This window comes from Equus caballus, chromosome 12 (assembly GCF_041296265.1).
Source record: "Equus caballus isolate H_3958 breed thoroughbred chromosome 12, TB-T2T, whole genome shotgun sequence".
Lineage (NCBI taxonomy): Eukaryota > Metazoa > Chordata > Mammalia > Perissodactyla > Equidae > Equus > Equus caballus.
Genome location: NC_091695.1, coordinates 32,422,543 through 32,710,900, shown reverse-complemented (window position 1 = coordinate 32,710,900; position 288,358 = coordinate 32,422,543). Strand labels below are relative to the sequence as shown.

At 44.1% G+C, this 288,358-nt stretch overlaps 4 protein-coding genes, 3 long non-coding RNA genes and 1 pseudogene across 8 annotated transcripts; 3 read left to right on the top strand and 5 right to left on the bottom strand.

Moving 5' to 3' along the window:
* Positions 1 to 55,478: 55,478 nt before the first annotated feature.
* Positions 55,479 to 115,404, bottom strand: LOC138916688 (uncharacterized). The gene is made up of 3 exons (XR_011424006.1): positions 115,250 to 115,404; positions 93,247 to 93,362; positions 55,479 to 55,620 (listed from the first exon to the last, which is right to left on the bottom strand). It is a non-coding gene; the product is annotated as an uncharacterized lncRNA (long non-coding RNA).
* Positions 100,929 to 101,816, top strand: LOC138916682 (olfactory receptor 4D10-like). The gene has a single exon (XM_070229819.1). It carries the CDS (start codon positions 100,929 to 100,931, stop codon positions 101,814 to 101,816), a length of 888 nt encoding a protein of 295 aa, XP_070085920.1.
* OR4D11 (olfactory receptor family 4 subfamily D member 11) lies at positions 109,670 to 110,605 on the top strand. The gene is given in 1 exon segment (NM_001391698.1): positions 109,670 to 110,605. A coding segment is annotated over 1 exon segment (936 nt).
* A 1,221-nt stretch (positions 115,405 to 116,625) lies between the features above and the next one.
* On the bottom strand, positions 116,626 to 239,273 carry LOC138916685 (liprin-alpha-1-like). Its single transcript, XM_070229823.1, has 28 exons — positions 238,996 to 239,273; positions 238,593 to 238,662; positions 235,437 to 235,526; positions 201,091 to 201,192; positions 200,585 to 200,749; positions 181,949 to 182,050; positions 181,443 to 181,607; positions 173,827 to 173,973; positions 172,112 to 172,245; positions 170,404 to 170,488; positions 168,319 to 168,450; positions 166,949 to 167,011; positions 165,813 to 165,892; positions 161,726 to 161,861; positions 158,362 to 158,585; positions 155,465 to 155,696; positions 150,127 to 150,278; positions 148,969 to 149,141; positions 148,482 to 148,575; positions 142,354 to 142,435; positions 142,046 to 142,246; positions 134,772 to 134,947; positions 134,590 to 134,687; positions 123,542 to 123,717; positions 122,506 to 122,574; positions 121,449 to 121,614; positions 118,923 to 118,990; positions 116,626 to 118,007 (listed from the first exon to the last, which is right to left on the bottom strand). The coding sequence occupies exons 1-27, from the start codon at positions 239,160 to 239,162 to the stop codon at positions 118,932 to 118,934; spliced, it is 3,540 nt and encodes a 1,179-aa protein (XP_070085924.1). The 5' UTR covers positions 239,163 to 239,273; the 3' UTR covers positions 116,626 to 118,007; positions 118,923 to 118,931.
* LOC138916686 (uncharacterized) lies at positions 174,439 to 179,952 on the bottom strand. Its single transcript, XR_011424004.1, has 2 exons — positions 179,256 to 179,952; positions 174,439 to 179,211 (listed from the first exon to the last, which is right to left on the bottom strand). It is a non-coding gene; the product is annotated as an uncharacterized lncRNA (long non-coding RNA).
* A 3,127-nt stretch (positions 239,274 to 242,400) lies between the features above and the next one.
* LOC138916683 (src substrate cortactin-like) lies at positions 242,401 to 249,450 on the bottom strand. Of its 2 annotated transcripts, none has more exons than XM_070229820.1 (5): positions 249,300 to 249,450; positions 247,356 to 247,466; positions 245,730 to 245,840; positions 245,086 to 245,196; positions 242,401 to 242,731 (listed from the first exon to the last, which is right to left on the bottom strand). In XM_070229820.1, exons 1-5 carry the CDS (start codon positions 249,433 to 249,435, stop codon positions 242,481 to 242,483), a joined length of 720 nt encoding a protein of 239 aa, XP_070085921.1. In that variant the 5' UTR covers positions 249,436 to 249,450; the 3' UTR covers positions 242,401 to 242,480. The 2 variants fall into 2 exon arrangements, with proteins under 2 accessions (XP_070085921.1, XP_070085922.1); XM_070229821.1 differs by lacking the exon at positions 242,401 to 242,731 and adding an exon at positions 243,888 to 244,195.
* A 25-nt stretch (positions 249,451 to 249,475) lies between these two features.
* On the top strand, positions 249,476 to 256,539 carry LOC138916687 (uncharacterized). The gene is made up of 2 exons (XR_011424005.1): positions 249,476 to 249,649; positions 251,120 to 256,539. It is a non-coding gene; the product is annotated as an uncharacterized lncRNA (long non-coding RNA).
* Positions 256,540 to 258,300: 1,761 nt separating this feature from the next.
* LOC138916681 (olfactory receptor 5A1-like) lies at positions 258,301 to 259,458 on the bottom strand (annotated as a pseudogene).
* Positions 259,459 to 288,358: the final 28,900 nt, after the last annotated feature.

Genomic DNA, 288,358 nt, shown 5'->3' with positions numbered 1-288,358 from the left:
TCATCATAGCTTGATGCTGGCTGTCAATTGATCCAAGTGTACCTGAATTCAAGCAAACTGCATAGAAAATCTTTTATGTGGTTTCTGTCTATATGACTCCAGGTGGTTTGACTTGCCTGGACACTAGGTCTGAATCTACAGCTGCCCAGAGGTAATGATGCCTGACTGTCTGCAGGGCTGATGATGTCTCAGAAGTTTCCCCAAATTAATCAATAAAACTCTAGTACCCATGGCATTCCTATTCATGAGTACAGCTGTTATTTGTGGTTATCTGTAAGCAATCACTGATAATAATATCCAACATCTATTAAACAATTAATGTGTACCAGACTGTGCTGAGTGTTGGCATGGATCTCCTCATATAACCCTCCCATTAACCTTCTGTTTCAGGGGCTCTTGGTGCCCTAAATCTGTTAGGAGTAAATCGAACCTAGTGTGTATAAGCCACTGAGACCGGTTCATAGAGTGAGAGAACATCAGAACTGAAACTCTTTTCTTCAGCTTTATTGAGATATAATAGACATATAACATTGTATAAGTTTAAGGTGTACAACGTAATGATTTTATATATGTACATATTGTCAAATGGTTACTCCAATAAGATTAGTTAACATCCATCATCTCACACCATTACAGTATTCTTCTTTGTGACGAAAACTTTTGAGATCTACTTTCTTACTGACTTTCAAATATACAATAGAATATCGTTAACTATAGTCATCATGCTGTACATTACACTACCAGAATTTATCTTATAACTGGAAAATTTTACATTTTGACCATCTTCACCTATTTCCCCCACTTTCTGGCCCCTGCCTGTGACAACCACAAATCTGATCCTTGTTTCTGAGGTGGGCTTTTTTAGATTCCATATACAGAGAGATCATGCAGTATTTGTCTTTTTCTGTCTGACTGACCTAACTTAACATAATGTCCTCAAGGTCTGTCCAGATTATCATGAATGCCAGGATTTCCTTCTTTTTTTAAAGCCTGAATAATATCCCATTGTTAAACATATAATTTATGTTATTTATACATATTTATACGTATACTTGTTATTCGTATTATTTATATATTTATAGTATGATTTCTTCATTCATTTGTCAACGGACACTTAGATTGTTTCAATGTCTTGCCTATTATAAATAATACTGCAATGAACATGAGAGTGCACATATATTTTGGTGATTACATTTCCTTTGGATATATACCCAGGTATGGAATTGCTGGGTTATATGACAGGTCTGTTTTAAATTTTTTTAGGAAACTATGGTTTCCATAGTAACCACACCAATTTACATTCTGACAACAGTACACATGGTTCTGTTTTCTCCACATTCTCACCTGCAGTTATTATCTCTTGTCTTTTTGATGATAGCCACTCTAACAGGTGTGAGTTGATATCTTATTGAGTTTGATTTGCAATTCCCTGATGATTAGTGATGTTAAGCACATTTTCATGTATGTGTTGGTATTTTGGATGTCTTCTTTGGAAAAATATCTAATTAGATTCCATGCCAAAATTTTAATTGGATTATTTATTTTCTTGTTATCGAGTTGTATGGGTTCCTTATATATTTTGGATATTAAGACCCTGTCAGATAGGTGATTTACAAATAATTTCTCTCATTAGGTAGGATGCTTTTTCATTTTGTTTAGCACTTCTTTTGCCATGCAGAAGCTTTTTAGTTTGATATAATCTCTCTTGTTTACTTTTGATTTTTTTGGCTTGTGGTTTAGATGTGATATCCAAAAAATCATACCCAATCCATGTTCATTTTTTCCCTATGTTTTATTCTAGGGGTGTTATGGTTACAAGTCTCACATTTAAGTCTTTAATTCATTTTGAGTTTTGTTTTTTTTTTTTTTTTTGGTGGGTGGGTGGTGGTGGGAATGGGATCCAGTTTCATTCTTTTACAGGTGAATATCCAATTTTCCCAGTACCATTTATTGAAGTGACTGTGTTTTTTCTATTGAGTATTTTAGGATCTGCTGTCAAATGTTAGTTGACCATATATGCACAATTTTATTTCTGGGCTCTTGATTCTGTTCCATTGGTCTATGTATCAGTTTCTATGCCAGTATCATATGATTTTGATTACTCTAGTTTTGTAATATAGTTTGAAATCAGGAAAGGTAATATCTCTTGGCCAGCTTTATTCTTCTTTCTCAGGATTGCTTTGTCTATTCAACTTCTTTTGTGGTTCCATACAAATTTTAGGATTGTTTATTCTATTTCTGTGAAAAATATCATTGCAATCTTGATAGAAATTGCATTGGATATATGATGGCTTTTGATAGTATGGGCATTTCACCAATATTAATTCTGCTAGTCCGTGAACATGGGATACCTTTCCATTTACTTGTATTTTTTTTCAATTTCTTTCGTTGATGTCTTATAGTGTTCAGTGAAGAGACCTTTCACCTTCTTGGTTAAATCTACCACTAAGTATTTTACTGTTTTTGATACTATTGTAAATGGGATTTTCTTTATTTCATTTTCCTAGAATTTGTGTAAGTATATAGAATGCTTATTTTGTATCCTGAAACTTTACTAATTTCATCGATTAGGTCTAACAGTTTTTTGGTGACATTTTTAGAGTTCTCTACAAATAAAATCATGTCATCTGCAAATAGACACAATTTCAATTCTTTTCTTCCACAACTTTGATGCCTTATATTATTTTTCTTTGACTTGACTGCAGTGGCTGGGGTCTATTACTATTTTGAATGGGAATGAGGAGAATGGTCACCTTTGTCTTCTTCTTGATCTTTCAAAAAAACTTTCAACTATTCACCATTGAGTATGTTATTGGGTATCAGCTTGTTATATATGAGCTTTAGTATGTTGAGGTTGGCTCCTTCTATACCTAATTTATTGAGAGTTTTTATCACGAATGGTGTTGAATTTTGTCAAATGATCTTTGTTCATTTATTGAGGATTATATGATTTTTATATTTCATTCTATTAATATGATGTATTACATTTGTTAATTTTTGTATATTGAACTATTCTTGCATTCTAGGAAAGAACCGTACTTGACCATGGTGTATGATCCTTTTCATATGCTGATGAGCTGAGTAATTTACTTGTTAGTATTTTGATGAAAATTTTAAAATCTGTATTCATCAGGGATATTGACCTATAGTTTTCTTTTCTTGTAGTGTCCTTATCTGGCTTTGGTATCAATGCTGGACTTATAAAATGAGTTTGGAAATGCTTCTTCCCCTTGAACTTTTTGGAAGAGTTTGAGAAGGATCAGTGTTAATTCTTCTCTAAATATTTGGTAGAATTCCCATGCAACCATCTGGTCCTGGGCTTTTCTTTGTTGGGAGGCTTCAATTACTGATTTGATCTCCTTACTTGTTATTGGTTTCTTCAGGTTTTCTATTTCTTCATGATTCAGTTTTCTATGTTGTATGTTTCTAGTAATTTACCTATTTCTTCTAGGTTGTTTCATTTTTGGAAAAAACCATAGGACAAGGGGAGTCCTTTTGTTTTGGCACTGTGTGAGCAGGGGGCAGGGCAATAGGGTCAGAGTGCTGCTACTCCTCTACTGTTCTAGTGTGGTCCTTCTCATTTTACATGGTCCATGGGGATGCTTCAGCTTCATAAGCACATTTAGGATTTTCACCACGATATCTTTTCTATGAATAGTTACCAGTTGTTCTGGTAAAGCAGACTGAAGTCAAGAACAACTTATTTTGCTGTCTTGATGATGTCACTAGGAATGAAAACTCTAAGGTCTGAACCCTTAATCACAGTACTTTTCTGTTTACTAAGACACAAAATATCCTAAAATTGAGAAAAGAATTGGGGTCAATAGTTAGTTGTAATAGCTTCCCTTTGGAATAGTTATCAGTAAATCTTCAAATATCATTTTTAATTTTCATGACCTCATGAAATAATTGAGAACCTGTAGCACAAGGCAGGTACTTTTTGATATTCAATATGAAAAACTGGGGTCTTTCCATCAGCACGGTGAAGTATTTCCCCCTTTCCACTGATGAATGGAGGGAAAAAAATGGCACGAATGAAAATTGTAAAGCCACCAATTTACCTGAATATTGTCTATTTTCTGATTTTAGAAACACCAAGTCAATGGTTTGTGGAGGAAATATTACAGATATCAACCCTTTCATCCTCTTGAGATTCTTGGATTTCCCTGAAATCATAGTAGCGTTCTCTGTTGTATTCCTGTTGACCTAGGTTATGAGTCTAATGTGATACCTGTGCCTCATCCTCTTAGTTAGGATGGACTCCCACCTCCACACACCCATGTACTTCTTCTTCAGTATTCTGCCCTTAATGATATCTATATGTGACCTCCACAGTTCCCAAGATGCTCTCTAACTTCTTCCAGGAGCAGCAAACTATCACCTTTGTGGGTTGTGTTATTCATGACTCTGCCTTCTCAACCATGGGACTAAGTGAGTCTTGTCTCATGACAGCTATGGCTTATGACCAATATGCTGCTTTTGTAGACCACTTTTCTATTCAATCATCTACTCACCCACCCTCTGTGTTTGGATGGTACTGAGGTCCTATATGGATGGACTCTCTGGTTCTATATCCCAATTGTGTGTCATGCTTCAGCTCCACTTCTGTGAGCCTAATGTCACCAACTACGTCTTCTGTGACATGCCCCAAGTGTTAGTCCTGTCTTGCACTAACACTTTCTTTGTACAACTCATAACTGCTATATTAGCAATGATCTTTGGGATAATAAATGCCTTAGCTATTATGATATCCTATGGCTATATTGTCATCTACATTATGAAGAACACTTCAGCTACAGTACTGTCCAAAACTTTCAACACCTATGCTTCTCACCTTACAGCAGTGACCCTCTTCTAGCCCTCAAATATCTTTTTCTATTTGAGTTCCAGCTCTAGTAGCTCCCCCAGCTTTGATAGATTTGCATCAGTCTTCTACTCTGTGGTGATTCGCATGTTGAATCCTTGATTCATAGTCTGAGAAACAAGGAAATCAAAGTCGCCTTGAAGAGGTTTGCAAGAGAAGAGAGAGTATTCCTGAAGTCACAGAGTATAAGATTTCTGACCAATTTGTCTTGTCAGAATCACTTTAATCCACAAAAGTATGCACACTACTGCACTATAACAAAACTCATATTGCCTTTGGGCAAAGAAGGCTTAATTTAACACAGATAATATGAGGAAATAGAACAATAGGTGACTCAATGCCACACAAACACTATAACTTTAGGTCCTGGAGGTTCATTACTTTCATCTTACATGAGGAGTGGCCTCATCATTTATTATTTTTTCTGAAAGTATTTGTGAAACATTAAAGTTTAAAAACTTGTTGCTTCTTTTTGCTACTGAGATTGACCTCTGTCCAATTGCAGGCCTCTGGCATTGAAGGCAAGATAATTGACAGAGGCCCCTGGGGGTGTACTAACTTTGTCTCCCAAATATTTTGATGCAGCATTATCTAAACATGGTGGTGACCAATGTATGGTCTGTGTTTCTGAACAGAATGGGAATGAACAGAGAGAGGGGGTGTGCCTTTAGAGAGAAACAAAGCCATAGAGTTGGCCTGGTTGTGCCTCATGGAAGACCAGTCTGAGATAGCTAACATTTGTCTAAGGTCTCTTTCAAAGCTAATCATCTAATAAGTTTTTGGTTACATCCTAGTCTCCACCAGCTTTGGTCTAAGGAATGAGGTGATTTAAATGATAAAAGGAATCAATGAAGCATCTGTTCCACTCAGTGCCATTTATTTATGATTCTGAGGAATTAGTTTCTTGCATCTAGTGTCCAGTTGGAATTTCTGCTGGGAAATGATATTAAAAATCCATGTCACAGCCAATAGCAGTTTCTGATATTATGAAATGCAAACCTCTCTTTCTATCCTCCATTCAATCTAGAAAGTTTGTCCTTGGTTAACATAGACAATGGGATCACACTACCAAATCATTTCTGATATTTAAAGCATCTGAACATGTTAGGTAAGAAGACTTGTGTGAGAGTTCATTATAATAATAGAGTTACTGAATATTCAGTATTGCAGGGACAAAGAGGAAATATGGAAAACTTGTCTACATTCCTTCCTACTGTTTGTGTTCAACATTTTAAGTCCTAGAGATTGGCAATTGTTTGGGGTGATATAATGGATGGAGTAGAACGGTTTGAGTGACTTTAATGCTCGTATTTTCTGGGAAACCTCAAGGGCCAGGAGTGATAATAGATAGTGGGATAGGCAGGGTTCTCAACTCTGACCAGTTTTCACTGTCTGAAGTAAGACGTAAAGTTGTGGTCCTTGTGGTATAATTAAAAAATAGATCAAGATGCCTAACAACACTGACTGTTGATTTACCAGATTTCTCAGACTTGAATAAACTAATGTAAAAAAGATATAATTACATTTACATATTATCCTTGAAGAGTCATTGGATTCTTTTTTATTTTGCTTCTATTTTTTTTTATTGAGGTAACATTGATTTACATCATTATATCAATTTTAGGTGTACACCATGATATTTTGATTTCTATGTAGAAAACATCATGTTCCCCACGCAAAGACTAATTACCGTCTATCACTATACACGTGTGCCCTTTACTTTTTTCACCCTCCCCCCAAATCCCATCACCTCTGGTAATCACCACTGTAATATCTATTTCTATGATTTTGTTGGTTGTTATGGTTTTTATCTTCCACTTCCAGATGAAATCATACAGATTTCAAACTTTTATAAATATACTTTTATACAAAATACAAAAATTTCCATGATAAATATATTTCCATTATAAATATTTGTTACACGTATATTGCATATATGTATGGAACTGTTTATAACTATGTATAATTTATTACATTAATAGTTAAATTACAAAAAGTGGTGGCTTATTTGTTGCTCTCTAACATTCATAATCATTCTTTCTCTGAGAAATATACTGAAATATATATATATATACGGAGAGGATGATTTTTCTGTTGTTAAACATCATTGTTTCAGTAGATTCGTCCCAACTCTGGGTTTCAGGGTTGAACCCAGATTGGTTTAAGACAATTAGAAAATATCCAATAGCTATTGCAACTAGCTTAGGGTAGAAGTGAGGGATATGAACAAATTAATGCAAGAAAGATGCAAGAAGATGTTTTCTGGGGCTTCTGGGAAAGAAAATCTTTTTCTCTTCTGTGGAAGCTACCAGAAGAGATACTCTCTTCTTTTAGATGGTGTGAAGTAAGACTGTGATCTCTAGAATTTATACAATTTTTCTACCATAAGAGAAATTATCCATAGGATAGAACAATTAGTCTCCACAGTATATTAAACAAAAAAGAAAAAACTGGACATTTATAATATTGTTTCAGCCACTGGATCAAATTTTCTCTGATTACTTCTGTTCTATGAGCTAACAGATTCACTTGATTGTTTGACCAGTTTCATACTTTTTCTGTCATAAAAGATGAAAGATTCCTACTGAAAATCATTTTGTAATATATACCAAGAATAACAAAAATGTGATTTTTTGAATGTGTTCTCTATTATTTGTATATTATTTGCCTATTTTTGTACAACAAATTGGTAGAAAACTTTGTGGCTTCAAACAAAAATAGATATTTATTACCTTTTATAGTTTTTGTGGGTCAGAAATTCAAGTGCAACTTGGCTGTGTGGTTCTGGCTTAAGAGGTCTGATGAGGTTGCACTCAAGTAGTTGGTCAGGGCTGGAGTCCTCTGAAGCTAGATCAAGGTGGGAGGATCTACTTCTAAAATAGACGCCTCACATTGCTGGCAATTTGGTGCTGTTTGATGGAAGGAGGGTAATATGCTTCTTACATGGGTTAGGCCTATTAAATGTAGGAGGGTTCTGCACAAGCCCATGAAGACCAGAAGGCCAGGGTCATTGGAGACGATCTTCAAGGCTGCCTATCACCCTCAGCTGTTAGAAATGCTTCAGAGTAAATATATTCAAAAACTTTCATTGAAAACTTGGAAACAACTTCTATGCTACATGAAAAGAATAGTTAAATACAGTGAGATATAGCCAGTTGGCTCATTAAAATACACATGCCAGAAAGTAACACTTACACTGCAGGCACAAGATTTTGACAATCAATCTACAAATTCAGATATTCAGGAAACACTATTTTCATTAACTTTCCATAACACAATTTCTACTTTGCGCTCTCTATTTCTTCACTGGGAAGAAACTTAGTCAATTTGTGAGTCCTTCTGTCTTTTCCCTACGTTTGTGTCTAAGTTCTAGAGGACTGAATGATGTCAGGGCAAAGGAGCTATTGGGCTCTTGATCTCTCTCCACAGCAGCATCTCCTGAGATATCTATTGCCTCAACAGATCCCAAGATGTCAAATCATAATTGGGTTACTGCTGAATTCCATTTATCCGCATCCTAAAGACTGTTAGGTCTGGTGACTCTGCTACTCGTGAACGGTCTTAGTTGAATGGGAATTGTTCTGTTATTCCCATCCTATACTCTGGCACAGGAAATTCTGTAGAGCTCAAGCCCTAAGTGCCCAGTGGCTGTCTCCCTGGACCTCCATGAAAACATTTTCCGAAGTTTCTGTCTGCCAAAACAGGCCCTAACCATCTTTTGGTATGGCTCTTCTGTTCTTGGTGTGTCTAAACTTATTTGATAGTTGTGGTATCTCAAAGCCATTCTGGAGACTCACTCATGTTTTTGGGCACATGATCTCTGTTTCAAATTCTTTTTGCTGTCACATCCTTTCTCTGAGGCTTGAGAACATAACAACTTGCCTGACTGAAAGAGAGGAATGGTCAGAGATAGGAGGAAGGAAATATTAAGTAAAAAGCTAAATATTATTACAAAAATATTTTCTATTAGCTGTTACATACAGCTAAGTGAAAAATTTAAAAAGGAAGGTTGGGTGGGGATTTGACAAGATACTAAAGACGTATTAGAAGCATGAACAGGCCTTATTTTCTAACATATTGTCACTGACTGCTTGACATTCTCCATAGCATGGCCTCTTCTATCTCCTCTAAGTTATTCTTTCCATGTAGCATATGGAGAAGGAAAACTCCTTGAGGACCAGAAAAACCTTGAGGACCAGAGGACAAGGGTTTAGTGTCTTGGGTGCAAAACAAGAATTGCTTCTCTCAGTGAATGAATGTATAAAGAAGATGTGGTGTGTGTGTACATATATATATACACACACACACATAGAGATATATAAATAAATAATGGAATACTACTCAGTCATAAAAAGATGATATTGTGCCATGTCTGACAACATGGGTAGATCTTGAGGGTATTATGCTAAGTGAAATAAGTCAGAAATAGAAAGGCAATTTCTGTATGACTTCACTCATATGTGGAAGATAACCAAACAAACACATAGATATGGAGAACAGATAGGTGGTTAACAGAGGGGAAGAGAGAAAGGGGTAAAGGGGCACATACATATGGTGAGCTAGCCTTCTGGCGGGGAAGAAAATGTAGTCTATACAGAAATCAAAATACAATGATGTAAAAATGAAATTTATATAATGTTATCAACCAATGTGACCCCAATAAAATAAATTTTTTAAAAAACACCCCAAATAAAGAATTGCTTCTTGTACATTTGGTGAGAGATGATAGCAAAGTAGGGTGGAGGGAGATGCAAGAGTTCCTTTTTGGTGCATGTTTTGGGAAGACTGAATGTTATTTCTCTTTTCAAAGTTCCTTATGCTCTTTGCCCAGTTCTTCCTCTTTTCCTCCTTGTCTCTACCATTCTTCATACAATTGTTGTCTCCTCTCATTTTCTCTCTTCTACTTATTTCTTCCTTTAAAATAAGAAGATGGAGCCATGGAAGAGAAGAAGAGATCAATTTCTGTTTCTTCTTCCCTACTCCAAACTTCTGGAAGGTCTTCCTGAATGTGACCCATGCTTGGGTCCCATCTAAAGGTAAAAAACCAAAACAAAACAAAAGTAAAAGAAAACAAAAAACTGGTCCAAAATAAGAAGGTAGAGAGCTGAGATTCCCTCTATTGCAGGGTCTGACTCAGCATTGTTGGAGATTCACCACTTCTTGGTGTCTTTCCCAGATAGAGGTTTCTGATGATTGTCCATATGCTTTGATGACATAATTTATTTTATAGAGAACAAGGTTGGAAGTGTTTTTGAAATTATCCCCATTATCCTTCCAGGGTGAATGGAGCTTTCCTTGACATAAAAATGTCTCAAAAGATGAGCATGCCGAAGGAAGAACTTGGAAAATAAACAAGGGACCAATTAAGAGAGTTGGTCTCCCCTCTATCACCCAGGACGGAGGTTATTTACAGCTTGCATGATTTTAATTGCTCCTTCATTGTTGGGATCTGTGCTCCAAAGTCCTCTCTTAGATGTGAAAGAAGCCTCATAAGCTTTCAAGGTCCTCTTCTCCCACAGCTAGATCATTTCTGAGGGAGGCTGAGTGAGCAAAACATTACTAATAAAAATCATGAACTCATCTCAGAATTCTGATAGAGTGGGATACTCTCAGAAGCTGGAAGCTGAAATATTTTTTGGCTATTTCTGAATACTTGGGTAAACCACAAAGAAGAAAGAGTTAGAACAGAGGAGAGTAAAGCTTTACAGAACTCTTAGGTGAGTCATTAGGGGCTCTGCTCTGAGGAATGTGAGGGCCTGGGACCCGGGAAAAATTTCATAGTTTTACAAATAGCTCAATATCATTGTCCTTGAAGTCTAAGTTTTATGAGTCCCTCTTCCATTGCAACTCATTTAGCCTGAAAAGCATTCTGTAGAGGGAGATCTAAATATGTAGGCTGTGTCAATATACTTTGGTACAAAATGGGGAGCTGGAAAACCTCTGACACCTTTGATTAATGTTTAAAAGGAGAAAACACAGGCCCAAAGGAAAAGTTGTGGGTAATTTTTGAGGGGCCTATGCTACTTGGTTTGTTCCATATAAAAGTCACATTTGAGCAGTCTACAGAAGACTCCCAAATTGAGGGATTTCAATGCATCTTTGATGAACGTTTTGGGTCTTGAGGAATTGGAGGACCACCCGTCAAGAAAAACTGTAATACTTGATCTTCTGAGACTGACCCTGTCCATATTTCCTGATAAATAAAGCTCTGCATATTTTGTTTCCTGTCCTATAAATATGTTGAATTTTTCCAAAGTCAACTGTGTAAATATTAGGAAGGATTATTGATGAAATATCTTAAAGAAGAGAGGTATGTCAAAGAATATGTATGGGCCTTCCCTGGTCTCTGACTTCTTACCACATCCAGCTGGTGATCACCCACAAGAATTTATCTCCATCTTTCTCATGCCACACGTCATCTCTTGTTTTACATTATGTCTCTATGGGTCCATTTATCACCTGTCTTCCTGGGCTGTAGGCTCCTTATTGGATGATTTACATCATCCAAAACACAAAGATAGTGCTTTACAGTGTTTAGAAATAAGATTAATGCAGCAATGAACACTTGTTGATGTGCAGTTCAGTGCAGATATTTAAGATGTGGCTTTGGAGCTACATTGCCTGGGTTTGAATCCCAGATCTGCCCTTTGTGAGTTGTGTGACCTTCAGCTATTTACTACTCTGACCCACAGTCTCTTCATCTGAAAAATGGGACTAGTAAGAACACATACCTCATAAAGTTGTTGAAAATTAAAATATGATAAAACGTGAAAGTATTCAGAATAGCTCTTGGAACATAGTACACACTCAATAAATATTAGCTAACTAATACCACACCTTAATTTTCAGGCAAATGCAATCACTTTAGAAGCCAAAAAAAAAAAAAAAGCAAATCAAGTAGCTTGGGGTTTTAGAAAAACAAATGGCCAGTGATAAGCTAGAGTAACCCAAACTTCATAGAAGTATTCTTTGTAAAAGTGTTTCTGGTAATATGGTGGATCATATGTTCAAAGAAATTACTAACAGTAGATAAAATATGCTTTTTCATGCAGAAGCCAGTGAGAAAGCAAATAAATTTATCAACGTACTCAAATGACAAGAAAAAGCACAAACTTCAGAGGGCAGTAAGATGGGGCCATTATTTTCCCATGAGTATCTATTAATCTCTGGTATGCTCAGTCCTGGGTTTTAATAAGCCAATGTATGAAGGGTAGGAGAAAAAGACAATGTGTGAGATTCGCTTAGAGACAACAACTCATTCCCCCACTGCCGCTGAAAACATGGACTCTCAAAGGGTAACATTCTCAGTTGTCAAACTAGGAAAAACCTACACTCAAAAGGAGATAGTGATATGCACACCTCTCTCAGCTTTATTGTGAAAGAAAGACAAAAAGTAAAAAAGCCTTGGGGCTGACCCTGTGGCTGAGTGGTTAAGTTTGTGCACTGCACTTCTGACGACCCAGGGTTTTGCAGGTTCAGATCACAGGCGCGGACATGGCACTACTCGTCAGGCCATGCTGGGGCAGCATCCCACACAACACAACCAGAGGCACTCACAACTAGAATATAAAACTATATTCTGAGGGTCTTTGGGAGAAGAAAAAAAAAAAAAGAAGATTGGCAACAGCTGTTACCTCAGCTGCCACTCTTAAAAAAAAAGTAAAAAAGCCTTCCCTGATAATTCTTTTTGTAAAATTTATTTTTATTGAGATAAAATTCACATATCACAGTGTGTAAGTTTAAGAGAGTCAGCGTGTTGATTTGAAACTTTTACATATTGCAATATGCTTACCATGCTAGCATTAGCTAACAGTTCTGTCATGTCACATAGGTAGATTTCTTTTTTTGTGGTTGGAACAATTAAGATCCAGCCTGTACAGATTTTGAAATATAGTGATGTACATTTGCAATTTATATAATGCTATAAACCAATGTTACCTCAATAATGGAAATAGATCTATTCTTATGAATATTGAAGTTTATAACAGAGTATTGTAGTCTATAATCACTATGCTTGGCATTAGATCTGTAGGATTTATCTGGGAGTTGCAAGTTTGTACCGTTAAACAAAATATCTCCAATTCCTGCATCCCCAGTCTCTGATAAGCACCATTTTGTTTGCTGTTTTTATGAACTTGACTGTTTTAGAACCCACATATAAGTGATATTATACAGCCTTGTCTTACTCTATCTGACTTATCTCACTTAATGTAATGCCCTCAGGATCCATCCATGTTGCTGCAAATGGCAGGATTTTCTTCTTTCTCGTGACTCACTGATATTCCACCGTGTGTGTATGTGTGTATAACATCGTCTTTACCCATTCATTCATTGACAGATATTTTGGCTGTTTCCATATCTTGGCCATTGTGAATAATGTTGCAAGAAACATAGGAGTGCAATATCTTTTTGATATCCTTTTTTCATTTCATTTGGACAAATAGCCAGAAGTGGAATTGCTGGACAATATTGTTATTCTATTGTTATTTTTTTGAGGAAACTTCTTACTTTTTTCCATAGTGGCTGAAGTAATTTGTAATCCCATGATAGTGAATGAGGGATCCTTTATCTCCACATCCTTGCCAAACTTGTTCTCTCTCGTCTTCTTGATGATAGCCATTCTAACAGGTGTGAGAAGATATCTCATTGTGATTTTGATTTGCATTCCCCTAATGATTAGTGATATTGAGTATATTTTTGTGTTCCTTTTGGACATTGAACGTCTTCTTTGGAAAAATGTCTAGTTAGTTCTACTGCCCATTTCTTTACATCAAATTTTTGATATTTGTTACTGAGCTGTGTGAGTTCTTTAAATACATGGGATTATAAACCCTTATCCTATGTATGGATGGCAAATATTTTCTCCCATTCTGTAGGTTGCCTTTAATTTTTTTTTGATTATTTCTTTTGCTGTGTAGAAGCATTTTAGTTTGATGTAGTCCCGCTTGTTGATTTTTGCTGATGTTACTTGTGCTTTTGATGTCATATCCAAAAACTCATTGCCAAGGTCAATGTCAACAAGTTTTTCCTCTAGGTTTCATTCTAAGAGTTTTATGGTTTTATGTCTATGTTTAAATCTTTAATTCACTTCGAGTTAAGTTTCATGAGTAGTTTAAGTAAGGGGTCTGGAGTTTTCTCTGCCTTTGTACGGGTACACATGCTCCACTCTGCTTGCTCCCTCTTGTGGCTGAATTCTTTTATTTTTTTCAAATAAATAGTGATTTTTTTAATACACTTTTCAACATGGCTTTTTTAAAGAAAGTACTGTCTACTTTTTAAATTAAGTATCTAAAATTTTTCATATCTATTTTTTTAATTGCAGTAACATTGGATTATAACATTATATAGCTTTCAGATGTACATCATAATATATTTCAAATTCTGCGTAACTTACATCATGTTCACCACCCAAAAGCTAATTATAGTCCATCCCCTCACATGTGAGCCTAATCACCCCTTTTGCCCTCCCCCCTTTTCCTCTCTGGTAACCACCACTCCTGTCTCCACTTCTATGTGTTTGTTTGTCGTTGTTCTTATCTTCTACTTATGAGTGAGATCATATGTTATTTGACTTTCTCCCTCTGACTAATTTCACTCAGCATAATCCCCTCAAGTCCCATCCATGTTGTCACAAATGGCCGTATTTCATCATTTCTTATGGCTGAGTAGTATTCCATTGTGTATAAATACCACATCTTCTTTATCCATTCGTCCCTTGATGGGCACATAAGTTGCTTCCAAGTCTTGGCTATTGTGAGTAATGCTGCAGTGAACATAGGGGTGAAGGTATCTTTATGCCTTTGTGTTTTCAAGTTCTTCGGATAAATACCCAGCAGTGGGACAGCTAGATCATATGGTAGATCTATTCTTAATTTTCTGAGGAAACTCCATACTGCTCTCCATAGTGGCTGCACAAGTTTGTGCTCCCACCAGCAGCGTACCAGGGTTCCCTTCTCTCCACACCCTCTCCAACATTTGTTGTTTCCTGTCTTGTTAGTTATAGCCATTCTGACTGGAGTGAGGTGACACCTCATTGTAGTTTTGATTTGCATTTCCCTGATAGCTAATGATGTTGAGCATCTTTTCATATGCCTGTTGGCCATCCGTATATCTTCTTTTGAGAAATCTCTGTTCAGATCTTTTGCCTGTTTTTTAATTGGGCTGTTGGTCTTTTTGCAGTTGAGCTGTATGAGTTCTTTGTATACTTTGGATATTAACCCCTTATCAGATATACGGTTTGCAAATATCTTCTCCCAGTTGTTAGGTTGTCTTTTCATTTTGTTGATGGTTTCCTTTGCTGCGCCTTCTTAAGCTATTGTGTCTCCTCTGGTTTATGTCACTCACCATGCTGGCTCCTGGAACCCTTTGTTTCCATTTTACAGAAGGTGGCACTAGAGCTCACATTTGTGTTTCTGCCTTGTCCACAGACCAGGTCTGTTTTTCTGAGACTCAGTTTACCAGATTTGCTCTTATTGCTACACTCAGGAATGTGCATAAGGAGCCAGTTGCAGAGGGGTAAGAGGTGTTTGTTTAGCACTGGGAGGTTGAGGGCTCTGGTGGACCTGGTGGGGAGATTCTCTGGTGAGCTACTCCTCAATGCTCATGGATGGACTTCCTCCTGAAATCCTGAGCCTGTGTGCCCCTTTAATATTCTCAACTGCCTCTTTCCTGATCTCCCTTCTTTTTCTAGTCATGGTCTACTCACCACAGTAATCTCTGTACTTCTAGAGAGAAATGGATTTTCTAGCTGCCTCCAGCACCCCTGGGGTTGGTGGGTACTAACTCACTGATCTTTTTCCTCACCAGAAGAGTTTGCCACTGCTAAATGCTTCAACTTCTGCAGTGTACCTTGAAGTGGTTGGTGCTAGGAAAGCTCCTTTCACTGTCTCCACTGTGACCAATCTCACACCTATTTTTCTACTCCAGCAGTACACTGGAATACCTTCTCAGGAAGACTGGACTTCCACAAAGTCTCTCTCCTTCATGGGTGTCTGCTCAAGTCAGCCCTCTGCAGGCTTTACAGGACTCTGACCAAGACGGGTTGGGGCTATTTTTCTGTCTCCTGCTGGCTCTGTAGCCCATGCTAGGGTGTGTCTGCCTATTATTGGATGCACCCGTGGGGTGAGATTCCTTCCACATCCCTTGGCATATCATGCTAGATACCACAAAAGCTCTTTTGTTCATGGATGGATGTTCAATTCATTGTTACAAAAGGGGAACAAAAAGGAGGACTGTCTTTCATCACAATGACACTGATGTAATTCATTCCTCTGGTAGTTTTTATTTTTATATATCTGCATCTGTAAATATGCAGCCTAAATATTTTCACTATTTTGACACTTAAAAAAAATCAAAATTTTTGTTTAAAGGGATTGTGGGCTGGTTCCGCCCCCAAGGCATCTCACGATATAATATAAATCGTTACTGAAGAAACAAATTTTAAACTCAAGTGTCAGTGGTTCCCATAGATAACTTTTAAAGAAACATGAACTTAAGATAAAAATAATCACTAAACACACAAACAGGGCACCTCGAGTAAGAGTAAGCAATAACATTAAATTAGAGAGTCAGACTTGCAAAACTATGCATTTACATCATTAAATAATAATAATTTCAACAAGCATGTTGAATATGTTTAAGTAAAAGATACTATAGAAATTATGAAAAACATTGAGACTATCAAAACTGAATATTTGGGAAAAGAACAAAAAGAATATTAGAGAAAAAACAAAATATTATGATTGAAATTTGAAATTCAATGTGTGAGTTAAACACCCAATTAGCACAACTTCTGATTTACTGCAAGAAGGATCTGAAAAATTAAACAAAACAAAGTAGATAAACACAAATAATGGATGTTTCAGTGATGTAGAGGGTAGAGCTAGAAGATTCAACATACATCTAACTGGAATTCCATGGGCATATAATAGACATATAGAGGCAATTTTTAGAGTACTCTCTGTGTTTAGCAGACATCACAGCATGCTTAAGGTTACCATACCAAACAAATAGATGTTAAAGAAACCTGGGAATATTTCCATGAGTAGAATTCAGTACATATTGTAGCTACTCAATAAATCTTTTCGTTGCCATGATTGTTTATTATAATGATGATGGCAGTGATGATAAAGAATGGAATTTCCTGCTCTGTTCTCACAAAATTCTCCCTCCATTCAGTCTCATTGTGGACAGAACCACATCAAAGTGTGGGATGATAAATACGTAGTCTGTCTGTGACTAGTTCTCCTTCCATGTTGATGGCAAACAGCTTAATATTCTTTTCTAATTCATCTCTTCATTCCTTCAGAGTTATTCTCAAAAGAGTGCACTATGAAGCAATGACTGATCTGATTTTGGGAATTTCTGGGAATTTCTACATTCCTTCTCAGGCTATATCCTTACGCTTCTATGGGGATTTTCTCTTTCATATATTTTTGAAACTAGGAGGCTGGGAAATGGCTGGGGAGAAGGAAGATATTCTCCATGGCTAATGGTGACAAATCTGTTGTAGTTCTTAGACAGGGATTATTCCATTAATGTCACAGCCTTTCTCCAGGGAAATTTCTAAGACTTTTAGTTTTACCCATACGCAATTCCCAGGTTAATTTTCACACTTATTTTCTACTTTCATGGCTTCCAAGGATATCTTTTTTAGTTTGAGTTCATCTGAATGAAAAAGTGTTTGTGTTGGGAGATGTTGTAACAACCATTTGAAGAGATGACAGCTATTGCATCTAGAAGAGGAGACACAATGCCTCATGCAAAAATATTGCTTTGGTTATTTACCCTTTGTCTTGAAGACTTAGTGATTGTCTTCCTTGGACTGGCCCCAATGAGAAAAAGAGAGAGAACTTCCAGAAATGCAGCCTCAGTTTCATAATTCCCATGTCCATTGCCTAAGCGTCTTAACACTTACATGAGTTCAAGTCACTCTATTTTGTAGGATAAATCTTGAATCTAGGAACCATGAATAGAATTGCGGGTGATTAAGAATCCAATAAGCCATTCGTGAAGGTGGAAAGCGGTTGCATTTTGCTGGGAAGAGGTCCCAAAGTTTACAAGAGATTTCAAAAGTATCACTGACCCAAAGAATATCATGGATCATGGCCTTAGATAATTTAACTCTTAAGTATCTCTGATACTTATAGGTGACAACAATGGCCACCACTAATGTCTCAGTATCTGGAGAGATTTCTCCCGTCACTGAGATGCCTCCAGAGCCCACCAGGTGAGTCTCTTTTCACCAAAGGTCTGTCACCCTTCTCTCTGGTGATTTTAGGTTGCTGAGAAGAGTGAGTTTGTGCATGGGCCCTTTAAGACCTGGGTCTTTTCAGCTTTCATCCAATAGCTTTTCTGGGGGTATTCCCTGCGGCAGTTAATATCCGGCAAAGCCAGATAGTAAGACCCTCATCTCAGTTGTGCTGAGTCTGAAGGATGCTTATAGCAGTATCAGGCCCCCGCTCCAGACATCACTCTTCCAGGGAGGGCTGCCTACCTTAGGGTGGCTTCTGCCTGGCTGGATGAGAAACTCTGCTGCTTCTGAAGGTGGCTTTTTTCCTCTCCAGCAGGAATTTCTGCCCCTTCTGCCTTAGTCAGGACTGTCCCTTGTTGTGAGGGTTCTTTTTATCCAGTTTTCAGTTTTCTATCCAGGGTAATTTTTCCAAAAATGATTGTAACCTGGTTCTGTTCATGGGAGGAGATGAGTTCAGAGTCTGCCTATGCCGCCATCTTGATGACATCTGCCCCTGATTCAGTCTTAATAGGACGTATATTTGGAGTAAATCATTCATTTCTCCTAGATTATTCAATTTGTTGGCATATGATCCCTCATAGTAGTCTCTTATGATCTTATATATTTCTGTACTATCACTTGTGATGTCTCCTCTTTCATTTCTGGTTTCATTTAGTTGAGTCTTCTAACTTTTATTCTTAGTCTAGCTGAAGGTTTGTCAGTTTTGTTTATCTTTTCAAAGAACCCAGCTCTTTGTCGATTTTTTTCTATTGTTTTTCTGCTCTCCATTTCATTTATTTCTGCTCTGCTCTTTGTTATTTCCTTCCTTCTACTCATTTTGAGCTTAATTTGTTCTTTTCTCCTTTGATTTCTGATTTGACTCATTTGTTGTTCAGGAGTGTGTTGTTTACTTTCCACATATTTTTAGGTTTTCCAGCTTTCCTCTTGTGGATTTCTAGTTTCACCTATTTTGTCAAAACAGGTACTTTGTATTATTTTGATCTTAAATTTTGTAAGAATCTTCTGTGTCCTGTTATATAATCTATCCTGGAAATTTTTGTTTACTCTTGAGGAGAATGTGTATTCTACTGCATTGAAGGCATGTTCCATAAATGTCTGTTAGGTCCATTTGGTCTAATGTATGTTTCAAGTCCAACATTTCCTTGTTAATTTTCTGTCTGGATGATGTATCCATTGCTGAAAGTGGACTATTAAAGTCCTTATGGTTATCGTATTGTTACCTATTTCTCCCTTCAGATCTGTGAGTATTTGCTTAATATATTTATGTGCTCTGATTTTTGGTGTTTTTATATTTACACTTATTATATCTTCTTATGAATTGACCCCATTATCATTATATAATGAACTTCTTTGTCTCCTATTTCCATATTTTGCTTAATGTCTATTTTGTCTGATATAAAATGTCTGCTTTGTTCTTGTTTCTACTTGCATGGAATATCTTTTCCATTCCTTTAATTTGAACTTATGTGTGCCCTAAAGCTATAGTGATTCTCTTGTAGGTGGCATATAGTTGGGTCTTGTTTTTCTATGCATCCCCAGTCCTCTGCCTTTTGTTGCTGAATTCAATCCATTTACATTTACAGTGATTACTCATTCACGAGAACTTTCTAATGCCATCTTATTCACTGCTTTCTGGTTGTCTTTTAATTCCCTTCTTTCTTTTTTTCATCTGTTTCTGCCTACATTTGTACAATGGTGATTTTTTGAGGTGGTATGCTCTGTTTCCTCTTTCTTCCACTTTTTGAATCTACTCTCAATTTTTGCTTTGTGGTTACCATGAGGTTTGCATAAACATCTCATAGAGAAAACAGTCCATTTTATGCTGATACCAGCTTAACTTCAATTGTCTACAAAAGCTGTCCCCTTTTGGGGCCAGCACCCTGGTGTAGTGGTTAAGTTCATCATGCTCTGCCTCAGTGCCCTGAATGTCGGGCAGAAATGTAGGAATATTGGCATAGATATTACCTTAGGGCTAATCTTCCTCAAACAACAAAAGAGGAAGATTGTCAACAGATGTTAGTTCAGGGTGAATCTTCCTCATAAAAAAAACTGTACTGTTTTACTCTCATCTTTTATATTTTTATGTAATTTTTTACCTTTATATTGTATATTCTTGAACAAATTATAGTAGCTATAATTATTTTTAATACTCTTCACTTTTCACTTTTATACTATAGTGAAGTGATTAACACACCATGCTATTACAGAATTAGGGGTTGTTATATGTAACTGTATATTTACCTTTATCACTCTTTTCTATACTTTCGTATGTTTTCATGTCCCTGATTAGTGTCTTTTTCTTTCAGCTTAAATAACTCCTTTTAGTATTTCCTGCCAGGCAGGTCTTGTGGTGATGAACAACCTCAGCTTTTGTGTTTCTAGGAAAGTCTTTATTTCTCTTTCATATTTGAAGTACAACTTTGTGAGAGAGAGTATTCTTGGCTGGCCATTTTATCCTTCAACAATGAACATGTCATTCACTCTCTCCTGGCTTGTAGAATGTCTGCTGAGAAAATTGCTGAAAGCTTAAAGGGGATTCATTTGTAGGATATAATCTTTTGACCTTGATTATTTCTAGTATTCTCATTTTCTTTGTTTTTGACATTTTTAATATAAAGTGTATGGAGAAGGTGCTTTGGCATGATATAATAGGATGATCTGTTACCTTTATGAAGTTGGATGTTTAAATATCTCCTCAGGTTTTGGAAGTTCTCAGGATTATTTCATTAAATACATTTTGCAGGGCTGGACCAGTAGCGCAGCAGTTAAGTGCCCACATTCCACTTCGGCAGCCCGGGGTTGGCCAGTTTGGATCCCGGGTGCGGACATGGCACCACTTGGCAAGCCACGCTGTGGTAGGCGTCCCACATATAAAGTAGAGGAAGATGGGTGTGGATGTTAGCTCAGGGCCAGGCTTCCTCAGCAAAAAGAGGAGGATTGACAGCAGTTAGCTCAGGGCTAATCTTCCTCAAAACAAATACATTTTGTTCCCCCTTCTCCATCTATTTTCCTTCTGAGCTTCAATTATCCCATAGATAATGTAGGTTATCTTTGTTCTTTTTCATTCTTTTTTCTTTGGTTGGCTCTCACTGGGTTATTTCAAACTTCCTGTCCTCTAGCTCACTCATCTGTCTTCCATTGGCTCTACTCTACTGAGGATGCTCTCTATTGCATTGTTCATTTCATTCATTGAATTCTTTAGCTCTGGAATTTCTATTTGGTTCTTTTCTATAATTTCTATCTCTTTGGTAAATATCTCGTTGTGTTCTTTTTTTCCCTGATCTCATTGAATTTTTTTTCTGACTTTTCTTGTAGTTCATTAAGTGTTTTTGAAATGGCTGTTTAAAACTCTTTATCAGCTAGATCACATAATTCTTTGCCTTTCAACTTGGTTCTTGGAGAATTCTTGTTATTTTTAGGTGAGGAATGTTTTCTTAATATTTGATGTTTCTTACAGGTTTGTATTGCTGCTTCAGCATTTGAAGAGGCAGACATCTCCTTAAACCTTTACTAGTTCCCTTTAGATGGAGTATACTATTGTTAGTAGGGTTATAGCTGGGAATGTCTCTGCCTTTATGTGGGTACACATACTCAACTCTTCTTGCTGTCTCTTCTGACAGTATTCATAAGCTATTGCATTTTCTCTGGTTCTTACCAGAAACCAGATCTGCTAGCTAAAATGTCTTTTCCTTTTTCCAGAATGTGGCACTACAGCTCATGTTTGTGATTTCTCCCTTGCCCACAGATCCTGGTCTGTTTTGCTCAGAGCACTCAGTTTACCAGATTTACTCTCACTGTGCCCTCAGACAAGTACCAAGGATCCAGCTTCAGAGTGTGGAGAGGTGTGGTTTTAGTACTCCTAGAGGCATATGAGTAAACTTTCTGCTGAAATCCTGAGTGCAGACAGCAGGAACTATGACCCTTCAATACCCCTTGCTGTTCAGCATGTATTACCTGGCTGAGTAGTCTAGATATGATTTTGGGAATTGCACCCTTCTACCTACTTCTCTGGCTATAGCTTTATGCTTCTAAAGGGATTTTCCATTTTTATTCTTTCTTTTGGACCTAGGAGGCTAGAAATGGTTGAGGAAAAGGAAGACACTCTGGAGGGCTAATGCTGACAAATATTTGTAGTTCATAGACACAGTTTATTTCAGTAATGTCACAGCCTTTCTCTGGGAAATCTCCAAGACTTCACTTTTATTCATATAGACAACTCCTAGACTACATTTGGCATCTAGTTTCTACCTTTCATAGCATTTCATGATTTACTTTCTTATTTGAGTTCATCTGAACAAAATGTTTTTGGGTTGGGAGATGATCTAATGACCACCTGAAGAGGTGACAGCTTTAGTATCTTACAGATGTCATACAGTGCCAGATGCAAAATATTATTTTGGTTATTTATGATTTGTCCTGAATACTTAGTGTTTTCCTTCCCTAGACTAGCTCCAGTGATAAAAAGAGAAAGAACTTCCAGAAATCTTGCCTCAGCTTTCTAATCTCCATGTGCATTGCCTAAACATCCTAACCCTTACTTGACTTCAAGTCACTCCACTTTATAGGAGAATTCTTTAGCCTAGGAACTATGAATAGAATTGACAGTGATTGAGAATCCAATAAAACCATATAGAAAGGCGGTAAGTGGTTCCAGTTTCCTTGGTAGAAGGTCCAGAGTTTCCAAAAGATTTCTAAAGTATCATTGACACGAATAAGATCAAGGATCATTGTCCTAGAAAATTTAACTCGTAAGAATATCTGATTTGAGGAAATAAGAATCTGCACCTGGGGCCAGCCTGGTGGTGCAGTGGTTAAGTTCACACGTTCTGCTTCTCGGTGGCCCGGGGTTCGCCAGCTCAATCCCGGGTGTGGACATGGCACCACTTGGCAAAAGCCATGCTGTGGTAGGCGTCCCATGTATAGAGGAAGATGGGCATGGGTGTTAGCTCAGGGCCAGTTTTCTTCAGCAAAAAGAGGAGGATTGGCAGTAGTTAGCTCAGGGCTAATCTTCCTCAAAAAAAAAAAAGAATCTGCACTTTTAACGAAGAGAGCATAATGGTTATTACAACCCTGTCTTTTCTAACTTCTCAGGAGCCTTCCTAGTGTCGTTAACTTGGGTAAGTCATATCCATTTCCAAGCTGCTCTGGGTGTGTAACTCTTCCCATGATCCCATTACATTGCTCCTATATTTATCCAGGGTTTATGAAAGTAGAAAGAGAGTTACAGAATTGTCCACCTTCCCTCATTAGAGATTAATGGAATATTAGTTCCCAAGGAGATTTCAAAGAGTACCTACTTCACCAATCTCATCTTGCATATGAGGTCCAGCATGATTTGGGGACTTCCTCAAGCACTGAATTTATATCAGAGCCAAACCTTAGAAGAATCATTCTTTTTCACCATATTGAGAAATGGCACTATTTTCCTAATGTAGTCTATTTCCAATTCTCATATATGTGTAAACTCTGGAATGGGAAAACAGGAAATTAAGATATTTTAGGGGATAATGTACTAATGATGCCTATTGCTCATTCTGTTCCCAAAGAGAATGGCAATATTAATCATAGAGGATTTTTTCAGTTAAGGTTGCTGATTGGACATGAGAAACATTGATTACCCTCTTTCCAGTCTTCTTGGGAATCTACCTTGTGACCCTCCTCTGGAACCTGGGTCTCATCATCCTAATCAGGATGGACTCCCACCTGCGCACATCTATATACTTTATTCTCGGTTTCCTGTCATTTATAGACATCTGCTATTCTTCTTCCACCAAACCAAGGATGCTTTGAGACGTCTTAAAGGGTGAAAAAATGATTTCCTTCATTGTTTGTGCCACCCAGTATTTTACTGGGTGCTGGATATGTCTCACTGAGTCCTTCTCCTTAACCATGATGAGCTATGACAGATATGTTGCTATCAGTAGGCCTCTACAGTACTCAGCTATCATAGATTCTGGCCTTTGTCAGAAGATGGTTCCTGGGGCCTATGGCAGTGCTTTCCCTAGTAGCTTAGTTCAAACAGTCCCTAGCTTTCATATCTACTACTGTGGACTCAATAAAATTCCACATTTCTTCTGTGATATAGCTCAAATTATTTCCTTGCCTCACTCCAATCCTTTCATCATCCAAAAGACTGATATTCTGCTAGTTGTTTTACTGCCCTTGGTTCTTTTCTCTTTATCCTCTTAATCCATGGTTTCCACCCATTGCAGCTTCCATCCTGAAAATATCCTCCATAAAATCTATTGCCAAGGCCTTCAATACCTTTGCCTCCCACCTGGCAGGTGTAACAGTCTTCTATGACACAGGCTTCTCTGTGTACCTGCATCCTAGCCCTAGACACTCTGAAAAGCAGGACAAGGTACTGTGAGTATTCTATCCTACCCTTATCCCCATGTCAAATCCTCTTATCTATAGTCTGAGTAGCAAGGAGATCAAAGCGGCTGTCAAGAGGATGGTAAAGAGGACAAACAATTTACTTCACTAGGAACAATATTTGTGCAGGTATTATTTCCCCTATAATGAAGACAGGGTTTAGAATATTTAAGTGACCTCTTGTATGCCACAAGAATATCTATGTAAAAAGCAGAAATTAAAATCTGGTTTTCTTGATTCCTGGTGCCATTATGTTTAGCTACTATGACCATGTGATCTGTTTGAGGCAACATCATAAACACTGAATTCAGTTTACAAAGCCTTTTTCCATGATTAGACTCACTTAGATAAAACTCTCTGTTTTGTGAATACAGGTTTTAATACATAGTATATGTAGAGAAATGCCAAGAACATACAAAGACACATAGATGCTTCTTTTCTCTAGGATTTTTAAAATGTCTTTTATTTATTTTCAAATATTAAGCATTCATATATATATTTGAATAAAAATAAAATGATGTGCAAAATTAAATATGTTAAATTGAAAATAATTTACTAATGTATACTTTATCGTCTTATTCATGAATAGAGAAAGTGAGAGAAAGAGAAAGAGTGTGTGACAGGGAGAGACACAAAAAGAGAGAGATAGAAACAAAAGTACAAAGACAGAAAAAGATAATGAGAATGAGAAAGGAAGTAGAGGAAAGGAGATGGGAGGGGAGGAGACAAGAGGCAAGGGGAGGGGAAAGACTGGTGTGGCATATTTAAAAATAACATTGTTATTTCCTCCAACTTACTCCTCGAGACTCCTTGTGTAGTGAATTGTGAAAAAGAGATGGGAAAACATAATGGTAGAAAGAAGGCACACTTTTGAGGTTAAGATTTGGGGAGATTCTCAGAGGCTGGAAAGAAATCAAAGTCATCAATTTCTGGGCATAGGTGGCCTGGGACATGCTCCATGGTAGCTTCCAAGAGACCTCAGAAATTAAGGCTGGTGTGATGTGTCTTGGGAGGCAGCGTCGGAAGCCCATAGATCTGAAAGTCCCAGGGATTACAAGGCCTTAAGTTTTACCAGGGTGCAGCAGAGCCAGCTAATGTCGGGGGGTACCATGGAAAGCCAGAGCACAACCAGGAGAATTTCAGGAAAATTTGAAAAGAGATATTTTTCAGGCAAGAGTTTATGGACTAATTTACTTACGTATTACATTAGTGTTTATACAGCATTTTATACTTCATATAGTTACATTGCATAGGTGTGATTTGGCTCAATTACCATGAAAAGTTAGCAGATGAGAAATTGTCCCCATTTTACAGGTAGAACCTTTAGGCATATTGACGTCTGCTATATTCTTCCCAGCATAGCAACAATCCATCTTGAGTTTCACAAAGCATGATTTGTGGAACACAGATGGGTTATTACTGACCAGAGACATGACTACCATTGCTTGCCAGTGGTATGCAGATTCTATACAGTTTTTTATCAGGGGGAACATATGACTCCAAACCAAATAGAAAGTGTTAAATCAAATTAACTCATTGCCACATCCATGCCTTTCTCTCTAAAATTAAAATTGCCTGAAGTAGATCAAACCGTGATTGGGACCTTCCTAAAGCATTGCTGTATCCCTAGTAATGGCAGGGTAGATGTTTCCATCTTAAAAAAAAATACAAAAAACAAGAAAAAAAAGTTTTCAGGAATCATCTTAAGTAGATATTTTTAATAAAGGATTAGTAATGCAGCATAATATGTTGGAAAGAACTCCAATTCAGAACACATAAATTAAATCTACTGTTAATAGAAGGCATTCTCTGTACTTCACACTCTTATAAGAGCTTTGTAATCATTATATAATTCGATTCACTGTATGAAAATCTATCTGTGAAACAACTACTACTGTCGACACCACTTTAAAGGTGATAACAAAGAGATTTAAAGAGTTTAATTTGCTCAAGTTCACACAAACACCATTTGGAAACCTGGAATTCTACCCATACTGGCTAATACCAATGCCCATGGTATTAACTACAATGATACATGGCTGTGCCATAAATTAGTTTTATTGGATTCTTATTGCTTCAATTTCCTCACTTATGCACATGGAATCATGCCATGTTGACCTCATAGGATTGCTGTGATAATTGATTCAGGTCAGGTGGTTGAGGACATGTATGTATCTAAAATAGAAGTGGTTTGTAAACAGGGAAGGGTCCACATATCTAATTTATTGCTATCGTGCCATATTAGCCCCCAGGTGTGTCATATTGGGCAAATCTCTTAGCTTCACTGGCTTTGGGTAGTCACCTGGAAGTTGATGTTATTGGACTAGATGATCTCTAGGTCCATTGATGTTCAAATGACTCCAAGTTTTATAAAAGAAAAGCTGTAATTACGAGATCATGATTTTTTGAGGAATCTACATACTTTTTTCCATAGTGGCTGCACCAGTTTGCACTCTCACCAGCAATGTTTGAGAGTTTCCTTTTCTCCAAATCCTCTCCAACACTTGCTATTTCCCGTCTTGTTAAATATAGCCATTCTGACAGGTATGAGGTGATATCTTGTTGTAGTTTTGATTTGTATTTCCCTGATAATTAGTGATGTTGAATATCTTTTCATGTGCCTGTTGGCTATCTGTATAACTTATTTGCAGAAATGTCTGTTCAGATTTTTTGCCCATTTTTTAATTGGGTTGTTGGATTTTTTTGTTGTTGAGATGCATGAGTTCTTTATATATTTTGGATATTAACCCCTTATCAGATATATGGTTTGCAAACATATTCTCCCAATTATTAGGTTGTCTTTTCATCTTGTTGATGATTTCTTCTGCTGTGCAGAAGCTTTTTAGTTTGATGTAGTCCCATCTGTTTGTTGTTTCCCTTGCCTGGTAAGACATGGTACTTGAAAATATGCTGCTAAGAACAATGTCAAAGAGTGTATTGCCTATCTTTTATTCTAGAAGTTTAATGGTTCCAGATCTTACATTCAAATCTTTAATCCATTTAGAGTTAATTTTTGTGTATGGTGTAAGATAGTGGTCTATTTTCATTCTTTTGCATGTGGCTGTCCAGTTTTCCAAGCACCACTTATTGAAGAGACTTTCCTTTCTCCATTGTATGTTTTTGGTCCCCTTGTGAAAAATTAGCTGCTCATAGGGGCCAGCCCGTAGACGTGTGGGTTTATTTCTGAGTTCTCGATTCTGTTGCATTGATGTGTGTGTCTGTTTTTGTGCCAGTACCATGCTGTTTTGGTTACTATAGCTTTGTAGCATATTTTGAAAACAGAGAGTGTGATACTTCCAGGTTTTTTCCTTTTTCTCAGGATTCCTCTGGCTGTTTGGAGTCTTTTTTGTTCCATATAAATTTCAGGATTCTTTGTTCTTTTTCTGTTTAAAATGTCTTTGGAACTTTGATGGGAATTGCATTGATCTGTATACTGCTTTAGGAAGTATAGACATTTTAACTACATTAATTCTTCCAATCCAAGAGCATGGAATATCTTTCCATTTCTTTGTGTCCTATTTCTTTCAACAATATTTTATAGTTTTCAGTCTACAAGTCTTTCACCTCTTTGGTTAAGTTTATTCCTAGGTATTTTATTCTTTTTGTTGCACTTGTAAATGGGATTGCATTCTTAATTTCTCTTTATGCTACTTGGTTGTTAATGTATAGAAACCCAACTGATTTTTGTATGTTGATTTTGTATTCTGCAACTTTAGTGTATTCATTTATTGTTTCTAAAGTTTTTTGTGCAATTATTTAGGGTTTTCTATATATAAAATAATGTCATGTGAAAATAGTGACAGTTTCACTTCTTTCTTTCCAATTTGCATCCATTTTATTTCTGTTTCTTGCCTGATTGCACTGGCTAGAACTTCCACTGCTATGTTAAATGAAAGTGGCAAAAGTGGGCATCCTTCTCTGGTTCCTGTTCTTAGAGGAATAGTTTTCAGTTTTTCTGCATTGAGAATTATATTAGCTGTGAGATTTTCATATATGGCCTTTATGATGTTGAGATACATTCCTTCTATACCCATTTTATTTAGAATTTTTATCATAAATAGATACTGTATCTTGTCAAATCCTTTCTCTGTATCTATTGAGATAGTCATATGGTTTTTATTCTTCCTTTTGTCTATATGGTGTATCACATTGATTGATTTGTGGAGGTTGAACCATCCCTGCATCCCTGGAATAAATCCCACTTGGTCTTTTTGATGAATTGTATTCAATTTGCTGGCATTTTATTGAATATTTTTGCATCAATATTCATCAGTGACACTGGCCTGTAATTTTGCTTTTCCGTGTTGTCCTTGTCTTGTTTTGTTATCAGGATAATATTGGCTTCCAGAATGAGTTAGGAAGCTTTCATTCCTCTTGACTTTTTTGGAAGAGTTTGAGAAGACTAGGTATTAAATCTTCATTGAGTGTTTGGTCAAATTCACTAGGGAAGCCATATAGTCTTGGACTTTTGTTTTTGGGGAGGTTTTTGATTACTGTTTTGATCTCCTTACTGGTGATTAGTCTATTCAAATTTCTATTTTTTCTTGATTACATTTTGGAAGGTTGTATGATTCTGAGAATTTGTCCATTTCTTCTAGATTATCCAATTTATTGGCATATAGCTTTTCATAGTATTCTCTTATAATCTTTTGTATTTCTGAGGTGTCCATTGCAATTTCTCCTCTTTCGCTTCTGATTTTTTTTATTTGAGCCTTCTGTCTTTTTTATCTTGTTGAGTCTTTCTAAAGTTTTGTCCATTTTATTTATCTTTTCAAAGAAACAGCTCTTGGTTACATCAGTTTTTTCTATTGTTTTTGTTGTCTCTATTTGATTTGTTTCTGCTCTGATTTTTATTCTTTCCTTTCTTCTGCTGATTTTGGGCTTGGTTCATTCTTCTTTTTGCAGTTCCTTTAAGTATACTGTTAGATTGTTTATTTGAGATTCTTCTTGTTTGTTGAGGTAGGCCTGTATTGTTATAAACTTCCCTGTTAGAACCACTTTTGCTGTATCCCATGAATTTTGGCATGTCCTATTTTCATTTTCATTTCTCTCCAGGTATTTTTTGATCTCTCCTTTGATTTCTTCATTGACCTAATCATTGTTCAGTAACCTTTTGTTTAATCTCCACATATTTGTGGCTCTTCCGATTTGCATTCTGTAGTTGATTTCTAGTTTCATACAATTGTGGCCAGAGAAGATGCTTTGTGTTATTTCGGTCTTCTTAAATTTATTGAGACTTGTTTTGTGGCTTAATATGTGATCTACCCAGGAGAATGTTTCATGTGCATTTGAGAAGAATGTGTATTCTGCAGCTTTTGTTGGGAATGTTCTATATATATCTACTAAGTCCATCTGGTCTAACATGTCATTTAAGGCTAATGTTTCCTTACTGATCTTCTGTTTGGATGATATACCCATTGGTGGAGTGTTAAGTGGAGTGTTACAGTCCCTTGCTATTATTATGTTATTGCCTATTTCTCCTTTTATGTCTGTTAATAATGGCTTTATATATTTAGGTGTTTCGATGTTGGGTGAATAGATAATTAGAAGTGTTATATCATCTTATTGGATTGTTCCTTTTGTGATTATGCAGTGCCCTTCTTTGCCTCTTGTTAACAGTTTTGTTTTACAGTCCATTTTTTCTGATACAAATATTTCTACCACAGCCTTCTTTTCATTGTCATTGCATGGAGATTCTTTTTCCATCCTTTCACTTTCAGCTTGTGAGTGTCTTTAGGTCTGAAGTGTGTCTCTTGTGTGTAGCATATATATAGATCTTCTTTTTCTTGTTCAGTTGGCCACCTTATGTCTTTTTATTAGAACATTTAGCTTATGAATATTTAATGTATCTATTGATAAGAATGTACTTATTGCCATTTTCTAACTTTCGTTCTGAATGTTTTAGTTGTTTTTCTCTGTTCCTTTCTTCTTCTCTTGAATCTTCCCCTGTGGTTCAATGTCTTTCTTGAGCATTATGTTTCAGTTCCTTTCTCTCTTTTTTGTGTATTTATTATAGGTTTCTGGTTTGTGATTATGATGAGGTTCACATACAGTAACCTATGTATATAGCAATCTATATTAAGTTGATGAACCCTTTAGTTTGACCTCTTGCTGAAAATGCTACTCTTTTCTTCCTCTCTTCCCATATTTTATGTTTTTGACATCCTAATCTCTTTTCTTTTTGCATGTGTATCTGTTACCCTCATCATGGAAATAGATAACTGTAGTACTTTTGTCTTATTGAATTTTAAGAGTTACAGCCATTCCACTCTTACATACTTATGCAAGAGAAATGAAAACATATGCCCACACGAAGACCAATATATGAACGTTCATAACAGACTTATGTGTAACAACCAGAAACTAGAAAAAACCAAAATATTCATGAAAAAGTGAATGGATAAACAAAATGTGGCTTATCCACACAAAAGAAAGGAACAAAATATTGATATACACAAAATCATGGATTAATTTTGTGAGTGAAAGAAGCCAGACAAGAAGAGAGTGCATATTTTAGGATTCCATTTATAGAAATTCTAGAAAATAAAAACTAATCTATAGTGACAGATGCAGGTGAGTGGTTACCTGAAGAAAGAGGGGCAGAGGGGGCATATTACAAAGGGTCACAAGGACACTTTTGGGGTGATAGCAACATTAACTATCTTAAACATAGTGATGATGTCATGGGTATATGATTACATCAAAACTTATCAAAGTGTACACTTCAAACACATGAGTCTGTTGTGTATCAATGATAGCAAAATTTTAAAAAATACCTTTTAAGAGATAAATTTGAGGGAGATCTTGTCAAGATGGCAGCATAGGCAGACTCTGAACTCACCTCCTGCCATGAACACAGCCAGGTTACAATTATTTTTCGAAAAAATACCCTGAAGAGAAAACTGAAAACTGAATAAAAAGAACCCCCACAAGGGAGAGTCCTGACTGAGGCCGAAGAGGCAGAAATTCCTCCTGGAGAGAAAAAAAGCCACCTTCACAAGCTACAGACCTTCACAGCAGGCTGGATGGAAGACACTCTAAGGTATGCATCCCTCCCTGGAGCAGTGGGATCTTGAGCAAGGGGCCCATTACTGCTATACGCATACTTCAGACTCAGCACAACTGAGATGAGTATCCTACTATCTGGCTTTTCTGGCTATTAACTGTAACAGGGAATACCCCCAGAAAAGCTATCGGATGAAGGCCAAAAGAACCCAGCTCTTAAAGGGCTCATGCACAAATTCACTCATCTCAGAGAGCAAACCAAAATCACCAGAAAGAAGGCTGCACAGTCCTTTGGTGAAAAGAGACTCACTTGGTAGGTTCTGGGTGCATCTCAGTGAGAGGTGAGACCTCTCCAGAGACTGAGACATTGGTGGTGGCCATTCTTGTGCTCTGGTACAGATGTTCTGACACAGATGCTGCCAGATGCTGTTGATGCTATCCACTGGCCTGTTAGCCCAGGGATATGCCACACTCACTAGAGCACAGATTTAATCTGGTTCAGCCAGTGCAGGCAGCCTGCCTTAGGGACCAGCCCCACCCAACAGCCAGCTCTCAGGCTACTTGTCCACCTGCATTGATTGGGTGCCTTGATCCTCCATAGGTAGGCAAGTGTGTCTGCATCTGTGTGAGGACCAGGTGAACTGTGAGGTGCATTGGTGGAGGGGTGGGGGCCTCTGCAGTGGGGTGACTGGGTAGGCTCCAGGGAGCTGGGAAGTGTGCACAGACGAGGACTGTGTTGGCAGTGGGTGTGGACCTGTGGGGGGGTGGGGCTTATCAGTGGCAGAAGATCTATGCTTCACAAAGACTATCAGCCCCACCTACCAAAGCCTGAAACAGTTGGGTGCTCCCTGTGCCTAGGGCCAGCCCCACTCAGCTGCAAACCTAAGACAGCTGACAACAGCTTTGCAAGCCTGAGGCCTACAGCAACTGTGAGTTCCTGAGCCTAGCAACCAGCTACACTCAGTGCCTACCGAATTGACAGGGAAATCGCAACAGGAGTGTGCTATTAGACCTTGTAGCCAAAGGTCCTGGGGCTCCCCAAACCCAATTTATAAACAGCCAGCCAGGGAGGGAAAGACTAGACTTCCTGGGTACCTGCAGTAAGAGTAACCTTGCCACAGCATAAGGACACAAGTAGCACACAGGGGTCGTTCCTAGACCATTGGGACTGGTGACGAGAGGGAAGCACACTGCTGGGCCACAAAAGGCATCTCTTACATAAGGCCACTTCTCCAAGATCATGAGACATAGCCAACTTACATAATACATAGATATAAGCGCAGAAAGAGGCATAATGACTCCTCAAAGGAATAGCAAAGGAACAGAATAAAACCCCAGAAAAAGAGCTAAATGAAACAGAATAAGGTAGTTCAAACAAAAACTCATAAGGATGTTCATGGATATTGGGAGAATACTGGATGAACACAGTGAGAACATCAACAAAGAATTGGAAAATATAAAAAAGAACCAACCAGAAATGAAGATTACAATACTGGAAATGAAAATTTCACTAGAGGGACTCAATAACAGAGTAGATGATATAGAAGAATGGATCAGCAAGTTGGATGAAAGACTAGAGGGGATCACCAAAACTGAATAGATAAAAGAAAAAAGAATTTAAAAGAATGAGAACAGTCTATGGGAACTCTGGGACAATCATGTGCACTAACATTCATATGATATGTGTCCCAGAAGGAGAAGAGAGAAACAAAGGGGCAGAGATTCTATTTGAAGAAATAATAGCTGAAAACTTTCCTAATCTAAGGAAAGAAACAGACATCAAAGTAAAAGAAGCACAGAGAGCACCAAACAAGAAAAGCCCAAAGAGGCCCACACCAAGACACATTATAATTAAAATGTCCAAAATTAAAGATAAAGAGAGAATCCTGAAAGCAGCAAGAGAAAGACAACAAGTGACATACAAAGGAAAGCCCATAAGGCTATCAGTGGACTTCTCAGCTGAAACCCTACAGGATAAAGGAATGTGGCATGAAGTATTTAAAGTGCTGAAAGGAAAACACCTACAGCCAAGAATATGCTATCCAGCAAAGTAATCATTCAGGATGGAAGGATTTATAAACAGCTTCCCAGACAAGCAAAAATTAAAGGTGTTTATCACCAAGAAACCAGTTCTACAAGAAATGCTGAAGGGACTTATTTAAGTAGGAAAGAGAAAACCACAAGTAGGGATAAGAAAATTATCAGAAAAAAAAATCAGGCAATAAAATCACTGATAAAGTCAAAAACATAGTAAAGGTAACAGATCGCCCACCTATGAAGATAATATGAAGGTTAAACGACAAGAGTATTAAATTACCTACTTCAAGGAAAAGAGGATAATGGATAGACACACACAAAATGAGAGATTAGATATGATTTCAAAAACATAAAATGTGGGAGGAGAGGAGTAAAAGAGTAGAGCTTTTAGAAAGAGGTCAAGCTAAAGAGACTATCAACTCAATGTAGATTGCTATATACGTAGAATATTATTTAAGAACCTCATGGTAATCACAAGCCAGAAACCTATAATAAGCAAACAAATATGTAAGAGGAAAGAAATCAAACATATTACTAAAGAAAGTCATCAAATCACAAGGGAAGAGATAAAGAGAAGTAGGGAAAAGAGAAGAACTACTAAAACACAGAAAAAAGTAACAAAATGGCAATAAATTCATATTAATCAATTGCTACTTTAAATCTCAATGGAGCAAATGCTCCAATCAAAAGGCATGGGGTGTTCTATTGGATAAAAACCAAAACCCATATGTATGCTGCATACAAGAGACACACTTCAGACACAAAGACACTCACAAACTGGAAATGAAAGGATGGAAAAATATACTCCATGGAAACAGCAAAGAAAAGAAAGAGCAGGTAGTAATACCTATATCAGAGAAAATTGACTTTAAACAAAAACTGTAACAAGAGACAATGATGGGCACTACATAATGATAAAGGGAACAATACAACAAGATATAACACTTGTAAATATCTATGCACCCAACACAGGAGCACCTAAATATATAAAGCAAGTATTAACAGACATAAAAGGAGAAATAGACAATAACACAATAGTAGGGAACTTAGACACACCACTTACAGCAATGGATAGATCATTCAAACAGAAGATCAATAAGGAAACACTGGCCTTAAAGGACACATTAGACCAGATGGACTTAGCAGATATATCTAGAACATTCCATCCAAAAACCACAGAATACACATTCTTTTCAAATGCACATTGAACATTCTCCAGGATTCAACACAAATTAGGCCACAAAAAAGTCTCAATAAATTTGAGAAAACTGAAAAATACTGTGAATCTTTTCTGACCACAAAAGTATGAAACTGGAAATCGACTACAGAAAGAAAATCAGAAAACCCATAAATATGTGCAGATTAAACAAAATGCTACTGAAAAACGATTGGGTCAATGAAAAAAATCAAAGGAGAAATAAAAAATACCTGGATACAAATGAAAATGAAAATATGACATACCAAAAATCTATGGGATACAGCAGAAGTGGTTCTAAGAAGGCAGTTTATCGCACTTCAGGCCCACCTCAACAAACAAGGAAAATACCAAATAAACAATCTAACTGTGCACCTAAAGGAATGAGGAAAAAAAAGAACAAACTAAGCCCCAAATCATCAGAAGGAAGGAAATAATTAAAATCAAAGCAGAAATAACCGAAAGAGACGAAAAAAACCACTAGAAAAAGTTAATGAGACAAAGACCTGGTTCTTTGAAAAGATAAACAAAATTGACAAAACTTTAGCTAGACTCATCAAGAAAAAAGAGAGAAGGCCCAACTACATAAAATCAGAAATGAAAGAGGAGAAATTACAACAGCCATCTCAGAAATAGAAAAGATTATAAGAGAATACTATGAAAAGCTATGTGCAAGCAAATTGGATAATCTGGAAGAAATAGATACATTCTTAACATCATACAACCTTCAAAAGGGGACCAAGAAGAAGTAGAGAATTTGAATAGACCAGTCCCCAGGAAGGAGATTGAAACAGCAATAAAAACATCCGAAAAATAAAAGTCCAGGACAAGATGACTTCCCTGGTGAATTCTACCAAACATTCAAAGAAAACTTAATACTATCCTTCTCAAACTATTCCAAAAAAATGAATAGGAGAGGAGGCTTCCTAATTCATTCTGCGAAGCCAACAATATCTTGATACCAAAACAGATAAGGACAACAGAAAAAAAGAAAACGACAGACCAATATCACTGATGAACATCTATGCAAAAATCCTCAACAAAATGCTAGCAAGTCGAATACAACAATACATTAAAAAGCTCATAAATCGTGTCCAAGTGGGTTTTATTCCAGGGATGCAGGGATGGTTCGAGATCCACAGATCGATCAACGTGATATACCACATTAACAAAATGAAGAATAAAAACCACATGATCATCTCAATAGACACAGAGAAAGCATTTGACAAGATATAGTAACCATTTATGATAAAAACTCTAAATAAAATGGATATAGAAGGAAACTACCTCAAACTAATGAAAGCCATATATGACAAACCCACAGCTAATATCATTCTTCATGGAGAAAAACTGAAAGCTAACCTTCTAATAGCAGGAACTAGAAAAGGATGCCCACTTTCATCACTCTTATTTAACATAATATTGGAAGTCCTAACCAGGACAATCAGGAGATAAAAAGAAATAAAGTGATCCAAATAGGAAAAGAAGTGAAACTGCCACTATTTGCAGATGACATGATTTTGTACACATAAAACCCTAATGAATCCACTAAAAAATCTTTTTTTTTATTTATTTTTTTTTATTAATATTATGATAGATTACAAGCTTGTGAGGTTTCAGTTGTACATTTTTGTTAGTCATGTTGTGGGTACACCACTACCCCCTCCGTACCCTCCCCCCACCCCCCCTTTTCCCTGGTAACCACCGATCAGATCTCCTTCTCAATATACTAACTTCCACCTATGAGTGGAGTCATATAGAGATCGTCTTTCTCTGACTGACTTATTTCGCTTAACATAATGCCCTCGAGGTCCATCCACGTTGTTGTGAATGGGCCAATTTCGTCTTTTTTTATGGCTGAGTAGTATTCCATTGTGTATATATACCACATCTTCTTTATCCAATCATCAGTTTCTGGGCATGTAGGCTGGTTCCACGTCTTGGCTATTGTAAATAATGCTGCGATGAACATAGGGGTGCAACGGACTCTTGAGATATCTGTTATCAGGTTCTTAGGATAGATACCCAGTAATGGGATGGCTGGGTCATAGGGTATTTCTATTTTTAACTTTTTGAGAAATCTCCATACTGTTTTCCATAGTGGCTGTACCAGTTTGCATTCCCACCAACAGTGTATGAGGGTTCCTCTTTCTCCACAACCTCTCCAACATTTGTCGTTCTTGGTTTTGGATGTTTTTGCCAATCTAACGGGGGTAAGGTGATATCTTAGTGTAGTTTTGATTTGCATTTCCCTGATGATTAGCGATGATGAACATCTTTTCATGTGTCTATTGGCCATATTCATATCTTATTTTGAGAAATGTCTGTTCATGTCCTCTGCCCATTTTTTGATCGGGTTGTTTGTTTTTTTGTTGTTAAGCAGTGTGAGTTCTTTGTATATTATGGAGATTAACCCTTTGTCGGATAAGTGGCTTGTAAATATTTTTTCCCAATTAGTGAGCTGTTTTTTTGTTTCAATTCTGTTTTTCCTTGCCTTGAAGAAGCTCTTTAGTCTGATGAAGTCCCATTTGTTTATTCTTTCTATTGTTTCCCTCAACTGAGGAGTTACAGTGTCCGAAAAGATTCTTTTGAAACTGATGTCAAAGAGTGTACTGCCTATATTCTCTTCCAAAAGACTTATTGTCTCAGGCCTAATCTTTAGGTCTTTGATCCATTTTGACTTTATTTTGGTGTGTGGTGAAAAAGAATGGTCAATTTTCAATCTTTTGCATGTGGCTGTCCAGTTTTCCCAGCACCATTTGTTGAAGAGACTTTCTTTTCTCCATTGTAGGCCCTCTGCTCCTTTGTCGAAGATTAGCTGTCCATAGATGTGTGGTTTTATCTCTGGGCTTTCAATTCTGTTCCATTGATCTGTGGACCTGTTTTTGTACCAGTACCATGCTGTTTTGATCACTGTAGCTTTGTAGTATGTTTTGAAATCGGGGATTGAGATTCCGCCGGCTTTGTTTTTCTTGCTCAGGATTGCTTTAGCAATTCGCGGTCTTTTGTTCCCCCATATGAATTTTAGGATTGTTCAATTTCTGTGAAGAATGTTCTTGGGATTCTGATTGGGATAGCATTGAATCTGTATATTGCTTTAGGTAGTATGGACATTTTAACTATGTTTATTCTTCCAATCCATGTACAAGGAATGTTTTTCCATCTCTTTATGTCATCACCTATTTCTTTCAAGAAAGTCTTGTAGTTTTCATTGTATAGATCCTTCACTTCCTTGGTTAAGTTTATCCCAAGGTATTTTATTCTTTTCGTTGCAATTGTGAATGGGATAGAATTCTTGAGTTCTTTTTCTGTTAGTTTATTGTTAGTGTATAGAAATGCTACTGATTTATGCACGTTAATTTTATACCCTGCTACTTTGCTGTAGTTGTTGATTATTTCTAATAGTTTTTCTGTGGATTCTTTGGGGTTTTCTATGTATAAGATCATGTCGTCTGCAAACAACGAGAGTTTTACTTCTTCGTTACCTATTTGGATTCCTTTTATTTCTTTTTCCTGCCGAATTGCTCTGGCCAGCACCTCCAGTACTATGTTGAATAGGAGTGGTGAAAGTGGGCACCCTTGTCTTGTTCCTGTCCTCAGAGGGATGGCTTTCAGCTTTTGTCCATTGAGTATGATGTTGGCTGTGGGTCTATCATATATGGCCTTTATTATGTTGAGGTACTTTCCTTCTATACCCATTTTACTGAGGGTTTTCATCATAAATGGGTGTTGGATCTTGTCGAATGCTTTCTCTGCATCTATTGAGATGATCATGTGGTTTTTGTTTTTCATTTTGTTGATGTAGTGTATCACGTTGATTGACTTGCGGATGTTGAACCATCCCTGTGTCCCTGGTATCAATCCCACTTGATCATGGTGTATAATCTTTTTGATGTATTGCTGTAATCAGTTTGCCAAAATTTTGTTGACGATTTTTGCATCTATGTTCATCAGTGATATCGGCCTGTAGTTCTCCTTCTTTGTGTTGTCCTTGTCAGGTTTGGGGATCAGAGTGATGTTGGCTTCATAGAATGTGTTAGGGAGTTCTCCATCTTTCTCAATTTTCTGGAACAGTTTGAGGAGAATAGGTATTAAGTCTTCTTTGAATGTTTGGTACAATTCTCCAGAGAAGCCGTCTGGTCCTGGACTCTTGTTTTTGGGGAGGTTTTTGATTACCGTTTCTATTTCCTTACTTGTGATTGGTCTATTCAGATTCTCTATTTCTTCCTGATTCAGTTTGGGGAGATTGTAGGAGTCTAGGAATTTGTCCATTTCTTCCAGGTTGTTCAATTTATTGGCATATAGTTTTTCATAGTATTCTCTTATGATCTCTTGTATTTCATTGGTATCTGTTGTGATTTCTCCTCTGTCATTCCTGATTTTATTAATTTGCGATTTCTCTCTTCTTTTCTTGGTGAGTCTGGCTAGGGGTTTGTCAATTTTGTTAATTCTTTCGAAGAACCAACTCTTTGTTTCATTGATCCTTTCTATTGTCTTTTTTGTTTCAATATCGTTTATTTCTGCTCTTATTTTTATTATTTCCCTCCTTCTACTGACTCTGGGCTTTGTTTGTTCTTCTTTTTCTAGTTCTGTTAGGTGTCGTTTGAGGTTGCTTATGTGAGCTTTTTCTTGTTTAGTGAGGTGAGCCTGTATTGCGATGAATTTCCCTCTTAGAACTGCTTTTGCTGCATCCCAAATGATTTGGTATGTCGTGTTCTCATTTTCATTTGTCTCCAGATAACATTTGATTTTTTCTTTAATTTCTTCAATGATCCATTGTTTGTTGAGAAGAGTGTTGTTTAGTCTCCACATTTTTGCACCTTTCTCTGCTTTGTTCTTGTAGTTGATTTCTAGTTTAATAGCGTTATGATCAGAAAAGATGCTTGATATTATTTCAACTCTCTTGTATTTATTGATGTTTGCTTTGGTTCCCAAAATATGGTCAATCCTTGAGAATGTTCCATGTGCACTTGAGAAGAATGTGTAACCTGCTGTTTTTGGATGAAGTGTTCTATATATATCTATTAAGTCCATCTGGTCTAATTTTTCATTTACTTCTATTATTTCCTTGTTGATTTTCTGTCTGGATGTTCTGTCCATTGGTGTTAATGGTGTGTTGAGGTCCCCTACTATTATTGTATTGTTGTTGATGTCTTCTTTTAGTTCTATTAAGAGTTGCTTTACAAATTTTGGTGCTCCTGTGTTGGGTGCGTATATATTTATAAGTGTTATGTCTTCTTGGTGGAGAGTCCCTTTTATCATTATATACTGTCCCTCTTTATCTTTCTTTATCTGTTTTGCTTTGAAATCTACCTTGTCTGATATTAGTATAGCGACACCTGCTTTCTTTTGTTCATTATTAGCTTGGAGTACTGTTCTCCATCCCTTCACTCTGAGTCTGTGTTTGTCTTTGGGGCTGAGGTGTGTTTCCTGGAGGCAGCATATTGTTGGATCTTGTTCTTTGATCCATCCTGCCACTCTGTGTCTTTTGATTGGGGAGTTCAATCCATTTACATTTAGAGTGATTATTGAGACGTGGGGGCCTACCACTACCGTTTTGTGTCTTGTTTTCCGGTTTTCTTCAGTTTCCTTTGTTTCTCGTCCCATGGTTTAATCTGTTCTGATGTAGAGCTGCTACTCTCTGTTGTTGTCCTTCTACTTATCTCCTCTGCTCTTGGTTTTGTAGCCCCTTTCCTTTTTTGGATTTTTCAGGAATGAGGGTTTTCCTGAGGATTTCCTGAAGAGGAGGTTTTGTGGCAATGAACTCCCTTAATTTTTGTTTATCTGGGAAAGTTTTTATTTCTCCATCGTATTTGAAGGATATTTTCGCTGGGTAGAGAATTCTCGGCTGTAGGTTTTTGTCCTTCAGATTTTTGAATATATCATTCCACTCTCTTCTAGCCTGTAAAGTTTCTGCTGAGAAATCTGCTGATAGCCTGATGGGGGTTCCTTTGTAGGTTAGTTTCTTTTGCCTGGCTGTCCTTAATATTTTCTCCTTGTCGTTGACTTTTGCTAGCTTCACTACTATATGCCGTGGAGTTGGTCTTCTTGCATTGATAAAGTTTGGAGATCTATTGGCTTCTGTCACCTGAAGATCCATCTCCCTCACCAGATTTGGGAAGTTCTCAGCCATTATTTCTTTGAATAGGTTTTCTGCCCCTTTCTCCTTCTCTTCTCCCTCTGGTATACCTATAATCCTTACGTTGCATCTCCTAATTGTGTCTGATAATTCTCAGAGAGTTTCTTCATTTCTTTTTAGTCTTGCTTCTCTCTCCTCCTCTGCCTGCAACAATTCTATATTGCCATCTTCCAAATTGCTAATTCTTTCGTCCATATTATCGGCCCTACTGTTCAGAGCATCTAGATTTTTCTTAATCTCCTCTATTGTGTTCTTCATTTCCAATATTTCTGTTTGGTTCTTCTTTATCGTATCAAACTCTTTTGTGACATAGCTCCTGAACTCGTTGAGTTGTCGGTCAGAATTCTCTCTTAACTCATTGAGAATCTTAATGATGGCTGTTTTGAAGTCATCATCATTTAGGTTATATATCTCATTTTCTTTGGGATTGTTTTCTGTGTATTTGTTACTTTCTTTCTGTTCTGGAGATTTAACGTATTTTTTCATATTGCTTGATGTTGTTGATTTGTGCCTCCGCATGGAGATAGAGTTTAGTTGCTCCTTTCACTTGTTTCAGCTGCTGCGGTGGGGGGAGCAGCTGTTTATACTTCACCAACCAGGAACCCTGTCCGTAGTTGCTAACTGGGCCTGGGCCCCTCTTCGTAGCCACAGTGGCCCTTTGGATTCCCTCCTCTGCCGTGGGGGCCGTCACAGGGGGGCTTCAGGCTGCAGGTGCCTACTGTTGTTGCCCACCTAGATGCGCTCTCTCCTTGGGGTCTGCAACGGTGTTATGGGCTTTTCCAGCGGCCAGGGGTGGGATCACTTATATTTGTCGCTCCGTTGCTGTCGGCACCCACCAAATCTCACTTGTCCTCTATGGGTCGCAGGAGAGCTATTGGCATCTTCTACAGTCTGTGGTTAGTACACCTAGCTATGCTGCTTTTGCCCTGGGGTCTTCCAGCCTTGTGGCTGGCGGCTGGGTGCCTTCTACTGGTGCTGTGCAGAGGCTTTCCCTAAGGCTGCTGTGAGCCTGTAGGGTTTCCCCCTAGGCTACTAAGCTGGGTCTCTGGAAGTCTCTCCAGCCCCAGTCCTCTCCGAGATCTCCAGCAATCCCTAGCCTCACGGGGTGGGCAACGGCAGCTGGGGGTTGCCCCGCCCTCTGGGATTCTCTCCGGGCCTCTCCCGGAGCCGTGAATGCTCAGTGTGGCCCCTCTGCTAACGGCACACAGAGAGTTTTGTCTGCTGCCCGGGCGGAGCTCCGGCGCTTCCCCTCCGGGTCACAGAACCGGCCTTTGAAAGTTCCCCCAGCCCCGGTCCTCTCCTCTCCGAGATCTCCGGCAATCCCTAGTCCCACGGGGCGGGCAACGGCAGCTGGGGGTCGCCCCGCCCTCTGGGGTTCTCTCCGGGCCTCTCCCGGGTGCCCTGAATGCTGGGCGTGGCCCCTCTGCTAATGGCAGACAGAGAGTTTTGTCTGCTGCCTGGCGGAACTCTGGCGCTTCCCCTCCGGGTCGCAGGACCGGCCTTCGAAAGTTCCCCCCACCCCGGTCCTCTCCGAGATCTCTGGCAATCTCTAGCCCCACGGGGCGGGCAACGGCAGCTGGGGATCGCCCCGCCCTCTGGGCTTCTCTCCGGGCCTCTGCCGGGAGCCCTGAATGCTGGGCGTGGCCCCTCTGCTAATGGCAGACAGAGAGTTTTGTCTGCTGCCTGGCGGAGCTCCGGCGCTTCCCCTCCGGGTCGCAGAACCAGCCTTTGAAAGTTCCCCCCGCCCCGGTCCTCTCCGAGATCTCTGGCAATCTCTAGCCCCACGGGGCGGGCAACGGCAGCTGGGGGTCGCCCCGCCCTCTGGGATTCTCTCTGGGTCTCTCCCGGAGCCGTGAATGCTCAGCGTGGCCCCTCTGCTAACGGCAGACAGAGAGTTTTGTCTGCTGCCCGGGCGGAGCTCCGGCGCTTCCCCTCTGGGTCGCAGAACCGGCCTTTGAAAGTTCCCCCAGCCCCAGTCCTCTCCGAGATCTCCGGCAATCCCTAGTCCCACGGGGTGGGCAACGGCAGCTGGGAGACCTCCGTGCCCTCCGTGTCTCTCTCTGGGACCCTCCGGGCGCCCCGAGCACTAGGCTGGGTCTCCCCGCCAATGGCGGGGAGAGACTCTCCCCGCGGGCTCAGGTGTGCAACTCCAAAGTTTCCCTCTGCGTTTAGGAGTAATTGCGGGGGGTTTAGGTAGGGTTCTGGTCACCTGTTTCCACCGTCGCTCCTCTGTTGTGTTCTCGCTCCTGCCCTAGATGTGTGTGGATCCTCTGGGGGCGTCCGTTGGAAGAAAGCCGCTTGCGGGTACTAGGCTGCCCGTCGGGGTCGGAGAGTTTTCACCTATTTCCACATCCTCCCGGAGGAAAGTCCATCTGCCTTCCGATGGATAGTCACCTGGGTGTCTCAGACGTCCTGAGATGCTGTCTGGATATCCTTTGTCAAGCGATAAGTGTCCAAATAATTGTAGACTCAAAGGGCGAGAGACAAAGAGGACTACTCACGGCGCCATCTTGGCTCTCCTCACCACTAAAAAATCTTTTACAAACAATAAATGAATACAGTCAAGTTGCAGGATGCAAAATCAACATACAAAAATCAGTTGCGTTTCTATACACTAACAACGAAGTAGCAGAAAGAGAAATTAACAATACAATCCCATTTACAATTGCAACAAAAAGAATAAACTATTAGGAATAAACTTAACCAAAGAGGTGAAAGATGCATACACTGAAAACTATAAAATATTGTTGACAGAAATTGAATAAGACAAGAAGAAATGGAAAGATATTCCACGCTCTTGGATTGGAAGAATTAACATAGTTAAAATGTCCATACTTCCTAAAGCAATATATAGATTCAATGCAATCCCTATCAAAGTTCCAACAACATTTTTCACAGAGATAGAACAAAGACTGCTACAATTTATATGGAACAACAAAAGACCCTGAATAGCCATAGGAATCCTGAGGAAAAAGAACAAAGCTGGAAGTATCACACTCTCTGATTTCAAAATATACTACAAAGCTATAATAACTAAAACAGCATGGTGCTGGCACAAAAACAGACACACAGATCAATGGAACAGAATTCAGAGCCCAAAAATAAACCCACACATTTATGGATAGCTTATTTTCAACAAGGGAGCCAAGAGCATACAATGGAGAAAGGAGTGTTTCTTCAATAAATGGTGTTGGGAAAACTGGACAGTCACATGGAAAAGAATGAAAGTAGACCATTATCTTACACCATGCACAAAAATCAACTCAAAATGGATTAAAGACTTGAATGTAAGACCTGAAATCATGAGACTTCTAGAAGAAAACATAGGCAGTACGCTCTTTGACATCATGTCTGACAGGGCAAGAGAAGCAGAAAAAATGAACAAATGGGACTACATCAAACTAAAAAGCTTCTGCACAGCAAAGGAAACCATCAAGAAAATGAAAAGGTAACCTAACAATTGGGAGAAGATATTTGCAAGCCATATATCAGATAAAGGGTTTATATCCAAAATATACAAAGAACTCATAGGTCTCAACAATAAAAAAAAACCAACAACCCAATTAAAAAATGGGCAAAAAATCTGAACGGAGATTTCTCCAAAGAAGATATATGGATGGCCAACAGGCACATGAAAAGATGTTCAACATCATTAGCTATCAGGAAAATGCAAATCAAAACTACAATGAGGTATCACCTCACTCCGGTGAGAATGGCTATAATTAACAAGACAGGAAACAAGTGTTGGAGAGGATATGGTGAGAAGGGAACCCTTGTACACTGCTGCTTGGAGTGCAAACTGGTGCAGCCACTGTGGAAAGCAGTATGGAGTATCCTCAGAAAATTAAGAATAGATCTACCGTATGATCCAGCTATTCCACTGCTGGGTATTTATCCAAAGAACTTCAAAACACAAATACATAAAGATACATGAACCCCTATGTTCATCACAGCATTATTCACAATAGCCAAGACTGGGAAGCAATCTAGGTGCCCATGAAGGGGTGAATGGATAAAGAAGATGTGGTATTTATACACAGTGGAATACTATTCAGCCATAAGAAATAATGAAATGCGGCCATTTGTTACAACATGGATGGACCTGGAGGGTATTATGCTAAGTGAAACAAGACAGAGGAAGAAAGTCAAATACCGTATGATCTCACTCATAAGTAGAAGATAAAAACAATGACAAACACATAGCTACAGAGATTGGATTGGTGGTTTCCAGAGAGGAAGAGGGGAAGGACGAAGCTGAAAGGGGCGATTAGGCTCACATGTGTGGTAATGGGTTATAATTAGTCTTTGGGTGGTGAACAAGATGTAATCTACACAGAATTTGAAATATATTATAATGTACACCTGACAGTTATATAATGTTATAATCCAATGTTACCACAATAAAAATTTTAAAAAACAAAGAAATTTGACCAGTGAACAGAAGAGAAACTCTGAGTTGCCACTTTTCTTTTCATAGCTGAGGAGCTATTGAGCACACAGGGGTTTTGGTACCCAAAGTAGTTTAAAGTAAAGAGAGAAACAAAATAAATACCCTAAAGAAAAATAGAAAAATAGAGAATAATTTTATGGCTTGAAAATGTTCTAATTTTTCATAGCATTAAATTTGTAATTTAGGAAAGGGACAGATGCTCCTGTAGAATTCAGTCCAAAGAGATACATTCTGCACATAGGAGTTCTTAAACGATTTGAATAGAAAACCCAGTCTGGAAAAAACCCCACACTGCTATGGAACCTCAAAGGACCCCAGTTGTACCAAATAAGCACTGCCTTACCCACACACCAAACTGCATCCATTTTTATATCCCTCATGCCACAATAGTCTGTTGCTGAATATTTAACATCCAACCGTTTACCTTAGATACTTGGAACTTGTATAGTGAGAACATGGTCTTTATGCATTTTCTAAAATATTTATAATATACGGAAGAAAAATAATTAAATGCATGCTTCTGTAATAAGATGTCATTTTGGACTCATTCGCTATAACCTCAAAACTGCTCTTCATGTGGTCATAACATCTCACTAGTCTTTGGACCTAATACCTGACTATGTCAACCTGAATCTATTAAGGGAGATAAACCTTTTCTAAAATAACACTTTAATTTTTTCCAAGCTGCATGAAGAAGAAGAAATATGATTCAATGGAGTTATAAAATGGCCCCAGGGTAAAAGAAACTATGTTTCTTGGACTTAGTCCCAAAACCTGAGCTTGGTCTTATTTCTTTTTTCGTGTTTTGTGTACAAGACAACTCTGCTGGGAAACCTCCTCATCATAGTCATTGTCACCTGTGAGTCTAGCCTTCACACACCAATGTACTTCCTGCTCCCCAATCTAGCCATCCTTGACATGTGCTTCTCCTCCATCACTGCTCTGAAGATCCCAGTAGAACTTCTGTCAAAGATAAAGATCATATCCTATACAGGCTGCATGACACAGTTGTTTTTCTTCCACCTCCTTGGTAGAACAGACATTTGTTCTCTCTCTGTGACGGTGTTTGATTGCTAGATAGCCAACTCCAAGCCCTTGCACTTATGTGACCATCATGAGTAGGGGGCGATGCACTGTCCTCGTTGTGGCTTCTTGGGTATGTGGCTTTGTCCACTCCCTCATCCAGATTTCCCTGTTGCTGCCTCTCTCATCCTGTGGACCCAACGTTCTTGACAGCTTCTATGATGATGTCCCTCAGGTCTTCAAACTTGCCTGTACCTTTGCACTTGAGGTCCTGATTGTTTCCAACAGTGGCTTAGTCACTACCCTGTGGTTTTATTTCTGCTTGTGTCCTACACAGTCATTCTAATGATTCTCAGGTCTCAAGCAGGGTGGGCAAGAGGACAGCAATCTCCAGCTGCACCTCACACATCACTGTGGTGACACTTCACATTTTGCCCTGCATCTGTGTCTATACCAGGCCCTTCACTGTCCTCCCCACGGAGAAAGCCATCTACGTCACCTTCACTGTTATCAGTCCTCTGCTGAACCCCTTGATCTACACTCTGAGGAAAGAGAAAATGAAGTCAGCCATGAGGAGACTGAAGAGAAGACTCATGCCTTCTGTGATGGAACAGAGTAAGAGTCTCCAACCTCCTCATCACCAAGGACACCTATCATTATTTTCCTGAGAGTCCTATTTATATACTCAAATATATGCTCAATAAACAAACTACACTTAGTTGGGAATTTAATTTTCTAGTTACATAAATAGGTTGCTGATAACCTAAGCTTCTGCTAAGCATGAAGTAACTAGTGTTATAGGATTGAGCTGATTGATGTATTTCCATTCAAATAGCAAAGTAACAATGTGTCAATCAGGACAACTATATGGCAAGTGAAGAGATTGATTGAATGCAACTCCTTTTCATGAGGTAAATAAACAGAAGCCTAGAGATAGAATGATTAGCTCAAGATCTCATATCAACTTAATTACAGAGATAAGTCTTCAGATACCCCATTGATTGCTCTTATGCCATTTGAATATAACTTATTACATTACTGGACCTGTCTATGCCCAACTGCAATCGTTTTCTAGGAAGATCTCACAATCAGTGCATCTGAAGTACACATATAGATGGGATACATATGTCCCATCGAAGTTTAAGACTATTTCTTCTTAAAGTTCAAATGGGCTTGTGACCTATTGAGAATCTCAAAGGTAAACAGTGACTGTCCTTCTGGATTCTTATCAGGAATGAAGAAGCTTTGAAAGATTCCCCATAATAGCCTAAAGCGATTTATCTGATGTAGAACTAGACATTTCAGATTCACAGTCTTGTGATCAGTTTAGACAAGGGCAAACACTCAGAGATCCCACATAAAGAGTAAGAAATTCTCATTCAAGAACTGATTTCCCAGTTGTGGACTTAGAAGGGCCAATCTCAGATGGGCTACACTATTTAGGATGTACATTCTTCCCACTTTCCACTTCCCAGAGAGAGAGAGAGGAAGGTTTAAGGAAATTAAAACTCTAATAAATGTATTTTCAGTCGGCTGGTGTTTGTGAAGAGGAAATACAGGCTAGTGTTTTCATCTGGGAAAGAATGGTAAAAGTAAAGCATTATAGCTGAAAGTTCTAACTTCAGAGTCATACAGACTTGGCTGCAAATTCCATCTCTGCCATCCACTAGCTGTGTGATCTTGACCAAATTATTTTATCTCTGCACAGGTCATGGTTCACCTATACAAAGGTGTTATAATACCCATCTCATGGAGTTTTTGTCAGTGCTAAAATGAGATGCAATATGTGAAACACACAGTGCCTGGCAGATAGTAAGTTCTCAGTGAAAGGCTAATGTCATTATTAATATCATCCTTATTGATCCGCCTAATACACATTCTTACCCTAAACCTAATCCTAAACCCCATTGACCTGTTACACTCTGCTATATGAACCATACTCTTCATTATTGGGAGAAAACTAATGGGGTAGAAAACGTTGGAATGTACATGGAATTCAAAGCATCTTTCATCTTAAAATTTCTAGCTTTCTGTCATTAAAACATGATAATAGGTTTGCCTGTTGTTTTTACAGCTTAAAGTGTCATCCTGAAGCTGTTGAGATAAAGCATAGGAGAGTTTCACATTAAAAGAAGGTAATGGGGGGGCGGCCCTGTGGCATGGCAGCTAAGTTTGCATGTTCCCCTTCAGCATCCCGGGATTCACTGGTTCAGATCCTGGATGCAGACCTACTCACTGCTTATCAACCACGCTGTGGCAGGCGTCCCACATATAAAATAGAGGAAGATGGTCACAGATGTTAGCTCAGGGCCAATCTTCCTCAGAAAAAAGAGGAGGATTGGCAGCAGATGTTAGCTCAGGGCTAATCTTCCTTAAAAAAAAAAAAAAGGTAATGGGTCAAAGATATACCGTTGGCTTTTAGAGTAGAGATAAGGCATCAGAACAGGAAATCAGATATCCCAGGATGGAGAAGATCCCAAGCAGAGTCAGCCGAAAGATATTGAGTGTTGGGGACAAACTTCACTTATGTTCTACATTGGATCTGGAATGACACCATGAGCATTCATTAACTAACTGGCTCAATTCATTGCCATTTCTTGTCATCTGGTCAACAAATTCTAACTTTTTTCAATATTAACCTACTTCCCTTAGCATGAAAATGTTAAGAATAATCCACATTTGCCAAGTCACCATTCATAAGGTCCTGCTACCTTTGCTCAGCATTGGTCACAAGTCTCTAAGATTTTCTATATGAAATTGCCTATGAAAAATGCATAACACAAACCAATTTATAGTCTATTTCATGCAAATGTGTCCTTTTCTTTCCTTCCTATCTCTTGTGACTCACTCAATCAGATTTTTATCACTATGTCAGAATTGGATAGCACCAAAGATCTATGGGGTCTGAATCACTGTATCTCAGAAGCATAATCCCAAGGATGCAGGAACTCAGGAACTCCTGCTGCATCACTGTCCCTGAAACATCCTCAAAGTACGTTTAAACACATAACACAATCTGATTCAATAATTCAGGGGAAGGGGAAAGAATTACACTTGATTACATAAACCTATATCATTTATCTGGATGACATAAAATCACAAGCTGGGCTGCACTTTTTTCCAATTCAATCAGCTTTTATCATTTTTTAAGCTCAGCTGCTAAGAGCCATGGAAAAGTCAACTGGCTCTGGTCACACATGTACCTATCAAACTAATCTTTCATATATTGCTCCCTGGATCAAATGTTTCAATGATCAACATCTCTGAGTACCCATGAACCCATAACATAAAATAATTCTCAAGTAAACTGATGAATATCAACAGCTGTCACCATGCTACCTTCCTAGATTCTAAGGGACCTGTGGATCTCAGAGATGTAGACTAAGATAATTCTATATGTACAATGTGTATATTGAATTCTACAGAAATTGCATATATATCTCTACATCATTCATTCTGTGATAGCTACCCTGATGGTAACCAGAAAGATTTGATTTTCCCATTGCTACCATTTTATTTAAGCTTTACTTCCTAGCCCATTAAAGCAAAGCGATTATTGTTAGAAAGAAGACAGCACAGTCCTTGGTGTGGTTTAACACAACATTTTCTTCATAAGCCAAGAGGGTTATTGCACGGCCTAGAGAAAAAGATATGGACTGAATGTGCACTGATGCCTCTGCACGTACATGTGAGATGAGCAAGAAAGGAGAGGAGGGAGAGAGAGGAGGAAGGTTTGATAACATTACAATAACACCCACAGGAACTCCATTGAATTAGCCACTCAGTTTCCATATTCATACCCAGCGATATTCCTTTTGCTGATTACATGATTAGGCTTTTTGCTGAGGGATTATTAGAGGTGGCCAAAGCACTGTAAGGAAAAGTGGAAGAGCCAAATGATATGGTGCCCTGAGGTTGCCTTTTCCCATTTGAAGGAAGAAAATAACAAAATCAGTAGCCTTAAGGTAGGCTTTCCATTAAACATAGAATGTCCCCAGAACCTAAGTCTTCTAAGATGCAGTTGGAGCATCATAAGAGGGTCAATTTCCCACTTGAAGGCTGGTGTCAGTTAGTGTTGGTGTATGTGAACTTCTGAAATGGGAAAGCTGTTAGTGCTGATTTTTCAGAAATGCTGCAATTGTGTGAAATTGTCCTATTGAAACCAAAACACAATGAAGCAGAGAAAAGGGATAGATTTTCACTACTAGGAAGAGGGGAAGTGTGGCCTGCAAAATATTAGAAGAAGGTCAATTGACTTCAGGGGATGGGATGTATTCTACTTGGCAGGATCTTGAGGCTGAAAGTGATTTCAAAGATGTTGAGAAGATGCTGATATCCCCAGCTCTCAGGAGGATGATTGCCTTGAAAAACAGAACTCTAATGACAATTCCTGAATTTAATACATGCTGCCTGGCCAGCTGTGCTTCTTGTCTAGAAATGGATGTTTGGGGCTTTAAGTAAGGAGTTTTAACGGCTAGCTTATCTGTGTCCACATGTGCTACTGAATATGAATAATGCTGCTAAAACTGCTATGGATTCAATCAAGAGTAGAGGCTTTTCAATATTAGGAAAGAGAAAAAGGAGAAGCATTTGCTCAGTGGGAAGCTGGAGTATAGGGATAACACTCAGTTTGTAGGTTCTTACAAGATGCTTGATAAGCTTGTTTCTGAAGGATGGTCCCCATTGGGGTGATTGTTAAGAAATCCTCGTGATCCTTATTTTGACCCTGCAAAACATATAATTATATTTCTTTATTCATTCCCCACCCCCGCTCTTGTGTGCATGAGTTTCAATATAATGCGCATAATCTTATACCTTCAAATTATCCTTCCCACTCTTTGTAAAAAGACAGCATCCGTAGGAACCCACCAGATCCATTATTTTTGAGAGTTCGTGTTTGAAGAAATGCTATTCAGAACTCATTTCTTCCCCTGCCACTGGAGCACTATGAAGTTGATCCACATTGTTGGTGGAGGTACCTCTACAGGCTACAAAGTTTGCTTTTTCAAAGTTTTGGTTTCTTTCAAAGTTACTTCTGACATCATCTCACACTAAGGCACTCTCAACCACACCTCTCACTCACCATGTGAAGGCTTCTTACATCCGTATACTAATTTCACTTGATTTGAAAATATATTCCAGAGCCTTTTCCTTTTCAGGATTTTCTGGGAAGGGCTTATCAACACTGTGAAGAAGTATAATTGCAGTAGTTAAGAGAATAAGTCTTTGGAATAAGACAAATTTCGATTGAGACACCTAAAGTCTGTAGGTGAGAAAAGGATAAAAATGTAACCCTCAAGTTGTAGCTGGTAAAGTCTGTAACTACATAACTATAACAGTAACCATTATGAAGAGGATGGCCAATTAAATTTCACTTAAATGAAAGTCATTCTTTAGACATGAGAGTAAAATGTTATAATCATCATGTTAATTATTTTTAACATTCTACTTAGGGATAATGTACATACATACATAAAAGTATACATGAGTGTACAGGTCAGTGAATTTTCACACAAACTGAATATATTTTGTAACAAGTATCCAGATCAAGAAACAGAACACTGTCAGCACCTCAAAAGTCTCCGTCATATTCGCTTTAGTTTTGTATATTTTTTGTTCTTTATATGAACAAAATAAGTAAACGCACACTGTTTTTGGCCTGGATTATCTGACTATACATTATGTTTGTGAGATTCATTTTTATTGTTTTATGTAGTGTATGTAGATCATTTCTATTGCTGTATAGCATTGTATGAATTTAACAATATATTTATCTTTTCTGCTGCTGATGGACATTTGTGTCATTTACCATTTGGGGCAATTACAAACAGTGCTGCTATGAATATTCTAGGATATGCCTTTTGCTGGACATAACATATGTACGTGTGTACATACTTCCTAAGAGTGAAATAGATTATTCTAAAGATGGAGATAGATCTCCATCCTAAGAACAATCTATACATACAATTGAATGAGAGAAAAAATATATATATATATCCATTCTAAGATAGACGATTAGATAGATATAAACATAGATATAGATATGGATATGGATATGGATATGGATATGGATATGGATATACGACAATACCAGATATAATCAAACAGCAAAGTGGTTATCCCAATTCTACACACCCACCAGCAGGCTATGAGAGTTCCAATTCTTCCACATCTTCAACATCATTTCATATTTTTAATCTTTTTCAGTTTAGCCATTTTTGTACATAGGTAAAAGTTTCTTGCTGTAATTTTAATTTGCATTTCCCTGATAATTAATGAAGTTCAATTGGTATTTGAATATCCTCTTTGGTAAAGTTTTGCTGCCTGTCTTTTGCCATTTTCTATTTGGCTGTCTATCTTTTTTGCTGATTTGTAGAATTCTTTACATATTTAGAACTTAAATCTTATCTTACTATACGTATTGTCAATATCCTCCCATTTGTAGGTTATCTTTTAATTCTCATAATGGTGTCTTTTGTGAACAAAACTTCTTCATGTCAGCTTCATGCTTATTTTTTACTATTTTAAGTGTCATATTTTGTAGGAAAAGTAGAATTGAATAAGTTCACAGACTTGTCACCTGTGTTTCAGTGGCCACAGTAATAGAACCTACCTGTTTGGGTGACTGAGTCAAAAACAAGGGTCATATTCCATCTACTGGCAGCATACAGAATTGCATACATAAAAAATGAACTTCCTCCCCAGGAAAACACCAAACTCAAGTGACAGACAAGACAACAGTAGATTCCCTAACCCATTCTTTAACTGCACTGTTATTTCTTCCAGAGATATACTTCAAAAAGGATCTGGGACCCAATGGAGCAGGGAAATTATACCACAGTGAAAGAATTTCTTTTCTTGGGAATTATCCAGTCACAACAGCTGAGCTGGGTCTTATTTGTCTTCTTATTTTCGGTGTACATGACAACTCTGGTGGGAAACCTGCTCATCATGGTTACAATTCACTGAATCTCACCTTCAACTCCCAGGTACTTCCTGCTCCGCAATCTATCTGTTCTTGACATCTGCTTTTCCTCCATCACAGCGCCTAACGTCCTAGCTGATCTTCTGTCAGAGAGAAAAACCATCTCCTTCAATGGCTGTGTCACGCAAATGTACTTCTTCCACCATCTTGGAGTGTAGATGTTTTCCTCTCTCTGTGATGACATTTGATCACTACAGAGCCATCTCAAAACCCTTCCATTGTATGACTATCATGACTAGGGGACAATGCACTAGCCTAGTTGTGGCTTCCCAGGTGGGGGAATTTGTCTACTCCATTGTGCTGATTTCCCTGTTGCTGTCCGTCCCCTTCTGTGGACCCAATGTTCTTGACACTTTCTATTGTGATGTCCCCCAGGTGTTCAAACTCACCTGCACTGACACGTTAACTCTGGAGCTCCTGATGATTTCCAATAGTAGGTTACTCATTTGGTTTATATTCTTCTTTCTCCTCATATCCTACACAGTCATCTTGAAGATGCTAAGATCTCATACTGGAGAGGGCAAGTGGAAAGTCATCTCCACCTGTACCTCACACATCACTGTGGTGACCCTGCACTTTGTGCCCTGCATCTATGTCTATGCCCGGCCCTTCACTGCCCTCCCCACAGATACTGCCATTTCTGTCACCTTCACTGTCATCTCCCCTTTGCTCAACCCTATGATCTACACCCTGAGAAATCAGGAAATGAAGTCAGCCATGAGGAAACTAAAGAAATGACTAAGTCATTCATAAAGGATTTAAGTTCTATGAGGATGAGTCAACACTAAAATTTAAAGATAGATATTAACTTTCACTTTCTCAAAATGGCAAGAGATAACCTTAATTCCAAAAAAACAAAGGGGCATCTATGGATACCATGGTTCCTAAAAGAGGCTGGTGCTATAGTACATGCTGGGGACCTATCAGTGATACTGCTTTAAGGTGAGAGCCATTCATGTCTTCCACTGCCTACTTTCAATTATTCATTCCACAAATATTTACAAAGTGTATATTATATGCTTGACAGAGGTAGGATGCAGACTGCTGCAGAAAGATTAGAGATATCACTGTCCTACAGGCATACTCCAAGATGCCATAAGAGGAATGTACAAAGTGCTGTGGAAATATTGTAGGCACTTTACTTGAGAGCTTCAAAAGACATTTGACAGTGAGGAGACCGTTTCAGAGGGAACGTGGTAGAGAGAGACAATACAGCAAAGAAATCAGTATTTGCGGAGGGAGAGACTGGTGTAAAACTGTTCATGTTCATGCAACAGTGACCTCGTTGTAGCCACAAAATAATACAGTCATAGAGTCAATACCAATATTTGACATTTGGAAAGAAGAACTCTATCAGTGGTCTCCTGAGCAATGCAAATCTGTGATTTCTATTGGGGAGAGAGGATTCCAAAGTCACTCCAAGGCCATAGTTTCCTCCTGGGCAGAGGAAGGTGACACCATAAGTGGGAATATTCATAAAGAAATAAAAATGATGGATAGAGGCTGTGGACAGCTCACCTGGATTCATGAAAGGTTTAAGCAAAGACAGATGCTAAGCATTCCCATAGGAAGCAACTGATTCCCCATTAGAGAGCAGGATTACCCCAATCACAGACTGGACAGGTCCAAATTTCTCATTGTTTCTGTTTTTTGTTTCTTGGGAGTTTTTTTCCAGCTTTGTCGAGATATAATTCACATGTAACATTGTGTCAGCTTAAAGTGTACAATATATTGATTTGATAAACTTATATATTACAATATTATTACCACCATAGCACTAGCTACCACCTCCATCACATCACATCATATAATTGGCATTTCTTTTTTGTGGTCCTCATTATTTCTGCCCTCAGAGACCTCACACTTTCTTCACACTTTGCACTCAATAAATTAGAAGGTAAAGAAAGGATAATAAAAGGCATGAGGCTTTAATCAGTGAATCTGAGAATTTACTAGTCTCTGTGAAATGAATGGAATGAGAATGGTGCTAGGAGAAGGTTTATCTAACAATCCAGCTAGTATTTTGCTGGGATCTATTGACTTTACTGTACAATATCTCCCATTATGATAAAGCTCAAGCCATGGAAGCTGTCACTCATGTATTAATCAGACACATCAACATTGTGACCAAAAAAATGTGCAAATTGAAGGAGTTAACTGCAGGAAAAGTTTATTTAATACTCATTTCACAGTCCACTGCTGGTCTTCAGAAAGAGGTGTGTCACACAGTCATTTAGAGAGACAGCCTTCTTTTTCTTCCATCTTGGGCTCTTCTTCTCTCTAGAGACTCTGAATCTTCTCCATTCATCCAGAAAAAAAGAGAAAAGGAGAGAGCACCAAGAATTATGGGGAGAAGGGAGGGATGGTTACAGGCCAGTCATGAAAGGAAGGTGTATCACTTTTGACCACATTCCACTGGCCAACACTTAGTCATATGGCCTCAACTGACTGCAAGGGAGTCTGGAGAATGTACTCCTGCTCTGTTACCAGTAAAAAGAGGAGAACATGAATAATGATGAACTCCAGCAATTTCTTCCATACATTTGACTCATTGTTAAGAAACCACAATTGGATTAGATGAGAAGGGCTAAGACTGACTCTAAAAGGATAATCTTAATACATAGAAATGCTTGCTGGAAGTACTATCGGATCCCTGGAATTCACAGAGAACCAAAATGAAATGAAGGAGACATGAGGAAAGGAAATTTAATTGAAAGGAGGGGAAAGGTGATCAAGGAACGGTGATCATGATGAAAATAAGCTAGAAAGTCTGGTTCCAAAACATAGAACCCTGGAGGAGAGTGTCCAAAGAAGTTTGGTCAAGAAGACAACCCTCACTGATCCTCATCCTTTCTATAAGCTAGTTATAAACCAATATTCAATCACGCAGAAGCTCCTGTAGAGATGAGTGTCATCTTTCTTGATTGTTCCTTCATGTGTTCTATTTTATGCCCATCACTCAAACACGTCCTGAATTACTTTCTAATATTAGACATAGTCCCCCAAGCATGAAAGTAAATAAAGACATATATTTGAATTGAGCTGTATCCATCTGCAGTCCAAATGACACTTACTTTCTGGATCCATGTTCCTCTGGTGTCCTTCATATGCTCCCTACTTTTCACAATGATGCCTTTTTCTCATCTCTCTGTTGACTTTACATCAAGCAAAACCTTTGTGACTGGACAGAATTTTAAGCAGCCAACAATCTATACAATCAGAGTTCATGTTCCCAAGTGTAGGACACTGCAAATGACAGAAACCCAGCAAAAGCAGCCCAGAACGTTGCTTTGGACTGTTTACACATGAAAAACAATCTGCTCACACACAATGAGGAAAAGTGATGAAATTCAGAACAATAGAATTAAATTTATTACTCTTTCAATATGACACCAATTAATTATTTGGAGTAATCTATATTTTTCTCTAGGTGGAGACATTTTCTTTGGAACTGTTACATCTTAAATTAATTCTAGCTTATCCTACACAGATCACATATACTTGGTCCTACCATCTGTGATTTTTTTTCTATATAAGGAAGATTAGTTTTAAACCTCTACAATGTTGTTCATAAGCAGATAAATGTATCTATATACACAAAGTGGCTGGTTTAAGAGTAATCCTGCCATATTGGACTTCTTTGAGAAATTCAAAGAAGGTTCAGGTTTTTGAAGCTTAATTTCTAAGACTCTAGGATAGTCAGCAAAACAGAAATTATATTTAAGCATCCATGAATTTCCAGTCACAAAATACTATCCTGGAGGGAGCTCCAGAGTTTTGTTTTGTTATTGTCAATGCATGACTAACCTTTTAAGTCTGAAAGGGAATGTTGTCAAAAACGCTGTTATGCAATAAATCAAACTATTGGTTACTACCGTATTAGTAATCTATTGTTGTGTAACATATTAACCCAAAACATAGTGGCTTAAAACACCACACATTTCTTAAGTCACTGTTTGTGTGGGATGGGAATCAGGCAAGGCTTAGCTAAGGCTTCTGATTCAGGGTCTCTCACAAGGCTATAGTCAGGGTGTCAGTTGGGAGCTGCAGTCTTATATGACGGTTCAACTGAGGAAGGGTCCACTTCCAGGCTCACTCACATGATTGTTGGTCAGGATCAAGAGTTATTGGACTGAAGGCTCGGTTCCTTACTGGCTGTTGGCTGGAGGCCTTCCTCGGGTCCTAGGCTTGTGAGCCTCTCCAAATGGCAGCTGACCTCATCAGAGGGAGCAATTAAAGCCAAAGAGAACATGATAGAAGCCACAGTCTTTTATAGCCTCATATTGGAAGTGACATCCTATGACTTTTTCTATATTCTCTTCTAGAAGCAAGTCACTAAGTCCAGTCTACACACAAGAGGAAGGAATTGCACAAGATTGTGAATATCAGGGCAGGCACTAGAAAGTTCTAGAAGTAAACTGTGAAAAATCATTGAAAATCATGAAAGAAATCTAACAGTTGTTGATTCAAGAAGGGTTACAAAAGACCAAGAAAAAGAAAGAGGGAGTAAGGAAGAGTGTCAGATATAATTTAGATATACTGAGCCCTTCTGACAAGGAGAATGATAGTGCCAGTTACAAAAGAGAAGCATTTAGGTCTTGATAACAATGCTCAGATCGATTTTAGACATTTTAAGTTGGAAATGTGCAATATATCCAAGTGAAACTATCCATAGACCTGTGGTGAGACAAGGTTTCAAAAGTGACATTGGGAATGAGACAAGCCATGATGCAAGCCCCAGGCAAGGAAGAGTCAGCATCATGGCAGAGTGAGCTTTCCCAGTAATCTCTCCCCTCCACCATACAACAAAAAGGACATTCATACTCCAACAGAGGTTTATCCAAACACAACACAGGACGTCTGAGAGACCTATGCAGCCATACAACGGAGGGTGCAGAGGCTGGAGCCCTCCTCAGAGAAGGTGGAATGGCGTAAGAGAAAACTTCATGCACTTGCCCAAAAGACAGGGATCTGGGACGTTGGGCAGCACTGAGAGGGAAGGAACAGAGGAGGGGACGTGCATTCAAGGGACCATCGAAGATCCCCAAGGGCCCTCACAGCCTAGGGGAAAGCCCCTATGGAGGTGAAAGCTACTGCGGGGGTGGCCTCATCAGGCCAACACTCCAGGAGAGCAGTTATCAAGGGCAGAGTGAGAAAACCCTGAAAGCATGCAGAAAAAAGCACTCCTCACTTCAACCCACCAAGTGCTGGCTCCAGCACCTGGGATCTCACCAGAACGCAGAGGACACAGAATAGATAGCTCTTGACCCCCACCCAGAGGTGACAGGCAGTAACTGTGACCAAATACTACTACACTGCACAAAACAGAGCCATGCCCTCTAGCAGTATCAAAACGTATTTTAAATCTCCAGACCAGAGAGAAAATGACAAGTACCCAGAAATCAGTCCTGAGGACACAGAAATATGCAATCTGAATGACAAAGAATTCCAGATAGCTATCATCAAAAAAATCAACAAGTTAAAAAAGAATGTAGAGAAATAATTCAACAAGTTCAAGAGCTACTTCACAAAAGAGATTGAAATTATAAAGAAGAATCAGTCAGAAATATTGAAGATGAAAGACACAATAGAAGAGATAAAACAAAATATGGATTCCCTGAATTCTCAAGTGGATATCATAGAGGGGCAAATGAGCATAATCGAGGATAGACATGTTGAAATGCTCCAGATAGAGGAGGAGAGAGAACTAAGACTAAGCATAAATGAAGAAAATCTCCAAGAAATATCCAACTCAATTAGGAAATGCAACATAAGAGTTATAAGTATTCCAGAGAGAGAAGAGAAAGAGAATGGAGTAGAAAGCTTGTTCAAAAAAATAATAGCAGAGAACTTCCCAAGCCTTGGGAAGGAGATGGAAATCCAAGTGGAAGAAGCTATCAGATCTCCTAAATATGTCAATGTAAAAATGACCTACTGCAAGGCATATAGTAGTGAAACTGGCAAAAGTGAATGACAAAGAAAAATACTAAGGGCAGCATGGTGGAAGAAAATAACCTACAAAGAAACCTCTATCAGGCTTTCAGAAGATTTCCCTGTAGAAACCTCGCAGGCTAGGAGAGACAGGAATGACATATTCAAATCTTTGAAGGAGAAAAACTTTCAGCCAAGAATACTCTATCCAGCAAAAATATCCTTCAGATATGATTGAAAAATAAAAACTTTCCCAGATGAACAAAAGCTAAGGAAGTTCATAGCCATAAGAGGCTCCCCCTACAAGAAATCCTCAAGAAGCCCCTCATACCTGAAAAAAAAGGAGAAAACAGTTACAAATCATGAAAGAAGGAGATAAAAAGGCAGACAAAATCAGAAAATTGTAGCTATAGATCAGAACAGGTTAGCAAATACTGAAGAATAGCATTAAAGATAAAGGGAAGTAAAACACCAAAAACAAAGATAATCTTTTCATTTTAACCACAAGCTGACAACACAAGATGGAATAAGATGTGAGAAAAACAACTTAGGAGGGGAAGAAGAAAGCAATTGAATCAGTTTAGTCAAAGAAAAAGAGACCATCAGAAAATGTACTATCTTATCTACAAGATTTTGAATACAAACCATGATAACCACTAAACAAAAAAGCAGAACAGAGACACAAATAATAAATAAGGCGAAAACAAGGAAACACAACATCAAAAACTACGTAACTCAATTGGTAGACCAAAATACACAGGAGGAGAAACAAAGGAAATGCAGGAGAACCAGAAAACGAGTGCTAAAATGGCAGCATTAGCCCTCATATATCAATAATCACCCTAAATGTAAATGGATGGAATTCTCCAATAAAAAGACACAGAGTGGCGAGACAGATTAAAGAACAAGACCCAACAATATGCTGCCTCCAGGAAACACATCTCAGCTCCGACCACAAACACAGGCTCAGAGTGAAGGGACGGAAGATGATACTACAAGCTAATGGCAAACAAAAGAAAGCTGGTGTTGCCATACTTCTATAAGACAAAGTAGACATCAAGATAAAAAAGCCAATGAGAGACAAAGAGGGGTAGTATATAACAATAAAATGGGCTGTCTATGAAGAGGACAAAGCACATATAAATATATATGCACCTAACACAGTAAGACCAAAGTACATAAGGCAACCATTAATTGACCTAAAAGGAGATATTAACAGCAACACAATAACAGTACGGGACCTGAACATCCCACTTACATCAATGGAAGGATCATCCAGACAGAAAGTCAACAAATAAATAGTGGAACTAAATTAAAAACTAGACCAGACGGACTTAATAGGTAAATATAGAACACTCCATTCAAACTCACCAGAATACACATTCTTCCCAAGTTCACATGGAACATTCACAAAGATAGACCATATGTTGGGAAACAAAGCAGATCTCAATAAATGTAAGAAGATTGAAGTCATATCAAGAATCTTTTCTGAACATAATGCTATGAAACTAGAAATCAACTACAAGAAAAAAGATGGGGAAATGACAAACATGGAGACAAAACAACATGCAACTGAACAATGAACGGATCGCTGAAGAAATTAAAGGAAAAACCAAAAAGTATTTGGAGACAACTGAAAATGATAATATACCATACTAATTCACATGGGACGCAGCAAAAGTGGTCCTAAGAGGGAAATTCATAGCAATACAGGCCCACATTAACAAATAAGAAAAATCTCAAATAAGCAATCTTAAACTATACCTAACATAACTATAAATAGAAGAATAAACAAAGACTGAAGTCAGTAGAAGGAGGAAAATAATAAAAATTAGAGCAGAAATAAATGAAATTAAAACCAAAAAAAACAATAGAGAGGGTCAATAAAACTAAGAGCTGGTTCTTTGAAAAGATAAGCAAAATTGACAAACCCTCAGCTAGACTCACTAAGAAAAAAAGAGAGAACTATCAAATAAATAAAATTATAAATGAAAGAGGAGAAAATACAATGGATACCAGAGAAATACAAAGGATTATAAGAGAATACTATGAAAAACTATATACCAACAAATTGGACAACCTAGAAGAAATGGATAAATTCTTAGACATAAAACCTTCCAAAACTGAACCAAGAAGAAATACAGAATCTGAAAAGACTAGTCACAAGTAAAGAGATTGAAACAGTAACCAAAAACCTCCCAAAAGATGAAAGTTCAGGACCACATGGCTTCTGTGGAGAATTCTACCAAACATTCAAAGAAGATTTAGTACCTATCATGCTCAAACTGTTCCAAAAAATTGAAGAAGATGGAACACTTTCTAACACATTTTACAAGGCCAACATCACCCTGATCCCAAAGCCAGACAAGGACAACACAAAGAAGGAAAATTACACGCCAGCATGGCTGATGAAAATAGACACAAAAATCCTCAAGAAAATAATGGCAAAACGAATACAGCAACACATTAAAAGGATCATACACCATGATCAAGTGAGGTTTATTCCAGGGATGCAGGGATAATTCAACCTCTGCAAATCAATCAATGTGATACACCACATTAATAAAATGAGGAAGAAAAATCAGTTGATCATCTCAAAAGATGCAGAGAAAGGATTTGTCAAGATCCAACATCCGTTTACAATAAAAACTCTCAACAAAATGGATATAGAAGGAAAGTTCCTCAACATAAGAAAGGCTACATATGACAAACCCACAGCCAACATCAAACTCAAAAGGGAAAAACTGAAAGTCATCCCTCTGAGAACAGGAAGAAGACATGGGTGCCCACGCTTGCCATTCCTGTTCAATATAGTCCTGGGGGTTTTGGCCAATGCAATTAGGCAAGAACAAGAAATGAAAGATATCTAAACTGACAAGGAAGAAATGGAACTTTGCTGTTTGCAGGTGACATGATTTTATATACAGAAAACCCTAAAGAATCCATCAGAAAAGTATTAGAATTAATCAACAACTGCATTAAAGTTGCAGGGTACAAAATCAACTTACAAAAATCTGTTGAATTTCTATACTCTAATAATGAATTAAAAGAAAGAGAACTCAAGAATACAATCAAATTTACAATTGCAACAAAAATAATAAAATATCTAGGCATAAATTTAACCGAGGAGGTGAAAGACCTATACAATGAAAACTTCATGGAAATAGAAGAAAGAATCCTAAAATTCATATGAGGCAACAAAAGACCCTGAATAGCTGAAGGAGTCCTGAGAAAAGAGAGCAAAGCTGGAGGCATCACAATCCCTGACTTCAAAATATACTTCAAAGCTATAGTAATCAAAACAGCATGATACTGTACAAAAACAGACACACAGATCAATGGAACAGAATTGAAAGCCCAGAAACAAAACCACACATCTATGGACATCTAATCTCTGACAAAGGAGCTAAGAACATACAGTGGAAAAAGGAAATTCTCTTCAATTAATTATGTTGGGGAAACCGGACATCCACAAGCAAAAGAGGGAAAGTAGACCACTATCTTATAACATACACAAAAATCAACTCAAAATAGATGGAAAACTTGAAAGTAAGACGTGAAACCATAAAACTCCTACAAGAAAATATGGGCTGTACACACTTTGACATCAGTCTTCGAAGGATCTTTTTGAACACAATTTCTACTCAGGCAATGGAAACGAAAGAAAAAATAAACAAATGGGTCTACATCACTAAAGATCTTCTGCTTGGCAGAGGAAATCATTAACAAAACGAAAAGACAACCCATCAATTGGGAGAAAATATTCACAAATCATATATCCAGCAAGGGGTTAATCTCCAAAATATATGAAGAACACATTCAACTCAACAACAACAAAAACAAATAACCCAATCAAAAAATGGGCAGAGGGTATGAACAGACATTTTTCCAAAGAAGACATACAGATGGCCAACAGGCACATGAAAAGATGTTCAACATCACTAACCATCAGGGAAATGCAAATCAAAACTACAATGAGATATCACTTTACACCTGTGAGAATGGCTATAGTCACCAAGGCAAAAAACAACGAATGTTGGAGAGGATGTGGAGAGAAGAGAACCCTCACACACTGCTGGTAGGAATGCAAACTGGTGCTGCTACTATGGAAAACAGTATGGAGATTTCTCAAAAAATTAAAAATAGAAATTCCATGTAACCCAGCTGTCCCACTACTGGGTATTTATCCAAAGAACTTGAAACCAACAATTCAAAGAGACTTATGCACCCCTATGTTCATTGCAGCATTATTCACAATAGCCAAGATGTGGAAGCAACCCAAGTGCCCATCGACTGATGAATGGATAAGGAGATGTGGTATATAAATACAATAGAATACGACTTAGCCATAAAAAAGACAAAACTGCCCCATTTGCAACATGTATGGAACTTGAGAGTATGATGTTAAGTGAAATAAGCCAGACAGAGAAAGACAAGCACCATATGATTTCACTCATATGTGGAAGATAAACAAATATATGGACAAAGAGAACAGATTATTGGTTACCAGAGGGCAAAGGGGTTTAGGGGTGGGCATAAGGAGTAAAGGAGCACATATATATGGTGACTGACAAATAATAATGTACAACTGAAATTTCACAGAGTTATAAAATCCTATGGCCTCAATAAAATTTTTTGAAAAGAAACACAAAAGAGCAATAGAAAAAGGAAAACAAGTTTTCTTTTCTCCACCCCCATGTGTTTTAGGAACACATAAGACTGCCATGAACTCACCAGTACAACATAGATTTTTCATAATAAAATTCTGATCATTGACAACACATTACATTTTTTATGTGCAGGTCATCCTTTTCTTGGCATTAAAAGAAAGTTTGAAACTCCTATTTTTCCTCACTTTAGGGGACCAAAGATCCTACTGCTACAGTTCCTTATTTTGGAAGCCATGAAAATCCTTATCTTATGGGAATCTAAGATACTCCCTTCTAGAAACCCTCCATTTGTTTCCCAAAGATCCAGGCACATTCAATAATTACGCTTTTCTGATTGAACATATAAACAAATGCACTCCATGGACTTCCAGCCAATTAAGAGAAAGAGGTAAACGCAGTTCACTGAAATGTAATTTTTAAAACTTATAGGATACAATAGAGCATATAATTTTCATGGAAATATAGGCTACCAAAATGGACTAAAAAAAGGGGAAAAATCTTTTTTTTTTCTTTGGAAGATTACCCCTGAGCTAACTACTGCCAGTCCTCCTCTTTTTGCTGAGGAAGCCTGGCCCTGAGCTAACATCCGTGCCCATCTTTCTCTACTTTATACTGGGATGCCTACCACAGCATGGCGTGCCTAACAGTGCCAGGTCTGCACCCGGGATCCGAACCAGCAAACCCCAGGCCACCAAGAAGAGGAATGCACGAACTTAACCACAGCGCCATCAGGCCAGCCCCAAGGGAGATCATTAATTGTAAATGAATTGAAAAGGTTGTCAAAGACAGACCATTTTTAAAGGCATCAGGCCCAAATTGTATTGTGGGTGATTTCCAATAAACATTTAAGGATCCTGAAACTTTCGGTTTTCTTATGAATTTTTCTTAACTCATTCTGTTAGGACAGCATAACCCTCTCTGCAAACCAGATAATAGCACCTAATATATCTGATAACATCACACATCTAATATATGTATACACACCAATCACATCTTCGAATATAGATGTAAACTTCTTATAAAACATTAGCAAATTACATATCAATGAAATAAAGCAATGAAAAATCATTATTGGGAAGAGTTTAGTCCAGAAATTCAAGGAGAAATATTAATGCTGAAACAGCAGATTTAAAAGAAAAACAATGTGGATTACCTCAGTGATGCAAAAAGTATTCAATACAATTCAGCCCAAATCCTTGCGAGAAAAAAACACTTAAGAAGCCAGGAACTGAAGAAAAAAAGTATTATCTTGATAAAGAATATCTGCGAGAACTATATAGTAAACATTATACCTAATGAATAAACAATAAAACACTTTCCATTACCATCCATGGCTAGACACTGATGCACTTTATTACCACTAACATTAATCTTTAAACTTTAATTCACTACAGTTCAAAAGACACGAGAAAAAATGAGAAAGTATATAAATTTTGGAAAGCTGGAGAAAAAGAAATCATTGTTCCCTGGTATTGAAAGGATGTATCCAAAATAATTTAAAGGAATTCACTGAAAAATTATGGAAAATGATAAAAGAGTTCAGTCAGGTGGTAACATGCTAAATCAAATTATATACATCATTGGTTTCCTATACACCACCACTATCCATGGAGAAAATGTAACAGAGCTTCCTCAGGCAAAATGAAAGACCATGTATCATAAAATAAAGTCATGATCTAAATGTGCACACACACATTAGAATTGCTTCTAGCAAACATCCACTTAAACACACGTCAGGAATCACAGGAAAGGAAGGGAAAGGCTCAGGACCAAACATAGATAGAAAGCAGAGAAGTTAATACCCGTCCATCAGTGAAAGGGTAAACTGGAAAAAAATCCACCTACCAGCAAAGAAGATAACAGTATAACTTGTCTGACTCAGGCTGGGCTTTGAGAGGAAGAAAGATAATCTCTTCAGAGAATTCAAAATCCTGATGTGAGTTTGGGATTCGAGTTTGCAATGCCTACATGGAATGGGAAGCCCCAAAGTGAAAAATTAACTAAGAATGATTCAGGGTTAGTAAAGCCCTATGATGCCTGAAAGAAACAAATATCTGCCCTCTCTTAAGGAATGCACACTGAACACAAGCCTTCCAAAGTTTCCACATAAATAGCTGAGCATAAATTCATAATTCAAAATAACAAAAAGCATGAAGAAACAAGCCATTATTAGCAAGAATCAAAAGAGACAACCAAAACACAATCACACTCTCAAGGACTTTGAGTACTGGAGTAATCAGATAGAGCATACAGTATAAATATGAATGCTAACAGAAAAAGTCTAAAGGTGATACTTTAAAAACATGAGCAAGAAACAAGATATTACAAAAGAAAAAAGGAGATTTGTAAAAAGAATAAAACAGAAATTCTAGAAATGAAAACTATACTGAACTAAAGAAACTCCCTGAAATAGATCACATACAAAGAGAGAGAATACACAAGAAAGGTGGTCAGGAGACATGGAGAAGAAAACGAATGCATTTAATAAATATTATATGTGACATGAGTTTCAGGAGGAAAAAATAAGAATGAGGAAGAAGTACTATTTTATGAGATATAACTGAGAAATTTTCACAACTGATGAAAAATACAAATTCCTAGATGTACAACATATCCTGACAGAATACATAAAAAGTAATCCACGTATACTCACATTGTAGCAAAACTGCACATCACCAAAGACAAAAAGCACATCATTTCTATACACTAGCAACACTCAGAATAAGAAATTAAGAAAACAATACCATTGTGCCCCGCCTGGTACTGTAGTAGTTAAGTTCACGTGCTCCAACTCAGCCACTGGAGGTTTGCCTGTTTGGATCCCAGGCATGGTCCTAGCACTGAAGGTCAAACCATACTGTGGTGGCATCACACATAAAATAGAGGAAGATTAGCGCAGATGTTAGTTCAGTGACAATCTTCTTCAAGCAAAAAGAAGAAGATTGGCAACAGATGTTAGCTCAGGGACAATCTTCCTCACCAAAAAAAAAAAGAAGAAGAAAAAAGATACTAGAAAAAAATGTATCTTTAAATTTAAAAGGAAAAGAAAAGAATGCCAATCACAATTGCATCACAAGAAGAATATGCCCAGGAAGAAATTTATTCAAGGAAGTGAAAGATCTGTTCATTGAAAACCTTAAGACATTGATGAAAGAAAGTGAAGACGATATACATAAACGCAAAGATATCCCATCCTCATGGACTGGAAGAATTACCATTGTAAAGTATACACGCTACCCAAAGAAATCTACAGATTCCGTGCAATCTCTTTCAAAATACCAATGGCATTTCTTACAGGAATAGAAAAAACCATACTGAGAAAGAAGAACAAAGCTGGAGGCATCATAATTATGATTTCAAACTATATACTACAAAGCTACAATAATCAAAACAGTATGGGACTGGCATAAAAACAGACATACAAACCAATGCAACAGAATCAACAGCCTAGATATAAACTCATGCATATACAGGCAATTAATTTACAACAAAGTCAAGAATATACAACAGGGAAAGGATACTCTCTTCAATAAATATTGAGAAAACTGGATAACCTCATGCATAATAATGAAATCAGACCCCTATCTTACACAACTCACAAAAATTGCTTGAAATGGATTAAAGATTTAAGCATAAGAACTGAAACCATAACCTCCTAGAAGAAAAAATAGTGGAAAAGCTCCTCAACATTGGTCTTGGAAATAATTATTTGGCATTGATAGTAAAAGCACGAGCAACAAAAGCAAAAATTGATAAATGACACTACATCAAACTAGAAAGCTTCTGCACAGCAAAAGAAACAGTCAACAAATGAAAAGACAACCTACAGAATGGCAGAAAATATTTGCAATTTATGTATCAGATAAGGTGTTAGTATCCAAAATACTTAAACAAACTGATAAAATCAATAGCACAATAAAACAAAATCAGATTTTAAAATGGGCAGAAGAATTGAATAGATATTTTTTCAAACAAGGCATTCAAATGACCAATAGGTACATGAAAAGGTGCTCAACATCACTGAGCATGAGAGAAATTAAAATCAAAACCACTGTGAGATAATCACTTCGCACCTGCTAGATTGGCTATCATCAAAAAGACAAGGGATAACAAGTGTTGGTGAGGATGTGGAGAAAAGGAAACCATTGTGCACTGTTGGTAGAAATATACACTGGTACAGCCACTGTGGAAAACAGTATAGACATTCCTCAAAAAATTAAAAATAGGACTACCATATGGTCCAGCAATACCATCACTGGGTACATACCCAAAGGAAGTGAAGTTAAGATCTTGAAGAAGTATCGGCATTCCTATGTTCATTGCAGCATTATTTACAATATCCAAGATATGAAGACAATCTAAGTGTCCATCACTGGATGGATGGATAAAGAAGATGTGGTCAGTCATAAAAAATAGAAAATCCTGTCATTTGTGACAACATGGATGGACCTTGAGGGCATTATGCTAAGTGAACCAAGTCAGATAAGACAGATATTGTATGATCTCAAATATATGTGGAATCTAAAAATCTGAACTCACAGAAACAGAGTAGAATGAACATAGGTTACCAGGTGCTGGGGATGGGGAGAAGTGAAGAGATGTTGGTCAAAGTGTACAAACTCTCCGTTATAAGAAGAGTAAGTTTTCGAGATCTAATGTACAGATGGTGATTACAGTCAACAACATGGTAATACTTGAAAGTTGCTGAGACAGTATGTCTGAAATCATCTCACTCTAAAAAGAACTGGTAATTAACATGAGGTGATGAAAGCATTAGCTAAGACTAAGATGATAATCATTTCGCAATTATAAATGTACCAAATCAACACATTGTATACCGTAAACAAACACAATGATACATGTCAATAGTATCTCAGTAAAGCTGGGGGGTGGAAAGGAATTACCCGTCTCAAACACACAAGCTGTCTCATGCAGTTTTTAATCAGTGTAGACTAGCATAATGTACTAAAACAAGACAGAAAAGCAGGTAAATCCAAACCCATGAGCATTCTGCAAACAGTGGAAGTGCATTCTATATAAGATCAAACCATTCAATAAATTCAGCTAATCTTAAATAACTACTGTAATTTTGTAGATAGCTTCACTAACATGCTTATCTAGCTGTATCCAAATTAAGAGATTTCATATGAGTAGAGAGTTGGAAAAGAGGAAAACTGGGCAAGCATTTTTCCCCAAACATCATCTGTTTCTCTACATGTGGAAACTTATAGCAACATTATGAGACTATAATCATTCTGCATATAATTAAAAACTGGACTGGTAGCCAAGGATTTGAGGTCCAGTTCTCTTCTAGGTTTTTGGCAATCTAATTGAAACTCATTTGTATGTTGTGCTCTCTGAGCCTTACAAGCCATGAAAATTGAGCCCTTGTACTCTCTCAGGCATAGCATTTGGCATGTTTTAACAAAATTCTCTTTGAGCTATGGTTAAGCAGATAGATTTCCTCTACTGCCTCTAAATAATTTGGATACCAATCAAAATGTGTCTGTGTGTGTGTGTGTGTGTGTGTGTGTGTGTGTTTCCACACGTGCATATCTCAGTAACTTCTTAATGACTCCCACTGAAACTTCATCACCAGCAGCAGAATCAGACACTTGACTTCCACTTCCTTGTCCAATATTATTCCCTTTGCAATTCTTATATTAATCCTGAGGCTGAGGGATTTTCACGTAAGACAGGGACACAATGGAAGTTCTTGAAAACGTGACTTTTTGAATCTGCCCTTTCTTTCCTGAAAGGGAAGTAAAGACACTAAGATGTTTAGTCTTCTAAAAGGCTATACCTTCAGAAACAATATTTTCAAGAATTAATGTCACCAGTGTTCATTCTGCTCTGTACCTAATAACATACAATTTGTAGTTGGAGTTTCAGGATCAAAGAATTAGGTAAAGACGTTAAGCTTTTAGCTCAGGTTAAAATTGTGGATAGTGAAATTGAGATGTCATATTGATTACATATAAATAGTTTGACTTTGATATTTTCCAGGTATATTAAATGCTTCAGAGCCAAGATGATCTTCTCAGTGCCAGAAACAACAAAGGTGGGTGTTAACTATTGGGAAGAGAGGTGATGTGTTAAGAAGGATTCAGAAATGTGGTCCATTCAGTGTGAGAGAAGGCATCATGCATTTGCTGTGACTCTTTGAGTTGCTTATTGATTGCCTCAGGCTAAGGTCAACATAAATTGGGTTTCCAGAGCCCCTTTCTGCCAAATTCTTATCTTCAGGCAGACTTTACCAAATATTCTTGTTATACGAAATTAGACCCCATATTTATAAGATTGAAGGGGGAAAACAAACCGTTGTTTCTTCCCTCCTTTTTCAAGATTTCCCTTTGTCTCAGTCAAACATAGATTCATAATATAATCCACATGAAAAACAGGAATAATATTAATACTTACCAGAGGACAGTGATGAAAATTCAATAAATCAACATTTCATAACTTTTCACACACAGTAAACACTCAAAAAATAGTATCTTTGTCACTGCTGGAAATCATATCTCCTAAATTATCACCTATCCCACCCAAATCTACCTCTACTTTCCTCTTGACATTTTACATTTTGTCTTGCATTATGTTCATTAATTTATAAAAATCATCCACTTTTCCTAAGCTGAAAACACTTTGACAATGTGGTCCCATTTATCCATATACATTTGAAGACTGCAATAAATGTTCACTTGCTAAGTATGAGGTAGAGCAAATAATAATTTTAAATTTCCTAAGAATGATCAATAACACCTTATAAAAAATAAGCATTATTCTAAAGATGTGTACATCTCTGCCTGCTGTGTGATGCCTCCACTCTCTTGGCTTTTCCCACAAAGGGAAAGAGGAAGAAGAGAATGTGATTGATACAGTATGCACCACCTCTCAAAAGCAGGTCACTATCTTTATTCTCTTCCCTACAATCAAGCAAGGATCATATCAGTTATGCAAAATGAATAAATTCTAGAGAACTGCTGTACAGCGCTGTGTCTAATACTGTATTGTGCACCCCAAAATTTGTTAAGAGCATAGGTCTCATGTTTAAGTCTTTTTAACACAATAAAAGAAATTACACATATTCTTTAAGATTTGGATTTGCATATTGTCTCAATTTGTTTCCCAATAATAAATTTTAAATATTTTAAAATAATTATCAATCAAATAATCTGATTAGTATAAGGTAATCACAATGACAAGTAACCTATATGGAACAATAGGTTGTATTTTAAGAAATTCAAACAAAGCAGCCAACAGCAAGGAAACTGACTCATGTCCCAGTAACATTGCAGTAAGAAACAGAACGATATCCATTGTTTTTAGCAGGATAAGATGCTGTGGAAGTCAACAGAATGTTTGCTAATAAGAATATAAAAGTTGTAGACTACGAGTCTACAGTGGTTGGAACCATGGTTAGTTAACTTTGTATTTATGCTTCAGACAGTTCCTGACATTCAATAAATTTGTGTGGAATAAAAAATAATAAAATTTAAAAACTAAAATATGTTAATTAAATGAAATACGTTATGTAACCATCACTACTTAACATAAATGATTATTCTTTTCAAAAAATAGTTTTATAGGGAAAGAATTATTGAATGACATTGCTTGTGATAATTTGATTTGATCACCAAACTGACTGGATCTTAAAAATTGGGACAACTCAACAAACTGCAAACAGTACAACCACATGAGGAACATCCTGAATTGCATTCTTAGTGCGTTGGAAGAGAACAAAATAAATAGCGAAGTCTTTTCAAATGAAGTAGCTTGAAACAAAGGAGAGAGAAAGATGACTCAATGGAGCTGAAAAACTACACCAGGGTCAAAGAATTTATTTTCCTTGGCCTAACCCAAAATCAAGAACTGAACTTGCTCTTATTTCTCTTATTGCTTTGGGTGTATGTGACAACTCTGCTGGGAAACCTCCTCATCATGGTCACCGTGACCTGTGACTCTCGCCTCCAAACCCCCATGTATTTTTTGCTCCATAATTTATCTATTGCCGACATCTGCTTTTCTTCTATCACAGTTCCCAAAGTTCTGGTGGACATTCTGTCACAGAGAAAGACCATCTCCTTCAATGGCTGCTTCACTCAGATGTTTTTCTTCCACCTCATTGGAGGGGTGGATGTATTTTCTTTGTCGGTGATGGCATTAGATCGCTATGTGGCCATCTCCAAGCCCCTGCACTATGTGACCATCATGAGTAGAGGCCGTTGCATTGGGCTAATAGTGGCCTGCTGGCTGGGGGGCTTTGTCCACTCCATCGTGCAGATCGTCCTGTTGCTCCCCCCCTTCTGTGGACCCAATGTTCTTGACACTTTCTACTGTGATGTCCCCCAGGTCCTCAAACTGGCCTGCACTGACGTTTTCATGCTTGAGCTGTTGATGATTTCCAATACTGGACTGCTCAGTGCACTGTGGTTTATGTTCCTGCTTGTGTCCTACACAGTCATCCTAATGATGCTGAGGTCTCAGGCAGGGGAGGGCAGGAGGAAAGCCATCTCCACCTGCACCTCACACATCTCTGTGGTGACCCTGCACTTTGTGCCCTGTATCTATGTCTATGCACAGCCCTACACTGCCCTCCCCCCCAATAAGGCCATCTCCGCCACCCTCAGTGTGATCTCCCCTCTGCTGAACCCCGTGATTTACACTCTGAGGAACCAGGAGATGAAGTCAGCCATGTTGAGACTGAAGAGAAGATTTGTGCCTTCTGACAAGGTATAGACTGGTCTCTCACTCCTCACCACGTTTGAAAATGTTTGTCCATCACACAAACTCTATTGACTAAAGGATTTCTATATAATCATTATATTTCTACTAAGATGCACATGACTTTCAGAGATTCTGATCAGCATGCAATAATAATGTAAAAAGATGAATTTCACATTACAAAAGGAAGTAGAAAACTCAAATTGTTAGCTAGAGAAGTGTTTATTGCTTTTGTGACACAGTCTTGGAAGAAACAAAGAAATCAGAATAGAAATACACTCGGACAATTTTATCACATTGGAATTGTTGTGGGGTTTGTTTCCCAGCTCTAGTGGTGTAACTGACAAATAAAAATGGCATATATTTAAGATGTAGAACTTGATGTTTTGATATACATATAGATTGTGAAATGAACATTGGGGGGAAACGGGTTAAGGTGGGATCCCTCTCTCTTATTTTTTACAACTGCGCGGGAATCTCCAACTTTCTAAATAAAAGTACCAGTAAGGAAAAGAAAAAATATATATGTTCAGACATTCCCATTCCAAGAATGAAGTTGAGACACGTGTTAGAAAATAATGCAGTTTGGACATTGGATTCTATAAATTCTCTCATGAAGTAATCACATCGTAAAGAAGTAAACACATCCAAAGTAACTTCCTCCTCTGATTCTATGATAGGATAAATAACTATCACCTGATGGTTTTTCCATATAAACCCACACTCCCATGGATGAGAGCAGGTGCCTGGAAGCTGGACCTCACCAACTACAAATCCTGTGACCTCATGCGAGGTCCTTACCCGGACCTTCCTCTGAACCACAGGTCCACTGGCCATGCCTCCACCGCTCTCCCTCCGTGCCCTGGGCTTAGCTTGAGCACAGCACTCAGGACCTTGTTTCCAATTCCCTGTCCTCCTTCTTCCTATCTCCCCTGGTAGAAAGAGGCTTTACTTGTTGTATCCCCAGCATCTGGCACAGAAAGTAGAGCATGGAAAATACTCATAGAAGTTTTTCAGTTACAAAACTCAATGAATGAATATTGCCTCTAACTCTCTTCTGCTCCTCTCAAGTCATTGGAGAATAGGGTTAAGAAAACAGTTAATTTGTTGTTATTATTCTCTGTTACCATGTCTCCCTAAAAATGACAGAAGCATACGAAGCTACATCAGACTATGCATATGCATTCAGAAGGGTTGGCATGAAGTGGGAAACATTATTCAATATATCAGCTTGGCTTTTATTTGTTTACTTTTTACAGCTGCTGGGAGTTGGATATTTTTTCCTCTCATCTCTGGAGGTACATCCTAGATTTTAGAATCTTTGAAACTAGAAATATGTTCATGTCACAGTACAAATCCCAGTCCAAAAATCAGACATGCAAATGTCCTCAGGTGGGGATGTGCCCAGAGCATCCAAGAAACAGCAAGGAGACCTTTGTAAGTAAATGAAAGCAGGAGAGAGGTAGTAGTTGAGGTCGGAGAGATAATGGAGCCATAGGACCAGGTCTTTAGGAAGGTTTAGACCATTATGAGGATTTTGATTTTCACATTAAACAAGATGGGAGGCAATTGGAGGGCTTTGAAGAGCAGAATAGTGATGCATGTTTTAACAGAATTGCAGGGGCTACTGTTATGCCTAGACTGAAGAGGGATGAGGACAAAAACAGGGAGACCAATTAAGAGGCTACTGCAATAGTCCCATGAAACAAATAATGAAGACATGATTTAGGGTAGTAACGGTGGAGGTGGTGAGAATATCAAAAAACTCTGAAGGCAAGCAAGTAGGATTTGTTGAAGGATCCAGCATGGATATTCTGGTTGCATGTGTATCCTGTGAGAACAAAACCTATTTTGTTCATCAGCTCTTTGAGAGCTCCCTCACTCTCACCTACATAACCTCTTCAGGTCCAACAGCTCCTTCCAATTCTTGAGTATCACACTTCAGGAATCACCTTGTGTGCATGAAACTGCCTAAGGAAGTTGCTCAGAATCCTGAAGAATCAACGTTAACATCCCAAAAGAAAAGCTATCAAGAGGAAACGTCGGGAGTAATGTGGAATTCTGGCTAAATTGACTTGACAAGATTATCGCTAAAGTCAGGCCAAGGTGATCAGACATCACTTGGGGGATGGTGGAGGGTGAGGAATCTGAATAGAGGGTGATAGGATATGGAGGATGAGAGATTTTGGCTAAACTGGCTTAGCAGGATTTTTGCTAAAATTGGACAATGCAGAGACAAGCATGGAGGTCCAAAAGTTGAAGCCCAGTTGAAAAGTTCAGGGGAGCCTGAGTAGAATATGGTCAAGGAGAGAATCTTTATCACTGCTAGAAAATTTTAGACCCTAGACAAAAAGTGTGTCTCTAAGCATATGTGCCTGAGTCATATCTTAATTAGTCCCACTGAAACCACCTAACCATCAGCAGAATTTTTCCACAGCCACAACCAACTATATTCCCTCTGATACTTCTCACACTAGTTTGGAGATCAAGGAATTGGGAAACATGATGGAGCACTGTCAATCAGTGTGGACAAACCAAGAAAATATTATTTCCTGAGTCTGCCATTTTCCATATAACGGTAGAAGGGAAGCCGCTGAAATCACTGGCTTTGAGAGGGGTGTTTAACAGAATTTTCTAAAGCTAAGTGAATCCCAAGGTACGTGAGAACATTATTTAAGATATTGGAGAAGAAGATTGGAGACTTTAGGCAAGAAATATAGCTCTATATGAGTGTGAATGCCAGTGCTGTCTGGGTATCTATGCACAAGCATGAGAAAAGAGTGCGAATAATTGAACTCTAGATGTAATCGTTACTATTCATAAATACATTCTGTCTAAAAATAATGTAGTAAGTACACAAGATGCTACATTCCAGGGTGAAACTTCAGTGACAGGCAGCACAGCTAAGAAATATGAACAAACAGGATATTGTGAAGTGAGAGTCATAGAAAGGAATTCAGTTTGGAATTGGGGAAAAGGCAACCTTTTTTTTTTTCCTTGAATCCCTTGAATTACACAAAGAAGAGATTATTGTCAAGCTTCTTTCCTGTAGATGGATCTCCTCAGATTGAAATCTACAGAGTTGCTTCTTATACTAAATTTAAAACTAGAAAGAAAATAAAATGTGTCAAACCTTATAAAAGTTGGAAGAATAGTGCAATGAACACCTACATACCCTTCCCTAGATTTACCAAAGAATAAAAATTGTATGGCAATGATATTCTTTCATATGTCTTTCCATGCTCACATACTTGTGTCCTTTCTTTCCAGACAAACTTCTGTCTCATGAGCAACTTGTATATATTCAAGTGATCCCCTAAAGCCAGATCTTCTGTTCTCTCCCCTCCCATATACTGCAAACATAGATGTCACCCCTTCCATGCAGGTTTCTCTGAGCCTCTAGGTGAGAAGTCGCCCATTTCTCACACACAGCTCATTTGTCTTTAGACGGTCCCCAACACTCCCATATCACTGTTAGATTTCAGTTCTTTTTCTACTGCTTTTGGATTATATTCCTTTCTCTCAAATAACCTTGAACCCTGTCAATTTTATATCAATATTTGCTAAATAATTAGATGGATTAAAAATAGGGGGAAAATGGAGTAGAAGATGGAGGATGTTGCCTGAATTACCAAAGGTAGTTTGTGAACACATAACCTATTCCTTTCTGACAAATAGGCCTGACTTGGGGTCTAAGGTACTATCTACCTTCTACCCTTCTGTGTAGACCATAGTCTGTTATTTACATGGGGGTCCCTGTGGAGTGCTTTCATAACTAGTTTGGACCTCCACGATATCTCTAGTAACTAAAATGAGGAGATGTTTTCTGGTGATCATTTCTGCTCTTTAACTATTAGAATTGATGGCTCAGCTGCCATTTAGTTCAACACAATCCGTTTCCTGATAAGCCTCCAGTGTTAAGGTTAGCCAACATAGTACTAATCATAACAGATGACCAGCCATGTATTCTGAGACTCTGCATATGTTAATTCACCTAATCCTCATAACTTCCCTGTGAGGTGGGTGTTACTATAATCCCTATTCCACAGATGAAGAAGGGGAGACTCCATGAGGTCTCACTTACCCAAATGACACAGTGACAAAGCCAAGACTTGAGCCCAGGTGGCTCTCATTGCAGAGAACTACACTGGGCTTCTCTGGTCTGCTACGATGATGTCAGATAATAAGCCAAACCAAGAAGGTACCCCCTTGCTACCATACACTGTCACCACCCTCTGGGCTACTCTCATTGACACTGGGAGAGAAACACTTGCAATTTCCCCCAAAACAGTATGTTCTGTTCAAGCTCTTTCAGAATACATGTTCTGGGAAATGTACAGTTCCTCTAAAAGATTATCAGTATATTTAAAGAAGCTGTGTGTCTGTGACACTTACTAACCTGGAATTTTTCTTTAAGGTAACACAAGTGTAAGCTCACATATTGATTAGGCAATGCTCTAAATATTGATGCTTTTGCATAGATTCACTCATTTAATCTTCACAAAAATCACATGAGGGAAACGCTATTGTTTCCAAATACCGACGCAGGGGCAGAGGCCAAAGGGCTAAATTAGCTTCTCTTGTAGCATAATGAGTAAGTGGCCAGCTAGGAGTTGATCAGGCTGTGGGATGTCAGAAGCTCCCAGGTATCTCCCTGTATGCTATGATACCTTTTTGTAGCTATTTTAGATTTCCATATTAAGTAGACTTGGGACAAAATTGAGTACAGACAAAAGAAAACTTGAAAGGAATGTAGCAAGGTGAAAAGAAATATCTTTGTTTGTACTGAGAAACACACTCAAAAAGTGGGAGAAGTGACTTTCACCTTTTGTTTCTCTTTATGGTAAGAAAAGGAAGATAAACTGCAAAGAAAGAAATTAAAGTCCATTTCAAAGATTGATGGAAAAAAAGAAAGGCATTTAAAAGCAATACAATTATATAGTGAGTATATGCTTAACATTTTAAAAAACTGACAAACAGCTTTCAAAAGTGATTGCACCATACTACTTTCCCACCAGAGTTTCAGTTCGTCTGCATTTTTGTTGACTGTTGGTACAAGTCTTTTTTCTTTTAGCTGTTCTAATTGGTGTGTACTCTTATCTCAGTAGTGTTTTAATTTACATTTCCCATGATAAATGATGCTGAGCATCTTTTCTTATACGCTGTCCTTGTATCTTCTTGTTGAGGTGACTGTTGAAACGTTTTGTCACTTTTTTAAAATTCAGTTGTTTGTTCTCTTATTATTGAATTTTAAGACTTAAAGCCATTCTACTCCTAGATACTTACCCAAGAGAAATGAAAACATATGTCCCCCGAAGACCTGTACACAAATATTCGTAGCGGCTTTATGTGTAATAGTCAAAACCCAGAAACAACCCAAATGTCCGTCAACAAGTAAATGGATAAACAAAACTGGCATATCTATGCAATAAAAAAAACCAAAATATTGGTACACACAAAAACTTGGATGAATTTTATGAGTGAAACAAGCCAGACATTAAGGGAGTGCATATTGTAGGAATTCTTTTGTAGAAAATGCAAAAGAATGGATAGTGACAGAAAGCACATCAATGGTTGCCTGAAGAAGAATGGGTAGAGAGGACATATGACAAAGTGTGACAAGAACACTTTTGGTGTCAACAAAATGTTAATTATCTTAAACATAGTGATGATGTCACAGGTATATGCTTATGTCAAAGCATATCAAAGTGTACTCTTCAAATATGAGTCTGTTGAATGTCATTGATAGCACAATAGAAAAATAACTTTTAAAAATAAATTTGAACAGGGGCTGGCCCCGTGGCCGAGTGGTTAAGTTCGCGCACTCTGCTGCAGGCGGCCCAGTGTTTCGTTGGTTTGAATCCTGGGCGCGGACATGGCACTGCTCATCAGACCACGCTGAGGCAGCGTCCCACATGCCACAACTAGAAGAACCCACAATGAAGAATACACAACTATGTACCGGGGGGGCTTTGGGGAGAAAAAGGAAAAAATAAAATCTTAAAAAAAAAAAAATTTGAACAATGAAAAGAAGAGAAGCTCTAAGTTACCACTTTTCTTTTAATACTTTAGGAGCTATTCAACAGCCAAGGGTTTTGGTACCTAAAGAAGTTTAAGGTAAAGACAGAAACAAAGTAGTCCCCTTAATGAAGAATAGCGGAACAGAGAAATTTATGGCTTTAAAATTTTCTAATTTTTCATAGCATTAAATTTGTGATTTAAAAGAGGGAGGCATGCTTCTGTAGAATTCAGTCCAAAGAGAACTATTTTGCAGATGGGGGTTCTTAAACTCTTTAAATGGAGAACTCAGTCTGGAAAAAAACCCACACTCCTGTGGAAATTCAAAGGCCCCCAGTCATACCAAATAGGCACTGCCTTATCCATACACAAAACTGCATCCATCTTTATATCCTTCATGCCACAATAGTCCATTTCTGAATATTTAACATCCACTTGTTCACCTTGGATACTTAGAAATTATATGCTAAGAACATTGTTTCTATGCATTTTCTAAAATATTTGTAATTTACAGAAGAAATAATTAAATGCATGCTTGTGTAAAAGATGTCATTTTGGACACGTTAGACATAACCTCAGACCAGCTCTTCATGTCTTCAGACCTAATACTTGTCTCCATAAACCTGAATCTATTTGGGGAGAGTAAACCCTTTCTGAAATAACACTTTTAATTTTTTCCAAGTTACATGAGGAAGAACAAACATGATTCGATGGAGTTGGGAAATGGCCCCAGGTGAAAAGAATTTATATTTCTGGGACTTACTCAGTCCTAAGACATAAGCTTGGTCTTGTTTCCCTTTTCATACTTTGTGTACTTGACATCTCTGTTGGGAAACCTCCTCATCATGGTCACCTTGACCTGTGAATCTCACCTTTGCACCCACACATACTTCCTCCTCCACCATCTAGCCACATGTGACATGTTTCTCCTCAATCACTGCTCTGAAGGTCTTAATAGACCTTCTGTCAAATATAAAGCTGCATGACATATCCTATACAAGCTGCATGACACAGATGTTTTTCTTCCATCTCCTTGGTGGAGCAGACCTTTTTTTCTCTCTCTGTGATGGTGTTTGATTGCTAGATAGCGATCACCAAGCCCCTGCATGATGTGCCCATCACGATTAGGGGGCTATGCACTGCCCTCATTTTGGCTTCCTGGGTGGGAGGCTTTGTCCACTCTATCGTGGAGATATGCCTATTGCTGCCCCCATCCCTTGCTGTGGACCCAGTGTTCTTGACACCTACTGTGATGGTCCACAGGCCCTCAAACTCATCTGTATCTTTGCACTTGAGCTCGTGATGATTTCGAACAACGGCTTACTCAATACCCTGTGGTTTATCTTCCTGCTTGTGTCCTACACAGTCATCCTAATGATACTCAGGTCTCAGGCAGGGGAGGGCAGGAGGAAAGCCATCTTCACCTGCACCTCACACATCCCAGTTATACACTTTCTGCCCTGCATCTATGTCTATACCTGGCCCTTCACTGCCCTTCCCACAAATAAGGCCATGCGTCACATTCACTGTCATCTCCCTTCTGCTGAACCCCTTGATCTACACTCTGAGGAACCAGAAAATGAAGTCAGCCATTAGGAGACTGAAGAGAAGACTCATGCCTTCTGTGGTGGAACAAAGTAAGAGTCTCCTACCTCTTCATCACCAAAGACTCTTTTCATTATTTTTCTCATAGAGTCCTATATATATACTCAAATATTTTGTCAATAAATCAACTATAGTTGCTAGGTAACAATATATTTTTCTAGCTAAGTTAACAGGTTGCTGGTAACCCAAGCTTCTGGTAAGCATGATGTAACTAGTGTTATAGGATTCACCTGATTGATGTATTTCCACTCAAAGATCAAAGTAGCAATGTGTCAATCAAGGAAACTATATTGCAGATGAAGAGATTGTTGAATCCAACTCCTTTTCAAGAGGTAAGTAAACAGAAGCCTAGAGATAGAGTTATTTGTTCAAGATCTCATATCAACTTAATTATAGAGTCTTCCAAAACCCAATCAATTGCTCTTCCACCATTTGAATATAATTTATGACATTACTGTACCTGTCTATGGAAAACTGCAGTCCTGTTCTAGAGAGATCTTATGATCAGTGCATCTGAAGTACACATATATGGGTACATATTTGTCATCACAGTTTAAGACATTGTTTCTGCTTAAACTCCAAAAGGGCTTGTGTTCTTGAGAACCTCAAAGGTACATAATGGTTGTCTGTCTGGATTCCCATCAGGAATGAAGAAGCTTTGAAAGATTTCCAGTAATAGCCTAAAGGAATTTGTGTTACATAGAAATAGATGGGCCAGATTCACATTCTTGTGATAAGTTTAGACAAAGGCAGAACCTCAGGGATCCTAAGCAAAGAGTAAGTCATTCTCATTATTCAAGAACTGATTTTCCAGTTACAGCCTTACCAGGGCCAATCTGAGACTGGTTGCATCATTGAGGATGTACATTCTTCTCACTTCTCATTTCCAAGAAAGGAAGAGGAAGGGTTAAAGTCGATAAAACACTAATGAATCTATTTTTCAGTCTATTGGTGTTTGTGAACAGGAATTACAAGCTAGTGTTTTTGTGTGGGAAAACATGGTAAAAGTAAAGTACTATAGCTGAAAGCTGTAACTTCACAGTCATACAAACCAGGGTCCAAATCCTATCTCTGCCATCCACCAGAGTGGGAACTGGAACAAGTTATTGTATCTCTTCACAGGTCATAGTTCACCTATACAAAGATACTTATAATATCCATCTCATGGAGTTGTTATGAAAGTTAAAATGAGATGGTATATGTGAAACATGCAATGTTTGGAAGACAGTAAGTGCTCACTGAAAAACTAATGTTTTTTTTTTATATCATCCATATTGAACTGCCTAACAAACACACATTCTGTCCTTCATCGATGTGTTTCACTCTCCTCCTGTGTGGCCCAAACTCATCATTACACGGGAAAAATGAATGGGGTAGAAAATATAGGAATGTGCAATGAATTCAAATAATTTTTCATCTTAAAATCTGGGCTTTCTGTCATTAAAATGTGAAAATAGCTTTGCTTGCTATTTTTATAGCTTAAAGAATCATCCTGAAGCTGATGAGATAAAGCAAAAGAGTGTTTCATATCAAAGGAAGGTAATGGCTCAAAGATAAACCCTTGGCTTTTAGAGTAGAGGTAAAAGATCAGATCATGAAGTCAGATCCCATGGGATAGAAAAGAGCTCAAGGAAAGTTAGCCAAAGGATACGGAGTGTTGAAAACAAACTTCACTTATGTCCCACATTGAATCTGGAATGGTCCCAGAAGCACTCATCACCTAACTGGCTCAATTGATTGCCATTTCCTGTGACCAGATCAATCCATTCTATCTTTTACAATATTAATCTACTTCCCCTAGCATGAAAATTCTAACAATAATTCACAAGTTAAGTCACTATTCACAGGGTCCCACTATCTTTGCTCAGGTAGCTCTTGTCTCAAGACCCTAAGCTTTTCCATACGAAATTGCCTATGCTAAATGCATACCATGAACCATTTTATAGCCTGTTTCCTACCAATGGATCCTTTCCTTTCCTTCCTATCTCTTGTGACTCACTCAAATCAGATTTTTATGACTATTTCAGAATCGGATGATGCCAAAGATCTGTAGGGTCTGAATCACTGGCTGTATCTCAGAAGCATAATCCCAAGGGGCAAGAACCCAGGAACTCCTGCCACATCATTGTCCCTGAGACTTCATCAAACCATGTAAACACACAACACAATCTAATTCATTATTTCAGTGGAATGGGAAAGAATTGCCTCTGACTGCACAAACATATATTATTTATCTGGATGACATAAAATCACAAGCTGGGCTGCATTTTTGTCTAATTAAATCAGTTATTATTATTTTTTAAGTTCTGCTGCTAAGAGCCGTAAAAATCAACTGTCTCTTGGCACACACATGGCTTTCAAACTACCCTCTCTCTCATTGCTCCCTGAATCAAACATTTCAGTGATCAACATCTCTAGGTAACAATGAACCCAATAATATAAAATAATTCTGAAATAATTAAACTGATGAATATCAAGAGCTGTCACCATGATACCTCTCTAGATTCTAAGTGAGCTGTGGATCTTAGAGATGTAGATTAAGATAATTGCATAGGGTCAATGTATATATTGTGTGGGGGAGTGGAATTAGCCACCCCAAGATATGTCTCTTTGGCATGAGGATTATTTTGGGCTGGTGACTTTTAAAAACTGCAGACAGTTTTTGAAAAGTTTCTGAAAAGTAGAATTTACTTACCCTTTGTTAAGAGATATTTACATTTGTAAAGGAAATCTCCATCTTAAAAGGTGTCTCCCTTTCCATACCAGGAAGGAGGGATGACCTTATCTCTAGAAACTCCCACCAATATAATAACCTGACTCTTGTTTACTGTACTTGTCTGGTAATCTCCCATAACTGACCCCCCCACCCAACATCCTCCTTTGTCTTTAGCTGAGGGTGGTGTTTAAGATGAGAACTTCTGCCATTTTGGTGAATTGATCAGTTTGCCTGAGCCTCTCCCATATATACATGTTATGAAACTTTGTTTAACTTTCCCCTGTTATTCTGTCTCATGTGAATTTAATTCGTTGTCTGGCCAGAAGAACCCAGAGCAGGTAGAGGAAATGTCTTCCTTCCCTACAATTGCATTCAACAGAAATTGCACTTATAAATCTACATCATTCAGTCTTTGATAGTTGTCCTGACAGCCACCACAGAGCTTTGATTTTTCCATTGCTACAGTTTTATTTAAGTTTTCTTTCCCAGTCAATTGCAAGCAAACTGATTTTGATCAGGAAAAAGACTGCACAGTCCTTGGTGTGCATGACACCTCCTTCTTGAGTCAAGAGGGATAATACCCTGTCTAGAGAAAAGGATAATTACTGAATGTACACTGGTGCCTCTGTATGTACTTCTGTGATGGGACAGAGAAGAGATGAAGGAGAGAGAGGAGGTCAGCTTGGTGACATTTTAATGACTCCCACAGGAACTCCATTGAATTGGAAAGTCAGCTTCCACTTTCATAACCCAAAATATTCCCTTTGCTAATTTCTTTATTGGGCTTGTTGCTGAAGGAATAATAGCAGTGGCTGAGGCACTGTAAGGCAAAGTGTAAGAATCAGAATTGATTAATTCCCTGAGGTTGCCTTTTCCCGTCTGAAGGAAGAAGATAGCAAAATCACTAGCTTGAGGTATGCTTTCTATTAAACATAGAATTTTCCCAGAACTCAGTTCCTCTAAGATGCAGTTGGAGCATTATAAGAAGATCAGTTTCTCACCTGGAGACTGACATCAGATAGTGTTGGTGTTTGTGAATGTCTGAAACTGAAAATCTGTTAGAGTTTATTTTTCAGAAATGCTGCAATTGTGTGGAATGTTCCTGTTGAAACCAAAACTCTTAATGAAGCAAAGAAAAGAGGTAGTTTTTCACTACTAGGAAGAGGGGAAGTGTGGCTTGCAAAATATTGGAAGAGGGTCACTCGGTTCCAGGGGATGTGATACATTCTACTTGCCAGGAAGTTGAGGTTGGAGGTGTTTGAAAGCCAATTGAGAAGTTGCTAATGTCCCCAGCTCTCTGGAGGGCGATTGCTTTGGAAAAACAGCACTCAAAGACAGCAATACCTGAATTCAGTATGTGCAGCCTAGTCAGCTTTGCTGCTTGGCTGGGAATGGAAGTTTGGGAGTTTAAGTAAGGTGTTTTAATGGCTAGCTTATCTATGCCCTCACATCCTACTGAATATGAATAATACTCCTAAAACTTTTAGGGATTCAATCAAGAGTAGAGGCTTTCCAATAATAAGAAAGCAAAAAAAGAGCAGCGTTGTTTAGTGGGAAGCTGGGGTATGGGGATTACACTCAGTTTGCAGGTTCTTTCCAAGATGCTTGATAAGCTTGTTTCCAAAGGATGGTCCCCTTTAGGGTGACTTCTAAGAAATCCTCGTGATCCTTATTTTGACCTTGCAAAAACACATCAAATAATATTTCTTTATCCATTCCCCCCCCCCCATGGTGCATGAGTTTCAATGCAACGTAGACTTTCACAGTATCCTTCCCACTCTTTGTAAAAAGACAACATCCATAGGAACCTACCAGATCAATTATGTTCAACAGGAGTTCATGTTTGAGGAAATGCTACTCAGAACTCATTTCTTCCCCTGCCACTGGAACACTATGTAGTTGATCCAGGTTCTTGGTGGAGATGCCTCTAAAGACTAGAAAGTTTGTGTTTTCACACTCTGCTTTTGTCTCTTTTCAAGGTCACCTCTGATGTCCTCTCATGTTACATCACTCTCAGCCACACCTCTCACTCACCCTGTGCAGGCTTCTTACACCCACATACCACTTTCACTTGATTTGAGAAAGATTTTCCTGAGATTTTTCTTAGCAGGATTTTCTGGGAAGGCAGATCAACACTGGGAAGGACTATGGTTGCAGTAGTTAAGAGCATAAGTCTTTGGAATAAAATGAATCATTGACAGAGACTAGCTCTACCAGCTGTGAGGCCTTGAGCAAGTTACTTGATCATTGTGTGTGTCTGTTTCCTCGTCTATAAAATCAAGACAATAATATCATTTTCCCATGGATATGATAGGTTTTGGAAGCGATAAAATTAAGCAGTTTGCATAAGAATCACTCCACAAATGTTTTCTTAAAGCAAGGAAAATAGCAAAGCAGAGCTCCATCATTCTGCCCACATTTCCATAATGCAGAGACCTTGAAAGTTTCATGGAGCCTCCCCCGCTCCAGCGGCCTGATAGACAGATGACTGGATTTGCATTTAGGGATTATAATTTATTTTCTTTCTGTAAAGTTTGATAATATAAATATCTATATTTACAACTCCAAAGAAAATTTTATTTATGTTTATAAGCAGGTGTGTGATAAGAATACTTTGATTTTTGGAAGATATGTCTTGCCTCAAATCCCTCAGGGAAAAGGAAAACATCCCCAGAGGAGAAGAGCATTTCCCACTTTCTCCAAAGTGTTGAGAAGAGGACTTTGAAACACAGGGTCAATAGCAAGATGAGCCGATCTCAGACAAGCCCCCACAGGTGAGCCTGGCATGTGTAAGGAAAGAAGCACTCACCTGGGGCTGATGAGATTGGCAAGATCAGATTCCTCAGCTGCTTTCAGTTTCCTAAACAGACATACAATCTCACCTACTCCTTAGAGCACAATGCGTATCAGGTAGGTCTCATTATCATGACGTTGTAGATAAATTATAGTGGTGCAGGCTGAGAACTGACTCCAAGTCCTGTCCTGTGAACCTCACATATATTTCTCCTTGGTTTGGTACAAGTATTGAGTAACTCACCCAAGGTCACACCAACTAGAAAGTGGTAAAACCTAAATTGCTTAAAAGCTCCAGATAATCCACACCTGTGTATCCAAAATGCAAGTAGGAGACATGATACTGTTCAGCACACCTCCTGGATGGAGTTTACAAACATTTTTGCCCAAATGGGACTATTTTCCTATACATCCCCTTGATTTTGTAACTCCTCACTTTTCTTTCTGCTGACTCCACAGCCTGCAACACTCTTATTGGCTTAACTGTAAACCCCCTGAGGAAAGGATCTATATTTGAGTCACCTTTCCCTCAAAAAGACCATCTCAATGTCATTATGACAGTTAATTTTATGTGTTATCTTGATGAGCGACAGGGTGCCCAGATTAAACATTATTTCTGGCTGTGTCTGTGATAGTGTTTCCAAATGAGATTAGAATTTGAATTGATGGACCAAGTAAAGCAGATTAATTTCCTCCTCAACAAAGGCAGACATCACCTGTTGAGGGCCTGAATAGAACAAAAGGTGGACGAAGGAGAAGTTCATCCCCATTTTCCTGTCTTGCTTCTTGAACTAGGACATCTCATCTCATCTTCTGCCCTCAGACTGGGATTTACACCATAGTCTCCCCTGGTTCCCAGACCATCAAACTAGGACTCAATTACACCACCAGCTTTCCTGAGTCTCCAGCTTGCAGACCACAGATAATGGGACTTCTCAGCCTCCACAATCATGTGAGCCAGTTCTTCACGATAATTTTCCTTTATACATCCATATATATCCTACTGGTTCTGTGTCTCTGGTGAACCCTAATACAATCATAAAAATATTATCTAGATGAAGGAACAATGAAGGAAAGAAAAGAGAAAAAAGTAAAGGAAACAGAACAGAAAAAGAAAGGAGGAAGGGAGAGCACAGGCAACACAGGAAGCTATTAGGCTTGTCACAGTGGTTTCCTGAGCAGAAGATTTGAAACCATTGACATATCATTCCAATATCCAAAAGAAAGATTCTAGAGCGGGCTGCTATCATTAATTAAAATATATTTCTACATGCCAAATTAACCGAAGACTCCTTTGGGGATAATTTCTCCACTTTCTAGCCATGGTAAGTATAGTGTGGGGAATTCTTACTTCTCAGATTCCAGAGACCTGAAATCTTCTACAATCATTATCATTTACTCTTATCACTCTGTACTGTTGACATAAACATCAAAGAGTGGTAGACTGAAATAATGTGAAGTGAAGACAATGGAATCAGAAAGGGGGCTCCTATCTTATTCTTCTGTGTGAACAAAAAAAGAGTGCTGCTGGGAAAATGTTATCTCTTAAGGATTTTTTCTAAGATCCTTAAGAGATAACATTTGCCCAAGCAGCAAAATGAAAAAAAAAAACAAGAAAGAAATTAAAACCAGAATCTGAGAAATAACTACATGTGGACATCAGGGCAACCTGAATAACACAAGAACTTGGGAGGACCTAAAGTCTGCAGGTGAGAGAAAGATAAAAAGGTAACTCAGGTTGTAGCTGGTAAGGGCCATTACAATATAACTATAAGAAACCATTATGAAGTGGGTGGCCAATTAAATTTCACTTTAAATGAAAGTCATTCTTTAGATGTGAGATTAAGATGACCATGTTAATTATTTTTAACATTCTACTGAAGGATGATGTACATACCTATGGAAAAATGTACATAAGTGTATAGCTCAATGAATTTTCACACAAGCTGATTGTATATTTGTAACAAGCACCCAGATCAAGAAACAGAACATCATCAATGCCTCAAAAGCCTCCCTCATATTCCCTTTAGTTTTATATATTTCTTGTTCTTTATATGAAAAAAATAAGAGATTACATACTCTTTTGTGCCTGGACTATTTGACTCGACATTGTGTTTGTGAGATTCATTTATGTGGTTCATGCACTGTATGTGGATCATTCCCATTGCTCTATAGTATTGTGTGAATTTAACAATTTGTTTATCTTTTCTACTGTTGGTGGGCATTTGTGTCATTTTCCATTTTGAGTCAATTACAAACAGTGCTGCTATGAATATTCTAGCATATATCTGGTCGATATAACATATGTACATATTACCTAGGAGGAAAATAGGTTGTTCTTACAATGGATATATGTATACCTATATATATAACAATGCTAAGAGTTGAATGAACAATGTGTACACATCCATTCTAAGATGGATGATTAAATAGATACAAATATATCTATAGATAAAGATATAGATACATAATATTAGCAGATACCATCAAACAGCAATGTGGTTATGCCAATTTTACACATTCACTAGCAGACTAATGAAAGGTCCAATTGTTCCACATCTTCACCATCACTTGGTATTTTTCATCTTTTTCAGTTTAGCCATTTTGGTACGTAGGTTGTAGTTTCTTGCTGTAATTTTAATGAGCATTTTCCTGATAATTAATGAAATTGAATTGGCATTTAAATATCCTCTTTTGTAAAGTTTCAGTTCATGTCTTTTTCCATTTTCCAGTTTGTTCATCTATCTTCTTTTTACTGATTTGTAGAAGTTCTTTATATATTTTGGGTGTGAATCTTCTCTCAGCTACATATATTGTAACTATCTTCCCATTTGTGGGTTATCTTTTAATTCTCATGATGGTGTCTATTGTGAACCAAAGTGCCTCATGTCAAACTTAGGCTTATTATTCACTACTTTGTGTCATATTTTAGAGTAAAAGTACAATTGAATAGGTTCACAGACCTGTCACCTGCATTTCAGTGGCCACAGTGATAGAACCGACCTGTTTGGATGACTGAGTCAAAAACCTGGGTCCTCTTCCATCTAATGGAAGCATACAGAATTGCAGGCACAAACCATACATAGAAAATGAATTTCCTCCCCAGGAAAACACCAAACTCAAGTGACAGAAAAGATAATAGTAGATTTCACAACACTTTCTTTAACTGCACTGTTATTTCTTGCAAAGATCTCCTTTCAAAAAGGATCTGTGACCAAATGGAGCAGGGAAATTATACCACAGTGAAAGAATTTATTTTCCTGGGAGTTACGCAGTCTCAACAACTAAGCTGGGTCTTATTTGTCTTCTTGTTTTTGGTGTATGTGACAACTCTGATGGGAAACCTCCTCATCATGGTTACAGTTACCTGCGAAGCTCACCTTCGCACTCCCATGTACTTCCTGCTCTGCAGTCTATCTGTTCTTGACACCCACTTTTCCTCCATCACAGCTCCTAAGGTCCTAGCTGATCTTCTATCAGAGAGAAAACCCATCTCCTTCAATGGCCGTGTCACTCAAATGTTCTTCTTCCACCTTCTGGGAGGTGTGGATGTTTTTTCTCTCTGTGATGGCATTTTATCGCTATATAGCCATCTCAACACCCCTCTATCATATGACTATCATTAGTAGGGGACAATGCACTAGCCTGGTTGTGGCCTCCTAGGTGTGGGGCTTTGTCCACTCCATCATGCAGATTTCCCTGTTGCTGCCCCTCCCTATCTATGGATCCAAAGTTCTTGACACTTTCTACTGTGATGTCCCCCAGGTGCTCAAACCTACCTGCACTGACACCTTCACTCTGGAGCTCCTGATGATTTCTGATAATGGATTACTTAGTTGGTTTATATTCTTCTTTCTCCTCATATCCTACACAGTCATCCTGATGATACTGAGATCTCATACTGGAGAGGGCAGGAGGAAAGACATCTCCACCTGTACCTCACATATCACTGTGGTGACCCTGCACTTTGTGCCCTGCATCTATATCTATACCCGGATCTTCACTGCCTTCCCCACAGATACTGCCATTTCTTTCAACTTCACTATCATTTCTCCTTTGCTCAATCCTATGATCTACACCCTGAGAAATCAGGAAATGAAGTCAGCCATGAGGAAACCAAAGAAACAACTACAGCATTCAGAAAGGGTTTAAATTCTATAAGGATGAGACAACACTCAAATTTAAAGATAGATTTTAAATATCACTTTCTCAAAATGGCAAGAGATCAACTTAATGTGAAAAACAAATGGGCATCTATGGATACCATGGCATCTTAAAAGAGGCTGATCCTATAGTACGTGCTGGGGACCTATCGGTGATGCTATTTAAGGTGAAGCCCATTCATGTCTTCCACTACCCACTTTCAATTATTCACCCCACAAATATTGACAGAACACATATTATATGCCTGAAAGTGGTAAGATTCAGACTGCTGCAGGAAGATTAAAGATAGTCACTGACCTACATGCATACTCCAAGAGGCTTTAATCAAGATATGAACCAAGTGCTGTGGAAATATTGTAGGCACTTTACTTGAGAACTTCAGAAGACATTTGAGAGTAAAGGGATAAAGGCAGAGAGGGACAATCCAAGCAAAGAAATCACTATGTGCAGAGGGAGAGAATGGTATAAGTGTGTGCCACATTATGCGACAGTCAGTTCATTGTAGTCACGAGGTAGTACACTCATGAAGTCAATACCATTCAAAGAAAAGTTTGGAAAGAAGAACTCCTTCTGTGGTCTCCTGAGCAATGCAAATCCTTGATTTCTATTGGAGAGAGGATCCCCAAATCATTCCAAGACCATGGTTTCCTCTGGGGCAGAAGGAGGTAATGCTGTAAGTGGGAATATTCATAAAGAAGTAAGACTGATGAGTAGAGGCTGTGACAGCTCACCTGGACTGGTGAAAGCCTTAACCAAAGACAGGTGCTAGGCACTCCCTTGGGAAGCAACTGACTCCCAATTACATAGCAGAATTATCCCAATCACAGACTGGACAAGCCCAAATTTCTCATTGTTTCTGCTTTTTGATTTTGGGGGTTTTTTTCCCAGCTTTGTTGAGATATAATTGACATGTAACATTGTGTAAGTTTAAGGTGTACAACATGCTGATTTGATAAACATATATCAAAATATGATTACCACCATAGCATGAGTTACCACCTCCAGCACATCACACAATTAACATTTCTTTTTCGTGGTTCTCATAGTCTCTCACATAAAGACCTCGAAACTTCTTTACACCTCATTAAAAGGAAAAGTAAGGGTAATAAAAGCATGAAGATTTAATCAACAAATCAGAATTTTCTAGTCTCTGTGAAATAAAAGGAATGAGAATGGTGCTAGGAGAAGGTTTATCTAATAATCCAGCTGGTATTTTGTGGCAATCCGTTGACTTTACTGTTCAATGTCTCCCATCATGATAAAGCTGAAGCCGCAGAAGCTGGCACTCATGTATTAATCAGACACATCAATGCTGTGACAAAAATGTCCAAATTGAAGTTGTTAACCACAGTAAAAGTTTATTTACTGCTCATGTCACCAACTAATGCTGGTCTTCAGAAAGAGCTATTGCATGCAATAATTAGGAGCAACAGGATCTTTTTCTTCCATCCTGGACTCCAGCTCTCTCTAAATCCTCAGAAACCTCTCCATTCATCCAGAAAATGGAGAAAAGGAAAGAGGATTGAGAATTATGGGGAGAAGGGGGAGGGTAGTTATAGGGCATTCTGAAAGTAATGTGTATCACTTTTGAACCACATTCCGTAGGACAGCTCGTAGTCATATGGCCTCAACTGACTGCAAGGGAGCCTGGAGAATGTAATCCTACTCTGTTCCCAGTAAAAAGAGGAGAACATGAATAATGATGAACTCCAGTGATCTCTTCCACATATGTGACTCATTACTAAGAAATAACAATTGGATTACATGACAAAGACTAAGACTTTGTCTCTAAAAGGATTCTCTTAACACCTAGAAATGTTTGCTGGAAGTACTACTGGAACCTTGGAATTCACAGAGAACCAAACTGAAATGAAGAAGATATGAAGAAAGGAAACTTAATTGAAAGGAAGGGAAAGGTGATCAAGGTAAGCCTGGGAAATAGGATGATAATAGGATAGAAGGTCAGGACCCAAAATATAGAACGCTGGAGGAGAGTGTCCAAAGAAGACTCATCAAGAAGACAAGCTTCACTTATCCTCATACTTTCTACAAGCTAGTTATAAACCAATATTTAATCATGCAGAAGCTCCTGTAGAGATGAGTGTCATCTTCTTTGTTGATTGCTCCTTCATGTGCTCTACTTTATGTCTATCACTGAAACATTTTCTGGATTATTTTCTAATATTAGACATACTTCCCCAAGCATAAAATTAAATAAAGACATACATTTGTCTTCAGCTGTATCCATCTGCAGACCAAATGACTATTTACTGCCTGGCTACATGTTTCCTCTGGCATCACTGTTCTTCAGATCCTCCCTACTTTTCACATTGATGCCTTTTTCTTATCTCTCTGTTGACTTGACCTCAAGCAAAACCTTTGTGACTAGGCGGAATTTTAAGCAACCAATGATCTATACAATCAGAGTTTATGTTCCCAAGTATAGGACGTACAAATGACAGAAACCCAGCAAAAGCTGCCCAGGAAGCTGCCTTGGACTGTTTACACAGGCAAAACAATCTGATCACACACAGTGATAAAAAGCATGGAATTCAGGACAACACCATTAAATTTACTTCTCTTGCAACATGACACCAAGTAATTATTTGGATTAATCTATATTTTTCTCCAGGTGGAGACATTTTCTTAGGAAACTATTAGATATTACACTGATTCTAGCTTATCGTACAAAGGTTGCATATATTTGCTCCTACCATCTGTGACTTTTTTCTATATAAGAGAGGTTGGCTTTAAACTTCCACAATGTTTTTCATAAGCAAATAAATGTATCTATACAGACAAACTGGCTTGTTTAGGAGCAATCCTGCTGTTATGGACTTGTTCAAGAAATTCAAAGAATGTTTAGGTTATTGAAACTTTATTTCTCAGACTCTAGGATAGTCAGCAAAACAGAAACTATTTCTAAGCATCATGAAGTTCCAGTCACAAAACTATAGGCTGGAGGGATATTCAGAGTTTTGTTGTTGTTATTGTTGTTGTGTGACTGTTCTTTCAAGTCTGAAAGATAATGTTGTCAACATTACTCTTATTCAATAAAGCAAACTATTAATTTAGTACTGTATTAGTAATCTATTGCTGCATAACATATCAATGCAAAATGTAGTGGCTTATAACAACACACATTTCTTAAGTTGCAGTTTGCGTGGTGGGGAATGAGGTAAGATTTAGCTAAGTCTTCTCCTTCAGGGTCACTCACAAGGCTATGTCAAGGTGTCAGCTGGGAGCTGCAGTGTCATATGAAGGTTAACTGAGGAAGGATCTACTTCCAAGCTCACTCACATGGTTGTTGGTCAGAATCAAGAGCTATTGGCCTGAGGGTTCAGTTCCTTACTGGCTGTTGGCTGGAGGCCTTCCTCAGGTTCTGGTCTTGTGGGTCTCTCCAACATGGCAGCTTCCTTCCTCAGAGGGAACAATCAAATCAGAAGAGAATGTGTTAGCAGGAAAGAAGACTCTTGGAAGTGGCATCCTGTCACTTTTTATATATTCTCTTCCAGAAGCAAGTCACTAGTCCAGCCTACACACAAGAGGAAGGAATTGCACACCTTTGTTAATATCAGGGCAGGGACTGCAAGTTTCTAGAAAAAAACTAGGAAAAATAAGGGTTTCCTTCTCTGCACATTCTCTCCAGCATTTGTTGTTTCCTGTCTTGTTAATTATAGCCATTCTGACTGGAGTGAGGTGATACCTCATTGTAGTTTTGATTTGCATTTCCCTGACAGCTAATGATGTTGAACATCTTTTCATATGCCTGTTGGCCATCTGCATATCTTCTTTGGAGAAATCTCTGCTGGTGGGAGTGCAAACTGGTACAACCACTATGGGAAGCAGAATGGAGTTTCCTCAGAAAATTAAGGATAGATCTACCATATGATCCAGCTATCCTGCTGCTGGGTATTTACCCAAAGAACTTGAAAACACAAAGGCATAAAGATACTTGCACCCCTATGTTCATTGCAGCATTATACACAATAGCCAAGACACGGAAGCAACCTAGGTGCCCATCAAGGGATGAATGGATAAAGAAGATGTGATATTTATACACAATGCACTACTACTCAGCCATAAGAAATGATGAAATCCAGCCATTTGTGACAACACGGATGAACCTTGAGGGTATTATGCTGAATGAAATAAGTCAGAGGGAGAAAGTCAAATTCCATATGATCTCACTCATAAGTAGAAGATAAAAACAATGACAAACAAACACATAGCATTGGAGATTGGATTGGTGGTTACCATAGGGGAAGGGGGGAGGGGGAGGGCAAAAGAGGTGACTAGACTCACATGTGAGGGGATGGACTATAATTAGTTTTAGGGTGGTAAACATGATGTAATCCATACAGAATTTGAAATATATTATGATGTACATCTGAAAATAAGTAAATAAATAAATAAACTATGAAAAATCATTGGAAATCATGAAAGAAACCTAAAAGTTATTTGTTCAAGAAGGGTTACAAAAAACCAACAAGAAAGGACGAGGAGGTAAGGGAGAGTGTCATAAATAATTCAGATAAACTGAGCCCTTGTGACAAGGAGAATGATAGTGCCAGCTACAAATGGAAAGTATTTAATTCTTGATAACAATGCTCACATCTATTTTAGACATTTTAAGTGGGAGGTGTGCCATATATCCAAGTGAGACTATCCATAGAGCTATAGTGAGACAAGGTTTCAGAAATGACATTGGGAGTGAGACAAGAGGGAAAATGGAATTCTTTGCTTTTAGGATCTCTAGAACCACAGGGTCTAGAACATGGAGGTGCTCAGAAAATATGTCATAATTAAATACACATACAAAAGAATGAAAGTAGACCACTATCTTACACCATTCATAAAAGTGGACTCAAAATGGGTTAAAGACCTGAAACTATTAAACTTCCAGAAGAAAACCTAGGCAGTACACTCTTAGACATCAGTCTTAGCAGCATATTTTCAAGTACTATGTCTGAACAGGCAAAGGAAACAATAGAAAAAATAAACAATGGGGACTATCTCAAATTGAAAAGATTCTGCACAGCAAAGGAAACCATCAGCAAAACGAAAAGATAGCCTAACAACTGGGAGAAGATATTTTCATACACTGTATCTATTAAGGGGTTAATATCCAAAACATATAAAGAACTCATACATCTCAACACCAAAAACCTAACAACACAATTAAAACATGGGCAAAAGATCTGAACAGAGATTTCTCCAAAGAAGATATACAGATGGCGAACAGGAACATGAAAAGATGTTCAATGTCATTAACTACCAGGGAAACGCAAATCAAAACGAGCATGAGATATCACCTCACTCCCATCAGAATGTTTATAATTAACAAGACAGGAAACAATAAGTGTTGGAGAGGATATGGAGAGAAGGGAACTCTCATACATGGCTGGTGGGAGTGCAAACTGGTGCAGCCACTATGGAAAACAGTACAGAGATTCCTCAAAAAATAAAAATAGATCTACCATATGATCCAGCCACTCTACTGCTGGGTATTTATCCAAAGAATATGAAAACACGAATGCATAGATATTCATGCACCCCTATATTCATTGCAGCACTATTTACAATAGCCAAGACTTGGAAGCAATCTAGGTGCCCCAAAAAGGATGAACGGCTAAAGAGGATGTGGTATATATACACAATGGAATACTACTCAGCCATAAGAAACAATTCAATCCAGCCATCTTTGACAACACGGATGGATCTTGAGGGTATTATGCTAAGTGAAATAAGTCAGAGGGAGAAAGTCAGATACTGTATGATCTCACTCATATGTAGAAGATAAAAACAATGAAAAACAAACACACAGAAAGAGAGATTGGATTGGTGGTTAGCAGAGGGGAAGGCGGGGAGGGAGGAGGGTGAAAGGGACAATTAGGCACATGCATGTGGTGATGGATTGTAATTAGTCATTGGACGGTGAACATGTTGTAATCTACACAGAAATCAAAATATATAATGATGTACACCTGAAATGTATATAGTTATAAACCAATGTTACCACAATAAAAAAATTAAAAATAAAATGTAAATAAAATATATAGAAATACCATGTTTAAAAACAATTAAAAAAAAGAAAACAATTCGATTTACAATTGCATCAAAGGGTAAGAAACACAGCCAACATAAGCAACAAAGTGAAAGATCTGTTCACTGAAAACCATAAGACATTGATGAAAGAAACTGAAGAAGAAACAAACAAATGGAAATATATTCCATGCTCATGGGTTAGAAGAATTATTTTAAAATGTCCGTGATACCCAAAGAGATCTACAGGTTCAATGCAATCCATATCAAAATTCCAATAGCATTTTTCACAGAAAGGGAAAAAGAATCCTAAAATTTGTGTAGTATCACAAGACAACTAATAGCCAAAGCAATCCTGTGAAAGAAGAACAAAGCTGGAGGCATCACACTTATGATTTCACACTACATGCGACAAAGATATAATAATCAAAACAGTATAGTACTGGCATAAAAACAGACGTACAGACCAATGGAACAGAATCAAGAGCTCAGAAATATACCTATGCATACACAGTTAATTAAGTATCAACAAAGAAGCCAAGAATATACCATGGGGAAAGGATACTGTCTTCAGTAAATGTTACAGGTAAAACTGGATAACAACATGCATAATAAAGAAATCAAACTCCTATCTTACACCACTCACAAAAATTAACTTGGAATGGATTAAAGATTTAAGTATAAAACCTGAAATCATAAGTCTCCTAGAAGAAAAAATAGTGGAAAGTTTCCTTGACATTGGCCTTGGCAATAATTTTTTGGATATTACACCAAAAGCACAAGCAACAAAAGCAAAAATTAATAAATGGGACTACCTCAAACTAAAAAGCTTCTGTACAGCAAAAGTAATCAACAAATGAAAAGACAACCTACAGAATAGGAGAAAATATTTGCAAATCACATATGGGATGAGAGGTTAATATCAAAAATATGTGAAGAACTCAATAGCAAAAACACAAACCATTTGATATAAAAATGGGCACAGGACCTGAATAGATATTGTTCCAAACAAGACATATAAATGGCCAACAGTTATATGAAAAGGTGCTCAACATCGCTAACCAGCAGAGAAATGCAAATCAAAACCACTGTAAGATATCACTTAACACCTGTAAGAAGGGCTATCATCAAAAAGACAAGAATAACAAGTGTTGGTGAAGATGTGGAGAAAAGGAAAAACCTTGTGCCCTGTTGGTGGGAAAGTGAATTGGTACAGCCACTATGGAAAACACTATATAGTTTCCTCAAAACATTAAAATTAAAACTATCATATGAGCCAGCAATCCCATCTCTGGCTATTTATCCAAAGGAAATGAAATCAGGATCTTAAAGAGGTATTGGCACTCTGATGTTCATTGCAACATTATTCACAATATCCAAGATATGGAAACAGTCTAAGCATCCATCGATGGATAAATGGATAAAGACATGGTGTATACATACCATGGGATATTATCAGTCATGAAAAAGAAGAAAATCCTGCCATTTGTGACAACTAGATGGATGTCGAGGGCGTTATGCTAAGTGAAGAAAGTCAGATAGAGAAAGACAAATACTGTATTATTTCATAAATCTGTGTAAACTAAAACTCTAAACTCACAGAAACAGAGAGTAGAATGGTGGTTACCAGGTACTGGGGGGTGGGTGAAATGAAGAGATGTTGGTGAAAGTGTACAAACTCCCAAGTATAAGATGAATACGTTTGGAGATCTAATGTACAGATGGTGATAATCGTTAATAATACTTGAAAGTTGCTGAGAGTATATCTTAAATGATCTCACCATACACAAAAAAGTAGTAATTATGTGAGGTGATGAGGAGTAAGCTAACACTATGATGATAATCATTTTGCAACATATAAATGTATCAAATCAACCATTGTATATCTTAAACACCGACAATGATACACGTCAATAATATCTAAGTAAAGAGGAGGGAAAAAAGAATTACCCATCTCAAACATACAACCTGTCTCATGTGGTTTTTAATCTGTGTAGACTAGTTTAATGTACTAAAACAAAATGGAAAATCAAGTAAACCCAAACCAGTCAGCATTCTGGAAACAGTGGAAGCGCATTCTACATAAGACAGAACCATTCAATAATCTGAGTTAATAATGAGTAACTATTGTAATATTGTAGACAGTTATAATAACAAAACTTATCTAGCAGTAATCCACATTGAGAGATTCCATATGAATAGAGCATTGGAAAACAGGAAAAATTGCATTCCTGAAATATCATCTAAGTCATGTTTCTCTACATGTGGAGACTTGTAGCAACATCATGAGACTATAACAATTCTGCGTATAATTAGAAACTAGACTAGGAGCAAAGGATTTTAGGTCCAGCTCTCTTCTAGGTTTTTGACAGTCAAATTGAAACTCATTTCTACATAGTGTCCTCTGAGCTTTACAAGCAATGAAAATTGGACCCTTGTAGTCTCTTGGGCACAGTATTTGGCACATTTTAAAATAGTTCTAATTGAGCGATGGATAAACAGATAGATTTCCTCTACTGCCTCTAAATAATTTGGACACCAACCAAAATGTGTCCATCTGTGTGTGTGTTTGTGTGTTTACGCATGAACATGTTTCAGTAGCTTCTTAATAACTCCCACTGAAACCTCATCACCAACAGCAGAATCAGGCACAAACTTCCACTTTCTCGTCCAATAACACTCCCTTTGTAAGTCTTATATTAAGCCTCAAACTGAGGGATTTGTATATAAGACAGGGATACAGTGGAAATTCTTGAAACTGTGATTTCTTTGAATCTGCCCTTTCTCTCCTGAAAGGGGAGTAAAGACACTAAGATATTTAGTCTTCCAAGAGGCTCTGCTTTCACAAACAACACTTTCAAGAATTAAAGTCACCAGTGTTCTGTTCTGCTCTGTATCTAATAACTTACTATTTGTAGTTGGAGTTTTGGTCAAAGGTGTGAGGTAAAGACATTAAGCTTTTAGCTAATATAAAGGTTATGGATAGTGAAATTGAGTTGTCATGATTGATTATGTACAAATAGTTTGATATTTTCCAGGTATATTAAACGCTTCAAAGTCAAAATGATCTTCTCAGTGACAGGAACAACAAAGGTGGGTGTTAACTATTGGAAGAGGGGTGATGTGTGAAGAGGGATTCAGAAATGTGGTCCATGCAGTGTGAGAGAAGGCATCATTCATTTGCTGTGATCCTTTGAGCTGCTTGTTGGTGAGTCCACCTCAGAACAAAGTCAATGTAAATTGGGTTTCCAAAGCCCCTTTCAGCCAAATTCTTATCTTCAGACAGACTCTATCAAATATTCCTGTTATACAAAATTAGATCCTATACATATAAGATTGAAGGGAGTAAAAATAGTTTATTCCTTCCTACTTCCATCACTTCCTTCCTTTCAACAAAATATAGATTCATTATATATTCCATAAGAACACAACCATAACATTAATACTTACTAAAGTATGGTGGGGAAATTGAATAAGTCAACTTTTCTTGAGTCTTCACTCATACTAAATCCTCAAAAAAAATAGTACCCGTTTTTACTGCTGGAAATCGTGATATCTCCTATCCCACCCAAATCTACCTCTACTTCTCTCGTGACACATTTCACAGTTTATCTTGCAATATGTCCATCAATTTATACAAATCATCCACTTGTGTTAGCCTGCAAACACTTTGAGAATGTGGTCCAACTTATCCAAATACATTTAAAATTGCAAGAAGCGTTCACTTTCTAAGATCAAAGTGGAACAAATAATAATTGTAAAATTTCCTAAGAATGATCGATAACAGCTTATTAAAAGTAGGCATTATTGAGGCCAGTCTTGTTGCACAGTGGTTAAGTTCGCGTGCTCCACTTGGCAACAGATGTTAGCTCAGGGTCAATCATCCTCACCAGAAAACAAAGGCATTATTCTAATGATACCATCATCTCTCACTGCTGTGGGATCCCTCCACTCTCTTAGCTTAGATCCACAAATGGAAAAACACAGAGGGGAGTGTGGTTGATATAGTATGAACCACCTCTAGAAAGTAGGTCACTATCTTTATTCTCTCCCTGACACTCAAGCAAGGATCACATCATATTATCCAAGATTAATAAGCTGTAGAGAATTGCTGTACAATATTGCAGCTATACAGTTTCATGCACTTAAAATCTTGTTAAGAAGGTAGGTCTCATGTTTAAGTGTTTTTATCTCAATAAGAGAAAGTAAAGATATTCTTTGAGATTAGGATTTACATATTGTTTCAATGTGTTTCCCAGTCATAAATTTTAATTATCTTAAAATAATTGTTAATCAAATAATCTGAGTAGTATAAAGAAATCACAATAATGAGCTACCTACGTGGAACAATCTGCAATTTTAAGAAATTCAATGTAAAACAGCCAACAGCAAGGAAAATGACTCATGCTAGAGAAACATTGCAATAAGAAACTGAATGACATCCTTTTATTCAAAAGAGCAAGACCTCTTGAAGTCACCAGAATATTTGCTAATATGAATATTGAATTTGTGAACAATAAGTCCTCAATGGCTGGAGCCATGTCTTCCTTATCTTTGTATATAGTGCTTCACACAATTCCAGACATTCAATAAATTTGTGTGGAATAAAAAATAATGATAAAATTTAAAAACTATAATAAATTAATAAAATAAAATATGCTATGGAATTGTAACTACTGAACATAAATGATATTCTTTTCAAAAATAGATTTATAGGGAAAGAATTATTGAATAACTTTGCATGTGATAATTTGGTTTGATCATGAAACTGAAGGCAATCTCAAAAATTGGGACAACTCAACAAATTGTAAACACTGGAACCACAGGAGGAACCATCTGAATTGCGTTCTTAGTGCTTAGAAAGAAAACAAATTAAATAGCCAAACATTTTCATATGGAGTAGCTTGAAAACAAAGTGAGAGAAAGAAGGTGATTCAATGGAGCTGAAAAACTGCACCAGGGTCAAAGAATTTATTTTCCTTGACCTAACCCAGAATCAAGAACTGAACTGGGTCTTATTCCTTTTCCTGCTTTGGGTGTATGTGACAACTCTGCTGGGAAATCTCCTCATCATGGTCACGGTGACCTGTGAATCTCGCCTTCACACCCCCATGTATTTTTTGCTCCGGAATTTGTCTGTTGCCGACATCTGCTTTTCCTCCATCACAGCTCCCAAGGTTCTGGTGGACCTTGTGTCACAGAGAAAGACCATCTCCTTCAATGGCTGCTCCACCCAGATGTTTTTCTTCCACCTTGTTGGAGGGGTGGATGTATGTTCTTTGTCGGTGATGGCATTTGATCGCTATGTGGCCATCTCCAAGCCCCTGCACTACATGACCATCATGAGCAGAGGGCGATGCACTGCCCTCATTGTAGCCTGCTGGCTGGGGGGCTTTGTCCACTCCATCGTGCAGATTTCCCTGTTGCTGCCCCTCCCCTTCTGTGGACCCAATGTTCTTGACACTTTCTACTGTGATGTCCCCCAGGTCCTCAAACTTGCCCGTACTGACATTTTTGTGCTTGAGCTACTGATGATTTCCAATAGTGGGCTGCTCACCACACTGTGGTTTATCTTCCTGCTTGTGTCCTACACAGTCATCCTAATGACGCTGAGGTCTCAGGCAGGGGAGGGCAGGAGGAAAGCCATCTCCACCTGCACCTCACACATCACTGTGGTAACCCTGCACTTTGTGCCCTGTATCTATGTCTATGCCCGGCCCTTCACTGCCCTCCCCACAGATAAGCCCATCTCCGTCACCTTCACTGTCATCTCCCCTCTGCTGAACCCCTTGATCTACACTCTGAGGAACCAGGAGATGAAGTGAGCCATCAGGAAACTGAAAAGAAGATTTATACCTTCTGAGAGGGTGTAGACTGTTTGCTAACTCCTTCTCACCACCTTTTAAAATGATTGGCCATCAAATAAACCGCATTGACTAAAGGATTTCTAAATAATTTTGATATATCTACTAAGATACACATGACTTTCAAAGATTCTGATTGGCATGCAGTAATAATGTAAAAAGGTACATTTCATGTTGCAAAAGAGAAATCAAATTGTTAGCTGGAGAGATGCATAATGCTTATGCAATACAGCCTTGGAAGAAATAAAGAAAAATGAATCTATATGCACTCAGACAATTTTATCACATTGGAATTGTTGTGGGGGTTCGTTCAGCTCTATTGCATATAATTGAGAAATACAAATGTTGTTTATTTCAGATGTACAACTTGATGTTTTGATATACATATAGATTGTGAAATGATCATTGGGGGAAAATGGATTAAGGTGGGACCACTCTTGGTTATTACTTACAACAACATGGAAATCTCCAATTGTCTAAATAAAATTAACAATAAGAAAAAGCAAATATATACATACTCAGACATCTCCACTATATTCATGTTGCCAGGAAAGGGGCTGAGACACATATTAGAAACATAACAAAGCTTGGGCATTGGATTACTAAGGTCTTTCACGAAATAATGTCATTTTAATGAAGTAAACACACTCAAATTAAGTTCCTCCTCTGACTTTCTGATATGAATAAATTAAATAACTGTTACCTGATGATTTTTCATCTAAAGCCTAAACTCCAGTGGTTGAGTGCAGGTGCCTTGGAGCTAGCACAGTTTGAGTTAGAATGTGGACCCCAATAACTACGGGTTCTGTGACCTCGTGTAGGTCATTACCCTGACCTTCCTCTGAACCCCACACCTACTGGCCACATTTCCACCACATTGCCTCAGCGACTGGGGCTCAGCTCAAGCACTGCACTCAGGACCTTGTTTCCAATTCCCTGTCCTCCTTCTTCCTATTCCCCCAGTAGCACTATGCTTTCTTTATTCTACCCCCGGCACCTGGCACAGCAACTGAAACAGAGAAAACATTCAAAAGATGGTTGAATTGAAAATCTCAGTGAATGGATATTGCCTCTCACTCATTTCTGTTCCTCAAATCATTGGAGAATAAGGGTAAGAAAACAATGGATTTATTATTATTGTCTGTTAACATGACTAGCTGAAAATGACAGAAACTTGTGAAGCTGCTTCAGATTACACATATGCATTAAAAAATGTTGGTATGAAGTGAAAAACATTGTTCAATATGAGTTTGGTTTTTATTTGCTTATTTTTCTGCCATTTACAGCTGTTGGGAGGTTTTCCTTTTGGCCTCTTATTTCTGAAGGTAGATCCTAGATCTTAAAATTTTTGAAATAAGAAGAATGTTCATGTCGCAGTACAAATGTCAGTTCAAAAATCAGACATGCAAAGGTCCTCAGGTGGGGCTGTGCCCAGGCCTTCATAAGAAGATGAGAGGAAGCAAGGAGGAGCCAGGTAATGATTGAAGTCAGAGAGATAATGAGGCCACGGGACCAGGTCTTAGGACCTTTTAGACCATTGTGAGGATTATGACTTTCACTCTAAATAACATGAGATGCATCTGAAGGGCTTTGAAGAGCAGAATAGTGATGCATGTTTTAACAGAATTGCAGGGGCTCCTGTTACAAATAGAATGAAGAGAGGTGAGGACAAAAACAGGGAGACCAATTAAGAGGCTACAACAAAAGTCCCATGAAAGAAATAATGAAGACATAACTTAGGGTAGTAACAGTGGAGGTGGTGAGAATGGTGAAAAACTCTGAAAGTCGAGCAAGTAGGAGTTGCTGATGGATCCAGTGTGGATTTCCTGGTGATGTGTATGTCCTGTGAGAACTCCATCACCCACTTTCTTCATCTGCCCATTGAGATCTCCTTCACTCTCATCTACATAATCCTTTCAGGTCCAATGGCTCCTTCCAATACTTGTGTGTCACACTTCAGGAATTACCCTACATGGGTGAAACTGCCTAAGGAAGTTGTGCAGAATCCCCAAGAATAGGCATTTATGTCCCAACAGAAAAACTACTAGGGGAAACATCAGAGGTAAGGTGGAATTCTGGGTAAACTGACCTAACAGGATTCTTGCTGAAGGCAGGCCAGGGTGATCAAATATCACTTGGGGCATGGTGGATGGTGAGGAACCTGATTACACACTGATGGTGATCAACATGGAGGTTGGGGGATTTTGGCTAAACTGAATTAGCAGAATTCTTGTTAAAATTCGACAATGCAGAGACAAGCATGGAGGTCCCAAAGTGGAGGCCTAGTTGAGAAGTTCAGGGGAGCCTGAGTAGAGTTTGGTCAAGGGGAGAATCTTTGTCACTGCTAAAAGCTTTTAGATCCTACACAAAAAGTGTGTTCCTAAGGACATGTGCCTGAGTCACATCTTGATTACTCCCACTGAAACCACCTCGCCATCAGTAGAATTTTTCCACAGCCACATCCAATTATATGCCCTCTGATAATTCTCACACTAGTTCTGGGATTGACAAATTGGTACATATGATGGAACACTGTGAATCAGTGTGGAAGAGCCAAGGAAATATTATTCCCTGAGTCTGCCTTTTTCCACATAAAGATAGACAGGAAGCCACTGAAATCACTGGCCTTCAGAGGGGTATTTAACAAAATTTCCTGAAGCTGAATGACTCCCAAGGTTCGTGTGAACATTATTCAAGATGTTTGAGAAGGAGGTTGGAAATTTTAGGTAAGACACATAACTCTACATGAGTGTGAATGACTATGGTGTCTGGGTGTCGATGAATAAGTGTGAGAAGAGAAGAGTGAGAAAAACTGAAATCTAGATGGAATTGTAAGATTCATAAATACACTTTGACTAAAAATAATGAAATATATACACAAGATGCTGCATTCCAGGGTGAACTGTCAGTGGCAGACAGCACAGCTAAGAAATATGAACAAAGAAGATATTGTGAAAGGAGAGTCATAGAAATGAGTTTAGTTTGGAAGTAGGCAGAGGAAGCTCTTTTTTTCCAGGATCCCTTGAATTGCACAAACAAGAGATTTTTCTCAGAAAAAACAATGAGATTTTCTCATCCTATAGATGGATCTCTTGAAACTGAAATCTACAGAGGTTTTTCTTATGCTAAATTCAAAACTAGAAAGAAAATAAAATATTTCAAAAAAGTTGAAAGAATAATACAGTGAACACCTACATACCCTCCCTTAGATTTATCAAAAAATAAAAATTTTGTAACAACGATTTTCTTTTGCTTGTCTTTCCGTGCCTACATATTTGGATCCTTTCTTTCCAGCCAAACTTCCCACTCATCAGCAACTGTTATATATTCAACTGGTCCCCTAAAGCCAGATCTCCCATTCTCTCCACTCCCATGTGCCCCAAACAGAAATGTCACCTCCTCCATGCAGCTTCCTCTGAGCCTCTTGGAGAGAAATCACCCTTTTCTCACACACACCTCATCTGTCTTTAGACGGTCCCCATCAATGTCATATTATTAAATTTCAGTTCTTTCTCCACTGGTTTTGGATTATATTCATTTCTCTCAAATAACCTAGAACTCTGCCAACTTTCTATCAATATTTGTTAAATAAATGGAGTAAAAATAGCAGAAACATGGAGCAGAAGGCAGAGGATGTTGTCTGAATTACCAAAAGTATCTTGTGAACGTAGGACCTATTCCTCTCTGACAAACAGTACTGACTCGGGGTCTGAGGTACTGTACCTTCTACCCTTCTGTGTAGACCATAGTCTACTATTTACAATTCCATAGTCCCTGTGGAAGGATATCATAAGTAGGTAAGACCTCCTCAATATCTTTAGTAACTATATTGAGTTGGTGTTTTCTGGTGATTATTTCCCCACTTTAACTAGTCAGAATTGATAGCTCAGCTACTATTTGGTTCAACACACTCCATTTCCTGATGAGCCTCCCATGTTAAGGTTACCCAACATAGTACTAATCATAAGAGATAACCAGTCATGTATGTTGAGACTCTATGTATGTTAATTCACCTAATCCTGATAACTTCCCTGTGAGGTGGGTATTACTATAATCCCCATTCCACAGATGAAGTGGAGACTCCATGAGGTCTCTCACTTACCCAAGTCACACAGGGACAAAGCCAGGACTTGAGCCCAGATGGCTCTCACTGCAGAGACCAGCACTTGACTTCTCTGGTCTGCTAAGATGTTGTCAGATAAGAAACCAAACCAAGCAAGTGCTCTCCTTACTACCAAACGCTGTCACCACCCTCTGGGCCACTCTCATTGACAGTAAAAGAAAAGTACCTCCTATTTTCCCCAAAAAAAGTATGTTCTGATGAAGCTGTTTTAGAATACAGATTCTGGAAAACATACAACTCTTCTAAAAGATTGTCAGTACATTTAAGAAGCTGTGTGCCTGAGACAGTTACTAACCCAGCGTTTTACTTTAAGGTAACACACGTATGAGCATACTTATTATTGCTTAGGCAATGCTCTAAGTATTGATGTTTTTGCGTATATTAATTCATTTAATCCTCACAAAAATCACATGAGGGAGATGCTATTGTTTCCAGATACTGATGCAGAGCCTGAGGCCAAAGGGGTAAACTAACTTCTCCTGTAGCGTAAGCAGTAAGTACCCAGCTGGGATTGCAACAGGCTGTGCTATGCCAGAGGCCCCCAGGTATCTGCCTGCATGCTCTGATAACTCTTGGTAGCTTTTTTAGCTTTCCATATTAAGTAGACTTTCGACAAAATTGTATACAGAAGAAAGACAACTTGAATGGAAAGTGAGCTAGGTGAAAAGAAATATCTTCATTTGAACTGGAAAACACCCCAAAAAAGTGAGAGAAGTGACTTTCACCTTTCTTTTCTTTCTGATCATGGTAAGAAAAAGGAGATAAACTGCAAAGAAAGAAATTAAGTCCATTTCAAGGATTCGCAAAATAAAAAAAGGAAGGAATTCAAGAGCAAAATGATTATATTGTAAGCACATGCCTAACATTTTAAGAAAGTGACAAATTGTTTTCAAAAGTGGTTGCATCATAACATGGATGGACCTTGAGAGAATTATGTTAAGTGAAATAAGCCAGCGAGAGAAAGATAATCTGTGTATGACTCCACTCATATGAGGAATTTAAAACTATGGACCAAGAACAGTTTAGTGGATACCAGGGGAAAGGTGGGGTGGGGGGTGGGCACAAAGGGTGAAGTGGTGCACCTACAACATGACTGACAAACATTAATGTACAATTGAAATTTCACAAGATTGTAACCTATCAATGACTCAATAAAAAATAATAATAATAATAAAAAGTGGTTGCATCATTGCACATTCCCACCAGAGTTACAGTTCCTCTACATTTTTGTCAACTCTGATATGTGAATCTTCTTTTTTTATTGCAGTAACACTGGATCATAACATTATATAGCTTTCAGACGTACATCGTAACATATTTCGAAGACTGTGTAGATTACATCATGTTCACCACCCAAAAACTAATCATAATCCATCACCACACATGTGAGCCTAAATCATCCCTTTTACCCTCCCCTCTCCCCTCTTCCTCTGTGGTAACCACCAATCCAATCTCTGTTGCTATGTGTTTGTTTGTCGTTGTTTTTATCTTCTACTTATGAGTGAGATCATACAGTATCTGACTTTCTCCCTCTGACTTATTCCACTCAGCATAATAACCTCAAGCTTCATCCATGTTGTCACAAATGGCTGGATTGCATCATTTCTTATGGCTGAGTAGTATTCCATTATGAATATATACCACATCTTCTTTATCCATTCTTCCCTTGATGGGCACCTAGGTTGCTTGCAAGTCTTGGCTATTGTGAATAATGCTGCAATGAACACAGGGGTGCATGTATCTTTATGCATTTGTGTTTTCAAGATCTTTGGATAAATACCCAGCAGTGGGATAGCTGGATCATACGGTAGATCTATTCTTAATTTTCTGAGGATGCTCCATGTTGCTTTCCATAGTGGCTGCACCAGTTTGCACTCCCACCAGCAGTGTACGAGGGTTCCCTTCTCTCCACATCCTCTCCAACACTTGTTTCCTGTCTTGTTAATTATAGCCATTCTGATGGGAGAGAGGTGATATCTCATTGTAATTTTAATTTGCATTTCCCTGATAGCTAATGATGTTGAACATCCTTTCACGCACCTGTTGGCCATCTGTATGTCTTCTTTGGAGAAATCTCTGTTCAGATCTTTTGCCCATTTTTAAATTGGGTTGTTGATTTTATGTTGTTGAGATGTATGAGTTCTTTATATATTTTGGATATTAACCCCTTCTCTCTTATTTTAGCCATTTTAATAAATGTGCACTGTTATCTCACTATAGCTTTCATTTACATTTCCCCACTGATAAATGACATTGAGCATCTTTTCATATGCTTAATTGCTAAACCTATATCTTCTCGTTGAAGTATCTGTTCAAACCATTTGTCCCCTTTTTTTTAATTGGGTGGTTGGTTTTCTTATTGAATTTTAAGAGTTACAGCCATTCCATTCCTAGGTACTTACCTAAGAGAAATGGAAACATATATCTACATGAAGACCTCTACAAGAATATTCATAGCAGCTTTATGTGTAATAGCCAAAAACTAGAAACAACCCAAATGTTCATCAACAAGTGAATTGATAAACAAAATGTGGCACATCCGTACAATAAAAGGGAACAAAATATTGGTACACACAAAACGTGGATGTATTTTGTAAGTGAAACAAGCCAGACAAAAAGAGAACGTACACCTTTTAGGATTCCATTTATAGAAAATTTTAGAGAATGCAAACTAATGGATAGTGACAGAATGCAGATCAGTGCTTGCCTGAAGAAAGGGGGCAGAGGGGACATATTAGAGTCACAAGGACACTTTTGGAGTGATACATATATTAATTAACTTATATCTTATTATATCTTAATATATATTAAGACATATTAATTAACTATCTTAAACATATTGATGATTGCATGGGTATATGCGTACGTCAGAACTTATCAAAGTGTACACGTCAAACACATGAGTCTATCGTATGTCAATGAAAGCGCAATAAAAAAAAATAGCTTTTAGGAAAGAAATTTGACCAGTGAACAGAAGAGAAGCTCTGAGTTACCACTTTTCTTTCATAGCTGAGGAGTTATTCAACATCCAGGGGTTTTGGTACCTAAAGTATATTAAAGAAAGAAACAAATAAATCCCCTTAAGGAAAAATAGAACGATAAAGAAGAATTTTACAGCTTTAAAATTATCTGATTTTTCATAGCATTAAATCTGTGACCTAAAAAAGGGAGGAGTGCTTCTGTGAAATTCAGTCCAAAGACAATCATTTTGCAGATAGGAGTTCTTAAAGCATTTAAATGGAGCACCCAGTCTGGAAAAAACCCCACATTTGTGTAAAACCTCAAAGGACCCCAGTTGTACCAAATAGGCATTGTCTTATTTACACACCAAACTGCATCCATTTTTGTATCCCTTGTGCCAAAATATTCCCTTTCTGATTATTTACTATTCACCTTTTTATCTTGGATACTTACAACTTCTATTCTGAGAACATTACTTTTATGCATTTTCTAAAATACACATAATTTACAGAAGAAAACAATAATTAACTGCATGCTTACGGAATAAGATGGCATGTAGGATGTGTTAACAATAACCTTGGAAAGAGTCTTCATGTGGTGATAATGCCTCACTAGTCTTCCGACCTAATACCCAACTGTAAACCTGAATCTATTAAGGGGGAGTAAACCCTTTCTGAAATAACACTTTTAACTTTTTCCAAGCTACACAAAGAAGAAGAAACATGATTCAATGGAGTTGGGAAATGGCACCAGGGTAAAAGAATTTATATTTCTAGGACTTACTCAGTCCCAAGATCTCAGTTTGGTCTTATTTCTTTTTCTGTGTTTTGTGTACATGACAACTCTGCTGGGAAACCTCCTCATCATGGTCACTGTGACCTGTGAGCCTCGCCTTCACACCCCCATGTACTTCCTGCTCCGCAATCTAGCCATCCTTGACATCTGCTTCTCCTCCATCACCGCTCCAAAGGTCCTGGCAGACCTTCTGTCAAAGATAAAGACCATATCCTATACTAGCTGCATGACACAAACGTTCTTCTTCCATCTCCTCGGTGGAGCAGATATTTTCTCTCTCTCTGTGATGGCATTTGATCGCTACATAGCCATCTCCAAGCCCCTGCATTATGTCACCATCATGAGTAGGGGGCGATGCACTGCCCTCATTTTGGCTTCCTGGGTGGGGGGCTTTGTCCACTCCATCATGCAAATTTCCCTATTGCTGCCCCTCCCTTTCTGTGGACCCAATGTTCTTGACAGCTTCTACTGTGATGTCCCCCATGTCCTCAAACTCGCCTGTACAGACACCTCTGCACTTGAGCTCCTGATGATTTCCAACAATGGCTTAGTGAGTACCCTGTGGTTTATCTTCCTGCTTGTGTCCTACACAGTCATCCTAATGATGCTGAGGTCTCAGGCAGGGGAGGGCAGGAGGAAAGCCATCTCCACCTGCACCTCACACATCACGGTGGTGACTCTGCACTTTGTGCCCTGCATCTATGTCTATGCCCGGCCCTTCACTGCCCTCCCCACAGATAAAGCCATCTCTGTCACCTTCACTGTCATCTCCCCTCTGATGAACCCCTTGATCTACACTCTGAGGAACCAAGAAATGAAGTCAGCCATGAAGAGACTGAAGAGAAGACTCATGCCTTCTGTGGTGGAATAGAATAAGAGTTTCCAATCTCTTCATCACCAAGGACTCCTTTCATCATTTTTCCCACAGAGTCCTATTTATATACTCAAATATATTATCAATAAACCAACTACACGTACTAGGTAACAATTTATTTTTCTAGTAAATTAATAGGTTGCTGGTAACCCTAGCTTCTGGTAAGCATAAAGTAACTAGTGCTACAGGATTGAGCTGATTGATGTATTTCCATTCAAAGAACAAAGTAACAATGTGTCAGGACAACTATATCGCAGGTGAAGAGATTGATTAAATCCAACTCCTTTTCCAGAGGTAAGTACACAGAAGCCTAGAGTTAGAGTGATTTGCTCAAGAACTCATATCCACTTAATCACAGAGATAAGTCTTCAGATACCCAATTGATTGCTCTTAAACCATTTGGATGTAATGTATTACATTACTGGACCTGTCTATGCCAAACTGTAATCCTGTTCTAGAAAGATTTCATGATCACTGCAAATGCAGCACCCGTATATGGGGACAAATGGCCCATCACAGATTAAGACTTTTTTTTGCTTAGTTGAACACCACATGGGCTTGTGACCTCTTGAGAACCTCAAAGGCACACAATTGTTGTCCTCCTGGATTCCTATAAGGAACGAAGAAGCTTTGAAAGACTTCCCATAATGGCCTACAGGGATTTATCTTATGCAGAACTGCACGTGCCAGATTCACATTCTTGTGATAAGTTTAGACAAAGGCAGAACCTCAGAAATCCTACACAACGAGCAAGCCATTCTCATTATTCAAGAACTGATCTTCTAGTCCAGCCTTACCAGGGCCAATCTCAGACTGGGTTCTCCATTGAGAATTTACACTCTTTTCACTTCCCACTTCCTGAGAGAGAGAGAGGAAGGGTTAAAGAAGATAAAACTCTAAACAATCCAGTCTTCAATTTGTTGGTGTTTGTGAAGAAGTAAAAGGTAGTGTTTTTGTCTGGGAAAGCATGGTAAAAGTAAACCATTATAGCTGAATGCTCTAACCTCAGAGTCATACGGCCTTGGGTCCAAATCCTATCTCTGCCATCCCTCAACTGTGTGATCTTGAGCAAATTATTTCATGTCTTCACAGGTCATATGTCACTTATAAAAAGGTACTTATAATATCCATCTCATGGAGTTGTTGTCAGGGTTAAAATGAGATGGTATATGTGAAACATACAATGCCTGGCAGATAGTAAATTCTCAGTGAAAGGCAAATATCATTATTAATACCATCCAAATTGCTCTACATTATGCACATTCTGACCTGAACCCTAACCCCAACCCCCAATGATCTGTTACACTCTCCTACTACAGGGCCACTACTCCTCATTATTGGAAAAAACTGATGGGGTAGCAAAACATAGGAATATACATTGAATTCAAAGCATTTTTCATCCAGCTTTCTTGGGCCAGCGCCATGGCCAAGTGGTTAAGTTCGTGTGCTCTGCTTCAGCAGCCCAGGGATTAACTGGTTCAGATCCTGGATGCAGACGTGGCATCACTCGTCAGGCCACGGTGAGGCGGAGTCCCACATTTCACAACCAGAGGCACTCACAACTAGAACCTACAACTGTGTACTGGGGGGCTTTGGGGAGAAGAACAAAAAAAAAAGATGGCAACAGTTTTAGCTCAGGTGTCAATCTAGGAAAAAAACAAATTTCTAGCTTTCTGTCATTAAAACATGACTATAGCTTTGCTGGTTATTTTTATAGCTTAAAACGTCATCCTGAAGCTGTTGACATAATGCATTGGATAGTTTCATATTAAAAGAAAGTAATGGATCAAATATAAACCCTTGGCTTTTCTGGCAGGGATAAGGGATCAGAACAAGAAGTCAGATCACCCAGGACAGAGAAGAGCCCAAGTAGAGTTAGCCAAAGGATACTGAGCGTTGAGGACAAACTTTACTTATGTCCCACTTTGGATCTGGAATGGCACCATAAGCACTGATTAACTAACTGGTTCATTGCCATTTCTTGTCACCTGGTCTATAAATTCTAAATGTTTACCATATTGACCTACTTCCCCTAACATGAAAATTCTAAGAATAATTCACATTTGTCAAGTCACCGTTCATAAGGTCCTGCTACCTTTGCTCAGGTAGCACTGGTCACGAGTCTCTAAGCTTTTCTATGTGAAATTGCCTATGAAAAATGCATGCCACAAACCACCTTGCAGTCTATTTCATGCCAATTTGTCCTTTTCTGTCCTTCCTATCTCTTGTGAATCACTCAAATCAGAGTTTTATCACTATGTCAGAATTGGATGGCACCAAAGATCTATGGGGACTGAATCACTGATTGTATCTCAGAGGCATAATCCCAGGAGACCAAGGACCAAAGAACTCCTGCCACATCACTGTCCCTGAGACTTTCTCAAGCCATGTTTAAACACACAACACAATCTGATTCAATATTTCAGGAGAAGGAGAAAGAATTACATCTGATTACATAAACATTATCATTACTCTGGATGACATAAAATCTAAAGCTGGGTTGCATTTGTTCCAATTAAATCAGCTTTTATTATTTTTAAGCTCTGTTCCTAATAGCCATGGAAAGGTTGACTGGCTCTGGACACACACACATAGCTTTCAAACTACCCTTTCTTACATTGTTCCCTGAATCGAATATTTCAATGATCAACATCTCTGGGTACCCGTGAACCCAATAACATAAAATTATTCTGAAGTAATTAACCTGATGAATATCAACAGCTGTCACTGTGCTACCTTCCTAGATTCTAAGGGAGCTGTGGATCTTAGAGATGTAGATTAAGATAATTGTATAGCCTCAATGAATATATTGCATTCAACAGAAATTGGACATAGAAATCTACACCATTCAGTCTCTAACAGCGGCCCTGGCAGTAGCCACAAAGATTTGATTTTTCCCTCACTACCCTTTTATTTAAGCTTTATTTCCCAGCCCCCTAAGCAAAGCAATTTTGGTTAGAAGGAAGACAGCACAGTCCTTGGTGTGGTTTAACACACTTTCTTTAACACACATCTGCCACATTCATTTGGTCAACCAAGTCACTGAGGCTGGCCAGGCTGCAGGGGATGAGACCCCACCTGTCAGTGGGAGGAGCAGCAGAGAAGCTGCAGCCCACGTGAAGTTTTCTCGTACGCCATAGTTCATCAAGTCTAAGATGCCATCGTTTGTAAGACACATCCTGACTTCAAAGACACCAAAATGTCACAAAGGAGTCACGACAGAATGGATGAAACGTAGTGCGTGCATGCTGAGTTGTGGTGTAAAATGGGTGGGCTGCAGTTAATGTTCAAAACTTGGGTAAATTACATTCCAAAGTGAGGACCAAGAAGCAATTTTTCCCGACATCTAAAGACTGAGGGTTTAAAACACAGAGGGTCTCCCTAAAATAACTATTAAAATATTATTATAGAAAATGTCACACAAATGCAAAAAGAGAATACTATGATAAACCCTCATGAATCCATCACCCACCTTCAACAACTATCAACCCACACGGTCAATTTGGTTTGACCCATATCCTGACCTACCCCTCCGCCAAGATTATTGTCAAGCAAATCCCAGACACGGTCATTTCATCTGTAAATACTGGGCACACAACACGTGCCCTCGGTTGTAATCATAGTAACCCACTTGGCCCAGCAATGAATAACACCTCCAGCCTTCCTCACGGCAACAGTGAACACGGATTCAGCTCTGCTGGGAGCTGGGGAGGAGAAAGGGAGGTGCGGGAAAGCTGAAATTCTCATCCCCCAGAAGGAGATGCCAAGAGGCAAAGTCCACACTGGAGGAATCGAGAGGCCACATTAAGCACGTGTTATGTAGGAGCCCGGGCGTCACGGCTCCCTCTCTCGGCTCACCATGTTCCCACTGGGGGGTGGGTCCCTTGGGGTAGAGCCAGGTCTATCCATCCGGGTATCTCCCGGGCAGGGCAGCTCTTCTCCAGAATGTCGAAAGGTGGAATGGGGTGAACGGGGGCCCCACAAGCATGTGTCTGTGTGCAAATCGCAGGATCCTGTGAACGTGAGTTTATTTGGGAAAGGGGTCTTTGTAGGTGTAACTAAGTGAAGCGTCTTGAGGTGAGACCATCCCAGATGACCTAGGTGGGCCAGTGACAAGTGTCCTCGTAAGAGACAGAAGATAAGACACAGGGTGGGGCCACGTGAAGACAGAGGCAGAGACGGGAGACCCGGCTCACAGCCCAGGAGGCCAACAAGCACTGAAAGCGGGAAGAGGCGAAGGATGGATCCTCCACGCCAGCCCTGCTCCTCCCTGCACTGGGTGTGCCCTCGGCGTGTGCCAGGTGGAGGGGGCGCACGCAGTGCTGGCCTCAAACAACAGGACTCCAAAAGGTGCCCCACTGAGTCAAGGACACGCGGTTGCAAAACCACTGGCTACTACTCCTCACCGAGGAGTTAAGCTAAGGAAATGTCAGAAACAGAAGCCTCTGAGCTATTTGGGAATGCACTCGATGACATATCGGTGGTTAGGACAGCAGCCACAGCACCCGGACGCCCACCTCGCTATCCACCTGCCGGAGATACAGGGGAGACACGCTCCTCCCCAGACCCTGGGGAGCCCATCCCCATGAGCACAGGACTTAGCCAGCAAAAGAGCAAAGAAAACCCCAAACCCACAATTACCTTAAAGTGCATGATGTGAGACTTGAAAAGAGAAACTTAAGGGCAGCAATTATGAGGCTAAAGGAGGCTCGACAGAGTTCTAGCGGTGGGAAGGGTCCAGAGAGTCTTCAGTGTGGCCACACCTGGCTTGCGAATGGCTCCCATCCCCGCCGACTGCAGGCGAGCCCTGGGACACTGCATGTGGGGCGAGCAGACCCGGGAGGCGTGGCTGAGAGTGCGCCTAGCACAGCAGAGTGCGCCTAGCACAGCAGAGCTACTGCAACACCGGCCTGTGCTCTCTGCGTCGTTCTGAGCTGACCTTTTGTTAAAGGCGTAAACGGAACCACCGAATGAAGTTTTAATCAAACACCTGCAACTTAAAGAGTCAATGATGACCTGGTCTGCTTCCAGAAGCTTCAGGCTACCCAAGGCTTGCCCGGCTTTGGTCAGGCAAACGGACTGGTGGGTGAAAAAGCAGGGAAGCGCTATGTGCTTTTGAGTCTCACGCTTAAGTGAACCCAAGAACGAGGAAATGCCAAGAAAAGGCTGCCCCCAACAAAACTGGAAAACCAGCCAGCACAGGCTCTCAAGAGAACACCAAACCACCGGATCGCTGTGCCCTGACGGACACCAGCTGGAATGTATTCACCCGAATAAAGAAAACACGTCACTCAGGAGAGGCGGCCGTCAGCCCTGGAAGGACAGCAGAACAGGAAAAGGAAAACCGAGGCGACAGTCAGCAGCGCCCACCCAACACAGCGCGAGGCATGGGGTCGGCCTGGGCATCGCGCACCCCCAGACCTGATGACAATACTGCGGTGGGGGGAGGGCGGGCGACAGCACGTAGGGGCTGAGGCATCGGGTGCCCTGGGCCTGGCGCTGCCAGCCACGAGCGCCGCGCCTTGCCGCCCTGCAGCCGGGCGCGTCCTGCCTGCCTGCCTGCCCGGGCCCGTCGGCGCGTCCCTCCCCTCTCGCGCCGGACTGCTTCATGACTCAGGACTCCGTCTGAGCGCTCCGAGACCAGGCTCCCTGGGAACCGGAAGGACACAGCCCAGGGCGGGAGCAGCAGGAGGGCAGGGCCCCAGTGCGCGCATGGACTGACGCGCCTCTGCGCCTCCCTGTGGCCTGTGGTGCCTCTGAGCGCCAGGCTGCCCGGGCCTGGTCCCCCAGGTCTCAGCGAGAGAGGGTCTGGGCCTCGGGGGCCGAGGCGGGAAGCCCCTGGGCTTCCTGGCGGGGACGCCCCCATCCTGTGCTTCCACCCCCAGCTTTTTCATTCTGTCAACTGATTTCTACCCAAGAAAGTCCACTCGACCACGCTGCCGCCACTGAATCAGCCTGGAGCCGGAGATGAGCCAGCTGCGGCCGATTTGTCACAGAATGACAGCTTATTCTCAGTATCCTTTATTGGCAGTGGAAAACGCCTCAGTACTTTATTGAAAGAAAGCAATAAATAATACTGTGATAAAAATAGTTCAAAAGGAGACTGTACATACTTTGTTACATAATCAGGAGGTTCACAAAAGATTAACAGAAAACAGAATGTAACAACGAATGAATCGTACAAGGAAGTTAAAAGCAGAAACCGAATGTAAACCGTCCACTGACAAAATGAGCTGTATAATAAATAATGCACCGTGGTGGGAACACATTTCCTGCTGGCTCTTTAATGTGCCATTTAAAAAGGAAAAGTTACATCTGCTACTTAGACAGTCCAAAACGGCTATATCGTCAAAAGCTAAAAATGTACCAATAGGTCCCTCCTTTCAACATGTTTACAAACAAATGTAAAAAGATGATTTACATAAGAAAAAATAAGGCCTTTAGTAGAGTCGCACTGCCTGGTTTCCTGGTTTCAGGGAGCCCGCGCCTTCCTCTTCCGGCACGGGCGTCCCTGTGGAGCGCGGTGCTTCCTGCTTGGTCCTCAAAGAGCAGCGGGGCGGGGGCCCGAGTCCGCCCATCAGGGCAGAGCCCAGAGAGCCCCCCAGCCCTTCCTGCGGCCGAGAGAAGTGCTCCCGGCTGGGGCTCGTGCCGGGCGCTGAGGACAAGCCGTGCGGGTCTCCAGGGACGAGCTCTGCAAGCTACTGAGAGCCACCAGAGATGCTCACAGTTCTGACGGCCCCTTCAGCCCAAATTTTATCAGAAGCTCATATTTAACACCAGGTACTTTCAGTCTGTTCACGCTGCAGAATAAAGCATTTCTTGCTAGAAAAAGTAGAGTAAGGTCAGTCATTAAAACGCAATTGCTTAAAATTAAGTCTGCTTGTTTCAAAATGATTGTTGTAGAGCTGGTTACATTTGTCAGGATAACGCGCACCATGTCATGATGATCTTACAAATGCAAATGCAGTAAAATCCTCTTCTCTCTCGCCGATTATTATTAAAAAATTAATGATAATTACAATAAATGCATAATTTACAAAAGCCCTGTATCTTTTCATAGGATTTATACATACAAGCATTACAGTACATTCGTTTGAAAGACTAAAATTAGATAGAAGAACAGAATCGATTTGAAAGGATATTTATAGCCTGGATATACATGAAAAAGTAACTAACTATATAAATGAAGTCATGTTTACATAAATATAAGAAACATTAAATTCTAAAATATTTTCTCTATGGTATTCGTGAATTTTTCACTAATTAAAAACTCTGTAATAAAATATCTTAGGGTCCATATAACAAGTATCAACAGATTGCAGATCCACTGAATTCTGAAAGGCCGTCTTCGCCGGGTCCCGAGCGCTGCACGGTCATCTGTAGAAGTAGTGTGGGTAAACTGGAAAGGAAGCACAAACAGGACAATCAGCCTCAGGACGGGCCGCCCGGCGCGCACCTGCGTCCTGAGGCCCAGCCCTGCCTCCCTGCCCCTTGCGCTGTAGCTGCTTGAGAACTGAGATGAAACGTCAAGGAGTACGCGTATCAATGAGAAAATTCCTTGCTGACTTCCTTTTGGCGTATGTCTAAAAGTTACCAATTAAAAAGATTAGGAAACCAATCAAACCTTCTGGCGGAGACGTGAAAAGTGGAGAGCGGAACACAGCCCCCGGCCCTGGCGCCACGAGCAGGGGCTGGGCTCCCAGCCCCACGTCACCCCTTCAGCGCGAGCGGGCTGCTCGTAACTGCACCCCTGCGATGGCAACGCAGCTGTGTGTTTAAAACCACCCGCCAGGCCCTCAGGGTCGCACGACAGCGTGGCCCCAGGAAACCTGGCCGTGCGGGGTGCGGCTCATTCAAGACCGTGTATTTCTAAGAAAGCCAGTGGGCGCCGCTGACCTGGGAGCGACACCAGCGCGGATGCCAGGGTCAAGGCGGAGAGCCGCCGTGCCGGGCGCTCTCAACCACGGGTGGTCGCCAGCCAAGAGCTGAGCCGGTGAGCTCCTGCCACGCGCTGCTCTCCTGCCTCCCCACCCCCAAAAGACATTAGCAGATACTGAAAAGAGTCCAGCACTTTCAGTTTTAAGGAAAAAATGCAAATACACTTTTTTCCTTAACAAATGAGGATACACGAACCCCTCTGTGACCAACTGTGAGCATACAGAACACCAGAACCACGTAACGGGTGCAGCCGGGCTTGCATGCGTGTTCCTAAAGGCCTGCAGGAACGGAAATGGGCTCTCCGGGCCAGGCAGCGCCCCCGTGCGGTCACCCGGCCGCCTCTGCGGCCTCCGGGCACGCGGAGCCCTCTACTCACCACGGGGCTTCAGCAGGAGTAAGTCCTGACCGTGGCGGCGTCCAGCCTCTGCGCTCCCGACACGCTGCCTGCTCCGACACCGGGGAGGAAGCGTGCAAACACAGCGTGCGGTTAGTCTTCAGACGTCACACGGGGCACACGTACACACACATCTGCACACCTACAACAACACCTACTGAGGGCTCCCAGGGAAACTGCTAGATGGGAGCGGACGAGCCAGGGAAAGAGAACCTAAGCGTCGCCAGGAGGGGGTTCTCTTCAGCCCCCAGCAGCCCTGGGAGCCACTGGCAGCTAATCTCACGACAGCAAGGACGCCTCAGATGATACACACTTCGTGATGTCCTCTGTGTAAGTGACAACTACTTCACCTGGTAACTTTGTTTCTCCTGAAACTCTCTAGATTTGCAGAGCAACTAGACTTTTCTTCGGGGCCTAAACGTGATATCCCCAGGCCGGTGTGAGGTAGATAACCCGGGGCAGCGCTAGACACCACGGGGTGCAGGTGACCGGAGTCAAACGCAGGCCTGGCCTGACGGGAGACGTGCCCTCGGGCCACCTGCCCTCCGCGCCTGTCTGAGGGAGCATCCAGGGCACTCCTCCCCAGGGCCTGGCTGCAGGGGGTCGGTAGAGGACAATGACTCATCTAAGAACACTAAAACCCAGTCTCAGTTTCTGCCGGAAGTGATGTGTACCACTGAGGCCTTGTTCCTGTCGAGAAACACACGGCACGGCCCAAGAGGTGAGCCCCGCCTCTCCCTTGCAACCTGGACAGAAAATGTGCAAACACCTGGAGCAGATATTCCCGACTGCCAGTTACACAGTTTGTGTTCCCACGGGTCCAGCAGGAACACGTTTTATCAAGAATGTGCCGTGGTTCCAGAAGAGATGGCACGACAGCCGGCACTGTCGGTGAGCATGGGTCATCTTTCCAAACCCTGACCCTGAGGTCCCAGGAGGCCAGCTGCAGCTTCCCCGATGCCCCTTATTTAAGAAGGCATTGAGCAGTCCACTCTCCCGGGGTTGGGCCTCAGTTTTCCTACAAGGGTCAACAGCCGTCTTCCATGTAATATATTCCCTACACCTCTCTCTAGGCTTATTTTTAATTTATCTGAACTCTAATCTCAATGTCGCCGTCAATACTGAACACGGGAAGTGTGACTGAGTCTGAGGAAACTGGGCACGAAGCTGTGAAGAAAATCAGAAGGCGCTCCGTCAGCCTATTCAATAAGTGGAGGGCCGAGTTACCGTTAGAGTTATACAAATTACCTCATGCTCCTTAGAATAAGAATGCTACTGAAGACACTGCTACTCTTGCCCCATTAACCAGATCACTGAGCTCTGCAGAGAGATGCAGGCTTCCAGCAGCAGTGCTGCCCTGGGGGCCATCTCACCAAGCGTCCGGCTGAGCGAAGGCTTTACACACACGCGCTTTTCTCTCATTTTGATATAAGCAAGTGAGAGCCAAACTCACAAACCTACATACGGGAAGGGCTAAGAACAGGGAAACTTGTAAAAGCCAACTCAGGACAATTTTTAAAAGCGCTTCCTTTCCCATAGCCGATCCATGGGCCACAGAGAGGAGAACGAAGTCCTTCGTAACGGGAGTGTGGCTACAATGGCCCCAGCGGCCAGCACCACACGGGACCAGGACCCGCAGATGCCTCCTACGAGCCTGACGAGGAGCAGCCGTTTCACTGCCACAGCCGCTGAAGAGGACACGGCTGTACGACGACGGCCCTACAGACGGGGAGACTGAGGCACAGTGCTCGAGGCTGTGCCCCTCCTCAGTGGCAGAGCCAGGGTCCACCGAGGCCATCTGCCCTTGATCCTGTCATCGTGGGGGCCACGGTCAGAGCTGAGAGGTCTGTCAGTAAAGCGCGGCCAACTTGTCATCAGCCGTGTCCTCCAAGCGGAGCGGCGGTCAAAGGGAAAACCGCAAGCTCCATCTGGAACCCTGACTGCAAGGCTCGTGCGCTCCCACGGCCCACCGCGCTCCAGTGACGACCTGCCCAGGCTCACCTTCTTCCTCCTCTCCGTCCTTATGGTGCGCAGTGACAGGGACCAACGCCAGCAGGGGTGGAGAGAGGAAAGGGAAGGCTCACAGAGGGGGAAACTGTGTTCTCTAAGATGGACTCAGTCACCTCTCCAGGTGGAGAGATGTCCCGGGAGCACCCGGCGTGGCCCGAGAGCTGCTGCACCACCTTCCGGCGGAGCCTTCCAGGGCTGCCTGCCACACACACAGGCTACAGGACGTCCACTCAGCACGCCGAGAACACACGCGACGCTCAGCTTTATTAGTTGGAAGGATATGCTAAGATTCAACCAGACAAGACTCTAAAAAACCTACATTATTGTTAAACTGTTATGCACAGATGTTAGGATTCATTTTAAAACACTTAACCTGGGCATGCACCAGTACTCAATGCCTTGTAACACAATCAAGAGGCCATTCTGGATCACGGTTAACATTCCAGCCACAAAGCTGCTCATGCCGCCCACAGCGGCTGGCCGCCCCTGCACACCTACCGTCCAGCTGCGTCTTCTTCGGCTGCATGGAGGGTGAGGACAGAGAGGACGTGACCCGGAAGTTGGCGGGGAGAGTCTCTGCGGACCCAGCAGCTAAGCCACGAACATCCTTTGGTCTAAATTTTTTTCTCCAAGAAGGTGCTCTCCTAAAGCTTTTATCATGGTCCTGGGAAATTAAAGGACAGAAAACAAGACTGATTTTAAAATAAAGGACAAAAATAGACAGTCAAGTTACCAGCCTTGGACCTGACTGCTGAATTCGTCACTGCATGTTTGTTCACACCTATTTAACCCGTTCCTGATAACCACAGGATCTACTGTCCCCACCGGGAACTTCTGAGAGTGACGGGCCCAGTAACACTATGTGGGGCCCTCACTGGGCATCGATGAGGACGGCCCTGGGCCGGCCAGGTGCATGTGCCTCCTGTTCATCACCCTGTTTCCTTTCTTATCTTGGAGAAATCATCTTCTTGCCGTATAAGATAATACATTTCTATTTGTCTTAAAATAGTTTCCAAGCTGTAAGCAGTTCTGCCTTAGAGCCGGGGAAGAGCCAGCAAGCGCTCCTTTAGCTGTCCTCCTAGTCACCAGGCAAACTCACGTTTTCTTAAGGGGCAACGAAGGAAAGAATAAAAACAGTGTGGGAACAAACGAGTCACGACTGTGTGAGGGGAAATTAACATGTTGCGTTTCTCTAATCTCCTTCTAACAGGTTTCTCCAAAGCACAGGGACTCTGGATTGGGGTCAGACATCCAGCGGTCCCCAAACATAGCCCATGGACACCATGCCTCGGCTGCCACCAATGTTGATGGGAACAACATTTTTGAGGGCTATCAAAACTTAAATAGCAAATATTTTAAAAACAGAAAACCTCAGACTGAAAATACGAGTTTCTTACTATCTCACTTAACACATTTTTGAGAGCAAAGCTTAGCTCAGGAGGTAAAATCATCTCCACACTTAGAAGAGAGACTGCCGACGGGGCTCACGTGCATATGAACAAATAATTCACACTGAATGCAAATTTAAATAAAATTCATTAGGCTGAAAACTCACTTCATCAAAACTTCCGTCCGTCCCCATGACCAAAAGGTTGTTAAATTCTCGTTCCAAGACAGCGCGAGCCTGAAATCATAACAAAACAACAATACCGCAAAGCTTCATCAATCTAATCTGAAGGACGTTAGCATATCACAACTGTTTTTCAAATCAAGACTTTTAAAAAGCTCAGGCTATAAACACCTTGAGCCATGACAGCATTTAATTTAATTGAATTAATTAATTTATTTGAGGAAGATTAGCACTGAGCTAACACCAGCTGCCAATCCTCCTCTTTTTTGCTGAGGAAGACTGGCCCTGAGCTAGAATCCATGCCCATCTTCCTCTATTTTATATGTGGGACGCTGCCACAGCATGGCTTGCCAAGTGCTTCCACGTCTGCACCCGGGCTCCGAACCGGCGAACCCCGGGCTGCCGAGAAGCAGAACGTGCGCACTTAACCACTGCAACACCGGGCTGGCCCCCACAACCACATTTTAAATTAGGGGATTCCTGCGGAGCCCATGGATGGGCTTTCAGGGAAAGGGACCCATGACCGCTGGCAGACTATCTACGAAAGTGTGCTCTGTGGGTTGGTGCTGGTGGGGGGATGGGGGGTATCAGCAAAAGACATACAATCTTCTGTAGAAGAAGAATAAATTTCCTGATTCTCAGGTGAGCCCGTGTGTCAAAAAGAATCACACAGGGCAATAGAAACAAAATTAACAGAATCTCCATCGGTGTACCTATGAGCATTTCTCTTTCCACGTAAGAACTAAATACATGTCGTCACTCCTACGAGCATATGGACTTGAACGAAGTTTCCCCTTTTTTTTTTTATCGCAAGACTCTCATGCTGACAACAGAAAATGGAAGGACAGGCAAAACTAATGAAGAATTAAGCATTGCTGGTTTGGAACCAGTATTTTGTGGATTAGGGATAGTTGTCTGAGGTACTGTGAAGTTTTGTGTCCACTCAGTTAACCAGCTAGACGTCTCCATCAGGAGACCTGACTGAACGCTGAGTGAGAGCCGGGCCGGCTCTGCAGCATACCTGTGTGTTCTGCTTAGGGATCCGTAACAAGAGCGCCAGTGCGCTGAAATCGAAGGTTTCATCTAAGGCCACAAGTGCACCGTGAACGCCACTCTCCACCAGATTGTTTGCATATTCTTTAAGACCAATTGAGAGGATCCAGCGAATCACTCGATCGTTGCTCCACACAAGCACGTCTACAGGTGAACAGAAACAATTAGAACGGCGTCTGCACAAAGCTGTCTTCATCATGCACACCTGTAACAGCACACAGAAGGTGGGCAGGCAACGGCTGCTGCATTTAGAGGTCACGCCTCGGCCCTCCTCCATCGAAGGGAAACTGTCCCACTAGAACTCATGCTGCCAAAGAACCCAAGAGCAATGAAGTTCTTACGGACATTTATTTTCTAGAGAACAGAAAATGAGGAGGATCCAGGGTCAGAAACCAGAAGGACAGAGAAGAAGCTGAATGCCCACCAGGCACGAGCGCGCTTCCTCTACAGCCTTCAGAGTTTCTGAAACACTTTCTTTTCGTCAGAGAAGGAGTTGGCGCCCTGCTCGATTCAACACAAATCTCTCATTTGTAATCTTGAAGCTTGTTTCCTTGAAGCCTTTTTTGTTGTCTCATTTTAAAAAGAGAGAAACTTAAAGATACTCTCCAGCATATCAGAGACTGGGGGGAAGATCTTACACCACACGAAGTGATCCATTATTAAATTCGCTCTAGTAGAGATCTAAAAATAGCCACTCCATGAAAATATCTCCGGATGCTCATCAATCACTTCCAAAGACAACTTTTGTCAACTATAAAAAGATTTAAAACAGATACAGAAAACAGACAAAACTGATTTACCCATTTTATTTCCAATGCCCTTTTATACTATACACACACACACTATATATATAGTATAAAATATACGCACTACATATATAGTATAAAGTGTGTATATATATATAGTATAAAAGCTGGCTTACGGTTTTTCTTGTGATTCACGTTAGCTCAATCACGACCAGACTATCCTTTAAACGGGCTGTGTCCTCAACCAGTTTTGTCTTCAGTTTCTTTCTTTGTAAAACCTGGGGAAGAAGACAGCACTCACACGCACGGGGTTGTGGGAAGGATTAAATAATTAACCTCTGAAAGTGCTTCGAGTTCTTAAGTCTTACCTATTATTATGACTGTTGTTAGTGATTTCTTTATTCTGAAAATTCTGGGAGATTTTACTTTGAGCTTAATCGTTAACGTCTTACTTAAAAGCAGACTATTGTAGTCGATGCTTTCGAGGCATGCCGGGTGAGAGGCTCCCATTGCATCTCCCCACCTGCGCTCTCACTGAGCCGCCTCTGCCATCGTCCCCTGCTAAGGAGCTCCTCCTCCACCTCCAAGGCCCAGCTGAACCAGCGCCTCTGTGCTGCCCCCTGAGCCCTGGAGGCAGAGACACAGGGCTCCGTCTGTGCTCCTGAAGCCCTCCGATAAGTGGCTAGAGCAGAATCGCCGCACTGGAGTCCAGTGAGCCGATAGCAGAGTCCTGCCCGTCTGTGCCCTGGTGTTACCCAGCAGTGTGGCAGGGGGTGGCATTTCTGAGTGAAGGAGTACACACGTCAGAACAAGTCACAGGAGGAGTGTTCCCCTTGAGACGGTTCGCGCAGACTGACGTAAGCACAAGAAAGTAGGCACAGGTGCTGTGGCTCAGAGGAGGACCGTGCTTCCTCCCAGAGATGCAGGGCGTGGTGGCGCACCCTGGTGGTAAGTCACGAGCTGCCCCACAGCACAGCCGCACACAGACAGGTGCTGTGGTGCTGCGGCCAGGGAGCGAACCTGGGCCGCTGAGTGCTGGGGGCCAGACTTGAACCACCAGGCCATGAGAGGAGGGTCTTCAAAGCACTCATCTCCAACCCTCCCTCCTCTGTAAGGATGCCAGACTAGTTTTCTCCACTTAACAAATTTCCTAATATTTTTAAAAATGGGAAATCACTAACCCACAGCCAGCATCATACTCAACGGGGAAAAACTGAGCGCCATCCCCCTGAGAACAGGAACAAGACAAGGGAGCCCACTCCCACCACTCTTACTGAACATAGTACTGCAGGTTTGGGCCAGAGCAATTAGGCAAGAAAAAGAAAGAAAAGGAATCCAAATTGGCAGTGAAGAAGTGTAACTCTCACTGTTTGCAGACGACATGATTTTATATAGAGAAAACCCTAAAGAAGCCATGGCGGGGCCGGCTCGGTGGCTGAGTGGCTAAGTTCGCGCGCTCCGCTGAGGCAGCCCAGGGTTCGGATCCTGGGCACGGACATGGCACCGCTCATCAGGCCACGTTGAGACGGCGTCCCACATCCCACAACTAGAAAGACATGCAACTAAGATATGCAACTATGTACCAGGGGGGTTTGGGAAATAAAGCAGAAAAAAAAGATTGGCAACAGTTGTTAGCCTAGGTGCCAATCTTTAAAAAAAAAAAAAAAGAAGCCATGGGAAAACTATTAGAAATAAACATCTACAGCAAAGTTGCAGGATACAAAGTCTACTTACAAAAATCAGTTGCATTTCTCTACTCTAATAACAAACTAACAGAACGAGAACTCAAGAATAGAATACCATTTACAATCGCAACAAAGAGAATAAAATATCTAGAAATAGGGGTGACGTCAGCAACATGGCAGCGTGAGCTCACCCAGGACTCTCTCCCCTCCAAATTACAACTAAAAAGAACAACTGCTTTCCAACCAAAAAAAAAAATCCCAATAACAGAAATCCTCACAGACCCACAGCAGCCAAACGACGGAAGGCGGAGAGGCTGGAGCCGCCCTCAGAGGAGGTGGAACGGGGTCTTTGCTCCCTCCCCTAGAGACTGGGATCGCTGCCGTGGGTGTGAGAAGGAGCAGGGGAGGGGCCGTGCATTGGGAGATCGTGCAGGACTCCCACCGCTGGAGCAGCGGAAACCCTCTAACAGGGGACAGCTTTCGCGTGGGGGAACCCCAGCAAGCCAGGGCCCTGGGAGACCAGAGAGCGAGAGCTGTGCCAATCCAGGTCGGCATGAGAGAAAGTGTCCCTCCTCCCTCAACCCATGCTGGGCGCCACCATCGTGGCTGAAGGCGCAGGGCTCAGAACCAAGGCTCTCGACCCCCATCTAGTGGCGACAGGCTGTACCTGCAACCAAATAACAGCATCATGCGCAAAAACCTCTCCTCTACCATCCAGCAATTTATAAAAGTTCCAGTCCAAAAGGAAACAATAAAAACACAGAATTATGTCCTGAGGGCTTGGAAATGGGTAAAGTAAGTCAAGAGGAGTTCAAAATAGCTATCCTCAAAATACTCAATGAGGTAAAGGGAAATATAGAGAAACAAGTCAACAAGTTCTGGAGTTACTTCACAAAAGAGATTGAAATTATAAAGAAGAATCAATTAGAAACACTAGAGACGAAAAACACAATGGACCAGATAAAACAGAATACAGATTCCCTGAATGCCCGTGTAGACACCATAGAGGAGCAAACTAGCATAATCAAAGACAGGCTGAATGGCTCCAGACAGAGGAAGAAAGACAACTAAGAATTAAAAAAACTGAAGAAAAGCTCAGAGAAATAGCTGACTCAATGAGAAAATGCAACTTAAGAATCATCGGAATTCCTGAGGGCGTGGAAAAGGAAAATGGAGCAGAAAGTGTGCTCAACGAAATCAGAGAAGAGAACTTCCCAAATCTAGGGATTGAGAGAGAAATGTGTGTGGAGGAAGCTTTCAGATCTCCTACATTTGTCAATGTAAAAAGACCTACTGCAAGGTACATAGTAGTAAAAATGGCAAAAATGAAGGACAGAGAAAGAATACTCAGGGCAGCAAGGCAGAAGAAAAGAACCTACAAAGGAACCCCTATCAGACCTTCAGCGGATTTCTCGACAGAAACCTTACAAGCTAGGAGAGATTGGAGTGACATATTCAAAACTTTAAAGGATAAAAATCTTCAGCCAAGAATACTCTATCCAGGAAAAATATCCTTCAGATAGGAGGGAGAAATTAAATCTTTTCCAGACAAACAAAAGCTAAGGGACTTCGTAGTCACAGGACCTTCACTCAAGAAGGCTCTCATACCTGAAAAAAGAAAAAAAGGGAGTAAGGGGTCACAAAACACAGAGTAGGGAGACAAATAGACAGAAGCTAAATAGGATAGCAAATATTCAACTATAGCATTAGGATAAAGGGAAGGAAATCACCAAAGCAAAGATAATCTTATCACTCTAACCACAAACTCACAACACAAGTTGGAATAAGAGATGAAAATAATAATTTCGGAGGGGAGGAGGAAAGGGACTGAAACAATCTAGGCTAAGGAAGTAAGAGACCACCAGAAAATGGACTATGTTATACACGAGATTCTGAATACAAACTTCAGGGTAGCCACTAAACTGAAAAACAGAACAGAAACATAAAACATAAATAAGGAAAAATCTAAGAAACCCAGCCTAAGAAACTGCAGAAGTCAATGGGTAGGCTAAAACACACAGGACAAGAAACAAAGGAAACACAGGAAAACCGGAAAATGAGCAACAGAATGACAGCATTAAGCCCTCATGCATCAATACTCACCCTCAACGTAAACGGACTGAACTCGCCAATAAAAAGACACAGAGTGGCAAAATAGATTAAAGAACGAGATCCAACAATTTGTTGCCTCCAGGAAACACACCTCAGCTCCAAGGACAAACACAGGCTCAGAGTGAAGGGGTGGAAGACAACACTCCAAGCCAATAGCAAACAAAAGAAAGCAGGGGTCGCAATGCTTATATCAGACAAAACAGACTTCAAGATAAGGCAGGTAAAGAGAGACATAGAGGGCCAATATATAATGATCAGAGGGACACTTCATCAAGAAGAAATAACGCTTATAAATATCTATGCCCCCAACACAGGAGCACCAAAGTTCATAAAGTAACTAATAACAAACCTAAAAGAAGATATCAAAAATAACACAAAAATAGTAGGGGACCTCAACACCACACTCACATCAATGGATAGATCATCCAGACAGGAAATCAACAGAGAAACAGTGGAGCTAAACGAAAAGCTAAAACAGTGGGACTTCATAGATACATATAGAATGCTTCATCCAAAAACAGCAGAATACACATTCTTCTCAAGCGTGCATGGAACATTCTCAAGGATAGACCATAGGTTGGGAAACAAGGCAAGCCTCTACAAATTTAAAAAAATTGAAATAATAACGAGCATCTTCTCCGATCATAATGTTATAAGGCTAGAAATTAATTACAAGGAAGAAGCTGAGAAAGGCACAAGGATGTGGAGACTAAACAATACGCTATTGAACAAGCAATGGATCATGGAAGAAATTAAAGAAGAAATCCAAAAATACCTGGAGACAAATGAAAATGATAGCATGCTATACCAACTCATATGGGATGCAGTAAAAGCTCTATTAAGAGGAAAATTCATCGCCATTCAGGGACATCTTAACAAACCAGAAAATCAGCAATCTTAAACTACACCTAACTGAATTAGAGAAAGAAGAACAAACAAAGCCAAAAGTCAGCAGAAGGAGAGAAATAATAAAAATCAGAGCAGAAATAAATGGTATTGAAACAAAAAAGGCAGTAGAAAGGATTAATGAAACAAAGAGCTTGTTCTTTGAGAAGGTAAATAAAATTGACAAACTCCTAGCCAGACTTACAAAGAAAAAAAGAGAGAAAGCTCAAATAAACAAAATCAGAAATGAAAGAGGAGAAATAACAACAGACTCCACAGAAATACAATGGATTATAAGAGAATACTACGCAAAAACTATATGCCAGCAAAATGGATAACCTACAGGAAATGGATAAATTCTTGGACTCCTACAATCTCCCAAAGCTCTCTCAAGAAGGAGGAGACAATCTGAACAGACCAGTCACAAGCAAAGAGACTGAAACAGCCATCAAAAGCACCCAAAGAATAAACCCCCAGGACCAGATGGCTTTCCTGGGGAATTTTACCAAACTTTCAGAGAGGATTTAATACCTATCCTTTTCAAGCTATTCCAAAAAATTAGGGAGGATGGAACACTTCCTAACACATTCTACGAGGCCAACATCATGCTGATACCAAAGCCTGACAAGGACAGCACGAAAAAGAACTACAGGCCAATACCGCTGATGAACACAGATGCAAAAATTCTCAACAAAATTTTGGCAACCAGAATACAGTAATTCATCAAAAGGATCCTACATCATGATCAGGTGGGATTCATACCAGGGACACAGGGATGGTTCAGCATCTGCAAATCAATCAATGTGATACACCACATCAACAAACTGAGGAATAAAAACCACATGATCATCTCAATAGATGCAGAGAAAGCATTTGACAAGATCCAACAGCCATTTATGATAAAAACTCAACAAAATGGGGATAGACGGGAACTACCTCAACACAATAAAGGCCATAGATGACAAACCCACAGCCAACATCGTACTCAATGGGCAAAAACTGAGCACCATCCCCCTGAGAACCGGAACGAGACAAGGATGCCCTCTATCACCACTCTTATTCAGCATAGTACTGGAGGTCCTGGCCAGAGCAATCAGGCAAGAAAAAGGAATAAAAGGAATCCAAATGGGGCGGAAGAAGTGAAACTCTCGCTATTTGCAGACGACGTGATCTTATACATAGAAAACCCCAAAGAATCCATTGGAAAACTTTTAGAAGTAATCAACAACTACAGCAAAGTAGCAGGATATAAAATCAATTTACATAAATCAGTAGCATTTCTATACTCTAATAACAAACTAACAGAAAAAGAACTCAAGAACACAATACCATTCATAATCGCAACAAAAAGAAGAACATACCTCAGGGTGAATTTAACTAAGGAAGTGAAAGACCTATACAATGAAAATTACAAGGCTTTTCTGAAAGAAATGGATGACGACATAAAGAGATGGAAAGACATTCCATGCACATGGATTGGAAGAATAAACACAGTTAAAATATCCACTCTACCTAAAGCAATCTACAGATTCAACGCCATCCCAATCAGAATCCCAATGACATCTTTACAGAAATAGAACAAAGAATCCTAAAATTCATATGGGACAACAAAAGACCCTGAATTGCTAAAGCAATCCTGAGAAAGAAGAACAAAGCTGGAGGCATCACAATCCCTGACTTCAAAACATACCACAAAGCTACAGTAATCAAAACAGCATGGTACTGGTACAAAAACAGGTGCACAGATCCATGGAACAGAACTGAAAGCGCAGAAATAAAACCACACATCTATGGACAGCTAATCTTCGACAAAGGAGCTGAGGGCCTACAATGGAGAAAAGAAAGTCTCTTCAATAAACGGCGCTGGGAAAACTGGAAAGCCACATGTAAAAGAATGAAAATTGGACCATTCTTTTTCACCATTCACCAAAATGAACTCAAAATGGATCAAAGACCTAAAGGTAAGACCTGAAACCATAAGGCTTCTAGAAGAAAATATAGGAAGTACACTCTTTGACATCAGTATTAAAGGGATCTTTTCGGACACCATGTCTTCTCAGAGAAGGGAAACAATAGAAAGAATAAACAAATGGGACTTCATCAGACGAAAGCGCTTCTTCAAGGCAAGGGAAAACAGGAGTGAAACAAAAAAACAACCCACTAACTGGGAAAAAACATTTCCAAGTAATACATCTGACAAAGGCTTAATATCCATAACAGATGAAGAACTCACACAACTCAACAACAAAAAATTAAACAACCCGATCAAAAAATGGACAGGAGACAGGAACAGACATTTCTCCCAAGAAGATATACGGATGGCCAATAGGCACATGAAAAGACGCTCATCATCGCTGATCATCAGGGAAGTGCAAATCAAAACTACACTAAGATATTACCTTACACCCATTAGAGTGACAAAAATAACTGAAACAAATAGTGATAAATGTTGGAGAGGTTGTGGAGAAAAAGGAACCCTCATACACTGCTGGCGGGAATGCAAACTGGTGCAGCCACTATGGAAAACAGTATGGAGATTCCTCAAAAAATTAAAAATAGAACTACCATACGATCCAGCCATCCCACTACTGGGTATCTATCCAAAGAGCTTGAAGTCAGCAATTCCAAAAGTCCTATGCACCCCAATGTTCACTGCAGCATTATTTACAATAGCCAAGACATGGAAGCGACCTAAGTGCCCATCAACAGATGACTGGATAAAGAAGATGTGGTACATATATACAATGGAATACTACTCAGCCGTAAAAAAGAACAAAATCGTCCCATTTGCAACAACATGGATGGACCTTGAGGGAATTATGTTAAGTGAAATAAGCCAGATAGACAAGACAATCTCTGTGTGACTCCACTCCTATGAGGAATTTAAACCTGTGGGCAAAGAGAACAGATTAGTGGCTACCAGGGGAAGGGGGGGTGGGGGGTGGGCACAAAGGGTGAAGGGTTGCACCTACAACACGACTGACAGACGATAATACATAACTGAAATTTCACAAGATTGTAACCTATCATTAACTCAATAAAAATTTTTTTAAAAAATAAAATAAAGTAAAAAATCTCACAACATGAAAAAAAAATACCCAGGAATAAATTTAATAGGGGGAGGGTGAAAGGGGTGATTAAGCACACGTGTGTGGTGATGGCTTGTAATTAGTCTTTGGGTGGTGAACATGATGGAATCTACATAGAATTTGAAACATGCTATGATGTACATCTGAAAGTTATATAATGTTATAATCAAATGTTACTGCGATAAAAAAATAAAAAATAAAAAGATCTATACAAGGAAAACTATAAGACATCACTGAAAGAAATCAATAATGACAAAAGAAATGGGAAGATATTCCATGCACATGGATTTGGAAGAATAAGCATAGTTAAAATGTCCATTCTAGGGGCCGGCCCGGTGGTGCAGCGGTTAAGTGCGCACGTTCTGCTTCTCAGCAGCCCGGGGTCCACCGGTTCGGATCCTGGGTGCGGACGGGGCACTGCTTGGCAAAAGCCATGCTGTGGAAGGCATCCCACATACAAAGTAGAGGAAGATGGGCATGGATGTTAGCTCAGGGCCAGTCTTTCTCAGCAAAAAGAAGAGGATTGGCAGTAGTTAGCTCAGGGCTGATCTTCCTAAAAGAAAAAAAAAAGTCCATTCTACCTAAAGCAATCTATAGATTCAACGGAATCCCAATCAGAATCCCAATGACATTCTTCATAGAACAAAGAATCTTAAAATTCACATGGGTCAACAAAAGACCCTGAATAGCCAAAGCAATCCTGAGAAAGAACAACAAAGCTGGAGCATCACAGTGCCTGACTTCAAAACGTACTACAGACCCATAGTGATCAAAACAGCATGGTACTGGTACAAAAACAGGCACACAGATCAATGGAAGAGAACCGAAAGCCCAGAAATAAAACCACACATCTACAGACAGCTAATCTTCGGCAAAGGAGCTAAGAATATACAATGGAGAAAGGAAAGCCTCTTCAATAAATGGTGCTGGGAAAACTGGACAGCCACATGCAAAACAACGAAAGTAGACCACTACCTTTCTCCATACACAAAAATAGACTCAAAATGGACCAGAGACTTGAAGGTAAGAGCTGAAACCATAAAACTTCTGGAAGAAAATACAGGCAGTCCACTCTTTGACATCACACTTAAAAGGATCTTACTGAATACCATGTCTACCCAGACAAGGAAAACAAAAGGAAAAAAGAAACAAGTGGGACTTCATCAGACTAAAGAGCTTCTGGAAGTCAAAGGAAATCAAGATTAAAATGAAAAAACAACCCACCAAATGGGAGAAAATATTTGCAAATCATATATCCGACAAGGAGTTAATCTCCATAATATAGAAACAACTCACACAAATGAACAACAAAAAAAACAAACAACCCAATCAAAAAGTAGGCAGAGGATACGAACAGACATTTTTCCAAAGAAGATAGCTGGATGGCCAATAGGCACATGAAAAGATGCTCAACATCACTAATCATCAGGGAAATGCAAATCAAAACTACATTTAGGGGCCGGGGCCGTGGCCGAGTGGTTAAGTTCGCATGCCCCGCTTTAGAGGCCCAGGGTTTCGCTGGTTCAGATCCTGGGTGGAGATATGGCACCGCTCATCAAGCCATGCTGAGGTGGTACCCCACATAGCACAGACAGAAGGACGTGCAACTGGAGGATACAACTATGTACTGGCAGGCTTTGGGGAGAAGAAGAAGGGGAAAAAAGAAAAAAAAGATTGGCAACAGATGTTAGCTCAGGTGCCCGTCTTTAAAAAAAAACCTAAAAAGCAAAAAACTACACTTAGATATCTTACACCCATTAGAATGGCTATAATCACCAAGACAAAAAACAACAAGCGTTGGAGAGGTTGTAGAGAAAAGGGAACCCTCATCCACTGCTGGTGGGAATGCAAACTGGTGCAGCCACTGCAGAAAACAGTACGGAGATTTCTCAAAAAATTAAAAATAGAAATTCCATACAACCCAGCTAACCCACTACTGGGTATTTATCAAAAAAAACTGAAATCCACAATTCAAAGAGACTTATGTACCCCATGTTCATGGCAGCATTATTCACAATAGCCAAGATGTGGAAGCAGCCCAAGTGCCCATCGACGGATGATTGGATAAAGAGTATGGGGTATATAAATACACAATGGAATACTACTCAGCCATAAAAAAAAAGATGTAATCGTCCCATTCGCAACCACATGGATGGACCTTGAGGGCATCCTGTGAAGCGAAATAAGCCAAATGGAGAAAGACAAACACTGGATGATTTCACTCCTATGTAGAAGATAATCAAACTTACGGACAAAGAGAACAATTTAGTGGTTACAAGGGGCAAGGGGTGTGGAAGGTGGCCACAAGGGGCGAAGCGGCACACTCACGTGGTGTCTGACAAATATTAATGTACAACTGAAATTTCACAATGCTATAAACTATTATGACCACAATAAAAAAAATATTTTTTTTAATTTAAAGAAACTAGGAAATCACTTAGGCTGCTAATAGACTGGGAAGCAGAAATACGCTAAATCAATTAAACGTAATGTACTAGCCTTTTATTTCATTCTGGCTTTCTTCTCTTTTTCTTTCCAGTTCTTTCCGGTCATAATTCAGCCTTCGCAGGCACATAATTCCACACTGGAAGCTCTTTCTATTTACAAAAGAAACAAAATTACAGATGGAAACAGTCAAAAGCCTCCTAGCCAACGAGCAGGAACTGTGTGCAACGACTGACCTGTGGAAGCTGTCCGCCATCTTCAGCTGCCCGCGCAGGTCCTTCTTGGTGAGATAGGCCAGCATGCGCGCGTCCACCAGGCACTCCATGAAGTAGCTGCGGTATTGCGGGAGGCCCAGGCTGGGCAGCCACTCGTTCCCGATCCAATCATGGTTCATGTCCCCGTAGGCGAGCGTCTGCTTTCAACAAGCAAGTACGATCAGTTCAGGAAAAAGAACACCCAAGAGGTCACAAGGGCAGTTTAAATAATCTTTAAACTGGATTTTTAACCTATTACATATCCTTAAAGCTTAAATGAATGACAACACTGTTCTTTATCATTTCAAAATAATTTGATCTCCTATGTACTACCTTTTAAATTTGTCAGTAGAAATTTAACAGAAGGTATTATACCACTGAAAACCTATGACTCATTCGTGTTTATAAATTTAACCTATTTCCCCAACCACAATAAAAATGTAGCTGATAACACATGATCTTTCTGAAGTAATTTTTGTGTATAATACTATAACAACAAAGAATGATCACGACTCATGAACAAGTTTGAAGGATCAATCCAACTGTACACAAAAATATCTGTGGCTGGTTTTAATTTTAACACTTTGTTTTCCAAATTTCCTCAACAAAAAATCTGTTAATTTCAAAATCCGTGTAAAAAGTGAACTGAAGGGGCCGGCCCCGTGGCTGAGTGGTTACGTTGGCGCACTCCGCTTCAGCAGCCCAGGGTTTCACCGGTTTGCATCCTGGGCCTGGATATGACACTGCTCATCAAGCCATGTTGAGGTGGCGTCCCACATGCCCCAACTAGAAGGACCCACAACTAAAAACATACAATTACATACCAGGGGACTTTGGGGAGAAAAAGGAAAAATAAAATCTTAAAAAAAAAGTGAACCGAAAAATAGTTTTAAAAGAAGAGAGAAGCAAGACAACAACTGACAGAACTGAAAGGAGAAACAGAAAAATCCACAGTTACAGTCACAAGACCTCAACCCTCCTCTGACTCAGTCACTGATTGAACAAAGAAGCCAAAACAGGCAGACAGACCCCCTCAGTAAGGATCCAGAAGCCTTAAACAACACTATTGACCAGCTTGACCTAAGTGACGTTTCGTGGAACACCCCACCCAATAATAGCAGAATACGTTCATTTCAAGTGCGTATGGGATTCTCCAAGACAAATCTCAACAGATCTAAAGGGACTGAAATCATACAAACTATGTTCTCTGACCTCAACAGAATTAAATTAGAAATCAATAATAAAAAGATATCTAGAAAATTCTCAAGTATTTGGAAATTAGCATACGGCTAAATAACCCACGTGCCAAAGAAGAAAACAAGAGAAATGGGAAAATATTTCTAACTGAATGAAAGTGAAACACAATCTATTCAAAAATTGTAGGACATGGCTAAAGCAGTGTCTTGAGGGAAATTTATAGTATTAAACACTTATGTCGTAAATGAAGGAAGGTCTCAAAACAACAATGTAAGATTCTACCTTAAAAAACTTGAAAAAGAAGAACAAATGAAATCCACAGCAAGCAGAAGGAAGAAAATAAAAGAGCAGAAATCAATGAAACAGAAACAAGAAAAATAAAACTATGAAACTAAAATCTGGTTCTTCATAAAGATCAGTAAAATTGACTAAGCCCTAGACAGAGTGACTAAGAAAAAAGAAAAGACGTACATTACCAATATCAAGAATGAAAGAGGGGACACACTATAGGACATAGACACTGAAAGGGAAAACTGTGAACAACTGTAAGCAACTTAGATAAAATGGGCAAAAGACATCATCTATGAGAGCAACTCATAAGAAAGAGATAAGTTGTATCTTATCAGGACTCAAATTTGCAGTTATAAACTTTCTCTCACACATAAAATCTTTACCTTAAATGTCTTCACTGGTGAATCTTACCAAATATTTATGGAAAAAATAACAATTCTACACTATTATTCCAAAAAAATGGAGAAGAAATGCCTAACTCATCCTATGAAGCCAGCACTATCCTGATACCAAAACCAGACAAACACATTACAAGAAAACTACAGACCAGTATCTCTCATAGACACAGATGCAAAATTCCTCGACAAAATATGAGCAAATTAAATCAATAATAAATTAAAAGAATAAGCTATCACGACAAGTGAGGTTCATCCTAGGAACATAAGGTTGGGTCAACATTTGAAAAATCAATGACATTCATCCTATCAATGGATTCAAAAGAAATACCACTATATCATCTCAAAAGATGCAGAAAAGGCATTTGACAAAATTCACCATTCATTTATGGAAATCTCAGCAATCTAGCAATGGAAGAAAACGGCCTCAACCTGATAAGGGGCATCTACAGCAAACACAGGGCTGACATCACACTTAAAGGTGAAAGACAATGTATTCTTCCTGAGATCAGGAACAAAGGGTCTGCTCTCACTAATTTTATTCAGCGCTGCGGTGGAACTCCTAGCCACGGTAACAAGGCAAGAAAAAGAAATCAAAAGCATAGGAATTGGAAAAAAAAAACCTGTCTTTATTTGCAGATGACCTGATTAGCAACATAGAAAATGCACCTACAAACTGGCTGTGAGAACTACAGCGAGCTTAGCAAAGCGGCAGGACACAAGGCCAGGACACAAACACGAGCTGTGCTTCTAAATACTAGAAGTGAACTGGAAACTGAAATTTACAAAATGCCATTCACAATGTCATCAAAGTCATGAAATCCTTAGGGATAAATCTAACAGAACACAGCCAAGCTTTGTACAATGAAAAATAAGCACACACATTATATGTATCTACAGACATATCCAAAAAAGGCACTCGCTGCCCCTCTGTCCGAGACCAGCTGCGCCCGCAGGCCTTCTGCAGTCCCATCACGGAATCCCTGGACACAGTCCCTCTCAACTACCACCGTGCTCTGCCTTGAAAACACGGCCTCTGGTCTAATTTATCACTTACACCAACCAAGCTGGAAGAAATGACTCACACTCCAACAAGAATGCTCAAATTCGAACAGAAAAAAACATTTTCACTATTTTCTCTAAGCAACCATGAGTGGGAAAAACATCAAACATTTTCGGGAAATCATCACACTGTCATGTTTTTCACTCTTTCAAACCTTACTCTCATCTCATATGCCTGAGACTTACGCATGAGCATCTGGTCTCATTTCCCTGCCTGTGATTACGTATTCTTAAATGGGCACACAACGCAAAGATTTCTAAATAAGAGAATTCCATGGAAGCGGAACCCTCCTCCTTTTTGTTTACTCATCATACACTCTAGTCACACTTCTTAAGTGGTCAGCGTCAGATAACGTAGGTCAGCGACTGAGGATCAGGCCCAGTCCAGGGAGCCCTCCATCTCCCGGGCCGCCATCAGAGCCTTCTGAAAAAGCCCTTGACACGGATCTCCATCATCGGACAACACCTGGGCCAGAAGAGGCAGCCACTGGCCAGGGCCTGCTAATCCACCACTGAAATGATCACAAACACACTTCTGTGATCTCTGTAAACTGTGAGGGCCGGCGGCAGGGACTGTGGCTGTCCCGCTCACTCCTGTGTCTGCAGCAAGCAGCACAGCCTCCCACAGACAGCCCACATGTGCCACTTGCTAAATGAAGGCACCCACGGCTCTCACCACACCTTGATGCTTTCTTCCTGAGGGCCCGAGGAAACCTTGAACCTCCCCTCGGCTTCAGAGCTGGCCACGAGGTAAGGGCACAGGAGAGGAACACTGTGTGACCGCGGCCCTCAGCAGACCGGGCGGCCTCACAGAGCCCAGGAAGCCTCTTCACTCCTCTCATCTGGGGGAGGCGACAGCGAGAGCAGCTCTTGCTTACTAGGAACACTGAGTGTTGGCTAACTCTGCTGCCGCGGGCACAGCTCACCCGTGTTTGCATTTCTACTGCAGAGAGCAAACATTCTGCTTATTTAATTTACACCTCGTGCCCCTGACACAGGGAATTTCCTACTCAAGTGCTGACAAAGTTCTGCTTCCTAGTGTGAAATACACCGACATTTAAGTAATTACGAAATGCACCCTTTTTAATTCACTGATGGTCATTAGTGGCCTTGTAAAGAGCTATCTGACCAGGTTAAATCATTAATGAGGATATTTATCTGGCGTAGCAGCACAGAAGGCCCAAATCAGGAGCAGAGGGCTCACACCATCATATTATAGCTTCTCTCTTCTTTTGTTACAAAGAGAGAGAGAATTGGCTTTACGTTGGGAATACAAACAGAGGGAAAGTGGCATTTCAACCAACAACTTGTACTCAGGAAAATTCTGATTTGAAACTATCCTGATTCTTTTCAGACATACAACGATCCCGTGAGGACCCTGAGCGCTCTGCCCTCAGCAAGAGCCTCGGGAGACGCCGCCTGCTCACACCGCGCGGCTGTGCGGGTCCCTCTAAAGTGCGGCATGTCACACAGCAACGCTGGTGGGGTCACAGGCAGGGACACGGCTGTGTTAGTCGAGCTGTCTCAGAGGAAGGCTGCAAGACACGTGTGGCAGCTTTTTGTGAGCTGAAGAGCTGGGGAGCTGAAAACGGAAAAGTACATTAAGCAAGAAGAGGCTTAATTTCTGAGAATTCCATTAGTAAGAAAGCCTTTTGATCAGCACTTAGTAAAACACCAACACGAAGACCCGGACATGACGTCTCCACAGCAACTCCTGTGCTGGAAAGTTCTCAGAATTCAGTTTTCCCACCGGCAGACCTTGCGGTTAAGTTACCCAAGCGGGTACTTAAATCCGCAATGTCAGGAGCCGCCGAAGCCCCAGGACCGCGTCCAGAAGCCGGTCCGCTACACAGAGCCGTCTACGCTAACCAGAACTGACACCACGGCCCCACGGAAGAGAGGTTCAAAATTGTCCATGAGACGTGCTCTTTAACTCTACGCTCTGCTTCCGCCTAATGCTTTCAAATCGTTAACAATATTCTGAAAAAGTTAAGATGTTAAAAATGTCAAGAAAAGTAAATTACGAGTTTTCATACGCCAATTCTTTTTGTTGCTGTACATATAGTGAAGAATATAGTATAGAAAGTCTCCAACCTGAGCCCAGCTTCCCTCCTCATCCTCCTGATGTTACATGGTTAGGAATGAAAAGAACACAGCTGTTAGTATCGGTGAGCTTAGTAAGGCAAGCAGATCAACTTCAGAAGGTGCAGCGAGACGGAGGGGAAAGTTCGAGAAATCAAGGTATCATGCAAAACGCATGCAAAACAACAATCCCAGCTTCTCATGCAGGAGCCGAGGCCCCCCCGGCAAGCACACTCAGTGAGGGAGAAAATGGGCCAGACCCTCAAAATGGAGTGTTCGGCCGAGGCCTCTCCCTAAAGGAGGTGTGAATTCAACCTACTCTAAAGAGAGAGGGCCTACCAATGTAAAGTTCCTGGAAAAATCGAAAATAAGACAAAATACGGATCCTATTTTATACATTTGACTAATACCTAGCGGAAATACTTATCAGGAACAACTGAGTGTAAAATGACCTTTCTGTTTCCCACAAAAAGGCCGGGAATGGTGCCGCTTGTAAGTGGGGTGCCCTGGGAGGAGGACAGGCTCGGGGCGGGACTGACCGTTTGTGGCGAGGCCGCGAGTGTTTCCATCTCCTCATGCGTTAACCAGACATTTCCTGTGGTCTACGGTGACCCAGGGACCACCACATCCAGGGCGAGGGAAGCAGTGACAGAGAGGAAGGTGGCAGACACGTGAGCCACGGGCACACAGGAGGAGCAGGGGAGGCGAGGCCCGTCTCCCCCTCTTCTCATTTGAGATGCCCACGTAGAAAAGGAGAGAACATCGACCAGCTCGCCCTTCTTAAAGAGTGACCACACCTAATTAATGCTGTGTGGTCAGCCACACGAGAAGAGCCCATGATTCCTAGAGCTGGATCTGCCCTGCACACCCCCTGAGGTATGTGAAATATAAAGAGAAGAAAATACATTTTGCGCCTCTCAAAGTGTGAGTAATTCTCCAGTGCCCATCAACCCGCCCCATGGGAAAGGGCCTCAGCCCAGGAAGCCCACGCAGCCGAGCTCTGGACTGGGGGAGACGGCTCGGGGCAGGCGCTCCCAGGATGGGGCCTCTCGGCCTGCACAACCTCGCCGGGGGGCTCAAGAGGCAGGGAGCAGGACTGAGTGTGTCCAAAAGAAGGCCCAATCGCAACTGTACCGGAACACCGGCCCCACGTCCCGTCCCCGTCACTGCAGCCGCGGACAGCCAGGCCCCGCGGCTCTCAACGCAGAGCTTCCCGGGGGACGGGCTCTTCACCACTGGCCGTTAACCTCAGCTCGCAGGACGCGAGCTTTCTCAAGACAGTTGATAAAAACTTGGGGAAAACCACCCCAGCGCCTTCACTTGCAGAAAGGCCACTCTCATGTGAAATGATGGGGGAACAGGGACCAGATCGGATACTGCGACAAAACTTTCCACTGGGAGAAGAGCTGTCTGTGCGACAGGTGAGAACACAGGCTGACTGTCGCTACCACAACTCTTTACTAAGAGACAAAATCAAACAAACAAACAAAAAAGGCTCTTAACACTTTTTGTGCAAAGGAACCGAGGCCTGAATCGGGCCCTGACCTGCTACTCAGAGAAGCATGCCTGTGAGGCTCTTGGTTTCTTAATCAGGGTTTTTCTCTCGAGAGTAAACCAAAAGCTAAAAGCAGAGAGTGGGCACTGGGCCAATGAAAAGAGTCTGCACTTTAGAAATGAGGCGTTGGCCTGCCCTTATCTCCCAGTAACCGCTAATGTTTTCATTAGATTAGTTTTTAACGTTTCAAATAGGAGGACCCTCTTTAAGGACGTTCGAGGTCTCCCCACGGGGAGCAAACCGGATGAGCACAGGTAATGCCTGGTGCGTGCGCACACGCAGGCTAATGGACTGCTCAGAACCCTGAGCTCCCAGGGCCCTCAGTGCCAAAAATGGAAGCACCGAGGGGCCCAACGTCACATTAGAGTAAAACACTGCTTATAGCGCAACTGGGGATCGAGGCTTTTTTCCCTTCACTTTTGATGAATTTATGTTTAAATTTGTGATCGCTACTGTTGTTTTCAGAAACTCCTACTTCTATGTTACAATGCTGCCACTGAAGCCAGGCTGTTAAAAAAAGCATTCAATAAAGTATTTTTAACCACTCAGTTTTCACCCGTTAGAAGCTGTGACGTTTCTGCAGGCTGAAATTTTAAACCGGAGCCCTGGGTGTGTTTACGAAGACTTGGAGAAGCAACGTCAGGAGGGGATAAACTGCTTTCAGGGAGACGCACCGTTCTTGACGTAGGAGGGGCTGACGGACTCGTGAGGGACGTGATCGCCTGAATGGCCAGCCTCAGCTTCAGCCTGTGCAGAGGGTTGCTGATGCCGATCTTGCGCTGGATCTCCGTGTCTGACAGGGTGGACATGATAGCCCCACTTTTCACGTTGGCTCGGCAGGCGGCCACATACCAGGCTGGCAACCCAACCCAGAGCTAGAGACAGGAAATGTTAAGGCCAGAAGGTTATGCACAGTGTGTGAAATGGATTAACACGTTCACATGAGTCACATACTTGATCCAGGATCGAAAGACGACTATACCTCCAGCCAGACGCCAACAGTTGGCCCATCCCATTGTGCAAAAGGTAAACCTTGTCTCCGGGCTTCCTCGAGCAACTCATGCCTACAAATAACCAGACAGTCACAGTGAAAGACTCGATCACACGCATACAGGAAGCAAGTTAGCAGAGTACTCGCTCTATACACTTTCACAAGCATAGTAGCACATATCTCATTATTTTCCTTTAATCTTCTAAACCATCCACTTAACGGTAGTTTGGTACATGTCAGGAAGAACTCCTGAACAATGAAATGCTGACGGACTCGACAAGGTTCTCTGTAGAATCATCTCCTCGCAGAATTAAAGAGTTATTACCCACTTTAAAAAAACCCAGCAGAGCCTTTGTATCCAAGGTAGGACATTCAAGCGAAAACATACTCGCTCTTCTCTTTCTAAACGATGAGGGAAAATATGGAGAAAGAGGAAACTAGACCGGGTCTGAACAGAGAAGCCTGCCTCTGTGGGAGCTTCACAAACGTTCAGCGTTCACACCACCAACACCGAGAACAATGTGGATTTTTAACACTAGGAATGGTCTACTGTAGCAAGCAAGTAGTGGACTGGATTTTGGCTGTTTCTCTTCCACGTTGCTAGTTAGCTAACTAGGTACTTGCTAAATTCAGACATTGGGTCATTCTGTGGTTTAACCCACAGGCTTCAAATCCAGAAAATTTCAACCCGGACAGTTTCTACCAGGACCCCAGACGGAGTGTGAGCCTAAGATGCCCTGCGCTGACAGCTACCGTGGGGCAGGAGGCAGGGAGGAGTCCCAGGGCCCTCGTGAGATCAGAAATATTCTGTAGGCCTGATTTTCAAATAGGCGAACTGGAACTTTACCACATTACCATCTTTGCAAATGATTCTGTCTACTGGGAACATGGCTATGTAAGAGAGAACAAAGAAGCTTCACGAATCTTATCTTACTGCTTTGTGCTGTTTACCTCCAAGCCTTTCTAAGACACCCTATCACTTTGACAGGGAGAGCCTCGGAGAGGAGACGGGGCTGCTCACCGCACGCGCCCCGACACCCCAAGTCATTTTCCATAATCATTTCTACAGAACACGTCGTCGAATCTTTTACTTCTAAAGATACATAACAGCTCTTCAACATATTGAAATGCTATTAGACTTTTCTTAAGACTATGAAGTCTACGGACAATTAAAGCTCAAAACGTTTCACACAGGATCTCAAGTAAGTGTTCCTTAAGTCACCCTTAGGCTTCTGGGGAATAACAGATATTGTAACTATCCAGGATAATTCGACCAGAGGATGCAACAAATATCTTAATAGCTCAAGTAGAGTTAACAAGGGGCAAACTTCTCTAGTTCAAATAAGCAAAGCTACTCATAAATAAAAAAGCAGCCAAGTCCACTGGAAGTGCCGTCCCCCTGACACAGGAGGCCAATGCTGGACAGAGGGGGGAGGAGGGCCTCGCTGGGCGGGACCGACCGCCAGTGTGCTGAATTAAGTGCCACTTTGTGTTTCCTGGGGACAAGTTCTCCTCAAGGACAGTGGCTCTATCTTATGCAAACATGTCTGTGAGCCATAGGAGCCATAGGATCAAGACAAACACCTCCTCGGCAGACAGAGCAGGGAAAGACCTGAACCCTGACAGCACGGTCAAGGCCCAAGTCCTGCCCGCCTGGCCCGGCGGAGGGGCGGGGATGGCACTGGTGCCGGGCCAACAGGGCTTTCCGATCCCCACACTCTGAAGTGAACTAAACAGGTACTGAGTCCGGGGCACTTGGCAGAGAGTTCGTTTTTCATATGAAACAGACGCTCACTGTACACAGGAACATAGGGTTAAAAATAGTCTGGTAATTCCATCATCTGGGGACTGGTGCACACCCTTCTGACTTCACCTGCAATGGTCGTTGGCTTTTATCAACAGCTTTCTCTAGTATGGATTACTTCTGGGTTTCACAGTGCAGGCCCAGCGCCCTGCTGAAAGGGCGATAAGGCAATGGAGGGAGAACGATGCATCTCTTAGATGCCGCCGAGAGAGACGCGAGAAGTGAGCGCGAGGGCAGAGGAGACCCCAGCTGGGCGGCTGGCCCAGGTCTCTGTCTGCTTCCAGCTCCCTCCCCTATCAGGCTAGTTGGTGACCTTGAAGACCCCACACGGAGCCAGATCCCTGCGTTATCACCCCAGGCAGGAACACCAGCACCCCCTTCTTCTCTGGGGGTGACTGTTCTGTCATGTGAAGAAGGCCCCTGCCCATGGGAGAGGAGAGGGCAGCGCCCCTGGAAGCTGTGCAGGGCAGGGCGAGCACAGGATGCGGAGACCAGACTGGAGACGCCGGGGCCAGCGCCACTCCTGCCCTCTCTGGAGCTCGGTTTCTCGAACAAATACGCTCCCTTCTTGCTCGGTCTAGGAACTGCCTTTCCCTGCTGGCCACTGAGAACGGCCTCAGGCAGACGGCCGCTCTCCTTCGTTTGTGACTACTCATCAGAGCACTTTCTAAGAATCAACAGAACCACCCGTGTGGTTCGACTTCACCGCAACCAGAGATCACCACGAGAGCTGCTGAGTCCTCGCGACAGCTAACCGCCAGGGCACGAGGTCGTCTTCTACTGGCCCTTCGCTCCAAGGCCTGAAACCCGAGAGATCGAAGGCAGCGGGCCTCTCAAGTGCCGTGCGTTTCTCTGCATCCTAAGTCTACCCGAGGCACCCACCTCTGTTCTGCAGAGGCTGAGGCAGAAGCTGATATCCTGGGGCAATGAGGTGTATTCTGTGTGCCCAGATTCTACGGCCCCAAACCACTGTCCAGAGCAAACAGAAGACTTGTCTGGTTTCTGTTGTTACTTATTTCCCTCCTCTGCTTGGAGATACTGCAATCTCTGTCATCGCTTTGTCCACCCTTAGGATCTGCGATCTCCATTTACAGAGAGCTACTCGAGAAACAAGGGCGGGGCTGCCGTCCCTGCGGAGTAAAGGGACGAGCGCTGGGCCCGCGATAGTCAGCCAGCAACTCGCGGCTGCTTGGCTGGGACTTGACCTCCTCCCTCGAAGATCATTCTAGACCCCAAGGGCGATTTTTTAAATACCTCTATACCAGGAAACTGATGTGCCATGCTTCCCAGCCTTAACATTAGAGTCAGAGGAGAAAGACATTCAGAAATATGCTAAATCCCCTGGGGAACAGGCACACGGATGAGACAAACGTCATGTAACCCGTGAGTGACGGCGTGTGTTTTATAACTAGGACAGGACACGATGATGAAGTTATCTTTCATAACGAGAAGCGGTGTGGGCTTTGCTGACCAGACCCCAGATAAGGTGTACCATCCAAGCGACACACGCACCTCGTTTCTCTGAGGCTGACACGTTCAGTACCATGGCACCTTGCACCAACACCTGCTGGGCTCATGTCACAAACACGGCTCTACGGCCCACGCAAAGCACTACTCCCGCCATGGGGTGCAGCTCACTGTCAGAGGCTGGGGGTGGGGGCGGCCAGGGTGAGGGGACCCGGGACAGCTCTCAGCAAAGCAGCACGACTCTCCCGGAACCTCAGTTCAGAGCCTGAGGCTGGTGACTGCCAACGCCACAGGCTGTAACACACGCTCAGCACAGCACACCCTCCGCCTCAACTTACCCTGCGACCACACTAGAGTCAACCAGGGAGAAACGGGAAAGAGAGCATTAGAACACCAGGTTACTTAAGGCGACGGAGTTCAGACAGCACCAGGGACACCCGGCAACGCTGTGGGAGCACCGCCAAGCGGACGAACACAGTGATGTCTGATTTCACGCCAGCGGTACCCTCCACGGATTCATTAAGCATGTCCAGCACCGAATGCGCCCACCACTCTCTTTTATGTACCTTAGACAAAACCTCAAAGTCAGCTCTCCACCGAAGTCACCAGGTTCTTGAAAACTCTCTAAAAGTGGATGTGTTTGGCTGTGTGACTTTGGCAGCTAAAGGCACACTTTTGAGGTAATAAAAAGAAATATTTCTGAGGACCGTATTTTGATTCTTACCTCTATAATGCCATAAACGTAAAACTGTATTCCAATAATACTTTTTCCGGATAACTCAAACATTTTCCCACAAGTATAAATAAAGCATTTTTCCTAAAGTCAATTTTATTTCTGGTTAACTGACAGAACTAAAATTACCCACTGTAGTCAGACAAATAACCTCCATACTTTGAATTTTTCCCTAGTAACTTACTAGTACATCCTAGAACTTGCCGTGCACGACCACAGAGTTCAGAGAACGGCCTGCCCCTGGACAGTTACAGCTATGGTGACACAGAAGTGCAGAGCCAATGCCATCACGGGGAACCCGGAGCTCCAGAGAAACCTGCCTACCACCCACCACCACACACGCTCCCCACGCAGCGGGAAACGGAGTCACGTGCCGGGACAAACAATAAAGGCTGTCTCCACACAGCCAAGTGCTCAAGCATACCTCCTGCGAATTACAAAATAAATTTAGAAAACAAGGGTGACCCAAACTTGGGCCAATTTGAATAGTTTGTGACCCTACAGGAACCATGAACTTCCGGGGACGAGGACCGAGGCGCACTGCCACAAACCTTACGGATTTTATTCCAGCATGTGCAAGCGTGTGCACTAGAACACGTCAGCAAAATCTAACGGACACATTTTTCCTGGCATGGCTCCAGGAGGCAAAAGGCCTGGCTGGGATACGTTTCACAAAGGCAAATGGCAATTACCCAAGTTACTTTAAAACATTTTTATACAGTTCAAAGACAGCAACGTTCAAAGCACGTTTTGCTGTTCAATGGTGTCTGCGGATTTCCATTCACGGGGACCTGAAAGACTGAGTATTCCTAGGGCATGGTGAGCAATAACAGAAACAACGGCACTTCGCCTGAAATAAGACCAGCAGTGGGCCAGTCAAGAAGATTAGCACGATTCTGAGAAGAGAACGAAAATGAGGCAGGGTTCACAAAAGGGAACCCAACCGGCAACTCTACAGCTAAAGGCACGTGGCCTCTAGGGGAGAGGGTCCCCGGGCCCCAGCGTGGTCCTCGGGGCGCACTGTAGGCCCGGGTGCCACACCAATGAGGCTGTCTCAGGGTACTTGAGTGGCCAGACGACCTTTCCTATCGTCAGACTGACCACAGAACCTACCAATCGTCAGCCTGTCGCAAGGACCAGCTTTGCCATCTGACCACTGGCTCTCGCCCGTCTTGCCCATTCTCAAGGTCAGCGCTTCCCTCTGGGACTGCTAACTGCCCCTTCTGTCGTAGAGGGTGGTTCAGTTTCAGTTTTCAGTCGCCAGTTCACTGGGATACTGTCTCTCCCTACCTCGTTCATCTACTTAATTCTGGTTGACATACGGTCAACCAACACACAACCTGCTCCCGATCAGAACGAAGCCAGAGAAACACGCACACACTATTCCTCCATGCCCCTACCCCGGGGCATCGCAGCGTCTCAGCACCTTTGCAGAAAATGATCACCCTGCTATCACCTATTTTCAGAGTCAAGACAAATCGGAATCAAAATTTAATAAACAGACCACAAAATCACGAGTCTATTGAAGATAAAAATACAAAATCTACCGGAGGAGGAAAAAAGGGGCAACACAGCGAATATTTCCTGACAGATCATAGCCCGCACGGCAAACTCTGGATGCTGGTGATCAAGTCGGAGCGGTGGCTGCAATTACACACTCAGTTCTCCCTATTTTAGGATGGCTGGCACTGTTGCCAGTGCTTTACGTGTGTTTATGTAGTGACAGATGTGTGTCTAACACTCACAAAGCCGTGTGAGGCGCGTACCGCTGCACTCCCATCTTAGAGGAGGAAACCGGGAGTGCAGCAAGGCTAAGCGGCCCCTCCCCCCAGAGCTGACGCACTGGAGCCGGACTCGGGGCCCCACGCCTGGCGGGGAGCCCTCCTCGTCAGACAGCTCTCCGGGGGACGGGAGCCTCCCCTGAGTCCTCTCCCCCTTCCTGAGCAGAGGCTCTCAGCCCCCCAGGAAGCACAGTCTGTTAAAAGCTTTAGGTTAACCTTTCAGAAGGTAATATAGACACATAAATAGATACTACATTTATTAAATAAACGTTAGTTAAAAATCAGGCACAACTGAGAAGTGTTCAGTGAGATGGACGAATAACGAAAAGCTTACTTTTTTTGAAGTTTCCGGTTTTTCTCCGCCTGTCCTCCTAGTTTGCTGAGTCCCAAGGCATCCTGAGCTGAGTTTTCGGTCTCCGAAACGCCAGCTGTGAGGGCCCAGCGGTTGAAACAGCGAGAGAAATCAACACGGCCGCATTAGGTGAGTTCAGAAACAGGTGGAAGAGCACTTACAGGCAAAGAACACCTCTAAAGGCTAAGTTTCTGACTAGGCAACCAAGGCACGAGAATGCTTGAGAGACAGTGAGCCCTTTCTGTCTGGGACGCCAGGTTGTTCAGGGCCAAAGAACGTCCACCGTGGCTCTCTGGGTCGCATGTGTCCCAGAGAAAACATACGCCTCCTGAGCTTTCACTCCCTGAGAACGCCCAGCGTCTTCGACAGACCGCCCGTGGGAACAACCGGGGGCACACAGTAGGCACACACACGGCAGGCCCCCCGCCTCCATCCTAAGGGTTAAGAATGTTTGCTGGAAGCCACCCACCTTGTCCTAATGACTCCTTGCCGGCATGTCCAGGTCGGCCCTTTTCTTTCTTGCCAAACAGGCGGCCGATGGAGGACTTGATGCCCTTCTTCTTGGGGGCTTTGTGGAGCGAGTCCTGGCCACTATTACTACTGCTGGGGTTACTCACGGGGCCGTCCTGTGAGCCTGTGGAGCTTTGGGGACAGAAAACGATCTTTAATGAGCGCCCTCGTCCCAACACAACGTTCCATTCACAGGCACTAGAACACTCCACTCTTTTAATACTTGCTCTTCCAACTACACGAGCATTCCAAGTCTCCTCCAGGCATGTCTCCTTCGCAAAATGCATCGCGTGTAGAAACGAAGGCTCCCAGCCATCCCACCACGGAGAACCGTTTCTGAGGAGCTGAGGCTCTGAGCCGGAGCTCTCCTTCTGAGAAGGCTTCCAGTCCGAACCATGGAAGGCAGAGAGCACCATGAGCCCACCTGAGGGCCGCCCCTCGGCTGTGAAGATGCTCTCCCAACTGGAGGCCTGACCCCAGCGCCCCAGCAACCTCCCCAGTGCCACCGTCCCTGCCGCGAAACAAGAGCCACAGGGCCTACTGCAGAGGCAGCGAGGATGGACACCTGCACCCGCCACCGAGGGCTGCCAGGGCGGGACAAAAGCACAGCCCGTGGTAGTTTGACATAGGAGCACTAGTCACCCACTGGCTCTCATGGTCCCTGTGGGGAGGCGCTTGGAGCGCTGGGGACGAGGTGGGGCTCTCCACAGCTCAGAGGCAGAGAGCGCATCCGAGCGGCGGGACACGGACGGTCCTGCAGAGCAACGCTCAGAACACGCCACATGCTTAGCAAATGCTCCACAAGAAGAGAAAGTTCTCACAAGAGTCAATTTGCAGACTCTGAAGAAATGAAGGCTTTCTAAGATTGCTGCTATCACTGAACTCTCTTTCTAAACTCACGTCGCCCAAACAGACAGCATCTTCTGCTGGGCTCACCTGAGCTCCCAGGGCAGCCCGAGGGCATCATCTAAATCAACTCAACTCAATTAACCGGTATTTCTTTAAAGTCATCATTCTGACTTTTTTCCCCAAGAAGAGAGCAATGGATTTCTGAAAGCTGAGCATGGGAAGGCGGTCTGTTTGGAGCCGAGCTAGGGTGGGACGCTGCCCTCCTTACTTCCGTAAGTCCCTGAGGTCCTCGTGGCCGACCGTGTGCAGCGCCCCTTTGAGCAGCCTGTCCAGCCGAAGGGACCGCGGGGAGGGTGGGGGCGAGGTTTCACATTTTATTGTCGTCTTGTCGTCTCGTACCTCTTCTAGGGAGGCTGGCAACTGAGGGGTTGAGACCAGTGTAAAATTAGTGAACAACACACTGTGACCAAAAAAACCCCACAACACATAGGCTTTAAATTATAACCATAAACTTATGTGGAAATCCACGAGCTATGCTTTCTGCTGAGTACAACCAGCCTCGTTTTAGCCAAACGCCACGTTAAAGGACCGTCTTACTTATCAGGAGCAGGAGCACAGAGCAGAGCCCGAGTCCTGGCCTACGAGCACCAGAACGAGCGCAGAGACCCGGGCAGGACACACGGGCACTCCTCCTCCTGAGCCTCCTCGCAGCCCGAGGGCCCGCCCTCCCTAGGATCCTAGGCCACCACGAGGACAGCCACTGAAGGGCACCGAGATCTGAACCACGCCCAAAACCTCGTCCTCACACAGCACGCACGGCACTCACTGTCCCTGATGAGGAGCTGAAGACGAACGTGTTTATCTCCTGATGCATTCAGAAGAAACACCAGAGAGGGCAGAAACCTCTTGGGTAAACTGTCCAGAACTTTTTGTTTTGGGAGAAAAAGAGAAATAGCTTGTACCATGATCCGCTATCATTTTGAGTAGGGATGCACCTTCCTGGACTCTGTAACAAGTGGAAAAGCGAAAAGGGATCTAACTCCTGCATCCCAGACACGCCTGTCTGTCTCATACGTCTCAGCGTGCAGAACAGATGCTATAAACTGAGGTCTTTCTACGCGGTTTAAAAGCAATTTGTTTAAGCCAGCTCAAAGCAGTCCTGGCCTTCCACTGGAAGATCCTCTCCTTCAGACTGCCAGTTTTCCCGTGTCGGGGAACGTGAGGACAGGAAGGAGGCGGTGGGGAAAACGTTAACTCCGGCAGGTCTTACTGATCCATGTGGCTCCGTGGTGAAGGCAGGGCTCGAGTTCTCAAAACGCGTGGCAGGCGTTTGTACAAACAGCAAGACCTGAGCAGCCAACGTGGGCTTTTTTAATGCGACTGTGTAGAGTATCGCTCCACTGCAGCCCCACAGTGGCTCAGTGACAACCAAGGGGCTTAGTGCAAAACGGAGTCGAACTCATTTAAGATAGAACCTTAAGCCGTAGCTGGATAGATTCCGCATGCTCTCCTGATTTCAAATTACAATCTGCAGACAACCAAAGGCTACGACGGCTAGAAACTATCAATACGAAACTGAAACAGGGAGAGATTTCAAACTGAGGTTAAAACAATCACCTATAAAAAACAAAAAAGAACAGGACAGGGAGCAGTCCACGGGACTGAGTTCACTGTCCTCAGCGGAGACAGAGCTCAGGAGGAGCGGCCCGCCCCGGCCGGTGGCTGTTCCCATTGTGCCCCCGTGGTGAGGGGCCCTGCCCAGCCCGGGGCCCGCCAGGCTGGGGCCTGCATGCTCTTTCAGAGCTGACTGGAACGAAGCTCCCCGACAGCTGGGGGGTCACGGCGGCGTATGCCAGGGACGCTGAGGAGGAGGACAGTGCGTGGCCCACGCCGCCCGTGTCTGCACCATGCCTGCACTCCTGCCTTTCATCCTCACCACAGCCCCACAGCAAGGCCCTCGAAGGAGCCAGCCAGCCAGCCCACAGTGCCGTGAGCAACAGGGTCAGGCTGTCCTGCCTGGACGTCAATCAGCACGCTCCTTCCTTCCCTGAGAAAGCCTTCCCACCGAGGGAAACACGGATGCGAGTCAGCGGGACTGAGGGCGTGCTGTGCGCCGCGGGGCCGGTTATAAGCTCTCAGCTCCTTGCAGATCGTGCACGGATGGGCACCGTCTGCAGCTACCCCGAGGAGCGCGCTTCTGTCGTTGTCTTCACTTAAACAGGAGGGCAAACCAAGGCGCAGAGAGGGCGAGCAGCACACCCGGGTCACAAATCATCACTGACAGCGGGGACTTGAGCCTGCGTTTCGCTGAATCGCCACGGTGCTCTGCGCAGCGGAGGGCTCCCACGGCTGCCGCCCAGCTCATGTGCTCTAAGCGCTGCGGTCAGAGGACAGCTGCCCGAGCATCCGAAGGGCGGCCTACCAGCGCAGGATCAGGCAGCTTCTGGGTCGGGGTGCAGGCTATGCACATGGCGTGAAGGTTAGGAGGAAGGCATTCTGGTCAACAGATCTGCTCCCCAGTGCGTGCACGTCCTCCAAGAACAGGGAGGCCCGATTCACGACTATCTATAAGGAGAAGAGGCCCGCTGGCCCCCGCTGTCAGGGACGAGTGAGGAGGTGAGAGAATCTGCAGAGAAGTCAGGCCGTGGGGGAAGCGACTCAGTGTCCTGGTTTTGAAATCAGACCAGTCCACACTGCAGCGTTCCCTAACTGTGTGCCCCTAGGCACAGCACGTGGCCTCTCTGAGCCTCCGTTCCACATCTGTCAATGGGGATAATGACAGTAACCTGCATCTCACGGGAAGTCCATGAGGAGGAGAGAGCAGACTCGTAGAGCACTCAGCACAGGGCCTGGCATACAGTAAGAGCTCATGACAGCTAGCTATGTTTCTTTTTTTTTTTGAGGAAGATTAGCCCTGAGCTAACTACTGCCAATCTTCCTATTTTTGCTGAGGAAGACTGGCCCTGAGCTCACATCCGTGCCCATCTTGCTCTACTTTATATGTGGGACACCTCCCACAGTATGACTTTCGCAAAGGGGCGCCAGGTCCACACCCGGGATCCGAACCGGCAAACCCCGGGCTGCCGAGGAGCAGAACACGCGAACTTAAGTGCTGCGCCACCAGGCCGGCCCTTCTAGCTATGCTTATTAAAATTAGTTTTTCCCCAAACTAAAATCTGTGGCTCTGCTTCAGTAATTTCTCATTGAAAAAATACTATAGCCATTATAAATAAGCATGCAACGATGAGAAGGCAAATGAGTGGAAGAAAGGCACACCCTTACGCCTGTCCCAGCATTCTATGCAAACCACCAGTGACCTGTCTCCAACAGGACAATCGTCATTTGTGACATGCCAGGTGAGTGTCAACATGTCCATTTAAATGTCAGTGATTCACAGGGCTCATTCATGCCAAATGATAGGTGCCCGTCAATACTTCAGAGAAACAAAGGTATGTTAAATTACTAAACACTTGACCTTTCTATGATGTTTCCTTAAATCACTAGGCTGACGGACGCATGCAAAGAAATGAAGAGAAACCAGATTTACTGCATACTCTGAAGTTAAAAATTCAAGGATCAGTACAGGTAAATATATTAAAAAGAGAATGACAAGACAGATATAAGCAAGCTGAGATTCAGAGAAAACGTAACTGGAAATGGAACATCTTTTTCACCATGAAATTTAAACAGTAAGTTACTCAAGATTTACTAGAGAAACACTATAAATCGTTACTCAGGGAGATAAAATTCTATTACAACATATACAATTTATTAAAATACGGCATTTTATAGAACAAAGGGCCCTAACAGTTGTCTATTCTAAGCCAAACTTCTCTAGAACTTAGTTTGCCCTAATGAAAAACATGTCTCTAAACATCAATTTAGTTGACGAGGAAGTTATTGCAAGACTTACTATAAAACTGAACAAACCTACTTTTAGTTATTAATCACCTATTGGTCATTCATATAAAATTCTTACCTAGAAATTGATTTAAAATTTCTCAAACACAAATTTTTTGATTAAAGCAGGGTACCCTGTGAAAATACGTAAGGATAAAAGCTAGCAGAATAGCAGGTGGAATCTTCACATTCTATGATTCCTAAGAGATATGTGAATTTAAAAAATAGTCTATTAAAGGCATTAATTGTTTATGTCCAACAAGTTGATGAAATTTACAGTCTTGAATATAAGCATCAAAACCAAAAGGTATACTGTTTGTGTCAAGTTTCCGTTAATTCTATACTTGGCGGATTATCTCTGTATATATAAAAGATTTCATTTCTGAATTACACAAACCCTACACAGTTTGAATAAAAGCACTCTGATCCAGCGATATCATGCCTGTATCCACATCTGTTGTACAGTGACACAGCAGTAAAAACGTATCACTACTGAGGGAAAAAGACACTATTTCATGAGAAACGAAGATAACGCAGAAACCCCACTAATGAGCCCCAATGGCCCCCACACACACACCATGGCCCCCACTGTGGCGGTTCCCTGAGCACCCCGTGGAGGGGGTGTCACAGCGCGGGCTGAGGCCTGGACTAACAGTGACAAAATAAACAGAAGGATGACACAGGAAATCAAAACTAAACACGGAAGCAGACACAGCGTCAGCCGGCACACACAACTACAAAAACAAGGAAAAAGAAAAACAGAACTGTTTTTACAAATTCTCTGAAAGGAAATAAGCATGAAATTGTCAAAGAGCTTAAAATATCAGCTAATGAGCTAACGATGTAAATTATAAAAATACTATGTCAAAACACCGCGAAATGGACTAGTTACCACTTCGGACGCTACTAAAGCGATTCACGGTTCATTTAATTACATGCAGGCTAACAACGCAACTAAAAACGAAAATGGGTGGTAGCAGAAGAAATGAGAACGGAAGCGCAGTGAGAAAGCAGAACGCTGTCAACATGATTTCATGCATTCACAAAACCCAGACTAAACACGTGAGAAAGCTAGGCACTATTCTTTAGAGCAGCACGCTGTCGCGGTCCCTGCACTTCCAGAGGCTGCGCACGAACGCAGCCCCGCGCTTCCCGGGGAGGCCAAGCGGCAGCACGCTCTCACTCACGCCACCCTGGATTCACCTGCAGAACCGGTGCCAAGCATGCCACCGAGGGCATTATTAAGAGGACCGATTTAGCTTTTTCTTCAGTTTTGTTTTTGACGGCATATTCTGTACCCTCCAGTCAGGCATCCCGAACGTAAAGACAGACAGCACTGACTCTCTCTGCACATTTTCCTATATGTTACGATGGCTGCTGTATTTACTTTTGTTACACTGTCTATTGCTGGAAAACAAAAATATCCCCCTAGCTGCCGAACCCTGCATAGCTGACCTCGCTCAGAGCTGAACAAGTGAAAACTTCTCTGGAGTTCAGGCATCACCCCAATATTAAAATTAATTTGTCACCATGCTATTGTTGAATGATTAAATATGAGTTGGTTTTAAAAATCTCAAACCTCTGAGCATAACAAATGCACCTGATTTTCTTCCGGGTTAAAAATAAAGCATATTCTTGGTGTCCAAGACTTAAATCAGGTGTGTCGGGGGCGAGGGGAGACAGCACAAGAAAAGACAAATCCTTACCAGAGTCATGATACCTAGTCTGTCCACCTCCCGAGCTGGGCTGTGCGGAATCCTTCGCGGGGTGGACCGGCCACTGTTCGGAGGAGAGGAGCCGGCGAGCGAGGAGGCAGGGTAGAGGGGAATGGAGCTCACTGATCTAAAACGACGAAGATTGCCAAAACTCCCACTGCCAACTCGACTCTCAATCTCCTCCGCCCGCTGCTCTGTGTTTTCCTTTTCTTCCTGTATCAACCTAAAGTAAAAACAAAACAGTCATCCTTCCTTCATTAGCAGACAGATTAACGGGTTCAGATGAAAAAATCGGTGCTTGCATTACTGTAAGGAAACTCCAATGACGGTTGCTCCAACAATTAACACTTCAGCAAAAACGTTCCACTTTTTCTCTCTTTAACACACTCGGCTTCGGAACAGCACAAAGTACACCTTCCACTGAGTCTTACCAACTATCTCTGATCACTCGCGTTTGATTTTATTTACGTACCCCACAAGTCTGGAGGGGCTAGTTGGCAACTCTCTTACTACACAACGAGATGTTTGAATTTTACAGCTCCGACATTCCCACTTCTCAGGGCACAGCTGCACATTTACCTATCGGTTTTTTTGACTGGAAACTGGGAACTCTGATATAATCAAAAAATCAATTTACAAAGCAATCAGGAGTTTCCAAACACTTAAGTCTCTAGACTAGACGAAAACATTGATTTTCTTTTTTTAAAGGTTGAGTTTGAACAAAAGTATTTTGTTTGTATTATTTGACAGAATTCTCCACCAGCTTCATCTGAATGAATTCACGTCAACCATGCTGCATTAATTTGGAAATTCATAATTAAAGCTCTTCTCTCCTAATGTATAGTGGATGCTTAAACAGCAGTTTTAATATTTGACTATGCAAATCATTACTCTAATATTAAATTAGTAGTAACCTTGCAGTAACCTGTCCAATTAAAGTTCTACTTATATATTCTGAAAGTACTTTCTGTTACTGATACCAAGGCAGTGGACAGAATTTACCATTTATATCAGGTCAACTTGCTACATAAAGAAGAACCCATTTTACTTAGCAATACACTGTGAAAAATAAAAGCTGACGTTTATAATCCTTTCGCGTTTCCCACAGCGATGGGGAAAGGCAGTCTTCCGGGCTCTGCGGGGTTGAACACAGCACACGAACCGTGGTTTACGGAGGCAGACTGCAGGCCGCACACCCCTTCCTTGCAGAGCCTACAGCTCTCCCTGGAGTTAGTTCTGCCCCTCCTTCCCTCCCGCAGGCTCTGCGCAGGAACCGGCACTTGGCGTCTGTGTCAGCTTGACAAGAACAAAATGTTGGCAGCAACTCTGCCCGGACCTCCCGCAGGGTCACCGGCACACGGCTGGTCTCTGTGTGCATGCAGGACCGGACCACGGCTGCCTCAGGCCTGACAGGGCAGATCTTGGGCTCCCTGTCACCCTGCACCCCAGACCTAAGGCCTCTTAATGCCCCCTCGGACGGGCAAGTCTTTGGCTTGATGAGCAGTGCCATGTCTGCGCCCAGGATCCGAACCAACGAAACACCGGGCCGCCTGCAGCGGAGCTCAGGAACTTAACCACTCGGCCACGGGGACAGCCCCCCCTCAGACGGGCAAGTCTTTGGATTGCACCCCACAGTCGGCCCTTTGTCGTGGAAATTTACTGTTATAACTGCTAAGAGGCTTTCAAAAGAAAACACCTCTGAAACACTGACGAGGTTAAGATTCAAACCATCCTTTGACCACTGTCTTTTTTTTTTTTTAAAGATTGGCGCCTGAGCTAACAACTGTTGCCAATCGTCGCCTTCTTTCTTCTTCTTCTCCCCAAAGCCCCCAGTACATAGTGCTGGATTCTAGTTGTGAGTGCCTCTGGTTGTGCTATGTGGGATGCCACCTCAACATGGCCTGAAGAGCGGTGCTGTGTCAGCACCCAGGATCCAAATTGGTGAAATCCAGGGCCGCCAAAGCGGAGCGCGTGAACTTAACCACTCGGCCATGGGGCCTGCCCCTGACCACTGTCTTGTAATGAACCAATTTTCACATTCTATTAGTTTAATAGAGGAAAACGCAAGTAGGAGTGGGAATTTGCCAATCTGAAAACCTCGGCTTTCTGTTCCAGGTGGTTGGGTGACACACCTGAAAACGTGAGGCTCTGAAAGACACACAAGAGGGCCCTCCTCAGCGCTGGAGGAGGCACAAGCGGCAGGTGGACGCTGCCCCAGCTCCCTGCCCCCCGCAGGGTTCAGAGTTGGGGGACACTCAGGCTGGAGGGGGGCAGGAAACTCTCCCTCCCGCTTCCTACTGCATGTTTCACCTTCGCTTGCCAGTGGACTGAACTCTGGCATTTCTCCTCGTAAGTCACCCGCCACCTGGCACTGCCCGTGAAAAGAGTCCTGCTTCTTACCCACAAGGGCGCCAGGCCAGTCCACCTCCTCCTGGCTCTCCACGGTGCCCTGCCCCACACCACAGCTCCCCTCTGCACTTCGGAGCAGGGAGGCCTCCTCTGATGTGTGCTCAGCTCTCTGCACCCCGGCCGTCTCTGGAACCCGGCCTGGGATCCAGAGTGGCACAGGTGGACACTGAGCTCCCCGGCAACGCTCTCCAGCTGTGTCATCGGCTCGTGGGGGAACGGACTGAACCCCTTTCACCCTTCTGCAAGATCTTACACAAGTGTACCCACACCACAACTGTGGCGAGAACGCCCGGTCAACTGAACTTTCCAATCAAGGGCAACCTCAGAACTTAAAACTATTCAAACAGGATTGAACTAAATTTTACTATCATGGGACGTGTAGAATACGTCCACAGTATTTCTTCCAGACTGTCCTAGGTAGCATACAATTCTTTAGAGACATGCATGGTGTCTGTGGTGCTATGCACAAGCCCACGTACCTGATCTCCTTGTTGATGGCATCCAGCTGCTCCTGAAGCATCATGGCCAGCGTCTGGGCATCGGCCTGCCCACTGGGGGACAAGAGGCCAGCTGGGCTGAAGACGGTGTCCCTGTCGTCTTCGCCGTCGGACGCGTCCACATCACTCTCGAAGGCCTGCGCCACGTTGGCCAGGACACTCGCTTGTTGGGCACGTTCCCAATCCTGTTCATTAAGAGTCTGTACCTAGAAACAAGAAAATCAAATCTCAGCAAAGATGGAAAATAACAACCAAGTTACAGCAACTTACAGTAAACCTAGCAGAAACTTAAATATCTTTTAAATAGAAGCCCAAAAGATTTTGGAAAAATAGGCCATGCTTGTAAGTTGCTGACACGTATTAAGCAGGCAGTATTGCAGGGGCAGGACAGTCGATTACTTAGACTGCCTGGTAACAGTCACATCTCACTGTGGACACAAGGCATTTCCATGACGTTATTCACAATGGTGACAAGACCGAGTGCAAACAAAAACTGAAAATTAGAAAAATACACCATGGGGGGGCCGGCCCTGTGGCATAGTGGTTAAGTTCGGTGCACTCTGCCTCGGTGGCCTGAATCCACGGGTTTGGACCTACACTGCTAGTTGGCCACGCTGTAGCAGCGAACCACATATAAAACAGAGGAAGACCGGCATAGACGTTAGCTCAGGGCTAATCTTCCTCAGCAAAAACAAAAACAAAAACCACACACACAAAAACATGGCACGATCAGCCACGCTAATGGGAAGTAAAAAGTTCACTAGATCCACGGCAGCTGTGTTCACTGCAGTTGCCACACCACTGTACTAGTGTTATCGAGTAACACACCTCACTGGAGTTCCCCAATCCTCCCTCTTCTGAGCCCGGTGTGAACGAGCACAGACAGCAGCAGGCAGGGGCAGAAGGAGACAGCAGGGCAGCCGTCGGACGCACTCGTCTCAACACCCAGGGAAGAGCGAGCTGGCGGACCACGTTCTCTAGAGAACTGAGGCTCTCGGAGAAAAGGCTCCTCTGTGCCGAGCCAACTCCTGTCTCGCGTGATGGAGGGGTACCGTGTGCAATCAGAACGCGCACAGAGAAGGCATGCGCGCCGGGGCCACGTGACCCATCCCGTGCGGCTGTCTCAGCCCCTCTCTCTAAGCCTCCATCTCTTCCTCTCCTGTCCTCACTGAGCCCAGGGCCCTGCCTCCCACTTCACCGACACGACATTAGAGCAACCACAAGACTTGAGATGCCCTGCTGGCTTATCTCCCCGTCCCCCGGGCCTTTACCCATGCACTCCACCTCCCCTCCCAAGATCTGAGGTCGTGGCCAGGTACCTGGGCCCCCACCCAGGCCAGCCCCACCTCTGGGCACGAGGCGCACCCCCTCCGGCTGACTCCAGGCTCGCCTGCTGTGCTCCCTCCCTCTCACGGGGTAATCGATTCTCTACTGGCCCACTCCCATCAGCCTGAGAAGGTTTGCGCCCTTCTCCCTCCTTCAGATAACACACCAGAACCCACGGAACCTGGATGCCACGTCTCCTTCCAGCCACCACTGCACTTCGTCCCGATGAGTAAAAGGTCTCCAGAGCCGCCTCGACTCCGCCTCCACCTCCTCTCCTCCTGCTCACCTCCCCTCCCGCAGAGCTGCTCCAGGATCAAAGCGCCCACCTTAAGAAGTCCGCCACTGACCTCCACCGCCCTCTCGTCTGGCCCATCGGCAGGCCCAGGCCTACTGCTCTCCCCTCTTCCCTGAGCATCTCGCTCACTCGGCTGCAGGCCCCGTTGTCCAGGGTTTCTGCCTACCTCCTTGTCACTCTTTAGTCTCCTGCCGGTCCCTTCTCAGTCTCCCCAACCTCTCAATTTTGGAGGGGCCCACGGCTCTATCCTGGAAGCTCCTCTCTATCAACAGGCACCCACTTTGGACTTGATCTCATCTTACACCTTTAAACACCATCTGTATGGTCATGACCCCCACATCTTTATCTCTAGTCCAGACTTCTCTCTTGGGTTCCAGGCCAGAATATCCAACTGCCTACCTGACACGTCCACCTGGACAGCAGATAGGGCTGTCGACCTGATCAGGGCCAGGCTCCACTCGTCTCCCCTGCCCCGCAGTCTTCCTCATCGCAGGAGACAGCCTCCAGCCTCCAGCTGCTCAAGCACGGGCCCTCGGGGGCCTCACTCGCCTCTTTGTCTCATACTCTATATTCAACCCATCAGCACATCGTGTTGGCATGACCTTCTAATATCTCCAAATGGGTCCTTCCCTTCCTTGGCTCAAATGTCACCGTCCCTGTGAGACCTCGCTGGCTACCCTACTTAAAACTATCATTCCCCTCCTACAGCTCAGGGTACCCCGGGTTTCCTTTCCCTGCTTATGACCATCGGAAACCCTGTGGTGGTTTAAATATACGTCCACACTTCTCTAACACTCCTCCCTTGGCCCACAGTGAGGGCAGGACTCGCTAACTCACTCTAACGCACCGAGTGCAGCCCAGGTGAAGGCGTGCTGCCTCCAGACCAGGGCCTCAGAGGCTCTGGGGCTTTCTCCTGGCTCTCTCTCAGAATGAGCCCGGAGCAAAGCTGGCGGGCACCTTTCCAGGACACTCAAGCAGCCCCCAGAGAGGGGCCAGGCAGAGCCAGGCGAGTGAGCCTGGAAGTGCACTCTTCAGCCCCAGGCGAGAATCCGGACGGCTGCAACCTCAGGAGAACTGAGCCCGAACCGTCCTGCTCACAGCCCCGAGCCCACGGAACCTGTGAACTCTAAGTGCTCCTTGCTTTAGGCCACTGAGCTCGCAGCAGCCCGTGACCGCAGTGAGAGGAAACTGACACACGGCCCGTACTGTACTTCTCACGCACGCTGGCTCCTCACTAGAACGTGCGCCCTGGCGGTGCGGGCATCTTCTCTGCCTGTATTCACTGCTGGAGCCCTAGTCTATAATGACGCCTGGCCCAAACCAGGTGTGCACTGAATACGGGTGCTGTAAATAAAAATACGTAGAAGTAGATAAAGACGTGCTGTTAAACAGACACAAGTAGGAAGGTATTTAAACTTCCCGATGTGAATTCTTCTCACTAAAAGATGACGGATACACGCATTCATTCACGCTTATCGCTGCTTCCAAACCGTACTAATTACATTACGTTGCACTTAAGAGTAGGTCATATTCTATCAGAACTTGTTCTTCAGAAAAAAGCATGCCTAAAACGAAACTCTTAGCCAGAAAAAGGAAAATGGGGGGAGGGGAAGAGAGAAGGCGACCTATGACCATTGGAATCCCCAAAGTCTCAAAGTCACGGGACGAGCAGGAGACACGCCCGAGGGCCGGCAGCTCGCGGGCGGCGAGGACGGAGGCCCTTGCCTTGGACGGCTCATCCCGCAGGGCTGCCACGCGGCCTTTCTGGGGGCGCCGCAACACCGCGCTGCTGCTGGAGGCGTCTGCGGGACCGTCTGCCACAGGGAACCTGAAATCCGAGACACTGCCCAAGTGGGGTCGGCTGAAATATGGAAAACAAAAGGTCATTATTAGATAAGAAAAGTGAACTAAGTTTGTTAGTCAAGCCAGAAGCTGTCAATTTGGAAAACACGTAATTTCACAGAAAAAGGACTCCAAGGAGGGCACCTCTGTCCTCGCTCCCGCCAGCGTTGAGCCTTTCAGCCCCGCCAGCGGGGACACTCCATACCTAGGAAAGCCAATGCTGCCACTGCAGACCTGGAGATGAGAGGATGGGGTCCAGCTGTCTGGGCCGTGGAAGAGGCATCCGTCACCCATGTCAGGGCCCGCAGAGGGGTGCTCAGCCCTGCCTCTGCTCGACCTTCTCCTCGACCCACCAGGAAGCACCCCCACCCCGACCTGCGGCCTTCCACGGTCACTCTCCCATTTGTGCCAGGCTCCGCAGTGTGAGGCTGGTGGACACCGACACTCCTCTCTCTGTGTGGCACTGTCTGAAGCGCTCCCACAGGCCCCTTGGAGGGAGCGGCTGCAGAAGCCCTTCTGACCACAGCTCGGGCTGGTATGAACCGGGCTGGGCAGGACGCTTTGAGGATTCCGAACCAAAAGCAGAGACTGCGTGCAATCAGACTGACAGACAATCAACACGCCCGGCTAAAACAGTCCCCTGAACCAGTGACTGGGGCCCTGAGCACCCGCGAGGGAGACGCTCAAGAGAGTCACTAGGAGAGGCCCTGGGGAGGAACTGGTGAGCGGAGGCGAGGAGGGCGCAGCCCAGCCCAGCGCTCAGCCGTGACCGTGGGCACCCCAGCCACACCTCAGTCCTGGCCCGCCACCGAGGGCCTCCCTGTTCTCCGGAAAGAAGGCTGGCTGCCTTCATTTTCAGGAGGCCTTACGATCTGAGAAGACAGAGTCCATTCATCTGATTAAAGCCAGTTAGACAGGGGACCCCTCGAGCCTCCCCACCCGATCGTGGACAGGGCCAGGCTGACATGCCAACTCATCTACTTTTGGTACACACCTCTCGACATCTTTTTAAAGAAATACCTTCTTGTAGCGTTACACGAGATTTACTGCCTGTTCGAAGATCTCCAAGTCTGGAATTCCCCTTGGAGCACACCCAGCCCTACTTCCTCTACCCCTTACTCCTCACGACACTCTCACTCTCCCTCAGGGTGACTTCCAGCCCAACTGCTCTGGGGCCGTGAGACGGTTCAACGGCAGATGAAAGCGATGCACCTGAAATCCTGCGTGTACCTCTGGACGGTTCGGGAAGCACAAATGCTTCCCGATTCTGACACCCCTTCCCAGGCTTACCTGCCTCCCGACCCGCCACCACCCTGCAGCTGATCACTTGCTGAAGCCTCTCTTCTATATGGCCAATCTGTTTATGGAAGGCCACCCATCACCGTGCTTTTCCACTCCTCAAGCTAGACTACCTTTTCTCATGGAGAAGATCACAAAAACAAGATGACCGATCTCACCGTGGAGTCACACCAAATGAGCTGAGCCTGCCCTGCCTGCCAGACCCCTTCTCCTCAGTCCACCCAAGGCCCTTCCACGCCTACTGTGATTGGTCTTCCCCCCGTTTCTACAGCTCCCAACCACCTCTCTTCTAGGCCACTTGACATGCAGCCTCTAGCCTTGCCTCCCGGAAACAAAGCCCTTCCCTCCGCATGCAGCCTCTCCTGCCCACTGTCTTCAGACCACTCCGCCCCAGGTGACCTTGGCCATCCCCTCCTGCCACCTCTGCACTACCAGAGCAAAGAGCTCCTTTCTCTCCTTGTCTTTCACCTCTAACATCACACCTGGGACCGGCAAACATGTCAAGACGTCTCCATCGGAAAAACTGCCCCCAGCTCTGCCACCCCCTCAAGCTCCTACACCGGCTCCCTTCCCTTCAGGACTCGACTTCCACAAGAGTCACACACGCGTGTCCACTTCCTCTTCACCCACGTGCCTGTGAGAGCCTCCTCGCACACACGCCTGCAATCCCGAGCAGCGGGTCCGCCTGCAGCGCTCTAACGACACGAGCCTTCCACCAGCGAGGACCTGAAGCAGAAAGCGAGTGCCTGTTCCCTGCACTGGTCCTCCTCTGCACCTCGCTCTCTGATGCGCACACTCTCCTCCTCGAAACTCCACCTTCCAGCGGGTTCGGCATCAGGGGAAGCTTCTGGCTCTGCCTCTCTGTCCTCGCTGATTTCTCCTCTAGTTTCTAGGAGTGGGTTAGGCAGGGACAGCCGCAAGATACCCTAAACCTTCAGGATGTCCTAACTTGGCAAATGCCGGAACACCTGCAGAGGTTCGGAGCTTCCTCCTGAGTCGTGTTGGAGGCAGGGGCCCGTCTCCTGTGTTTCAGTCACTGCCACCAGGTAAGCGCTTCGATAACTTTTGCTAAAGCGTAACTCTCACTTGATGACCATTTTCTACAAAGAAGTAAATCACCTAAATGAGAATTACCGCCTCTACCACGATGAGGAAGAAAAACTCAGGATGCCGGGCAACTTGGTAGATTCACGCCGAGCCAGGGGGCTCACTCCCGCAGCAGCCGGCCCGGTCACGCCTCGAAAGATCTGCGAGCGCCACGCCGTTAACTCTCAGCCTCTTCAAAACATACAGACTCCAAGCGCCGCACCAGACACGCGAACGTCAGGGCATCCTCCCGCTCCAGCAGCGCAGGCTCTCCGCGGCCTTCTCTTTCACCTCGAGGATGCGACCGTCACTCCCAGGTGGACGGGGCTTCCTCTGGCACCCTGGGCTCTGTCCTCCGATCCCGACACCATCACGCCCACACTCTGGCGGGTGCCTCACACTCATATGCCCGACACTAATCAATCGTCCCCAGCCCCACCTCCTCCTGCGGTTCTGAGTTGAGTCAAGGACGTGACGGGAACCTCCAAGGTACCAGAACCTAACCTTCAGGATGATGCTGTCCTCTGCCCTCCGGCCTGCTCCGAAGCCCCAGGCTCCCTGAGCTCAGGCCAGGCAGTGTGTTCAGCTGGCTGCCCCTGTGGCCTGCATGTGTTCCTGTACACACACGGCAGGGGCTGGAGCGTGTCTGTGAGTGCGTGAGCTCCCCGTACACACACAGCAGGTGCTGGAGCGTGTCTGTGAGCACGTGAGCACCCTGTACACATATGGCACGTGCCAGAGTGCGCCTGTGAGCATGTGAGCGCCCTGTACACACACGGCAGGTGCTGGAGTGCGTCTGTGAGGGTGTGAGCGCCCTATACACATACGACAGGCGCTTGAACATGTCTGAGCACCCCGTACACACACAGCAGGTGCCAGAGCACGTCTGTGAGCACGTGAGCACCCTGCACACACATGGCAGGTGCTGGAGTGTGTCTGTGAGCGCGTGAGCACCCTGTACACACATGGCACGTGCCAGAGTGCGCCTGTGAGCATGTGAGCGCCCTGTACACACACGGCAGGTGCTGGAGTGCGTCTGTGAGCATGTGAGCGCCCTGTACATACATGGCAGGTGCCGGAGCATGTCTGTGAGCACGTGAGCGCCCTGTACACACACGGCAGGTGCTGGAGCATGTCTGTGAGCACCCTGTACACACACAGCAGGTGCTGGAATGTGTCTGTGAGTGTGCGAGCACCCTGTACACACAGGGCAGGTGCTGGAGCACGTCTGTGAGCGCATGAGTGCCCTGTACACACATGGCAGGTGCCGGAGCATGTCTGTGAGCGCCCCGGACACACACAGCAGGTGCTGGAGAGTGTCTGTGAGGGTGTGAGCGCCCTGTACACACACAGCAGGTGCTGGAGTGCGTCTGTGAGTGTGCGAGCACCCTGTACACACACGGCAGGTGCTGGAGAGTGTCTGTGAGCGCAGGCGTGGCCCGTACACACACGGCAGGTGCCAGAGCACGTCTGTGAGCACGTGAGTGGCCTGTACACACACGGCAGATGCCGGAGCACGTCTGTGAGCGCCCCGTACACACACAGCAGGTGCTGGAGAGTGTCTGTGAACGCGTGAGTGCCGTACCCGTGGTTAAGGGATGCCCCTCTCAGCCTCGCTTGGTCCAGCTCAGCCCTCAAGGCTTCGATGTCCAGTACGAGCTGATCCTACAAAACAGCAAATGACACATACTGCAGCTGTCTCCTTCAGGATTTAAAATTATTTGCATCAAATGTTGAACATAACCATAATAGGTTAAATTAGCAGTTATAAATATCAAGTATTTTAGTTCTGAGAACGTTTTCTCCGAGAGTCCTATAGTAAACATAAACACTCAGACCACCAAATTAGCTTTATAAACCCTGATGAATAAAAAGTCATGTCTTAGTCAAAGAGAAGTTTTTAGAGGCGAAACACCGAGTCATTAACAATTATTAATTCTGTAGAGAGATTTGGGGTGGGAGAGGCGAACAATACTCACCTTCTACTGCACAGACTTCCCTGTGTTGTCTTTTTCCTTTCTGTATTGTCTTTGTCTCACATCGAGCACACATTCATTCATTCATGAATCATTTGTTCATTTGTACGTCCAATCTCATTTTTGTACACGTCAAAACAGTAAGGAAAACTGACAAAAAACTTTTTAAGTCACCTATAACCTTCTAGATCTATGCTGTCCCATACAGCAGCCACTCGCCACACGTGGCCATTGAGCACCTGAATGGGGCTGGTCCAAACTGAGATGTCCTGTAACTATAAAGCACACAGCAGGTTTCAAAGACCCACTATGAAAAAATGAATGTAAAGCAGCTCATTAGCTTTTATATTAATGACATGATAAAATAACATTTGACTCTATCAGGTTAAGTAAAACTAATTTCACCTGTTTCATATTACACTTTTAAATGTGGCTACTAGAAAATTTTAGATTATACATGTGGCTCCCATTACATTTCTGTTGCACAGCACAGTTCTAGAGGACAGGTTTGTGCTAAGGTTTTAGCTTCCAAATGAACCCAGAAAGGACTCAGAACTCTGATCCCTACCCGCTGCCAGACTTAACATCCACCGCCAACACAAACGCATTCACGCACAACTCTAGGAGTGCCATAAATCTTACAGCAGGAAAGTTTGACCCCACTTCACCCAACGTCTGTAGTAGTTATAGCAACAGTGAACTCGCTCAATTCACGGATTTCTCAATGATTTAGAGATTTAAGTACCTTATCGTGTTGCGTTTCTTCTAACTGCTTTTTTGCATTTTCAACTTCTCGTAATAGAGAATTCTGCAAAAGATGAAGAGTCCTTTAGTGTTGATTCTTGAAAACGTTCCACATAATAGTATGGCTACATTTCTGTCTAAGACAATAAAGTACCACGGAAAAGGGGCCACGTGAACGTACTCATGAGCAGTATTAGAGTGAAATGCAACAGTGAGACCATCGCAACTTCTCATGATAATTTGTAAATACAGAACCTACTACCTCCGTGATGGATTTTTCTAAGTAAGCATGTCAAGCCCATGGTGTAGGCTTATCTGCATCCGTTAAACTGGTTTATAGTAGCTTTTAGATTTTACAATTCATCAGTCACTTGGGAAACCTGACATAAGTTTCAAATGTACAGTTTAAATCTAAGGTAAAAGTATTCTGCCCTTAAGGTTGGCCCACTGATCAAGGAGGAAAGGGGGAAGCGCCCTGTGTGGTCTCTGATAACGCCTTTCCTGACGGGCTCTGTGCAACAGGAACGTCACGTCATTAGTAATGACCACTGGTCTCTCTCGAATGAGCGTGACCACGGTGCCCACCTCAGGGCAGGCTCTGGCCGTTATCTTTAGGGACACCCGTGTAGTCGGGACAGGTCGTGCCAAGGCCCAATGCAACTGTCGCCCATGAGAGCTTCTCTGACAAATTCTAGGGCTCTCCTTCACCCTGGGGATGGCTGAAGTGTCCCCATGATGAGAGGAGCATGAGTCCTGCTCAGACGTTTTCCAAACCGAATGGAGGGAGAGAGGGAGGAGCTGGAACACTTTCAGTTGATCCAAGCCTTTATTTTACACCATTCTCCTACACTGTTATGTTTATAAACGAGACAGAAATTAACTTCCGACGCAGGAGCAACGAAGGGGTGAGGGCTGGGCCCAGCAAAAGATTCCAGTGCAGGGGCTGGCAAGCGAGGGCCTGTCCCTGTCAACAAAGTTCTACTGGAACACAGTCACTCACTCACATGTCATCAGCGGCTGCTTTCATGCTCATTATTAGTAGGCATGAAATTATTTTGCTCAATTACTCATAATTCGTAAAAGCCTAAAATTTTTACTATCTGGCCCTTTATAGAAACAGTTTGCCAACTCCTGCTCTAGAGAATAAGAATGGTAAACAAGCTTCCATACACACAAATTGGGCAAGAACATAACAAACGAGAAGTTAATTCAGCGAGCGGTTAACAGTTGGCACTTTTTCCTCCTTACGGAGTCATTTCTACTTCCTGTAATGGCTGTTAACCACCATTATGCAGCATTCCTGGGGAGCAGAACATGGGCGATCTCTCTGTAAAGGATGGGAAACCTTCGGCGAGGTGTGTGACATCCCACCTTGTCTTCCAGGGCAGCCATCCTCTCTTTGAGATGAAGCTGGAGCCTCTCATCAGACTCTGACAGAAGCTTGTCGACGGTGTCGGACAGGCGTTTGTTATGCTCCTCGTTCATCTTCTCTCTCTGCCTTGCCTGGAACAGGAGAAACAAAAACCTGGCCACTGCGAGCAAAGGCAGGATCGTTTCCCCCACCGTGGAGTCACCCGTGCCACGATCCCTGGGCTGTTCCGGCCCTCCGCCATCAGTGGACGTCTACACGATGACCAGGACTGCCTCACAGGCGCAGAGAAAGGCAGGGCCAAGTCTGCGAGAGCGTTAATGAGAACGTCCACTGCTCCTTAAACGAGGCCCTCACGGGGCCTCAGCAACGTCACCCATCCCTGACTGTCAGGTGGGCTCCAGGAGCAGATTTACACCCAGACACAGCAGAGTTTCAAGGGGATCAGCTTATCCACACACCAGTGGAGGAATCTGCCCATGTAAACAGAAGCTTGCGTCTGGATTCAGGGGAAAAAATGAACTCAACTCACAAAGCAAAAGGTAAAGAAATTCATCTGGGGAAAAAACAGTGGAGACAGAGACTTTCCCCTGTTCTTTATACTCCTACATCACTTGAATTTTTTGTCATGAACGTTTACGTTGAAAAATTACAAATAATCATGAGTAATTTTAAAACATAAAAATAAAGTTGCTAAGTCTGTGTTTTATAAAACTATCATCAATTTCACGGCTTACAAAGCTTGTTTTCGCCCCTTATTCTGAACAAATACAAAGGGTACGTGGAGGGGACAGGAAGGGCTAACAGGCGGCACCTGTCAGGGTGGGTCCCCCGGGCCGGTGGGCAGCTCCCGGGCAGAGGGCAGCATGGCTCGGGGGCTGAGACCTGCGCTCAAGCCACGCTGCCTGGAGGAGCAGCCCACAGGGAATCGCCAACACAGTCAAGCCCTCCGTGCTTCAGCGTCCTCAGCTGACCACCACGGGTGCCAGCATCTCCCTTTTCTCATGGGTCATGGTCAAATCAAACAGAAGGCTCTCAGAATCATGCCCAACACACAGCAGCTACCACCATCTGGAGAGACCCAGCACACCACACAATAAGGCACCGGTGTTCAAATATTTTTAAAGCAAAGCAACCTAAACGTTTAATTGGAATTGCCTTAGTTATAAATGGCACCCCTATCTCAACACTGGTCCTTCCAAATTCTATCAACAGTTCTGAAAGTAAGGAAGTGCATCCCCAAACGGATAAAAATCTCTGCCTAAGAGCTACGTGTGTGCGTATGGGGGGCAGGCAGAGGACTAAGATACAATCTTCTGAAGGGAGTCAGAATGTTTGAAAGTCTGCAGTCCACGCCCAAGAATACAGGCTTCTGGTGAAAATAAAATCTGACGGCCTTGAATTGGTGTCGTAAGGTTGGGTGCCAGCCGGATGCAGGGCGGCCACTCGCTCCATTGCCTGGATGCTCCACACTGACACCTGACCAACTCCTCAGGGAAAACTCTCTCAGGATTCAACTGACACGAGCCTCCACTGCACACTCTCTTCACAGCTCACAGCTCAGTCACAGTCTCCTCTTCCTCGCCAATACCCACCTCTGCACACACCTGTGTGTCTGGAGTCATACTTTGGTACTTTGGGAGACAGTCAGGCCCGTGACCTGAATTTGGGCTTTCAGTGCCATATCCTAAGCAAGTGGACCTGTCATCTAGGACAACACACCTCACTCTAAGTTTCACGAGGACCCCAGGCCAGCACCTCAGGTTTCAGGGGCGCCTGGAGCAGGTCCCCTGACAGGCTTGTCAGAGAAGCAAGCGGCCTCCTCGGGCTGGGGACCCACCTCCCTGCAGGGCCTACGGGCACCAAGCTCTTCCCCTGCTGCAGTGCTGGCATGACCGTCCCCGGGGTGGATGCACCTGTCAGCAGACGACTCGTATATGAGGCCACAAACGAAACACACATGACAGGATGGAGAAGGGACCGGCGTCCGGGTCGGGACAAGTGGAATCACGAGGTGTCGCTTTCCCCTGCCTGAGCGCGTTCCCCCGCACCGGGCTCGGCGCTCGGCCTTGTGCCTGGACACGTACCCGCTGCAGCTCTTGATTCTTTTCCTCCAACTGTGCCTCCATCTGGCGCAGCCTCTCCTCAGTGTTGCCGTGTCTCTCCTCGGCCGGTCAGCACACACAGTGTAAGTTCAACCAGTGCCTCCGCTTCCCTGGCAGCATGCTGTACGCCACTGCGGCGGCAGCCAGCGGAACATGCTCTGCGTGCACCACTGTCAACCACGTGAGACGGAAAGCGTCTCCTTACATCTCCCGACACAGCCTACGTGGCTTCACGTGCTCATCTGGGAAGCGCTTAATCCTCTCACGTTGGTGACGCTGAGGCAGGACTGGTGTTGGTGACAAATGTGCTGAGAGAAATGTGCTTCCCCGACCCCGTGCCCAATTTCAGTGGATCGTATGCTCCCCACCCTCACACCGCGTTTGGTTAGTCAGCAGGGAAAGCAGGAAGCAGCAAGCGCGAGTGAGAGCAATGCACACGTTCTACCTTCCTGAGCTGGGAAGTAAGTTCGAACAGTTTAGCTTCCTTAGCAGCAGACATTCCAGAAGACAAAGGGTCAGACTATAAGGCCAACCAGGGACAGGAGAGACGACAGGGGAGAGAAGAAACCGACACTTTAAACACAGATCACGAAGGAAGAGAAGCGGTTCTGCGACAGCTGTTAGCAGTGAACTTGCTCTGAGGGAGGCCTGTGCGCACTCGACAGCATCTGACCCACCCAAGGCGAGTTTTCACCAGCAGCAGCCTGTGCCTGTCCTGCCCTTTTCCCATGGGTGCCCTCCCCAGCAGCTCACTAAGCTCGAACCAGGCGACATGAAACCACTGACGGAGGCGCCCACACAGGCCTCTGCCAGGAGGCCCCCTGGCCCGGGGCCGCTTCTCTGCCTGGCTGACTCCCACGGGCACTGGAGGCTAAGCCTTCCCTAGGCCCAGGGAGGCTGGGCTCTCTGTCATCACGTGCTTCCTCCTCCCGTACGGGCCACCTGCTTCTAGCACCTACAACATCATTCTGAAGGTGCCTAGTCACCTGTGGATAGAGAGGGCAGGGCGCGTGTCTTGCATACGCCTAGTCAACATTTGTTGAACAGATGAATGAATAAATTGCTTAAAAATTTGTTTATTACAAATTTATTTTCATTGTCTTTAAAAGAAAATGGCAGGGCTAGCCCTGGTGGCCTGGTGGTTAAGTTCGCTGTGCTCCGCTTTGGCAGCCCGAGTTCAATTCCAAGGAGCAAACCTATACCACTCATCTGCCAGTGGCCATGCTGTGACAGCAGCTCACATACAAAAAAGGGGAAGACTGGCAACAGACGTTAGCTCAGGGTGACTCTTGCTTAGCAAAAAAAAAAGAAAAAGTAAAACAAATGAGAATGGTGTTTTCCGATTTCTGGGACCAAGTCTATCCTTCTACACAAAGCTTCCATCCTACACTTTGAGTTGCTGACTAACTCTAAGCAGCAGTGACTCTTAGATCAAGCAGCCTGGGGATGAACAGCACACACCTGACAAAACTGGAGAGAAATTAGTTCGGGGATAACAAAAGAGGAGGCTCACACTGGGCATTTAAAAAGCGGTCCAATCTCAGACAACGCAAGACTAAGAACCAATCTGAGCTCTTTCGTGGGCGGAGGTGCACCGACATAAGAACAAAAGGTAAACAAGGCACACAGGGAAATCATCTCAAGATCAAAATCCCGACATTGGCCCCAGAAGGGAACCCAAGGCGGCACCTTGGAGAGCGCGGCCACCCTCTGGGCCAGCTCCGCTTCCACCTCGGGGAGCGTCTCCGCTTTCCGCAAGGTCTGCTGCAGCTTCTGCTCCGCCAACTCCAGGCGCTCTTGTAACCGGCGGTTCTTATCCTCAGTCTACGAAACGAGAGCAGAGCATCAAAATGGACCAAATCTTCTGGCCCTCTCCATATTGACAAACTGAGGAAAACTCTAAACGCAGACATCTCCTAAACCAGCTCTGACAGAAGCAGCACTGTGCTGGCAGGCACTTCAGAGTGAACCTCGTCTTCCACTGTTTGGGCTTGATTTCAATGTGCAAAGCGCCTCTGCCAAAGTATTTGCTTTACCTAAATATCTTTGAAGAAGTCTTTTTTCTTAAAAAAAAAAACAAAAAACAAAAAACAAAGTTCCTATACATGAAAGAAAACGCATTTTCTGTGGAAGCTTGCTCATTCTTATTGACAAGTTAAGGAAGAAGAGTCATCATTAACCCTTTTTAAAAAATAACCAGACCCATGATTTGAAGGTAACACTACTTCCAGCCAACTGCCAGGGGCAGGGAAGCCAAAAGATGGCCTTCTCCTTTGAAACAGAGACCTTCGAAGAGTCGGCCTAAGGAAAAGCTAGTCAAGCTATTTTTGTAAATGTATCATTGTTCTTTTAAAAAGTCCTCCTACTCTAAGATCTGATCGGTGGTTACCAGGGAAAAGGGGGGGTGGGGGGAGGGTACGGAGGGGGAAGTGGTGTACCCACAACATGACTAACAAAAATGTACAACTGAAATCTCACAAGGTTGTAATCTATCATAACATTAATAAAAAAAAATAAAAAATAAAAAATAAAAAAAAAATAAAAAGTCCTCCTACTCTAAAAAAAAACTTCAATGTAGGAAACTTAGACAAGAACTTCTTAAAAAAAGAAAATTTTAAAAATCATCTGTAAGTTCAGGTTCCTGAGAGGTGGACATTTGCTCCTAAGCAGCTTTCTCCTCTTCCTGTGTGCACGTATCTCCGTAGACATACAGACAATATATTACGCTTGAAAACCTTTGGAAAACGCATCACACTGTCCACAGTATTTTGTGGTCTGCCCTTTAAAGTCATCCCTGTGAACAACTCCCAAGCTCTCAAACAGTATTCCACAATAAAATTGTTAATGGCTTCCTAGTATTTTATGTTTTATTTTTATTTTGGGTTTAATGATATACTTTATGATACACCAGATGAACTCACTTTATTTTCAAGAAGCTGAATTGGGGTTTTCTGGTTAACTCGATTCTCTGGGGCTACAGAGAAACAGGAGCAAGCGTGGCTCAGCAAACCGCAGGAGGGGCAGACTCTCCCTGCTGGCTGCATTTCTAAACGCGCCATGTATTACACTGACCCAGCTGTTAACAAGCAGCCACTGCCTTGCAGCTCTCTGCCACTCTGCTCCTTTGGTAAAAACGCTAACAAGCAACAGATTAACATTCACTGAAAACAAAACAAAACAGGAGAAAGAAGCAAGGAGGGCAGTTCCATAAAATGGTTAAATCAAATCCTAAGTAATTAAAACTGGCCAGTTGAAGTCATTCACCCTTTTGAACACAGTAGTCTAAGATTACAAAAACTTTACATTGGGCCTTGGTTTCCAACATGGAAGTCACAGGAAAAAGGCCTTTAACTGCCTTAGTAATTATTCAGTGAAAGCCAGACAGAGCTCTGTAAGATTCCCTACCTGGCGATGCACGGAGTCTTTGTGCGCGATTTCGTTTTCGAGTTTGTCGTTGAGGTCGTGCACAGAGGTGGCCTCCCGCTGTGCCGCGAGATAGCGCTTCTCCAGAGCAGTGATTCTCTCTTCCATGTCTTCCTTTTGGGCCATGGCCTACATTAGGTGTTTCAGACGGAAAAAAGGTGAATGCTAAAGAGAGAAAAAACTGGACTAAACTCTAATTTTGAAATCAAATATAAAATTAGTGTCCTCAGAATTCAGTTGATAGAGATGCCAGTTTCCTTCAAGGTGAATGGCAATGTACCTATCTCAAACATCATAAATATTCACCTACTATGTTTGGCCACTCAGTTTACGAAGCTTATCCTTTTCTACATAAGATTACCCAGAAAAACGGATAATAAAATAGCCCAATCTTGCAAGAATCCCAGGAGGTGAAGGTCTTGACAATGAAGACACGACCTCTGTGTGCCTCACGATGCAAGTGCGCTCCTGCAGGACGGGGCGAAGCCCCTCAAGGACACGATGCTGAGACACTAGGCTCATTTTCTTGGCTAGAAGTTGGATGAAATCTCATGCAATTACCACAAAATTAAAGCAATAACATTAACAAATGGGAACAGAAGTCAAAGTTCAATTTAATTGGATGCAACCTTCTGATGCCTCATTCAGCAGCAAAATTCTATTACACAGTATCGAACACTGAAACCAGGACCAGAACTTTCTGATAGCGCCATTCCTGTCCCCCAACCTAAAAGTCCATTTCAGGTCCCTCTTTGTTTACTAAGGAACTCACGTTAGCCACGTCTTAATATTCAAAGTGACGGGTCTTAAAGAAGTTCGAAATCCTCTGCATATTAAACTCCGCCACATAAATAATCTCCTCCTGCTGCCAAAGAACAATATAACTAAACAAGTTCTGTAATAAATGCAGTCTTTTCCTTTGTTTTGAATTCCTACAGAAAACTGCTCGCACCGAGTTGCGGAAGGGGCAGTGCGGCTGCTCCGCACCCACGTGAAAACGTCTGAAGGGTCTTCCCGACAGGCTCTCTGAGATGGTCTCGCAGGGGTGCGCGTGCGTGTGTTCTGTTTGTTTACAAAGGACGGGCTGCAGTGACAGGAGGAAGCACCAGAGAAAGTATCCAGCCCTCATTTGCTCTTGTAATGATGGTTAGACAGATTCTCGTAAATAATTCTACGTGCAGAAACATGGGCCGGAAACGAGTCTATTTCTGCATATTGTTCCAGCACACTCCTCACGGCACAGTGTGAGCCAATTCCACTCTCGCTGTGGTCCGACCTCTGACATTCAATACCGTCACCCATCCCTTCGCAGAGCAGAAGGTCAGAGCGCCGGAAGACTGCCAGGAACGCGCCCTTAATGCTCAGCAGATCACGCTCACATCACTTTCAGGGAACAAGCAGACAACCGAAACCAACATTCCCCTTAAGCAAGAAGGAAACCTGAGCATAACGAAGAATAAATTCAGACAGCCTGGAAGCCGTGGACGTGAGGGACCCACAGACCAGGGCACTACAGCCACACCGCAGCACGGCGGGTAGCCGCGGCCACCAGGCTAACAGACCAGCTGGACCGGGGGTCCTCCAGCTCCGAAGACCTCAGGGAAAGGAGGCCTCACCACAGAGATGGGGAGGCACCTACCACAGCCTCACAGTGCTGTTCTGTTTGGCCGTCACTTATACAGTAACCCTCGGGGACCGCCCTGCCGTGAGCTCACACCCTCGGTGCCTTTCTGTTCCTCTGTCGACCCTTCTCCTCCCACCCGGCGTGCCTGGCACACCACACCCCTCCGCAGCCAACCACCCGACACGCAGCAGGCCCGCCCAGCCGGCCCAAACTGCGCCCTCTGCTCCTGCTCGCGCGCCCGTGGCAGCTCCTCCTTCCCAATGCCGCCCCAGCCCCGCGCCTCCCGCATGCCCAACATGACGTCGCAGCCGGAGCTCAACCCTGCTGCTCTGTACAGGCTCCGCCGGCCCCTGAGAAAGACAGCACCTGTCCCTTCCGTGCGGGACCACGCTCACACGAGTCTGCTCGAGGGAAAGAACTGCTCCCCTCACTGTTTCAAAATCCCCAGCCCGGGCGAACAATGCAGTGTTCAAACAACAGGTCCCCGTGGATCTGAACCAGCAACGACTACGTCTGACTGTGAATATTACCGCGTTGTAACCTTCTTAAACTGTCATGGCTCCGTGTATTCACGTCTTGCAAACCAGTCTCACACGAGCCTTATATTATAACCAGTTTTACCTACCCTCTAACTTAACAAGAAGGGCGTCTCAGAATGAACCAAAGGTCTAAGTACAAAACTGGAACGGAAGCTACTTTATTAGGGATTTCCTCTCGAGGCTCCAGCAAGCTCAGGAGACAGCAATACCAGCTGGAGAAGGAGCAGCCCTATTAATTTGGACAATTTACTGAACAAAAAAGTTGGGAGGCACGATGCTAAGTACTCCTAAGACACAAATATTCATTGTAATAACTTTATACGTGCTTAATGCTTGACTGGTTTTCAAAATATTTTCCAATATTTATCACATAAAAGTAGATGTCACATACGACAGGAAGGCATACATAATGAGCTCACTTCACAGACTGGAAGACAGGCCCGGGCAGGTTAGTGACCTACAAAGGTCACTTGGCTGATAAGCAGCTCGGGACTCAGAGCTCAAGACGATGTCATCTTCAGGGGGAGATCCCACGGTGAGCACCCAAACCAAGCCCCCGCAGGCTGTACGCCCTCCCAGTCACCCGAGTCGGGGCTACGGGGTCTGCAGACAGACACCTCGCATCTAATGAAGGCCCACCTTGTGCAGGGTACAGCGGTGGATGCTTTATTTTAGTTCTCACTAAATCTGCCTATAATATTGGGAAATAAATAGTATCTCTACTTTACAGACGACAAAACGGTCTCAGAAGTGAAATATCTTGGCCAAGATCAGAAAGTTAGTAAGCAGAGGATCCAAGATTTGACACGGGTGTGGAGGGGGAGGTAGAGGAGGAGGGGAGGGTGGGAAAGAAGAGGAAGCCACTCAGCAGTCAGTGAAAAAGCAGACTGTTCCACGCTCACCCAGCAAGCCCACCGCCATCATCCCATGGGGAGAAAGAGGCTGGCCACACGCCCCACAGGAGATCTTTTTGTGATTTCTTTTACCCCCTCAAGAATGACCTTGATCCTACTCTTTCATCTGCGTTTTTCTTAAAGCTGGTGGCATTTTGAAAAACTGGAGAAAAGATAAAAGGAATCGGAGTTGGTCCGAGCAGACCTCACAGGGGTGACCTCGCCCTGGAGAGGCAGGTGGGGTCTGATGAAAGCGAGGAGAGGGAGAGGCAGTACCCGAGCAGGGAATCGCGCAGGACGAGGCGTCAGGGAAGGGGAGCAGAGTGAGCAGACTGGTTGGGCAGAGTGAAGGGGCATTTACAGAGGGAAAGATGTGGGAAAGGTGAATAAAGCCAGAACACGGAGCCATGAATGCCAAACTGCCAAACACCTGCTGCCATGGATAGGCCCTGCCAAAACCTTCTCATGCCAGAGGTCTGGGTTACCCTGGGAGCTAGGTGGCCTGGAAAGGAAGAAAGCACAAGCAAAGCCACCTCATGTAGACACCAAGGCCCCACGAACGGCCCAAGCTAGCGCACCAGAGCACAAAGGAAAACAGAAACGACGTGAGAGCAGAAAACACCGGACAGAGCTGCGGACTGGCCCTGCAGGATGAGCGAGGAAGGGCAGAGGAGGCGCGTGAAGTGGGGAGGGAGGCGGGGAGACTCGAGGCTGACCAAGGAGGAAGGCGGAGCAGGACCCTGGACTGAGGTACACAGCAGGACGTCTACGGGCCTTCTAAGGGATACGGCAAAACTCGGGGCTGGGCATGCAGGAGCATCCCAAATGTGGAGCTCCAGACAGAAACGTGGCGATCAGCTTCAAAAAGGGGACGGGTGACCCCACAGGGACGAAGGAATCTCCAAGATGACGACTAGAGCAGAGGGAGCAGAGGGCTAGGATTTAACGTATTTCCTAGTCAGTGGCACAAAACTTTCGTTCAAATGAAAATAATTACCCAAGAATGTGTGGATAGCAAGTGCTTCCTTTCCCTCCGTCCTTCCCGCAGAGGTTTTCCAACTGGAACGAACCTAATGCCCGCCAGCGAGCGCAGCAAACAGAACCACGGAGACCCGAGCACAGGCGGTTCAGGAGCTCCCTGGAAATTAAATTACTGGCAATGCTTAAAGTTACTGCAAATTAGCACTACGTGTGTCACTATCTCTTTACACGGCATTACTATAAAACTTCCCACCAGAGGCTCTTCAGACGAATTTACAACTGAAGGAACACCGGCAGCGTTTCAAAGCACAGAGAAACCCGCATCCCGAGTCCCAGACACGGTGGGCAGCGACGCCCTGCCCTCCACCGCTCGTGGGTTTCCAGGCCAGGCGGGGGCACGGGCTCGCAGCCTGGAAGCCGCGGAAAGAGCGGCTACTGCATTAACGCTTCCAGGTCTGCTGGAAACGGCTCCCTTCCCGCAGCGCCCAGCCCTGTGGACACAGTTGGGGAACATGAAGGGGAACGAACTGCACGTTAAGGGTTTGTACAAACTACGCAGAACCTATAATCAGGAATCTGCTTCCACACAATCTCTTAATTCATCGTCGAACTTCGTTAGGAACAACTATTTCTATGGTTTGCACAAGAAAACAACCTCGGAATGCACATTCTCTCCAACTTAAACCCTTTATTCTAACCACCTACTACTTTTTCCTGCATGGGCCTTTCTCCCACTCTGGTGACTGTCAGGCACCCACCATACACACATCAAAAAGACACGCTGTCCAGTTTGTGAAACTTTCTCACAGAAATGGAGTCAAGATCATCAGGAAGGAGAATAAAAGTAACAAACGGGGGCGGGGGGGCGGGATATAACTCCAAATCCCTAATCCCCGGGTTTATTTAACACGTGTTCTCTTCCCTTCTCGGGGAAGTCAGGGCAGGGGAGGGGGAGGCGGCAGTTGGCCCCGATAATCCCAGCCAGGAGGAGCGTTCCAGCTGCCATGTAAGTAAACACTAAACGGCCTTCTCCAGCTGCAGAGGCACAGCTGCAGTGATTTCAGGCACGCTGTCACAATTTGTCACCTGTTTTGGCTGCCCGGCCTCTGAGCCCCTCCCCAGGCCTGGGAACAGCACCGGGCCAGAGGAGCTGAGAGCCCCAGGCACTTACTCTCCCGGCCTCTCCTGCATTTGGGGCAGCGCAGGACGGCCCCGGGCCTGCCAATCTCAGACTTGAGACAAGAAGCGAGCAGTGTGCAGAGGCATCCTTTAATCGCGGGCCCCGCCGGGCAAGGATGCGGCAGGGGGGCAGCACTGGACCGAGGCACGCCTGGTGAGGATGCGGCAGGGGGGCAGCACTGGACCGAGGCACGCCTGGTGAGGAAGCGGCAAGGGGGCAGCACTGGACCACAACACACCCCAGGGGGGCCCTCCAGAGCACTTCTCCCACCCTCCCATCGACGCGGGGAACCAAAGGCCTTAGAATAATTTATTTCTCTGCACGGATCACCAGGCAGCTTGTCACTAAGCCCCCTGACTCAGCAAGCTTATTCTACTCATTACTTGTATTCTCACAATGTAGAACTTCACCCATCTTTCTCTACGAAAACTATGAACGCACAGTAAAAACACCACCGCCTTTCAGATAAAATACCCCACACTGTGGACATACGGGGTGGAGAGAGAGACTGTCACTCCGTCCACCACACATTTGCATACCGTTTGCACTTTTTCTTCGTCATTCTCCTTTTTTCCCTATTGGTCACGGTTAACTGTGGGAGTCAGAGGAAAGCACTCTTCACCATAACCAAACTCCACACTCATTCGCTACCGGCCTCTGAAGGGGCTCCCAAACCTCTCCGTGCCTCAATTCCTTCACTGTCAGACGGGCTGCGGAACAGTCCCCTGCCTTCTAGTACTATTTATAGTAGAGAGCATACTCTACAGTATTGTTACGAGGCTCAGGGAGATAACTCACAGAAAGAGGCTTAGAAGCAATAAATGCTGGCTATTATCTCATTTAATCCCCCAAACATCTGTCTACCCAGCCCTTGGACAGACAGTGCCTAACACACGGCAGACAATCAATATTTGCTGAAGCAAAACCGACAGTTACCGTCCCTAACTGACGGATGAGAATTCCGAAGGCTCAGAGACGAGGTAACTGACGCAGGGAACTCGGCGAGGATGGGGCGCGAGTCCGCCGACTGACCACCAGGCTGCTTCCTCCGAGCCTTGCCCACCGGGACCGAGGGAGACGGGGGGTCTACCTACAGAGACGGACGGCAGCACGGGAGACAGGGCGGCACACACCCACACACCTGCTGCCACTGTCCTCTGCAGTCAGTCTGTCCGCCGGAGGAGGGACAGGCACTCAGCACGTTGCGTAAAGCGCCTTCAAACAGCACGAAGAAGGAGACGCCAGCTTGCTGACGGTCTCCCTTCCGTGTGTATCTCTGCCGGAGCTACAGGAGCTGAGCCACAAAACAGCCAAGTAAAATTCTATACGGGACTTCTTTAACTCTGTGCATCAGCTGCATTTCACACTCAGTCAAAAATGAAGTCTTTCATATTTTCATTTGCATGAAAATGACACAACAGACTATCCTAGAACTAATACTCAAGACTCTTCAAAATACCCTTGCCCTGCCACAGCTGTTTCTATTGCAGGGCGCGCAGGCTATCGCGACCTCACCTGTCACTCACGTTCTCCCCATGAACTATTTTTAAGGCGGGAGCAAGAGTGTGTCCTAGCTTCTTAGCAGCACCCCGGGATTTCCAGAGATGTTAATGGCTCAGAGATATTGATTAGTCTTCTTCAGCATGGCGCTACACGAAATCAATTTCCATATTACTACTGGCAAAGGTTTAAAAATACATAGGCAGGAGGGATAATTACCCATTTGCAAAGCAGAAAAACTTGGACAGCAGGGGTGGAGTGTGTGGGTGCACACTTCTCCAAGCCTTCGCGGACAGGGATCCTACCACTAGCAGGATATAACATAGAACACCTGGAACGTCTCTCATTGATGTTACCGTCATGGAAACTTCCTATTAACAGCTCTAAATTTTAAGTTTGAGAAAAATCTTCTCCCTAAATAAATTGCATTACCCAATTCTTAACAGCAAATCTATAAACAGGATATAATAAATTTTAAAACATTTATGTCAGGGGCTGGCCCCGTGGCCGAGTGGTAAGTTCGCGCGCTCCGCTGCAGGCGGCCCAGTGTTTCGTCGGTTCGAATCCTGGGCGCGGACACGGCACTGCTCATCAGACCACGCTGAGGCAGCGTCCCACATGCCACAACTCGAAGGACCCACAACGAAGAATACACAACTGTGTACCGGGGGCTTTGGGGAGAAAAAGGAAGAAAAAACAAACAAAAATCTAAAACATTTCTGCCAACTAATACTTTTTAACCATATAGAACTGTCTTCTTACAGAAGAACTTTGTTGACAAGAATTCCAGAAGGTACTAAGAGTAAACTGAAGCTGCACACGCACAACGCCCGCCGGGCGCACAGCGCGCAGCCCAAGGCTGGCCCCGGGGCCGCGGGTACCTTCTCATCCAGAGCTTTGTGGTGCTGGAACAAAAATTTCAGCGCCTTCAGCACTTCCACCTCACTGGACACGCCGGCGGGGGACTGCGCCTGCCTCTTCACCACCGTCATCCTCAGGGACCGCTTGTGCCTGGAGACGAGGCACTCCAAGTGCTCCAACAGCAGCTGGGAGAAAAGGCCAACACAGACGCAAGTTTAAACAACACCTTCAATTGCACATTGGGATTCGGGGCAAATCAATCCTTTCCATCTCATGCTGAACCAGTGTGAATGCCTTCAATCCAGTAGAAAGTTAGAGAAATTCCTCCTCAGATGGATCAAAATACTAATTCTTAACTATGAATTTCAAGAAAAGTATGAGAACGCTGAACTGATCGATCACAGTTAAGTCGTGGGAAAATGTCGAAAATGTGTTTGAAACCAGGTAGAGTGGACGTCTTTCGAGTTTAAAGCCAGCCAGAGTGACTGATAGTGGCCCAGAGGCTCAAGTTCCGGCACCTACTGACCCTGGTGTTGTTTCTCTCTGCCTTCAGTTCGGCGATTTCTTCCTCCCTTTCAAGGAGCTGTTCCCTGCACACACTGAGTTGTTTACTAAGTGCCGCAAACTCCTAGAAAATAAGGGGGGCAAAGAGATCTTTTAAGGAAAGACTCCCAGCAAGCCACCCCAGTCCTCACACAGGCAACCCCAGCCGGAGGCTCTAAGGGACCTCCGTGGGGGGTCGAGCCACCAGCCCAAGACCGCGCAGACGCCGTAACTCAGACGCCACCCTTCCTCCACCCCTGCACCTGGGCACACGCACAGCGGAGGAAGAAGGGACTCCAAGCCCACCTCCTCAGACCCACAGAAGCCCTCGACACGTTCCTGAGCAGGAATCCTGACACCAAGTGGACACAGACATCTTTAAACGACTCGCACCCCGGTGACCTGGAGCCACCGGAGAGTAAAGAGGCCCCGAAGGCCGCTGCCCTGCGCCCAGCCTCCTGCTCTACGCGGATTCTCCCCTGGGGAAGAGCATCCCCAGGAAAAGGCTGATGGCACTCCAACGCTAACGGATTGGCCAAGTAATTACTCAAAGCCAACTCCCTAATGTGGACTTTTCACAAATGCCGGTAAGCCTTTGGTAGGAAGGGGAAGTTTAAGAAGACTTATTTCTGGGGCCGGCCCCGGGGCCAAGCGGTTAAGTTCGCGCACTCCGCTGTGGCGGCCCAGGGTTTCACTGGTTCGGATCCTGGGCGCGGACATGGTACCGCTCATCAGGCCACGCTGAGGCGGCGGCCCACGTGCCACCACTAGAAGGACCTGCAACTAAGATATACAACTATGTACGGGGTCGGGGGGGATTTGGGGAGATAAAGCAGAAAGAAAAAAAAAAAAGAAGACATTTCGTTAGCTAAGGGGAAAAAGTTCCTTGACGACATCACTGAGAGGAGAGGTGCCAGGCGCTCCCCTTGTCAACCGTGGGTCACTTCTAACTGCAACACTGAGCACCCTCACACAAACACGATGTCATTAAGCTGGGGAGAAAGGAAAGGACTCACATTCTCCTGTCAGTTTTTCAATGGAGCAAAACTCCTCTGAAATAATTAAAATTATCTGCCAACTGCCAACGTTTCTCAACATTTTAAGAGTTTTCTCTTTACTGGACAAAGGAATGGACAAAGGTTCATCTAACAAATAATCGAGCTGTCGGTCAAAATACGAAAGGAGGCTGATTGAGGTAATTCTAGAAAATCAATTGACAAACAGGTGGTGTAAAGCTCATTCCTAAATTAATCATTTGCAACTCAAAGTCAGCATTACCATCTGTGGTCAATTAGAATTTGACTTTATAAGGCTAGCCCTTATAAATGAGGGCAGGGGCTGCAGCAGACATGGGTTTAGAAAGACCTTCTGGAGGACGAGACAGTGTGCGTGCTGACTGGCAGGAAGCCAGGGGAGCGGTGGGACTGACAGAGTAACTCCCCTGAGTAAGCGCGAGCAGATCGGGCCAAGCGGCCAAGTGCAGAGGTGGCCTTTCCTGGGTGCACACAGTTCGCCCACAGTAAGAGGAAGGGCAGCCGAATACACGGGCACAGATCCAGGTAAATAGGCAGACATGTGGTGAGAGTTTACGCAAGACCTCTTCTGATTTCTTCCGATTTCACTGAGAAAACAGAGGACTTGGCATTAAGTTTAAGGGTGGGTGAGGAGCGCTGGGGAGGGGAAAGGGGAAGGAAGAAAACAGCCACCTAGAAGAGAAGAGTCGCTGTTTGACAGTCACGTGACTGTGGCGGCATGCGGGTCCACTTCCGGTCACCGGTCACGACAGCGGAGGGAGAACGCACTTACTGGGTGCAGGCTTCTGCCGGTGAGTACAGTGAAGTGAAAGAGGCGAGGGAGGGGCAGGGCGTGCAAGGCTGTGATGATAACGGACCATGGGATTTCAGGGGGGTGAGGAAGAAGGGAGAGGGGAGAAGGGCGAGGGACCATGACAAGTGGCAGGGGACCTGCAGTCCCAGGAGGGTTGAGTATCAGCGTTTTATTTTTAAGTCTTACTAGCTGTCATGGACAAATTTCGCCACCTTTAAATGAAACGCCTAGTCGAAGCACAACAAGGTGGACACTGGACGCTTCAGGGGGTGCGTCGAAGCTCCCCTGCGCACCGGGACGAGGAGCTGGTTCCTACACGGACTCACACCGCCTGGAAAGAGAGCGCTCCGCCCCGGAGCCCACTTGCGCTCCCATCGAGCCCCTATGCTGGATGCCTGTCACCTCGCTTTCCCGTGACCTCCTCCCGCCCCCCTCCCCGGGCAAGCCTCTGTCTCTTTCATGCAGTTCTCCTAAGTTCTTCCTAACAGCCCAGACTGTCTTCGTTCACCTGTAAAGAGAATATGCTTCATTCCTATCGCTGGGTTATATCTCAAAAGAAATCTGTGACACACTGCTTTGGCCATGGTAGAAAACACATTTACAGAACTTGACAATTATTTTTACTCCTTAAAGGAAAACCTTTTCCCTTGGCTCAAAAGAATTCGACAACTGAAAAAGCATCAAAGCAAATTTAAACTTAGGAGTTTAGATACACATTTGACAGGAAATTCCAAAGTTTAAGATTCCAGAAGCACGTTCATATGTGCACTGTGTATCATTATTGCAGAAAAAACTAGCACAGGCTGAACAAACCCCAAATATGTGCAGTAAATGATCTCCCCTATTACCATCACAGGAATCTAATTGTCAGCATCTACCTTTTTCCTCTTTAGAAAAAAAACGTTGCTCTAAAAAATACTGTAAGCCACATATACTACTAGTCTAAAGTGTCATTCTATTTACTATAATTAAAGTATCTCTGAAACTGAACAGATCCAATAATCACTGGGATATTTTCATTTAAAGCATAAGTCTGAGCAATACAGATTTGCATTTCCGTTTGACATTTTCTAGGATTGAGAACAGGGAAGGTAACAGCCATTAACACCAGCTCAAGAACTTGGTTTCACATAACGCTCAAAAATGCTGACATTTAGCATTTCTGGACCAAAGGTTCAGATCTGGATAATAGCTCCAGATTATGCAAACCAGACATTATTTATCAAAATCCGCCATGAGACCAATTTTAAGTTACGTCCTATGGATCAGATGCAACATCTAGCTCCGAAAGCAAAGAACATTGTTTCTTCCCAGTCATTCCAGTAGCTCCCAGCAACTGCAGGACTCTGGGCTGGAAGCAGCCGCCCTTCCCACTCCCCCAGCCCCACGTGAGTCCTGCCCCCTGCCCCCCCCGCCCTCCCCCAAATTCTTCACTCGGCCATCCCATGCTGCGCTTCAGCATCTTTCACTCTCTAGCATCTCCATCAGTACTTTCGTTTTATGTTTTAGCTACTCTTCATTATTTTCGCTAACCTGCTGAAACAGGAGCGAAGCTTCAGTGGAGGCAAAAAGTACCCGTCCTCTTGGTGTGGGGACAGGGAGGGTAATAAACAAATAGAAACGGGGTCTAATTGTTAGCACACCAAACGAACCCCTGAAAAACTGACTTGCAGAACTGACAGATTATCTTGTGTCAGCAGAAGCTACCCGCTTCAGCCTTAGGTTTTAAAGCATGTCAAATTGTGAAATAAAGGAAATTGGAAGTTTATTTACGAGTCAGCAAATCATATGTTTCAAAACTCCAGCATCTTGATTAAAAGTGTGCTTAGAAAGGTTATTACAACTATCTGTTCCTGTTAACAGACTATGTCTAACTGTCTGTTGATGTCGCATCTAACGATGGGAGGAGAGGGACGCTCAGAAGACAGCAAACTTTACGCCCTTGGAAAAGCTGACCATCAGCTCACTGGACTTGTGGAAAGCCACCTTCAAGGCAACAGCACGGGATTTTCAGTCACTGAACGTCATTTGCAAGCAACAGAGTAAAATGCATAAGCAGTTACAAAGTCCCAATACATCTAATTTCTTTTGTCGGTTTCTCTTTAAGAAACGGATACTGACACAATTTATGCTGCTGCTCAGCATTTAGGGATTCATAGCAGAGACTGTATAATCCGAACCGAAAAAGACAGTACAGCACAGTATTTCAGCGTCATCTCAACTTGGTTCACAGCAAACACACACCATGCGTATTTTTTACGTCTTTAAGATAACACAGAGACGGACACCCAGCAAACAGCTAAGGCAGGTTACCCACTGGGACTGGGAAAGGCGGCTGAAGCGAGACTTCGTTTTTAATTTATATTCCTTTTTAAATTTTTAACTATGTCCTTGCCTTGTATTTAAAAAAAAAAAAAAAGACCAATCCTCCCTTCTCTTTTCGTCTCCCAAAACCATGCTAGAGCACAGGACGCAACCAGAATATGGACTGTCCACGTGGACACAGAACTTGTTCAGAAACACCTGGCCCCTCAGCCACCACACCCCAATCCTGAATCCTGTTCTTGCTCTCTGCAACCTGGCCTCAGGCCCCGCTGCTGCCCTGAAAGCGCTCTGGCTCAGACACAGCAATCCCCTCGCCTGCGCTAACCCCAGGCAGGCTTCGTGCTCGCTGACCTCGCCAACCACCGTCAGGGAGCATGCGATCCCACCTTCCCCTTCTCTTCCCCTCGTCCTTTTCCCTGCTCATCTCGTAACTGCTGAACAAAGGTTCCTGGGTGCCCTGTTCACTCTCCACACCTGTGTCCTGTGTCCAAGGCTTTAAGCCCCCACCCCGGCAACTGTCCAACTGCCCGTCAGACATCTCTACTTGGACGCTTAAACCACCTTCCCCGAACGGAGTTCATCACCCTCCTCCCTGACCCAGCCCCCAACTCCTCCCAGGCCCTCACTCAACTCAGCAGAGGACCCACCCATGCAGTTGTCCAAGCCAGACTCCCGGACGTCACATCACCCACTTCCTCTCCCCCCACATTAACCAGCTGCTGGGTACTAATTCTGCCTCCTACCTGGATCTTCTGGAGGGTCCTCGCTGCCTCCTGCTCTGCCTAGGCCACCAGGTCTCCTTGGTCTGGAGGGGTGGTTCCAGAAGTCAGCTCCCGCAGCTCTGACCCTGCCTCTCTCTCCAGCCTCCTCCCTCATCATCACTCTGTGTCTCCTACTCGGCATGTCAGTCCCAACTCATCTACAGTTCCTAGAACACGTCTGTGCCTCGGCTGTGCCCTCTGCCTCAGGTCTGTGAATCGGCCGGTCTTCCCCTGGCCACCACTCGCCCTGCTCAGTTCACGGCCTAAGGGCCGTGTGCGGCAGAACAAAACACCCGTCCACCTCAGAGGTTTGCAGGCGGCACAGGGAACCGTGCTGTCCAGACCAGCTGCCTAAAAACCACCTGTGCAGCTGACGAAAATACAGACTCCTAGGCCTCAGCCTACTGAATCAACATTTCTGGGGTGGAACCTGGAATATGTATTTTTAAAGGCTTCCCAGGGGAATTCAGTAGCCATGCTGGGAAACAACTGACCTTTATGACCTTGGACTGGTCACTTAGTTCTCCATCTTGACCACTCATCTAAAAATACGGGGAGCAATATCTACGTTCTACCACGGCCACAAGTGTGACATCAAATGAGGACGCTGGAAATGAGCCACTCCGCTGAAAGGCCTCACTGTCAGCCCTCAAACACAGGCGACGGCCGCCACCTGGCCCCGCCGAGCTCCTTCCACAGCATCTCCGGGCGTTTCCACCAGGAGCAGGTGGCTAACAGGGTTCTGACGGGCTGATTTTTGCAATATTGCTAAAACGGATGTCACTTAAGTACCTTCAAACGTTAGCTCAGCTCTTAACAGAAGCATTCCCACCCATGATGGGGAAAACGATCACACGTACACTCACCTTCTTCCAACAGGGACCACTGGCTGGCTTTCCAGCCCGCCCTGTCACCTCCCATTACCTTCGCCACCACACTTCAGAGGCGGTCTGCACTCCGCCCCGCGTCCCCGTGCTCATGCCCGCCCAGGTTCTCGCTGTCCGCCCCCTCTCCCTGCCACTCACCGACCTACTGCTCTCCAAGATCAGCAAACCTGAGCGCCACCCAGCCCTCCGCTCTCCCTGCGCTGGACCCTTCGCCAGCTGTCGGCCCCGGGGTCTGCTCTCGTCTTCCAAAACTCGTCTCTGCTAAGTGCTGAGCAGCCACTGCTCCCAACAGCAGCTCAAACCTGTTCTGCCAAAAACCGAACGTGACTTCCATTTGGAGGAGAAAAAAACTACCTTAGTGTTTTTTTTTTTAATGTACGTATGGACCAGGTCAAAAATACACTGTGCCAGATGGTTACACATTTACCCATAATGGCCAAAACCTGGAAGCAACCAAGAAGTCCCTCAGTGGGTGAGTGGATGAACTATGGTCCACCCAGACAATGGAGTACTATTCAGCACTAATAAGAAGGAGCTATTAAGCCGTGAAAAGATACCGAGGAATCTTAAATGCACATTCCTTGGTGAAAGAAGCTAATCTTGGTGAAAGAATCACATACTGTATGATTCCAACTATATGACATTCTGGAAAAGGGAAAACTATGGAGATGCTCGAAAGATCAGTGATGGCCAGGGCTGGGGGAAGGGAAGGATGCACAGGGGGAGCACGGGATTTCAGGGCAGTGAAACTACTCTGGATGACCTATAATGGTGGACACAGGTCCTTACACACGTGTTCAGCCCACAGCAGGTCCAGCACCAAGAGCGAACCCTGACGTCAACCGTGGACTCTGGGTGGTGACGATGCATCAACGTAGGTTCAAGGACTGTAACCAATGTGCCACGCTGGTGGGGGGTGTGGACAGTAGGGGAGGCTGGGGGAGTGGGGGGCAGGAGGTATACGGGAAACCTCTGTATCTCCCCCTCAATTTTGCTGTAAGCCCAAAATGGCTCTAAAAAATAAAGTTTATGGAAAAAAACCATCCTGTGCCTCTTTCCTAACTGTTGGCTTGGCAACTAGGGAGGATGCATTGTGTGGGAGTCTAATTCCAAACGAGCATCCTTTAGAGCCAAACCTGAGCATCTCTGTAGGATGCGGTCTGTCCACCGGCTGCAGGGGCACTGCCAGGCGGCAATAACACAAACACAACTCACAACTTGGTCTGCCCACTCTGACATTTGATCATTTTTGACATCTTAACTTTTTTTACTCTTGAGAGAACTGCATTACCTCACAGTAATTGAAACACTGATGTGAATTTCTTTTCCCCCCAAGACTGGCACCTGAGCTAACAACTGCTGCCAATCTTCTTCTTCCCTTTTTCCTTTCTGCTTTTTCTCCCCAAATCCCCCCAGTACATAGTTGTATCTCCTAGTTGTGGGTCCTTCTAGTTGTGGCATGTGGGACACTGCCTCGGTGTGGCCTGACAAGTGGTGCCATGTCCATGCCCAGGATCCGAACCAGTGAAGCCCCGGGCCGCCGCAGCAGAACGCGGGCACTTAACCACTCGGCCGTGGGCCGGCCCCTGATGTGACTATTTTATAACACTATTTTCAATCCACATCACTCAAAGTCAGAAAAAATGGGACCACACTGCTTTTCTTTTCTTTTCTTTTTGAGATTTTTTACTACGACAAAAGTCACTAACATAAAATTCACCATCTTAACCATTTTCAAGAGTACAATTCAGTGATTTTCAGCATATTCACAATGTTGAGTTACCATCACCAGTAATTCCAGAACATTTTGGTCACGCCCCAAAAGCTGATCCATTAGCAGTCACTCCCCATTACCTCCCCCCCAGCCCCTGGCAGCCACAAATCCGCTGAGTCCACGGACTCGCCTGTTCTGGACGTTTCGTATAAATGAAATCACACAATATCTGTCCTTCCGTGTCTGGTGTCTTTCAGTCAGCATCACATATTTAAGGTTCATCCACATCGTAGCGTGTGTCAGGGCCTTGTTCACTTTTATGGCTGAATAACATTCGACCGCATGGATGGACCATGTTTTGTTTATCCCTTCATTCGCTGATGAACATGTGGGTTGCTTCCACTTCCTAGCGATCACGAATAATGCTGCTATGAACGTTCCTGCACAAGTTTTCATGTGGGTTTATGCTATGTTTTCTCTCGGGTGTACACATGGGTAGACACATTTCTTTACAATGGCAATGAGTGAATTATTCCTTTTTTTTTTTTTTTTAAAGATTTTATTTTTTCCTTTTTCTCCCCAAAGCCCCCCAGTACATAGTTGTATATTCTTCGTTGTGGGTCCTTCTAGTTGTAGCACGTGGGACGCTGCCTCAGCGTGGTTTGATGAGCAGAGCTATGTCCGTGCCCAGGATTCGAACTGACGAAACACTGGGCCGCCTGCAGCAGAGCGCACAGACTTAACCACTCGGCCACGGGGCCAGCCCCGAATTGTTCCATTTTTGTTCCTCATTTCCAATTTAAATTTCTAGCTATGTTAGCCATCACTCCTTTCTTCTTTGGAAGGCATCTGCTTTTAAGCAAAAATGGGGATTTACTCATGGGCAGTGAGTATAAGATTTGCTTCACGTATTTTTACCTTTCTGCTAAATAGTAAACCAAAATGTTTTCGGTTGTTACAAGCATGTTGTATTTAAACACAAATAATGTCTCACAATTAGTCAAGACAATGTGAAATATGAATGCACACGTATATTTCAAAACAATCTGAAATATTAGTGTGAAAGTATATTTCAGAAGCATAACATTTCAGTGCATAATAACAGCGAAATACTCACAGGCAAAAACATTCTGATTAAATTTTTCAAACGGAGCCTGAGCGGCAGGGGAGAATCAAACCAATGAAATAAAAAATCAAGGGCAGAAATATTTATTCAAATAGGAATGAGTGCCTTCTGGAATCTTCTAGGTAGGTTTTTTTTTTTAAACATCACTTTTTTACAAAAGACGACTACCTTAAAGAGTTTCAGATAAATTAACAACACTAGATAATAATAAAATGAAAACACAATATGAAGCATATTAATGTCCAGTTTATATTCACACCATGTTTCAAACTTTCCAGTAAAGCAAGTATGTGATTTTTGGCGCTGCTCGTGCTTACTGGAGTATAAAATAGTTTTCATTTTCGAATACTTCCTTTCATAGATCTATGCACGTGCCAAAAAACCACTGAATCATAAAGAAACTGTCTTTAAAGTATGAGACCAGAAACTGCCTGCCTGACCTTGACAGCCTAAAGCCATCATTAGGAGCAGCGTAAAATCCACATTTCCACGGAGATGTTTTGGCCACCACAAACTTTTACAAAACAGGGATAGCGGCAGCAATGGAAGGATGCTCAGGACAGAGCTCTTTTTCACACCAACTTTTAAAACTTTGTTTTTTACAAATGGTAATAAAGGTATCCATGGAGGCCTCCCTTCCAGCCCTGGTGGCTCTTCAACTCGGCAGGCAGCTGAAGGCAGACGCTCCCCGTTTATCCCGAGGTTCGACGCGCGGAGAATCCAGTGAGACACGCATTCCCTCTAGTGCCTCTCCAGCAGGGACACGGCCTGAGGAGGGCCGGCCGGCTCGCAGCGTCCTCCTCCTCTCACAGCCGCACTGACACAAAAGCCGTAACGTATTTATTCTTCTCCTACCGATGGACACTTACGACTGTGCTTCCGATCTTTAGCTCTGACAAACAGCATGGCAACAAATAACCTTGTACATGTATCATTCTGCACGTGTGCCAAGTGCATCTGCAGGATAAAACCTTAGAACTTCTGAGTCAAAGGTCAGTTGCAATTTTAATAGCTACTGCTAAATTATTCCTCCTGGGCCAGCAGCTTATGAAACACCTGTTTCCTGTAGCTCTGCCACCCTGGTGTGTTATTAAACTTTAGGGCCCACTTTCTTTTTTGGATCCATCTTCCATTCCCTGTCGCCCATCAAATAGGGGTCTCCAAAATCTTCTCATATGACAGAGACTGAACGCATGCCTGGGCATTTGGTGAGAGTTCCAGAGGCAATATGTTCTTCGTGACCCTCCGTCACTCCCCTGGCCCTCTCATGACCAAGGGAACTATTCTGACATTTCACCTGCAAAGAAGGCTCAGCTCGTATGCGAGACTGTTGTACTTGCCCAGGTCTCTACTTGACAATCTGTGATACGAACGGCACGTTGTCCTTATTTCAGTCACGGTTATTCATTTTTCTCGGATCAAATACAATTGAGATTGGTCTGTGTTTACTTATCCTAACACACTTTTATGGAGTGGCCACCTCTTCTTTCACATTTCTCTATTTTTCTATGGAATGGCTTCTGATCATCTTCTCTTAAACTCATTCATCAGCAGAAGGTACAAACATCTGACTTGCGTCTTCGGTGCAGTCGTGCCCAAACATTTACAGAATGAAATGTTTCACCGTAAACTAACTTTTTAAATTTACTTTGTTTTATAATTAGGATATTGTACTGATTTTTTAAAATTATGCACAAAAAGGAGGTACTGGATTGCTCTGAGGGACAGACCCAGAAATGGACCTGCTGGCTCCAAGACCTATGGAATTGAATTCTCAACGTTTCTAATGTTATAAATTGCAGTGTACTAAATAAAGATTAGTTTTACTGTTTTTGTCATTTCCTCATACATTTATAATTTAAGAGAGTTTGCAATGTCTTGAAAAAAACGTAACAATCTCAAACATAATCGTCTCCATCAATGATTAAGATTGCTTTGTAGCGGGCCAGCTGCATGGTCATTTTTATAGTCCCATGCAAAGTGAGGACTGTCTTACTACTTTTTAGAAGATAAAACATTATTTGCAAAAATAATGTTTTATTTCACTGCAATTTCTCTATGTAGAATCTTTGCCCTTTCTTTTTGGCCAGGAAGACTGCCCCCGAGCTAACATCTGTTGCCAATTTTCCTCTACTTGGCATGTGGGTTGCTGGCACAGCATGGCTGACGAGTGGAGTAGGTCTGTGCCCAGGAGCCAAACCCGAAACCCAGGCCACTGAAGTGCAGTGCACCGAACTTAACCACACCAGGGGGCTGGCCCCAAATCTTTGCCTTTTTTAACCTCCCATGGCAATAAAGGACAGATTAAAATATTACGCTATTACATAACAGTAGAAATAATCACAAACCTGTGATTATTCAGCTTGACACCCCAGTTATGAAGCTTATGTAAACATCACATACATAGTCTGTGTGCCTAAACACAAGGCGACTTCAAGGGGCCAGCCCCCCATTTCCCTACGAAGACGCTGCCCGAAAGCTTGGCCACGTTAACACACCCTTCCAGGAAAGTAGAGCACCAGCCGACTCTGACTCCGACTCAGCCCCACAAATTTATTACAATAAACAGGCAGACAAAAGTGTTCGTGCCAGCTGCACGCTAAGTTACCACATCGAACATGCTTACTCTGCACTTACATCACCAGGCTTTAAAACATCTCCGCGAGACCCTTAAACTATGTTTCCTAGTCTTCCTTGCTTGACAACAGCAGCTCATCTTTTAGTGAGCCCTTGGAGACTCATCTGACACCATCTACCACGAGGGAGTCCCTCCGTTAGGACGCTCCACCTGCGAGTCACTGCTCCGTCACTCACACTCCGCCACGTTCCAGAACCACTGGTGGTATCCCTCCCGGCAATGATGGCTCCACCAAAACACGGAGCCAATAAAGGCATGGAAGTGATGGAGGGTGCCAGTGTCCCAGGCATCCTGAACCTGAGAGGGGAGGACAGTAACCTGATTAACGCCCCCGCTCCTCGAGTAAAATGACGTCATACTGGTCTCCCCAGCCCCTCTCAGGAACAGCTTTAGAGTTTACAGGTTAGCAATTCTCCTGAACAGTCCTAGGCTGTGAGCAAGGTTTCCCCGATTCAGTTACAATTTTAGCATTTTTCAGGCTTGTCAGTAGTTCACACTAGCACTTCAATTCTGCAAAGAAAGCCACAATCCACTCTTTTGCGTGTGATGAAGCACTCTGTGAAGTTATTTCATGACCTTTATTACATGAGGACGTCCGAGATGTGGAAGAGCGTTTGGACACCACCCCCTAGGCCTTCATAGGTACCACCGAGCACAACGGCACAGAAAGGGACCTAAGACAGGACCTGCTCTGTCACACTTTGAGACTCCACTACTGACGGGAACAGAAATGTCAAACAAGACCCCCGCGGGTACTATTCAACAGCCCCACTCTGACGGCAACTGGGTCCCCGCACACTGCACCTCACTGCCCTAGAGCCACCCGCAATTCCCAAGGCAGGCAGGGAACGAGCATGGAGAAGCTGGGCCAGCACTGCAACACATACGGGGAGACCACGCCTGGAAGCTCCAGCTGAGCGCACAGGACACCGAGGACAAGCGAGCAGCCTGCTCTCCTTTCCGTCTCTGACGAGCGTTTTGGACACACGGGACAGAAGGGCATCTCGGGCTGAGGCAGGGGTCTCGACATCAGCCGTGCCTGAAAGTGCTCCATGCGGGATTCCTCCCGCGGCTCCATCACGCCGGGTCAGCAGAAACACAAGTTCAGAAGGAGCACCTACGGCTACCTGAGGCTACACTGACAGCACCTCCTCACCGCCTGCTAACAAGTCAAAGAAACACAGCAGCTGCGGCGTGCAAGGCCACGCAGCCTCGGCTGACAGTAGTGAGGACAGGTGAGCCCGAAGACGCTGTCGACCCCCTCTCCTGCAGTGTCCACAGCAGGAGTGACAACGGCCCCCGGAGCACACACAGCTGGCTGGCGGATCTCAGGTAAGGGTGCAGCGTCAACAAAGGCGGCCTCTCGGCACCTGCAGGGCCCCCATCACGCTGCCCCACCAGAGCGCTCTCGGAGAACTGACTCCAGCCCTCGGGGACCGCCCTGCCGTGAGCTCACACCCTCGGTGCCTTTCTGTTCCTCTGTCGACCCTTCTCCTCCCACCCGGCGTGCCTGGCACACCACACCCCTCCGCAGCCAACCACCCGACACGCAGCAGGCCCGCCCAGCCGGCCCACAACTGCGCCCTCTGCTCCTGCTCGCGCGCCCGTGGCAGCTCCTCCTTCCCAATGCCGCCCCAGCCCCGCGCCTCCCGCATGCCCAACATGACGTCGCAGCCGGAGCTCAACCCTGCCGCTCTGTACAGGCTCCGCCGGCCCCTGAGAAAGACAGCACCTGTCCCTTCCGTGCGGGACCACGCTCACACGAGTCTGCTCGAGGGAAAGAACTGCTCCCCTCGCTGTTTCAAAATCCCCAGCCCGGGCGAACAATGCAGTGTTCAAACAACAGGTCCCCGTGGATCTGAACCAGCAACGACTACGTCTGACTGTGAATATTACCGCGTTGTAACCTTCTTAAACTGTCATGGCTCCGTGTATTCACGTCTTGCAAACCAGTCTCACACGAGCCTTATATTATAACCAGTTTTACCTACCCTCTAACTTAACAAGAAGGGCGTCTCAGAATGAACCAAAGGTCTAAGTACAAAACTGGAACGGAAGCTACTTTATTAGGGATTTCCTCTCGAGGCTCCAGCAAGCTCAGGAGACAGCAATACCAGCTGGAGAAGGAGCAGCCCTATTAATTTGGACAATTTACTGAACAAAAAAGTTGGGAGGCACGATGCTAAGTACTCCTAAGACACAAATATTCATTGTAATAACTTTATACGTGCTTAATGCTTGACTGGTTTTCAAAATATTTTCCAATATTTATCACATAAAAGTAGATGTCACATACGACAGGAAGGCATACATAATGAGCTCACTTCACAGACTGGAAGACAGGCCCGGGCAGGTTAGTGACCTACAAAGGTCACTTGGCTGATAAGCAGCTCGGGACTCAGAGCTCAAGACGATGTCATCTTCAGGGGGAGATCCCACGGTGAGCACCCAAACCAAGCCCCCGCAGGCTGTACGCCCTCCCAGTCACCCGAGTCGGGGCTACGGGGTCTGCAGACAGACACCTCGCATCTAATGAAGGCCCACCTTGTGCAGGGTACAGCGGTGGATGCTTTATTTTAGTTCTCACTAAATCTGCCTATAATATTGGGAAATAAATAGTATCTCTACTTTACAGACGACAAAACGGTCTCAGAAGTGAAATATCTTGGCCAAGATCAGAAAGTTAGTAAGCAGAGGATCCAAGATTTGACACGGGTGTGGAGGGGGAGGTAGAGGAGGAGGGGAGGGTGGGAAAGAAGAGGAAGCCACTCAGCAGTCAGTGAAAAAGCAGACTGTTCCACGCTCACCCAGCAAGCCCACCGCCATCATCCCATGGGGAGAAAGAGGCTGGCCACACGCCCCACAGGAGATCTTTTTGTGATTTCTTTTACCCCCTCAAGAATGACCTTGATCCTACTCTTTCATCTGCGTTTTTCTTAAAGCTGGTGGCATTTTGAAAAACTGGAGAAAAGATAAAAGGAATCGGAGTTGGTCCGAGCAGACCTCACAGGGGTGACCTCGCCCTGGAGAGGCAGGTGGGGTCTGATGAAAGCGAGGAGAGGGAGAGGCAGTACCCGAGCAGGGAATCGCGCAGGACGAGGCGTCAGGGAAGGGGAGCAGAGTGAGCAGACTGGTTGGGCAGAGTGAAGGGGCATTTACAGAGGGAAAGATGTGGGAAAGGTGAATAAAGCCAGAACACGGAGCCATGAATGCCAAACTGCCAAACACCTGCTGCCATGGATAGGCCCTGCCAAAACCTTCTCATGCCAGAGGTCTGGGTTACCCTGGGAGCTAGGTGGCCTGGAAAGGAAGAAAGCACAAGCAAAGCCACCTCATGTAGACACCAAGGCCCCACGAACGGCCCAAGCTAGCGCACCAGAGCACAAAGGAAAACAGAAACGACGTGAGAGCAGAAAACACCGGACAGAGCTGCGGACTGGCCCTGCAGGATGAGCGAGGAAGGGCAGAGGAGGCGCGTGAAGTGGGGAGGGAGGCGGGGAGACTCGAGGCTGACCAAGGAGGAAGGCGGAGCAGGACCCTGGACTGAGGTACACAGCAGGACGTCTACGGGCCTTCTAAGGGATACGGCAAAACTCGGGGCTGGGCATGCAGGAGCATCCCAAATGTGGAGCTCCAGACAGAAACGTGGCGATCAGCTTCAAAAAGGGGACGGGTGACCCCACAGGGACGAAGGAATCTCCAAGATGACGACTAGAGCAGAGGGAGCAGAGGGCTAGGATTTAACGTTATTTCCTAGTCAGTGGCACAAAACTTTCGTTCAAATGAAAATAATTACCCAAGAATGTGTGGATAGCAAGTGCTTCCTTTCCCTCCGTCCTTCCCGCAGAGGTTTTCCAACTGGAACGAACCTAATGCCCGCCAGCGAGCGCAGCAAACAGAACCACGGAGACCCGAGCACAGGCGGTTCAGGAGCTCCCCGGAAATTAAATTACTGGCAATGCTTAAAGTTACTGCAAATTAGCACTACGTGTGTCACTATCTCTTTACACGGCATTACTATAAAACTTCCCACCAGAGGCTCTTCAGACGAATTTACAACTGAAGGAACACCGGCAGCGTTTCAAAGCACAGAGAAACCCGCATCCCGAGTCCCAGACACGGTGGGCAGCGACGCCCTGCCCTCCACCGCTCGTGGGTTTCCAGGCCAGGCGGGGGCACGGGCTCGCAGCCTGGAAGCCGCGGAAAGAGCGGCTACTGTATTAACGATTCCAGGTCTGCTGGAAACGGCTCCCTTCCCGCAGCGCCCAGCCCTGTGGACACAGTTGGGGAACATGAAGGGGAACGAACTGCACGTTAAGGGTTTGTACAAACTACGCAGAACCTATAATCAGGAATCTGCTTCCACACAATCTCTTAATTCATCGTCGAACTTCGTTAGGAACAACTATTTCTATGGTTTGCACAAGAAAACAACCTCGGAATGCACATTCTCTCCAACTTAAACCCTTTATTCTAACCACCTACTACTTTTTCCTGCATGGGCCTTTCTCCCACTCTGGTGACTGTCAGGCACCCACCATACACACATCAAAAAGACACGCTGTCCAGTTTGTGAAACTTTCTCACAGAAATGGAGTCAAGATCATCAGGAAGGAGAATAAAAGTAACAAACGGGGGCGGGGGGGCGGGATATAACTCCAAATCCCTAATCCCCGGGTTTATTTAACACGTGTTCTCTTCCCTTCTCGGGGAAGTCAGGGCAGGGGAGGGGGAGGCGGCAGTTGGCCCCGATAATCCCAGCCAGGAGGAGCGTTCCAGCTGCCATGTAAGTAAACACTAAACGGCCTTCTCCAGCTGCAGAGGCACAGCTGCAGTGATTTCAGGCACGCTGTCACAATTTGTCACCTGTTTTGGCTGCCCGGCCTCTGAGCCCCTCCCCAGGCCTGGGAACAGCACCGGGCCAGAGGAGCTGAGAGCCCCAGGCACTTACTCTCCCGGCCTCTCCTGCATTTGGGGCAGCGCAGGACGGCCCCGGGCCTGCCAATCTCAGACTTGAGACAAGAAGCGAGCAGTGTGCAGAGGCATCCTTTAATCGCGGGCCCCGCCGGGCAAGGATGCGGCAGGGGGGCAGCACTGGACCGAGGCACGCCTGGTGAGGATGCGGCAGGGGGGCAGCACTGGACCGAGGCACGCCTGGTGAGGAAGCGGCAAGGGGGCAGCACTGGACCACAACACACCCCAGGGGGGCCCTCCAGAGCACTTCTCCCACCCTCCCATCGACGCGGGGAACCAAAGGCCTTAGAATAATTTATTTCTCTGCACGGATCACCAGGCAGCTTGTCACTAAGCCCCCTGACTCAGCAAGCTTATTCTACTCATTACTTGTATTCTCACAATGTAGAACTTCACCCATCTTTCTCTACGAAAACTATGAACGCACAGTAAAAACACCACCGCCTTTCAGATAAAATACCCCACACTGTGGACATACGGGGTGGAGAGAGAGACTGTCACTCCGTCCACCACACATTTGCATACCGTTTGCACTTTTTCTTCGTCATTCTCCTTTTTTCCCTATTGGTCACGGTTAACTGTGGGAGTCAGAGGAAAGCACTCTTCACCATAACCAAACTCCACACTCATTCGCTACCGGCCTCTGAAGGGGCTCCCAAACCTCTCCGTGCCTCAATTCCTTCACTGTCAGACGGGCTGCGGAACAGTCCCCTGCCTTCTAGTACTATTTATAGTAGAGAGCATACTCTACAGTATTGTTACGAGGCTCAGGGAGATAACTCACAGAAAGAGGCTTAGAAGCAATAAATGCTGGCTATTATCTCATTTAATCCCCCAAACATCTGTCTACCCAGCCCTTGGACAGACAGTGCCTAACACACGGCAGACAATCAATATTTGCTGAAGCAAAACCGACAGTTACCGTCCCTAACTGACGGATGAGAATTCCGAAGGCTCAGAGACGAGGTAACTGACGCAGGGAACTCGGCGAGGATGGGGCGCGAGTCCGCCGACTGACCACCAGGCTGCTTCCTCCGAGCCTTGCCCACCGGGACCGAGGGAGACGGGGGGTCTACCTACAGAGACGGACGGCAGCACGGGAGACAGGGCGGCACACACCCACACACCTGCTGCCACTGTCCTCTGCAGTCAGTCTGTCCGCCGGAGGAGGGACAGGCACTCAGCACGTTGCGTAAAGCGCCTTCAAACAGCACGAAGAAGGAGACGCCAGCTTGCTGACGGTCTCCCTTCCGTGTGTATCTCTGCCGGAGCTACAGGAGCTGAGCCACAAAACAGCCAAGTAAAATTCTATACGGGACTTCTTTAACTCTGTGCATCAGCTGCATTTCACACTCAGTCAAAAATGAAGTCTTTCATATTTTCATTTGCATGAAAATGACACAACAGACTATCCTAGAACTAATACTCAAGACTCTTCAAAATACCCTTGCCCTGCCACAGCTGTTTCTATTGCAGGGCGCGCAGGCTATCGCGACCTCACCTGTCACTCACGTTCTCCCCATGAACTATTTTTAAGGCGGGAGCAAGAGTGTGTCCTAGCTTCTTAGCAGCACCCCGGGATTTCCAGAGATGTTAATGGCTCAGAGATATTGATTAGTCTTCTTCAGCATGGCGCTACACGAAATCAATTTCCATATTACTACTGGCAAAGGTTTAAAAATACATAGGCAGGAGGGATAATTACCCATTTGCAAAGCAGAAAAACTTGGACAGCAGGGGTGGAGTGTGTGGGTGCACACTTCTCCAAGCCTTCGCGGACAGGGATCCTACCACTAGCAGGATATAACATAGAACACCTGGAACGTCTCTCATTGATGTTACCGTCATGGAAACTTCCTATTAACAGCTCTAAATTTTAAGTTTGAGAAAAATCTTCTCCCTAAATAAATTGCATTACCCAATTCTTAACAGCAAATCTATAAACAGGATATAATAAATTTTAAAACATTTATGTCAGGGGCTGGCCCCGTGGCCGAGTGGTAAGTTCGCGCGCTCCGCTGCAGGCGGCCCAGTGTTTCGTCGGTTCGAATCCTGGGCGCGGACACGGCACTGCTCATCAGACCACGCTGAGGCAGCGTCCCACATGCCACAACTCGAAGGACCCACAACGAAGAATACACAACTGTGTACCGGGGGCTTTGGGGAGAAAAAGGAAGAAAAAACAAACAAAAATCTAAAACATTTCTGCCAACTAATACTTTTTAACCATATAGAACTGTCTTCTTACAGAAGAACTTTGTTGACAAGAATTCCAGAAGGTACTAAGAGTAAACTGAAGCTGCACACGCACAACGCCCGCCGGGCGCACAGCGCGCAGCCCAAGGCTGGCCCCGGGGCCGCGGGTACCTTCTCATCCAGAGCTTTGTGGTGCTGGAACAAAAATTTCAGCGCCTTCAGCACTTCCACCTCACTGGACACGCCGGCGGGGGACTGCGCCTGCCTCTTCACCACCGTCATCCTCAGGGACCGCTTGTGCCTGGAGACGAGGCACTCCAAGTGCTCCAACAGCAGCTGGGAGAAAAGGCCAACACAGACGCAAGTTTAAACAACACCTTCAATTGCACATTGGGATTCGGGGCAAATCAATCCTTTCCATCTCATGCTGAACCAGTGTGAATGCCTTCAATCCAGTAGAAAGTTAGAGAAATTCCTCCTCAGATGGATCAAAATACTAATTCTTAACTATGAATTTCAAGAAAAGTATGAGAACGCTGAACTGATCGATCACAGTTAAGTCGTGGGAAAATGTCGAAAATGTGTTTGAAACCAGGTAGAGTGGACGTCTTTCGAGTTTAAAGCCAGCCAGAGTGACTGATAGTGGCCCAGAGGCTCAAGTTCCGGCACCTACTGACCCTGGTGTTGTTTCTCTCTGCCTTCAGTTCGGCGATTTCTTCCTCCCTTTCAAGGAGCTGTTCCCTGCACACACTGAGTTGTTTACTAAGTGCCGCAAACTCCTAGAAAATAAGGGGGGCAAAGAGATCTTTTAAGGAAAGACTCCCAGCAAGCCACCCCAGTCCTCACACAGGCAACCCCAGCCGGAGGCTCTAAGGGACCTCCGTGGGGGGTCGAGCCACCAGCCCAAGACCGCGCAGACGCCGTAACTCAGACGCCACCCTTCCTCCACCCCTGCACCTGGGCACACGCACAGCGGAGGAAGAAGGGACTCCAAGCCCACCTCCTCAGACCCACAGAAGCCCTCGACACGTTCCTGAGCAGGAATCCTGACACCAAGTGGACACAGACATCTTTAAACGACTCGCACCCCGGTGACCTGGAGCCACCGGAGAGTAAAGAGGCCCCGAAGGCCGCTGCCCTGCGCCCAGCCTCCTGCTCTACGCGGATTCTCCCCTGGGGAAGAGCATCCCCAGGAAAAGGCTGATGGCACTCCAACGCTAACGGATTGGCCAAGTAATTACTCAAAGCCAACTCCCTAATGTGGACTTTTCACAAATGCCGGTAAGCCTTTGGTAGGAAGGGGAAGTTTAAGAAGACTTATTTCTGGGGCCGGCCCCGGGGCCAAGCGGTTAAGTTCGCGCACTCCGCTGTGGCGGCCCAGGGTTTCACTGGTTCGGATCCTGGGCGCGGACATGGTACCGCTCATCAGGCCACGCTGAGGCGGCGGCCCACGTGCCACCACTAGAAGGACCTGCAACTAAGATATACAACTATGTACGGGGTCGGGGGGGATTTGGGGAGATAAAGCAGAAAGAAAAAAAAAAAAGAAGACATTTCGTTAGCTAAGGGGAAAAAGTTCCTTGACGACATCACTGAGAGGAGAGGTGCCAGGCGCTCCCCTTGTCAACCGTGGGTCACTTCTAACTGCAACACTGAGCACCCTCACACAAACACGATGTCATTAAGCTGGGGAGAAAGGAAAGGACTCACATTCTCCTGTCAGTTTTTCAATGGAGCAAAACTCCTCTGAAATAATTAAAATTATCTGCCAACTGCCAACGTTTCTCAACATTTTAACAGTTTTCTCTTTACTGGACAAAGGAATGGATAAAGGTTCATCTAACAAATAATCGAGCTGTCGGTCAAAATACGAAAGGAGGCTGATTGAGGTAATTCTAGAAAATCAATTGACAAACAGGTGGTGTAAAGCTCATTCCTAAATTAATCATTTGCAACTCAAAGTCAGCATTACCATCTGTGGTCAATTAGAATTTGACTTTATAAGGCTAGCCCTTATAAATGAGGGCAGGGGCTGCAGCAGACATGGCTTTAGAAAGACCTTCTGGAGGACGAGACAGTGTGCGTGCTGACTGGCAGGAAGCCAGGGGAGCGGTGGGACTGACAGAGTAACTCCCCTGAGTAAGCGCGAGCAGATCGGGCCAAGCGGCCAAGTGCAGAGGTGGCCTTTCCTGGGTGCACACAGTTCGCCCACAGTAAGAGGAAGGGCAGCCGAATACACGGGCACAGATCCAGGTAAATAGGCAGACATGTGGTGAGAGTTTACGCAAGACCTCTTCTGATTTCTTCCGATTTCACTGAGAAAACAGAGGACTTGGCATTAAGTTTAAGGGTGGGTGAGGAGCGCTGGGGAGGGGAAAGGGGAAGGAAGAAAACAGCCACCTAGAAGAGAAGAGTCGCTGTTTGACAGTCACGTGACTGTGGCGGCATGCGGGTCCACTTCCGGTCACCGGTCACGACAGCGGAGGGAGAACGCACTTACTGGGTGCAGGCTTCTGCCGGTGAGTACAGTGAAGTGAAAGAGGCGAGGGAGGGGCAGGGCGTGCAAGGCTGTGATGATAACGGACCATGGGATTTCAGGGGGGTGAGGAAGAAGGGAGAGGGGAGAAGGGCGAGGGACCATGACAAGTGGCAGGGGACCTGCAGTCCCAGGAGGGTTGAGTATCAGCGTTTTATTTTTAAGTCTTACTAGCTGTCATGGACAAATTTCGCCACCTTTAAATGAAACGCCTAGTCGAAGCACAACAAGGTGGACACTGGACGCTTCAGGGGGTGCGTCGAAGCTCCCCTGCGCACCGGGACGAGGAGCTGGTTCCTACACGGACTCACACCGCCTGGAAAGAGAGAGCTCCGCCCCGGAGCCCACTTGCGCTCCCATCGAGCCCCTATGCTGGATGCCTGTCACCTCGCTTTCCCGTGACCTCCTCCCGCCCCCCTCCCCGGGCAAGCCTCTGTCTCTTTCATGCAGTTCCCCTAAGTTCTTCCTAACAGCCCAGACTGTCTTCGTTCACCTGTAAAGAGAATATGCTTCATTCCTATCGCTGGGTTATATCTCAAAAGAAATCTGTGACACACTGCTTTGGCCATGGTAGAAAACACATTTACAGAACTTGACAATTATTTTTACTCCTTAAAGGAAAACCTTTTCCCTTGGCTCAAAAGAATTCGACAACTGAAAAAGCATCAAAGCAAATTTAAACTTAGGAGTTTAGATACACATTAGACAGGAAATTCCAAAGTTTAAGATTCCAGAAGCACGTTCATATGTGCACTGTGTATCATTATTGCAGAAAAAACTAGCACAGGCTGAACAAACCCCAAATATGTGCAGTAAATGATCTCCCCTATTACCATCACAGGAATCTAATTGTCAGCATCTACCTTTTTCCTCTTTAGAAAAAAAACGTTGCTCTAAAAAATACTGTAAGCCACATATACTACTAGTCTAAAGTGTCATTCTATTTACTATAATTAAAGTATCTCTGAAACTGAACAGATCCAATAATCACTGGGATATTTTCATTTAAAGTATAAGTCTGAGCAATACAGATTTGCATTTCCGTTTGACACTTTCTAGGATTGAGAACAGGGAAGGTAACAGCCATTAACACCAGCTCAAGAACTTGGTTTCACATAACGCTCAAAAATGCTGACATTTAGCATTTCTGGACAAAAGGTTCAGATCTGGATAACAGGTCCAGATTATGCAAACCAGACATTATTTATCAAAATCCGCCATGAGACCAATTTTAAGTTACGTCCTATGGATCAGATGCAACATTTAGCTCAGAAAGCAAAGAACATTCTTTCTTCCCAGTCATTCCAGTAGCTCCCAGCAACTGCAGGACTCTGGGCTGGAAGCAGCCGCCCTTCCCACTCCCCCAGCCCCACGTGAGTCCTGACCCCTGCCCCCCCCGCCCTCCCCCAAATTCTTCACTCGGCCATCCCATGCTGCGCTTCAGCATCTTTCACTCTCTAGCATCTCCATCAGTACTTTCGTTTTATGTTTTAGCTACTCTTCATTATTTTCGCTAACCTGCTGAAACAGGAGCGAAGCTTCAGTGGCGGCAAAAAGTACCCGTCCTCTTGGTGTGGGGACAGGGAGGGTAATAAACAAATAGAAACGGGGTCTAATTGTTAGCACACCAAACGAACCCCTGAAAAACTGACTTGCAGAACTGACAGATTATCTTGTGTCAGCAGAAGCTACCCGCTTCAGCCTTAGGTTTTAAAGCATGTCAAATTGTGAAATAAAGGAAATTGGAAGTTTATTTACGAGTCAGCAAATCATATGTTTCAAAACTCCAGCATCTTGATTAAAAGTGTGCTTAGAAAGGTTATTACAACTATCTATTCCTGTTAACAGACTATGTCTAACTGTCTGTTGACGTCGCATCTAACGATGGGAGGAGAGGGACGCTCAGAAGACAGCAAACTTTACGCCCTTGGAAAAGCTGACCATCAGCTCACTGGACTTGTGGAAAGCCACTTTTAAGGCAACAGCACGGGATTTTCAGTCACTGAACGTCATTTGCAAGCAACAGAGTAAAATGCATAAGCAGTTACAAAGTCCCAACATCTAATTTCTTTTGTCGGTTTCTCTTTAAGAAACGGATACTGACACAATTTATGCTGCTGCTCAGCATTTAGGGATTCATAGCAGAGACTGTATAATCTGAACCGAAAAAGACAGTACGGCACAGTATTTCAGCGTCATCTCAACTTGGTTCACAGCAAACACGCACCATGCGTATTTTTTACGTCTTTAAGATAACACAGAGACGGACACCCAGCAAACAGCTAAGGCAGGTTACCCACTGGGACTGGGAAAGGCGGCTGAAGCGAGACTTCGTTTTTAATTTATATTCCTTTTTAAATTTTTAACTATGTCCTTGCCTTGTATTTAAAAAAAAAAAAAAAAGACCAATCCTCCCTTCTCTTTTCGTCTCCCAAAACCATGCTAGAGCACAGGACGCGACCAGGATATGGACTGTCCACGTGGACACAGAACTTGTTCAGAAACACCTGGCCCCTCAGCCACCACACCCCAATCCTGAATCCTGTTCTTGCTCTCTGCAACCTGGCCTCAGGCCCCGCTGCTGCCCTGAAAGCGCTCTGGCTCAGACACAGCAATCCCCTCGCCTGCGCTAACCCCAGGCAGGCTTCGTGCTCGCTGACCTTGCCAACCACCGTCAGGGAGCATGCTCATCTCGTAACTGCTGAACAAAGGTTCCTGAGTGCCCTGTTCACTCTCCACACCTGTGTCCTGTGTCCAAGGCTTTAAGCCCCCACCCCGGCAACTGTCCAACTGCCCGTCAGACATCTCTACTTGGACGCTTAAACCACCTTCCCCAAACGGAGTTCATCACCCTCCTCCCTGACCCAGCCCCCAACTCCTCCCAGGCCCTCACTCAACTCAGCAGAGGACCCACCCATGCAGTTGTCCAAGCCAGACTCCCGGACGTCACATCACCCACTTCCTCTCCCCCCACATTAACCAGCTGCTGGGTACTAATTCTGCCTCCTACCTGGATCTTCTGGAGGGTCCTCGCTGCCTCCTGCTCTGCCTAGGCCACCAGGTCTCCTTGGTCTGGAGGGGTGGTTCCAGAAGTCAGCTCCCGCAGCTCTGACCCTGCCTCTCTCTCCAGCCTCCTCCCTCATCATCACTCTGTGTCTCCTACTCGGCATGTCAGTCCCAACTCATCTACAGTTCCTAGAACACGTCTGTGCCTCGGCTGTGCCCTCTGCCTCAGGTCTGTGAATCGGCCGGTCTTCCCCTGGCCACCACTCGCCCTGCTCAGTTCACGGCCTAAGGGCCGTGTGCGGCAGAACAAAACACCCGTCCACCTCAGAGGTTTGCAGGCGGCACAGGGAACCGTGCTGTCCAGACCAGCTGCCTAAAAACCACCTGTGCAGCTGACGAAAATACAGACTCCTAGGCCTCAGCCTACTGAATCAACATTTCTGGGGTGGAACCTGGAATATGTATTTTTAAAGGCTTCCCAGGGGAATTCAGTAGCCATGCTGGGAAACAACTGACCTTTATGACCTTGGACTGGTCACTTAGTTCTCCATCTTGACCACTCATCTAAAAATACGGGGAGCAATATCTACGTTCTACCACGGCCACAAGTGTGACATCAAATGAGGACGCTGGAAATGAGCCACTCCGCTGAAAGGCCTCACTGTCAGCCCTCAAACACAGGCGACGGCCGCCACCTGGCCCCGCCGAGCTCCTTCCACAGCATCTCCGGGCGTTTCCACCAGGAGCAGGTGGCTAACAGGGTTCTGACGGGCTGATTTTTGCAATATTGCTAAAACGGATGTCACTTAAGTACCTTCAAACGTTAGCTCAGCTCTTAACAGAAGCATTCCCACCCATGATGGGGAAAACGATCACACGTACACTCACCTTCTTCCAACAGGGACCACTGGCTGGCTTTCCAGCCCGCACTGTCACCTCCCATTACCGTCGCCACCGCACTTCAGAGGCGGTCTGCACTCCGCCCCGCGTCCCCGTGCTCATGCCCGCCCAGGTTCTCGCTGTCCGCCCCCTCTCCCTGCCACTCACCGACCTACCGCTCTCCAAGATCAGCAAACCTGAGCGCCACCCAGCCCTCCGCTCTCCCTGCGCTGGACCCTTCGCCAGCTGTCGGCCCCGGGGTCTGCTCTCGTCTTCCAAAACTCGTCTCTGCTAAGTGCTGAGCAGCCACTGCTCCCAACAGCAGCTCAAACCTGTTCTGCCAAAAACCGAACGTGACTTCCATTTGGAGGAGAAAAAAACTACCTTAGTGTTTTTTTTTTAATGTACGTATGGACCAGGTCAAAAATACACTGTGCCAGATGGTTACACATTTACCCATGATTGCCAAAACCTGGAAGCAACCAAGAAGTCCCTCAGTGGGTGAGTGGATGAACTATGGTCCACCCAGACAATGGAGTACTATTCAGCACTAATAAGAAGGAGCTATTAAGCCGTGAAAAGATACCGAGGAATCTTAAATGCACATTCCTTGGTGAAAGAAGCTAATCTTGGTGAAAGAATCACATACTGTATGATTCCAACTATATGACATTCTGGAAAAGGGAAAACTATGGAGATGCTCGAAAGATCAGTGATGGCCAGGGCTGGGGGAAGGGAAGGATGCACAGGGGGAGCACGGGATTTCAGGGCAGTGAAACTACTCTGGATGACCTATAATGGTGGACACAGGTCCTTACACACGTGTTCAGCCCACAGCAGGTCCAGCACCAAGAGCGAACCCTGACGTCAACCGTGGACTCTGGGTGGTGACGATGCATCAACGTAGGTTCAAGGACTGTAACCAATGTGCCACGCTGGTGGGGGGTGTGGACAGTAGGGGAGGCTGGGGGAGTGGGGGGCAGGAGGTATACGGGAAACCTCTGTATCTCCCCCTCAATTTTGCTGTAAGCCCAAAATGGCTCTAAAAAATAAAGTTTATGGAAAAAAACCATCCTGTGCCTCTTTCCTAACTGTTGGCTTGGCAACTAGGGAGGATGCATTGTGTGGGAGTCTAATTCCAAACGAGCATCCTTTAGAGCCAAACCTGAGCATCTCTGTAGGATGCGGTCTGTCCACCGGCTGCAGGGGCACTGCCAGGCGGCAATAACACAAACACAACTCACAACTTGGTCTGCCCACTCTGACATTTGATCATTTTTGACATCTTAACTTTTTTTACTCTTGAGAGAACTGCATTACCTCACAGTAATTGAAACACTGATGTGAATTTCTTTTCCCCCCAAGACTGGCACCTGAGCTAACAACTGCTGCCAATCTTCTTCTTCCCTTTTTCCTTTCTGCTTTTTCTCCCCAAATCCCCCCAGTACATAGTTGTATCTCCTAGTTGTGGGTCCTTCTAGTTGTGGCATGTGGGACACTGCCTCGGTGTGGCCTGACAAGTGGTGCCATGTCCATGCCCAGGATCCGAACCAGTGAAGCCCCGGGCCGCCGCAGCAGAACGCGGGCACTTAACCACTCGGCCGTGGGCCGGCCCCTGATGTGACTATTTTATAACACTATTTTCAATCCACATCACTCAAAGTCAGAAAAAATGGGACCACACTGCTTTTCTTTTCTTTTCTTTTTGAGATTTTTTACTACGACAAAAGTCACTAACATAAAATTCACCATCTTAACCATTTTCAAGAGTACAATTCAGTGATTTTCAGCATATTCACAATGTTGAGTTACCATCACCAGTAATTCCAGAACATTTTGGTCACGCCCCAAAAGCTGATCCATTAGCAGTCACTCCCCATTACCTCCCCCCCAGCCCCTGGCAGCCACAAATCCGCTGAGTCCACGGACTCGCCTGTTCTGGACGTTTCGTATAAATGAAATCACACAATATCTGTCCTTCCGTGTCTGGTGTCTTTCAGTCAGCATCACATATTTAAGGTTCATCCACATCGTAGCGTGTGTCAGGGCCTTGTTCACTTTTATGGCTGAATAACATTCGACCGCATGGATGGACCATGTTTTGTTTATCCCTTCATTCGCTGATGAACATGTGGGTTGCTTCCACTTCCTAGCGATCACGAATAATGCTGCTATGAACGTTCCTGCACAAGTTTTCATGTGGATTTATGCTATGTTTTCTCTCGGGTGTACACATGGGTAGACACATTTCTTTACAATGGCAATGAGTGAATTATTCCTTTTTTTTTTTTTTTAAAGATTTTATTTTTTCCTTTTTCTCCCCAAAGCCCCCCAGTACATAGTTGTATATTCTTCGTTGTGGGTCCTTCTAGTTGTAGCACGTGGGACGCTGCCTCAGCGTGGTTTGATGAGCAGAGCTATGTCCGTGCCCAGGATTCGAACTGACGAAACACTGGGCCGCCTGCAGCAGAGCGCACAGACTTAACCACTCGGCCACGGGGCCAGCCCCGAATTGTTCCATTTTTGTTCCTCATTTCCAATTTAAATTTCTAGCTATGTTAGCCATCACTCCTTTCTTCTTTGGAAGGCATCTGCTTTTAAGCAAAAATGGGGATTTACTCATGGGCAGTGAGTATAAGATTTGCTTCACGTATTTTTACCTTTCTGCTAAATAGTAAACCAAAATGTTTTCGGTTGTTACAAGCATGTTGTATTTAAACACAAATAATGTCTCACAATTAGTCAAGACAATGTGAAATATGAATGCACACGTATATTTCAAAACAATCTGAAATATTAGTGTGAAAGTATATTTCAGAAGCATAACATTTCAGTGCATAATAACAGCGAAATACTCACAGGCAAAAACATTCTGATTAAATTTTTCAAACGGAGCCTGAGCGGCAGGGGAGAATCAAACCAATGAAATAAAAAATCAAGGGCAGAAATATTTATTCAAATAGGAATGAGTGCCTTCTGGAATCTTCTAGGTAGGTTTTTTTTTTAAACATTACTTTTTTACAAAAGACGACTACCTTAAAGAGTTTCAGATAAATTAACAACACTGGATAATAATAAAATGAAAACACAATATGAAGCATATTAATGTCCAGTTTATATTCACACCATGTTTCAAACTTTCCAGTAAAGCAAGTATGTGATTTTTGGCGCTGCTCGTGCTTACTGGAGTATAAAATAGTTTTCATTTTCGAATACTTCCTTTCATAGATCTATGCACGTGCCAAAAAACCACTGAATCATAAAGAAACTGTCTTTAAAGTATGAGACCAGAAACTGCCTGCCTGACCTTGACAGCCTAAAGCCATCATTAGGAGCAGCGTAAAATCCACATTTCCACGGAGATGTTTTGGCCATCACAAACTTTTACAAAACAGGGATAGCAGCAGCAATGGAAGGATGCTCAGGACAGAGCTCTTTTTCACACCAACTTTTAAAACTTTGTTTTTTACAAATGGTAATAAAGGTATCCATGGAGGCCTCCCTTCCAGCCCTGGTGGCTCTTCAACTCGGCAGGCAGCTGAAGGCAGACGCTCCCCGTTTATCCCGAGGTTCGACGCGCGGAGAATCCAGTGAGACACGCATTCCCTCTAGTGCCTCTCCAGCAGGGACACGGCCTGAGGAGGGCCGGCCGGCTCGCAGCGTCCTCCTCCTCTCACAGCCGCACTGACACAAAAGCCGTAACGTATTTATTCTTCTCCTACCGATGGACACTTACGACTGTGCTTCCGCTCTTTAGCTCTGACAAACAGCATGGCAACAAATAACCTTGTACATGTATCATTCTGCACGTGTGCCAAGTGCGTCTGCAGGATAAAACCTTAGAACTTCTGAGTCAAAGGTCAGTTGCAATTTTAATAGCTACTGCTAAATTATTCCTCCTGGGCCAGCAGCTTATGAAACACCTGTTTCCTGTAGCTCTGCCACCCTGGTGTGTTATTAAACTTTAGGGCCCACTTTCTTTTTTGGATCCATCTTCCATTCCCTGTCGCCCATCAAATAGGGGTCTCCAAAATCTTCTCATATGACAGGGACTGAACGCATGCCTGGGCATTTGGTGAGAGTTCCAGAGGCAATATGTTCTTCGTGACCCTCCGTCACTCCCCTGGCCCTCTCATGACCAAGGGAACTCTTCTGACATTTCACCTGCAAAGAAGGCTCAGCTCGTATGCGAGACTGTTGTACTTGCCCAGGTCTCTACTTGACAATCTGTGATACGAACGGCACCTTGTCCTTATTTCAGTCACGGTTATTCATTTTTCTCGGATCAAATACAATTGAGATTGGTCTGTGTTTACTTATCCTAACACACTTTTATGGAGTGGCCACCTCTTCTTTCACATTTCTCTATTTTTCTATGGAATGGCTTCTGATCATCTTCTCTTAAACTCATTCATCAGCAGAAGGTACAAACATCTGACTTGCGTCTTCGGTGCAGTCGTGCCCAAACATTTACAGAATGAAATGTTTCACCGTAAACTAACTTTTTAAATTTACTTTATTTTATAATTAGGATATTGTACTGATTTTTTAAAATTATGTACAAAAAGGAGGTACTGGATTGCTCTGAGGGACAGACCCAGAAATGGACCTGCTGGCTCCAAGAGCTATGGAATTGAATTCTCAACGTTTCTAATGTTATAAATTGCAGTGTACTAAATAAAGATTAGTTTTACTGTTTTTGTCATTTCCTCATACATTGATAATTTAAGAGAGTTTGCAATGTCTTGAAAAAAACGTAACAATCTCAAACATAATCGTCTCCATCAATGATTAAGATTGCTTTGTAGCGGGCCAGCTGCATGGTCATTTTTATAGTCCCATGCAAAGTGAGGACTGTCTTACTACTTTTTAGAAGATAAAACATTATTTGCAAAAATAATGTTTTATTTCACTGCAATTTCTCTATGTAGAATCTTTGCCCTTTCTTTTTGGCCAGGAAGACTGCCCCCGAGCTAACATCTGTTGCCAATTTTCCTCTACTTGGCATGTGGGTTGCTGGCACAGCATGGCTGACGAGTGGAGTAGGTCTGTGCCCAGGAGCCAAACCCGAAACCCAGGCCACTGAAGTGCAGTGCACCGAACTTAACCACACCAGGGGGCTGGCCCCAAATCTTTGCCTTTTTTAACCTCCCATGGCAATAAAGGACAGATTAAAATATTACGCTATTACATAACAGTAGAAATAATCACAAACCTGTGATTATTCAGCTTGACACCCCAGTTATGAAGCTTATGTAAACATCACATACATAGTCTGTGTGCCTAAACACAAGGCGACTTCAAGGGGCCAGCCCCCCATTTCCCTACGAAGACGCTGCCCGAAAGCTTGGCCACGTTAACACACCCTTCCAGGAAAGTAGAGCACCAGCCGACTCTGACTCCGACTCAGCCCCAGAAATTTATTACAGTAAACAGGCAGACAAAAGTGTTCGTGCCAGCTGCACGCTAAGTTACCACATCGAACATGCTTACTCTGCACTTACATCACCAGGCTTTAAAACATCTCCGCGAGACCCTTAAACTATGTTTCCTAGTCTTCCTTGCTTGACAACAGCAGCTCATCTTTTAGTGAGCCCTTGGAGACTCATCTGACACCATCTACCACGAGGGAGTCCCTCCGTTAGGACGCTCCACCTGCGAGTCACTGCTCCGTCACTCACACTCCGCCACGTTCCAGAACCACTGGTGGTATCCCTCCCGGCAATGATGGCTCCACCAAAACACGGAGCCAATAAAGGCATGGAAGTGATGGAGGGTGCCAGTGTTCCAGGCATCCTGACCCTGAGAGGGGAGGACAGTAACCTGATTAAGGCCCCCGCTCCTCGAGTAAAATGACGTCATACTGGTCTCCCCAGCCCCTCTCAGGAACAGCTTTAGAGTTCACAGGTTAGCAATTCTCCTGAAAAGTCTTAGGGTATGAGCAAGGTTTCCCCGATTCAGTTACAATTTTAGCATTTTTCAGGCTTGTCAGTAGTTCACACTAGCACTTCAATTCTGCAAAGAAAGCCACAATCCACTCTTTTGCGTGTGATGAAGCACTCTGTGAAGTTATTTCATGACCTTTATTACATGAGGACGTCCGAGATGTGGAAGAGCGTTTGGACACCACCCCCTAGGCCTTCATAGGTACCACCGAGCACAACGGCACAGAAAGGGATCTAAGATAGGACCTGCTCTGTCACACTTTGAGACTCCACTACTGACGGGAACAGAAATGTCAAACAAGACCCCCGCGGGTACTATTCAACAGCCCCACTCTGACGGCAACTGGGTCCCCGCACACTGCACCTCACTGCCCTAGAGCCACCCGCAATTCCCAAGGCAGGCAGGAAACGAGCACAGAGAAGCTGGGCCAGCACTGCAACACATACGGGGAGACCACGCCTGGAAGCTCCAGCTGAGCGCACAGGACACCGAGGACAAGCGAGCAGCCTGCTCTCCTTTCCGTCTCTGACGAACGTTTTGGACACACGGGACAGGAGGGCATCTCGGGCTGAGGCAGGGGTCTCGACATCAGCCGTGCCTGAAAGTTCTCCATGTGGGATTCCTCCCACGGCTCCATCACGCCGGGTCAGCAGAAACACAAGTTCAGAAGGAGCACCTACGGCTACCTGAGGCTACACTGACAGCAGCTCCTCCCCGCCTGCTAACAAGTCAAAGAAACACAGCAGCTGCGGCGTGCAAGGCCACGCAGCCTCGGCTGACAGTAGTGAGGACAGGTGAGCCCGAAGACGCTGTCGACCCCCTCTACTGCAGTGTCCACAGCAGGAGTGACAACGGCCCCCGGAGCACACACAGCTGGCTGGCGGATCTCAGGTAAGGGTGCAGCGTCAACAAAGGCGGCCTCTCGGCACCTGCAGGGCCCCCATCACGCTGCTCCACCAGAGCGCTCTCGGAGAACTGACTCCAGCCCTTGGGGACCGCCCTGCCGTGAGCTCACACCCTCGGTGCCTTTCTGTTCCTCTGTCGACCCTTCTCCTCCCACCCGGCGTGCCTGGCACACCACACCCCTCCGCAGCCAACCACCCGACACGCAGCAGGCCCGCCCAGCCGGCCCAAACTGCGCCCTCTGCTCGTGCTCGCGCGCCCGTGGCAGCTCCTCCTTCCCAATGCCGCCCCAGCCCTGCGCCTCCCGCATGCCCAACACGACGTCGCAGCCGGAGCTCAACCCTGCCGCTCTGTACAGGCTCCGCCGGCCCCTGAGAAAGACAGCACCTGTCCCTTCCGTGCGGGACCACACTCACACGAGTCTGCTCGAGGGAAAGAACTGCTCCCCTCACTGTTTCAAAATCCCCAGCCCGGGCGAACAATGTAGTGTTCAAACAACAGGTCCCCGTGGATCTGAACCAGCAACGACTACGTCTGACTGTGAATATTACCGCGTTGTAACCTTCTTAAACTGTCATGGCTCCGTGTATTCACGTCTTGCAAACCAGTCTCACACGAGCCTTATATTATAACCAGTTTTACCTACCCTCTAACTTAACAAGAAGGGCGTCTCAGAATGAACCAAAGGTCTAAGTACAAAACTGGAACGGAAGCTACTTTATTAGGGATTTCCTCTCGAGGCTCCAGCAAGCTCAGGAGACAGCAATACCAGCTGGAGAAGGAGCAGCCCTATTAATTTGGACAATTTACTGAACAAAAATGTTGGGAGGCACGATGCTAAGTACTCCTAAGACACAAATATTCATTGTAATAACTTTATACGTGCTTAATGCTTGACTGGTTTTCAAAATATTTTCCAGTATTTATCACATAAAAGTAGATGTCACATACGACAGGAAGGCATACATAATTAGCTCACTTCACAGACTGGAAGACAGGCCCGGGCAGGTTAGTGACCTACAAAGGTCACTTGGCTGATAAGCAGCTCGGGACTCAGAGCTCAAGACGATGTCATCTTCAGGGGGAGATCCCACGGTGAGCACCCAAACCAAGCCCCCGCAGGCTGTACGCCCTCCCAGTCACCCGAGTCGGGGCTACGGGGTCTGCAGACAGACACCTCGCATCTAATGAAGGCCCACCTTGTGCAGGGTACAGCGGTGGATGCTTTATTTTAGTTCTCACTAAATCTGCCTATAATATTGGGAAATAAATAGTATCTCTACTTTACAGACGACAAAACGGTCTCAGAAGTGAAATATCTTGGCCAAGATCAGAAAGTTAGTAAGCAGAGGATCCAAGATTTGACACGGGTGTGGAGGGGGAGGTAGAGGAGGAGGGGAGGGTGGGAAAGAAGAGGAAGCCACTCAGCAGTCAGTGAAAAAGCAGACTGTTCCACGCTCACCCAGCAAGCCCACCGCCATCATCCCATGGGGAGAAAGAGGCTGGCCACACGCCCCACAGGAGATCTTTTTGTGATTTCTTTTACCCCCTCAAGAATGACCTTGATCCTACTCTTTCATCTGCGTTTTTCTTAAAGCTGGTGGCATTTTGAAAAACTGGAGAAAAGATAAAAGGAATCGGAGTTGGTCCGAGCAGACCTCACAGGGGTGACCTCGCCCTGGAGAGGCAGGTGGGGTCTGATGAAAGCGAGGAGAGGGAGAGGCAGTACCCGAGCAGGGAATCGCGCAGGACGAGGCGTCAGGGAAGGGGAGCAGAGTGAGCAGACTGGTTGGGCAGAGTGAAGGGGCATTTACAGAGGGAAAGATGTGGGAAAGGTGAATAAAGCCAGAACACGGAGCCATGAATGCCAAACTGCCAAACACCTGCTGCCATGGATAGGCCCTGCCAAAACCTTCTCATGCCAGAGGTCTGGGTTACCCTGGGAGCTAGGTGGCCTGGAAAGGAAGAAAGCACAAGCAAAGCCACCTCATGTAGACACCAAGGCCCCACGAACGGCCCAAGCTAGCGCACCAGAGCACAAAGGAAAACAGAAACGACGTGAGAGCAGAAAACACCGGACAGAGCTGCGGACTGGCCCTGCAGGATGAGCGAGGAAGGGCAGAGGAGGCGCGTGAAGTGGGGAGGGAGGCGGGGAGACTCGAGGCTGACCAAGGAGGAAGGCGGAGCAGGACCCTGGACTGAGGTACACAGCAGGACGTCTACGGGCCTTCTAAGGGATACGGCAAAACTCGGGGCTGGGCATGCAGGAGCATCCCAAATGTGGAGCTCCAGACAGAAACGTGGCGATCATCTTCAAAAAGGGGACGGGTGACCCCACAGGGACGAAGGAATCTCCAAGATGACGACTAGAGCAGAGGGAGCAGAGGGCTAGGATTTAACGTATTTCCTAGTCAGTGGCACAAAACTTTCGTTCAAATGAAAATAATTACCCAAGAATGTGTGGATAGCAAGTGCTTCCTTTCCCTCCGTCCTTCCCGCAGAGGTTTTCCAACTGGAACGAACCTAATGCCCGCCAGCGAGCGCAGCAAACAGAACCACGGAGACCCGAGCACAGGCGGTTCAGGAGCTCCCTGGAAATTAAATTACTGGCAATGCTTAAAGTTACTGTAAATTAGCACTACGTGTGTCACTATCTCTTTACACGGCATTACTATAAAACTTCCCACCAGAGGCTCTTCAGACGAATTTACAACTGAAGCAACACCGGCAGCGTTTCAAAGCACAGAGAAACCCGCATCCCGAGTCCCAGACACGGTGGGCAGCGACGCCCTGCCCTCCACCGCTCGTGGGTTTCCAGGCCAGGCGGGGGCACGGGCTCGCAGCCTGGAAGCCGCGGAAAGAGCGGCTACTGTATTAACGCTTCCAGGTCTGCTGGAAACGGCTCCCTTCCCGCAGCGCCCAGCCCTGTGGACACAGTTGGGGAACATGAAGGGGAACGAACTGCACGTTAAGGGTTTGTACAAACTACGCAGAACCTATAATCAGGAATCTGCTTCCACACAATCTCTTAATTCATCGTCGAACTTCTTTAGGAACAACTATTTCTATGGTTAGCACAAGAAAACAACCTCGGAATGCACTTTCTCTCCAACTTAAACCCTTTATTCTAACCACCTACTACTTTTTCCTGCATGGGCCTTTCTCCCACTCTGGTGACTGTCAGGCACCCACCATACACACATCAAAAAGACACGCTGTCCAGTTTGTGAAACTTTCTCACAGAAATGGAGTCAAGATCATCAGGAAGGAGAATAAAAGTAACAAACGGGGGGGAGGGGCGGTATATAACTCCAAATCCCTAATCCCCAGGTTTACTTAACACGTGTTCTCTTCCCTTCTCGGGGAAGTCAGGGCAGGGGAGGGGGAGGCGGCAGTTGGCCCCGATAATCCCAGCCAGGAGGAGCGTTCCAGCTGCCATGTAAGTAAACACTAAACTGCCTTCTCCAGCTGCAGAGGCACAGCTGCAGTGATTTCAGGCACGCTGTCACAATTTGTCACCTGTTTTGGCTGCCCGGCCTCTGAGCCCCTCCCCAGGCCTGGGAACAGCACCGGGCCAGAGGAGCTGAGAGCCCCAGGCACTTACTCTCCCGGCCTCTCCTGCATTTGGGGCAGCGCAGGACGGCCCCAGGCCTGCCAATCTCAGACTTGAGACAAGAAGCGAGCAGTGTGCAGAGGCATCCTTTAATCGCGGGCCCCGCCGGGCAAGGATGCGGCAGGGGGGCAGCACTGGATGGAGGCACGCCTGGTGAGGAAGCGGCAAGGGGGCAGCACTGGACCACAACACACCCCAGGGGGGCCCTCCAGAGCACTTCTCCCACCCTCCCATCGACGCGGGGAACCAAAGGCCTTAGAATAATTTATTTCTCTGCACGGATCACCAGGCAGCTTGTCACTAAGCCCCCTGACTCAGCAAGCTTATTCTACTCATTACTTGTATTCTCACAATGTAGAACTTCACCCATCTTTCTCTACGAAAACTATGAACGCACAGTAAAAACACCACCGCCTTTCAGATAAAATACCCCACACTGTGGACATACGGGGTGGAGAGAGAGACTGTCACTCCGTCCACCACACATTTGCATACCGTTTGCACTTTTTCTTCGTCATTCTCCTTTTTTCCCTATTGGTCACGGTTAACTGTGGGAGTCAGAGGAAAGCACTCTTCACCATAACCAAACTCCACACTCATTCGCTACCGGCCTCTGAAGGGGCTCCCAAACCTCTCCGTGCCTCAATTCCTTCACTGTCAGACGGGCTGCGGAACAGTCCCCTGCCTTCTAGTACTATTTATAGTAGAGAGCATACTCTACAGTATTGTTACGAGGCTCAGGGAGATAACTCACAGAAAGAGGCTTAGAAGCAATAAATGCTGGCTATTATCTCATTTAATCCCCCAAACATCTGTCTACCCAGCCCTTGGACAGACAGTGCCTAACACACGGCAGACAATCAATATTTGCTGAAGCAAAACCGACAGTTACCGTCCCTAACTGACGGATGAGAATTCCGAAGGCTCAGAGACGAGGTAACTGACGCAGGGAACTCGGCGAGGATGGGGCGCGAGTCCGCCGACTGACCACCAGGCTGCTTCCTCCGAGCCTTGCCCACCGGGACCGAGGGAGACGGGGGGTCTACCTACAGAGACGGACGGCAGCACGGGAGACAGGGCGGCACACACCCACACACCTGCTGCCACTGTCCTCTGCAGTCAGTCTGTCCGCCGGAGGAGGGACAGGCACTCAGCACGTTGCGTAAAGCGCCTTCAAACAGCACGAAGAAGGAGACGCCAGCTGGCTGACGGTCTCCCTTCCGGGTGTATCTCTGCGGGAGCTACAGGAGCTGAGCCACAAAACAGCCAAGTAAAATTCTATACGGGACTTCTTTAACTCTGTGCATCAACTGCATTTCACACTCAGTCAAAAATGAAGTCTTTCATATTTTCATTTGCATGAAAATAACACATCAGACTATCCTAGAATTCATACTCAAGACTCTTCAAAATACCCTTGCCCTGCCACAGCTGTTTCTATTGCAGGGCGCGCAGGCTATCGCGACCTCACCTGTCACTCACGTTTTCCCCATGAACTATTTTTAAGGCGGGAGCAAGAGTGTGTCCTAGCTTCTTAGCAGCACCCCGGGATTTCCAGAGATGTTAAGGGCTCAGCGACATTGATTAGTCTTCTTCAGCATGGCGCTACACGAAATCAATTTCCATATTACTACTGGCAAAGGTTTAAAAATACATAGGCAGGAGGGATAATTACCCATTTGCAAAGCAGAAAAACTTGGAAATGCAAGATATGCTTCAAGCTCCCAGATTATTTTCAGAGAAAAAGGAAATTTCCTCCTCAGAATAAGAATGAGCCTCTGGAAGCCACAAAGAACTCCCTCGGTGGACCTTCCCTGCCCAGCGAACCGCGATCCAAGTCAGCAGAACTCGGCCAAGAGCTTCCTTCCAGCCACAGGGAAAAACCTACCAAGTGGAAACATTTTGTCCGCTCTCTCATGAGCATTAGCAAGCGCCGACAAGGCTTTCCCTATGCTTCATTTCTGAGAGTGAAAGGGGCACGGCTGCTAATTGCCTGAGGATAAGAGGCAAAACCCAGGCCTACCCTCAGGCAAACCGGACCGTGGTCCCCCACCTAGAAGGCGTGAGTGGGACAGGGACGGGAGGAGCAAGACTTCCGACTATGCCTTTTTCTATACTTCTCGTTTTTGAATCACGTAAAAGCTTTATGTATTTGAAGAAAAATTAACTCCAGAAGAACAATGTAAACCCTAAACTTAAGAAGAAGGAGAAACAAATGAACTTTGCAACTTCCAACAGAAGGCCCGATTTGGGCAGGAACACCAACGGGCACTCCAACTGTTTATCAAATGTTGTGTGGTTATGTTACCTCACATTGCTTTAAAACCCATTATTCTAGCTATGTATTCTTAAGATAGGTTTATTCTAACATCCAAAAGAACTACAAAGAAACTCTAAAACTTCACTCAACAGGATGATTATAACAATACGATATTAAAAGGTTTAAACTATTTTATGTGTATCGTAGGATAAAAAAATTAAGGCTAATATCATTAGAAATCAAAACTGTCAGTGTAAGACAAGAAGTATAAAATAAGGGCCGGCCCCGGGGTCGAGTGGTTAAGTTCATGCGCTCCGCTTCGGGGGCCCAGGGTTTCGCGGGTTCGGATCCTGGGAGCAGACATGGCACTGCTCGTCAGGCCACGCTGAGGCGGCATCCCACGTGCCACAACTAGAAGGACCTGCAACTGAGATACACAACTATGTATCGGGGGGTTGGGGGAGATCAAGCAGAAAAAAGAAAAAAGAAAAAAAGAAAGAAAGAAATTAAGGGGAAAAAACTAGGTTTAATTTGTAAAGGAAATACCAATATGAAATCCAGGTTTTTCTTTTTGTCAAGATTTTTCTCCAGCTCTGTCCCGAAAAGAACCTAGATGTGAACCTCTGTGACAGTGAGCACACCGAGCCCCCAGATACTGATTTCTAAACAGCATTTCCCCACCAAAAGGAACCAGGGCTCCTCAGAGGAACGACTGCAGATCTGAGGCAGGAGAAACACAAAGTGGGTCTGCGGCAAATTCTGTGTCAGGAAACAACGGAGCATTCAAAGACTAATAGGGCCCTGGCGAAAGGACACAGGAGCCCAGCTGAGGGGACAATCTGAGTATCCAAAGGAATAATGATGATAACTGACTGCGATACACTGAATAAATACAAATGCAAGGGGCCACAGCAACTGAGAGAGAGAAAGAGAACAGAAAGGGATGCTCCTTACTGAAGAGGAGCAGCTAACAAATGAAGGAGGATTGAGTCAGAAAAATCACCACTTCGCAACCTCCAGTACAGGACCCGGTTCGGGCAGGAACACCAATGGGCACTCCGACTACTAGAAGGCCCCAGCTGACCAGGAAGGTCGCTGGGAATGGGCTCCCTGTCTGTGGCCCTCCGCAGACGCCCGAGGAAGCTCCGGGAGAGTCCAGCGTGGTCTGCAGTCACAGCCAGGGCCCGCTGCCCCACCTCCAACCACAAGAACGGGCCCACAGGAAATCATGTCCCTCCCAAGGTGATGCCAAAACCAGGGGGAAGGAGGTGAGGCTGGGAGGCAAAAGCGAGAGATGGTAAACCCATGAAGTGGGAATTACACATTATTTACGCTTTAAATGGTTTCTAAAAATAAATAGAGGCTGGCATCTATTACTCTTCTAACTTGCTCAGGAATAAAGGATGTAAACACGCTAAGATGTTACGGTGAACATCCTTATGCCGAAAGTCCCCTCCAGAAAGCAACCATTTCTGGAGCAGAAGTAAAACTGCTCGGGCAGAATACGAGCACTTTTGAAGATCTTTATTCACAGGGCGAAACTGGTTCTCCAAAAGAGTTAGTTATCAAATTACTTAGCAGTCGTTAGCACGAAGAATCAGCAAGCAGAACACAGGGTGAGTAAAAAAGACCGCCTTCTCTGAGAACAGCATATTTACAAAGAAGTTTCCAGAAAACAACACATCTGCATGTGAGGAACTGCCCACAGCTCAGCGCGGCGGGTGCCAGACCACAGGGGGCCGGGGCGGGAGAGGCCACGGGAGCCAACCGCTCCTCGAATCACCCTGATGGAAAAAACGGTCCAGCTCTCGCCAGTGCACCTCAGAGGCGGGCTCCGACAGGACAGGCACACGCCTCAGGACCTGCAGACTGCAGGCTGAGGAAGAGGCGAAGCGGGCTCCCCGGTTTCTGAGCCCCTGGCTGGGGGGAGGCCACACTGCTCACAGGAGGAGGGACAGACGAGGGCAAAGGATGGTTGTGGCCGATGTTGAACTGAAGGAACCCAGAGACCGCCCAAACGGAGGTAGAGAGCGTGGCGCTGAGGCAGGTCTCTGCGAGACAGAGCAGAGGGCGTGGCTGAAAGTACAGGGATCACGGCCTCCCCAAGTCCGCCTGCACAGACACCCAGGACAAAACAGCCACGGCTGCAGCCACCGCACCGTCCACACATTTCACCTGCTCCAGCTGAACCCACACAGCCCTTCCGTCCTCCAGCTCTCCTTGCACAACTGAAACATACCTGGGTTACGCGCCCCTTACTACATCCTGACTCTTCGGCACCTAGAACAGTGCCTGCCCCGTAACAGGCACTCGGGAAGTATCTGAACACAGTGCTGTGCACGTGACAGGCGTACACACACAGCCGTTACACACCCGCCACTGAAACATTCTCTAGCTCTGCAACATCATACACATGCACACTGCTCTGCGCTCTGTGGGGTGGGCGATGTGAAGGGGACTTTAGTGCTGGCCCAAAGCACTAACTTCACAGCTCAACCCAGGCATCAGGAGTGCCTTCTTGGACCAACGGTTCCTACTCCCCATCCGTTCTTGCCTCCAGCTCAACCCATTCTCCACACAGCACCAGAGTCATAAAAACCCACCCAAATCACCTCAACCCCTCCCTGAGAAGCCACAATACCCTCGGGCCCTCAGAAGTCCTGAAAAGCAAAACAAAAATCCCAGCTCTGCTGGGGAAGGCTCCACCTGACTCCCAACTCCCTGGTCCCCCTCACCTTGTTCGTCTTTTCCCTCCGCCTCCGGTCCAGGAACCTCCGCAACAGCTTCATGGCCTGACGCGGCCAAGTTGTTCCTTGCCCCTGGCCTTGGCCCCAGCAGGCCCAGCACTGGGAAAGCGCTCAGGCTGGCTCCGCTCAGCTTCAGATCTTGGCTCAAACGTGAGCCCTCCGAAAGGCCTTTGCTGGACCACGGTGTGCACACAGGCGGCCTGCACACACACCGGGTCGTGTCTTTCCTCTTAACTACCTCCTCCTGTCAGGGTGCGCTCGCAACCTGTACTGATCGTGAGAAAGGATCCGCTCTGTCAGCTCTCTGAGGACTGCGATCCTGTGTGCCTCCACCACTGTCTCCCAGGAGCACGGAACCTGGAACCCGGAACCAGATATAGTCACAGAGGGGCTGGGGGTGGCGCTGGCTCCTGCAGACGATTAAAGGGACAGAAACAGGAAGACAAGAAGGCAGAGCTGGGGGCCGGCCCGGTGGCACAGTGGTTAAGTTCACACTCTTCACTTGGGCGGCGTGGGGTTTGCTGGTTCGGGCCCCGAGGGCGGACCTGCACACCACTTGTCAGGCCAGGCTACGGCAGGCATCCCACACATGAAGTAGAGGAATTATGGGCACGGATGTTAGCTCAGGGCCAGTCTTCCTCAGCAAAAAGAAGAGGATTCACAAAAAGAAAAAAAGAAGGCGGGGCCAGCCCCGTGGCACGGCACTTAGGTTTGCACGTTCCGCTTCTCTGCGGCCCAGGGTTCGCCAGTTCGGAACCCGGGTGCGGACATGGCACCGCTTGGCATGCCATGCTGTGGTAGGCATCCCACATATAAAGTAGAGGAAGATGGGCATGGATGTTAGCTCAGGGCCAGTCTTCCTCAGCAAAAACAGGAGGACTGGCAGTAGTTAGCTCAGGACTAATCTTCCTCAAAAAAGAAAAGAAGGCAGGGCTGCTGTCAAAGAGATGGCAAGTTGAGTGTGTAGAAAAGAGAGAAGATGCAAATAGTCCAATACTACTTTGAAGGGATATATTTAACTGTTTCATAAACCAAACACAACAGAAATAAACCTGATTTTCTGGGGGGTCTGCCACCTCCTCCTACAAGAGCAGCAGTCAGTAACGGCCACCAGAGGGGCACTATCTAAACTGAAGGGGACGTCTAGAATGGACCCTCAGTCAGCAGTCACTGAGCTAGTCTCACCTCATGCGGACTACGAGGTCAATTCTCCCTCATTTACTCACCAGCTTAAGCCCAGCAAGGGCTTGAGGAAGCCTTGCTAAGAGCACTCAGGATGAAACGACAGGGGCGCGCCGCACCCCACTGGAGATTAGAGCAGTCCCCGGGAGAAGCCTGGGTTCCTCCACCAGAGCCTCTCCACTTGGCACCTGCTTCCTGAATAGTAGTAACTCCTCGTTGTGGGGGCCGCACTGCAGAATGTGTAGGAGCACCCCTGCCCCTAGCTGTGACAACCAGAACACCCCAGACACTGCCCAGTGTCTGCACCTTCCTCTGTCACCCCAACCACCCGAGCTGTCCCCCGCATCATCTTTCGTCCTTTCTCCTCCTGCCGACCGGGCTGCACCTGCACCTTCTTCCTTTCCAGCCCCCAGCACACCTCATACCGCTACCAGTTTAGCCTCGACCTGTGCTCTGACAACCAACACACCCGACACAGGTCGACTCAGGCGTCACGAGGTCGTGGCTTTAAGACCTTACTCCCGAGGGCGTTCTGAGTCCTACAGACACGCCCCGTCTCAGGCACTGGTGGACTCTGGGGGACCCACAACTGGGGTCCCACCCACAATTCAACCCAAATAGATTCTCTTTTCTCAGTCTTACATACTGGAGCTCTCTGAGTGAGACGTCTTATTAAAATCTCATTCGGTGCTTTCAAAAACACTGTAAAATCACTGCACTAGATTTCAAGAACAAAATCTGCATTTTCAACTTTAAAATGAAACCGGAGGGAAGCTTAAAAGCAGTAATTTGTTTAAACACTCAAAATGAAGACTCACATGTGATCAATTCACAGAATGTCACTTAACCCCTTCCAACTCTTAAGCCTTCTCCTCTGCCACTGCCAGCCTGTCATCACAGAGCCTGCCCTGGGCTGGCTCAGGGCAAGGGGAAGAGGAGGGAGCAGTGCCAGGATGGAGCGTCCGCGCAGCAGCTGAGAGAGGAGCCAGGAGCGGAGGTGCTGCCTGTGTGTCCTGGTGGGGTGGGCCACCTGCTCCGTCTTTCCCTGTGTAAGTGGCTGGACCAGGGCAAACGGGATGCTGAGTAGAAAAAGAACAGGGGGTACTAAGCAAGGACTAGTGGGTTTAGGTTGCTCTCATAACAATAACGATCACTATACTTACTAGGACTCTGACATCTTGCTTCAGATGGAGAGGGAACACCGATTTGTTTGCCCACGTCCAGCTACATACACGAACAGCCTGCAGGAGATCCACTCACCAACAACTAGAAAAGCTGGATACACTTTTAAGACTGTTTGAAGGCATCAAGGAGATACTGAGGCAGCCAACTGGAGGGGCAAAGATTCCAAACAAAAGGGCAGCCCACTGAGGCCAGTCTAACATTCCGAGAGCCACTCTCTCCCTCAGGGCATGGGACGATCAGGTGTTCCTCAGGGATTTGGGGAAATGCACCAATAAGCTGGGAAGAAAACAGCAGAAAGCCAAGCAGAAAGTACTGGCTAACAGAGCTCTGGAGAGTTCCATGGGGCTGGGAAGACAGAAATTCAAATACAGGCCTGACAAATCAGACAGGACTTAAGGCGCCAAGATCTCTGAGAAAAGGGAGGCAGAGAAAATGAGCCCAGCACTGTGCAAAAACTGCCTGACAGGCTGAGCCTTCAGGAATCTCATTGTCTTCAGGTGACAAAAATTGGGCTTCAGGACCTGCCAAGGAGGAGGGGCCCCGGGAAACACTTCAGGCTTTCAGATGGAGACCCGGGGGCTACACCCTGGGTGAGAGGGCAGATGAAGGCAGCTTATAAGGACTGAGGCTTACAAAGACCGAATCCAGCCTAGAGTCGCTCAGAAGCTGGCTGAACTGAGAGGGTCTGTCCTCTGGGTGTGTGTTAGAGGAAGCGCTGAGGGAAGACAGCATCACCTAGAGTCTCCACAGGTTTTCATCCATAACGCCCAAGGTTCACTTAGAAAAATAACAACAAACAGGACCAAGAGAAAAAAGGAAAACAGAAATAGAAACAGACCCTGGGGTGACCCATACAGTGTAGTTATCAGATGCAGACTTCAACTGGTCAAAAATAGACTTGACAAAATGAAAATTTTCACCAAAGAATCAAAACAGATTCTAGAACTGAAAAATAGGGTAAGTGAAATTAAGAACCCAATCTATGGGTTTAAGCTCAGGTTGAACACAACTGAAGAGAGGATCAGTGAACCAGAAGACAGGTCAGTAAAAAACAGCCAGATAGAAGTCACAAGAAAAAAATCTGGAAAATACAGAAGGAGCCCAAAAGACATGTAGGACACGGTAAAAGGTCTAATGTCCATATAAATGGGGACTCCCAAAGTGAGGAAAGACAGAACAGGGAGTAAGAAACATCTACAGACAATGGTCAAAACTTGTCTGAAATTGATGAAGGAATCAAGCCATTGACTCAACAAAGAAAACCACACTTTGGTTTTCAGCAGTCCTTCGGAGTGTGCCTAAGGCAAGAACAAAGTGTCAAAAGGAGCCAGACGAAAAAAGGCACCACCTTCAGTGGGACAACAGGAACACTGAGAGCTGACTTTTCAAGGAAAGGGAAGGAAGCCAGACGACAATGGATTGGCATCTATAAAATGCCGAAAGAAAATAACCACCAACCTGGAATCCTATACCCAATAGAAAGTCAAGACAAAATATAGACTTTTCACTTCAAAAGTGAAGACAAAATATAGACTTTTCAGGAAACAAGAATGAGACAACTCATTGCCCACAGGCGTGAACTAAAAGGATTATGAAAGCAGTTCTTCAGGGAAAAGTAGTCTCTGACAGAAATACGAAAAAACGAGGAGTGAAGAGCAACAGAAAGGGTCACTACGAGAATCAACCTTCATAAGCACTAACTGTACAAAACGAGGATAATGCCAAAAATGTATCTAAAATTCAAAAGTATGATAACGACACAAGAGGCGGGAGGGAGTTCTGTGCAGTTCAACTGTCAAAGGAAACAGCAGTGTCAAGAGGTAGTAAAAGCGGTAAATAAGGCTCAAATGTAAAATGCACCCTGTATCTAGGAATGTACACAGCCAACAACCTAAGAGAGAAGTACCGAACTAAACACCACGATACGTCTAACAGAAGGCCAGAGAGAAACACAGCACAGCACAGGTGGAACAAACAGAGAACAGATAGTAACATGGTACCTACAAACCAAAGTACCAGCAATTATATTTAAATGGAGCAAACGCTCTAATTAAAAGATAAAAATCGTCAAATTGATTAAAATCAAACTAGCTGTATACTCTCCACAGAGGCACGCTTAAAAATACAAGATCACAGACAGGTGAAAGCAAAACATCCCCAGGCCAACGCTACCTAAGAGAACACCGATGTGGCAAAGATCACTATCAAATAAAGCAGCCTCGACAGCAAGAAGCCTGACTAACGAGGAGCATTTCACAATGATAAAGTGCAATCCACCAAGAAGATAAAAACGCTAAATCTGAATGCACCTCACAACACGATCTCAAAAGACAGAAAAATTGATAGAAATAGAAAAGGAGAAACAACCAAAGCCAACATCACAGTGGGAGGCTTTAAGACACATCTCTCAGTAACTGATAGAAAAAACAGACCCAAAAAAGGTACGGGTGTAGGGGTCGGCCCAGTGGCGCAGCAGTCAAGTTCCCACGTCCCACTTCGGCAGCCCGGGGTTCGGCGGTTCAGATCCTGGCTGCAGACCTACACACTGCTCATCAAGCCATGCTGTGGCAGGCGCCCCACGTATAAAGTAGAGGGAGACGGGCACAGGTGTTAGCTCAGGGCCAGCCTTCTTCAGCAAAAAGAGGAGGACTGACGGTAGATGTTAGCTCAGGGCTAATCTTCCTCAAAAAAAACAAAGTAAGAGTGTAGAACTGGGCTGCCCACTAAACAGTCACATGCAGCTATTAAGTACCTGAAATGTGCCTACTTCAAATTGAGACGTGTTGCAAGAATGCACACCCGATTTTAAAGACTTATCACAACAAAAAGAAGGCAAAATATTTCAGTAGTCTTTTCATGTTGATTACACATTGAAATTATAATATTTTGGATATTTAGGTTAAATAAAATACATTATCAAAATTAATTTCACCTATTTCTTTTTACTTTATGTAATGTGGCTACTAGAATCTAAATTATATGATTAACAAACTTGATCTACCTGGTATACATACAACACTGCATTCTCACCGATAAATAACATTTTCAAGGGCCCAAGGAACGTTTAACAAAAATGAATGTACGCTGGGCCATTAGGAAAGCTCGACTCATTTCAAAACGTTGAAATAATGCAGGGTGTACGTAGAGATTACAACAGACTGACAGTTTACGTCCCCCTAAAATTCGTCAGCCCCAAGGTGATGGTATCAGGAGGCGGGGACTCTGCGAGGTGATTAGTCTGGAGTTGAGAGAGCTCCCTCGCCCCCTCCGCCATGTGAGGACAGTGAGAGGCTGGCCGTCTAAGAACCAGGAAGCGGCCCCTCACCAGCCACGGAATCTGCCGGTGCCTTGATCCGGGACTTCACAGCCTCCAGAACGATGCGAAATAAACTTCTGTTGTTCAGAAACCAGTTAGTCTATGCATCTGATTACAGCAGCCCCAAAAGACCAAGACAGGGATCTTCATGCAAGGAAGGTAGAAACCAACAAAAAGCTAACCAGAGAATCCCCACAAACATTGGGAAGTCAAGTGACATAATTCTTTAAAAACTTTATGAGTAAAAAAAGATACCACGATGAACATCAGAACATGTTTTCACACAAGAGAGAACGAAAATCTGGCTTTCAGAACTTGCGGGATGCAGCTAAAGGTGCACTTACAGGGCCAGCTGGAGCCTCACATACATAGACTGGAAAAGACGAAAGAGCCAAAATCAGTTAAGCATCTATCTCAAGAAACTAGAAAAAAGAACAGCAAACAGAACACAAAGTAAATGGAAGGAAAAAAGCATAAATTAACAAAATAGAGAACAAATACTAAACAGAAAAAAATCAATAAAGCCAAAAGCTGTCCTTTGAAAGGGCTACTACAACTCATAAGACTCTAGCAAGACCGATGAAGAAAAAGAGAAAAGGACAAATTACCAATATCAAAAATTTTTAAAAGGGGATATTACAGGAGATCTTGCACAAAATAAGGATATTACGAACCATATTACACTTAATAATCGGAAAGTTTGGGTGGCCTGAACAAATTCCTAGGAAAAAAGAGCATCTTACCCAAACAGACACAAGAAGAAATATAAAATCAGAAAAATCCTATTTCCACATGAATAACTGAATCTGAAACTAAAAGCCTTCTCACAAAGAAAACCTTACACCAGCTGGTTTTGCTGGTCAATTCTTCCAAAACTGCAAGAAAGAAAACACCAGTCTCACAGGGGCTCTTCTGGGAATCAACAAGGAACGCTTTCCACTTTGTGTTAGGAGACGAGCACGAGCCAAACCTAACAAGGACAACACAAGACAGCAAAGTTACAGACCAAGCTCTCACAAACACAGACGCAACAATCTTAAAATATTAACAAACAAAATCCGGGGAAAGTAGAATACATCAAGGTCAGGTTGGGATTCTTCTAGAATTGCAAACTAAAAGGTAAATCACCACATAAAAGGAAAAAAACTGGACTGTCTCAAAAGATGCAGAAAATGCACTTAAGAAAATTTAATAATTTAATTCATGATTTAAAAAAACATTTAGCAAACTAATAGAGGAGAATTTGGATATTTCGATAAAAATATTTATGGAAAAGCTACAGCCAACATCAGATATAACAGTGAGATACCGAAAGCCTTCCCTCTGACACTGGGAGGGAGACGAGGATCCCTACCCTCACCACTTCTACTCAGCACTGTGCTGGAGGTCCCAGCCAGGCCAGCGAGGCAAGAAAAAGAAAAACGAGTACAGCACTTGGAAACAAAAAAGAAAAGAAACTGTCTCTTGCAGACATACTTGTGAACACCTAGAAAATACAAGAAGAATTACTATTAGAAATAAATGGATTTAGCAAGTGAATACGCAGAAATCAATTCTATCACTATATAACAGTAATAAACAATTACATAATATATTTATAATAAAATAAGAAATGTGAAATATCTATGAATAAATGTAATTAAACATGTAGACGATATATATACAGAAAACTGTATAGTATTAAGACAAATTAAAGAAGAGCTAAATAAATAGAAGGCTATATTGTGTTCATGGATTTTAAAACCCATGTTTTTTCCCTCCGAGGAAGACTAGCCCTGAGCTAACATCTGCTGCCAATCCTCCTCTTTTGGCTGAGGAAGACTGGCCCTGAGCTAACGTCCATGCCCATCTTCCTCCACTTTATACGTGGGACGCCTGCCACAGCACGGCTTGATAAGTGGTGCGCAGGTCCACAGCCGGGATCCAAACCTGCAAACCCTGGGCCGCCAAAGCAGAGCGCAAACTTAACCGCCGCACACCGGGTGGGCCCCTGTAAGACCAATATTAAGAAGCTGTCCTTTCTCCCCACGCTAGTCTACAGATGAAACGCAATCTCAGTGAAAATCAGAGCACGTTTTCCGGGGAGAGGCGGCCACGCAGACTCTACATTTTAACCGAGGATGTAAAGGGTGAAGATTAGCCCAGCTAGCCTTGCACAAGAACGAGGCTGGGGGACTCAAATTACCAGATGCCAGGACAGGCTAAATCTACAGCAATTTACACAGCGTGCTGCTTGTGCAAAGACGACAGAAAGACCAACGGGGCAGAGCGGAGTCTAGATCCAGGCCCGTATATTTACGGTCACTTGCCTGATGACACAGACGACACTGTCGTGCACTGGGGAGAGGAGGGTCTGTTTAATAAATTATTCTCGGTCAACTGTATAGCATACACTTAAGGAAAAAAAAGGAACCTTGGCCGTTATCTCACACCACAAACAAAAATCACTTTCAGATGGATTACAGGTCTAAATGTGAAAGATAAAATCATAAAGCTTTTACAGGATAATATCTTCATGATCTTTGTGATACTATCTTCCAATGAACACAAAGAGCATTCAATATTACTGAAAAGACTGATCCATCGGGCTAGATTACAATTAAAACTTCTGCTTATCAAGACACCACTGAGAGCCAAAGGGCAAACATACACAAGAATGTAAAATAACCTGCCACACACACATGTACTCAGAATATATAACTTGTACTCAGAACATATGAAAAGAACTCCTTCAACTCAGTAAGAAACAACACAGAAAACCCAATCGAAAAACGGGCAAAGGACAAGCACTCACAAGAGAGGATCTCGAAACCGCCAACAGACACACACAAAGAGTCTGCTTCTGCGCGTCCCCGGCCACCGGGCAGCGGCCAGCCCACAGCACACTGAGCCTCCTCCACTCGGTGCCCACCGGACAGCCGCAACGAACGAGCTGACGACACCAAGCGCTGGGGAACGGCGGACGGCTCACACACGGCTGGCGGCAGCACCGCCACTTTGGGCAGTGTCTACTCAGGTTGGACAGACGCAGACCCTGGCCCTCTGCAGTGCCACTCCTGTGAACACCAACAGAAACGCATACATACCTGCACCAAAGAAACAAGCACGAATATGCAGGGCGGCGTTCGTCTGAACTAGGAACATCCAGAATACCCAAGAATGGCAGAAAGAATAAATGACGGTAAATTCAGAGACTGGCTTCCTGGGCAGCACACAAGAAAGAACAAAGCTACGAGACAACGCGAGTGGATCCCACAAAGATACTACTGAATGAAAGAACCAAGAAACCAAATGTACGTATAACTTTATTTCACTTAGACAGCCAAGCACACGGGAAAGTCATCAATGGTGGAAAGCCAAGACCACTGCCAGCTTTGGGGGACAGTTCCTGGGAGTGGGGACGAGGGGGCTTCTGGGAAGCTTGGCCATGTTTCACTCCTTAATGTAGGCGGTAGTTACGAGAGTGTGTTCACTTAGTGAAAAAGTCACTGAGGTGCACACTTAGGCTTGGGGAAATTCTCTGATGTATGCTACAGCTAAATCTTTTATAAGTACAGCATTACGTGCCGACATAAAGTGCCAGGAAGACAAATGCATTTAGTTAAGCACATGCCTCTCTGGTCACACTATTAACCACGAAACATGAGACAAACGCCAGGAATCGGAAGGGTCCTGAAAGTGTTCACTCAGTGGTTCCTGCGTTTCTGAAACGCTGGGCTCAGGGACCGCTGACGTCACCGCCTTCTCCACCCGGCGAGGCATTTCCAGGCTACAACACTGAGCAGTGGCTGGAAACAAACCACTGAGCGACCGGCTCCTCCGCCGGTGCGATGGCCTCTGCCGCTCCACACTGGACTGCACACACTCCTGTCCCTTCCCTGCGAGGGCCCCTGAGACCATTCTCTCAAAAACCACCTTATCAAATACGCGGTATCTGACACACACTTCAGTGTAAGTGCCCCAAATTACATGAAAACAAACACAGCTACAAAACCAAACAAACAAAACTACTGAAAAGATAAATACATGAAAATCCCAGTAAAATATAATTTGACCAATCCTTCTAAGCTGTGGTAATAAAATTTGACCTAAACGAACTTCGTAATTTATAAGATTCAGAGGACAAAAAACTTAATGATTCTCTAACCCAACAGAGAAGGAGCATTATAGCCCTGCATAGCGCGAATTAGATGTTAAAAAGGAAACCCAGGGCCTGGCCCCGTGGCCGAGTGGTTAAGTTCGCACGCTCCGCTGCAGGCGGCCCAGTGTTTCGTTAGTTCGAATCCTGGGCGGGGACATGGCACTGCTCATCAGACCACGCTGAGGCAGCGTCCCACATGCCACAACTAGAAGAACCCACAACAAAGAATACACAACTATGTACCGGGGAGCTTTGGGGAGAAAAAGAAAAAAATAAAATATTTAAAAAAAAAAAAGGAAACCCAAATGTTTGGCTAATCAATCTTTCAGAAGGACTGACTAAGCCAAGAAGCCCATTAAGCTTGTCATTACTCATCTCCTAAGTCAGTGCTGCAGACCCATCACGAGAGTGTAAGTGTGCACCCACTCGGTCCACCTGAAAGCACCACAGAGGCACCTGTTATGAGCAAGTAAAACGGCACCAAGACAGCCCAGAGGCCCCCGGAACCCATGTACCCTCCACTTTCCTAGGTGCCGCTTTCCTCCTTCACCTGCCATGACACCTCACTCAGCTCCCGAAGGAAAGGCTCTGACACCCTGGTCCCAACGCCAACACACCGGGACTAACAAGTTCAGTGTGACTCTAAGCTTTGTAACTCTCATCCGCCAAGGACAAAGTTCCAAAGGGGTCAACCTCCAGTCTTCCACCCCCTAAAACAGATTGGATTTACAAAACACAGGTGTTCTAATAAGGTGGTGTGTAAAAATATTTTCTCTGTGAAATCCATCCTATTTGTCCACTAAATTTCATTAGGATATTGGAAATATATGATGAAACCCATGGGAAATACACATTTAGCGAGAAATGGCTTAAGACGACAGGTCAGAAGGCACCACACAGCGGGGGGCAGATCAGTCATCGGAGAAGGCAACTTTCACAGGGCAACTTAACAGGGGCACCCTCTGCCCGGGGAACACCACAGGGGCCCCCCCCGGACCTGCAGGATAGTGGCCCTGGGCCTCCGTGCTTTCATAGATGGCCTCTGGGGCGAAGGCCAGACCCTGCTGGCTATCGGCGTCCTGGTAGTCGGCGGCCTCGGTGCTGTACACGGGTTCCGGCTCGCTCACGGGGCCTCTGTAGCTCGGCTCGGCCTTGAACGAAGCCGCATCCTGGGGAAGAGCCAGGGAGACAGTTCACATGGGCCAGGCGGGTCCCCGCCACGGCCAAGGGAAACACACGGACCACTTCTCGGTCCAGCTGAGACCGAGCAAATGGACAGGGAGAAGAAGAGGCAACACCTGCCGACGTGCGCAGACGGCTTCGATTCTAACCGTGCTAAGTGTGTTCAGAGGGACCACGTGGCACTTCTTCCTGAATAACCCCCATCCTCACCGCCCCCCAGCGCCCGCAAATCCTGCAGGAACTGGAACCCGCACGGCTGTCACGAGCTGAGCGCTTCTCAGGCTGTCGCCTGGGGCAGGTCTGGCCTGTTTCTTTTTCAGGTCCCAGCCCTCCGACGGCCACCCAGCAGCTTCACAATGTCACCCCATCACACGGCCAGAGCTGGCAAGGCCGCGGACGGCCGGGTTCTGTCCTAACCAAGTCCTCTGGCGGAGGGGCGGGAGGGAGGGAGCACCAGGTCACGTGCAGGAGGAAATCACCAACTCCCTGGTCACAAGCACCGGGACTTCCAAGCTCGAACCCAAGTCCTGAACTCCTGATCATCAACGGTGGCTTTCACCAGTGTTTCCAACGAGGGTCCTCCTGAAGGCGCCCTCGGGAGCCAGAGGCGGCGGGGCATGGGGAGAAGCTCCAGGAAGGGCCGGCGCTCAGGCACCAGCTCTCGATGGAGGGTGAACAGCACAGTGCATGCTGCCTGGGAGAGGTACTATGAAGGCCACAGAGAGGGCACTCCACCTCCAGGCCAGGTACCAGGAGTCACTCAAGGGTTAAAGAGGGAGGGACAGAGCCAGAGGCTCCTTTTGGCAAGGTCCCCCTGGATTCAAAGGGAACGGACTGGAGGATTAAAGGCCAGGCCATGGTGTGGGGGCACGAGCTGGCTGCCCGCACCCTCAGCTTAGTCATGTGGGGGCACCGTGAGCAGGTGGGCGCTACGGCGGGCATCCCACACTGGCAGCACCCTATTCTCCTATCTTCCAGCAACGCCACCTCTGCCCCACCCAGCACAGGGTTCCAGCAGGGCTGCTGATCTAGGACCCACCTCCCATCCCTGCCAGGGACAGCATGCCATCTTGGCCTTCTCAAGAACCAACTGCTCAGTGACGGGCCAGTAGTGGAACATGATGGGGGGGGTGGCTCAAGGTCCCCGTTTTCCATTGGATTACGAATTATAAGGCCACATCCAACACACCCGCCCAGAAGTCCAGAAGGACACGGCCGCCACACAGAGGGAACAGCAACACAAGGAGATGACCCTGGTGGTGATGAGACTGTGGACCTGAGGCCAGGCCTGCTGCCCCGGCCCACAGCTCTCCCCGCATCCTCGTCCCTTTATGCCTCAGCTGATATGAGTTAGTTCTCATCCCCTGCGACTCAATGATCTTTGAGGGCTAATGTCCAGGGAGAGAAGACGGGTGTGGGAACCAGGACAGTGGCCGCAGGGCCAGAGAAGGGATGGAATTCGGGGCTCAGCCGGGTATGGCCATGGACGGTGGTGGCAGGGGTGCTCCCGAGAGAGGGAGATGCGGAGACCCCGTGACGGAGCGAAGGAGAGCTGAGGCAGGCAGCTCAGTAACTCAGATCAGGAGAGAGCATGGGGATCCGTGTTAGCAGGCCCTGGGGACACAGGCAGGCACTAGGCACTGACGACACAACTGAGGAGAAAGGGCCAAGGACAGAGGCTCTGGAGCAGACACGTTCAAGAGGGGCTGAGGGAGGGGAGAGCTGCAGAGGGCTCCAGTGAAGCGAGGCCACGCGGGAGAGGCAGCTGGGTGCCGCAGGATGCGGATTCTAGAAGAGCGGGGTCAGCGCAAATGCAGCATGACCACGTGAGCTCCGGACCAGAAGCCATCCACTCGGTGTTCGCAGACCCCACTGGGGGGCTGCGGGCTGGCTGAGCAAGGGGGCCTCGTCCAGGAGCCCAGTGAGGACGGCCATTCTCGGTGAGAAGCAGGCCGTGTGCCCGGGAGCGTCCCCCAGCACCAGGAGGCTGCTCGCCAAGCCGCCCTCTGTGGATGGGCACCTAGCAGAGCTGAGGAGGGAGCCCACGCCGTCCGCGGTGGCGGCACTGCCCCAGGAGGGATGGCTTCAAGAAGCCAGAGACTCACTCAGAAACAACGGAAGACCCACCTCATAGACGGGGCTCGAAGGCGGCCTCTCCTGTGCCGGCTGAGGAGCAGGGGACGCGGGCGGGGTCTGCTTCCCGGCTCTGGCCTGCTCCTGTGATCGACAGACACGCAGCACTCAGAACACGCCTAGGACACTCTGGGTCACCAGGCCGCCTCCGCGGCAACACGGCTCCGGCAGAAAGAGCAGAGAGGACCAAGCACGGAGACCGAACACCAGCAGGTCTTAAGGGAAGTTTGCTCTGAAGTGAAGGTCACGCAGTCAGTCAAGTATTCTCAAGAACTAGGACCTCGGTGGCCCGTAATACTCCTGCTGCCACCACATAAGCCACAGGATTTACTCACTGTGCAGTCGGCAAGGCAACAGTACCACTACCCAGCTACAACCCCCGGCCCACCCAAACCCAACTCAGACTTTTAAAATGGACAGAATGTATTCTGCACGTAGTACGGACATGAATCTTTGGGGCTCAGAGCGAGGACTGTCATGGACAGAATACGGCCCCTAAACAAGCTGACATCCCAGGCCCCAGATGCTGTGAACACGTGACCTCACAGGGCAGAAGGGACCGCAGATGCGACGAAGTTAGGCATCTGAGATGGGAGACAATCCGGGATTATCTGGGTTGGCCCATGTCATCACGGGGTCTTACAAGAGGGGGACAGCCATGTGAGAGAGAGAGCAAAGCAGAGGGTGCAACGCGGACGGCCCCAGAAACTGGAGAAGGCCAGGGAACGTCGTCCTCTCCAGCCTCCAGAACGGACGCAGCCCTGCTGACCTGTTAGGACTTCTGCCCTCCAGCACTATAGACAGGAAATGAGTGTTGTTTTAAGCCACTAAACTTGTGGTCATTTGATCCAGCAGCTACAGGAACGAGTTCTGCCAGCTGGAAGGCTGGATTTTTCTCCAGGTTTCAGACGAGGAGACTGAGCTCCCGGAGAGGGTAAGTCACACACCCAGGGACGCATGCCGGCGACGGGCAGAAGCGGAATCTGAGCCCTCTCCTCCCCACCCCCCAGGAGAGTCCCAGCACCACAAGTCACTTGGACGCACCCACAAGTACTTGAGGCAGCAGAGCGCCTCCTCGAAGGGGCTGTGCCTGGGCTGGGCGGCCGGGCTGAAGGTGGGCTTGCAGAGAGACCGGGAACTGCAGAGGCACAGGGCCACGGATTCGTCTATGAATCACTTCTAGAAACATGTCTCCAGGCCACGGGCTCTAGGACAGCCCCTCTCAAAGGTGGCAGGGTATAGGCAGACTCCTTCCCAGAGGCGGGCTTCCAGGATCTGAGAGTCAGGCGTACGGGACCCAAGTCAAACTCTCCTCGCCTGCCAGGAGGGAGCACTCAGAAGACATGTGCTGTCGGGGAGCCGAGTGCTCCAGCGCCCTTCCACAGCCCAGGGGGTTCTGCTGGGAGCAGTACTGTGCCGACGGAGACTCGCTCTCACTGGGGAGGAGGAAGAGAGCAGACGGGTGGCAGGGGCTGGGGACAGAGAAGGACAACACACCCGAAGGGACAGCAGGAGAACCTCCAAAGGAGAGAGGTTAGGTGACGATGATCAAAAGTTTTCTTCTTCTCAAGCAGCCCATCCCTTCTGCATCTTGTGGATGCTGAGGCGACTTAGATGGCAGGGGTCAAACTTCTAAGGCAAAAAATGAGGAGGGCACTATTTGAAAAGAAGACCAAGATAGCAGGAAAAAATGCCTTGTAGTCTGTGAGCGTGTGTTCTGCAATGAAAGAAAGCTAACTTACAAGCAGCTTACTAAAAACTTGAAGGAGACATGTCTAAAAGTTTTCCAGCAATTAAGGAATAGTAAATGGTAACCGTAAAACTTGCTCTTATTCCGACTTCGCCGCACGTGGTAAGACAGCAGGGCTTATTTAACTCACGTCCTCCGCGTCGGCATTTTCTGTCTATTGCATGTTAATTTCCTCGATTATCCACGTTCTCAACATTCCCCCCCATGATTTCGGGCAGAACGTCCACAGAGCTAAACACACCTTTACGGTTTATCAATGTTGCATGCATGACTTCAGACTCTACCTCGTCACTACCCCAAAAAGAGTCATGATGAGTGTCTCCACCCCCATTTCATGGACCAGAACATGAGGCACAGAACAGCGAGCTCATCTGTCACGGGTCGCCCAGTTGGTAGGCGAGAACGTAGGGACCTGAGCCTTCAGACACCAGCCCCCCTAGGACAGGTTGAGGAAGGAGGAGCCCACCCCTCCGGCTCACCTCCCAGGCTCCCGCTCCTACCTTCTCTGGTGGGAAACACTACAAACACTCACAGGAAAAGGCAGCAGACCCAGGCTGCAGACCCCTGGACTAGAAGAGGCCCTCACACGAGCAATCACCTGAAAGGACAGACTGCGGCAGCCTGGACCAGGCCCAAGGAGGAGAAGGAGCGAAGGAGAGAGTGCCTACTCCAGCTCACGCACAGGCGCTACAACACATCCCTCGGGTCACAGCCAGGGCCGACCGCGTCCAGGGGCACCAGCGAGCGTGTCTGAGCAGCAGGTGCCACAGGACCCTCCCAGAACGCGGTTCCAGCAGCGAGAAGGGCCCTCGCACACGTGCAGTTAACCCAGCTCTACTTTGGGAGGCACCCACCAAAGCAGATCCCCACGGCCGGAGAGCACAACACGCAGTGTGGGAAAGCTGCCTCTGACCCTCTGCAGGAATAAAGAGGATCTTCCCTCAAAAGGCAAGTCAATTTCTTTCCTGAAAATACACAGGAACGACTCTGCTCCCCATTCAGCTCCATCTCTCCACTCATGCTCCATCTGCTCCCGGTGCACATTCTGCCAACTACCCTTTTTTTTGAGGAAGATTAGCCCTGAGCTAACATTGGCCACCAATCCTCCTCGTTTTGCTGAGGAAGACTGGCCCTGAGCGCACATCCGTGCCCATCTTCCTCCACTTTATATGTGGGACGCCTGCCACAGCATGGCTTGCCAAGTGGTGCCATGTCTGCACCCGGGATCTGAACCAGCAAACCCCGGGCTGCCGAAGCAGAACGTGCGAACTCAACTGCTGTGCTACTGGGCCAGCCCCCCAACTACCCTTTGCCCTGAGCATTTTCCTGGGACAACCAAAGAGCGTGGAATTTCCTCCTGGAAAAACCACAGTGCCGGTAGGGGGTCCGCCAGGACTCACCTGCTTCGACAGGGACAGTCTTCTGATACGTGGAGGCCACCTTGGCGACATCCTCAAGGGTTGAAGCATTCTACCGAGACAGGAAAGGAACATCAGGAAGGCACTGTTCTCTGCTCCTCACACCCCGTGACGGCTGCCACCTCACCCAGACGGCAAAGCCTGCCCTCGACCTTCCCAAAGAGCCCACCGGGGAGCCCAAAGCTTTCGTATCTCCTTCTCTGTTCTGCAAGTTAACTGAGGCATGAAAAGGGTTACGACACACACTTGCTGGTGACGACGTGGGTCAGCGTGAGAAGAAAAAGTACACGCGTGAGGAGGGATGGACAGGCGGAGCACAGAGGATTTCTAGGGCAGTGAAAATACTCTGTAGGGCAGTGCAAGAGGGACACATGTCCTTACGCACGTGTGCAAAGCCACAGAACGTCCAGCACCAAGAGTGGACGCTAAAGTCAACCGTGGACTCTGGTGACGACGACCTGTCAGCGCAGGCTCGCGGACTGTACCCAACGTCCCAGCTGGCGGAGGATGCTGATGGTGGCGGAGGTTGTGCGTGGTGGGGGCGGGGGGCATATGGGAAATCTCTGTACCATCCTCTCAAATTTGCTAAAACTGCTCCAAAAAAAAAGAGTAGGAAAAAACCCAAAAGCATATCTACACCTGCGCAATCAGAAACCAGGTGCGGGTTCTGCACTAGCCCTCGCCCCGGGAGGGGGCACAGTGCCGCAAGCCTCGCCTGGCCTGACCGTCCACATCCCCCACAAGCGTGAGTACGGGGGCCCAATTCTGTCAGACGACACTTTGAGCGACAGCTGCTCCTTCAAGGCTGATGCTGACGCAGACACTGATGCAGACAGGCTCTGGGAACCACGGGCCATCCTCAGTTTCTTCGTGAGCAACCACTTCCCAGTGACACACCTGGGGCGTGGGACAGTCACTGCCTTCCTGACACAAATCAGGGGAGCAGGGCCCCGAGGACGTGGACCTGAAGTTAGGGGACGCACTCACGGGCCAGGCCCCCACCCTCCCCCAGAGCCCCGTTCTCCCTCCACAGCCACCCCGCTCGGCCAGAGCACGGCTGTCCGCCCACCCATCTGCCATGCCCAGCCACAGCCAGCCTGAGAGCCCGGCACCCGGGCCACCCTGGCCCCCCTGCCCCCCTCTCCGAGTGCGACCGCTCAGCTGCCCTGACCAAGCGCTCTCCCTTCCCAGACCACCCGCCCACCAGACCTGGCCTCTGCCACCTCTCTCCAGAACAATCTCTTCTCACACTCACTCCCTGCCCTGCCCCCCACCTCCGGATGTCCCATCAGGCTCCTGCCTGCCCTGTGGCTTCAGGGGTAGGGGCGTCAGCACCCTCCCCATGGGCCCCTCCTGTCGCCCCCATCTGCCCAGCCCAGCCAGTTCTCTGCCGTCACCTGGGGGCTTCCAGCAAACACGGCCCCCAACCTCTCATTCTTGCTTGCAGCGTCCCCACCACACCGCGCCCGACCTCCTCCACAGCACGCCCCCATCACCAAGACCCGCTTGCCGACTAGAAGCTTCTCCCTCTCACCGCCCTCCTCTACGCGGCGCCTGCTCCTCCCTCCCCTCGGTCCAGCCTGGCAACTCAAGGTCACGACCTCTCCCAGGTCCCACCTGCTGGACACCCCTCAACCCGTTTCCATCCCCTATAGGGACTTCACACCCGAATCCCTCCACACGCAGCTCACTGGGACCCCGCGCAGCTCCCTCACCTTCCTAAGCCTCAGGCCGCCAACTGTACAACGTGGATGCCGTCACACCACCAACAGGAACCACAGTCACCGTCAGACACAGGCTCACCCAACCTCTGCGCCAAGCCACCACGCTGCCTCAGTCGCAGGCCCCCTCGTCAGCCTCTACCGTCCACGGCTGCGTCTCAGTGACCCCACATTCTCCACCAGCACCACCTCACGGTCTCCCTCCACATGCCTGTCTACGGCCTGGGCTCCCCTACACGTTCTCGTCTCTTCCATCTTAAACAGAACCATCCCCTCGGCTGACCGCTGCCCAGCTCACAGGACCACAGTGGGCGGAGCGGGCCCAAGCTTGCCGACTCTACGACTGACCCTCCCCACACAGTGCGGGTCCCTGCAGGCCAGCTTCCCCCAACCTGCCCCGCAACACCCACAACAATGCCCTCACCAGGACTCCCGGGGCTACCACGTTGCTCGCCCAGACGTCGCCCCCACCAGCAGCACTGCTGGGCACAGGTGACCCCCCTGCCCCAAAGCTGTTTACCCTCAGACCCGCACCACCAGACCCTGTGGGCTCCCCCCACCTTGCTGGGTGCACTTCCCAGTCTCCTCTACCAGCCTGACTGCTGCCATCCCCAGGTGTGTCCCTGGGCCCGCTCACCACTCTGCAGGCTCTCCTCGCCTCCGACTTGACCCCGGCTCCGTCCACATCTGTGCAGTGGCCGTCTGCCTCTGGTCCAGCCGCACTCTCGTCCACCTGCCCTGCTGGGTAGCCCACCCCGGACACACCCACAGCCGACTCAGCTACCCACCCCTGCTCCTCCCAGGCGCCCCAGCTCAGCAGAGGCCCACCGCCCACCTGGGGCAGTCCTGCCTGCCCCTGCCAGCCCTTAAAGCCGGGGGCTTTACCTCCCGCCTCGCTGAGGTCAGTGCCGCTCTCCCTCTGCCACGAGCCCCTGCCCGAGCCAGCACCGCACCCTGCTCACACCGCTGAAGCCACCTCCTAACTAGGGCCACAGCCTCGCTGCTTCTCCGCAATCCACTTCCACACTGTGACCAGGGTCTTCTCAACACAGATCCCGTTTGTGTCACTTGCCTGCCAAACCCTTCGAGGGCCACTCAGGACTCATCTGATGAAGAACGAAACCTGACGTACGCAGTCTGCAGGGCTCCCCGAGATGGTCCCTCCCAGCTCCTCACCCCTCGGCCCTCCTCTACAGTGAGACCCTAACAGTCTTTGCGGCGTCACCCCCACCCCCGCACACACGCTATGCCCCTGCTCTCCAGGCTCCTGGCCCATCTTCCCGGCATGCTCCACCCGTCAAAGCTGAGCCCAGCCTCTCACTTCCCCAGGACCCTTCTGGCCCCTCAGCCTGAGCCCTGGGCCTGCCACATGCTCCCAGGGCCCATGCGTGGTCACGTGGTGGAGCCCCTGGGTGACGGCCTCTGTGTGGTCAGCTGTGAGCCTGACAGCAGCAGAACTCCGTGAGGACTGGCCCTGCTCTCCTTGACCACAGGCCGGGCACAGGACCAGGCAGGACGGCCTCCGTCTTTGCTCAGGAGATACAAGCCACACGTGTCCTCGTGTGGACAACTCCACACCTGCTCTAAGTGTAGACTCTGCTATGGCTGGACCGTACGCTAGAAAAACGGCCGTCTGATACACTTAAGACTGACTCTCAGAGATCCGACACCGTGTGACAAAGTCCCCAGTGAGAAACAAGCGTGTTCCCCCGGGACACCCGTGGGAGGCGGTGCTGTGGGCAGGACCTGCCTCTACACGGTCCCTGTCCCGTGGACCTTCCACCATGAACCATGATACAGATGTTCTAGACCCGCGCGCTCCCAGAGCCGCCGCCGCCACGCGTGCCTACTGAGCTCCTGACATGGACAGTGTGACCAAGGAGCTCAATTTCCAGCCGGTTTACCGCTAACTACTTTGGATTCAAACAGCCACACGTCCTCAAGGGTCTCGTGTTGGCCCCAGAGCCTAATGCCTGGCTTCCAAAGGTGGCCCCGCCACTTGCTGCTATGCTGTGGCCAAGCACTGAGCCTGCCTGGCCAGGGACCCCCAAATGCAAAAGGGGACAGGGCCAGTCTCTCCCCCACAGCACGACCATGTGGGGTACCGGAGAGGATGTCCGTGACCGGTAGACGAGGCCTGGCATACAGGTCAGCAATCGGCACCATCAGTGATGACACGTGCCCGACTTAAACGTTCGTGCTTCTGAAAACCTGAGCCACACCCCACCCCAGACCATCCACGGAGCCGTGCGCTGACACACCAAGAGCTCCACGAATTCCCGGACCTCCTAAATTCCCGAACACGGCAGCAGAAGACACTCAGGCCTGGATCTGGAATCCTTACCTTGTCCATCCGGTCCTTCTGGACCCCGTACTTTCCGCCGAATCCTTTGGAATAGTCTGCAAAGTGGCACAACACAACACTTACACTTAGGCTGAGGACCAGCGAGGTGCCCGGGGCAGAGGCATGCAAACAGATCCAGAAACAGCCCAAGAAGATGCACCCCGAGCAGAAAGAGACCAGAACTGCACCCCGCGCGGTCCTCACTTGCAAGCTGAGTTGGTTTCTACCCGTGGTGTTCAGCACACAGGCGGGGGAGAAGCAGAAAAGGGGTGTGCGCATGCGTCCCGCGCTCTCCTGAGGGACAGAGGGTGCCGTGTGGGCTGGCAGGCAGTGAGCCGAGGGCCCAGCACAGGCGCGGGGCAGCGTGCCACTCCAACAGCTCAGTCCTCCACCTGGCACCGCTCCCTCCCTACTAGGACTAGGCAGAGGCTCGAGGCACTGTTTTCTTGCTTTTTAAAAGAAAAAAAAAAAATTCCATGGGGAAATTCTACCAGCCAACTCTTAGGACGTAGCAACACAGATCTCCGTGACAGTCACACCGTCACACGGCCTTAAGGCCACGCAGAGCCAAGGCCGTCTCCGCGCAGGCTGCTGGATCAGCACCGGATCAGGTGCGTCCGCCGTCCCTCGCCTGAACACGGCCGTGTGTTCCCAACCAGGGGACGGAGCCTACGCTCTGCCCTGGCAAGGAGGACCGTCCTTGTCTTCCGCTCGTGTGTCCAGGTTCTAACGGCCAAGTCCGAATTTGGACAGCAATTAAATAACTGCTCTAAGGAGAAATGTGTTCACCGTGTGGACTCCCAACAGATACACCTAGAAATTTCCTGTGTCTTCTTAGCTTCCTGTACATACCGTTTAGCTCTGTGTGGGGAAGTTATACGTAGGTGGTGTCGTCAAAAAAACCAAAACAAACGAAAAACACCTCCCACCCCTGGTCAAAAAAACACCACCACGATGAAACAGAGACCACACAGAACACGGCTGCCCCTGCCCCTGCCCCCCGGTGACCCGCGCCTCTGGCTGAACTAAACATGGTTCTCCCCGTCTCAGAGGCAGTCAGGTGGCTTACTCAGTAGGTAAGTCACGGTCAACAGCAAGAGCTCCAGCAGAAGGCTGCTGGGAGACCAGGGACACCCCGCTCCAGGATGGAGCCACGTTATGGGTTTAGGGCAACACACCCTGCAAACTACGGCCATGTCTTGCCAAGCACAAACCCCATGGTGCCAGGGAACAAGTGAATGGGGGTGGGAGGAGTGCAGGCCACCATGGCTCCAGCATACACCTGGGTTTCAACGCCCGAGTGCCCCTCGAGGGCACAGAGGGTGCTGGCAAGGCTGAGGCTGGAAGTCTGTGCTAGAAGTGGCCGCACTGGAGGGGAGGCGGGGGCGGGGGGTGGTGAGCAACGGTGCCTTGCTGGGACTCGTGCTTGGCCAGCCTCTCCTTGTAATCAAACCCCACAGCACAGGAGTCCTGCCTCTCGGGCTGAACACCAAATCTGCCTCCGAAACCAGTCTTATAACCTGGAAATCCACAAGCAACAGTGAAGAAAACCGAGAGAGGAAACACAGTTCGGTTAGAATCGTGGGAGCATGGGCAAGAATCAAGTACATCGTTTAGAGAAAGGAAAAGCTCTGCCAGGCTCAGGGGCTGCAGAGCCAGCTCGCAGGCTCAGCAACAGTCAAAACTGGGCTCAAAGGTTAGAGGGCAAACTCAAACTCTTAACACTCCAGCCAAGATCAGAGACCGGGTTAGGAACTGTATTTCAAGTAATTCGGGAAAGCCACTCCATGCTTTGAGGTTTCTTTCTAGGTCCTACCCACGCTGCAGACAAGAGAACGCATCTCTGCGCATGTGAAGAAAGAGACACGTTATACACGAGGTTACTGCACGGCAACGCGTACCAGCCCCACCTCCATCTGTGCTGGCTGAAAGGACGGGGTGAGTCTGGGGCTCACTCAGAGGTCTCCCGTCCCCACGTGCTACTTTCCCAGGGACATGGTTCTGTCGTGGAAAGCACACACTCCCGGGCAGAGAGGAGGCATCCCCTTCCACAGCCTACAGCACGCTTTATCAGCACCAATTCATGGACTGGATCGCTGTCGGCCCTCTGGCCGCCCGCTGAGGGCAGAAAACAGCATTCCCAGAGCTGCTGCAGGCAGTGACCGGCGCTCCAGAAGCCCAGTGACATGGGGCCTTCTCGCGGGAGCCCTCCTGTGGGAGGGGACGGGGGTTCCTCACTCCTCTAGCTGAAGGGCTGTCTCAAATCACGGGAGGGCTACGACAACCTCCCACACTGAAGACACAACACCACTGCTACAGAGACACGGCAAAAACACGGCACAGTGACGGACCTGGGAAGGGAAATAAACTCGGGAAACGATCCCAAGTAGGAGATTCAAAATGAAGGTACCTTTTTGGGATTCGTGCAGCTGCAATTTCTCCTGGTGATCCCGGCCAAGAGCACATTTGTCTTGTCTGTCTGTCTGCACACCAAATTTTCCGTCAAACCCTTTCACGTAGTCTAATGGATTAGAAAAAGGACACAAACTGGTATTAACGGATAGCCCGGGCAACAGAGAGAAAACATGTTTTTCAATGCACGTCAATACACACAATTCGCTCAATTCATCCCTTCTCTCTCAGATCTTCGGTAAAACTTTAGGTAACACTCATCAAGAGGCCCTCCTCATACAGCGTCTGGAAACTGACCCCATCTGTAATCCCAGCGTTCCGAATAAACGCAGACGGGACCCCACAGAAGCAGCGCCAAGCGATGCAGCTTAAGCAGCAACCGGAGCCCCACAGTCCCACCACTTACACACGCGACACTATTAGCACAAGCGGCACTGCTGGGGTGTCAGAGCCAAAACAACTGGCAAGAGTCGATCTCTCATGTAACAGCTGTGTTTCTGCTTTGCTGTTTTAAAGCTGGCTGCTTAACTGAGAGATGTCCGTATTAAGGGCTGCTGGTTACGCTCCGTCTCTGCCTGCTGCTCTGGTTACCACCCGTCCCGTTAACGGTCACCGGCTGGAGAGCTGGTAAGATGCAGGCACCTGTCTGGGACTCGTGCTTCTCCGTTTTGCCTTGATACTCAAAGCCGACGGCACTTTTATCCACCTTGTCCTTGTCGATACCGTACTTGCTACCGAAGCCTTCGGAGTAATCTAAAAACAAGGAAAGCAGTTTACAGGCCAGCAACACAACCAGCGAGCAAGCTGTGGATTCCAGCAGGCTTCAAGAAAGTACTTTTAACACTCAATTAAAAAAAATATAAACCAAAAATCTTTTAAGCTCACTATAAGATCACTGATACAGAAAATATCTAAAAGTCTTGCTCATATGTAATAACAGGACTAGGAAGAGTCCTATAAAGACAGATTTATAACTGTAGCATCTTTCCTTCATTCCAAAAGACAGCATGGAGTAACAGTTTATTACAAAGCTTCTGGATCAGCACGAGCCGAGCAGCCGGCTTTTAATGGGTCCCTCTGCTTCATGGACCAGGCCAAGGAGAGGCATGCAGGGGTGCCTGCAAAGACAGGATAAACCTGGAACGCCCTCCAGAAACACACGCCCTCCAGAAACGCCAGTGGAATGGTTCCCTCTGCACTAAAGGAGGACTCCATCGTGGGCACGTCAACGCACGAGCGCGCGGAGCAAACCCCTTCCGCAAAGGCCTGGGGCTGCCGAGGAGCCTGCCTGCCCAGGCACTTGGGGCTGTGCCCCCGACCTCCCAGAGTGGCATTTCCTCTGCCCCAGAGGCCTCTTGGGGAGAAAGTCAGTGCAGACTGCAAGGCATCCAGCAGCAGGTGTGAGGAACTGGGTGCGCGTGGGGCAGAGGAGCACAGGTCTGCTCCAAGGAGGGAGGGAGAGAAGGCAGTGACAGCGACCCCGTGCCGCAGGCCACCTGCTGTAACGGAAGTGACGCCTGCGGCAAAGGGACACTGGGCTGGCCCACGGCCAGCTCCTCGCAGAAACGCCAAGCCAGTGGGGTTTCCAGTGCTGGGTTTTGGTTTTGTTCTTTAAAGAAACCTGGGATTTTTTTAAATACGTGAGCTCTCAGTTTTTATATGTTGGCAATCGTTTTAAAAAATCTAAATGTACAGGCCAAACAAAACAATGAGGAGAACCAACCGTTCGTGGCCTCTGCAGGAGGGGCTGAATCTAACGCCCTCCACCTACAGCCCTCGCTGGGTGACGGCAGTAAGCGACCCGCGAGGCCGCCACAGCGAAGGAAGCCAGCACGGCTTCTGAGGACAATCTGGCAATCTATCGAAATTTTAATTCAGTGTTCTCTGACCCAATTATATTTCTAGGAATTTACTCTTGAATAACCACTTACGTACATAAGACACAGGGAGAAGAATACTCATGCAGTCGACTTTTAACATCGAAAATTGAAAACAACCTAACTTGTACATTCCACAGAGGAATGGTTACGTAGACTACGGGATCTTCCCACCACAAGGACTGAGCAGTCACCAAAAACGCGACAGACCCCTACGCTGACCTGAACGGAACAACGGCCAAACGTTTGAGTTAAAAAACCGTGTAACTATAACGTGACCCGCCGTACACAGGGGAAACGCCCCAGTGCGCATGTCTGTAAGCGTGTGGGAAGCAGCGGCGAGGGGGCAGGCCGCGCGGTGGACCGGCTGCGGGGCGCCGCCCGGGCGGACCTTTCTGCGACTCGTGCTTCTCCGTCTTGCCCTGGTAGTCGAAGCCCACGGCGCTCTTGTCCACCCGGTCGGCCTGCACGCCATACTTGCCGCCGAAGCCGCTGGAGTAGTCTGTGGAGACACGCAGCAGTGGGCATGGGAGCAGATAGGAGCTAACCCGGCGCTTGGTTGAACCAGAACAGAAACGACTCGCGGTGTGACTCAGCAAGAGATCAAGCACACATTCTAAAACACACGAGCCACCCACTGTCACCCACGCGTGACGCTCGACTCAGTCTACAGCGTCCCTTTCACCTGTTAGGGGCACTTCGTTCCTGATGGCAGACGTGAACTGCGTTCCCACCTCGGAAGTTCACCGTTCAGACACTTTCTGAGCACCGACTGCACGGCAGCGAGCAAAGGTCTGAATCACCACTTACATACACTCAAAAGTGTTTCAAGAATAAGTCTAACAAGATGCTTCCACTACAAGTCAGCTGTGGGGCGGGAACGGGGTGGGGGTAACTTCCAGTTCCTGGGGGGCAGAGGATCAAAACCAACTCTGCATCCCTTTGGCTCCTTCTTCCAGCGGGTCTGAAAGTTGCCTCTAGGACTCTGCCCGGCTCCCTGAGCATCTGGGAGCACTTTTCCAACCAGAGGAGAGTCAGGACTGCGCCAGGGGCTCAGCCGCGCTCAGCCACGGGCAGGGGGGCCCACCGACCCACAGCCCTGGGATCTCAGCCCTCGCCAGCCGCCAGCCGGCGCCCGGCTGAATCCCGCGGTCAGGGCCTGGGGGATTAGCCAGGCAGAGCGCCGCGGGGCCCAGGCAGCCCCGCGCCAAGCGGAGCGCCCGGGGAGGGCGCACTCAGTGGGGATGCCGCCAGCGCTGCGATCAGCGGGGAACGGAACCCCCCCCATCCCACCCCCGCCCCCAGGCCCGACACGTCCACAAACTGCGGGCGGAGGAAGCCCCGCACCCGCTCCAGGGAGGCCGCCCGCGGGGATCGAGTTCCTGGTGCAACACTCAGGCGATTCCAACAGAGGAACCAAAAACCCAGAAGCACCTTTCTGCTGATTTCCAACACAGCCAGAAGAAGAGGGATGGCTCCAAATTTAGAGCCTCTCGGCCGTCTGCAGCTGCGCGTGTCGCTGCATTTCCAGTGACCTGATTGCTAAACCTCCCTGTAGGTGCGGGCCGGGCCGCAGGAGCCGCGGCTGCGACGGCCCCGCCCGGGCGCCAGGGAGACCCCGGCCCCTCTCGGTCCTTCCCCGCAGGGCCCCACTCCTACCTCGCCCCGCATGGACCCAAGCCCCTCCCCGTCGGCCCTCCAACCCCTTCCCCTAAACCCCAGGGCCCTGATCCCGTCGCCCCCGATCCCGGACCCCTCCCCGCAGGGCCCCTCTCCTACCTCGCCCCGCTTGGACCCCAGCCCCTTCCCCTCGGCCCTCCACGCCCCTCCCCTAAACCCCTGGGCCCTGAGCCCCTCCCCCCGGACCCCACCCCCTCCCAGCATGGCCTCTCTCGCACCTCGCCCCCCTCCGACCCTCGGCCCCTCCACTCTCTCTTCTCCTAGCCCCCGGGTCCCGGGCACCCTCTCAGACCCCAGACCCCCTCCCCGTCTGGCCCTCTCCTCCCCTTCCTCCCTGCAGCCCCGGCCCCTCCCCTTCGGACCCCTGAACCTCAGAACTGCCCCTTCCTCCCCGACACCAGGCCCTCCCCACCGCTCGGCGCCCCGCCCCTCACCCCGCGGCCCCCCGGCCCCCACCCCTCGGCCCCCGGCCCCGGCTCCCCGGCCTGGGGAAGCCTCGCCCGCGCTCCCCCCGCGGCCGACCCGAAACCGCGAGCGGAAGAGCGGCTAGACCGCTGCGGCCGCCGCTTCCTTCCCTTTTCGGGGCCCGGGGGCGCCCCACGAGCGCCGCGGAGGGGCCGGCCCCCCCCGCCCGGCGGAAGCCGCTCTCGCTCACCGCCGCCTCGCTCCGTCCGGCCCCACTCGACTCCGACTCCGGCTCCGGCCCCGGCCCCGGCCCCTGCCGCTCCGCGCCCGCCGCTCCCAGGCGCCCGGCTCCACTTCCGCTTCCGCGGGCGGGGGCGGGGCCTCATCCGGGTCCCGGAAAGGCCCCGCCCCTCCCCGGCACGTCCCGCCCCTCGCCCGGCCGCCTCCCTCGCGCGCGTGCGCGGGCAGCGCAGGCCGAGCTCCGCCGGGGTGCGAGCCTGCAAAGCGTGTCTGGAAACAGTCTGTTCCTACACGCAGAGTCAATGTACGGAGCGCCCACCGTGTGCGCACGAGAGTGTGCTCAGATGCAGACGATCCCAGGTGAGACTCGAGGATTGACAACTCTGCCCGGGGTGAGAAAGGGAAAATGAGCCAGCCCTGGGGGTCAGTGCCCAGTGCATGAGCCCTGAGGACTCACAAGAGGTGAATTTGACCGCCAGTCAGCTGGAGGGACGAGCGTCTTCATCATCCACCCCTCCATCCATCCATCCATCCATCCATCACCCATACATCTATCCGTCCATCTGTTCTCTATTCATCCATCCATCATCCATCCATTCATTCATCATCCATCCATCCATCATCCCTTTTCTTCCATCCACCCTCCATTCTATCCGCCCATCCATCCGTCATCCATCTGTCCACCCAGCCTCCATTCATCCACCCATCCTTCTATCCATCCCTCACCCACACATCCATCCATCCATCATCCATCTTCTCTATCCACCCATCCACCCTCCATTTACCCATCCCACCATCCATCTATCCATCATCCATCCATTCATCATCCATTCTTCTGTCCATCCAGAGAAGGTCAGGTATGCATCAGAGATAGAAGGTCAGCAGAATAAACACAGCCCTTGCCTTCAGGAACCTTCCAGCCTAGAAGGGGAATCAGGCGTTAATCACATAGATAGATAATTAGGAAAAAAGATAAATGCTGTGAGGAAGAAGTCAAAGGTGTCATGAAATTATACTGGGGAAAAGGTGGGACATGAAGTCATCCAAGAGATCAGACAAGGTTTCTTTGAGCAATTCACCTTTGTGCCAAGATCTGAAGGCCAAATAGAAGTAAACCAGGTAAGGAGCGAAGAATTTTCCAGGTGAGAAAACAGCACGTGCACAGGCCCTGGGATCGGAAAGGTCTTGCCACAGAGGAACTGAAGGCAGTTCAGTGTAGCGGAAGTGTGGTGATGGAGCAGGGAAGTGGGGTGGGATGGGGCCGGGTCATGGAGAGGTTGGAAGGGCACAGCAAGGACCTTGGTCTTTATTCTAAAAGAAATGGGAAGTCCTTGGAGGAAGTTAAACAGAGAAGAGACATCATGCAGTTTGGACGGTAGTGAAATCCCTCTAACAGCTGTGTGGAGAACGGATGGGAAGAGGGCCAGGCAGGAGCTCGGACAGCCAGTTCAGGCAGACTGGTGGTGGCGGGTAAGAGGGAGAGAAGCAAGTAGATACAAGAGACATTGAGAAAGTTAAATTGTCAGGCTTGAGGATGGATGGGGCTGTGGGGTGGGGAAGGAGATGTCAGGTGTCAGAGGATAATTTTTTTCAAAAAGAAAATTATTTTCATGCGTATATAAAATGAACACATCAAAGATTTTATTTACCTTAATAACGAATGAAGTGATAAAATGTTACAACTTATTCAAAGGAGAAGTCAAAGGAATGCCGAAACGAACTTGCAAAAACTGGTCTGCCCGTAGGGCAACAGTCACTCATATGTCACTGGACACAGCTAATTTGAGCTTCTATAGACAAGAATTACTTGCACTGCTGTCTGTTTTCCAGAGGTGTGAAATAGATTAGGCAAGAACAGAGGCACACATCCCACGGAATGAGATGATCATCGGAGGCTCCGGCGTTCTGTTGAAAGAATATCCAGTGATAAGTTGTGCCCATGCTGAAGTCTGAAATTTTTCCTTACAAAAGGGTGACTCTGAGCATCTGAGTAGGCGCCTAGATGGGGAAACGGGCAGCGGTGGGGCAGAGAGGCATCAAGATGGAGTGGGGAGAGTAAGAATAGAGTTTTGGACTTGGTCCATTGGAGGGGCCGTGGCACGTCGAGGTGAGGTCCAAGAAGTGATGCTGGAGACGTGGCTTGAGTTGGGGCTTTGAGAGTAAGCAGGATGAGGTCATAAAAGGTAGGAAGGCGTCCCGGGAAGAGGAAGAAATTCAAGCAAAGGCGCAGAGATGGAAGAGAATGGGAAACATCGAGGTCAGACTGATAGAAGTGTTTTCACGCCCATCGCTACTACACACAGTGAGCGGAGCGGGCGGTGACGTGTCCAGCTCCCCATCTGCGCAGCTAGCACCTGCACCCTGGAGCTGTAATATGGCGACCGCATGTCGTTGGATTAGCCCAGGGCCTGGCACACAGAAAGTGCCCCGTAAGTGTTGCCCCTTAGTTGGCTGTAAGGGGAACCGAAAGCCCGCGAGGCAGGCAGGCAGGGTAAGGTATCTGCATTTTACTAAAGCAGAGATGCAGGAGATCAGAGAGGCTGGGTGCCCTACCTGAAGCCACATAGCAAGTGGGCGAGACCCCAGTTGGGACCCACACCTGTGGTCTGGGAGACATTATTCAGAGCACCCTCTTTCAATGGGAAAACTGTGGATACCTCAATTCTGCCTCAGGTTTCCCCACCTTTCCTTCCATGACCTGCCGTCCAACTTGCGGAGGGAGCCTCAGCCTGAGCCCCAGGGAGCATCCCGAGACCTAGGCCTCAGCCAATCAGCTCACTGCACTCCTCTAACGCTGATTGGCTCAGGAGCAAGCACGTGCTTCAACCGGGTCCAATGGGACTTGGCGGAGGCTTCCAGGAGACCCGGAAGTTGTGTTCTCCCGGCAGCTAGGGCGGGATGGAGGCCCGCCGGCGGTCCACGTGTCTCCTAGCTGAGCTGAGCGCCCGCGGGGGCGGAGGAGCCGGGCCTGGACGGCGCCTGCGGTCCCCAAGGCCGGGTCCTCCTTACTCCCTTCCCTTCCACGAGCCAGCACGTTCCCTGGCCGCCCCTGCCATGATGGTCCTAACGGAATACAAAGGGGACAGTGCGAGAGGCAGGGACGATGAGCGGGGACATCTCTGGGATGCGCCGGGGACCCGGTCCCTGCGGCCCGGATGCCTGTAGGGCTATGTGCACTTCCAGGGGCTGCTGGACCCAGTTACCGTGGTCTAGGATTTATACAACAACCGAAAGTTATTCTCTCCCCATCTGGAGATCGGAAATTGGAAACCGAGGTGTGGGCAGGCGTGCATCCCTCCTGGACGCTGGCGGGGAGAAAGCTTTCCTGTCTCTTCCAGCTTCCGGTGGCTGCCGGCTAGCCTTGGCTTGCGGCTGCATCGTCCAGGCGCTGCCTCTGGCTGCACGTGACCTTCTCTTCTCCTCTGTGTGTCCCTCTGAAGCCCCCACTGCCTCTCTCTCAGAAGGAGACACGGGACTGCATTTCGTGCCCCCGGGAGAATCCAGGATAACTCCTCAAGTCTTTAACTGAACCCTCTCTGTGGCCGTATGAAGTAATATCCCAACGCAAGGGATCAGGAAGTGGACACATCTTTTTAGAGGCCACCATCAGCCCACCACAAAGGCCTACGAAAGGGCTTTATTTTAAAAGCAGAAGAAGAAAATTAACATTTAGGTTGGAGAAAGTATGTATGTTGTATAAATGTGATGTTACTGGAGTCATCTTTGTATCAATGCTATTGTAAAATATAATGTTTTTTCCCCGTAGAGGAAGGAGCCCACAAAGGCAGAAGTGCCTAGGGCCCCTGAAAATCAGAATTCCCACCTGTTCACAAGGAACCTGAATACGAAAGCCAGGTGATTAAAAAGAGTCTGGAGAAGGCTCCAGAAGGAGGTTTCTTTTCTTTTCTTTTCTTTTTTTGGAGAAAGATTAGCCCTGAGCTAACATTTGCCACCAATCCTCCTCTTTTTTGCTGAGGAAGACTGGCCCTGAGCTCACATCCGTGCCCATCTTCCTCTACTTTCTATGTGGGATGCTTGCCACAGCATGGCGTGCCAAGCGGTGCCATTCCGCACCCGGGATCCGAACCGGCGAACCCCAGGCCTCCGAAGCAGAACGTGCGAACTTAACTGCTGCGCCACCGGGCCGGCCCCCAGAAGGCGGTTTCTTGACTGAGTGACTGGGAAGAATGAGGGGTTTTAGGCTAAATGAGGAAGTCAGAACTGGAAGGAGGGGAGCTAACACTGGGGAGGCAGCCTGCGGGCCACGTGGCTTCTGCCCCTCTGGAGAGCGTGTGGCCCAGACCATCTGGCCACATAGCGATTGTGGATACAAGGCAATCCTTTTAATACAGGATGGTTCATTTTTCCCTGGAAATAGCTTTATGAGTTGAAAATTATTTTTAAGAGCATCTTATTGAGATGTAATTTACATAAAATAGAGTACACTCAAAGTGTACAATTCTGTGGTTTTTAATATAGTCACAGGGTGGTGCAACCATCACCACGACCTAATTTTAGAACATTTTCATCCCCCCCAAAGAAGCCCACCTCGTTAGCAGTCAACCCCTGTGCCCCGCTTCCCCCCGCCCCCGCAAGCAGCCACTCATTACTTTCTCTCTGTGAGGTGGGTATTGTTGCTTCCGTTTCCCAGATGAGGACAGCCAGAGCTCACTGGGGCTTTCAGCGGGAGGGGGGCGTGAGCCGTTTGTGACACCCAGACCCCTCCAGCCTCTCTGTGGAGAACAGACTGCTTCAGAGTCACTCCGGCAATAAGGCGAAAGGCGGGGCCCGTCTCCCCTTTGACACACCGTGTCGGGAGAGTGTGTGGCAGAGACTGGCTGGCTGGCCAAGTAGCAAGACAGATACAACGTCAAATTTGGAAAGCGAAAAGGTTTAGCCGTGCTCAAAAACAAGTTGAATGTCTCTACGGACCAGAAGTGAATAGAAATGTGACGTGGGGGGCTGAGGCTGCAGGCCTGCTGGGCCCGGGGTGCCCACCCTGGTCCAAGAAGCCGAAAAGGCAAATGCAGTGAGGACAACGTGCCCAGCCCACAACAGGACCCGAGTGGGCCAGCCCCTGTGGCATCCACACCACCACGCGGGGCGGGATAACTCAGTGTGGCAGAGAGTGGATCCCCTGCCCTCCTTCTGGACTCACTGGGCCTCTGGCTGCCCAGCTCCACATCTTCCAGCTTCTCTAGGTGACGGGTGCGGCCACATAGCCAGGATCTCACAATGGAACATCAGAGAGGAGGATATGCACCGCTTTCTGGCCTGGCCCGTAAAAACGCCCGCACGGCTTCCCCCTTACCGTAGGCTGGGATGACGACAAAGACGGATCCGTGCCCGTTGCTGCTGAGACAAATTACAACCAAGGTCGTGGCTGAAAAAATGCAGATACTTACAGTTCTGGAGGCCGGAAGTCTGAAATCAGTTTCGTTGGGCCAAAGTCAAGGCCAAAGAGAGACCCCAAGGAAGAGCCCCCTGCCCCTTCCAGCTTCTGAAGGCCACCTGTACCTGCATTCCGTGCCTCGGGGCCTCTTGCTCGAGTCACTGAGACTCAGGCTTGTGTTGTCACATCTACTTCCTCTCTGTGGTGGAATCTCTCACTGCCTCCCTGTTGTGGGGACCTTGTGATCACACTCAGGACCCAACCGGATAATCCAGGAGAATCTCCAGAGTCCCTTTTTCCATATAAGGTAATATTCACGTGTTCTGACGATTGCCGAATGGACATTCTTGGGGGCCGTTATTCAGCCAGCCACATTAAGGTGACAGGTAGACCTTGGAAGCCATGTGCTGGAGACGGCAGAGCCCCCACTAGCCTGGGTCCCTGCGAGACTGAACGGAACAGATCTTCCTTACCATCCCCTCCTCCTCCTCTGTCTGACCGGGAACATACACCCTGGCCTGTTGCATGAGATGGAAATGAAATCCTGTGTTTAAGACATGATCTGCGCAGTCAATTTGTTACAGGTGTCTGGCCCACCCCAATACAGAGAGCTTGGAGGCGAGTGCAGAACAGGAAGACGGGCAGGGCCCCACACCGAGGGAGGAAGAGAAAAGCAAAACAAAACACTTCCCACTTGTTATAAACCAATGTTGCCGCAATTAAAAAAAATAAAGTAGGGGCTGGCCCCGTGGCCGAGTGGTTAAGTTCTCACGCTCCGCTGCAGGCGGCCCAGCGTTTCGTTGGTTCGAATCCTGGGTGCGGACATGGCACTGCTCATCAAACCACGCTGAGGCAGTGTCCCACATGCCACAACTAGAAGGACCCACAACGAAAAATATACAAATATGCACTGGGGGGGGTCTTTGGGGAGAAAAAGGAAAAAAAAAATCTTTTTTAAAAAAATAAAGTAAAAAATATTTTAAGAAACACTTCCCACTTAAAAGGGAAAAGAGTTAGAGGGAGAAAACTCCCCAGGCTCTTGCTCTCTGGAGTCATGTTTACCATGGAATTATTCCCCTGCTAATTTTTCATGCCCCACTTTGCCATGTCCCTTCTAATTCAATTCCACACTTCCTCATGGTCCTACTATGATCTCATGATTATAGCTTTTCTTTTAATGAACTTGGAATCATTTGTGGTGGAAAGGACCTAGTGATCATCTGTTTCAATACCATTAATTTCCAGGTGGGGACTAGAAGCCAGTGGATCTAAGAGATTTGCCCAAGATGACACAGCTGGCTGGTAATATAACCTGACAACAGTAAATTAGATATGTGGACACTTTTACAAAGCACTTTCATTTTAGACAAATACATACATGCACTTTCTCAAATACCTAACCTGAATCAATCATCTCAGCAGTCCTATGAGGCATACATGGTGTGATTTACTATGCATAAGTGAGGAAATCACAGCAAAAAGGAATACAATAAAACTAATTCATGATAGAGCCATGACTTATTGTGGTTAATACCATGGGCATTGGTGTCAGCCAATCTGGGTGGAATTCCAGCTTTCCATTTATTGGTTGTGTGACCTTGAGCAAATTAACCTCTCCAAGCCTAAGTATATATCACCTATTAAATGGGGCTAATAATAGTAGCTACTTCATACAGCAGTTTTTCATAGAATCAAATCAGATAATGCTCATAAAGCACTTAGCCTGTGAGGTACACAGCATGCCTCCCATTAATAGCAGGTTTAATTTGTGTGTTCTGAATTGGAGTTCTTTACAACATATTATGCTGCATTACTAATCCTTCATTAAAAAATATCTGTTTAAGATCATTCTCACAAACGTTTCTTGTCTTTTTTTTTTTTTTTTTTTTTGGTGGAGATCATCTACCCTGCCATTACTAGGGAAACAGAGATGTTTTAGGAAGGTCTCATTCTTGGTTTGCTCTATTTCAGTTAATATTAATTCTAGAGAGAGAGTGGTGGGTGGGGCAATGAGTTAATTATTTAATTTAACTCTTCCTAATAGGTTAGTAGTCAGATATTCCCACAAGTAAGAACTGTAATAGATTAATCTTTTAAATTGAACAGATTCTTAAGATGTTTTTAAAAATATAACACCAAAAGTATAGAATTAGGGCACCCATTCAAACCATGGAGAGCATGTTTCTGGTCAATAAGAAGCATCTATGCTCCACAAATTAAATTTTGTGAGACTTAAGATGAATTGTGGCTACTCTGGGAAGAACATGGAAGACCTCAATATGCTCAAAGCTTCTATCTGTAAAATGTGGATAATTTCTCAACTGCCAACTTCATATGGTAATAGAAAAAAATCACATCCATGCAATTTAACTATATGAAGTGTAGAGTATTGTATAAATACTAATGTAATATATGTGAAGCTTACTATTTAAATTCTCCTCTAGGGGCCAGCCCTCTGGCCGAGTGGTTAAGTTTGTGCACTCCGATGTGGCAGCCCAGGCTTTTGCTGGTTTGGATCCTGGGCATGGACGTGGCACCACTCATCAGGCCACGTTGAGGTGGCGTCCCACGTGCCACAACTGGAAGGACCCACAACTGAAATATACAACTATGTACTGGGGGGATTTGGGGAAAAAAGCAGAAAGAATAAAATATAGATTGGCAACAGTTGTTAGCTTAGGTTCCAATCTTTAAAAAAGTAAAAAGTAAAAAAATTCTCCTCTAAAAGTATATGTCCATTTAAATGTTCTTTAAATTCTCTTAGTTGGACTGGAGTCTACATCATACCCCCAAGTAAACTGGCTTTGCTGCTCCCTGGTCAAACTTAAGGTCCAGGAATATTTGGGAGACTCAGATCTCTGGGACTCAGATCCTGTCTCCCTAGACACACCATGACAGCCTGCATTTCTGAGGTCTTGCATGGTCTCTGGTAAGCTACCATAGAGCAGGCTACAGGCCAACTATGACCAGAAGTTGATGACTTTGACTTCTTTCTAGCCTCTGAGAATCTCTCTAACTCTTGACCTTATTGTGCCCCTTCTTTCTACCATTCCTTTCACCCATACCTTTTTCAAAATTCGCTTCACAAGGAGGCTCAATGAGTAAGATGGAAGGAACAAGCTTATTTGGGAATAAAGCCAGATCAATCTTTCTTCTTCTCCTCTCCTGTCATATTTTATCTTTCTCTGTCTTTCCTTCAGTCTTTCTATCTCTCTCTTTCTGTGTCCCTCCCTCTCATACTCACTCTCTCTCCCTCTTTGAGGTGGAGATTAAAAGTACTCATTTTAAAATAATTTTTAAGTTTCACAACTTGATTTTATACATTATTTTATTTTATTGAAATACATATAAAAGCTTAACAGTTGAAAATGAATAAAAGACATTTTAAAAATCATAGGAGAAAGACTGTGTGGATTCCTAGGTTCTTGTCTATCTCTGCATATAATGTCTATCAGAACCTCTGTTCTCAAAATATGGGGTTTACCTACGTGGGTATAATCCTGGGAACAAACCTTTTAAACTAGATTCAATGTTCATAACACTGCCTCAAACTGATCGCTTGGTAGTGTGAGCTAAATATGATGGCACCAGGAATCAAGAAGTGAGTTTTTCACTTCTCTCTATCTAGCTGTTGTATGACCTACAAAAAGTTCTTACATGTTCTTATCTCTATTTTCCTTATAGGGGAAATAACACCTGCCCAAATATTGTTTTTATGGAGATAAATGTGTTACTCTCTTTGTCATCCTCTTGAGGGCCTCTTTGATCTCCTTGTTCCTGAAACTATAGATAACGGGGTTTAACATGGGGATTAGGATAACATAGAACACTGACAGCACCTTGTTTTGCTTCTTGGAGTGGCTAGAGTTAGGATGCAGGTACATAAAGAGGCTTGTGCTATAGAAGATTGTCACAACTACTAGGTGGGAGGCACAGGTATTGAAGACCTTGGCACTACCTTTGATGGAAGATAGTTTCAGGATGGAAGCTACAGTGATTGCATGAGATAAGATGATTACCAAGAAGGAACCAAACCCAACAAGAATAGATTCGAGAGACAGAATCATTTGGCTGATGTAGGAATCAGAACAAGACAAAGAAATAATCTGGGTTACATCACAGTAGAAATTTGGAATGATATTGGGCCCACAGTAGTAGAGACGAAAGCAAGAAACTGTTTGAACTAAGCTACCAAGGAAACCACTCCCATAGGCCCCAGCAATCAACTTATGACAGAGGCCAGGAGCCATGATGCTCGAGTACTGCAGAGGCCTACCGATACCAACAAATCTGTCATAGGCCATGGTGGCCAAGATGCAGCATTCAGCCTGACCCATCCAGCACCCAATAAAATACTGGGTGGCACAGGCAATGAAGGAAATGTTTTTTTCATCTTTTAAGAAGTCTGAAAGCATTCTTGGGCTATTTGAAGAAGAATAACAGATGTCTAAAAATGATAGGAAACTGAGAAAAAAGTACATAGGCGTGTGCAGGTGGGAGTTCATCCTGATTACGATGATAAGACCCAGGTTCCAGATTAGAGTCATAAGGTAGATCTCTAGAAAGACTGGGAATAGTACACGCTGCACCTCTTTTTCATCTGAAAGTCCCAGGAGAACAAACGTGGACACAGAAGTCTCATTTCTATTCCTTTCCATGGACATGGTTAGTGTCATCTACTGACAAAAAGATGACAGATGGAAATTATTTCATTCTCAAAAAACAAAAACAAGTATTCTTCGTCTTTTTCCAGTCATGCAGCTGACTAAATATACAACTTAAATCATCATGTTGAGTTAATCTGTCTTCCACGCATGATTACTAAACTTAAATGAACAATTCCCTTCAGTAAACATTCTCATTCTCTTTGGGGACAAAAGACAGTAAATTGGCATTATGAGTACATTATCCTCTGAAATGTCTTAATTTCATGTTTTAACTTCCTAGAATTCACAAATATATGAGAATCAGAAATAGACAAAACTGGTGAAAACTGCTATCTCTCGATATGGTGAAACGAAAATTCTCCTCACACATGGCTCTGATGTTAATCAGTGCTTGAAGAAGTCCCTGAATCATGAGGCTTCATGCACCAAATGAGGATGCTGGGGTACATGTCTTTTAAAATCTCCTTCGGGGGCAAGCCCTAGAGGCCTAGCGGTTACGTTCAGTGCCCTTCACTTAGGGTACCTGGGTTTGAATCCTAGACACTGACCTACACCATTCTTCTGTTAGAGGCCATGCTGTGGTACAGCCCACATAAAAAGAAAAAAAGGGGAAATATTGGAAATGGATGTTAGCTCAAGGCAAATCTTCCTCAGAAAATAAATAAATAAATAAATAGAATCTTTGGAACCAAGATTCCACTAAACTGTAATCAGGGAGGGTGGACTATCTTGTAACTGCCTTTCTGTTTTCATAAAACCATCTGAGATCTAAAAATAATGCCATAGAATAGTGGGAAGAGTCAGAGACAAGATATAGTTTGGAAATGGATGTGAGTTGAATAACTTAATGATTCTAGGAAAGCACCTGAGAAGTTAGATAAGATAAGTTTGAAAGAGCCATTATGCTCCTTTCTTTGCAGGTGCAGCTTTTTCGTTCTTCAAATCAGAGATACTTATAAGTTAAATTATCTAAGACAGCGACTCTTGATCTTCTTTGAGTCAGTGATACATTTGAAAATCTGTTACAAAGTCTGAACCCTGTACCCAGGAAACTGCAACCACTTATCACCTCTGCATATGGTTTTATTGGATTCTCTGTCACCCTCAAGTCTATTCATGGTTCCTAGATTCAAGACTTCTGTAGAAGTAGAGTGATTTGAACTCATGTAAGGATGAGGATGCTTAGGCAAGGGATATGGGGATTAGAAAACTGAGGCAGGATTTCTGGAAGTCCTTTCTCTTTTTCTCCTTGGAGCCAGTCCAGAGAAGTTAAGCACTAAGTCTTCAGGCCAAACAGTAAATAACCAAAATAATATTTTTGCATAAGACACTGCATGCCCTCTTCAAGATGCAATAGCTGTCATCTCTTCAGGTGGTCATTAGAACATCTCCAGCACAAGTATATTTTTATTCAGATGAACTCAAACTAGAAAGAAAATCATGGGAAGCCATGAAACCTAGAAAATATACGTCGCATGTAGCTGAGAGTTTTGTGTTTGCGTAAAGTAGAAGTCTTGGAGATTTCCCTGGAGAAAGACTGCAACATTAGTGGAATAAACTATGTCTATAAACTACAAATACTTGTCAGTATTAGCCATCCAGAATGACTTTCTTTTCGCCAATCATTTCCCAGCCTTCTAGGACCAAAAATGAACAATATGAGAAAATCCCCATTGAAGCATAAGGCTGTAGTCTGAGAAGTGAGGCAGACGGGTTCATTTCCCAAAATTAGATCTGTCTTTGCTTCATGGTGAACTCTTTTGAAAAGTATTCTGAAGGAAGGAAGTTACTAATTAGAAAATAAATGCAAGATTTGAGATCAATGTGGAAGGAAAAATGGGAGCAGACAGAATATGTACAGTCATGTGCCACGTAACAACATTTCAGTCACCAACAGACCGCATAAATGATGGTGATCCTGTAAGACTAGTACCATATAGCATAGGTGTGTAGTAGGTATACCAAGTAGGTTTGTGGAGGTACAGTCTATGATGTTCAGACAAAAACGAAATTGACTAATGATTCATTTCTCAATGTTTCCCCACAATTAAGTGATGCATGAGTGCATTGATCGTGCCAGACTTAGGTGTGGTTCTGTCCACAGTGAGACTGAATAGAAAGAGAATTTTGTGAGAACAGAGCAGAAAACTGCATTCTTCATCATCATCGCAGTCATCATCTTAACCAACAATCATGACAACAAAAAGATTGATTTTACATCTACGATATATTCTGTTCATCTTCTACTCACGGAGGTATTCACAGCTTCCTCTAATGTCCATTCATTCAATAAGGTAAACTTAAGCCTGATGTGCTATCTATCAAACACAGGTAATATTCTGAAATTGTCTTTATATTTCTAGTATATGCCTCTGGAACCACAATTAAATGTCTGTCATTGAATCTTCTTGCTCTACCCTCCACTTCACTCAAACATCCATTATTTGTATTTCTCTCCTGTGTTCTGTTTAATTTTTACAGATCTCTCTTCCAGATAATTTATTCTATCATAAGTTTTGCTAACTGGTTGTTTAATGCATCTGTTTAATTTCACATTTCAGTGATAATATTTTGTTTTCTCTCTAAAGGTTTCATTTTGTTCTTTTCCTGAGTGGTCATCTTTGATAGTCTCTTATTCTTTCATCATACTTTCCATAGCATCCATTATTTAAACATATTAAACATATTTATTTCTTATTAATATCTAATAATTTAACTACATAGTTTTGCAAATCTGATTTTATAGTTTGATGTTATAGCTGACTCTTAGCAAGGTATCTTGTATTTTTGTCTGCTTAGTGATTTTTTTTAATCTTAATTTAGCATTTAAAAAAAATTTATCTGTGGGAATCACTGAGGCTTGAGTTTAAAATGTCTTCCTTCAGACATGCTTTATATTATTTCTGTCAGATACCTTAGGGGCAACACCAACACAGAATCCCTTTAAACAAAAATTTTGACTTGGTGTCTTTTGGTGTCACAATAGTCAAAGATATAAGCTGCATATCTACATGAGTAAGTGTATGAGATTAAAAATTATCAGAGGAAGGAGGAATGTTAGCATCTTAGCAGTGAAAGACAGTCCTTCTTTTTGTCCCACTTTTGTAAGAATGAATTAGACATCCATTCTTGAGCAAAAACACCTTGTGGGAGTTGTGGTATCCAGGGCCATAGACCAAGGGACCCAGGAAAAATCTTGCCTACCTGTGTATGCCATAATCAAACAGACCTCAGAATGGGCTGCAGAGCCAGCAGGAGTCAGTGAACCTACCTAAGTCCATCTGGGTTATGATCAGGTAAAGTCTGGAGAGTGCTGTCTTTGGCAGACACCCATGAATGAGAGAGACTTTGTGGAACCCCAGCCTTCTTGAGAGTGGAGTACAGTGAACTATTGGAACAGAAAAGAAGCATGAGTTGGTCACAGTGGGGAAGGTGAGAGGAGCATTCCAAGGACCACTCATTCAAGGCAACAATGCACAGTCTGAAATATTCAACGGTGGTGAACTATGCCACAGGGGAAAAGAACAGTGAGTGAGTGCCCAGCCACTTCAGTAGTGTTGGACACAGCTGGAGAAATCTGTGTCTCTAAAAAGAACCTAGTGCACTGAGACAGGTAGTTGGTGATGGAGGGAGGGGGAAGATCAGGAAATAAACAAATGATAATATCAAAAGACATTAAATGAGCATAGTTCCTGCCTACTGCACTCAGGATTTCAGCTGAAATCCTCCGTGAGCCTCCAGGAGTACCTCACCCAAGAATCTCCCCCCCAGATCAGTGGGAACCACAAGGCCCCAGTGCCAAACCCACACCTCTCCCCACTCTGCAACTGGCTTCTTGTGAATATTTCTAAGGGAAGCAGTGACAACAAAGCTGGTAAACTGGGTGGTCTCAGAAAAATAAACCTGGGTCTACGGCAAGAGAGAAAACACAAACATGAGCTATAGCACTAGCTTTGAGAAAACAAATAAGAGGTTTCCAGTAGCCATCCTTGTGAATTGTAACGAGGAAGACACAATAGCCTAAAAATTCTGCCAACCATGGTAGCAAGCAGAGTGGAGCACATTCACCCATATAAAGTCAGAGAAAATCTCAGATATAACACCACCAGTGACAGTAAACCCCATAGGAAGGCAATTAGTAAAGATTTTAGGAGGCCTTTTTTAATTCAAATGTAAAAGCAGCAACCAAAACCTACAAGAAATATGAAATATCAAGGAAATATGTTGTCACCTAAAGATGACCATAATCTCCAATTTCAGAAGTTTAAAGGTACATAATTTTGTGACCAAGCTAATAAAGAATTCAAAATAGCTTTTTGAAGAATCTCAATGAACTACAAGGTAACTAAAAAGACAATAATGAGGTTAGGAGAAAAAAATGAACAAAATGATATATATATACACACACACACATATGTATATATATATGTACTAAATAAACCAAAACTATAAAAAAGAAACAATTTCTGGCACTGAAGAATTCAATGAATGAAATGAAAAATGCAATAAAGAGCATTTGCAGTAAAGAAAACTGAAGACAAATAAGTGAGCTAGAAGACAAGAAGTTTGAAATAACCCAGTCAGAGCGAGGCAAAGAAAAAAAGAAAGACAATAGAGCAAAGAAAGCCTATACAATCTATGGGATTTCATCAAAACAAAATTAAAAGAATTGAAGTTTGAAAGGAAAAAAGAGGAAGAAGGCAGATGAAAATTTATTTAGGGAATAATACTACAGACTTCTCAAACCCGGAGACACTTGGACAGCCAAGCTCACAAAGCTTATAGACCACCCAATTATTTCATGCCAAAAGACTTTCTCCAAGACACATTATAATTAAACTTTTAAAAATCAAAGATAAACACAAAATCCCAAAAGCAACTAGGGAAAAATGATGGTAACCTACAGAGGAACCCCCATTAAGTTACCAGGAGTTTTCTCAGCCACATCCCACAGACCAGGACAAAGTGAAATGACATACTTAGTGTTGAAAGAATAAACTGCCAGTCAAGAATACTCTATCAGGCAAAGTTATACTTCATATATGAAGGGAAAGTAAAGAGTTTCCCAGAAAAACAAAAGCTGAGATTGTTCATCACCACTACATCTTCCTTCTAAAAACTGCTGAAAGGAGTTTTTTGAGCTGAAATGAAAAGACACTAATCAGCAACATGAAAACATACAAAAGAATACAGCACAGTGATAAAGGTAAATATAAAGGCAGACTGAAAAGACTAATTCTGTAATAGGATGGTGTGCTAACCACTAAATTGTAGTATAAAGACTAAAAGTGAGGAGTGTTATATAATTATAGCTACTATAATTTGTTAAAGAATACAGAATATAAAAAGAGGCAAAAATAACATAACAATGTAAAACAGAAGAGTAGAAGGGTCCAGTTTTTGTAGAAAATGGAAGTCAAGCTGCTATGAGCTTAAAATGGACTGTTTTCCTTATGAGATTTCTATACAACCCTCATTGTAATCACCTAGTGAAAATCTAGACTAGGTTCACGAAAGATAAGAAAGGGGAAACAGAGCCTACCACCATGGAAAAAAACACATGTGCAAAGGTAGGTGCACACAAGAAAAAAGGAAACAATGGAAATACAAACAACCGGATAGCAATGAACAAGATGGCATTAGTAAGTGCTTACATATCAATAATTACAATAGATGTAAATGAATTGAATTCACCAAAAAAAAGGGCAGAGTCCTAGATAGATGAAAAATCAAGACCCAACTATATGCTGCCTACAAGAGGCTCACTAAGCTTTCATGAGACCCATAGGCTCAAAGTGGAAGAATGGAAAAAGATATTTCATGCAAGTGGAAAACAAAAGAAGGCAGGAATAGCTATATTTATATCAGATAAAATAGACTTTAAGCCAAATATTGAAACAAGAGACAAAGAAGGTCATTACATAATAATAAAGGGGTCAATTCATCAGGAAGACATAATAAATGTAAATATATATGCACCCAAAATCAGAGCACCTAAATATATTAACCAAATATTAACAGATACAAAGGGTGAAATAGACAACAATACAACAATAGTAGGGGACTTTAATACTCCATTTTCAGAAATGGATAGATGATCCAGAGAGGAAATTCCCACAAAAATGTTCAACTTGAATCACGTTAGACCAAATGGATATAACAGACATTTATAGAACATTCCATCCAATAGCAGCAGAGCACACATTCTCCTAAAGTGCACAGAAAACATTTCCAGGATAGATCACATGAGAGGACACAAAATGTGTTTTAGAAAATTTAAGATTTAAATCATACCAAGTATCATTTCTGACCACATTGGCATGAAACTAGAAATCCATTAGCAGAAAGCTGAGAAATGAACAAATATGTGAAAACTAAACAGCACACTACTGAAAAATCAATGCGCAGCTGAGAAATCAAAAAACATCTTGAAACATATAACAATGGAAATAGAATACACCAAAACCAATACTATGGTACAAAAGCAGTTCTGAGAAGGAAGTTTACAGCAATAAATGCATACATTAAGAATACAGAAGGATCTCAAATAATAACCTAACCTTACACTTCAAGGAATGAGAAAAGAAGAACAAAGACCAAAGTGAATAGAAGGAAGGAAATAACAAAGACCAGGCTAGAAATAAACTAAATAGAGACCAGAAAAACAATAGAAATAATAAATGACATTAAGGGCTAGTTTTCCAAAAGATAAACTATATTGACAAATCTTTAGCTGCACTAACAATAAAAGACAGGAGACTCCAATAAATAAAATCAGAAATGGAAGGGGAGACATTACAAGTGATAGTAAAAAATACATAAGATTATAAGAGACTACTATGAACAATTACAGCCCAGCAAATTGGATAATCTAGAAGAAATGAATAACTTCCGAGAAATATACAAACGGTCAAGATTGAATCAGGAAAAATCAGAAAATCTAAATAGAAAAAAATCAAGTAAGGAAATTGAATCAGTAATTGAAAACCTCCTAACACAGAAATCCCCAGAACCAGATGGCTTCTTTGGCAAACTCTACCAAACGTTAAAAAAGTATTAATGACAATCCTTCTCAAACATTTTCAAAAAATTGAACAGGAAGGAATGCTTCCTATTGCATTTTGGAATTGAAAGTATTACTCTGACACCAAAGCCAGATAAACACACAAGAAAAGAAAACAAGAACAGCACACAGGAAAAGAAAACTACAGACCAATATCCATCTTGAAAGAGATGCAAAAATTCTCAACAAAATATTAGGAAACCAAATTCAACAACACAGTAAAAGGATTATACACCACGAACAAGTGGGATTTATCCTAGGAAAGGAAGAAAGTTCAATGAACAAATCAATAAATGTGATACACCACATTAGTAGAATGAAAGGTGAAAAACATGATCATCTCAATAGATGCAGAAAAAGCATTTGACAAAGTACAATATCCTTTCATGATTAAAACCCTGCAAAATTGCATCTAGAGGGACTGTTCCTCAACATAACAAAGAACATATAAAACAAACCCAGAGGTAATATTATAGTCAACGGTGAAAAACAAAGCTTTCCCTCTAACATTAGGAACAAGACAAGGGTTCTCACTCTCACCACTCTTATTCAATATAGCAACTGAAAATCTTAGCTAGAGCAAAAAGGCTAGATAAAGAGATATAAGACATACAAATGGGGAAATAAGAAATAAAATTAGTATTACTTGCAGATGTTATGAGCTTGTAGACAGAAAATCCTAAAGATTCAACCAAAACTGTGTTGAAAGTAATAAATGAATTTGATAAAGTTCCAGAACAAAAAGTCAACATTCAGAAATCAGTTGTGATCCATGAGCGTGAAATATCATTTCATTTCTTTCTGTCTTCAGTTTCTTTCAATAATCCCTAACTGTTTTCAGTGTGCAGGTCTTTCATCTCCTTGGCGAAATTTATTTCTAGGCATTTTGTTGTTTTTATTGTGATTATAAATGGGATTTTATTTTTGATTGCTCTTTCTGCTGGTTCATTGTTAGTATATAGAAAAACAACTGGAGCTGGCCCCCGTGGCTGTGTGGTTAAGTTTACGTGCTCTGCTTCAGCGGCCCAGGGTTTCTCCGGTTTGGATCCTGGATGCATACGTGGCAACACTCGTCAGACCATGCTGAGGTGGTGTCCCACATAGCACAACCAAAAGGACCTACACTTAGAATATACAATTATACACTGTGGACTTTAGGGACAAGAAGAAGAAAAGAAGATTGGCAACAGATGTTAGCTCAGGTGTCAATCTTTAAAAAAATAAATAAATGAAATGGGTATGATCTTTGCCTTTAAAAAAAAAACAACTGATGTTTGTATATTGACTTTGTACCCTGAAACTTTATTGTATTCGCTTATTATTTCTGATAGTTTTTTGATGGATTCTTTATGGCTTTCTAAGTATAAAATCATGTCAACTGCAGATAGTGACAGTTTTACTCCTTCTCTTCCAATTTTGTTACTTTTTATTTCTTTTTATTGCTTAATTTCTCTGCTTAGAACTTCCAGTACTGTGTTGAATAAGAGTGATGAGAGGGCCATACTTAGACAAAGATGTTTTGATATTAGTTAAATCCCCTGGAATTCAGCAAATTATTATTTTTCATTCAATGCTTTATTATTAATTTCTAGAGTGTGCTAGGCTTTATAGAAATTGTCTCATTAGATTCTAAATGTTTCTATTTCTCTCATTTTACAAGTGAAAAACACAAGTTAACTGAGTTAAAGACCACATCATTAGGAAATTGCAGAACTAGAACTCAACATCATCCACCCCTCACTCCATAGTAATATTGACATTTTAGATTAGAGATTATTCTTTTCACTGAAGGTGAGAGAATTTGGGTAGGGAGAAAGAGAACCCCAGGAAAAGCCCTAAGTGGAGGGTGTGGAAGTGAGGGAGAGGAAAGAGATAAAGAAGAGAAGAGAGCATAAACCTCATAAAATGTATGAGGACCACAAATCTTACTCCACATAGGTTTTACTGGAAGAATCACTTGGATATTGAGATAACACGGAATCCACTCTTTTCTATAAATCTTGCCCTCTCACCTTGACCTACATCCCCCAGGATAACAGAGCTCTTGCCAAACTTGAAATTGCTCATTTGCTTTCAAAAGATCTATTCAGGTGGGCCCTACTGCACTCCAAGATTGGTGCTTTAGGCCATGAAATTGGCTGTCCATTCACAGCCAAAGAAACACCCACAACTGGATGGGTATTTCTTAAATGTGTTATTAGGGCAGAGGTGAAAAGAGAAAAGACAATGAGAGAGAAAACACTCCAGGTGCTTATTCTCTTGGGTCATGGTTGTCATGGAATTTTACTCCATCTAATTTCATGCCCCACTTTGCCATGTCCCTTCTGATTCAATTCCCCACTTCCTCATGGTCCTATTATGGTCTTGTGATTATAACATTTCTTTTAACAACCTTGGAGGCATTTGACATGGAAAGGACCTGGACATCTTCTAGTCTAATACCATCATCATTTTCAAGGTGAGGAGCTAGAAGCCAGAGGAGCTAAGAGATTTGCCAAAGATGACACAGCTAACTGAGAATACTGCTTGATAACAATAAATTAGATATGTGGACACTTCCCTGTTTACAAAGCCTTCCATTTTAGATATATATTTTTTCTCACTCCGTGACCTGAGCTAATTATCACAGCAGCCCTATGAGACAGATATTGCATGGTTTCCTAGGCATAAGTAAGGATATTGAAGTAATAAGGAATACAGTAAAACTAATTCTTGACAGAGCCACAGATCATCATGGTTAATACCATGGACATTAGTATCAGCTAATCTGGTTTGAATTCCAGCTTTCCATTTCCTGGTTGTGTGACCTTGAGCAAGTTAACCTCTTCAAGCTCCATTAATATCATCCATAAAATGGGCTTATAGTATCAGCTACTTTATAGAGTAGTTCTTCGTAGAATCAATTAGATAATCCTTATAAAGCACTGAGAGTGTGAAGTACGTGGCATGCCTTCTATTAAAAGTAGGTTTAATTCATGTGTTCTGAATTGGAGTTCTTTACAACATATTATGCTGCATTACTAATCCTTCATTAAAAATATCTGCTTAAGATGATTCCCACAAAATTTTGGTTTTGTTTTTTGGGTTTTGTTTTTCCTTTTTTTTTAAGATGGAGCTCATCTACCCTGCCATTACTAGGGAAACACCTGATTTAGGAAGTTCTCATTCATGATTTGATCTGCTTCTGCTAATCCTACTTCTAGAGAGAAAAGGATGGATGGGATAAGGAGTTAATTACTCAGTTTAACACTTGCTAATTGGTCAGTAGTTATATAGTCACTCTGATAAGAACTGTAAAAAATTAATATTTTAAAAGGAACAGATTCTTAAGATAGTTTTAAAGCTATAACATCAAATGTACAGAAATTTGGCACCATGGACAAGTAGCAGTAGAAATGTTTCTGGTTAGTAAGAACCATTTTGTTCCATACATGACACTTTGTGAGCTTCAAGAAGAATTGTTGCTACCCTGGGAAGAATGTGGCAGACCTCAATATGACCAAAGGTTTTATCTGTAAATGGGTCTAATTTATCCCCTGCCAACTGAACATGGTAAGAGAAAAAAATCAAACCTATGCAATGTAACTATGTAAAGTGTAAAATACTGTGTAAATAGTAACATAATATATGTAAAGCTTAGTCCACAACTCATGCATGAGAAAACATCTCGTTTCAAAATTTTCTTTAAATTATACCAGTTGGACCCTGAGTCTCCATGGTACCCCACATCTGGTTGCTCTGCTGCTCTCTGGTCAACTTAAGGCCTTGAAATTCCATGCGCTTAGATCTCTGAGATTCAGACTCTGCCTTCCTAGACATACCATGACAGCCTTCATTTCTGAGTCTGGCATGGTCTCTGGGAGGCTACCACAGAACATGCTTCAGGCCACGTATGCCCGGAAATTGATGACTTTGACTTCTTTCTAGCCTGTGAGAATCTCCCCAACTCTTGACCTTAAAATTGCCCCTTCTTTCTACCATTCCTTTCTCCCATCTGTTTTTCACAATTCAATTCACAAGGAGTTTCAAGGAATAAGATAGAAGGAACAATGTTATTTGGGAATAAAGCCAGAACACTATTTTTTTCTCTTTTCCTTTAGTTTCCTCTCCTGCTTTCTCCTCCTTCCCCTCCCCTTCCCTCTGTACCCATTTTTTCTGCGCTCTCTCTCTCTCTGTTTTTCTCCCTCTTTCCAATTTTCTGATTCTGTGCCATCTCTCTCACACTAGATTTCTCTCACTCTCTTTGGAATTAATAAGATAAAGTATTCACTTTTAAATTATTTTTAACATTCACATATGCAATTTTATACATTCTTTTTAAAAATTTTCTTGAAGTACAAATAAATTCTCAACAATTGAAAATATATAAAAGAAAAAATCAATGAGGAAAGAACTGTCTGTGTGGCTTCCTAGATTCTCATCATTTCTCTACATTAAATATATTACAGAACTTCTATTCTCAAAGTGTAGGGTTTTATCGACCTGGGTCTAATCATGGATACACGCTTTATAAACTGAATTCAATGGTGGTGACACTGCCTCAAATAGATCACTTGATGGTGACAGCTAAACATAATGGCACCAGGAATCAAGGAGCCAGGTTTTCATTCCATCTCTCTACCTAGCTATTCTTGTGACCTACAAAGGGTCACACGTATTCTTACTCTTGTGTTCCTCATAGGGGAAATAACAGCTGCAAAAATATTGTTCTCACTGAGGTAAATGTATTAGCCTCTTTACCACCCTCTTCAGGGCCTCTTTGAAAGCCCTTTTCCTCAAACTATAGATAAGAGGATTTAACATGGGTATAAAGATAACATAGAACACTAACAGCACGTTGTCCTGCTTGTTGGAGTGGCTAGAGCTGGGAAGTAAGCACACAGAGAGGCTTGTGCCATAGAAGATTGTCACAACTACCAGGTGAGAGGCACAGGTATTGCAAGCTTTGGCACTACCTTTGACAGAAGATATTTTCAGAATGGAAGGTGAAACAAAAACATAGGATAAGCTGATAACTAAGAAAGAACTGAACCCAACAAAAATACATACGAGAAAAAGAATGGTATGGCTGATGAAGGGATCAGAACAAGACAAGAAAATAATTTGGATTATGTCAAGGAAGAAATTTGAACTGATGTTGGGCCCATGGTAACAGAGATGAAACCAAGTGGCATAGTAATAGCGATGACAGCAAGGAAACCACTCCCATAGGCCCCAGCAGCCATCTTCTGACAGAGGCTGGGAGCCATGATGGCTGAGTACTGCAGAGGCCTACCAATAGCAACATATCTGTCATAGGCCATGGCAGCCAAGAGGCAGCATTCAGTCAGACAAATCTAGGACTCAGCAAAATACTGGGTGGCACAGGAAACGAGCAAAATCATTTTTTGTATCTTTTAAGAAGTCCGAAAGCATCCTTGGGCTGGTGGAAGAAGAAGAACAGATGTCTGTAAAGGACAGGAAACTGAGAAAAATGTACGTGGGTGTGTGCAGATGGGAGTCCATCCTGATTAGGTTGATGAGACCCAGTTTCCAAATTAGGATCGCAAGGTAGATCCCTAGGAAGAGTGGAGAGAGGATAAGCTTTACCTTTCTTCATCTAAGAGTCCCAGGAGAACAAACACGACTGCAGAGGTTGATTTCTATCTCCTTCCATGGACCTGGTTGGTACCATCTGGAGGGAAAAAGATGGGAGAAGGAAATTATTTCATTTTCAAAAGACAAAAAGAAATACTCTTAATTTCTTTCCACTCTGCAGCTGGCTACATATATATCTTAATCATCAACTTTGAGTTAATCAGTGTCTTCCATTTATAATTACCAAACTCAACTTAAAAAATTCTCTTGCGTAAATACTGTAATTCTCTTTGGGGACAAAGACAATAAACGGACATCATTAGTACATTATCTTCTAAAATGCCTTAATTTCATATTTTCCCAATCCATAGTTTACGAACGTATGAGGATTGGAAACAAAGTAATTAAGGAAAATACTCTCATCTCTTTATATGGTAAAAGAGAAAGAATCTGATCAGTCATGGCTCTGAAATTAATTAAGTGCTTGAAAAAGCCCCTGAATTATGCTGGACCATTAAATGAGGATGGTGAAGTAGGTGCTCTTTAAAATCCCCTTGGGAACTAATACTCAATTAATTTGTAATCAGGGAGGGTGGAAAGTTCTGTAACTGTCTTTCTGCTTTCACAAAGCCAAGAGAGATATAAGAAAAATATAATGAAATGGTAGAAAGAGTCACATGCCAAGACACAGCTTAGAAATGGATGTGACTTACCCAACTTAATGACTCCAAGAAGGCTCCTGAAGAGCTAGAAAAGATCAAGTTGTAAGAGCCGTTATCCACCCATCCTTGCAGGTACAGATTTTTATTTCCTCTAATCAGAGATACTTATGAATTAAACTGTCTAAGACAGTGATTCTTGATCTTCTTTGGTCAATGATACTTTCAAAAGTCTATTGGAAACTCTGGACCCTCTACCCAGCAAACTGCAACCTCTTATCACTTTTGCATATGGTTTTATTGGATTCTCAATCACCCTTGGTTCTATTCATTGTTCTTATGTTCAAGGTTTCTCCTACAAAGTAGAGTGACTTGAATCATGAAAAGGTTACGATGCTTAGGCAATGGACACAGGGATGGGAAACTTAGGCAGGGTTTCTGGAAGTTCTTTCTCTTTTTGTTCTTTGGAGCCAGTCCAGGGAAGGAAAGCACTAGGCCTTCAGGCCAAATGCTAAATAACCAAAGAATATTTTTCATCAGGCACGGTAAGCCTTCTTCAAGATGTTATAGCTGTCATCTTTCCAGATGGTCACAGAACATCTCCCATCAAAAACACATTTTTATTCAGATAATCTCAAAATAGAAAGCAAACCATGGGAAGCCATGAAAAGTAGAAAACAGATGTCAAATGTAGCCTGGCAGTCATGTATATGGGTAATAGTAGAAGTCACGGAGATTTCCCTGGAAAAGGGCTGTGTCTTTAATGGAATAAACTTTGTCTATGAGCTGCAATCATTGGTCAGCATTAGGCATCCCGAACTTCTTCCTACTTCCTAAACATTTCCCATTCTCCTTGTTCCAAAGATGAATGAAAAGAGAAAATCCTTATAGAAGCATAAGGTATAGCCTGATAAATAAGGTAAAAGGGTTCCTTTCCCCAAATATGGATGCAGCTAGGAATTCCTTGCTCTCTAGAGATGCTTAGACTACTGAGGCAGATAGAGCATGAGCAGAGGGAGAAGGGAGATCAGGTTAAAAGGCAGATAGGAATATCAGAGAGAATTAGAGGAATGCAAGGGCTCATGATTTCAGCAGGAAGTCCTCCCATGAGGCCCCAGGAGTACCTCACCAGAGGATTACCCCACCACATCCACAGGAATGCCCAAAACTCCAGTGCCAAACCCACACTTCTCTCCACTCTGCAACTGGCTCCTTGTGCACATTCCTGAATCTGGCAAACAGACTGCTCTCAGAAAAACAGAACTGGCCTTTGTACAAGGGAGAAACTGCAAACATGAGCTAGAGCACCACCTTCTGGAACAGAAAAGAGGTTTCCAGTAGCCAGCCTAGTGAGTGGTAACAACCAAAGACACAATAACTTAAGAATTCAGCCACAAGAGGGAACAAGAAGAGTGAACCAGGAGTACCCAAAGAAAGGCAGAGCAAACTCTAGATCCCTTACTCACAAAACTCACAAAACTTAACCTGCAATGAACTAAAGATTTAAACATAAGACCTAAAACCATAAAATAGAAGAAAAAATAGAGGAAAACTCCTTGACATTGATCTTGCAATGATTTTTTCTGTATGACACCAAAAGCACAAGAAACACATGCAAAAATCAACAAGTGGGACTAGATCAAACTAAAAAGCTTCTACAGAGCAAAAGAAACAATCAAAAAAATTAAATGCAGCCAACAGAATGGAAGAAAATATTTGCAATCCATATATCAGATAAGGGCTTATTATATTCTATATTTAAAGAACTCATACAACTTAATAACAAATAATCTGATTAAAAATGACATTGAAAATAAATAGACATTCTTTCTATAGAAGACATTCAACTGCCGAAAGGAACATAAAAGATGGTTGATATCACTAATCATCAGAGAAATGAAAATGAAAACCATGAGATATGACGTCACACCTGTTAGAATGGTCGTCATCAAGAAGACAAGAGAGAACAAGTGTTGGCGAGAATGTGGAGATAAGGGAACTCGCATGTGTTGCCTTGGGAATGTAAACTGGTCCAGCCACTAAGGAAAAAAGTATGGAGATTCCTCAAAAAATTAAGAATATAACTATCATATGATCCAGTAATTCTACTTCTGGGTATATATCCAAAGGAAATGAAAAGAGGATATCAAAAAGATCTCTTCATTCTCATGTTTATTGCAACATTATTCACAATAGCCATGATATGGAAACAACCTAAGTGTCTGTCAATGCATTAATAGATAAAGAAGATGTTACACACACACACACACACACACACACACACACACACACACACAGTGGAATATTACTCAGACAAGAGAAAGAAGGAAATTCTGCCATTTGCAGCAACATGGATGGACAGTGAGGGCATTACACTAAGTGAGATAAGTCAGACAGAGTAAGACAGAACTATATGATAGTAACATGTGGATTCTAAAAATGCCGAACTTGTAAAAACAAATGGAATGGAAGTTACTAGAGACTGGGGGCTAAGGGAATTGGAGATATGTTGTTTAATGGTACAAACTTTTAACTTTCAGATAAATCCTAGAGATCTAATGCACAGTATAGTGATTACAGACAGCAATATTCTATCTTAAACTTCAAAGTTCCTAAGACACTAGATATTTATTTATTTATTGAGGTGACATTGGTTTATAACATTATATAAATTTCAGAGGTACATCAGTATATTTCAAAATCTGTATAGGCTAGATCTTAATTGTCCCCACCACAAAATAATAAATATAATTATGTGATATGATAGAGGTGTTAGCTAATGATAGAGTGGTAAGTGCATTGCAATATGTAAATGTATCGACACATCAAACACCTTAAACTTACACAATGTCATATGTCAATATTATCTCAATAAAAATAAATTTTAAAAACAGAATTATCAAGGAAGACTCTTACTTTTTCTCTTTCTCTCAAACTAAAGCTGAGGGAGGTGTGCTTATCACTGTCTCATTTTGTGCATAGTTTTTTCTTTTTTCTAATAGTTTGCCGTCTGAGAATGTCACTCCTGGAGAGTCCCTGTTTTCAGTGGCATTGAGGGGAAAGGGTGTTGTCTCTAAGTCCATCTCACACATTGTCTTTTTCTCCTAACTCTTAGATATTTGCTCATTGAAACCCATAATGAGGCGACCAGAGATTCGCAGATCCTCTGGGGAAAATACTGGCCCCAGCTCACTGCCTCTGAGGTTTGTGCTTTTTCTCCTCATTTCTGAATCTTTATAAGTTTATTTGCTTTCTCACTGACTCAGCCTTTAAAAAATTCTTTTAAATTTTATCTGGCATTACTAGTTTCCTTGAATATATAGTCCACAGTACTAACAGTAACATCTTTACAAATAATATTTCTGTGAAAGAGTTGAATACTGCCGCTTACTCCTGGCCATTTTTTTTCTAAAACGCAAAGCTACTTGATTTGCTTCATTTTTTTCTGCTTCTAATAGGATTGAATTTGCCAGAAGATCAAGTATATTTTTAGGTAGCTAATATTTATTGAGTATGTACTATGTTCCAGGTGCTATTCTGAATACTTCTATGTTTTATCTTATTTTAGTTTTCAACTAAAATTTATGAGATATGTGCACTTGTTATTGCCATTTTACAAATGAGAAGACCTTGGGTCAGAGCAGCAAAGAACTTAAAGGACACACAACCCATGAAAGGCCAAACTGGGATTCAAATCCAGGCAGTCTAACTCCAGAGCCACGTTTTAAATATCTGCACTAAAACTGCACACTAAAATATGTTAATTGCTGCATTAATCTTGTTTCTAAACACTGGAGAGTGTAAAGGACTATACTTGGTGCGTTGGATGATGTAAACGAGCCAATACGGAGCTTATAGCCCAGGAAGAGAGATGAGAAATGTACCCATAGAGACATCGCACAAAACGAGAGATGATGTGTGGCATGGGAAAGACAGAGATAAATTCTTGTAGGTGATCACTGACAGGATGTGGGCAAGAGATTAGAGATTGGGGAATGCCCCCGCATAGTCATTGCAAGAATTTCTCACAAAAGATCTCTAGAATGACAGACACCATTTCAGATGCATTATTATAAAAATGGACAGGGCAATGAAAACGTAATTGAGCATGCTTTCAATAACATGATCACCACATCTTTTCACATAGATGCACTTTCAGGAAATGAACAGAAAGGCTGTAATGGTGACTGCTTGCCAAGTCAGTGAGATAAACTGAAGGAGAATTTATCTTCTTTCAGGAAGAAGAAATAAGGGGATATTAAAATGTTTTGCAATACGTGCTGGTATAACTGCCAGAAAGGGAAATCTCAGGTTTAGATGGTGAACACTGCAAAGCTTGTACCCACAGATGTCTAAGATAAAATTACCGAGGCCAATTGTACCACACACAGAGAACTATGTCAGACTAGTGATGCTATTCTTTATCCCAGAGCACCTTTTAATTGCCACATTGCTTTTCTCAACCAGCCCAGATTCTATCATTTCTAATTAAACCTTATTTTTAGTTTCCTCTTCTTTATTAAGGACTCCTAAGCTTTCTACCTTTTGTTTTGGATAAAGTTTATCTTGGGATAAAGCTTATGTGGATTCTCTTCCTTCAATTTTTCTCAAGTCATTTCTGACATCAGATAGTCCCCCTCCACATACTGACCTCCATTTTACTCTGCTTAGTAAATTAAAAAAAAAAAACAAAGGAAATGGAAGGAGACTATTAAAAAGTGGCCCATTTGACAAGCTCTGCTTCTTTAAGATATTTCATCAATAATCCTTCCTAATATTTAGTTAGCTGACTTTGGAAAAGTTCACCATATTTGTAGAGCAGGAAACAAAATCTGAAGAGCTTTGTTTATCAGGAACAATATGGGCAGGATCACTGTCAGAAAACCAAGCATTGCATTTATTTTCAACTGGTGGTCCCTCACTTCCTCAAGAACTGACCTGTTCATCAAAGTTGAACTGAGTCCACTCAGTTAGGGAGACTTCTGTAGAATGCTCAAATTTGACTTGTTAGTGGAACAAATCAGGAAGTATAGGCCTCTCAATAATTACCCACACCTTTTCTTCTGGCTCTTTGTTTTCTCCTTTTAAATATGAACAATAGTCTCAGAGGGGTTCCAGCTCCCCATTTTATGCCAAAGTGTATTGACACAGCCTATAAATTTAGATCATCCCTCTACAGATTTGTCTTTTCAGGCTAAATGAGCCACCATAGAAGAAGACTCCTTATAAAAATTAGACTTGAAGTACAATGATATTGAGTTGTTTGCAAACCTTTGAGATTCTTCCTGGGTCCTAGGCCTTCATATTCCTTAGAGCAGAGTCCCTAATTACTTACGTAAGAGTGCTGTAAAGATTTACTCTTCTTTTTATTGTGTGTGGTGTACCCAGGTATTCAGAAAGAGCCAACACATATTTCAACTTCCAGGTTCTGTGAGTATCCTACTCCATCACTACTCTGAGATGAGCGCATGGTCTTTTGTTAGTAAGGTTTGACTCACTCAGCCTCCCTCAAGAATGATCCAGAAATGGGAGAAGAGGACCTTAAAAGCTTATGAGGTTTCTCTCACATCTAAGAGAGGACTTGGGAACACAGCTTGCAATAAAAAAGGAGCAATTAAAATCGTGCAAGCTGTAAATAACCTCCCTCCTGGGTGATAGAGGGGAGACCAACTCTGTTAATGGGTTCCTTTTTTAGGCTCCGAGATCTTGCTTCAGGGTGTTCAAATTTTGAGACATGTTTATGTCAAGGAACCCTCCATTCACCCTGGAAGAATCATGGAGTTCATTTAGAGATCACTTCCATCCTACGCCCAAAGCATAGGAACAATCATCAGAGACCTCTGTCTGGGAAACATGCCAGGAAGTAGTGAACCTCCAGCAATGCTGAGTCAGACTCTCTGTGGTATAGGGAATCTCAGCTCTCTACTTTCTTGTTTTGGAGCTTTTTTTTTGTTTTTACTTTTAGATGAGACTTCTTGGGAGGGTTATATTCAGAAAGACCTTCCAGAGATTTGGAGTATGGAAGTAGAAACATAAATGATTCTCTTCTTCTCTCCCATGGCTTTGACTGCTTGTTTTAAAGTAAGAAGTGAGTAGAAGAGTGAGAATGAGAGAAGAAGAAAATTATTTTATGGAGAATGGCAGAGACAGGGAGGAAAAGAGGGATAATGGGGTAAAGTATGTATAATATTTCACCTAACATTTCCTTCCCCACATCTCTGATCATTCCTTTTTCTCAAGTACGTAAGTTATTAGGTTCTCAACCTTCAGAGAAGGGATGTAGCAGCGAAAAGAAATCGCAGCAGAGATGATGTGGCCAAAAACATAAGTAAGTCTCAGAATGGCTTAGAGACAGCACAACTATCAAATAAGTTTAGAGACAACAAAAACAGAGGGACCCTAACCAAAAGATTCTTAGGGCCTGAGTTGGCAGGCCAAAACTTAAGAAAATGTGGTCATGGGAGTCCAGGGAGATAGCAACTGGGCACTGAGGGCTTACACTCTACAGAATTTTCTGTGCCGTAGTCAAAGATGGGAGCAACAGAACAATTCCCATTTAACCAAGACTCGCTGTGAGCAGCAGAATCATCAGATCTTACAAGTCTTTAGGATGAGGATAAATGGAATTCAGTAGCAATTCATTTGTGATTTGACAGCTGAGGATCTGTTGAGGTAACATATTTCACAAGATGCTGCTATGGAGGGAAGTCAAGGACCCGATTCCCCTGTTGCTGTGGTATCATTCAGCCCTCTAGAACTTAGACACAAATGTAGAGAAAAGAAGAAATGATCTTTTAATTGACTAAGCTTTTTTCACAGAGGAGAAATAAGAAGAGTGCAAAGTAGGAATAGTGTGATGGAAACATAATGAAAATTGTATTTCTTGAATTCCTGATTTTGTAGATTGATTTTCAAAACCTGTCACATGCATCATAAGTATTATTTTCCTTCATGTGTATTATAATAGATCAATTCATTATATCCTAATGTATTTAACCTTTTTCTTCATGTAGCATATGGGTTATTTCCAAGTTGTCAATGAATATTTTTGAATATATCTACTCTGAAGCATTTCTACCATCTGAGTCCCTCCAAAATGGTTCCCAATGACCCTAGCTTCCTGGTATTCATAGGCTTGTGTATAACCCTACAATATTTAATAGGGCTATCCCATGTAACCAAGAATATTGGCCTCCTGTCATAAGCCAGCTCCAACTTGACAGCTATGTGAGAGATCTACTTTGGAAGTGGATCTTTCAGCCTTGATCTAGCTTTAAAGGACTTCAGCTTTGACCAACTACTTGAATGGAACCACATGAGGCTCCCTAAGCCAGAATTACACAGCCAGGTTGCCCCTGAATTTCTGACCCACAGAAAATATATGAGGTAATAAATGAATATTTTTGTTTGAAACCACAAAGTTTGGTAGTAATTTGTTGTGCATCAATAGATAACTAATATACTACAGGAAGAGACCAGTTACTCAAGGAGAGTCACATTTTTGTGATTCTTGGTATAAATTATAACATTTTTTTCAGAATTAGGAATCTTTCATGTTTAATGACAAAAGAAAAGAACTGAAACTGGTTAAAACAATCAAGTGAATCTATTAGCTCATAAAATTGAAGTCGTCAGAGAAAATTTGATCCTGTGGCTCAAACAATATTATAAATAAATGTCCAATTTCTTCCACAATATCTTCTTTAACTGAGTGTTTTAATTTTGGAGTTTTAGTTTTTTAAATACCCTAATGCTCCCTGCATCACCTTTGTGTCCCCTGAATTCTTTTCCTTTTATTACTCTTTGTTTATTTTAGAGCCTCTGTGTGGTTGTTCTTTGCTGTCCTTTCCCATTGCAAAGTGAGGCACTAAAAAGCAACATTTCAAGCATGGTTTTTCTGGCCAGATATTGTCCTCTGGTGGGGTTTCTGCTGGGCAATCTGGGGAGGACTTCACAATTGCTTTGATGGGCCCCAGCTTTAAGCATCAGGAGATATATATTTTATCTTGGGCGGGTCTTTCTCCAGAAAGGAATTCTCCAGTCTCCTGCCAAAGAGAAATCATCCCAGCTGGGAGTGTTCTGAGAGTTGAATGAGTGAATGCAGTAGGTGTGTGGTGGAAGGAGGGGCTCAAGCAGGGAGAATCTCCTTTTTCACTGTGCGTTTATTATCTTAATTCCTCTGTATTTAGCATCCCCCCTTAGATATGTGTGATGACTCTAAGCCCATACTTCTTGGTTCAATTCTCCAGAGAATAAATCTTCAGTCTTCTGTTAGAGCAAGGGAAGGATTAGGAGGGAGGGACAGGAGTTTCTTGGATGCAAAAGCGGGGGAAGGCCTTGTCTAGTAGTCTAATTGTTCTTAGCAGATTTTTTTCAACCAAATATCCAGTTTTAAGCCCCACTCACTGTGCAGGTCCATAATGCCTTCAATTACTGATCCTTATTGAGGTCTTACAAGGGGAAACAACTTGCTGCTTCTTGTTTTTTGCTCTCCACTCTACCCAGGACCCATGGCTTCCTGATTTCTAGAATCTGAGTTGGTTATTCTTCATAAATCTGCCTCGCAGTTTCCAACCTTTGTTGTCACATTTCCTGTTATCCATATCTTCATGACTTTATAGGTTTTTTCTAAAAAACTTTTATTATCATTTTAGGTGGCCTCCAAGAATGAGCAAGACAAACATTTGGATTCAGCCCACAAGGTTTAACCAAATATCACAACCACATTTTCAAATTTCTTAAACCATTTAATATTTCCACCAGAAATAAGTTACAACATACTATTGCTCATTGTATTGTCCCCAGCATTCATATACTGTAATATTTAAATTATTTCAACATTTATTTTTTACTGATATTTCATTAGGTAGAAAAATTGATTTAACTTCCCTTTATTACCTTTGATATGAAACTTTTTGTATTTATGTTTATATATTTTTAATCATATTTATTTTCATCCTAATTTCTATTTATCTTATCTACTCATAAAAATGTAATTAGCTTATGCTATTATCTTACTACTGTCTATAACCTACTGATTATTCACTATCATATTTTCTAATGTTCCTAAGGCCTTATATCTGAGTAATAAATATATATACATATAAAAGTGTATGTTATTTAATATATGATAAAAGCACATTTTGCTGTCATTCAGAAACTATTATTAGGCCATAGTTTTAAAACTTAACTTGCAGTATGTCAGGGTTGACTGAAAAACTGAGAAATTCTGTATCCCATGAATAAAGTCAAAAATAAATAATTTTGCTTATATATTTTAATAGATCTGAAAAACAGTTTTGTTGAATCACAATTTTGATTAATTTTACTATAAAAGGTCAGTTATTTTTATTTTTTATTTTTTTTGAGGAAGATAGCCCTGAGCTAACTGCTGCCAATCCTCCTCTTTTTGCTGAGGAAGACTGGCCCTGATCTAACATCCATGCCCCTCTTCCTCTACTTCATATGTGGGATGCCTACCACAGTAGGGCAAGCCATGTGGTGCCACGTCAGCACCCAGGATCTGAACCAGCGAACCCCAGGGCACCAAAATGGAATGTGGGCACTTAACTGCTGTGCCACCGGGATGACCTCATAGGTCAGTTATTTTTAAAACAAAAAAGTAAAGCATATTGTCACAATATAATATAGTCTAATATTTAAATAGTCATGATCTCCATGTTTCTCTCAGAAGAAGTCTACTGAGAACTTATCTGTAATGTGAATTATTCATTTTATTTTTGTTAAACACTTTCAGAAACTTTGTTGAAGGTTGGTTCTTGAATTATTGTACCGTACTTACTGACTAAGAACCAAAATGTTAAGATTTGTGCTAAGACACAAGGTTAATTCATTTGACAAATATTGATTAGGGGCATACAATCTACCAGGAATTATTCAGATACTGGAATATTGAGGGTTCTGGTAAGTGTAAGTGATAGAAGCCAAGATAACTAAGAGTGTGCTGTGAACTAATCTTCCCCTCTTTCTTAAGAACCCAAAACAGACAGGTAGATAATGTCACAGAAAGTTTTATTGAAGCAAGTCTCCTCCATATCCTACTCTGAACTCATAACAACTCCTAGAAGAGGCAGGCTACCCTTTGAGGGTGGAGAAAAGATATTGTCAAACACAACTTTAAAGAAACATGCTCAGGACATTCAAATGGTCAACAGGTGCATGAAAAGATGTTTGTCATCACTAATCATCAGGGAAATGCAAATCAAAACCACAATGAGATATCACCACACCTGTTAGAATGGCTATCATCAAGAAGAGAAGAGATAACAACTGTTGGTGAGGATATGGAGAAAAGGGAACCCTTGTACACTGTTGATAGGAATGTCAATTGGTTCATTCACTAAGGAAAACAATAAAGAGATTCCTCAAAAAATTAAGAAATAGAACTAAAAGATTATCCATCAATCCTACTTCTGAATATATACCCAAAGGAGAGGAAAATAGGATATCATAAATATATATGCACTCCCATGTTTATTGCACCATTATTTGCAATAGCTGAAATATGGAATCACTGTAAGCGCCCATCAATGGATGAATGGATAAAGAAGAAGTGATACACACACACACGCAATGCATTATTATTCTGCTATGAAAAAGAAGGAAATCCTTCCATTTGAGACAACATTGAAAGACTTTGAGTACATTATACTAAGAGAGAGAACACACACAGAGAAAGATAAACCCTATATGATATCACTTATATGTGGAATCTAAAAAAGCTAAACTTGTAAAAACAAAGAGGAAAATAGTGGATACCAGGGCCTTGGTTGTGGGGGAATATGAGAGAAGTTGTTTAAGGGTACAAATTTGCAACTAGTAGTAAATACGTCCTAGAGATCTAATGAAAAGTACAGTGACTGTAGACAACAATATTGCCTTATAATATTCAAACTTAAGAGATTAGATCTTAATTATTCCAAACACATATTAGACATGATAATTATGTGACGTGATAGAGGTGCTAATTATCACTACAAATGCAATAATATCACAATATATAAACATATCAAATCAACATGTTGTAGAATTTAATTTAACACTTGTATATCAAATACATTTTGATTGAAATTTTGTTTTTATTTTGAAAACAGACACAAGCTGAATATCAAAAAACAAAAGGATAAGAAATTAATGGTGAGTTGCCCCCAATTGTAATTGTAAAATAAAAGTAAATGAAATGCAATGACATCATCATCATGGCAGAGTAAGTTATTCTCTTTGTCTTTCCTTTCTAAGTTACAAACCATTGGAATACCATTGACCAACAGAAGATCCCTACACAGCATCACAGGAAAAATAACAGATCCATACCTATATACAACTGAAGGCAGGTGGCCTGGACCCACAGGAGGCAATGGAACCAGAGTAGCAACACCCTCCTCCTCCCTTGGTATCAGTAATCCAGGGAACGGACCCCAGGATGGAAAGTGTAGGATCTCAAATACAATAAGAAGCAGATCAAAACCAAAGTAATCAAAGCTATACCCAATTAAGAATGGTAGTACTATCACAAGTGCCCCAGCAGAGACTTAACTCACCAAATACTGTGAATAACTACAGTAACATGGTACAAGAGAATGAGAAGGAAAACTCTCCAGAAACCAAATTTGAAGTCACAGAAGAATATAATCTAACTGAAAGAGAATTCACAATAGCTCTTCCACAGTAAATCAATGAGTTACAAGAAAACTCAGAAATATCGTTCAATGAGCTCAGGATTAAAAAAATAAACAAAAAACAAAGAAATGTTGGCGATGAAGAACACAATTATGAGATTAAAAATAAGTAAGAAAGCATTAAAGATAGAGCAGAACATATGGAGGGGAGAATTAGTGACCTCAAAGATAGAAACTTCGAATTGATTCAGGTGGAGGAAGAGAGAGAATGAAGATTTTAAAAAGTGAAGAAATTCTTCAAGAAATATCTGACTCAATTAGGAAAAGTAACATAAGGATAATAGATATCCCAGGAGGAGAAGAGAGGGGAAAAGGAGAAGAGAGCTTATTCAAAAGAACAGTAGCTGAGATCTTCACAAACCTGAGGAAGTAACTGGACTTACAATTACTTGAAACCAATAGAACTCCTAATTACATCAAGGCAAAAAGATCTTATCCAAGGCATATAATACCAAAGCTGTCAAAATTCAATGACAAAGAAAAAATATTAAGGGCCACAAGACAGAAGAAAATAACCAACAAAGGAATATTTATCAGGCTTTCAGCAAATTTACAAGTAGAAATCCTACAGGCTAGGAAAGAGTGGAATGATATATTCAAAATACTGAAAGACAAAAACTATCTGCCAAGAATACTCTGTCCAGCAAAATTATCCTTCAGATATGATAGGAAAATAAAAATTTCCCAAACAAGACCTGAGGGAGTTCATCATCACTAGGCCTATTGTAGAAGAAATGATGAAAGGGACCCTCCTACCTGAAACGAAAAGGAAAAATTATACAAAGCTTTGTGCAAAGAGATAAATAGAAAGAATCAAAATATTGCAGTTCTATATCAGAATAGGTTTGTATAAACAATTATAACACAAAAAATAAAGGGAAAGAAAGCATCAAAAAACAACTATTGATACTTCAATTTGGTCACAAACTCACAACACAGAAAAGAATAACTCATGACAAAAAAAAAACATAGGAAGGTAAGAGGAAAAGGGCTGAACCTGCATAGGCTAATAGAGATAAGAGGCTATCAGAAAAAGTACTATCTCAATTATGAGATCTTTTATACAAATCTCATGGTAACCACAAAACAAAAAATCAGAGTCACAATTCAGAAATAAAGAGGAAACTGAGAAAAACATCACAGAAAAGCACCAAACTGAAACGGCAGAGAGAAATACAAGTAAAAAGAAACAACTTAAACATAAAACAACCAGAAAACAAAAACAAAAGATAAAATGACAGCAGTAAGCCCTCATAAGGCAATAATCCCTCTAAATGAAAATGAATTGATTCACCAATCAAAAAATGCAGAGTGGCTGGATGGATTACAAAAGAAGACCCAACAATATGGTGTCTCCAGGAAACACATCTCAGCTCTAAAGACAAACATAGACTCAGTGTGAAGGGATGGAAGATGATACGCCAAACAAATGGCAAGCAAAATAAAGTGGACAGAGTCATTCTTATATCAGACAAAACAAACATCAAGACAAAAAATATAACAAAAGACAAAGATTGGGATAATATAATGATAAAAGGGACATTCCACCAAGAATACATAACCCTTTTTAACATAAATGCACTTAACGAAGGAGCACCAAAGTACATAAAGCAACTGTTAACAGTCTGAAAGGGAGAACTTGACAGCAACACAGGAATGGTAGAGGATCTTAACACTCCACTTATTTCATTGGATAGGTCATCCAGACAGAAAGTCAACAAGGAAACAATGGCCTCAAATGAAACTCTAGGTCGTATGGACTTAATAGATTTATATAGAACATCCCATTCAAAAACAGCAGAATACACATTTTTCTCAAGTGCATATGGAATATTCTCAAAGATAGACCATATGTTGGAAAACAAAGCAAGCCTCAGTGACTTTAAGAAGAATTAAATTGTATCAAAAGCCTTTTCTGACCACAATGTTATGAAATTAGAAATCAACTACAAAAAAGGCCAGAAGTCACAAATATGTGGAAACAAGCAACATGCTACTGAATAACTGTTGAATCAATGAAGAAATCAAAAAATACCTCAGGAGAAATGACAGTAAAACACAGTGTACCAAACCTTATGGGATGCTGTGAAAGCAATACTAAGAGGGAAGTTTACATAACTACAAGCTTATTTCAAGAAACATGAAAAATATAAAATAAATAATTTCAAACTATACCTAAAAGAAGTAGGAAAAGAACAAATGAAGCCCAAAGTCAGTAGAAGGAAGGAAATAATAAAAATCAGAGCAGAAATAAATGAAATAGAGACTAAAAAATCAATAGAAAGGATCAATGAAACTAAGATCTGGCTCTTTGAAAAGTTAAACAGAATTAATAAACCCTTATCCAGACTCAGTAAGGAAAATAGACAGAAGGCTCAAATAAATAAAATCAGAAATAAAAGTGGAGAAATTCCAATGGACACCACAGAAATACAGATTATAAGAGAATACTATGAAAAGCTATATGCCCACAAAACTGGGTAATCTAGAAGAAAGGAATACATTCTTAGAAACATGTAGCCTCCTAAAACTGAATAAAGAAGAAATAGAGAATCTGAATAGAGCAATCACAAATAAAGAGATTGAAACAGTAATAAAAAATCTCCCAAGGAACAAAAGTCCAAGACAGGGAAGTTCTACTGGTGAATTCTACCAAACATTGAAACAAGATTTAATACCTATCCTCAAACTCTTCCAAAAACTTGAAGAAGACAGGATGTATCCTAGCTCATTTTATGAGGCCAAAATTATTCTGATTCCAAAATCAGACAAGGAAAACGAAAAAGGGAACATTACAGGCCAATATTGCTGATGAACATAGATGCAAATCTCCTGAACAAATGTTAGCAAATCAAATACAACAATACATTGGAAGGATCATACACCACTATCAAGTGAGATTTATTCCAGGGACACAGGGATGGGTCAACATCTGAAAATCAATTAATGTGATACACCATATAAACAAAGAAGAACAAGAATCACATGATCATCTCAGTAGATGCAGAGATAGCATTTGACAAGATTCAAAATACATTTATAATAAAAAAAAAACTATGAATAAAATGGGTATAGAAGGAAAATAACTCAACATACTAAAGGCCATATATGACATACCCATAGCTATCACCATAGTTAATGGTGAAAAACTCAAAGCTATTTCTCAGAGGACAGTAACAGGAAAAGGATGTGCACTCTTGCCACTCATTCAACATATTAATGGAAGTTTTGGCCAGAGCAATTAGGTAAGAAAAAATAATAAAAAACATGCAAATTGGAGAGCAAGGTGCAAAACTGTCATTATTTGCTGATGACATAAATCAATATATAGAAAATCCTAGCAAATCCACCAAGAATCTATAAAAAATAATCAACAAATACAATAAAGTTGCAGGGCAAAACATCAACATAGAAAAATCAGTCACATTTCAATATGCTAACAGTGAACTGTCAGAAAGAAAAATCAAGACTACAATAGCAATAAAATATCTAGGAATAAATTTAACCAAGGAAGTAAAAGACCAATACGCTGAAAACTATAAGACATTATTGAAAGAAATCAAAGAAGATATAAAGAAATGGAAAGATATTCCATGTACTTTGAGTGGAAGAGTAAACATAGTAAAAATATCCATATTACCTAAAGCAATCTACAAATTCATTGCAATTCCAATCAGAAACCCAATGACACTCCTCATGGGAATAGAGTAAATAATCCTGAAATCTATATTGAACAAGAAAGGACCCTAAATAGCCAATGCAATCCTAAGAAAAAAGAACAAAGTCAGAGGTATCACACTCACTGAATTCAAAATGTATTGCAAAGCTAGTAATCAAAAGAGCATGATATTGGCACAAAAACAGATACACAGATCAATGGAAGAGAATTGAGGGCCCAGAAATAAAACCACACAACTATGGACAGCTAATCTTCAACAAAGGAGTAAAGAATGTGCAATGGAGAACATAAAGTCTCTTCAATGAATTGCATTGGAAAAGCTGGACAACAAAA

Excerpts from the sequence above, each read along its gene's own strand:
- LOC138916683 (XM_070229820.1), bottom strand. The coding sequence starts at position 249,435 with ATGAGGCCCCGCCCCCGCCCGCGGAAGCGGAAGTGGAGCCGGGCGCCT. Across the intron at positions 245,841-247,355 it reads GAAGCACGAGTCGCAGAAAG|ATTACTCCGAAGGCTTCGGT; the intron begins GTCCGCCCGGGC and ends CCTTGTTTTTAG. Across the intron at positions 242,732-245,085 it reads GCTGCACGAATCCCAAAAAG|ACTATTCCAAAGGATTCGGC; the intron begins GTACCTTCATTT and ends GCCACTTTGCAG.
- LOC138916685 (XM_070229823.1), bottom strand. The coding sequence starts at position 239,162 with ATGCCCCCCGCCCCCACCACGCACAACCTCCGCCACCATCAGCATCCT. Across the intron at positions 155,697-158,361 it reads GCCATCAACAAGGAGATCAG|GTTGATACAGGAAGAAAAGG; the intron begins GTACGTGGGCTT and ends TTTTTACTTTAG. Across the intron at positions 150,279-155,464 it reads GACTAGGTATCATGACTCTG|TTGCCAGCCTCCCTAGAAGA; the intron begins GTAAGGATTTGT and ends TCAACCCCTCAG.
- LOC138916682 (XM_070229819.1), top strand. The coding sequence starts at position 100,929 with ATGGAGCTGAAAAACTGCACCAGGGTCAAAGAATTTATTTTCCTTGAC.